Source organism: Balaenoptera ricei, chromosome 10 (genome assembly GCF_028023285.1).
Source record: "Balaenoptera ricei isolate mBalRic1 chromosome 10, mBalRic1.hap2, whole genome shotgun sequence".
NCBI classification, from domain to species: Eukaryota; Metazoa; Chordata; class Mammalia; order Artiodactyla; family Balaenopteridae; genus Balaenoptera; species Balaenoptera ricei.
This window is the reverse complement of record NC_082648.1, coordinates 43,784,072-44,028,729: the sequence shown is the minus strand read 5'-3', so window position 1 is coordinate 44,028,729 and position 244,658 is coordinate 43,784,072. Positions and strand designations below refer to the sequence as shown.

The 244,658-nt window shown below is 46.8% G+C and overlaps 5 protein-coding genes and 1 pseudogene across 12 annotated transcripts; 2 read left to right on the top strand and 4 right to left on the bottom strand.

The window, feature by feature from the left end:
• Positions 1–24,330: 24,330 nt before the first annotated feature.
• Positions 24,331–39,413, bottom strand: ACVRL1 (activin A receptor like type 1). Of its 4 annotated transcripts, XM_059935921.1 has the most exons (12): positions 39,399–39,413; positions 38,739–38,916; positions 36,858–37,094; positions 34,122–34,190; positions 33,301–33,552; positions 32,903–33,114; positions 32,555–32,654; positions 32,025–32,171; positions 31,458–31,733; positions 30,669–30,866; positions 27,995–28,125; positions 24,331–26,785 (listed from the first exon to the last, which is right to left on the bottom strand). In XM_059935921.1, exons 4-12 carry the CDS (start codon positions 34,183–34,185, stop codon positions 26,651–26,653), a joined length of 1,515 nt encoding a protein of 504 aa, XP_059791904.1. In that variant the 5' UTR covers positions 34,186–34,190; positions 36,858–37,094; positions 38,739–38,916; positions 39,399–39,413; the 3' UTR covers positions 24,331–26,650. The 4 variants fall into 4 exon arrangements, with proteins under 4 accessions (XP_059791904.1, XP_059791903.1, XP_059791905.1 ...); XM_059935920.1 differs by lacking the exon at positions 39,399–39,413 and having other exon boundaries at positions 38,739–39,110; XM_059935922.1 differs by lacking the exon at positions 39,399–39,413 and having other exon boundaries at positions 36,925–37,094; positions 38,739–39,110.
• An 11,657-nt stretch (positions 39,414–51,070) lies between these two features.
• Positions 51,071–53,922, bottom strand: ANKRD33 (ankyrin repeat domain 33). Its single transcript, XM_059934605.1, has 6 exons — positions 53,686–53,922; positions 53,311–53,440; positions 52,989–53,129; positions 52,711–52,717; positions 51,959–52,014; positions 51,071–51,866 (listed from the first exon to the last, which is right to left on the bottom strand). Exons 1-6 carry the CDS (start codon positions 53,890–53,892, stop codon positions 51,145–51,147), a joined length of 1,263 nt encoding a protein of 420 aa, XP_059790588.1. The 5' UTR covers positions 53,893–53,922; the 3' UTR covers positions 51,071–51,144.
• A 5,733-nt stretch (positions 53,923–59,655) lies between these two features.
• Positions 59,656–71,166, bottom strand: LOC132373742 (uncharacterized protein C10orf143-like; annotated as a pseudogene).
• Positions 71,167–93,748: 22,582 nt separating this feature from the next.
• Positions 93,749–118,917, top strand: FIGNL2 (fidgetin like 2). Its single transcript, XM_059934604.1, has 2 exons — positions 93,749–93,825; positions 116,870–118,917. The coding sequence occupies exon 2, from the start codon at positions 116,881–116,883 to the stop codon at positions 118,849–118,851; it is 1,971 nt and encodes a 656-aa protein (XP_059790587.1). The 5' UTR covers positions 93,749–93,825; positions 116,870–116,880; the 3' UTR covers positions 118,852–118,917.
• Positions 118,918–123,936: 5,019 nt separating this feature from the next.
• TMDD1 (transmembrane and death domain 1) lies at positions 123,937–124,857 on the top strand. Its single transcript, XM_059937360.1, has one exon. The coding sequence runs from the start codon at positions 123,937–123,939 to the stop codon at positions 124,855–124,857; it is 921 nt and encodes a 306-aa protein (XP_059793343.1).
• Positions 124,858–131,177: 6,320 nt separating this feature from the next.
• On the bottom strand, positions 131,178–244,415 carry SCN8A (sodium voltage-gated channel alpha subunit 8). Of its 5 annotated transcripts, none has more exons than XM_059934601.1 (26): positions 244,140–244,415; positions 218,819–218,937; positions 216,809–216,898; positions 216,029–216,157; positions 214,291–214,382; positions 203,781–204,002; positions 202,724–202,787; positions 200,812–200,953; positions 199,042–199,248; positions 197,888–198,181; positions 187,528–187,890; positions 178,055–178,187; positions 173,004–173,242; positions 164,389–164,562; positions 161,942–162,298; positions 158,644–159,114; positions 157,989–158,106; positions 157,295–157,449; positions 154,205–154,378; positions 148,634–148,756; positions 142,535–142,819; positions 140,688–140,741; positions 140,037–140,174; positions 138,932–139,036; positions 135,349–135,619; positions 131,178–132,325 (listed from the first exon to the last, which is right to left on the bottom strand). In XM_059934601.1, the coding sequence occupies exons 1-26, from the start codon at positions 244,413–244,415 to the stop codon at positions 131,178–131,180; spliced, it is 5,943 nt and encodes a 1,980-aa protein (XP_059790584.1). The 5 variants fall into 5 exon arrangements, with proteins under 5 accessions (XP_059790584.1, XP_059790582.1, XP_059790583.1 ...); XM_059934599.1 differs by lacking the exon at positions 214,291–214,382 and adding an exon at positions 214,041–214,132 and having other exon boundaries at positions 187,495–187,890; XM_059934600.1 differs by lacking the exon at positions 214,291–214,382 and adding an exon at positions 214,041–214,132.
• Positions 244,416–244,658: the final 243 nt, after the last annotated feature.

Below are 244,658 nucleotides of genomic sequence, written 5' to 3'. Positions count from 1 at the left end.
AGCTGTGGTGGGCACAGTGTAAGCTTACTGTGTTAGTTTCCTAGGGCTGCCTTAACAGAGTACCACGAACTGGGTGGCTTAAAAGAACAGAAATTTATTCTCTCAGTTCTGGAGGCTAGAAATCTGAAACTAAGGTGTCAGAAGCCCCATCCTCTCTCTGAAGGCTCTAGGGAAGAACCCTTTCTTGTCTCTAGTTTCTGGTGGTTCCCAGAATTCTTAGTGTTCCTTGGCTTGTGGAAGCATAACTTCAATCTCTGCCTCCGTCTTCACATGGCTGTCTTCCCTCTGTGTCTGTATCTCTGTGTCCAAATTTCTCTCTTCTTATAAAGACCCCAACCAGTCATCGGATTAGAGCCCACCCTAATCCAGTATGAGTTAAAATCATTTTAACTTGATTGCATCTGTGAAGATCCTATTTCCAAATAAAATCACATTCACAGGTTCTGAGTAGACATGAATACTGGGGGCACACTATTCAACACAGGACATTCACCAACACATGCAGTTGGGAAGGGAAAGCTGACCCCTCAGGAGCACATTACTGAGACCAAGGGAGAGGAACTGTCCTTCCTTATACCTTGCTAAGTGCTGCCACTGTGGCTGCAAGACCAAGAGTCGCAGAGGGGACCTGTGGTTGCTTTACTCCTAAATTACAAGGGCAGTCACATAGCTGAAGGTAAAGCCCAGGGAATCAGAACGCTGGGTCCACAGACCAAATACCAGCTCACTTGATAGCCTTTGACTTTGGACAAGATATTTTACCTCCCTAAACCTCAATTCCCTCATCTGTAAATTGGAACTGATGTTAGTTCTACCTCACGGAGATATTGTGGGGATGGATGAAGATACTGTCTTTAAAGCATTTGGCACAGTCTCTGACACCTAGGAAGTGATATAAAAAGAAAAGCTATTGTGATGATGATGATTTAATCTTTACTATAATCCTATGAAGTGGTTGAGGCATGTCAGGGTGTGCTCAATTTACAGGTGAGGCAACTGAGACCTAAGGAAGGTAAGCCACTCGCCCAAGCTCACGTCTAATTAAGTGTTGAAGCCACAGCCTCCTGGTCCTGTGCTTCTTCAACATCACAGCATCTCATGCTTTTCCAGGGACTGGTTTTCAAGAGCCAGCTGAAGGTGGGAAATTAGACTTGAAGGGGTCGGGGAGGGGTGCGTTATACTCCTCATACCCTATTCCTGAGAGTTTGCAACATCTCCTCAAGTCAGAGTTTTACCAGATGATGCATCTACCTTCCCTTTTAGGTCCCAGGCAGTACGGAGACAGACCGCCCAATCTCCCTGTGCTGCCTCCCACAGCCTGGCTCTCCTCCCATCCCTGAAGACCTCAGCAAAGCATCCATTTCTGTAAGCCTCCTGAATCTTAGGACTGGACCCACATCACATCTACGAACTACTCATCCACCTTGCTCTGTCCCTTTGTCATGGGATTCCCCAGAGCTACCAGGATTTACTTCTCCAGGAAAAAGTCTTACTCCCCAAGTTCCACTGACTAGACCACCCAGTGTTACAGCTGCCATCTTGTTTACAACACACCAAGACACTCCACCTCCTGGGGGATTCAGCACAGTTTGCCTTGGTAAGCAGCAGGGTCATTAATTCCAGGAAGACAATAGCTCATCTTCATCCATTCTGCAAGTGCATATTGAGCACTGGCAGTACACCAGGCGTAACTTATAAACGTGGATAAGTCATGGTCCTTGCCCCCCGTGAAATTTACAATCTAATAGAGATGAGAGTGTAAAAAAGCACAACATATTATATATGCTATAACACACCTGTAAAGGGTCAGCAGGGAGACTCAGGAACGGCATGGATGGTGCAACTCTGGAAGGCTAAGGAGGTGGGAAAGGTTTCACGAAGAGACCATGCTCCAGCTGACTCCTGGAAGATCTAAGAGTGTTCCTTAGATAGACAGGCTTGTGTGGGGCAGGGGAAGGCGGGAGATTATTCCTGGCAGAGGGAGCAGTATGAGCAAGATACCAAGGTGCAATTGCCCGATGTTTAGGCATGGCAGCACGCGCAGAGGGTGCAGGGTGAAGGGGGCTGGTGGTGGAGCTGAAAGGTAATGTGGGAGAGAGAGACAGATGTGGAAGTCCACATGGAAGTGTCCTTTTCTCCAGTATTCCTGGATGGGTTCTAAGCAGGGGGGTAAAGTGATCATATTTGTATTTTAGAAAGACCACTTTGTTGAACCAAATGACCTTGAACTTTGTGCAGATGGTTTGGTGGTAAGGAAACCAAAGAGCCAGTAGCTCAGACAAAATAGGAGGAGGACCTGACCCTAGGCAGCAGCAATGGAGATGGGAAAGAAAAATAGATTCAAGAGATTTTAAAGAGGTAGAAACTACAAGATTGATTGGATGTGAGAAGTGAGGAGGAAACAGAGAAGCCCATTATGTTTCCAGTATAATCTGATGTGGGTGACTGGCTGCTTGGTGGCTAATTCAGCAGATTAGCAAGAGCAAGTTTGGGAAAAAGATGATGAGCTCCCCATTGGACATACTGAGTTTGAAGGGCCTCTTGTAGGAACCTGGAGCCATGGAGCTGTTGATTGGAAATCAGCAGCATATCATAGTTATGCAGACAGCTCAGGGGTGTGCAGTAGTTCTGGAAGCACAGCAACAAAGACAGGAAAGAGGAGACAGAGAAGAAACAGTCAGAGAAATAGGAAAAGAACCTGGAAAAAAACAGAATCATGGAAACCAAGGCAGGAGAGGGTTTCAAGAGATCAGTAGTTTCTAATGTTGAGAAGGAGTCAAGTAAGTTGGGAAACAAAGAATGTCTAGGATTTGATAACTTGAAACCCAGTGGTGACTTTTACTTGAGCAGGTTCAGTGGAAGGTGGAATGGAGGCCTAACTTCAGGGGACTACAAGTAAACGAGAGGTGAAAACCTAGAAAGACTGAGTGTCAGACTTCCCTGGTGGCGCAGTGGTTAAGAATCCACCTGCCAATGCAGAGGACACGGGTTCGAGCCCTGGTTCAGGAAGATCCCACATGCCGCAGAGCAACTAAGCCTGTGGGCCACAACTACTGAGCCTGTGCTCTAGAGCCCGCGAGCCACAACTACTGAGCCCACGTGCCACAACTACTGAAGCCTGCATGCCTAGAGCCTGTGCTTCGCAACAAGAGAAGCCACCACAATGAGAGGCCTGAGAACCGCAACAAAAGAGTAGCCACCGCTCGCCACAACTAGAGAAAGCCCACATGCAGCAACGAAGACCCAACACAGCCAAAAATAAGAGAGAAAGAAAGAAAGAAAGAAAGAAAGAAAGAAAAAGAAAGAATTAATAAAAAAAAGACCGAGTGTCATCTGTTCTTTAAAAGAACTTGGCTGTGATGGGAGGGGGAGATTTGAATTTCCTTCAGAAAGATAGACCAGGTTCCCTGAGCAAAATTTCTGCTAAAGAAACAACCCAAAATGCTTGTCAAAGTAGGAAGAAAGTGAAGAATACTCAAGTCAAAAACTAAGGAACAAAGAGAGGAAAGCAGAGAACCAAAGCTGACTTTCACCTTGAGAGCATTTGTATACCAGGTGAACTTGAACTTTGGTGTTCTGAAGGTGAGCAGGATGCAGGGGACAGAAGAGAAAGTCCAGGACTGCCCAAGGTGTGGGAGTCTAATAAATCTTCCTCTGCTCAAATCTGAGACCCACAAGAGATAAGACGACACTCGGTCAAAGGATGAACTAGAAATAATTCACTCCTCCAGGAGGCTGCCAGGAAAACTGCCTGACTTGAACCTTGGTTCTGAGTGAGAAAAGGGGAAAATCTTCCCTGAGAATTCCGAACTACAAGTTGGCCTGCATCATTTAATTTCATTCCAAATTAACCCTACCTGGGTGGTCTGAAAAACTATACACTATTTAGATTCAAGTGGGCCTGGGCTGGTAGTACCCCGTGGTAGTACCTGGAAGAAAGAAGAGCAAATAATCTCTAGAGGACCCACCTTCAACTCAGGCTACAAGGAATTCTCACAGACAAAATTCCAAGAAATATAATCTATGTAGTCAAAAATCCAAAAACAATTAAGTAGGGCTGAGAGAAAAATAACAGTCAACCTAGAATTATATACTCGTAGAACATGTCTTTAAAAAATGTATAAATTATGTATGAATTCATGCCTACTTTACAAATTGTCAGATATTCCCTAATAGAAGAGAAACAGACTATATAACTTCCAGGTTAAGAGAAGGAAAAAGATAGAATAAGAAAATATAAGCAATCCTGGGCTTCCCTGGTAGCATAGTGGTTAAGAATCCGTCTGCCAGTGCAGGGGACACGGGTTCGAGCCCTGGTCTGGGAAGATCCCACATGCCGTGGAGCGACTAAGCCCATGCGCCACAACTACTGAGCCTGCACTCTAGAGCCCCCGAGCCACAACTACTGAGTCCCGTGTGCCACAACTACTGAAGCCCACATACCTAGAGCCTGTGCTCTGTAACAAGAGAAGCCACTGCAATGAGAAGCCCGCGCACTGCAATGAAGAGTAGCCCCCACTTGCCACAATGAGAGAAAGCCCGTGAGCAGCAACGAAGACCCAACACAGCCAAAAATAAATAATAAATAAGTAAATAAATTCTTTAAAATAAATAAATAAAGGGGGGAAAGAAAGAAAATAAAAGCAATCCAAAAGAAGGCAAGAAAGGGGAAAAAAAAGGATAGTATTAAGGTGAGATAAATAGAATGCACAAAATAAGATGGTGAAAGTAAATTCAAATACATCTGCGATACAATAAATATGAATGGGCTAAATAATCCAAATTAAAAATACAGATTTCTAGACTAGAGAAGAGAAAGAGAGAAAAGGGGATTTCCAGAGGATATACAAGGTCAAAGAAGTGTTTGCTGTGTTTTGTTGCTTTAATAAGAAGGGAGAGATTGCAACTTAGACTGCAATAAAGGAGCCAGGAAGAGTTCAAAAATATGGAAGAAGAAGAAGTAAGTGATGGAGCCAGAAGCTGGAGGAGGAGGTGAAAGGAAGTTTATAGGCATGAGAGGGTCACCTGGATGTTCTCAGTCAAGTTTCGGGCATGGCCTGTTTTGATACAACATGGTCAGGAGGCAGGATAGCATATGATGGAGGACATGCTTGAAGAGAGTAGGGAGAATTTGCAAAAGCCACTGTGGGGAATGGGATGGTGTCCAGGAACATAGGAAAGCAGAAGGTAATTGCCAGGGTGGCTCTGGGGCCCAGCCAGAGTTGCTGAACATTAAGTTGAGGTCATAACAAGCCTCTTTGATGGTACAGTTTCTTCCAGAAATGCTCAGCATCCCAGAGTGAGAGCTGAAGAGGGGATGTTTGGAGGCTGAAGGGGTGGGGGAAGCGGTATAGGGTCTGGTGGGAGAATGGGTGGGCCAGGGAGTTGAGGGAAGCGGAGGGAGGGCAGCTAAGGCAATGGAAGGGACAGGAATGTGTTGTAGCTGGTGGCTAAGGATGGGAGGCTGGCTAGAGGCACTGTTATGGGCCTGAGAATCCCGAAGGCCCCAGTCAGTGTTAGGGACCTGACAGAGTCAGCAGCTGCAGTCTGTGCTCAGGGGCCCCATGGGATGGTGCTGAGCTCTGCTGTTCTTGAAAAAAACCCTCCCCAGGCTTTTCCCCCTCACTTTCTGCTCCAGAGGCCATGGCATGATTGTAGATTACTATAACCCCCACACTGACCTCGTTCCACCCCAGTGCCTCCTTGGTAAACAGGCCCGGTGCCCTCAGCCTTGATGATTCATACATTAGTTCTATCCGGACATGCCCAGTGGCCAAGCAGGATGTCTCTCCTGGTCATTCTCCTTTTGCTGTGGACCTCTGAGCTTTTGCCTATCTGTACCCGCCTCTTCTCCATGCCCCTAAAGAAGCCCCCATCCAGAGCCTCATATCATACACCACTGATACTGCTAGCGCTGTAACCTCCCCACCTCCTGGTCACCCTTCCTGCAGTTACCAGGCATGCCATGGCAAACCCGTGTTCCCTCTCACTTTGTCATCTGCCTTCCTGAGAACATACGGGCTACCTATTGCCCATGACACCAAGCCAAAAGCATGGCATTCTAAATCTGCAGGGGATTTCTAGAGATTATTTAGTCTGACCTCATTGTTTTACAGATGGAAGCACTGAGGTCCAGAGAAGATAAATGACTTTTCCAGGGCAAAACCAAAACTGGCAGTCAAGACCTCTACACGACAAGCCCTTAATATCCATCCAGACTTACTTCCCCTACACATAAAAATAGCATACAGAGACTGACCATGTACTCTCCTAAGAGCCCTTTGTGGATTATTTATTTAATCTGCACAACAACCCCGTGGGAGCAGTACTACTGTTCACCCTATTGTAGAGATGGAGAACTGAGGTACAGAGAGATCAGATAATTTGCCCAAGATCACCCAGCTAATCCCAGTTCTGACAGCTCCCCTGTCATCCTGGCTCCTCTCTCTCTCTCTCTCAATCCCTCCCCCTTTTACACACTTATACACTTGCAAGCACACCTGCCAAGTCCTCAGTCATAGTCTTCCCCCTGCTTGGACAACCCCTGCTCCCTTTTTTTCCATGTGGATTACAAGGGTGTATAGCTCTCACCTGCCTACACCCCCTTCTCCTAGATGAATACATGGTCTGCCCTCTGGCCACAGATGATTGCACCAGGGTTGGGCATCTGAACCAAGGGAAAGTAGTAAATAGACTGGCTGAGTTATTCAGCTTCTCTTTCATGAGCATTTGAACTAAGGAGGCGTAGAAACTGTGTTACTTAGATGGTGGCAGGAGCTACAGAGTAGTAACTGGAAACCATGTGGTATCAGGATGAGCTAGGAGAAGAGAATGGAATGGAGCTGAGGCAGGGAGAAGGCTGGGGGTGGTCACCAAAGTGTGCTTGTGCACACGCACCCCCAGCCTCAGCCACTCTAACAGTCAAATTGTCCTCCACACATACCCAGTCCAGTGTCTTCAAGACCCCATGAGATCTGGCCATATTTTCCCATTACCAGTTTCTCTGAGACTCCCATGTATCTTTCCAGGAAATCCTCTTTTTTCACTTCTACTGGTTTGAGTGTGTTAATCCTTGTAACCTAGGGTTCCTGGCTAGAATCCCAGGTCAAGGAGTTCTACCCATCGTTCAGAACAAGCTCAGAGCCTGACTACTCTAGGAAGTCTTCCCCCTTCCTGGGTGTGTAGCCTCTCCTTCCTCAGACAGATCATTAACCCTACCGCTTCCATCTCCCTCCCAATGTTCAGGAAATACTAACTTTGGGGCACCCAGTTCTGATTTTGCCATTTGAAGCTGGACTATCTTTATTGTTATCATTTTATGTTCTAGCAAATCCATGGATCCAGGCATCATTTATTCATCCTGGAACATGTTTCGAGTGTCTTTGTGCCAGGCACCGGGCAAGGCCCTGGGAATGATTCAGATGAAGTTCTTAGTTCTTTGCCTTACAGGAGTTCACAGGCCAGGAGGGAAGTCTATATTCCCCTTGCCAAACTGGTCACACCAACACAGCCTCCGGTTTCATGATCCCAGACACACACACACACACACACACACACACACACACACACCAGACGTGACTATGAATGCTGTCACATTGTCACACACACACCCAGACACGGGCTGTATCTTGTCTTCTCCTCCCTGTTCCTTCATCCCCTTCCTTATGCCATGTGCCCACCCATCTGGGGCCTGAGCTCACACTCACACTGCTCTCCGCTCAGGAAGATGCCCCGGAGTTCCTGCTCCACTCTCTTTTCGATCATTCTGTGGTACGGGAATTGACACCATAGTCTGAGTGTGTGTGTGCCTTCATGCTATTTTAAGACCCCAGCACTTTGCAAAAACCTGGTGGAGAATACTGCCAAAGCCAGAGGGCTGGCGAGGGGAGGCCAAGCAACCTGAGCCCGGACGGCTGGGCCTCTGCGAACCCGGTTAGCGGAGCCAGCTGCAGACTCCGCTGTGAACTGCTGGTTGCCCGGCCCGGCCTGACCTGGGCCTCTACCATCTCTTTGCCATGTCCAGCCCTCATCCCTCCCCAGGAGTTGTTTTGGAGTTTGCACACCAGGCAGCATGTAAAATTGTTTGTGTTTCTGGAAACGCACGCGCGCGCAGAGAAGTCTTGAAATTCTTCTTGGAACGGTTCCAGGGATTTATTTATGAAATTCCCAGGGGGTGGGAGAGACAGAAGTCTGGACTTTGCAGACTGAGTGCTGTGCCGTCATCTCATCAACATAAACAGCAGCTCTGGTGTGCACTTACTAAATACCCACCGCGAGCCTCGGCCAGGCTGGAGGGGTGGGGGCAGGGGAGCCTGCCCAGGTGCTCCGTCCCCAAGGCAGCAGGGGTGCCCTCCCTGCCACCCCACAAGAGGGGAAAACAAACATGATATTGACATATTTTGGCCATGGTCCCTCCTGCCTCTGCTCTCTCTTCTACCAGCCTCCACTTCCTCACTCTCTGGCTCTCTTTCTTCCCGGAATCTGCAGCCTCTCTCCCCCTGCCCTCTCCACTGCGGAGTCCATGCTATCCTGTGGATGGATGTCTCGGTCCTCTAAAGAAAGGCTTCGTGGCTAGTTTCTCCACAAGTGAGAAGCTGAGAGCTGGCTGTCCTGTGCTGCCATCCCCGGATCGGATCGTTCTGCTCTGATCCCTGGCAGTTTGGCAGGGAACAGAAATGGGGTTGAGGCACAGGCATGGCAGAGTCTGCCAGCTGCTGGAGAAAGCTGAGGTGTCCAGGCCTCTGAGGATGGTTTCTAAGTTGTCCCCCAGGACGTGCTCTGGGAGCTTCCGAGGGGAACTGAATGGAGGCAGATAGTCAAGCTAATGGAGTTGGGGACAGAGCCTTAATTCTGCTCCCAGTGGAAAAGAGTGTAGAAGCTTCCTGCTGCAAGACAGGCTTCCGCAGGTCTTCCAGCCCCAGTCAAACCTTCTGATGACTGAAGCCCCAATCAATGTTATAACTGCAACCTCATGAAAAACCCTGGGCCAGAACCACCAGTAAGCCACTCCCAAATTCTAGAACCACAGAAATTATTATGTGAGATAATAAGTGTTTATTATTGTTGAAAGCTGCTGAAGTGTGGAGTAATTTGTTGCATAGCAACAATACATGACTTCCAGACTTGCCTGGTATATCCCCTTCTTTGGCCCTTAGACCCCATCGCCTACAACCCTCTCCCTTGTTCATTCAGCTCCAGCCAAAAGTTACCTAGTTGGATTTACCAAGTGTTCTTTTTTTTTTTAACATCTTTATTGGAGTATAATTGCTTTACAATGGTGTGTTAGTTTCTGCTGTATAACAAAGTGAATCAGTTATATGTATACATACACCCCCATATCCCCTCCCTCTTGCGCCTCCCTCCCACCCTCCCATCCCACCCTTCTAGGTGGTCACCAAGACTGATCTCCCTGTGTTACGCAGCTGCTTCCCACTAGCTAGCTATTTTACATTTGGTAGTGTGTATATGTCAGTGCTACTCTTTCATTTCATCCCAGCTTACCCTTCCCCCTCCCCGTGTCCTCAAGTCCATTCTCTACCTCTGCATCTTTATTCCTGTCCTGCCCCTAGGTTCATCAGAACCAGTTTTTAATTTTAGATTCCATATATATGCGTTAGAATACAGTGTTTGTTTTTCTCTTTCTGACTTACTTCACTCTGTATGACAGACTCTAGGTCCATCCACCTCACTACAAATAACTCAATTTCATTTCTTTTTATGGCTGAGTAATATTCCATTGTATATATGTGCCACATCTTCTTTATCCATTCATCTGTCGATGGACATTTAGCTTGCTTCTATGTCCACATGACTATTGTAAATAGTGCTGCAATGAACATTGTGGTACATGACTCTTTTTGAATTATGGTTTTCTCAGGGTATATGCCCAGTAGTGGGATTGCTGGGTCATGTGGTAGTTCTATTTTTAGTTTTTTAAGGAACCTCCATACTGTTCTCCATAGTGGCTGTAGCAATTTACATTCCCACCAACAGTGCAAGAGGGTTCCCTTTTCTCCACACCCTCTCCAGCATTTATTGTTTCTAGATTTTTTGATGATGGCCATTCTGACTAATGTTAGGTGATACCTCACTGTGGTTTTGATTTGCATTTCTCTAATGATTAGTGATGTTGAGCATCCTTTCATGTGTTTGTTGGCAACCTGTATATCTTCTTTGGAGAAGGTTTGGCAACCTGTATATCTTCTTCCTCCCACTTTTGGATTGGGTTGTTTGTTTTTCTGATATTGAGCTGCATGAGTTGCTTGTATATTTTGGAGATTAATCCTTTGTCAGTTGCTTCATTTGCAAATATTTTCTCCCATTCTGAGGGTTGTCTTTTCGTCTTGTTTATGGTTTCCTACCAAGTGTTCTTTAAAATCACTTATAAGCCTGAGGTTTTAGAATACAGATCCTAGAAAATAAACTAAGAAACAAAATCATCTATGATTAAGAAATAGACTCACAGATGTAGAAAACAAACTTATGGTATAGTTTGTTTGTATGATATATATATACAAACACTGTATAGTGCAGGGAACTATATTCAAGATCTTGTAATAACTTATAATGGAAAAGAATCTGAAAAAGAATATGTATAATTGAATCACTTTGCTGTATACGTGAAACATTGTAAATCAACTATACTTCAATTAAAAATTTTTTTTAAATAAAAAAAAAAAAAAAAAAGACAGGCTTCAGGTCTCTGCCCCTTATCTAGCCCACCATCTGAGAGGAACTTGCAGAACTTGAGGTTCTGTGGCCGCCCTTGCAAATATTGTGGTTTTACTTCAAGACCTTAAAGGTAAGCTCCCAGGTGAAAATATGGAATGGTCTGGCAGAGCTGAGACAGAAGGCCACAGAAGGCCACTGCACTTACCGCAGGGGTTGTAGGACTTTTAAAAATAAAAGTCACCACCAGAAAATAATCAAGTCAGGGGACAAGTAATTAAGTATATTAAGTAAAAAAGGGACATTGGAAGAATAATAGGGACAATGTCCTTCCAACAGAACCTCCCCTTCCCTAAGCAGCCCAGGCTCCAAGCTCTGAAGTTTAGGCTCCCCACTCTCTTTAGGAAAAAAATCCCCAAAAGTCCCAGTGGCCTCACAGACTTCCGGAAGTTTCTCCCTCTGTTGGGAAGCCCCAGACCTGTTTACTCAGCATGAGCTGGGGTGGGGAGACGTGCCTTCTAGCAGCCTTTCCCAGCTGAGGCAAGCAGGTGTGGGCAAGTTTACTCCTGGGAAGCCTGTTGCGAATGGGCTGGCCCATTCCTGGCTGGGAGGAGGGCAGCTTCTTCAGCCTGCCAGGGCCTGTGTGCATGCGTGTGTGTGTGTGTGTGCGTGTGTGTTGGCACAGTGCTAAAGGCACAGAAACACATACCCCCCACACACCTCTAAAGCTGTACTAAGCAACCATGACCTGCCTCTTCAGGCTTATGGACAAATGTACCCAGGTGAAGATGTGAAGGACCAGATGGATTTCCTTAGTGAGAAGGGCCATGGGCTCTGGGTTCAGACAGATCTGAGTTCATATCCCAGCTCTGTTACTTACTAGCTGTGTGATTTGGGGCCCATCACTTAACCTCTCTGACCTTTGGTTTCCTCATCTGTAATATGGGAATAATGACTTTTATCTTGCAAAAATTTTGTGAGGATAGAATGAAGCTGTCCTTTATCACTTGCCAGAGGCTGTAGACAGGAGAGTTATGACTTCCAACAGGTCCGTGACGCAGGCACTGAAGTCGGACTGCCAGTTTTTAACCTTACCATGCTGGTCTCCTCACCTGTAAAATAGGTAAAAGAATGGTCCTGCCCCATAGGTTTGTCCTGAGGATCAGACGAGTCAGTACATATACAGCAGCACATTTAATAGTGTCCGGCCACAGGAAGTGTTCCAAACGTGTCAGATATTGTTCTATAGACTGCCTAGCACTGAGCCTGAGCTCACACCGCTGTGGTCTTTGTCTCAGGACCCAGCCCCGTCACAGAGCCCCTGTCCCAGCTCGCCTTGCCTGTGGCTTCTGACCAGTTTTTCTTACAGCAAAATCTGGTTTTTCCTCAAGCTGGTCCTTCCCAGGCGTGCTGTTGTCATGGGAACCTTCAGGGGCCGCCTGGGTTTGGGGGAGGAAAGGGTTGTGGATGAAAGCTGAAGAATCCCACCGCTGCTGTTGCAGCCACTACAACAGTAGGCTGGCCACCATTCTAGCCCCCAGAATAGATCCCGACAATGCCAGAGGGAAGAGTTTATGGGGGCTTACTCCTGCCCTGCCCCAGCGCTGGTCAGGTGGGTAAAATCCCATGATCCAACGCTCTCCACCATCATGTCTCCATCTTACTGTCAGAAGTGGATCCTGATACTAAATACCATTGTTTCTTTCTGGGGCTGAACAAATACACAGCTTAGAATAGGGATTTGTAATTGATATATTACTACTTCACCTTCAAGACAAACTATAGGACTCCAGGGTGGGTATAATTAGCCTCACTTTACAGATGGAGAAACTGAGGCCTCAGAACACCTAAGTGACTTGCCTGAGTCATTTAGCCAGTAAAATGTGGAACCAGCCCCTGGAACCCAAGTCTTTTGATCTTTGCCATTGCCCCGAAATGCCTGCGACTGGAGGGGAGTTTGCCCTGGAGGGTGCAGGGAAGGGAGGGAGGTGGGCCAACAGCCAGTCCCCGTAACCCAGTGTGCACCACCTGCCTCTTCTCTGGGAGGTGATTCTGAGAGGACAAAAACCACTCTCCTCTCCTCCCCCACTAAAATTCCACTCAGAAATTCAGGCAGCCTTTTTTTTTTTTTTGAGTCCTGAAGAATTTCTAAACTCGGACTTCAGAACTCCACTCCTAGGAATTATCCCAAGCGTATCCATATACTTCTTGACCCTACAAGACCAGCTGCAGGAATTCATCCTAAAGTAATATTGTAATCGGACACTTGCATAAAGATTTGAAAATCGGGAATGTCAACACAGCTTCAGCTGAAATAGTAAAATATTGGTAACAAATGAATCTTCAAAAAGAGAGAATCGTTCATGTAAGGTACATCTATACACATGGTTGTAGAAACTTTAATGATGCAACAAGATGTTTATGACATACAGTTAAAAGGGGAAAAGCAGGTTATAAAATATGTACTAAAATATAGTATATTCTAATATTTATGTTTTAATTATCATAAAAAAGAGCTGGAAGGATATTTAGCAAAATGTTTACAAGAGTTATCTCTAGGCAGTGAAATTACAAATATTTTCCTCTTGACTATATTATCAACATTTTCAAAGATGACTATATATTAATTTTACTTTTGTAATTAAAACAATCAATGTAGGTATAAGGTAAGTAAGACACAAGGATGTACTGTAAAGCACAGGGAATATAAGCAATATTTTGTAATAACTTTAAATGGAGTATAATCTATAAAAATATCAAATCACTATGTTGTACACTGGAAATTAATATAACATTGTAAATCAACTATACTTCAACTAAAAAAAGTAAACTGATTTAAAATAGACTTATCCACAAAGATACACATTGTAGCATGATTTACAATAGAAAAAAACAGAAAAGATATGTATATGTATATATATATGGAATGACTTAATAAATTACATAATACACTGTTATTAAATATTATGAAATCATTAACATGATGATGAATTCTGTATAGAAGTATTAAAATGTTTATAATATAAGTGAAAAATACTGGACACAAAATAGACTGTGCCCCATGATCATAAGTATGTAAAGTATGTATGCAAATATTTGCTTCAATTTGGTAGGGCGAGATTATGCATAATTTTTTTCCTTTCTTTCAAATTTACCAAAATATGATACCTAGCCTTTTCAGTAAAACAAAATACTCGGGCTTCCCTGGTGGCACAGTGGTTAAGAATCCGTCTGCCAATGCAGGGGACACGGGTTCGAGCCCTGGTCCAGGAAGGTCCCACATGCCACAGAGCAACTAAGCCCGTGAGCCACAACTACTGAGCCTGCATGCTACAACTACTGAAGCCCGCGCGCCTAGAGCCTGTGCTCCACAACAAGAGAAGCCACCATAATGAGAAGCCCACACACCACAACAAAGAGTAGTCTCTGCTCGCCGCAACTAGAGAAAGCCCGTGCACAGCAGCAAAGACCCAACACAGTCAAAAATAAATAAATAAAATAAAAAGGGAACAATAAGGTATTAAAAAAATTTTTTTTAAAATACTCATGGGATGATACAGTGCACTGAATCTTATTTCTGAAACTATTCTAGAGAAATGGGTGCAGAGAGTTCTGACATCCCTTCCTCAGTCATTCATCCTTTGAATGTAAAAATAAGAACATTACTGTAATTATTTCTTGATTACCTACTGTATGTATACATACCTCATTTCTAACTTTCACAATAACTCTGTAAGACAGTAGATTACTTAAAACTGTGTTGATTCTAAGTAATAGAAATCCAGTCTAGCTATTTAAGAAAAAACAATTTTTTTTTCTTCTTTAGTTTCTCCCAGACTCAGTGCAGCTGGTCTCAGGCAGTGCCTGGAAGCCGGATATCAAACGGACAAGACTCTTTCTCCGTTTCCACCCTCTTCCTCCCTGGGCCTCTGCTTCATCTGTGCCTCTGCTTCCCTCTTCTCTGATGCAGACCAGCATTTTCTGCATCCCCTCCACAAGGAACATATGTCTCCTGACAGTCATCAGGTCTAAGCTCAGTACAGCTGCACAGGAAAGATTCTGCTGTGACGCTCTCTGGGTCACAACTCCTCATTCAGGAGGTAGGGACTGATGGTCCAGCTTGGGTCAAGTGTCAACCTCTGGCCCAAATATCTGTGGGGAGTGGGCTTGGTCATGTTGTACAAACACGGCTATCAGGGACCACCACCGTTCCTATAGAAATAGGGAAGAAGGGGCGATTCCCAGAAAAAGTGTGTGAGCGTGGAGAGGTGGAGGTGGGTCAGGTAGTTGGAAAGAAAAATCTATATATGCTAGACAAAGCAGGTATTACTATTCCTCTGTCTACAGATGAGGACACAGAGGCTCAGAGAGGTTAGTCTACAGGCTCAACATCATACGCAGAGCCTGAAAACAACAGAGCTGGAATTCAAACCCAGGTCTGCCTCTCTCCGAAGTCCACTTCATCACACCACCACACATATTTATTGATGAATGCAAGTAGTCAGGCCAAGAATGTCCTAGACAGCGGGGAGAGCATATGCAAAGGCCCAGAGACAAAGGGAATGGTGGGTCTAAGGAGCTAAAAGGAAGAAGTCTAGTGTGGCTGGAGCATGAAGATGGAGGAGGGCTGTGGAAAGAGATGTGGTCAGAGCTGCGGGCTAGGTCAGATCGAGCAATAGGGGCCTGTTAATAAGGAGTTTAGACTTTAACCTGAGGGCAGTGACATTCAGCGGAGAGCATTATGGAGTGTCCATTTGTATTTTAGAGGAACTTCTCCAGCCTTCAGTGTAAAGGATGAATTGGAAGGGCTAGATGTATGCAGGAGAGCAGGGGGACGTTCCACTAACCTAGAGGAGGGAGGCTGGTAGCTGGGACCAGGATGGGGACAGAAAGAGGTGGATGGAGTTGGAAAGATGACTGGGAGGTAGAATGGACAAGAATTTGTGTTCAATTGATGGGGGCGGGGGTTGGTGTTTGGGAGAAGGTGGTCATAAACGGATCTCCTGTGTTTTCTTGGATAGTAACACCTTTCTCTGAACATCAGGGGCAGAGCAGGTTTGGGGTGACAGATAACGAGTTCTGTTTTGGACATGATGCATTTGAGAAGTCTGGGAGACATCCAAGGAGCCGTTCAGAAACAGCTGGGTCTTGAGGTCTAGAGCTCAGGGTGGAGGTGGGGGCTGGAGGCACAGATCTGAAAGTCGTCATCAATGAGCCTTAAAGCCAAGGTGTGATGAGCTTACGCAGTAGGCGTGTGCAGATGGAGAAGAGGACCTCGGACTGAAAGCCAGGAACACCAGCATTTACAGGAGAGGTAAAGAGAGGCCTTCAAAGACATCTGAAAAGGAGCCGCCAGAAAAGCTGGAGAGAGACCGGCAGCGTGTGGCAGGAAAGCCAAGAGGCGGGAGTGGTCAGCGGTCAAATGTTGCCGAGAGGTCGAGTTAAAAAAGGAAGGACTGATAAGGGTGCACGGGATTTTGCAACAAGGAGGCCAGGGGTAACCTCCAGGAGATCAGTTTCCATGGCAGAGCCCGCAGGTGGTGGACTGAGGAGTGAGTGGGAGGTGTGGAAGCAGAGACTTCACCAATAAATAGGACCATGAAGGCAAGGGGAGAGGGGTTGGGGTGGTTGGAAGGGGGTGGGGCTGAGACTATGTGGTTTGCGGCAAGTTTATACCCTGGTGGGAAGGACTCCATAGAGAAGGGCAAGTCGAGGATTCATTTTGAAAAGTGAAGGGCCGTTAAGAGTGAGGACCTGAGAGGGGGACCTGAGGAGGGAGAGGTACGAGTGCAGTGAGTCCACGGGTTTGGTGTCTGCAGTTGTGGCCATCCTGGGGCTTACCATTTCCTATGCAGGAAAAGGCAAAATCAGCGGAAATCTGAGAGTCGCAAGCCTCTCATTTACACAACTGTGATAAATCCGTTTTTGTGTTTTTACCTCAATACTATGGGATCAAATTTGAAAAAAAAATTCAAATTTTTATTGAAGTACAATAAAAGTGCAGATCCAGTAGCACTGTGGAAAGGCTAGTTTGAATGAGTATTGGTTAAAAAATAATAATAATTTTATTCATTTCGGGTACATACAGTAACACAAAATATTACCTAGTGGTTGGGAAAGAATCATTTGTAATTAGCATAGAAATTGTTTGGAATGTAAATTAGTTTTTCTGAAGTACTTGACTATGCTTAAAAACAGTACTTTAGTATTTTAAGAATTTCCCTTGTGGGGTGAAACCACTTTATATCTATTTTAAGACGTTGTTAAGTCTGCTTAAATGTAGTTAATTTTTTTTTTTCCTCTGGAAAAGGTACTGGCTGCATCAGAAAACAGTTTCTGGCAAAGGTAAGATTGTGCAACTGTGCACCGCATGGCACTTTCCAAAGGCCATTTCCACCAGAGAGCAGATCTGATTGCCGGAGATTGTTACTAAGGAAACGGTGGGCGTGAATATAAATTTCATTTCACAAAAGACCTAACCAAAGTATTGATCCAAAAGGAGCAGCCAGTAAGTACAGGATGAGGAGTCTTCTTCTAATGGAAATACATACATATATATATATTCATACACATGTACCTATACGTATAGGTGCATATACACATATATCTGCAACCATAAACTTTCACCTTGCCCTGCAAATCTCTCTTTTTAAGCTGCCGCCCAGATGAGGAGGCCGGGGAGATTAGAGAGCCAGGGGCTAGGGAGAGGGTTTGCTTTTCTTTCCCCTGATTTGAGAGAGGGACAAAGCAAGAGTTTTTTATTTGTTTGCTGGGTTTTTTTTTTTTTTTTGGTGGCACTGCTCGGCATGTGGGATCTTAGTTCCCCGACCAAGGATCGAACCCGTGCCCCCTGCAGTTGAAGCGCCGAGTCCTAACCACTGGACCACCAGGGAATTCCCAGCAAGAGGAACTGACGCAAAGCCAGCTTGTAGCTCTGCAGAACCGAAGCCATGAGCAGTACTGGTGAGAAGAGTGCAGTCTCACTGGTATTATTATTATTTATTGAACAACAGTTCGGGCCAGGCCCCTTGTCCAACATGATCATGATTCCTCACATCATTCCCATTTCAAGGTGAAGAAGCCGAGTATTCTGTGTTGTTTTATGCCCAGGATCACAAGCTTCTGAGCGGCTGAGTCAGGACTCGGACTCTGTGGTTTTGTTGTCTTTTCCGCCTGTACTTATGGGCCTCAGGTTAATCACGCGGTAGCTTGTTATCACCACTGGCCTGTGCAAGGCGGCAAGGCCTCTCTCAGATTGTATTTTCCACCTCTTTCTCCGATCCCCTTTTCAATCTCCGTCCACCTTGCTCCCCTCACTGCACAAGCATTCTAGCCAGCTTGTGTCCTTAAGTACAGGGGTATCCTTGTTAAGAATGTAGTGTTGTTTTGAATATGTATGAATTCTATTCTTATTGTGTGTGTGTGTGTGTGTGTGTGTGTGTGTGTGTGTTAAGAACACTTGACATAAGGTCTCCCCCTTAGCATATTTTTAAGTATACAATACAGTATTATTAACTAGAGGCTCTTTGCTATACAGTAGATCTCTAGGCCTTGTTCATCTTGCATAAATTAAACTTTGTACCCTTTGACTACTACCACCCCATTTCCACCTCACCCCAGCCCTGGGAGCCACCATTCTACTTCTTTCTTCTATGAGTCTGACGATTTTAGATTCCTCATCTAAGTGGTATCCTGTAGTATTTGTCCTTCTGTGTCTGGCTTATTTCACTTAACATGACGTTCTCCATGTTCATCTATGTTGTCGCACACAGCAGGATTTCCTTCTTTTTATTTTTAAATATTTATTTTATTTTATTTTATTTTTTTGCCACACGGCATGCGGGATCTTAGTTCCCTGACCAGGGGTCGAACCAGCACCCCCTGCACTGGAAGCGTGGAGTCTTAACCACTGAACCACCAGCGAAGTCCCAAGATTTCCTACTTTTTAAATATTCATATTAAAATTAATTAATGGCTGGATAATATTCCTTTGTTTGTATATACTACATCATTTTCTTTGTCCATTTGTCTGTCGATGGACATTATTTTGTTTCATGTCTTGGCTATTGTGAGTAATGCTGCAATGTACACAGAAGTGCAGAGGTCTTTTTAGGATCCTGATTTCAATTCCTTTGGATATATACCCAGAAGTAGGATTGCTGCATCATAGGATAGTTCTATTATGCATTCCAAATTTATGTAAAAGGCACTGTGCTATAGCCCGCCTTCTCTTTCTGCCAATCAGTTCTATATTTTAAAGATCTATCCACGTTGCTGTATGTATATCTGGTTCCTTGCTTCTGATGGATGACATAATGCTCTGAAATATTCATCCACAACATTTTACTTATCTGTTCCCCCAGTGATGGACACCAAGGTTGGCTCCAGCTCCCTGCTACCACAAGCACTACTGTGTTGAACGTCCTCATGCACGTCCCCCTGGGGACTTGTATGAGAATTTCTCTGAGATGCGACCCAGAAACGGTATCATGAGGCATAGGCACACCCATTCTCACTAAGCAATGCTACAAAGACTACACCAGTTTATACTTTACAAGAACTGAACAAGAGTTCCTATTTCCCCACCTCCTTGCTAATACTTGGCACTACTCACTTTTCTAATTTTGCCATTTTGATAGATATTAGTTTTATGTCATTTGAATATGCATTTCTCTGACCCCTAGGGAGTTTTAGCATTCCTTTTCATACTTGTTAGTCATTTGGGTTTCCTTTTTTGTGAATGAACTCTTCATGTATTTTGCCCATTTTTTTATGGAGTCTTGTTGATTTGAAGGAGTTTCTCATATATTGTAGATAGTATTCTCATATCTTGTAGATATTAATGCTTAACAGTCTTTTAGGGATCGTAAATATCTTTTGGTCTACCATTTATCTATTAATTTTATTAATTCATTAATGTTAAATTTATGGTGTATCTTTGAAGAGTATACTGATATCATCATATCCATATAGTTCTTCGCTTTGTAGTTTGTGTTTTAAGAGTCTTGTTTAAATCCTTCCTCATACCTAGGTCACAAGGATGTTCTCTTCCATTTTCTTTTTTTCTTAAATTTATTTATTTATTTATTTTGGCTGCGCTGGGTCTTGGTTGCTGCGCACGGTCTTTCTCTAGTTGCAGCGAGCGGGGGCTATTCTTCATTGCGGTGCGTGGGCTTCTCACTGCAGTGTCCTCTCTTGTTGCGGAGCACAAATTAACCTAAAATAAGGCAATATTGACTTAGCTCTTCATGAATTTACATTCTTCCATATAAAATTTAGAATGCATTTTTTGAATTACTAAAAAAAATTACTGATTCACTTTATAACAAAGTGAATCAGTTATACATATACATATGTTCCCATATCTTCCATATGAAATTTAGAATACATTTATCGAATTACTAAAAAAAAAAAATCCAAGTCTTGACTAGGATAAAACCCTCCGCTCCTCCCCTCAAGGGTCAGAAGTACGCTGACAGCTTTGAGGGCCTGAAGCCAAGAGAAGGCCCTGGTCAGGTGGTAACCAGGACTGGAAACAGTTTCGAATTCAGGAGAAAGACCTCAAGTTGTAGATGGCTGTTGGTTTTCTTTTAAACCCTGGCCATTTAGAACCACCTATTCTGCTCCTTTATGTTTGCCTGACTGTTTTATTAAGGAATGATCTCTCCAGGGAAGAGGGGAAAAGAAGTATCTAGTATAAATCTTTAAAACAACCCTGTCTGAACTTCCCTGGTGGTGCAGTGGTTAAGAATCCGCCTGCCAACACAGGGGACACGGGTTTGAGCCCTGGTCCGGGAAGATCCCACATGCCGCGGAGCAACTAAGCCCATGGGCCGCAACTACTGCGCCCATGTGCCACAACTACTGAAGCCTGGGCACCTAGAACTCGTGCTCCGCAACAAGAGAAGCCACTGCAATGAGAAGCCCGCGCACCGCAGTGAAGAGTAGCCCCGGCTCGCCACAACTAAAGCGCGTGCACAGCAACGAGGACCCAATGCAGCCAAAATAAATAAATAAATAAATAAATTAATTAAAAAAAAAAAAAAAAAAACCCTGTCCATGATCCATGACTACTTGCACTAGTGAGGACAAAGCCTCATCACCCACCTGGTGGCAGGTTATCTTAACTGCAGGCCGAGTGCTTGAGAAAAGGGCCTTTGTTGAGCTGAGCTTACAAAACCAAACCCAAGAAGGGCAGTTGGACACGCTTTGCAAACTTGTTTGTTTTCTTTCCCTAAACATCAGTCCAGCTTCTTGTCCCAAAGGATCATAGACTCCAAATTAGTAGAGTCAAAATTAATGAGATTTTCCAGTAATGAGCCCGAGACTAAAATGATGGAAAATCCACTAATTGTAGACTATGCAGCCACCTAACCACGACTTGGATCCAGGCCTCCGGCGGGGAGGGAGGAGAAGGGAAGAGGGAAGGTCGTGGATGCAACCTGCGCCTGACAGTCCTTCCTTCCTGCTGCCACTGCCCTTTTCCCTGGACTTGGGGGCCTCGCAGCACCCGGAGTTTCCTGCCTCTGAACTCCTACCCACCTCCTGCCCCCAGGTCAAACCAGGCCCTGCTTCTAAGGGCTCTGTAAGGCTAAATTCCTGGAAACTGCAAAATAGGGCCCATAGTGGAGGTGGGGGGTATGTTTTTGCCTCAGTTCTGGGAAGCAGTGGGGGAGGAGTGCAGGGAGAAGGAAGAAGGGTAGAAAAGGCAGACAAAATGCCCATTATACCCAAGCCCTGTCAATTTCCTTTTTTCATCTCTTTATCAGTGTTTGTTGACTGAGCTTCTTATCAACAGGAAACGCCTGCCTAAGGGGATGAGGCAGGTCCAGGGGGACTGGACGCCAGGGGCCAGGAGCTCTGGGTGGTACGGTGCTGCTATCCAGCCTGACTGAGTGGCCTCATGATTCCCAGGACCCAGCAAGTCTCCCAGGCTCCTCACCTTGGCATCTGGTGAATCCTTAGGTCTCCATAGTAAGACACTACAGCAGACAGGCCCTGATGATCCCCTTGCCGGGGCTCCAGCCCTAGCCTTCTGTGACCAAGGACAGGTCACCAAACGGCTCAAGCTGTGACATGAGAATTGTCCTTGCCCCTAAAACCCACCAGCCCCCCTCTTTTCTAGCTGAGAGGCCAAGTGACTTGCCAAGGTCAACAGACGTCTAGTAAGTCACCCTAACTGGCCCTTCGAGCATGTTTGCCATGAGCCCTCAGAGCATGGTGCCTATTCTGGCATCCAGGCCTGGGACAACTAGGTGCTTGGCACAGACTTCTGAAGGAGAGGAGGGGACTCTAGCATTGATTGACCTCCTACTATGTGCCAGATGCTTTAAAGACATTGATCATCAGACTAGGATACCGGTCTCCCAGGTGGGACTCCCGGGAGAGGGACAGACTGAAGGTCAGATTTCACAGGAGGCTAAGAGCAAGTCTTAGTGCTGAAAGTAAACGTCCAAGAGGGATAGCTGGGCCAAGCCAGCTTTATGGTGGCCGAGAGGAACAGGTTTATCTAGATGTCTTCCTTCAAACTGGCAGAAGACTGAATCAACCGTATGGGAACTGGCTGTTCTGGTAGAAGAGGCAGAAAAGGTTTGTGTAGAACAGAATATGGGCCACCTTGCTTCCCGTTCCTTGCCTCTGCTTACCAGTTGCCCCTGAGCAGCCCCACTCTGCTTTTGGTGGTGCTGGTGGTAGTAAAGGAAATGCCAGTGTGCCTCTTGCCCTGCCCCTCTGGCTCCCCGGACAAGCCTGCTCTGCCCCCCACCTCACCACTTGCTCCTGCAGTTGGGGATCTAGGTCAGTAAGAGTGGGTGGGTGAGAAAGAACAGAGAAGAGACTCATCCAGACGTGACACCCGCAGGGCAGCAGTGACAACACTTTAACCTGAAAGCTGCCTGAAAATAGACTGTGTGTCTATGACATTATGCAGATCATATGCAAAGACAAGAAGCCCTCTGTCTCTATTTCTAGCAATCTGAACGTGGCCCTGGTAGAAGCAGCTCGTTCCAAGAGTCGCCCACCCGGAGTGATGGCTGCACAGTCAGGATCAGTCCCCGCCCTGGGAGACTGGACTCCGGACGTGCACCCCTCCGCTCCATCCCTAGGGCTGGATCTTTTAGGCATGGGGATTTGCCACTTCTTGGTCTGTTAATCTGGATGTGAGTGAGGCTCTGGAGGGGGAAGAGCCACCCTCTGAGGGTAGATGTGGGGCAGGACTGAGGGAGAACGGTGACTGGGAGAATAGGGAGAACTGGGTACCACGAGGGCTTGGCAGGGGAGGGCGTGGTCCTCAGCATCAAAGCTCATGCTCCAGGAACCAGCTTCACTCTCATTTGGGCATGTTACACAGACACTCATCACCCCTCAGAGAGAATCCTTACCACACAAATGATCCTCTCCCTCTTTATATAGGTAAGGAAATTGGAGCCTGGGGTCCCCCAGGAAAGCAGAACAAAGCTGCGAAGAAGTTGATGGGTTTTCTTCTTTCAAAGGCAGGCAGGTTCCCTGAGGCTCTACGTGGAGGCAGGGGCTTAGATGCCGCGACCTCCCACCGACTCTTCTAACCCTGGAGGGCAACGAGCCAATTCTCCTTTCCCAGATCCCAGCCTGTCTTCTTGTGATTTCTTTTCCGTAATATTCTTACGGACCTTCTGCCCACACGCCAACCATAATGTGGACATCAGGGTGGGGATTTAAGGACCAGAGACTGGCAGGCACAGGAGGAGGGGAAAAGCTGCCTTTGCAGGATGCCAGGAACGCTCTTATTTCCCCAAAGCTGGTGTAAGAGGTCCTCTGGGAAGGAGGGTACTGTCTCTTGTGGAGGTCCATGGACAAAGGCATCCAGAGTCCTAGCCGGCTCCAGGCCTGAGGCCGCCTTGGGGTCTGCTGGGAGGAGGGCAGGTCCTCGTGGTAAAACGATTTGGGATACCCTTTTACCAAGGGTACCCCTTTCTGTGGCTCCCTAAGGGGGTCTCTACTGCAAAGGCACAGATTTTCTAGGCTGGGCGGTCAAATGGAAAAGTCACCTCTTGTCTTCTTTCAGTACCTGCCTCCCCCATGGTATGTCCCCGCCCCCAATTTCCCGGGGTTGGGGGAGAGGGAAAGGTGCTGTCTGAGCCCGCCCAGGACGCCAAGGTGGGTTCCCGAGGATGGCGGTCACCTTCTCATTCTGGGGATGAAGACTGACTCCAGGCAAGGCGGGGGGCCCCATTTAAGGAGGGGATTGAGAACAGGGAATTAAGGCGGGCGGGTCCAAGCTGCCTCTGAGTGAGGACGCAGCTCCTTTCCAGATGTGGTTTTCGGGGGACAGTCCCTACAGAACAGAAGCATGGGGAAGGTCAAGCACGCTAGCGCCGGGTGAGGAGCTCCTGGGCGGGTAAAGGCAGGCGATCCCCCGCGCGGGGGTGGGGCGGGAGGCGGCCGCTGGGTAGCCCTTCGGCCAGCAGAGGGCGATCCGGAGGCGCCGCGAGCAGGCTACTCCCAGCCGGCGGTGGGAACTGAGATTTGGCTCCAAGTAGGGGCCTGAGCCAACTGTGACTTGTCTCTCAAGGGCAAAGCCCGGGCAGGATACCCTGGGACCCTCTTCTTCCCCGTACCCTCTGGTTCCCTCTGCGATGGGCCACTGCAGAGGCACCGGGCTGCGAAGACTCAGCAGGAGCTCCGGACCTTCAACCATGCTTTATTGAGGACCTACTATGTGCTAAGCACGAGCTAAATGCTCCCACGAACAGTATCTCCAGGTTAAGAGACTGTCATTTCGGCCTTGGAACACCGTCCTGAATTCAGAAGCATTATGCAGACTGCTCTCACCAATGCCTCCTTCTCTCCCTGGCCACAGCTGTCCTCCCAACTCTGGCCCCTTCCCTCAACCCTCCCCCATCACTCCGCCTCTTGCCTCAGACCTTCTCCTCTTAGGGATTTTCCAGCCTTTGGGGAGCTGCTGCCTTCAGTTTCTGGCTGTAGAGTCTCAGGAGACTTTTAACCCCCAAATCCAGTGGAGATAAAACCCTTGAGGAGTGTCCTGATTCCTGGGCTAGGTGGGTTCCAGTGACCAGAAGACGTGACACTACCGGGAAGCAGAGTGCCCCACGACGATGTGGGAACGTGGCAGGTCCATGTAGCTTTCTGTTTCACCCAGTTTCACTTCCTGGTTCTCCTCCGGGCCTTGCACAATGCTGGGAGGCAGCCTGGGAAGGTGCCTCTCTGACGGTGGAAGGAAGAAACACTCGAGAAGCCGAGAAGCCGGCCAGGGAGGCTGTGCTGGGGCGTTTCCAGCAGGAGGGGAAGGAGGCTGTGTTTCCTTAATCTCCTGTGGACAACTGAGGGTCCTTCTCCACCCTGTCCCAGGCTGAGGGCTGCGAGGCCACGTCTTCCCAAGTTTGGGGCTGTCATGTCCCTAGCCGGAGCCCTGCTCCTCACCCCCAACCCTTAGGCCCCACCTCCAGCCCCATCACCCTCCAGCCCATCTACCCGCCTAGGATTCAGGGTAACCTCCTCAGCACATGGACATACACCCTTGATATTTCCAAACGCCGAACTTTCCATGTGTTTCTCTACAGCCACCAGGTTCTTCCTAGACACACACTCTCTGGGGCCCGGCCAAGGGTATGGGCCCGGGCCAGGGGCCAGTGGGGAGCAGGAACCTGGGTGCTGCAGGCTTGCTGACTGGAGCCAGATTTCTTCTGAGCTTTGAGGCCCTGCAGGAAGCTGGCCCCTGGCCCCTATCAGCCCTGGGCAGAGAAGGCGAAGCTACAGAGCAGGTGAGTGGCTGGCTGGCTTGCCTTCCAGAAGGCCCAGGGCTGTGTGAGCCCAAGGATGGCCACAGACATGGGTTAAGGCAGGAACTGGAGCTTGGAGAATTAAACTAGGAGGCGTTTCAGACACCCTTGGCCTCAGCTAAAGTTATTTTCAAATCTCCATCTTGAGGCAAATTGCCAGGGGCTGGGGCACAAGGAGTACAAGAGACTGATGAACTGAGTTCTGACACAGGCTAAACATTTCAAAGAACTTTAGAGCTGAAAAAAAACCTCAAAAGACATCAGGACCAAATCTTCATCTACAAATCTTTCAATATGTAGATAAAGAAACAAAGGTCCTGGGCCAGCGAAGGCCTACTTCTTGTCCTGTAGAGCAAGCACCCGGACCAGACCCTGGGTCTCCTGACTCCCAGCTGAGCCCTTCCCTGGCGGCCGTGCTTGGCTCCGACATCCTCTCAGTTTATTCTGAAAGTCCTGGGCCTTGCCCATCTGACCTGCCACCTCTCCACTGGCCTATGACTCTGCCACACCCGCAGCAAGACTCCTTGGGTTTAATGCCACAATAAGTCAGCTAGGAGGGGAGTGGAGGAGGGCCCCAGGATCAGGCAACCCACTCTCCTGGGCAGCTAGCATTCAGCTAGCGGGGGTCCTGTCTAGGAGACAGCGGCCCAAGGCGGCCTGGAGCTGAGATACAAACCCACGGAGAAAAACCGATGGGCCTGGGTGTCTGGGGCTTGGGACAGAGGCTAAAGCCTGGCAGGGCAGGGTGTCTACTGAAGGCTGGACGGGGCCCTGTGCCACCCTGGCAGCTCTGGTGGGGCGGTGGGGGTTGACTGACGGCAGGGGATAAAGTGCAGGCCCAGACTCTGGGCCCGGGACTGGGATTCCCTGGCTTGGCCACCCTGGCTCTGAGGCCTCTTTTGCATCGGGTCCTGGGGGTGGTAGGGGGTGCACCCAGGGCGTGGGAGTGGGGAGCGAGCCCGGCGTCAGGGAGCCTGCTGCCTTGAGCGGGCCAGACGGTGGCGGGTGAGGTGGGGGGATCGGGTTTCAGCCCAGCTGTATTTCTGGCTGGATGGGCTGGGGGCCGAGTTGGGCAGGCACAGCTGCCCACAGAGGGGCACTCCCCTCCCCAGCGCACACTCACAGAACCTCTACCCAGACAGGCCACCAGCCACTGCCCACCACACACACTGCAGGCAGAGGGGAGTCAGGCTTCAGGCCTGCGGCTAGTGAATCACTTTGGGCTTCTGGAGGCCGTTGCTGAGCTTCTGTAGTGTCTTCTTGATCCGCAGCGCAGTGAGGCGGGCAGAGGGGTTTGGGTACCAGCACTCCCGCATCATCTGAGCCAGGCCTGAGAGGACCTGTGGGGAGGGAGAGCGAAGCAGAGGAGAGAAAGCAGAGACACGGGTCAGGGAAGGTGGAAAGGAAGAGGCGAGGAGGATGCCCAGTAGTGGGGAGACACGAGCAGAACAGAAAGGATGAGAAGACGGAAACGAGAGTGTCAGAAAGGAGGGGGAGACGAGGGCCAGACGTGGTAAGAGGGAGAATGGCGGGAACCAGGCAAGGATGAAAAAGAAAGATAAAAATGGAAGAGGAAGGGAGTGGAGTGAGAAGGGGATGGAGAAAGGCAGGCAGGACGGAAAGAGATATGTAACTCAGATCTTCGGGGACACCCTCTTGTGAGTACACCCCGCCCTCATCTCCACCAAGATCCAGGAAAGGGGAGATCTGCAGGCCTCGGGGCTCCCACATGCCTATCTGCAGCGGGACCCCAGTGTAGAGGGCAGTGGCTCCCAGCACCTCCACCAACCCTGGCTGCGTCCTCAAAATGCATGTGTCTAGGGAGGAACCCATCCCAGGAAGCTCAGCGGTCCCAGAGTGAGCCAGCCTCACTCCACCTCAGAGCTCAAGCCGGTTCCTGAGACAGAGTGTATGTGTGTGTGCACAGGAGTGCATATGAGTGGCTTTTTGTGGATCTGTGTGTTGTGCAGAAATATACACGTGTCTATGTATACATACATGTATACACATGTGTACGTGTATTCATTCTTTCCATAAACATTTATTGAGTACCTATTGTGTGCCAGGCACTGTGACAGGTAACAGGGAGATAAGGGTCAGCAAAGGAGACATGCTCTTCCTCTTCATGGGGTCAACAGTCTGGCATATATGTGCATGTGTGTGTACCTGTGAGTATGTGTTTGTGTAGAAGCGCGTGCATGCCCCTGTGTGTCTATATACACATATGCATGTGTCCTGTGTAAGTATATGGAGTGTTTTGAGAAAGAACAAAAATGAGCAACAACAACAAAAACTTCATGGCAGGAAATGCAGCAGAGAGCCTCTGACTTTTCAGGCGAGGTGAAGTGTTCTGGTTACCAGAATAACCAGAGGGTCCCAGAGGTCCACAGGCAAGGACGTGGGAGGGAGTACCCAGAGAAGTACCCTGGACTCTGTCCCCCCAGAATCTATCCAGGTGAAGCAGAGGCCAGACACAAGTTCCTGGGCCCAGAAATCCCAGCTGTGAGCCACCACCCCACGCCATCCCAGCCCCACCAGAGAGGCCTTACCGGGTCTGCAGCCAGCCGGTTGGGGATAGTGGGGGTCTGCTGGTCAACACACACCACCTTCTTCATGTCCTCAAAGCTGGGATCATTAGGCACCACATCATAGAAGGGTGGCCTGTAGTCCTCCACGATGCCTAGGGATGGAGGGCAATGGGACAGTCACTTGGGACCTCAAGGAGGCCCAATATCACCCAGAGGAGAGCCTTGCCCACCCTCTGTCCCAGGGTCCAGGAAACCAGTTGCCTGGCCATGCTACCCCTGAGAGAGACACCATAATATAATAAATATATTTATAAATAATAATAATTACTGCCATTTATTTTACATTTACCATATATGCCAGGCATTGTGCTATAAACACTTTACATGCATTATCCTGTTCGTCTTCACAGCAACCCAAAGACCCATTTTACAGATGAAGAAACTGATGCTCAGAGAAGTTGAGTCCAAGGTTACACAGCTAGTAATGGCAGAGTCAAGACTTAAACTCATTGTATTCCTAGGCCAGATCTTGTTCCAGTCCTTCCACAGCTGCCTCCCACCCAGGGCCTGGGTACTGCTCCGAGGCCCCAACTATCACAGATGCCCCCAAATACCTAATATTCACTGAGCACTTACTATGTGCCAGGCACTGTCCTAACTGCATGGCATTAAATCCTCACAACAACTCTATGAGGTAAGCAATACTATTAGCTCCACTTTATAAGCAATGAAATTCAGGCCAGAGAAGTTAAGAAACTTGTCTAAAATCACACAGGTAGTAAGTGACAGAGCTAGGATTTAAGCCCAGAAAGTCTAACCAAAGCCCATGCTCTTGACCTCCAAGCTACACTTAAGGAAGGGAGGCTGGTTGACTGCTGGATGAGGATGTGGAATGAGGGAAAGGGGGAGAAAACACATCTCCTCAGAGAAAGAGATTTTTACCCAGGTCCAGATCACATCCACCCACTCTCAGGGATGGCACAGGCCTCTGCTGACCCCTTCAGCCAGCAGTGCCCCCTCCCCTGGTCATCCGAAGTGCGTGGTCCTTAGCAGGAGCTTTCTGAAGATGATGCCTGTGGAGCTGCAGGCACTGGGGCAGAAGAGGCCAGACCCCAGAAAAGCGCCCCAGGCCACACCCTGCTTCCAGCCCCAGGCTGGGAGCCGCAGCCACACAGCACAGCCACAACCTCGGTAGAGCCCACGCCAGCTGTGCTCCCCGTGGCGGGCTTCCAGGCCAGCCCCTGTGCTGCTCGAGCCCTAATCAGTGCTGCACAGAGGCCTGAGCGTGTCTAATGGGCCTTTAATCAGCGCCGGCGCTGACACCAGATTACAGTGTTTATAATGCGCCACGAATCTGTGTGGGGCTGACAGAGCTTCCCTCCGCTCCAGGAGTCGGCAATCAGCCTCCCCCTCAGCCCAGGCTGGTCCAGCCTTCCTTTCCTGCCTGAGGCCTGGTCCAAGGGGCTTCGGCTCCTTCCAGGTGCCCCCTTCCCCAGCCCCAGCCTCTAGAGCTCATGTCTGAAGGGGCAGGGACCTGAGCCCATCCAGAGGGTGGTCCCCAACCTGTCAGGACTCCCAGCAGCCTCTCCCCATGGACAGCCTCCGCAAAGACTGATCACTTCCCCACCTGGTCCAGACCGTCACCCAGCACCCATCCACCCCAGGGCTGGGAGGGCACCAGCCACAGGGCGGCCCCCTATATGGGGCCATCAGGAACGAGGTCCCTCTGCCTGCTCTCAGCCCCTCCAAATCTGAGTCCCCTGTGGCACCCACGGTAATAAAGAGGCAGCAGGGAATTCTCTGGCAGTCCAGTGGTTAAGACTCTACACTCCCAATGCAGGGGACACGGGTTCGATCCCTGGTCGGGGAACTAAGATCCCGCATGCTGCACGGCTTGGCTAATAATAATAATAAGGCAGTAATAAGCAGGCACTGCAAACACTATTATATCCCGCATTTTTGTGGTCAAGGAAACCAAGGACCAGAGAGGTATAAAAAGCACGGTAATGAAGAGCACTGGCCCCCAGAGTCAGATTGCCTGGTTTCAGACCCCAGTGCTGCCTCTAGCCAGCTGTAATTCTGTGCCTCAATCCCCACATCTGTAAAATGGGGATGATACTGTGTCAAGCATGCGTCATTACAACAATAATTGCCACTAACATTCACTGAGCTACAGAACAGCTCCAGATACTGCCCTGAACACACTATTTGGATTATCTCAACAACTAGAAATTATTTTATTCTCATCTTACAAATGAGGAAACTGAGGCACAGAGAGGTTAAGTACCTTGCACACAGCAAAATCAGGAACTGAACTTAGGCAGTCCGATTCCCAACCCACGCTCTTAACCACTAAGCAATACCACCTCCCTGCCAACAAAGGACGATTCAATAAGATAATACATGTATACAGCGTGGCATCTGGCACATATTTAAACTCAATAAATGTTAGCTGCTCTTAATATTTTTATTATTATCACTTACCCAAGATTTCACAGCCAGAACCAGACTCAGATGAACCTTAAAATGTCATTCAGCTGGACCAGCTGGTGAGTGGCAGTAAAGGGAATATGGGAGGTCTGACCACAAGCCCCTCAGGCCACGGGCACCAGCCATGGCAGGAAGTCCCATCTCCTGCCTGTCTATCCACCCACCCTATTCCCCTTTCCCCATCCTGTGCAGGGGGGATCCTCACCATTGACAATGGTCCGGCGGGCGATTTCCCACAGCACCAGGCCAAAGGCCCAGATGTCCGTCCACTTGTAGGACTCGAAGCAGTCGGTTCGGATCTGCTCTTCCAGCACCTCGGGGGCCATGTACCGCTTGGTGCCCACTCGCGGGTTGTTGCCGATGTCCAGGTAGTCACTACCCTGGGAGTGCATCACAGCCAGGCCTGTGGGTACCGGGCCTGTCACTCCTGCCACTCATCCCAGCCCACAGACAGGATGGGCCCTGGGAGGCTGGGGTCCGGGGGTGAGGTGGGATGGAGAGAGACGGTAGGACATAAGAGGGGCCGGCAAATGGAGACCCGCCCTGAGGTGGGCTGGGAGACAGCAGCCACGGGGAGAATAACTGTCCCAGTTACACTGTGCTTGTGTGGTGCTCTCTAGGTGCAAGAACCCAGCGAGATGTGAGTAGGGGAGGCAGGCATTATGATGCCCATTTCACAGAGCTGAACCCCAAGGCCTGGTGACGGGGAGCGATGTAGTCAGCGAAGCCAGGATGAGAACCCAGGTTGCTGGCTCCCTGCCCCTTTCTCCTAACTCCTGGAGCTCGGCTGGTGTGGGCTTGAAAAGAACGTTAAGGCAACTTGTGGGGCTCTTGCAGAGGTGAGATGAGACCAAACACATGTCTGTAAGTTTTAAAGCGCCAATCAGTGTCATCACCGACGCCAGGCATCCAAACCAGCAAAGGCAGTACCGCGTGGAAAGGGAGAGCTCACGGACCCCACACCCCCGCGAAGGGCCCGCCCCTCCCCGCTCACCCAGGTCCGCGATGCAGCACTGCAGGTTGCTCTTGACCAGCACGTTGCGGCTCTTGAGGTCGCGGTGGGCGATGGCCGGCTTGCCCTGTGTGCCGAAGATCTCCACGTGCAGGTGCGCCAGGCCGCAGGCCGCGGACACGGCTAGCTTCAGGGCCAGCTGGGGCTCCAGCGTCTGCCTCTGCAGAAAGTCGTAGAGCGAGCCATGCTCGTGGTAGTGCGTGATAAGCCACAGCTGCGTGCTTGAGTTGCGGGAAGTCATGTCCGAGGCGATAAAGCCTGTGGGCGGAGGGTCAGGTGGCTCACCAAGGGTCTAGGGATGAAGGAGGCTCGACGGGTCAGGGTCAGGGCTGGGGACAGAGGATGGACTAGGTCAGGGCAAAGCTGGGGCTGGGGTGGGGGCTGGTCTGGCTTAGGTCAGAGGGGAAGCTGGAATCAGAGGGCTGAGGAAGCTGAGGGCCGGCTGGGAGTCCTGCAGGGTTAGGTCAGTGTCCAGAGGCGAGGTGGTGGTCCAGCCCTGAGTGCGGGGGGATGAGAGCCGGGGGCCTGGCACAGCACCCTCCCGCTTGCCTAGGATGTTGTCGTGTCTGAGCAGCACTGTGTTGTAGATCTCAGTCTCCCGGAACCAGGATTGTTCATCCCTCGAGGAGAAGATCTTGACGGCCACACTCTCACCGTGCCACAGGCCCCGCCATACCTCGCCATAGCGGCCCTTTCCTGATCCGACGGCCGGAGAGGAAGGAGGGGGTCACATACCGGACACACAGAGCCCTTGGGCACAGTAATCCCCAGAGGAGTCCCCCATCATTATGCTGCACTGACTTCATCTGCAGAACCTCTGATGATTATGTTTTAACTTAATCCAGACCCAAAGGCAGCCGGCAAGCCACCCCCATTTGCCTCTTGCTCCACCCCAGCTCCTGCAGAAGGGTCTGGCACTCACCCATCTCCAACCCCCTCCCTGGCCAGCAGAATTCCCATTCGGAGCCGGAGCCAGGCCTGGCCCCCCCTGTGACTCCGGAGGCCAAGAGCTCCCTCACCCCTCCCCCAAGCTCACGGGAGCTCTTGGTCCCCATCGCCCGGGCTCACCCACTGCTCACCCACACACTCCACCAGGGCGACCTGCCGCGCCACTGTCCTCTGCACCAGGAAGGGGAGCCCTGAGCCACTGCCGGTGGTGCACTCACTGTCCAGGAGGTCCTGGGAGCACCGAGAGGCCGCTGAGAGGCAGCACCCACCCAACCCGTTTCTCCCTCCTCAACCTGGGCCCCACCGCTGTGTCTCTCCAGGCTTCTCACTCACCAAGCCCTCCTGTCCAGCGCCCAATCAAATCTCTGAGTGCCTGCCATTGTGCCTTTCTCGGCTACCTGCCCCTCTGGGTCCCCTCTGGCTCTGTGTCTTCTGTCTACCCTCACCACCCTGTGTCCCAGGGTCTCCCAGTCCCATACCCCCAGCATGCTGTCCCCCTGCTCGGATGCCTTCAGGATGAGGCTGGACTCGCCCAGCTCGCTGTTCAGGCCCCGCTGCTTCTCCTGCCTCCGCCGGACATGCCACAGGCCCAGGGCACCCAGAGCCACGAGGACCAGCAAGGCCAGCACGGGGCCCAGGATCAGAGGCAGCTGGCCATCTTCTCGCGGCTGCTCTGGCGGAGTCTGGGTGGCTGGCACAGGAGGGACACTGAGGCCCAGCTTCCACCGGGCCAGACGCCCCCCACCTTGCCACTCTGCCAGTCAGATCCCAGGGTCCTGCCTCCCCCGCCCTCCAGGCCAGAGCACGAGAGGCAAGCAGGGCGGGGAGGGCAGAGTCTGAGAAGACAGGGAGGGGTTGCTGGAGCAGCTGTACGTACCCTCCAGCTCCAGGGACACGTTGTGGTTGCAGAAGGGGCTGTAGCAACAGTAGTGGTTGAAGAACTCGGTGGGCCGCCCCTTGCAGAGCTCCTGGTTCAGGTTCCCGCAGCCCCGATGTTCCTGGAGGTGTGTGCCCTCCTCCCGCACCAGCACTACTGTGCACCAGGCCCCCTGGCAGGTAGGCCCCTTGCAGTGTGGGTTCGCACACGTGCAGGTCACCAGCGGGCCCCGAGAGGGCTTCACGGGGTCGCCTGGGAGACACACTGGAAGCTCAGCTGCTCTGGGCCCAACTCCCCAGGATAAGCCTAATACCCAGGTCTGCCCCCTGCCCCCCCCCGCCCCCGCCTTCTGAGCTCTCAAATCTTTGAGGCCTTGGTCCTTCAGTTCCATCCTCAGATTATCCTTCCCTCCAGTGACTTATCCCTGCCAGGGGCAGCTGCCACCAGGGGAACCAGGCTTCTGTCCCTTCCCTGATCCTAGGACCTCCCCTCCCAGTTCCAGGCCCAGCCCAGCCCCCAGCGCCAACTCTGAGGGCTCTCCCAGTCCCTCCCTGCCAACATCCCCACTGCCCGCACCCCCAGATAGCGGTCCCACCCTGGAGTCCGACAGAGCAGCAGCCTGCGGGTTTGGATCAGGAGGACAGCACAGGAGGGTTGGGGTAGCCGGGAGCTTAGTCCCACTGAGCCCATCTCCCGCCCTCCAGCCAAGCTCCTAAGTCCTCCTCCTCCCCAGCTCCTCAAATTCAGCCCAACAAGAGCTGAGCCCAGATAGCCCTTTCTCCACCCAGGCCCCTGTTCCATACTTGCTGCCCAGTACTCACCCTGGGTCAGGCCCAAGGCCGTCAGTAGCATCAGAAGGGTTCTCCTGGGAGGGTCCAAGGTCATGGTCCCTGGAGAGGAGAAGGGGCGCAATAACATCTATGAAATGTGATCCCTTCAGTGTTTTCAGCCACTGACCGTGGGTCCCTCCCACCCGGAGGAAATCACTGGGAGTTTTTTTGTGGGGGGGGCAGGGAGGCCTCCTCCCTCCTCCCTGTGTCTGGCTTTGGGGAGGGGCCTGCAGGGGAAGTCCTGGTTCACTTCCCCATGGAAACCATCCTGTTAGGGGTAAAGGGTGGGGAGCCATGTTTAAGTGACTGAGAGCTTGGGGGACTCCCAGCTCTCCTGCTGCTGAGTTCAGACTGGAGGGTGCAGAGGGCAGAAGGGGACTACGGGACTAGGGTAGAAAGAGCATCTCCTCAGCAGTACCACCACCCTTCTGTCCCCTGCCCGCTTGCCCACCCCTTCCCAGCCTCCACCCCTGCCCACCCCTTTCCCAGTGCCCCCGCCCCCCCGGCCTGGCTGCCTCAAACATAAACAGGCTCCTGTCTTCACTTCCTGCCATTCAGGGTCCCGACAAGCTGGGAACAGGAATCAAGATTGTTTAGATTGGGGTCTGGATAGAACAGGCAGGAGTCACGCACAGCAGGGAGCAGGACGTATTCTCAGGGCAGGCTGGAGTGGCTACAAGGTCTGCAGGAGCCACCCGGGGCTGGGACACCCCCATGATGGAGTCCTAGGAGGACACCTTGTGAATCACAAAGCCCAGCTCTTATTTTAGAGAAGATGGGGATTAAGACTCAGTCAGGAGAGAAGGCTTGTGCAAGGTCGGGCAGGATTCAGTGGCAATACCAGGAGTACAACCCAGGTGTCCAGACTCCCAGTCCCGTGTTTTTCTACGCCATATCCCAATCCAGGGTGGCTGCCCATGTCTGAGCTCTCAGGGTTGTAACAACGATACAAAGCTTGGACAGTGCTGGGCTGTGCCAGGTGTGAAGGAACCTCTCTGCACCCTCATCAGAGTATAAGACGCCCTCTCCGAGCCACTCCCCGGCCCCCTTCTCTCTCCTTGCCGTCCTGGGAAAGAGTGGGGGTAGGGCCAGTGATGTGGAAGGGAAGTGAAACATACTTAGACGTTGAATGTTTGACCTTCTGTGGCTGGTTGAACTTTTCCAGAAGTTTGGTGGAGAGCATTAGGGGAGTAATTCTGATCTATAACAGTCCCCATCTCAGCTCCCAAACCATCTAGTGCTTCAGAAGCCACCCCCTTCTTCATTTCTCAAAGGTTTAGAATGAGAAGATTAGGGCTGAGGCTGCAGCAAGAAGGACTGAGGTCAGACAGCAAGAAGGACTTTTGAATGGTGGAGAGTATGCAGGTGTGTGCCTGGGGACTGGATCCCCAGGTAGGGGCAGCTGCCACGAGGGAGGGGGAGTGTCTTCTGGCATGACGTGGTAAGGCTGGTAGGGCTGGGCATATGGCCATATAGGCTGCAGAAGACCCCTAGTCTAAGAATGGTGCCAAATGAAGATCCATGATGCTGAGGCTCTGAGGGCAGGATGACTCGGGGGGGGGGGCGAGGGGGGCGCTCCGTGGGCCTCACTGGCTGGTGGCAGCTCTGGCCTTCCTGCCTGGGCTTCCTCTGCCCCAGAGGCCCAGGGCTGGGGGAGGAAACGGAGCCCTGGGCTGCTGCAGCTGTGTCCCCAGCCTCTGCCTGACCTCCTGCCTCTTGCCCCTCCCAGAAGGCAGTGGGGAGTCTGGCAAGCACTCTACAGTGGGACTGGTGGCTGGAGAGGGAGCCCCAGACAAGCTGAATTTGCCCACTGGGGTAAGGGCGAGAATCCATCCTTGGCAGTCTTTGCCCAGAAAGCAGCTAGGGAGAGAGTATGCAGCAAGAAGCAGAAGGGGGTAACAATAGGATGATAGCCGGCAGCCTTCTAGAATCCTCTACCCATGCTTTCACTTCTCTGTGCTCCAGTGCACCCTCTCACCTACACAATTACGCAGCAGAATCACCTGAAGTGCTTCATTAGAAATGCACATTCTTTGGTCTCACCCCCACTCCAGATTCTGATTTAGTCCATTGGGACCAGTAAGAAACATGCATTTTAAAAAATTTCCCCAGGTAATTCTGATCAGTTTGTGTGGGTACCACACTTTGAGAACTGGGTCCTACACAGTGCTGACTGGTCCCCGTGCTTTCATTTCACTGGGCAGGACCCCGCTGGGTGAGTGGGAGTGGAGTGCAGGGGGCAGGGACTCTAATTCCTACCCGGGGACCTCTCCCCCCCTTCTACTGGAGAAGGGACAGACAAGGCTAAACGCTGGAACCGGGGACTCAGAGACACTGCAGAGGGAGGGCAGGGCGCGGGCTTTGTTCAGGACATGCCCAGCCTCTGGGGCCCAGGAACAGTGCAGGGAGGGTTTGGCAGCATTTGCAGAATCCGCCTCTGGTCTAATCCTGGGAATGTAGTGGAGGCAAACTGCGACTGTCCAGTTTTTAACTGGGCCTGACGTAAGATTAAGTACAGGAGGGTGCTGAGTCCAGATCAGTCCCAACTCCGAGCTGACCCTGCCTGATTCGCCCTGAGACTTGACTCTAGCACAAACAGACTCCTGGAGACTGGTGGACTCCTTTCACGTCTAACAAAACTTCTTGAAAGAACTCCTGCTGACTAGAAGCATCACAGTTTTAAGCCAGAAATCACAAATGCTAAACTAATTTCAAATATTAACTTACCACGGTGAAATTCTTAGTAATAAGCGTTAACCTTCTCTGAGTAATACTTATGTGCTAAGTACCGAACCTTGATGGCTGATCTCCGTCCTCACGACAATCCAATAGGGAAACGGAAGCTCGGGGATGTCAGGTTTCTTGCCCAGAATCACCAGGTATGTCTTGATCAACTTAAATTGCTGGTGATAAATCCTCACTTGGTCATTTTATTTCTGCAGTTGTTTGGTGTTAGGTAAGTCCCTCAAAAGAGAAAAAAGAGCAAGCGGGGATTGCATTAAGAGACTGCAGTTTTCATCACCTGCTGCCCAAATGCGGGTTTGTTTAGAAATCATCTGTTTGCTGTAGGCTTAGCCCTAGTTGGGGAGAAGCAGAGTAGAGGTGTGCTCAGAAGGTGGATGTCAATCCCTTTCTCCCCAGCACACCTGAGGGATTGATATAACCGGCTCGCATCCGCAGCAGTGGCTCAGCACAGCAGTGACTGTCATGGGGCTGGAAGCGCCTTGCTCTGCACATCGGCACAGGACCATAAAGCAGAGGACCAGACTGAGCTGCTCATCCTGGGTTGCCCCTTACCGTCACAAAGGGGCACTTTCATCTGCATCACTTCACAGCGCTGGGATGTAGCATCAAGTCTGGAGTTTAGGATCTCAGACAGAATGCAAATGCAGCACAGTATAGCACAGAGGTCAGGTTGTGGTCTCTGGATCATGTAGACCCGGATTCAAATCCTGCTTCTACCACTTAGGGCTATGAGATTTGGGGCAAGTTACTTGAACTTTCTGAGGCTTAGGCTCCCCTATGAAAAATGGGGAATAATAATAGTGCTCATTTCATAGGTATAATGTAGTAAAATTATTTAGCAGAGTACTAAGTGGTACACAGCAAGCACTTAACAAATGTTACCAAAAACCCAACCATCCATGGAGCTTTGGACAAGTGATTCAAATCTGAATCTCTTTCCTCTTCTGTAGGATGGACATAATAACACCTCTTCTGCTAGGCTGTGGCCAGGATTACATGACAAAAATGTATCTAAGTGTCTACATAGTAAGTACTCAATAAATGGTAGCTATTTTTAACCACCTGATAAGATGAGAAGACAGGTACCAGGACAAACAAACAGTAAGGGGTAAGAGATGTCGGACAGACCCTGACTCAGCCAGAAGCTGCCCGTATAGAGAGGGTGAGAGCTATCGTCCACTCTGCCCTTGTCCTCAGAGAAGAAAAGAGGGGGTGGGTGGCCAGTCTTGAGATGGTCATAACAGCACTGGCCTCCAGACTGACCTCCAGGGCAGACTGAAAACCTGGGGTCCCAGGCTGGAGGGAGACTTGGATCCCCTCTGACCTGGATCCTGAAGGAAGTCCATGCATTGGGGATTTATCTGACCACACAGGGTTGGAACTGAGGTTTGGGGGAGGGAGTTACAGTGTCAGATTCCTTTGACAAGAGTGGCCAGGACTGGTCTGGGAAAGATGGGCTTCAAGGGGAGGCTCATCAGTGCGGGGAGTAGACACCACCCCCAGGTCAATCCAGGTTCCTGGAAGGACATGTGACCCCCTTCTCTGTAAGTGAAGGAGGGCAGGGATCCTTCTGCCCATTTTATGGATGAGGATGAGAGAAGAGAGAAGCTAAGTGACGGGCCCCAGGAGCAAAGTTTTCTGATTCCCAGTGCGGGTTCGGTCCAGCCCCCTCCAGTCTTAGGTGGGGTGATGGGCAGATGCTGGTGCAGGGCGAGGGGCGGGCGGCTTGCACTACGAGGAGCTGGGACTGACCCTACGGCGACCTCTCTGAGGGTCTCTCTGGGATATGCCATGGGGAAGGGCCCACTGGGGTTGGGGTCAGCCGCACCCTCCCAACGGCCCGGCCCGCGGACCTCGACTCACCTCTGGGCCTGCCCCGCGAGCGTGCAGCGGGCGGCCTCCTCCCCTCCCCGGCGGCGGCCGCGGTCGCACGACGAGCGCTGGACAGCGGGCCAGGGTCTGGGGTCCGGGCGCGGCCCCGGGCAGGGCTGGGGCCGGGGAGGGGCTGGCTCGGCGCGGCTGGCGCGGCGGCCTCCCGGGACTGGGAAAGGGGCCGGAGCAAAAATGTTTCTTATTCCAGCGTCTTCCTGCCTGGCCCGGCTCCACCACTCCCTCCTAATAAACCGTTTCCTATTGCCCAGCTAGCCGACGGCCGCCCGCTCGACCCTCGCCAGGGCTCAGGGCCGGACCCTCCCCTGCGAGGCTGCAGATCCGAGGGCGGCATCCCCCTCGGCTGCCCCCGCCCGGGATCAAGGCCGCGCTCCCGCCCCCAGCCTCCCACATCCGCCTCCCCGAGGGGGCGGGCCTTGGCCTTGGGCCGCGGGGGTCTCGTGGGGTTCAGGCGCAGAGCCGTGGGGGCCAGTGCTGGGACGCTAGGCACCGTACGAGGGCCGGCCGGGGGAGGGGTGGAGGTGGAGGTGCCCCTCCCCGCTCAGAGCCGCTGAGGGGCGGCCTGGAATCCTGGACGGGTAGGGGGGCACCGAGGGAACGACATGCGGGGAGGGCAGAATGGAGAGAAGTTACCTGTCTTCCCACCCCAAACTCCAGGTCCTCCGCCTAGAAGGCTCAGAAGCACGGGCAGACTTTGGGGCTGGCAGGGTCCGAAATATTTTGGCTCCGCCCTCCCTCCCCCTCCCTCGGGGACTCCCCAGTCTGTCCAAATTCTTCAGCCTCCCCCCTCGGCCCCTTCACCCCCTTCCGCAGCCTCGCACTGCTCAGCGCTCAGCGCAGGGTAAACAGGCCCAGATGGGGCAGCTCTGAGTCAGTGGTGACGGTCTGAGCCCCTCTGGCCGTAGCACAGCTCAGTGACAGGGATACATACCTCTCTCCACCATGGGCGGCCAGAATGGAGGGAGAGGCTGGAAACTGCCTTGGACTGCCCCCCTTCGAGGCCGGCCCCTCACCCCACCAAATGGAGCTTTAGAGTTGGGGACGGGGAGCCTCCCTCGGGACACTGCTGGGACAAGGCGGACAAGATGCTTTGGGGAGGGGAGCAGAATGGCTTCTCCTGGAGAGAGAAGCAAACCCTTCCTCCTCATGCCCTTGCCTGGGCTCAGAATAGTGACATTGTTGTCTTGCTTTGCTCCAACCACCGTGAGCACCCTGAAGGCAGGACTCCACTTTATCCCTCGCCTCCAGGTTATCCACAAAGACTCTGAAGTCAGAATCCAGACTAGTCGTGTAACCCTAGACAAGTGACACCTCTCCATGCCTCAGTCCCCCATCTGCTAAATGGGCATAATAAACAGTGCCAGCCTCATAGGGTTGTCAGGAGAATGAAGGGACATGATGCTTATCTCAGTTCATAGCAGAGATGCCAGCTGGCTGAGCCTAGCACAGGACCTCCATGAAAGTGTTTAATTAAATTAATAAATGACAAGGTTGGGGAGGTGATGGCCTCAGAGCCAGGTGGAAAGATGTTGGTGTTAGAAGCAGAAGCAGACTTCTAAGGTGTCTTGCTCTAATATGGGGATTCTGTAAGATGGGCCAGGACATCCCTCCCAGCCCCCCACACCCTCTTCGACAGGAATAGAGGCTGGGGGAGACAATGACTAAAGGCTCAGACAAGCATCAATTGTTGACTGACCTCACTTCCTCTGCTGAAACCCTTCCCAGCCCCCACCCACAGCTGCTTCACAACTTGTGAGCCTTGTGAATTCCAGAACCAAGGCACACCCAAATTTCAGTGTCAGGGCAGAACTGTGTCCTGCAGCCAATAGGAAGTACTATGGGATTACAGTATCTGCTCTTTCAGATTATAGTGGCCGCTTCAGCACACTATTAGCTGGAGAACTGGGAGTGTGGCTGGTGTCCATCTTTCATATCCACTCTCCCCCATGCCTCACTGTGGTTTCTGATAAACCCTCCCCAATCCCAGCCCACGGGTCTGTGTCCTGAGAGGTGGAAGGGGGGGCTTCCCCAAGGGAAGCATTCAGTCTGAAACACACACTGAGAACAGAAACATCGAGATGGACAAGAACGGAGCATCGCTGGGGAGAGTCAGTGGGGACGGGGGACTTTATCTGGGAAGAGTTCATGAGACAGATAAAAGGAGAGTAGGGTTTGGAGGAGGAAGACGGGGCCCGATGCAGGGTGGCTGTTCCTCAGTGCTGGAGTCTCCCCACCTCTCCAGAGCATGGAGCCCTCTGGACCCTGACGCGTGCTCTTTGGGGCTTCTTGTGGACCCCATGCTTTCCACAAAACACAGAGAACCTGGGGAAGGCATCAGAGGAGGGACGCAGAGTTGGAGAAAGCACTGGAGACTCAGCCCAGTGAGGAAAGGGAAAAGGAATTACAGACTGCATCCAAGTCTACAAGAATTAATTACTCAAAAGGACCAGCTGTTCCCCATATTCAGTGAGGACAGAATAAGAGGAAACAGGCGTAAATGGCTAAGACTTAGATTCAGACATTCAGAAGAATTTCCCAGCAGTGTGTGAAGCAGAGGCCTGGAGATCCTAGGAAAGGTATGTGGGGTGAAACTTCAAGGAGATTCTCACCTATGGAAGGCAGGTGAAATGAAGGCAGGGAATTGGACAACTTGACCTTTCAGGACAAGCTGTGAGTATTGAGTTCAAGCATTGATCTTGATACTAGGGCAGGGCCGACTTCGTGCATGTCCAACCTGTATAGACACCACGCTTGGTTTAAAGCTCTGCTGGCACCATCTTGGAATTCTTAATCATGTTTGAAAAGAGGGCCCAGCATTTTGCACTGGGCCCCACAAATTATGTAGCCAGTTCTGCACCGGGATGAGTAGGAAGGAAGAGCAAGGAGTGGGACTTCCCTGGTGGTCCAGTGGTAAAGAATCGGCCTTCCAAGGCAGGGGATGTGGGTTCGATCCCTGGTCTGGGAACTAAGATCCCACATGCCACGGGGCAACTAAGCCCTCGCACCACAACTACTGAGCTCGCACGCCTCAACAAGAGAGTCCGCATGCCACAAACTACAGAGCCCACGCGCCCTGGAGCCTGCGTGCCACAACTAGAGAGAGAAAACCCACAGGCCACAACTAGAGAGAAGCTGGCACGCCACAACAAAGACCCATCGCAGCCAAAAATAAAAAACAAACCAAAACCCAAATAAATAAAGAAAATAAATAAATATTAAAAAAAAAAAAAGTGAAGCAAGGAGGGTGGGGCGGTTAGCAGAGGGTGAGGTGGGCTTTGCTCCATTTAAATGGCAGAGTGGGAGATTTACATCAGACAACCTAGGGAGTTTTTCAAATGAAAACAGTAGAACAGGATACATAAGGAGGAAGAACTGTGGGTCTCCTTTAGGGGAGAAGCGGGGCAGATTCCTATGAATTCCATTTATCCATCTGTTCAAAACAGAGGAGAGAGTCTCAGCTCTGAGGGCTGCAGGGAGAGGACGTGCCCTCCCTAGGTCTCCTCCGCTCAGGCCAGAGGCACCCTTACACCATTACTCCATTACCATGGAGTCCTGAGAAGAGCAGTAAACCAGGGGGCGTGGGGCCTTGGTTCCAGCCTGGCTTAGACCGGATCCTCCCAAAGGTTCTTCCCAGCCTTGTGTTATCTCCTTTGGCTGTAAGATTCAGGAAACCACCTGGTCCTGGGCCCTGACACCACAGCTCAGGTGAAAAGACAGTTTGGCCACTGCTAATGTTTGGGGAGGGGAGGGCAGCCAGAGCTCTGTCCAGCACCTCAGGAAGAGGCTGGCAGACAGGGGCCACATTTTGAGCCACTGGGTCACCTTCCTCTTCCTCTTCAGCTCTTCCAGGATGTCCCCTAGATGGGTCTGGCCACTCCTTGCCCAGCCGGAGCCCTGAGGATGAGTCATCTCAGGAGGGAAGCTCTTAAGAAAGGGACGGCACTTCAGGGCAGGAGGCTGAGATGAGACGGCGCCTGCACAATGCCTCGGGGGCCTGGGCTCTGTTGAGAAGCTGCCCCAGTCCCATCTCATCCTCGGCAGTCCAGCAACCTGTGGATTGCCCCTCCCCACGGGCGTCCTCGAGGGCCTGACTCTCCTCCTCCAAACCGGCCCCAGTGCTGGAGGAGGGCACCCAGGCTCAGCTTCTATAACTGTAAAAAGGGGCTGCGAATTCCATCTGTACCACATTCTCCAAATAAAAGCAAAATACCTGGGAACATTCTTCTCTAGCTGTGCAACTCTCACAGCTGTCTGGTTTTGAGAGAAGGAGACTGAGCTGTGAGGCAGGAGAAGGAGCATGAACTGAGAGTCTCCAGGAGGGCACAGGCTTGCCTGTGTGACAAGGGCCTCAGTCTCCTTACCTGTTCGGAGAGGAGCACTAAATACTGCCTCTTCTATGAATAGCTCTCTGAGGGGTTGCTGTATAGGTGAATGTAGAGCCACTGCAGAGGGCTTGGAGGCATGAGGCAGCCATTCTGAAAATAACCCAGGAGATCCCAAATAAGCACAGAGTAAATACACTTTAAAAATTCTGCAGAAGAGTTTATAATGAGAAGTGACTGTGTCCATCCCCAGACCCTCTTGCTGGGGCCATCCCCTTCCCAAAGCTATTTATTTCTCTGACATTTACTTCTATAACTCTAAATAATATGTTTACACTTCTATCTCTAGATTGTTTTCAGCTTTATTGAGGTATAACTGACAAACACAATTGTAAGGTATTTAAAGTATAAACATTGTAAATCAACTATACTTCAATTTTTAAACAGATGCAAGGTTTTACCAAAAGATATTTAAAATGTACATCGTGATGATTTGATATACGTATCCATTGTGACTGGATTCTTCCCATCTAGTTAATTAACACATCCATCACCTCACATATTTATCTTTTTATTTTGTTTTTTTTTTGATGAGAAGTTTTTTGGTGAGTAAAATTTAAGTGCTACTCTCTCAGCTAATTTCAATTATACAATAAAGTGTTATCAACTATAGTTGTCACTGAGCAAAGGGCTTGTGGGCCCATCACGCAGAAAGTCCAACTCTGCCAGCAGGAGTTTGCAGCAAAGTAAGGATTTACTGCAGGGCAGCAAGTAAAGGAGGAGGAGAGAAGCCTCAGATCCACTCCCACATGGTCTCTGAGTTAGGGGTTTTCTTAAGGGGAAGAACAAAGAGGCTAGGATTAATCATCGTCTTCTGACATTTCTGTGACATTTCTTAATCGTAGTTTCGAAAGTCAGGATGTTTCTGGTTTACGATTCTCTGGCTAGTTGGTCCATGGATTAGGGGTCCGTTAGCTGATCTTGCCTTAGAGAAACAACCTAAAGTTTGTACGTTAATGGTGATATTTATAATAACAATTTTAGTCATGAATAATGTTATCAACAACTGCAATTTTAGTCATCTGACTCTGGTTGATTAGTGTTCAGTTAGCACAGGATTGAGGTCAGAGGGGACCAGAAAGGGAATAAATTTTGGATAAAGAGATTAATCATAAACTTGGTAAGGGAACTCGGTTTTAGGGGGACTCAGTTTCATAGTCACCATGTTATATGTTAGATCCTCAGACCTTATTCACCTTACAGCTGAAAGTTTGTACCCTTTACCAACCTCTCCCTGTTTCTTCACCCCTCAGCCTCTGGCAAGCACTTTTCTACTCTCAGTTTCTACGAGTTTGACTTGTTTTTAGATTCCACGTGTAAGGAATCCCATGCAGTATTTGTCTTTCTGCTATCTCTAGATTTAAAAGCTTTGGAATTTAGGTCATTTAGGTTCTCTCCCTTCTAATTATTGATCATATGTTATTCTTTTGTAAATTTAATAATATACCTTTAGTTCCTTTCTGTTGGTATCACACAGTATCTCTTGACTCTTCACTAAGTCAGAAGCGTGGTATCTCCACTCTTCCCTAGAGTTGCAATTTTGCTGCAATAAAGGAAGGTGTGTCCACTAGCTGAGGTGAATGATCTTGTTTTGGGGGGATGTTCCACTGAGTCTCAGGACTTGAAGATGTCCTGAGGATCTGGCTGAGCGTTTTGGGTATCACAGGAGTTCCCAGGGGCATCAAGACTTTTGCCCACTCTAAACAGAAGCAGGACCTGAGTTTGCTGTGGTGAGAGTGGGCAGAGTTGCCTGGCAAGGGGGTAGAGGCCTGGCAGGCTCTTGGGTGCTACTGCAGGGACCCTTGCTGCCTGAGGAGAGAGTCTGAGGAGTTAAAGGAACCATCCCCAATGGAGAAGGCTTGTTATTTGGACAAGGAGGGGGTCCCCAGGATTTGAGAGCTGGTAATGGCCCCAGCTGGGACAGTCATTGTTTGAAAGAGAGGCTGAGTGGCTGGGTGAGGCCAGAGGCCAGCGGGATTTCCTTCAGCTCCAGCCACTCGGGTGGGTGGGACCAGATTGCTGGAGCTGGACACAGGAATGTGCCTTTGTTTCCAGCTGGAGGGGAAATGCCACAAATCCTGCCCCTTTCCTACCCCTCCAGCATCCGTGCCTAGGCTCTGCCCTTCCCAGCGCCAGGGGGCCTGGTACTGAGGGCTCTCAGCGAGCTCTTGTCTCCAAGACTCCCTCATCTGCAGGCCTCTGCCCCTTGTCCCCCAGGGCAAATCACAGATGTAGTATGTAGGGGATAAGGGATAGCCAAGCCTGGTCTGGAGGAAACAACCACAAAGAAGGATTTAGGCTTTAGCTGCCCACCTCTCTCCTTTCTTTCTTTCTTTCTTTCTTTATTTTTTTGGCTGCGGCGGTTCTTTGTGGCATGCGGGATCCTTGTTCAGGCATGCGGGATCCTCACTGAGGCATGAGGGATCTTTTTTGTTGCGGCACGTGGGCTCTTCTTTGCGGATTGCAGGCTTCTCTCTAGTTGTGGCGTGTGGGTTTTCTCTCTCTAGTTGTGGCGCGCAGGCTCCAGGGCATGTGGGCTCTGTAGTTGAGGCGCGCGAGATCAATAGTTGTGGCGCATGGGCTTAGTTGCCCTGCAGCATGTAGGATCTTAGTTCCCCGGCCAGGGATCGAACCCCAGTCCCCTGCATTGGAAGGTGGATTCTTTACCACTGGACCACCAGGGAAGTCCCCACCACCTCTCTCCTTTCCCTGAGAGGGACCATGGATTTCATAGTTACAGATGATACCTAGGTCTGTGGCGAGGACTCGAGGGTCAGGCCTGGCCCTCCCTCAACCCCCTAACTCCTGCTCCCAATGGTTAGACAGACTCTGCAGCCTCGACCACCGTCACACAGGCTGTGTATGGAGCCGGTTGGACGGGGGACTGCAACGTGTTGGGGGCACAGGGGATAGGAAGGGCAGGGGAGGGGCCAGGAACCTCAGGGAGTGGGGAGACCCTGTCTTTATTTTTTCCTTTGTCAGTGAACCTATGGGTTTGTGCACCTGTGTGATGGGGTGTGTTTATGTGTGCTTGTATGGCTGGCCTCTCTGTATGGTACTAGAAGTTTGCGGACCAGTGGGCCTGTGTGTACTTCTGTGCCTGTGAGCCTGCAGGCCCCTAGGGCCCCTGGCTGACCCTGTGTCCGCATGTGACGTTGCCTGTGTGACTCTGAGGGATGTTGCAGAGTCCATCCAACCCCAAGCCTTGCCCTCAAGTCCTCCCTTCAAACGCAGTATCTTCCTTAACCATGAGAAGCCGTGGTCCCTCTGAGGAGGAGGGGCACGGCTGGCCTGGCGGCTGGTGTGATGGGAGATACATAGATGTGTTCAACCATTTGGAAAGTACGACTGCTGGAGAGGAGGGAATCCTGTCAAGATGCCCCAGTTTGGGAAAAAGGGGACCCAAACAAATGAGCCCCCGCTTGTCTTTCTGTCCTCCCCACATATACGTACTCCTTTGCCTTCTCTTGACCCAACAGGGGTTTCCTAGGCTGTGCCCTGGAATAGCCAGGGCCACTGCCACTCCTGGAACCAGGGCAGCCCCTGAAAAGAAGCGGGAGATGATAATGGCCCCTCTGAGCATCCCAGACCTTGGTGGAGCCTGAACTCAGTTCTTTTCTATACACATTTATTGAGCCTGTATGGGTCGGGCACAGACCTAGGGGTTAGGGAGACAGACACGGTTTCTGCCCTCGCAGAAGTGAGGGGAGGGTTCCCCAGGAGTCCCCACAGCCTGGCCGACATCCCAGTGTGCGTCAGGACAGCCAACCTTGCAGTGCCCTCTGTAGGAGCCCCTGTCTGCCAGGTTGGCACGCCATCAGCGCTATGGTGATGGGGAGTGGGCTGGGCTTGGGGGTGCTGGGCTGCAGAGCCGTGTGGGAGCCGGTCTGAGAAGGCTGTCTGGGATAAGTGTGTGCTTTCACTTCAGGGGCCACCAGAATAATAGCCTAGAATCACAGGGGAGGCCATTGGGTTCCAAGGACACGTCCGCTGGCCTCCTCCACGGAACTGCCCCCTTGGCCGTTTCCTTACCCGTTGCCGCCCAGCACAGTAACAAAAGCTGCTGTTTACCGGGCGCTGACCGTGAGCCAGGCCGTGCTCCATGCCTCGCATGCCTCGCGCTGTTTAGGCCGCACAACAACGCTGGGAAGCAGCGATGAAATATTATCACCATTGGATGTTACAGAGGAGGAGACCGAGGCTGGGAGAGGACCTGGTCACAGAGATAAGAGGCGGGGTCAGGATTCGAACCCACGTCTGTGGGCCGTAGCAGAGCGGCTTTGATGTGGCCTGTGTGCTTCACCACCAGGGACCTTGTCCTGGGCTCCTTGGCCTCTGCTGACCAGGACTCAGTTCGGAAGCCGCAGGAGCCAGGCTGGGGGTGCTAGTGGAGACGTGGACTTAGGGCAGCCCACTAGACTTCTTTCCTTGCTGGTGGCCTGAAAGGCTGTCAGGAGCTGTTAGAGGGTTAGAGAGAAATGGCTTGGCCTAGGACTCTAGTGGCCCCGGAGATGGTCAGGGATGGAGGGGTGGGTCTTCTCCAAGGTGGAGAGGCTCCCTCTGCTGGAAACTGTTGTCTGACCCATGGACAAGGCATTACCACCTGCTAGCCCAGATCTACCCCAAGCCAGCGAGCCTGGAGGGAGAGCCACAGAGGGATAGTTCTCTGGCCCGGGCGTGCTGCAACGGAAGGGACATGGGCTTCCAAGTCCGACAGACTTGAACTCCAAGTCCGACAGACCTGAACTCCAAGTACTACTTAGCCACTTACCAGCTGGTGACCTTGGGCAAGTACCTTAACCTTCATAGCCTCAGTTTCCTCAGCTGTAAACGAGGAAGGTTGTGAGGATTACATAGGATAATGATGGCATTAAGGCCAGGCACAGTGCGGAGTGCTGCATTAGCTCATTTAATTCTCACAACAGCCCTTTGGTGACAAGTCATTATAACCTCCACTCTACATATAAGAGCCTTGAGGCTCAGAAAGGTCCAATAACTTGCCCAAGGCCACAGGCCAACTCTCAGGCTGAAGCATGTAACTTCCATGCTGTTCCAAGCCTGTAGATGTAGTTTCTTTCCCTGGCTGCAATGCCCAGGGCCAGGGCTGGCTTCATGTGCTTTGATTTCAGCAGTGGGTGGGGAGGAAAGAACTCTAGCTCCATCCCAGAGGTTCGGAAGCAACTCGGTCAAACTCGGTTCCCCAGGGCCCTTCCATAGCACCTCAACTCTTGGCAGCTCTTTACGGTTTACAGAGCCTTTTTACCCATATTAGTTAATGGATCTTTCCAATAACCCTATTTGCCCCCAATTAACAGATGAGAAAAGAGGCAAGAGAAACTTAAGTGTCTTACTCAGGATCACACAGGTAGGAAATGGCAAAGTTAACCTTGAACCCATTCTGGTTCACCATAGTTGCCTTCAGAACCCTCTGGGGGAAATCACACACTATCTAACCCTAATATCATTGTCACCTCAGTGTGTGTGTGTGTGTGTGTGTGTGTGTGTGTGTGTGTGTGTGTGTATGTTTTCCTCTATTCAAAGAACAGATGTGTTTTACTTATTTATTCTTAACTGAGGTATAGTTGATTACAATATTATATAAATTTCAGTTGTAGGACATAGTAATCCACAATTTTAAAGGTTATATTCCATTTATAGTTATTATAAAGTACTGGCTATATTCCCTGTGTTGTACAATATATCCTTGTAGCTTATTTATTTTATACAAGGTAGTATGTACGTCTTAATCCCCTAACCCTATCTTGCTCCTCCCCACTTCCCTCTCCCCACAGGTAGCCACTAGTTTGTTCTTTATATCTGTGAGTCTGTTTCTTTTTTGTTAGATTCACTAGTTTGTTTTATTCTTTAAGATTCCACAAGTAAGTGATATCATGCAGTGTTTGTCTTTCTCTGTCTGATTTATTTCACTTAGCATAATGCCCTCCGAGTCCATCCATGTTGTTGCAAATGGCAAAATTTTATTCTTTTTTATGGCTGAGTAGTATTCCATTGTGTGTGTGTATATGTACATATATATAACACATCTTCTTTATGCATTCATCTTTTGATGGACACAAGAGCAGATTTATTTTCAAGTCTTTCAAAATTTGGTAATACTTGACTAAAAAGTTGAAACATTCTGTACAGAAGAATTCCAAATAATTTATGTAGATACTCCACCCCCAAGGAGACGGAGTATAACTCCCCACTCCTTAAGTGTGGGCTTCATATAATGACTTCTTTCTGAAGAGTACCATATAGAAAGGCGGTAAAAAGAGGAACATAACAGTGGAGAAACCTGACAAACACCATCTCAGCCAGGTGATCAAGTCATTTCATAGGAGGTACCCTGAATATGATGTGAGGAGAATGGTACATCTTCCTCCCGAAAACCCATAAACCTCATCTCTTCAGAAAAACATCAGACAAATCCCAACTGAGAGACAGTCTACAAAATATCTGACCAATCCTCCTCAAAACTGTCAAGGTCATCAGAAACAAGGAAAATCTGAGAAAACTGTCACATTCAAGAGGAATCTATGGAAACATGATGACTAAATGTAACGTGGTGTCCTGAAAGGAATTCTAGACAGAAAAAGGATATTAGGAAAAAACTAAGGAAACCTGAATTAAGAATGGATTTTATTAATAGTCATGTATTAACATTCGTTCATTAATTGTAACAAATGTACTACACTCATGTTAATAAAAGAGGACACTGGGTATGGGGTACATGCAACCTCTCTGCATGATCTTCACAACTTTTCTATAAATCTACGAAAGTTTGAAAAAATTAAGTTTATTTTTTACAAAGGCCTAAAGTTTCAAAAAGATACTTAGTGAAAAGTCTCCCTTCCACCCTTGATCAGCTGCTTAGTCTTCTTCCCTAAAAATCTGTCATGTCTCTTTCCAGAAAGGTGCTGTGAGGCAGCATGGTTTGGTATGAAGAGTCTGGCCCCTACAACTGGAATGGCTGGCTCTCAATCTTGATCTCTGCCAGTTTCTAGCTGTGCGAACCTGGGCAATTCCTTACCCTCTCTGTACCCTGTGTCCTCAAAGATAAAATCCTCATAGGATTATTGGGAGTGTTAAACGTCTTAATGAATATAGTAAGCACCTTATAAGTGGTGCTTTCATTATCACAAATAAGCAAGCAAATATATTTATGCAACAAATATGTTAAGAAAAAATACCCAAAACTTGTAAATAAGGCACACCAAAAAATCACTAAGTGCCCTTTCAAAGATATTTTAGATCATTGGCTAATAACCCCACCTATGGGTCATTCAGGGGAAGTAACTAAGTTTGCTATACGATTTACTATTGATTAGTGCGCAGACTATAAAGTTAAGAGGTTAACTTGTAGAAGATTGATAAATAGCAAATTATTTTTGTCTGGTAGGAAAAAAAAAACAGTTATGGTTTTATTGCCAGGTAGCAATTGATTTTTTTGTATCTAACTTTGCAATCTTATTCAAGCATTCTTTTTTCCCCTAAATGTCAATAATAGTTTTTCATTTCTTCCTTTGATCCATCCTGCTAGTTTGCTCATTAAGTAGTTAAATAAATCTTCGTACTCACTACATATCTGTATTAGTCAAGTTTATCTTGGTGCAGATTTTACTTTGACAAATAGTAGCATGCCATATACACTGTTCCAGCCCTTGTTTTTTTGGTTTTTGTTTTTTTTCACTTAATACATCTTGAAGATAGTTTCACATCAGAACATAAAGAGCTTCCTTACTCTTGTTCTGCCACTGTATAGAATACATCATACGGGTGCAGTATTTACACTCAGAATCAATTTAGCCAGTCCCCTTTTGATGGACACCTAGGTTGTTTCCACTCTTTTATTGTTGCAAACGATGCTGTATGAATAACCTTGTACACAGGCTGAGAGTACAGTCACTTAGACAGAGGTGAATGGGAAGGCAGAAGGGGCTCTAGAGGGCAAAGGAGCCTCAGGGAGCGGCCTGATTACCTGTTCCCAGCCCGGCCTATCCCGTTGTCCCCTGGCTCTGTGCCAACCTGGCCTCCTCCTGCCTCCTCCTCTCCATCCTGAGCTCCTGGTATCTCCAGACAGGAAGGGACAGCCTTCGATTCCCTGCAGACCTGGGCTCTGGCTTCCACTGAATGCCAGATGAGGGTGCCTTGGAGAGGAGGATCTTAGGGGCTTGGGGCCTGGGGCTGGTACTATCTCTGGGCTGGAGCCACTGATGGCACATGCTCAATACACCCTGAGGGCTCTGGTAGGGGATGAAGACCCGGGGGCCAGGGACTTCCTGGGGGAGTTGGGGTACTGGGGGAGGGGGCGGGGCAGTGCCTAGCAGCTCTGGCACAGACTTGCTTCGGGTGCCCAGTGCAGGTGGGTGGTCAGGGCACAGGGTGTGGCAGGCAGTGGTGAGGAAAGGACTCGCCAGGCTGGTCGTGACGGTCACAAGGTGGTCCAGGACACCCCCCTCCTGAGGAGACTGCGCAAAGGGGAGGCTCAAGGTGGCCTGAAGTCGTTCTAGGAAAGACGGGGCGGCCTGAGCCTGGGCCTGGGCCACAAGGCCGGGCAAGGCTGGCCACTCAGGCTGGTAATGATGGCTGAGCTGCTCCACTTGGGGCCGCCGCAGCAGCTGCTGGATCCTTTGCACCGTGTCGAAGCTGTCGGTCAGAAATGCCCACTCCAGGGCTGTCTTGCCCCGGACAGGATCCACTGTAGTCAGGTCAGCACCTGGGGGCGGGCACGGGGTGACATGGGGTAGGACAGGGATTGGTGACTTGCAGAAGGGCAGACTCTTTAGCAGCAGGACTGATCGGGGTTACATGCAAAGCCACAGAGTCCCATCCTGTTGCAGCTGGAAGCTGGGGCCCCTCTGTGGCTACAGCCCAGAGACAGTACCAGTCCCAGATCCCAACTTCTGGTTTAGGACTGATAGAGAAATTGGAGTCCAGCGAGGGGAAAAGACTTCACAGAGACCTACTGGAGGGATGGGTATCTCCAAACCTGGGGAAGAATAGAGACCTCCTGAGCCAAGGCACTGACCAGAGGGGTGGTGTGAAGTTTGCCCAGGATGGGTGGGGGGTGAGCTGTACCCTCTGGAGCAGGTGGAGGGGGGATCCTGATGGTTACCACTCCTGGTTCTTCTCTTCACCACCACACATCCCTAATCCTGGGAGCGAGGGGAGTGGCAGTCACTCTGAGACAAAGGAGGGGGTGTACAGCTTCCTCCCTTCTCACCCCAAACCCAGTCTGACCGGATGGGAAAGGGAAAAGCTGGAGGCTGGGGTCCCCCAGAGTGAACAACAGAGGGCAGCCCCACCTCAGGGAGTAATGAGGGCCCGAGACTCCACAGACAGTGTGGACTTCACCCCAGAACAACTCTACATGGTCACACGTCTCAACTACCCGTCACTGCATTCCTGGAACCCTGGCTCATCAGAGCTGGAAATCAGCCCAGAGAAAGCCATCACTCTCATCCTACACTGGTGAGGCCCAGAGAGGGAAGCTGTTTGCCCACGGTCACTCAGCTGGTGGCAGAGCCGGGATGAGAACTTAGGAATCTGGTTCCAGATACCAGCCTTCTTTGTATTAGGTTCTCCAGCTGGTCTAGGTTATCCTCCCAAGCTTTCTTTTCTGGGACTGCCACTCGCAATGCAAATAGAGCTATCAATAGCTGGACTTTGTCGCTTGTGAGAAGCCCCAGCACACTCCCCTCCTCCAGGAAGTCAGCCTGGATTGACCTTCCATCTCCACCTCTCTCCTCATTGCAACTATGACAGCTGATTTAGTGTCTGGTGGGGAGGCGTGGGGGAGGGACTGGAGGCCACACATCTTGGTTCAGGCCCCATGCACCTGCCATGAGGAGGGCAGCCATGCATTCGGAGCGGTCCCGCATGGCGGCCTTCATCAGCGCAGTTAGCCCCCGCTGGTCCCGGCGCTCCAGGTCAAGGCCAGCATAGTAGTTGATCAGGAGACTCACCAGAGGCACATGGCCTGCAGGGCACCAAGGGCAGAGCTTAGCTACCCAAGAAAGGGAAGACAAAGCCCCAAACCCACCCTCCACACAACAAGGCAGCATCTGGGGTAGGGGAACGTCGGTGCAAAGAGTGTGGGGCTGTGGCCGGGTCTGGGGGATGATGGGGTTTGGTAAAGGGTGGGGTTAGCAGCCTCTCACCTGCTTGGGCAGCCAGCATGAGGGCTGTGTCTCCTTCTTTGTCCTGCTGGTTCACATCCAGGAAAGGACAGCGGCTGAGCAGGGCCACAACACTTTGGAAGCCGTGGTAGCATGCGACCATGAGGCCTGTCTGGGGGAGGGACAGCTCAGCCCCGGTGCTTTCCTCCAGGAGCTCCTTGGGGGGCCCTGTGCCTTCTAAACCCACAACTGTCCCAGAGATGTTCCAGCCCCTGTGAAGACCCACTCTCACCCACTCCCTCCCTCCTGAGGACCCAGGCTGTGGGTGTTGATCCTGAGATTCTCTAAGGATGAGTGTGGCGTGGTGAGGACACAGAGCGCCCCCTGCTGCCCTGTGAAGCACCCAGGGTAGCTCACCCTCCCATTGCTGTCCACCTGGGTGGCCTCCTCTGGAGAGACCCCATCATCCAGCATGGCTTGGAGCTGGGCAGTGTCATTGCGGAAACAGGCCCAGTACAGGGCGCCCAGCGTGCAGCTTGGGGTAAAGGTCTCATTATCGGGGCGGGACAGGGCCTCAGAGACGTCCAGCCCTCCTTTCTGCAACATCAGCTCCTCCTCTTCCATCCTGGGGGCAAGAAGGCGAGTCTCCCCTCCTCACGCAGTTGGCATCTATAACACAGAATGAAGGGAACAGTCTCCCTGGATTCCGGGAGGGGTCCCAGCAGCTGCGAATCGCCCAACTGGCCCTGGGGAGAGCTTTTTCCCACGGGAGCCTCCGGTCCCATTCACCTTGGAGAGAGGACAAGCCCCTGGCAGGGATGCCGAAGGGCAAGAACCCTAAGAGGGCCGAAGTCGTTCACTGCAAGTGAGGATCCTAGTGAGAGTCAAGGAGAGAGGCGGTCTTCTCTTTCCCATGGGACCTTACCTGGGGTTTGGAGGGTCCCTAGGAGGCAGTCATTGCTGGGGCCCAGCCTGGAGCCCACAGCACCCCCCCAGACTCCTGGGAGCACACGCACGGGGTCTCTGGAGTGTCTCGAGGTGGACTATCTGCCCCAGGAAGCAACGCAGGTAACAGATGGCGCGACTTAGAAAAAGCTGCCTCAGACATCTCGGGGCTGAGCTGGATCAAGCCGGGTTTGTTAGGGATGGGGGGGCGGGCGGGGACGCTACTCTCCTCTCCAAGCCGACCAACACCCGCCCCAAGAGCCTGGCCGGAGTGGGCGGGGCCCGAGTCAGGGCGGCTCCTCCCCCGCGGAGGCGGCTCTGAGAGTAAGATCCGCCTCTCCGCCGACGCGCTCACCTTCGGCCTTCTGGGGAGACTAGGTGCCGCAGAACAAGACCCTTCTGCGATGGAAGGGCTGCCAGGTTTCCGAACTGGGCCCCGAAAGCTGAAGTCCCTTCCTCCTTGGTGGAGCAGGGCTTGGTGAGGCGGGGTGGTGGGAGAGAGTGCAGGTGAAGACATCTCACTAAATAGGGGCTGGGACGGAGGTGGGGTGCCAGGGGTCACCTGAATCTATTTTTTGAGGTTCTGGGAAAATTAAAGTATAAAGAATTGCTTAATTAGGGGTACAAAAATCATGATACATTAAGTTTAATGGATTAATCTGGTGTGGTAAATTAAAAATGAAATATTTAAATTGTGTTAATACTTAAATCATTTAAATTAAACCATTTATTTACAATTATTTATTAAATTAATAAATTATTATTGAATTATTCTTTAAGTTAAATTACTATTAAATATCAAATTTAATGAATTGGTTTTGGACCTCAGGTGTAGAAAATGGAGCCAATTATATTGCTCTGCTTATAGCACTCCCACTATCAGACTGTACAAGATCTCTCTCTTGTTTTATTTTACTTTATTTGGTTTATCTCTTTCATCCCTGATCCCCACAGCCCATTCTCCTCCTTTCCTTTACCAATTGACACATATATCCTTGAAAATGTACATTTCATTGAAAAAGGTAGTGTTGATTTGTGTATGTTTTAAGTAACACCTTAGATTGTGCTACAGAGCTCATCGTGTTTGTTCTTTTTACTCAGCGTTATGTTTTGGGGATCTGGCCTTGTTGCATTCTGTGCAGTGTGCCAGTCATGAGTGCCTTTGGTTGTAAGTAACCAAAAGCTGACCTCACTGGTGTGGTGACTGCCACATTCTGGCAGTTCAACATCCATCCAAAACTACAGAAGCTGGAAAGCTAAAATGACACCTCCCAGATTCTTGTGAGCTAGGAATCTGTGATTTAGGTTCTACTCTTGTGTGAGGCATAAATTTGCAATAGAACTAAGTAGCATGGGACATCCGTTTTGCTGTCACAGGTCATGACAGATGCAGGAGGGTCCTGGTGAGCAGCTTCCTGATTCATCATCTTCCTGTAGTAGTGACTGTTGTTTTCCCCATCATAGGCAGAGGTCACATGCCTCTCAAAGCTGGGAGCTGTTCCAGGACCTAGAGCCTGCTTCTCCATTTAAACTAGCCAGATTTATTTCTGTTGTCTGCAATTGAAACTTAACTGACACATGTGGCTTAAACAAATAGAGGTTTATTCTTCATACGGGATAAAAAGTTCAGGCATAAGAAGCTGTTGGTGTTGATTTAGTAACTTTATGTTGTCAGGGCCTTCTCTAGGAGTCTCTTGACTTTTCCTCTTGGTCACAAGATGACTGCTGTACCTCTAGCCATCACAGTAAAATGTGGTGAATGCACACTATGGACTCTATGCAGCAGTTAGAAGAAATCGACCAGATTATGTGTCAGAAATCACTGATTAGATGATAGAATCCCTATCCATAACCTCCCTTCTCTCTAGTCACCTTTTATTATAGTTTAGTGTGACCAGGTAACACAGTTTTGGCCAATGAAATGCAAGCAGCAGTCTGATGCGTGAGACTCCTGAAAAAAAATCTTTGCTCTCTTGATAAAATATGTGAGGTGTACCTTTTAACCTCTTTCTTTCTTCCCTCTTATTCCTGCTGCATAGAATTCCATAGTGTGCATCCATCACATATTACTTATCTACTCTTCCAGTGATGGACACTTATGTTGCCTCCAACTTCATGCCACTGCAAATAATGCTGCAGTGAGCATCCTTGTACATATCTAGTTGTAGACCTGAAAAAAGAGCATCTCTGAGACTGCTAGGTCATAGGGAACATACATACTTATTGACCAGGTACTGTCAGATTGCTCCCTATTTTGCAGTGCACCCACTAACAGTGCATAAAAGTCTCCCAAATCATTACAAACCCTTGTACTTATTCGGCCTTCTAATATTTGTCAATCTGATGGTACAGAACTATAAGGGGATATTGCTATTTTACACTGGATTTTTCTGGTTATCAACAAGGTGAGCATCTCTCCACATACCTGATAGCCATTCTTGTTTCCCCTCCTGTGAATCACCTGTTCATAGCCTGGGTCCAATGTTCTATTAGAATTTCCTGTCTTTTTCTTATTGAGTTTTCAGGAATTCCTTTTAATATTCTAGATAATAAACCCATTGTCATATGGGTTTTAAATGTGGCAACTGTAATATAAACCTTTCTGTTAGCTTTATCTGTGGTGAACTTCATCGAAAGAAATCCTGAATTTTGATGTGGTTAAATTCATAAAAAATCTCCTTCTACTTTGTGCTTTTGGGTCTTGCTTAAGAAGAATTTCCCACTCCAAGATCACAAGGATCTTCATCTCTCTTATTAATCTTGCAGTTTTATTTTTAATATTTAGTTTTTAATCCATCTGGAATTTACTTTTATATATGGTGTGAGGAAGAGAGCTGTTATGAACTGAATTGTGTCCCCCTAAAATTCATATGTGGAAGGCTTAACCCCCAATGTGGCTGTATTTGGAGACAGGGATATTATGGCGGTACTTAAGACTAAATGAGTTCATAGAGGGCCCTAATCCAATAGGACTGCTGTCCTTTTAGAAAAGGGAGAGACACCAGAGCACGCTCTCTTTCTCTTTTTCTCTCCTCCCTTCCCCCACCCCTGTGTGAGCACAGTGGAAAGACCATGTGAGGATACAGTGAGAAGAGGCCATCTACAAGCCAAGGAGAGAGCTCTCACCAGAAACCAACCCTGCTGGCATCTTGATCTTGGACTTCCAGCCTCCAGAACAGTGAGAAAATAGATTTCTATGGTTTAAGCTTCCCAGTCTGTGGTATTTTGTTATGTATGGCAGCTCAAACAGACTAATACAAGATCCAGCCTTTTCTCCAACTAGTGAAATAACCCCATCTATTAAACAATTCTCTTTCCCCTGATTTGTAGCATCATCTTTATCATATATAAACTTCAAGTTTTCTTTAATGTTTTATGTTGTGTTTGAGTTCTTATATCATTTTACTAGACTGTTCCAGTGCTGATGCAACACTGATTTTATTACTCCAGCTTTGTAGTGTGTCTGACTACCTGATAGGGTGAGTTCTCCATATTTCATTTTCTTTTTCAAAATTGATTTTTATTCTTTCGTATAAAATTGCAGGACTTCCCTGGTGGCGCAGTGGTCAAGAATCTGCCTGCCAACGCAGGGGACACGGGTTCAAGCCCTGGTCTGGGAAGATCCCACATGCCGTGGAGCAACTAAGCCCATGTGCCACAACTACTGAGCCCGTGAGCCACAACTACTGAGCCCACGTGCCACAACTGCTGAAGCCTGCACGCCTAGAGCTGGTGCTCCACAACAAGAGAAGCCACCACAATGAGAAGCCTGTGCACCACCACAAAGAATAGCCCCTGCTCGCCGCAAATAGAGAAAGCCCGCGCGCAGCAGTGAAGACCCAACACAGCCAAAAAAAAAAAAAAAAAATGCAAATAAGTTTGTTGAATTCTTTAGAAAAAATTTGCTGGCATTTTGATAGGAATTGCATTGAATTTATAGATTAATTTGGAGAAAGTTGACTGCCTCACAATGTTAAATTTTCTCCTCCACAAACATGGTATATATCCGTTTTCCTTTATGTTCTTTAATAGTGTTAAATTTTCTCCAGCATGGTCTTATACATTCATTGTTAGGTTGATTCCTAGATTCTTTATAGTTTTTCTTGCTATCGTAATTAAAGTCTCATGTTTCTGTTTTTGTTTTGCTTATTGTTGATGTAGATTTCATTTTTTCTCTTTCTCTTTCTTAGACCTCATATATGCTGAATCAGATTAATCACAATCCCCAGTTCTCATTATTGGTGCCTGTATAGTCTGCTTTTATTTAGCTTATTAATTAGTTAATTATTTTTAACAAGGCAATAAACACCCATAATACCACCTCCAAACGAAAGCTTGAACTTGACAATACACTACGTGATTTTCCCAGTGTATCCCCTGCCTCTCCCCACCCAAGGCAGCTATAATCCTGAATTTCATGCCCTTTGTTTTGTTCCTTTATATATTGTTTTATTGCATCTTTAGGTATTCCTTCAAAGTATATGTATTATGTATATTACACATATATAATTCTAGTATTTTAGCTTAAAGGATGTAAATGCTGTATGTAGCCTTTTGCTGTCTACTTTTATCACTGAATAACATATTGCTAAGATTCATTCATATTGTCGTGTGGTGCTACAGTCCGGTCATCTTTGTTGCTATGTGTATATTCACTCCATTGTGTGAATATACCACAGTTATCATGCTACTTTATTGATGGATATTTGGGGTGTTTCCAAGTTTCTGCTACTATAAATTGTGCAGCTATGAACACTCTTTTTTTTTTTTGATCCAGCAGGGAGGTATGCAAGATCTTAGTTACCTGACTAGGGATCGAACCCGCGCCCCCCTGTAGTGGAAGCGCGGAGTCTTAACCACTGGACCTCCAGGGAAGTCCCAAACACTCTTCTTTTTTTAATGAGAAATTTCCATTTTAATATAAAAGTGGTCCTGTGCCTGATAACTTCAGTTAGGGACTCACACAGAACAGACTGAGTACTAGCATTTAGTAAAATTCAGTTGAAGATTATAGTGCATTTTAAATATAAAAATAAGACTTTTAGTTTAAAAAGAGTACATAGCCCTGTATACATCCATAAAACAATGGAAAAGTATAAAGCAGGGCTACATCTAGTTATGGGTCCATAAGCCACAGGATTCTCAAACCTCACAGGATGTTTGATACCGAATTTTCTTAAACTTTTAAATAATGCAAGTGATCTTCTCAAGCAAGATGCATTTGAAAGGAGGCCTACTGAGTAATAATTTGGAGGCTCTTCTGAAGTGACGGGATCCTCTTGGCTCTGGCGCAGAGGCCCATGGGATTACCTGACGGAGAGGACAAACCGGGCTGCTATTTGAACAGGTGGGCACCCACATCCATCCATGAGAGATTTACATTTGCTGGCACAGGAGGGTTCCAAACCACAATTGGAATCTTCCTTTTTCAACTTGCATCTTCTAACAATTCTCTGTATGGTTAAAATGTCCAGATTCCCCCACAGTGCATCTGGAGGAAGGCTGAGCCGAAGAATCCCCACACTTGGTCTCCCCTGGCCACTGTCTGTCCTTGGTGCTCCTCCCGGCTCCAGGATTCCAGGGTGCTCGCCTTCACCTGGGGGCAGCCCTGCTCCTGTGCAGCTGCCTCCAATCTCCTGCAGGCCCGTTTCCAGTTCCCTGGAATCTGCAGCTCCTCTGGCCTCTGCCGTCGCCACTGGACCGGGGCCAGAGTGTCCACGCGGCCCCAGGCCTGAGTCTGCCCAGCCTCTCATCAAACGCTCTTGCATGATTGTGTATGCAAGAGTATTCTAGGAGTGGAATTGCTGAGTCAAAAATCATTTAATTATACAATTTTAGGAGATAATGCAAACTTGTTTTCCAAATTGTTTGTACCATTTATAACTGAACCCAGTAATGTAAAAGAGATCCTGTGAGTCTGTATCTTCTTCCACTCTTGTATTGTCACTTTAAATTTTTGCCGGTTAGAAGGATGTAAAGTGGTATCTCATTATGATCTTGATTTGCATTTCCCTAATAACTAATATTGTTGCACATCTCTTCATGTGTTTGTGGACTGTATGTAATAGAATTCTCTCGCTGGACACAGGCTACCCAACTAGAGAGTACATTTTGTAGCCATCCTTGTGTTGAGTATGACTATGTGATTAAGCTCTGGCCTAAATTGACTCTTTGTAAGTGGACATGGTATGCTCAGTTTCTAGAAGTATCTTTAATGCGATGGGAGTGTGTTCTTCTTGTCTTCACCATCTTGCCTTCTGGCTGCAGAAGTTATAGCTGGCGCTAAATCAATCATCTTGGACCATGAGGCAGAAGCCATATGTTAAAGATGAAGGAACTACAGAGAAGGTACCTGGTTTATTTGTCTATACCTGGGCCCAAATCACACTGTCCTAATTACTGAAGCTTTAAAATAAAGCATGGTATGCCAAAACAAGTATTCCCACTTTCTTTTTCTCCTTTAACAATGTCTTGACTACTCTTGGTCCTTTGAACTACTGGAATTTTGAATGTCTGTCAAATGTGACAGATTGAAGACGGCCACAAATCCTTTGACACTTCTGCTACTGGGATGTGTTCTATTTACCTTTCCCTTGAATCTGGCTGGTCTTAGGGGCTCATGGCAGAAGTGATGCTTTGTGACATATGAAGCTGGATCAGAAGAAACCTTTCAGTTTCCCCCTTGGAAGTCTCACTCTCCAGACACTCTCTCAAGTTATTCCCTCTCAGGATGCGGCCACCATGCTATGAGAAGTCCAGCTTGTAGGTGCTATAGTTGACAGCCCCAGCTGAGTTTCCAGCCTCCAGCCGGCATCAACAGCATCATGGGAGTGAGCCACCTTAGGCTTCCAGGCTAGTTGAGCCTTCAGGTGACTCCAGCTTTGCAATGAACACCTGTCTGCGACCATATAAGAGACTCTTCTATTTAATCTGTAGATCAATTTAAAGAAAACTGATACCTCTATAATATTGAATCTTCTAATCTTTAAATATGGTCTATCTTCTGTTTATTTAGATTTCTTTAATGTCTTCAATATTTTATAGTTTTCTCCCTAAAGGTCTGTGCTGGAGACTTATTGTGTCCGCCCATATTTAATTCTTCTATCTCTTCCAGACACATGGAGGATTATACTTCCCCAGCTCTCTTGCAACTAAGCGGAAGTTGTGTGGTTAATTTGTCTAATAGGTTGTGAGTGGAATTGACAATGTCCCTTTTGAGCCTGTGCATTCACTTGCTAATGTAAGACTCTCCAGCAGCTTTTTTCCTGCCTTGGTGATGGCGGAGGATGCCTCATGGCAAGATGATGGAGCCACAGGATCAAAGCAACCTGAATTACCAGATTGCTACCTGGATAATCACCCAGACACATGGCAGATTTTGAGTGAATGAGAGTGAGAAATCAACTTTTTATGTCTGTTAAAGTACTGATATGTGGTTGACTAATAGAACATTTTATATTGTACATGTTTTGATAGATTTTTTCCTACATACATTCTGATGGTAGGTAAATAGTATCCTTTTATTAATTTTATTAATATTTTCTAACTGCTTATTCCTATATTCTATATTTCTATATATTATTTTTAGGTTCTATTTTATATTTTATGTTTTATTCTAATAGAATATATTTTGCATATTAATTTTATATGCAACAAGCTTTCTAAACTTTCTTATTGATTTTAATAATTTATCTATAAATGCTTTTGGATTTTCGCACCTATATTCATGGATGAAATTGGCCTCTAATTCTCACTTCTTATCACCCTTGTCAGGTTTTGATATCATAAAATAATAATTCATAAAATAGGCTCATATAGTAAGTTGAGAAGTATTCTCTCATTCTCTCTTTTCTGGAAGAGTCTGTGAGGGGATCATGATTATTTGTTCCTTAATATTTGTTACTCTTCCCAGTGAAATCAACCAGGCTGTAGTTTTCTTGTTGGGAATATTTTTGACCACTAACTCAATATTTTTAATGGTAATAGGACTATTCATTTTTTGAATTTCTTTTTAAGTCAATTTTGAAAGTTATCTTTTTCTAGGAATTTGTCCATTTCATCCAAAAATTTTAATATATTGGCATAAAGTTGTTCATAATATCTTCTTCTTACAGTCTTTTTATGAATGTGACATGTATAGTTAAGTCCCCATTTTTGTTCTTATGTCAGTCATTTGTGCCTCCTCCTTTTATTTTTCTTGAGCAATCTCACCAAAATTTGACAATTTTATTAGTCTTTTCAAAGAATTTTTTGATCTTCTTGTTGTTTGTTTGTTTTCTAATGCATTGGTTTCCTCTTATCTTTTAAAATATATTTTCTTCTACTTTCTTTGATTTATTTTGCTATTATTTTTCTAATTTTTTGAGATATAAATATAGATAATTAATTCTCATCCTTTCTTCTCTTTGAATATCCACATTTAAGACTTTATATTTCCCAGTAATTACTGTTTTAGTTGTTCCATTTTTATATCCTCTTTGACCAATGAATTATTTTTAAGTATGTTTATTAATTTCCAAACAAATGGTGATTATATTTTTGCTACTGATTTCTAGTACTATGGTGATAGAACATAATTTTAAATATTTATATTAATTGAGACTTGCTTTATGGTCTAGTATATGGTTAAATTTTGCCAAATATTTCATGTATACTTGAAAAGAATGTGTATGTTGCAGTTGTTGGGTGCGATAATACATTGAAACTATCTCACTGATTTCTGGCTTTCATTGCACTATTGAGAGTTCTTTGTTTCCTTTGAAGTTTGTCCTTTTTCTCTTGCTGTCTTTAAAATCTTCTCTTTGTCTTTGGTGTTCTAAAGTTTTTTCTTATGTGTAGGTATGGATTTCTTATTGTTTACCTTTCTCTGGATTTTTATTTATCCTGCTTTTGGATCTATAAATTGTTGTCTTTCATCAATTCTGGAAAATTCTCTTCACATACTGCCTCTGTCTCATTCTTTGTTTCCTCTGTTTCTGGAACTCCATTTAAACATATGTTAACTTTATCACTCTATTATCCATGTCTCTTAACATCTCCTTAAACTTTTCATCTCTTTTTTCTCTGTGTGAGGCATTCTGGGTAATTTCTTTTGAACCGCATCCAGTCTACTAATTCTCTCTTCAATTGTTTCTTGTCTGCTGTTAAATTTGTCCATTTAATTACTTTAAAGTTCTATGATGTCAAACTTTGTGGAATGAGGTAACATTGTTATCATAGGCTGAACAATAGCCTCCCCAAAGATGTCCACATCCTAATCCTCAGAACCTGTGAATATGTTACCTTACATGGCAAAAGGACTTTACAGATAAGATTAAATTAAGGATCTATAGATTGAGAGATTGTCCTGGATTATATGGGTGGGCTGGATCTTGCTGATAGTCTTTTTTCCTTTTGTGTTTAGTGTTTTTTTGTTTTAAACTGTGAGCTATTTATTTTCCCTGGAATATTTTGTTGGAAATTCCTTGAAGCTGAGGATGAAGGTGTCTTCTTTCAGAGAGAGTGTGAGCTTGCTTCTGCCAGGCACTTAGAGGTACCACCAGTCTTGAACCACTTTCCATGGAATTCCTGACTTGGAGGTTTTTGGATCACCCAGGATAATGTAAACTTGGGCTGCAGATCAGCTCAAGTGGATAGAGGGGATAAGAACCTTTCCATCAGTTTAGCACTGAGGAGGCTTTCATTAAAGTCCCCTGGAGGTGACAGTGGGGTGGATTTATCTGAGGTTCAATCTTATATTCAGAACATACCCTTTGGACTCCTAGCTTTTTTTTTTTTTTTTTTTTTTTTATGGCTGTGTTGGGTCTTCGTTTCTGTGCGAGGGCTTTCTCTAGTTGTGGTGAGTGGGGGCCATTCTTCATCGTGGTGCGCGGGCCTCTCACCATCGCGGCCTCTCTTGTTGCGGAGCACAAGCTCCAGACGCGCAGGCTCAGCAGTTGTGGCTCACGGGCCTAGTTGCTCCGCGGCATGTGGGATCTTCCCAGACCAGGGCTCGAACCCGTGTCCCCTGCACTGGCAGGCGGATTCTCAACCACTGTGCCACCAGGGAAGCCCGGACTCCTAGCTTTTTAAAGAAATCTTCTATGAAATTCCTCATCTTGATTCTGTCAGATATGAAGGCTATGGAAATTGAAGCTCAAGTTTGCCTAATTCAACAGCTGTCCTCAAGCTAAAGCATATTCTTTGCTCTGTTTCCCTGAGTTTCTGCCTTCCCTTAGATTTTAACCTAATAAATTCTTGCTATCTGGCCAGCTCTTCTATGCTTTTAAAATAATTTGTATTTTAACTTGCATTTTTACTATTTTACTCAGAAAGATTAGTACAGAGTCCAGCCAGTCATATTATTGGAAATAAAATTTCCTCTAATCCTAATTAAAAATCAACCTAATAGGAAAATTGGCAAAAGACATGGTAATTAATTCGTAGAAGAAATACAAATGGCCAAAATAAATATATGAAAAGATGCTTCATCTCACAAGTAAGCAGGAAAAGGCAAATTAAAACAATAATGGGGACTTTCCTGGTGGCACAGTGGTTAAGAATCCGCCTGCCAATAGAGGGGACACGGGTTCGAGCCCTGGTCTGGGAAGATCCCACACGCCGCAGAGCAACTAAGCCTGTGCGCCACAACTACTGAGCCTGCGCTCTAGAGCCCGTGAGCCACAACTACTGAGCCCACGTGCCACAAATACTGAAGCTTGCACGCCTGGAACCCGTGCTCTGCAACAAGAGAAGCCACCGCAATGAGAAGCCCACACACCGCAACGAAGAGTAGCCCCCATTCCCCACAACTAGAGAAAGCCCGCACGCAGCAACGAAGACCCAACACAGCCAAAAATAAATAAATAAATAAATTTTTTTAAAAAAAGATAATGAAATATCAATATTACTCTGGACCATCAGCTTAGCAAAAATTAAACATTAGTAATATTAAATGCTTACACTGTTGGAAGAATGTAAATTAGTGAAGTATTTATGGAAAGCATTTTGACAGTGTCTATCAAAATAACAAATGTACATACACATTAACCCAGAAATTCTGATTTTAGAAACCTTTCCCAAAACAGCACTTGCATATGTGAACAAGGATATACTGTGTATAACTTTGCAGCATTATTTGTATTTGTAAAAAAATTTAGAAACCACTTAAATGTTCATCAGTAGAGGAAGGGCTTGGGAAAATATGCATGTGTAGATTTTGCCTTCATTAAAAAAAAATAATAAGATAGGGGAATTCCCTGGCAGTCCAGTGGTTAGGGCTCCATACTTCCACTGCAGGGGGCATGGGTTCGATCCCTGGTCGGGGAACTAAGATCCCACATACCGTGTAGCATGGCCAAAAAAAAAAAAAAAAAAAAGGATAGATCCATATGGATTGCTCTGAAAATATCTCTGAGAAATGTTGTTAATTGAGAAGAAAAACTCAATGTAATATATATATCATGTGTGTGTGTGCACCCATGTACAGTTGGCTGCTTACATGTATGTAAATGCATAGAAAGGCCTGAAACAGTAGTTCTCAACATTGGCTGCACAGTGTAATCACTTGGGGACTTTTAAAAATACTGATGCCTGGGGACTTCCCTGGTGGTCCAGTGGGTAAGACGCCACACTCCCAATACAGGGGGCCTGGGTTCGATCCCTGGTCGGGGAACTAGGTCCCACATGCATGCCGCAACTAAGAGTTCGCATGCCACAACTAAAGATCCAAGTGCTGCAACTAAGACCTGGCACAGCCAAAATAAATAAATAAATATTTTTAAAAAATAGTGATGCCTGGAATGCACCCCAGAGATTCTGAGGTAATTGGTCAACTTGGGCAAGGGGATTTTAAAAATCTCCTCATGTGATTCTAGTGTGCAGCCAAAGTTGAGGACTACTGTAAAGAATGAAGCTCATTAAAATGTTGGCAGTGGGAACTTCCCTGGTGACACAGTGGTTATGACTCTGTGCTCCCAATGCAGGGGGCCCTGGTTTGATCCCTGGTCAGGGAACTAGATCCCACATGCATGCTGCAACTAAGAGTTTGCACGCCACAACTAAGGAGCCCTGGAGCCACAACTAAGGAGCCTGCGAGGCACAACTAAGGAGCCCACCTGCCAGAACTAAGACCTAGTACAACCAAATAAATAAATAAATATTTTTTAAAAATGTTGACAGTGATTAACTTAAGGAGGGGGATAGGAATGAGATGAAAGGGGACCTTCATATTTTGCTTTTTAATATTTGAATCTTCCACCAGGATAATTACTACTTGATAACAAAAGGGGGAAAGAAAAGAATCAGAAAGATTTCCCTATTTCCTCCTCTTCCTCCACAATCTCTCCTGTACAGAGTTCATAATTCCTCAGTGCTGTCTCAGAAATTCATTCATTCACTCAATAACTATTAATTGAAACCTACTTTGTGTCAGGCATATATTTTGGCTCCGGTGCTTTTCATACTAGTTATCATTAATCTCATACTTGGCTATTTCCCTCACCTTGGTCCCTCTGTCTCCTGCATCTAGCACAGTGTCCGCCACTCAGGAAATGTGAATTTCCTGAGGCTCTCCTCTGGCCTGAAGAACCCCTCAGCACCATTCAGGAGTGGCTGTACTAGAAAGATAGGAGCCTTTAACTTGTGCTGAGAGGCCCCAGGAACATCTAGCTAGGTAAAAGGGGATTTCACATTTTGCTTTTCAAATTCTCTTCCCCCAAGCCTTGAGAAGCTCCTGCCAGTTCAGTACACACCACCCCCCAGCCTCCGCAAGGGTCCCGTTTCTGCAAGGCTACTGTCAGCCAGCAGGTGGCAGCCCTGTGCAGGGATTGGGACAGCATCCCCACCCCACAGAGTGGAGGCTATAGCAGAGGGTTCTGGGGTCAGGTGCAGGTGCAGGGTCTTGGCAGGACTAGTGCACAGGGGGAGAGTGGTAGAGTTCGATTTATGGCACAAACCACAAAGGACAGGAGAATTTTTTTTGTAGGTCATCATTAGTCAACTTGTCTGGGTACCCAGAAGTTTCATGAGTTTTCTTTTATATTCCATCTGCAGCGATGCCCATTTGGAGGTGCCCCGTCCAGGCCTTGGTCCTCGGGAGACCTCTATGTCCCTCCCTCACCACTGCTCAGTTCCTCAGCCTGGGTCTTGACCCTTCCTGTGTATGTCTTTGCTGATAGAGATGATTGTGGCAGTGGGGGAGTGGAGGTTGCTGGTTAATGTGTCAAATAATGGGTAACATCCTGGGTGACACAGGTGCCTGTCAGGTACATTTCCTTCTGGAGTCTCCGTGTGGCGGCCTTAAGGATTAACAGTGAAGGAACTGTGCAGGTTATCCTCTTTTTGATCTCTGAGCTGCTGGGGTCTGACAGGAGTTTACCAGAATGCTCTTTTCTTGCCACTCCAGTTTCTCTTCAGCCTAGTTCTCTTCACTGCCTTCTGTCTGTCTTCCTTCTGTCTGGCTTCACCTTTTCTCCATCTTTTCGGTTTTTGATCTTTCTCATCTTACTGTCTGGATCTTTGCATCTTTTTAACCCCTCTAACTCTCTCTCTTAAGCCCTGATAATGTGCATTGTTTGGAGCACCAGCTTGATTCTCTCTCTATCTTGCTCTCTGACTGTCATGCCGTATCTCCAGCCATCTAATCCTCTGGGCTGGGGTTTGCAGGAGTCTTGACATGTGGAATTCAATCAGAAAAAAAGGGGGAGTTTGGGGGAGAGCACAGTGGCATATCTGCAGATAAAGAGCTCAGAAAACGCTTGGGTCCAGTTTGGAGCACAGACCAGCCACCTGTCAGGAGCCAAGTGTCCTCTCATCTCATCCTCTGCCTTTCTTCCAGGATCTTTTTCCAGCATGAACCCCCCTATTCCTACCCTACAGGTCTGGTGGCAGGTACAGCTGTGGCCAGAGGTCAGTAGGGAAACGGCCCAACCCAGCTTAAGGACTAGGAATGGTACCCAGCAGGGTGGGGCGGAGAATGGAGGAGGTGGCCTCTGACCCCAGCTCTGGCCCCTTCTGGGGGTCCTGTGTGACCTGCCATAGGTCATGCCCCCTCCTCCCCAACCACGATCTACATCACAAAACCCACAGCTCGTAACTCAATGCCAACCAGGGAAGCCTGGGATTGATTTAGGGCCCCCTCTGACCAGTTCACCCTCACTAGACTGTGGCCCCTGGGGTGGGGGTGGGGATGAGGGTCATGGGTGAAGTTCAGGCAGGGGGGTCCTGCCCACCACTACATCATACCTGTTGCACTCTTAGTGGACTTTTTGGGGGAGGGGTCCAGGCACAGGAGTTCAAGGTTCTCACTGACCAGCCCATTCTTGCTGGCTCAGCTCAGGGCCCTGCTGAGGGAGCAGCACCCATGGCTTTAGCAGGTGTTCAGGATCAGCATCCTCAGGATTCAGGCCCCAGGCATCTTCCAAAGCAAAGAGAGCCTCCTTACGCACCGAGAGAGCAGATAGGTCCTAAGTAAGCCCCTCCACCCATCGCCACCAACCTCAGTTATACTGAGCTTCTCAGGGCTCATCTTCCCAGCCTGGGGTTCCACAGTCCACCACCAATTACACATATGTTTCACCTGGTGCATTTCTTGTTGTTGGCTTCCATCCATCCACTATTCCTTTCTGGAGATCTCACTAAAGGATCTCCTCCATTTGGAATGTTTCAAACTTTTTTGACCATCACCCACAGTAAATACATCTACCTTCAGCCCCAGGACACATGAACATACCTATAACTAAAAGCAAAGTTTTATAAAACTATGTGATGCACTGCGATATTTTCTTTCTTTTTTTTTTTAATTAATTTATTTTTGGCTGTGTTGGGTCTTCGTTGCTGTGCGTGGGCTTTCTCTAGTTGCTGTGAGCAGGGGCTACTCTGTTGCAGTGCGAGGGCTTCTCATTGCGGTGGCTTCTCTTGTTGTGGAGCATGGGCTCTAGGCACGCAGGCTTCAGTAGTTGTGGCACACTCTAATGTTTTCGACTCCATTTTATTTTGTTGTAAGAAAAAATGTTTAAAAAATAATTTTACAAACAACTAAGGTGCTGCCACTTACAGTTTATAAGTAACCTCTTACATTTTTACACCTTCACAAGTTGTAAAGCCCATTTTACAAAGAGGAAAATCCACATCATCTTCATAAAAGCCAGTGAGAAGGTAAGGCAGGGTTCTTTCATTGACCCATTTTATAGATGAAGAAACACAGACTCTGAGAGGTTAATGGACCTGCTTGAGATCACCCAGCTGGTGAGTGGCAGGGATGGGCTTCCAAGCCAGGTCTTTTCCGTGCTGGTTTGTGGTCCCCTGTACCCTGTGGCTTCCCTTCCTCTCCTCCTCAACCCTCCCAACTGATATCATTATCTCTTTTCAGTTTGAAGGCCATCCCTTCTGGGGGGAAGATGGAGGGACAGAACATCTGAGTAATTCTGTTTTCCATGTCATCTGTTAGCCTTGCGCCATCTGCCGATTCCACTCTCAGCCCCAGCCCTCTCTCCCTGAGAGGCCGGAGTTGGGGGAGAGGCTGCTTTCTGGGGTCTGGACTCAGAATACCCACAGAACGCTCACTTTTCTGCTCAGAACCAACAGCAGTGGACTCGAATTACAGGGCGCGCAAGGGAGTGGAGCGAAATGGGGGAGAGGACTTTCTGACGTCAGAGGGATAAAACAGTAGGAGTCCCCCACCACTCGCAGGGTCTTGTCTTCACGCCCCTCACACCTCCACCTTGGTGAGGCTCCAGAGCTGCTGGGAGGATGAACTGATCCCAGCAGCCAGAGCCCTGCAAGCCGCTCGGGGTGAAAGCAAAGGAAGTCCATCTTACAGGGAGCTGGGGCAGATTTATGGGGCCTCGGGTGTGGCCGGCTGTTACTCAGCCTCTGACTTTTTAATTCCCCAGCCTCCTCACCCACCCCATCTCCTCCCCAAGAAGGCCTTTGTGCAGGACAATGAAGAATCTATAAATTCTGGGGGACAGGGATGTCGGGGGAGGGGAGCACCGGACACTTCAGCTCAGCATAGATAGCAAAGGGGGGCCTCCATGGACCTGCTGCATCTCATCGGATCCACGCTGGAGCTCAGAGAGAACAGTGGGCCAAGCCTTTCCACTGTTTTTGACAGATGAAGAAACAGGCTCAGAGGCAGAGGGTGTCTCTAGTCCCTGCTTCGTTCACTCTACCTTTGAGTTTGGGTGTCAATACATCACGGTATTTATTTTCCCTCTCTTACTCATCCCCTGGTCATTCCCTCAAGCCAGGCATTCACTCAACAAACACGTGTATTCACTCAACAAACACTCATTGAGTACTACCTGTGCCAGGCCGAGGACAGAGGCAGACCCTGGCCCGCCCTGGAGGAGCACACAACAGAGGGCTGTGACTTAGAGGGGCCAAAAGTGTAGCTCTAACCCCAGTTTTTCAGGCTGGCAACGTGCACCCTGATCTCTTTCCTCAGCAAGGTCTCTGCAGCTGATGACTTCCACAAGCAATTTTTTTTTTTTTTTGGATTGAAGTATAGCTGATTTACAACGTTGTGTTAGTTCCAGGCATACAGCAAAGTGATTCAGTTATACATACATATATATCTTTTCTTTTTCTTTCCAGATACTTTTCCCTTATAGGTTAGGGCATTTTTAAATGTAATCCTGCCCAGGGCTCTGGGAGTTAGGTATTGTGTATGCCTCCCCCGACACTTCGTTAATACGGCCCTAAGAAGGTTAAGTGGTTGCCCTCTGGCGGAGGGCAGAACACCAGGACCCAGGCCCTTGCCTCTGCATCACAGCTGCACCTCTGAGTGCTGTGGGGACCCAGAGCAAGGGCACAGGCTGTGGCCTAAACGTCCTCTACTACTCACTTGCCCAAACTAGCCCTGTGCCCCCATGCTGCCCCTTCCCTGGTGTTCTGTTCTCCTGTTCTGTTCCACCTTGCTGCGGTAGTTATTAAATGCCCCAGCTTCAACCGTATATTACTCACCTCACGCATCTATCGTACAATGAAAATTAATGAATCCAACGCTGATGATGCGTGTGTATGTTTGCTGAACGATCACACATCGTGTGTGTCCTGTGTGTCTCTACTTGTAAACTGACGATATTAGTATGTACTTTGTCACACAAATTAAATTAATTAAGCCATGTAAAGCACCTAATGCCTGGCACATAGTAAATGCTCAGTAAGTGTTGGCTGCTAAGATTACCGTGCCTGGAAACCACAGGCCTGCCCACGTGTATGAGGCATTTGGGTGAACACAGCGGTTTGCAGCTGGCCCCTCCCAGGGAGTAGGCCCCTTAGAGGTGACCAGGTGGACTAGTGTCCAGTTCATTTCCCAGGGACTCCCGCATTCCTGAAATGTATGGAAATATTGAGCACCTTCTAGGTTTGCGCTGGGCATCATGCTAGCAGAGAACTAGAAAGACACCTGAATTCATGAAGCTGGCATTCTGGTAGGTGAAACAGACCACAAACCAAGTGAATGAAGAAGATAGTTACAGAAAGTGGTAAGTTCTGTGGAAGACACAGATGAGGTTAAGTGACACAGTACATCAGGCAGATGGGTGTGGGGCTGCTTCAGTATTGTGGTCAGGGCTGATGGGGAGGTGACATACCTGTGAAGGAGCTGGGCAGAGCGTTCCAGGCAAAGGGACCTGCAAGGCCAGAGGTGGGGAAAAGCTTGTCTAGTTCAAGGAACAGAAAGGCAGCCAGGGTGAGCAGTGCCTAAGCAGAGGGGGGAATGACGGAGGAGAGGTCAGCATAGGCAGGGGCAGGGTGAGAAGCTGGGGCTCTCTTCCAAAGGAAACCATGGAGGTTGTTTAGCAGGGAGTGACATGCTCTGATTTGTTTTCTGATTGGTATTTTTAACGCCCCCCTGGCAGCTGTATGAGTTGACTGTTGGGGAACCAGGAGAGCAGACAGAAGCCTCTGAAGCTGTGCAAGGAAGTAGGAGTAATAGGGGCTTGCACGCTGGAGAGGTCGGGGGCGGGGTCTGATCCAAGATACAGCTTAGAGACAGAAAGGCCAAATTTTGCTAATGAACTGGACAAGGGAAGGATGGGAGAGGAATTCGGGAAGAGAGAAAGGGCCAGGGAAGCCCAGTTTGTAGAGCCTGGGTCTTGAGAGCCCTCCTGTTCTCTCTGGCCCTGCCCCTGCCCCACACAGGCCACCTCGAGCCATCCGCTCCCCGGCACAGTCCGCTGCCCTAAAGCGGGGGCAGTCCAGGCTTGCTCCTTCCATCCCTCAGTGAGAAAAGGTGTCCCTTGCCTTCCTCCAGAGTCAACACCTGCCAAGGCCCGAGCTTGGATTCCGGACCCCATTCTAAACTCCCGGCCCTTCTTTAGATCACAACCTGCACAACCGTACAGCTCCCCTCTCCCCAGCCTGAACCCCTGGCCGGACCTGAACATCCTAGGAGCTCTGAGACCTACAGGCGCGGGGCTTGGAGGGACAACCGGCCTGAACCCACTCAGGCTGGGAGCGGGAAGGGAGGACTTGGCCTTTCCTAAGGGAATCTCCCAGCCCCGCTCCCCGGGGGAAGGAAGTCCCCTCCCGGACCTGCGCCCCTCACCCCGCTCGCGGCCCAGTCGAGTCCAGGCCGCAGAGGCCGCCGCCCCTCCCGCCCGCGAAAGCTTGCGAGGCCGATCTTCCGGCCTCAGGCTAAGGGCGGGGGAGGGTCCGAGCGGTAATTGCTGCCATCTGCTCCCTCCTCCCCTCCCCCTCCCCCAAGCCTGGGGGAGGGGCTGAGGCGTACCGAACGCCCCCCCTCTTACGCGCACCCCCGCCTCGGGAGGGGAGGGCGGGAGCTCCGGGGTGACCCGCGAACCCACCTTGGGGCGAATGCTGGGGGGTACCGAGAGCGCCCCGACCCGCCTCTCTGGCTGGGGACGGGGATTCGCCTGCTGGAGTCACACAGCTTTACAAGACACAGAATCCCAGCGTTCAGGTTCTGCTCCCGGTGGCGTCGAGACTTCTGAAGCATCCTGAGGGTTGTCCCTCCTCAACTCGCTGACGCACGCCTTGGTCCGTGGTTAAGTCTTGCTTTGGGATATTAACGCATCAATCTCTGAACAGGATGGCTGTGACTGGTGTGGGTGGGAGGGGAGGGTGAGGAACCCAGGGGAGGGCCTGGAACCCCCTGGAAGAGGCAGGGTGGAGGAGACAGAACTTGGCTCTCAGACACCTCCCTCGGGCTGGGCTGAAATTCTCGTCCAGTTACTCCTCAAGGGTGGGGCATCTTGAATACGTTCCTTCCCCGCTGTTTCCTCCTCTGTAAAATGGGGATACCCCAGTATCTACCTCTTGGGTGATTCCACAGAGGGCTAGTTGCTAGCCTTGGGGAGACCAGGAGCATCAGGCCTGCCCCTGGTCTTGGGGAACCCCCGGGGCAGGGGGAGTGATGACAGGGGTTGCCTGGGTCCTGTGGAAGGTGCTGTGACAGCTGGGGACCCTGAGGAAGCAGAGACTCCGCTGGGGAAGAGGGGGTGGGCTAGGGACAGGAGGCCAGGGAACAGATGATGCGAGCAGCCTCACTGGTTTCAAGCCCATCTCCTGGGGTCTCTGCCACATCAGCTTCAAGTGGTGAGGGACATTGTCGTCTCCATCCCTGTACTGATGGCAGCTCTGGGGGCATTGGGGGTGCTCACAGGGCAGAGTACCCCACTGCCCTGGCACAAGGAAGCACTGCCCAAATGCTTACACATCTTCACACACCCCTCAGGGGTCTAAACAATCCCCCAGGAGCAGAAGCACAGGTGATCCGGAGTGAGATTAAGCTCCCATATAGATCAAGCCCTCACCCACCTTCTCATGTCAAGGCCCCTGGGTGACACAGGTGTCCTTCCTGCCGAGGACCTCGGACCTCACCTTGCAGCACAGAACGCCTGCTACCTCCCCTCCTGCAACCTTGCCAACTCCAACAAACCTGTGTTTGCCACTGAGGCCAGCTCCAGAGGGGCGAAGCTACAACCCCTCCCCCCAACCATCCCCATCACCCACCTGATGGCCTGATTCCTCAACACAGGTGAGCCCTGGGGATGCTCAGCAGGCCTGCTCCCAGCCCTGGAGGGGCTGTCACTATAGCGTGGGGATGCAGTGTGAGATGTTCTGGAATCCTAGGGACCACTGGCCAACCTGAAGGTATTGCCTGCCGGAGGCGTCAGGAGGCTTCTGGGTTTGGGCTGGAAGGAGAAATAGAAGTTCATGGGGCAGGAAGAACAGCACGTATGTTCAATATCCTGTGATAAACCATAATGGAAAAGAATATTTAAAAAGAATGTAGGGGACTTCCCCAGTGGTCCAGTGGTTAAGAATCCGCCTGCCAATGCACGGGACATGGGTTTGATCCCTGGTCCGGGAAGATCCCACATGCCTCGGGGCAGCTAAGCCCATGTAGGACAACTACTGAGCCTGCGCTCTAGAGCCCCTGAGCCACAACTGCTGAAGCCGGCACGCCTAGGGCCCATGCTCTGCAACAATGAGAAGCTCGCGCGCCGCAACGAAGAGTAGCCCCTGCTCACTGCAACTAGAGAAAGCCCATGCACAGCAACGAAGACCCAGCACCCCCCCACCACAAAAAAAAAAATGTAGGGACTTCCCTGGTGGTTAAGACTCCGAGTTTCCACCGCAGGGGGCGCAGGTTCCATCCCTAGTCTGGGAACTAAGATCCCACATTCCGTAGGCCAAAAAATAAATTAAAAAAAAAAAAAGAATGTCTATATGTGTATAACTGAGTCACTTTGCTGTACAGCAGAGATGGGCACAACATTGTAAATCAACTATACTTCAAAAAAATGTAAAAAATTAAAAATTAAAAAAAAAAAAGAACAGCATGTGCAAAGACTCGGGACTGTGAAGGTAGTGATGTGTCTGGAGCAGGAGTGTTGGAGGGGAGGAGCTGACTGGGATAAGGAGCAGAGAGGTGTGTGAAGGAGGCTGAAGAGACACATACCTTAGACTTGGGTTTGTTGTAGCAAATTGAAGTGTCAGCACAGGGAGGGACAGAAAGGAACATAAGATGCTGGAAGGAGTGAAACTGACAGGAAGTAAGATAAAAAGGTCAGTGCCAGCCCAGTGATTAAAAAGACCATTCACTCATCTGGGCCTCAGACCTGGGAGCCAATAGGGACTGGTGGGGACTGTGGTGCTCACGTCAGCCCCAGGGATTCCTTCTGGAAGACCAGTTGCTACTCAGCCCCGGCCAGTTGTTGCCATGGCAGCCTGTGAGCTTAGTATTGTCAGCTATTTTCAAGAAAAATTACAAGTGTAGATTTTTATGTGTTGCCTCCTGGTTTTTAAATGTTGACAACTATTTTTTAAATCTTTAAAATGGTGTGTGTGTCTAAAACACACATAGCACAGATATATCTGAGGATGCAAACATACTGGAAGGCTGTTGGAAGTTTTATAAGAGGGAAATGATCTGAATAACAGGCCTGGGTTTTAGAATGCCCACTCAGGGGCATTATGGAGGAAAGGCCTGGTCAGTGAGGGCAGTTGCAAGCGTCAGGACCAGAGGGGCTGAGGCCTGAACAAAAGCAGCTAACCTGGAGAGGAGGGAAGGCCCCAGGCACAGTGTAGGGGTCTTCAGGGATTAGCCTTCCCTGGGGGGTTATAAGTCACCTATCCCTTTGTCCCCTTTGACACTGCAAAACATCACCTAGCGGGCGGGGAGGCCTATTTGGAGTGGGATGCCCCAGAAAATCCCCAAGGTTGCACTTTAGCAGGCCACCTGGAAGAACTGGGTAAGATATTCCAAACAGCCCCAAGAGGGAGGGTCTGTGTTGGGGGAGGGGCTCAGGAATCCGCCTGGCCTTCAGGAAGACCCCAGCCAGCCCTAATGGGAACCACACGTGGGGTGAGCTGGAATCCTGGATTGCCTGTGACGTCTGGCTTTGGAATCAGACACTTGGCTCAGGTCACTCCTGACCTGCTGAAGTCTGAGGCCTCCCAGCCCCAGCTCCCTTCGTAATCGCTGCCAGACATATTCTGCCCTGCACCCAGCTCTGGGGCCTGCCTGGGTCCTGGAGAGGAGGTGCTTCTCACCCCCATTTCCTGCTAGGAGAGCACCTAAGTTCTGGGGGACCGGGGGTTCTCAGACCAGAATCCTAGGCTTCCTGCTGGGCCAAGGGTTGATGATCTCAGAGTAGCAGAACAAGAAGTCCTGTCCAGTGTCCCCCCAAACAGCGTGCCCTGAACTTCACATGCCTCCTGGTGCCCTGAGCTGCTTCTGGCCTTGTAGTAACTGGTGCCCTTGGCCTCCATCCCTCCCCTGTAGCATCTATGAGGCGCTCTGTGGCTCTGGCAGTCACAGCCTCTGCCATGCCCCACAGGGTTAATTTCCTGCAGGACCTCAGGCACCAGGAGCAGGGAGCAGTCCAAAGGGCAGGGGAAGAGCCTTGTGAACAGGTGGTTTGCTCCTGAGGATTCTCTGTAAAACCGGGGAAGGGAACAGGTTTCTCCTAGCATATTTCCTGGTGCTCTCTCTTCCCCCTAACTCAAGCACCTCCAGGCCCAGGAACTGGAGCTGTGTCACATGATATTTCAATACAACATGGAGGGTCTAGGAAAATTCCCAGTCCTTATTTGAGTGGCTCACTCCAGCCTTTGGGCCATGGCTGTCATCACACCTGCTAAACCCTCTTTGTAACCCTCCAACTATAGTGTGTATGTGTGGGTGGGTGAGTGGGGATGCACTTCCTGCTCGGTCCAGGACCCTCCCCATGACCCCCTACAGGCCCTCAGCCCCAGCCCCCTCCTCCTGGGTACCCTCCTTGAGAACAGCAGCCTGCTCAGCATCAGGCCAGGGGCCCAGGCGCTCTGACAGGCTGCATTCCTGGGGGAAGGGGAGAGGAGAGGAGGACTGCACAGAGCCCCCTCCTCCCTTCCGGCACAGACCAGGCTGCCCAGCCTGGAGCTCTCTCCAGCCTGCTGAAGATGGCCAGAGTAGCGCCAGCAAAGCCCCTGGCAAAGGCAGCAGGACCAGGCACATAGGGGCCCCTCCTGGTCTCTGCTAAGGATGAAGTCATCTGTACCTTGGAGCTATTCTACTCCTGAGGGGACCTAAGGTTCCAGCATTAATAATGACCCACAGTGGGCACTGACTGGGTGAGAGGTCCATGGGGTGAGGTGCCCAGGCATGGAGGGGACGCAGGGCAGAGGAATAGGGCAGCCCCTCGGCATAACTTAACACCACGCTCCTGCAGGGCAGCTCAATCTCCCAGGAGTCTCTAGAGAGGGTTTAGGGACTTCCAGGGAGAAATCAGGTCCAGCAGGATGGAAATCAGGCAGCTGTTGTAGGATATGAGAGAGTACTGGGGAAGAACAGGGAGCCTCCTCCGGAGCTGGTAGATTCGGATAGTCCCTCCAACCCAATCCATCCCCATCCCCCAGCCTGGTTTCGGGAAGCTCTCCTGATGAATATTTAATAGCTCAGCGCTGGGCCTGATTGAATTTTAATGCTGGCGACCCGAGCCCGGAGCCCAGTCCAGGCAATTAGTCAGGAGCCATTAACGCTGACGGAGCTGATTTATGGGCGGGACCGACCTGTTGGGGGCGGGGGGGTGGGGGTGGGGTGGCATGGAGTGCTGGAGCCCAAGCTGCCGGGAGGCCCGGGATTGGGCTGACAAAGTCTCCGGCGTCAGCCAATCCCTACAGCTCTCTTGGCTTGCTTTGCATCTCATTTGCATAGCACTCCCAGTCGGCAAACCTGGGCGATGGGGAAACCCAAGGGTAGGGGCGACTGGCTGAGAGTGGGACCCAGGCTTGGCCCTCATCCTGAGACCTGACTAGCATTTATGGCGAGGGAAATGTCTCTGTTTTGCACGTGGGATTCCATTGGACAGTCCCATTGTTCAAAGGACCTGCCCCCAAATCTTGGTAGGGCCCGGTTCTGGGGGAAAATTCCAAAGGAGGAGGAGGGGAGCAGAGAGGAGGGCGGACCTGGGAACTCTGGGCAAAGATGCTGGTCTCAGGACCTAACAAAGGACTCTGGGTTAAAACAGACATGAGCCTTAAGGAGCCCTTACTGTGTGCCAGGCTCTGTGACTCCATGGGTTCCACGGCTCTTCCACCGCCCTGATCCGCTTCCCCTACCGGTTCCCAGTCCCTACTTCGCCTCTCAGATGGAGGTTCTGCACTGATGGGGATGAGGGTTGTGGGTTTTCATGGTGCTGGATTATGCCTCCGAGGCCTGGGAATGAATCTAAGGGGCTCTTGGAGGAGATGGCCCTCCTCCCCTCCCTACTCCTCATCCCCCTGACCTGTGTGAATGAGCTGGGACTCAGCCTGGAGTGCTCTATTGAACTATGCCCGACCCCTTAAATCGTAGGTCAAGGATTTAGCTGGCCTGTCTGCTGCCACTCTGGCAGGTGGCCTCCTCCTTACCAGCCCCCCACCCCTGTCTGAGCTTTCAACCACTGGAGATGTGGTGGAGAGCCAGCGTCCTTCCCCATGGGTCCAAGCCTTATCTAAGCTGGAGTGGTCTTTACCGAGGGAGGGGCAATGGAAGGGAGTGGATAGAACTCTGGGCTGAGAAGCCAGTCCCTACAGGGAGGCTTGTGGAGGGGTTGGCAGGGAAGGGGGAGGCATTAGTCAAGGAAGGCTTCCTGGAAGAGGGAGGGCAGAGTAGAGCCTGGAAGGAAGGGAGGAACAGGTAAAAGAAAAAGAAAAGGAGAGGAAATCTTCTGCAAGGGAACACCCTGTTTGAATCAGGAGAAGGTGAAGTGTAAGCTCAAAACTCTCCATCCCTTTCAGCAGTAACTCAGTGTGAGGCTGCCTGCCAAGGCAGATGAGGCAGGGTGTGAAGGGATGATGAAAATTAGTGTCGCTATTTAATGAGCACCTACTATGTGCTAGGCACTATGCTGAGCACTTTAAATATACTGTTTCATCTAATCTTTAGAGCAACCTAATGAGGTAGTATTCTAAGAATTCCCATTTTACAGATGAGGACACTGAGGCTCCGAGAGAAGCGGTAACTTGTCCAAGATCACATAGCTACTTGGTGGCAGAGCCCTTGCTCTTGTCCACCCCTTCATACTGCTCACAGTCATCCCAAATTCAACTTATACTCTTCTTTTTAATTTCCAAATCTCCTCCTCCTCCCATGTTTCTTATCTCCCTTTACCAGCATCTACCTAGTGATAAAAACAGATACTGCAGGTAATCTTTGCCAAAATCCTGAGAAACAATCCCACTTACATTGTCACCCAAGCCTGAGACCTTGGTGTCATCAATCATTTACAGTTCCAGGATCTGCTCCCTAAAGATTTCTGAATTCTATTCCCACCTCTCCCGCTTGGTTCAGGCCCAGGTAATCCTCACGAGGGCCAGGTGAGGTAAGACAAGAGCCTTATGGAGCCTTTACTATGTGCCAGGCACTGTGCTAAGAGCTTTCCTGCATTTTCTCTTAACTAATCCTCACCAGAAGTCTGAGAGTAGGTCCTTTGATTGCTAGGTCACTATGTTACAAATGGGGTGGAGAAGGTCAGGAAAACGGCGGGAAGAAACCCCCAGTTGTCCTGGGCTCACTATGATGGTGGGGTGGGAAGCAGACCCCACCAGATCAGATGGAGCTCCCAAGTCTCTTGCCCTTTTCAGCTGTTCCTTGAAGCCTACAGTTTCCCAGGCTGGATCTGTGTCCTGATCTCTGGGTGCCTCTCCCCACTTTGACAAGAGGAATTGGGTTTCAAGTTAACAGAAGACCCAACTTAAAAATGCCCTAAACAGCAAGGATGTTTATTTATTATGGTTGCAAAACAAGACATAATAGGTGGGACTGTTGGTTAATTCAGTGACTCAACAGTGTTGTCAAGGACCAAGGAAGGACCCAGTGTTCCTTCCTTCCTTCCTTGTTTGTTTCTTTTTTCTTTATTTCTTTTGTCAACTTTACTGAAATATAATTTACATGCAGTAGAATGCACAGATTTTAAAAGTACAGTTTGATGAGTTTTGACAAATGTATACCTAGTAGCCACCATTCCAATCAAGATGTGGAACATTGACATCATGCCAGAAAGTCCTCTTGTGACCACATGTGGTCAGTCCCTCCCTCACCCCCACTGGTAACCACTGATCTGATTTCTATCCCCATAGGTCAGTCTTGCATGTTCTAGACCTTTCTATGAATGGAATCATATTATATATACTCTTTTGTGCCTGATCCTTTTGCTTCAGTGTTTTTGAGATTCATCCAAATAGTTGCATGTATCAGTAGTTCATTTTTATTACTGAGTAGGATTCCATTTTATGAATATTCCACCGTATTGCATTCTCTTTTTTCTGCCATCTGTATCGTGTTGGTTTTTGTCCTTGTACCCTAACTTCTCTTAAAGTCACAAGATGGCTCCGCAGTTCCAGATATCACATGCAGACAACAACATTCAGAAGCTAAGAAAAGGTGTTTCTCCTTTGGCCTCTGAGAAGTCTTTCCAGAAGTCTCCCAAAGAACATCCCCTCGTGTCATGGGCCAAAATCATATTACACGTCCAATCTTAAACCAAACACTAGTAGAGAGAATGGAATCCCCACAGACTAATCCAGATTCACCCCTGGGACTGGGAAGGGGCTCAGCCTCTCCTGAAGAACTGGCAGTCTGGTCCCTGAACAAAATCAAGGTTCTGTTAGCAAGAAAGGTGGGGAGGGGCAATGATTGTTGGTCAATAACCAGTAGTGACTGCTTTATCTGCTTCTTCAGTGTTAACAGTTCAGGTTTTCCATTTGCAGCAACATGGGTGGACCTAAAGATTGTCATACTGAGTGAAGTTAAGTCAGACAAAGACAAATATTATATGATATCGCTTATACATGGAATCTCAAAAAGGGGTACAAATGAACTTATCTACAAAACAGAAATAGAGTTACAGATGTAGAAAACAAACTTATGGTTACCAGGGGGGAAGTGGGGGGAGGGATAAATTAGGAGACTGAAATTGACATATACACACTACTATATAAAAAATAGATAACGAATAAGGACCTACTGTATAGCACAGGGACTCTACTCAGTATTCTGTAATGGCCTATATGGGAAAAGAATCTAAGAAAGAGTGGATATATGTAGATGTATAACTGATTTATTTTGCTGTACACCTGAAACTAACACAACATTATAAATCAACTAGACTCCAATAAAATTTTTTTTTAAAATGCATCCAAGTTGCATGTATCAATTGTTTGCTTTTATTGCTGAGTATTGTTCCATGGAATGGATGTACTACAGCCTGTTTAACCATTAACCTTTGAGGAACATCTGGGTCTTTTCCAGTTTTGGGTTATTACAAATAAAAAGCTGCCATAAATATTCATGTAAAAAATAAAAAAAATTTTGTGTGACCATTAAGTCTTCTTTTTCTGGAATAAATGTCCATGAATGAAAACAAAACAAAACAATTCGGGTTTTGTTCAGGGATCCACCTCTCAAGGAATGTAACCCGTGTCCACCCAGGAGTAAATCTTGATGCATCTACATCAATCCTAGTAATCCTGCCCCCTGACCAGGGCTTGGTTTAAGCATGAGGACTGTGGACGACACAGATTGCAGCACCTAACATCCATTCTCCTGTCTTCTTCCTTAATAATAAAGAGTCACATTTTATTTAGGGTGACACAATACTCTGCTGAAAAATGTTTCTAGATATTTTTGCAGCTAGATATGGCCATGTGACCAAGTTCTGACCAATAAGATGTAAATAGAAATGCTCGTGGAACATCTGAGAAGGTTGCTGACTCTGCTGAGGAACAAACATTGGCCCTTTGTTTTGCTACTTCTGGTCTACAACGTGGATCTGATGGCTGGAATTCCAGCAGCTATTTTGGAACATGAGGTGAATTTGAGAATGAAATCACGTAAGCTAGGTGGTGGGTCTCCAATAATACCGAAACTATGGAGCCGGCACGCCAGCACCACCTATTTTCAGATTTCTTTTATGTGAGAAAGAATAAACTTCAATCTTGTTTAAATCACTCTGAGTTTTGCCAACATATGCAACTGACAAACACAGGCAGTAACAATTTCCCGTCAATGACGCAAGAGGGAAAATCTTCTGGATGTCTCTGGGAAAGGTTTCTTTGTTCTCAAAAGGAGGCACTTGAGGGGAACAGTTGGGCCCACATGGGATGATTAAAATTGCAGTCAGGCATTTTGTGATTTGAGGGGAAACATCCAGGGACACAGCAGATATGCTGAGGGTGTTAGATGTGAAGATGGAAGGAACCTGGGTCCCTGAAGAAGGTGTTGAGTCTCTGAGTTAACTCTGGAGCCACCATTTCTCATTCTTATGTAAAATATTGCATTTGATGAATTCTGAAATGCACATTTGGTCACATGATAATATTTCTGAAATCAGTAAACATCTTACCATCAACAGCACCTTAACCTGCTGTCAGCCAGACAGCAGATGTGCTTAGCTGTCCTTGCTGCACATGTACACATTTTGGTGGCTTTCCTGGTGTCATGACAGGACAACTGCAACCCCATGATGTTTCACTCCACAAACCATGTAAGGACTCTTTGAGTCCTGACTGATATCTAGAAATTTTTATCGACTATCTGACAAGATCATCTGCCAGCATCGAAACTTCCAGAATGGATGTCAGTGGCTTAGAGGGAAACCCCAAGGGTAATAGTGGATGTGGTTGGCAACCTGCAAAATGGTCCCCAATGGTCCTCACCTTCTGCTAGTCACACCCTATGTAGCCCCTTCCCACATCGTTCTGGGCTGGTCTTTGTGACCAGTAGCATAGGGAAGAAATCATGATATTATGTGACTTCCAATATTAGGTTATAAAAAGACTGTGGCTTCTGTCTTGAATGATTGTGCTCTCTCTTGGATTGTTTATTGAGAAGCCAGCTGCCATGTCATGAAGACAGTCAGGCGGGCCTATGGAGAGGCCCACGTGGTGAAGAACTGAGGTATCAGCCAACAGTCACCTAAGAACTGAGGTCTGCCAACACCCACGTGCCTGAGCTGGGAAGTGGAATCTGCTGCCCACAGCTTGAGTGCTAGCTCATGGGAGACCCTGACCCAGAAACACCAGCTAAACCGCTCCCAGATTCCAGATCCATAGAAACTATAACATAATAAATGTTTGTTGCTTTAAGCTTCTAAGATTTGGGGTAATTTTTTACAGAGCAACAGATAATTCATTCAGTAGAGCAGTCTTTTAAGAAATGCTTTCTCACCAACCCTTAAATCGGCCCCGATGATGAGTCCATATAGAAAAACACTGACATCTCAAAGCTGAAAAGTGATTCCAAGAATCAGACTCTGAATATGATAAATTTAAAGAAATTCTTAAGCAATTTATTTTACCCATGTTTTCCTTGTTATATAGGTGCAAGAGTAATTTATGTTAAAAAGTATATTTCAGGGACTTCCCTGGTGGCACAGTGGTTAAGAGTCCACCTGCCAATGCAGGGGACATGGGTTCGAGCCCTGGTCCGGGAAGATCCCATGTGCTGCGGAGCAACTATGCCCACGCGTCACAACTACTGAAGACTGCATGCCTACAGCCCATGCTCCGCAATAAGAGAAGCCACTGCAATGAGAAGCCTGCGCAAGGCAACGAAGAGTAGCCCCCACTTGCTGCAACTAGAGAAAGACCACGTGTAGCATCAAAGACCCAGTGCAGCCAAAAATAAATAAATTAATTTATTATTTTTTTAAATGTATATTTCAGACTTCCCTGGTGGTCCGGTGGGTAAAACTCCACACTCCCAATGCAGGGGGTCCAGGTTTGATCCCTGGTTGGGGAACTAGATCCCGCATGCATGCCGCAACTAAGGAGTTTGCATGCCACAACTAAAGATCCCGCATGCTGCAACTAAGACCCGGTGCAGCCAAAATAAATAAGTAAATGAATAATAAAATAAATAAATATTTTTAAAAATATATTTCCATCTAAGTCCAAAAGAACTCTTTTTTTTTTTTTTAATTTATTTATTTATTTATTTTTGGCTGTGTTGGGTCTTCGTTTTTGTGCGAGGGCTTTCTCTAGTTGCGGCGAGCGGGGGCCACTCTTCATCGCGGTGCGCAGGCCTCTCACTGTCGCGGCCTCTCTTGTTGCGGGGCACAGGCTCCAGACGCGCAGGCTCAGTAGTTGTGGCTCACGGGCTCAGTTGCTCCGCGGCATGTGGGATCTTCCCAGACCAGGGCTCGAACCCGTGTCTCCTGCATTGGCAGGCAGATTCTCAACCACTGCGCCACCAGGGAAGCCCCAGAACTCTTTTTAATAAACGTAACATAAAAATTCCAAGTGATAAGAAATCATTATGTCAGTTTAATTGGCAGTGCTTTTTCTTTCTAATGGTACGTAAAGTAACAGTGCTTCGTGTTTTTTTTTTTTTTTTTTTTTAACTTCATTTTCTTTATTTATTTTATTTTATTTTTTTGGCTGCGTTGGGTCCTTGTTGCTGCGCACAGGCTTTCTCTAGTTGCGGCGAGCAGGGGCTACGCTTCATTGTGGTGCGCGGGCTTCTCATTGCGGTGGCTTCTCTTGTTGCGGAGCACGGGCTCTAGGCGCGCAGGCTTCAGTAGTTGTGGCTCGCGGGCTCTAGAGCGCAGGCTCGGTAGTTGTGATGCACGGGCATCGTTGCTCCGCAGCATGTGGGATCTTCCTGGGCCGGGGCTCAAACCCGTGTCCCTTGCATTGGCAGACAGGTTCTTAACCACTGCGCCACCAGGGAAGCCCAACAGTGCTTCTTAATATCAGTGGCATCTAGGGCTTCCCTGGTGGCGCAGTGGTTAAGAACCTGCCTGCCAATGCAAGGGACACGGGTTTGAGCCCCGGCCCAGGAAGATCCCACGTGCCGCGGAGCAACTAAGCCCGTGCGCCACAACTACTGAGCCTGAGCTCTAGAGCCTGCGAGCCACAACTACTGAGCCCACGTGCCACAGCTACTGAAGCCTGCGCGCCTAGAGCCCATCCTCCACAACAAGAGAAGCCACAGCAATGAGAAGCCCGCACACAGCAAGGAAGAGTAGCCCCCGCTCGCCACAACTAGAGAAAGCCCACGCACAGCAGCAAAGACCCAACACAGCCAAAAGTAAATAAATAAATAAATAAATAAATTTATTTTAAAAATAATCGGTGGCATCTAAATTGGATGAAACATGATCATACGTTTTCCTTATTGTATAAGCCATTGTGAGGCGAGTTTTCTGGTACTTGCAGCAGAGGATTTTTGTTTGTGTTTTTTTTAAAATCTTTATTGGAGTACAATTGTTTTACAATGGTGTGTTAGTTTCTGCTTTATAACAAAGTGAATCAGCTATATGTAAACATATATCCCCATATCCCCTCCCTCTTGCGTCTCCCTCCCACCCTCCCTATCCCATCCCTCTAGGTGGTCACAAAGCACTGAGCTGATCTCCCTGTGCTATGCAGCTGCTTCCCACTAGCTATCTATTTTACATTTGGTAGTGTATATATGTCCATGCCACTCTCTCACTTCGTCCCAGTTTACCCCTCCCCCTCCCCGTGTCCTCAAGTCCATTCTCTACGTCTGCGTCTTTATTCCTGTCCTGTCCCTAGGTTCTTCATAACCAATTTTTTTTTTTTTTTTTAGATTCCATATATGTGTTAGCATACGGTATTTGTTTTTCTCTTTCTGACTTACTTCACTCTGTATGACAGACTCTAGGTCCATCCACCTCACTACAGATAACTCAATTTCATTTCTTTTTATGACAGCAGAGGATTTTAATTCGGGAGTATTGGATAGGGTTGAGGAGGAGGTGTGTAAGGAGAAGCAGAGAACAAGTGTGTGAGGGAGAGTAGGAGGAGGTTGGGTAGGGGTCTGTGGCAAACAGCTCAAAAATATTTATGGGAAACCCATATTGCTCACTGTTCAAGTGTGTTAGTCCTAAGCCTCCGATGCGTTACTGAGGGCCTGGAATCCTGTCACCCATGGTGTGTAGCAATTGCTGGCTGCATTGGAAATGCTTGCAGTTCCCAAACAAAAGTGGAGACATGTGACCTGACACAGGAGTTTTTCTGTATTTTAAATTTTACTTGCCCCCAAAAGGCTTTACAGTTTTACAGCTTTATGGCTTTATGGCTCATACAAGGGCAAGTGGAAACATGCCAGACAGAGGCTTCCCTGGGACATCCATTGCCCCTCATCTCCCAGAGGTGTGGCCAGTTGTTGGGAAAATGTCCAGGGGCCAAAATCTCAACTAGGCAAGAGAGGGGACTGGGGCTAGGGATCCAGTTAGCTGTAGAGGTAAGTGTGAATCACTATTCATAGATTTTGATGACTCAGCCATTTGTTTCATGAGCATCTTCTCACCCTTCCTCAGGAAAGCCCCGTGAGGGCTGGGCGTCTATCAGCAATCCACTTTACAGATGGGGAAGCTGAGGCGGGAATGTTAAATTTACAGGGTAAAGGGCAAACCAAGAGTTGAACTCGGGCAGTCTGGCTCCAGAGCCTGTGCCTGTCTTAGCCACTACCTTATGGCATTTTAGATGCGTGGGGAATTTAGCAGTCGCTGAATCCAAGCCCCTGATTTTACAGTTGAGGAAGCAGGGATTTTACAGAGAGAGCAGGACTTGCCCAAGATCCACAGGGAAGGGGTGGCTGGGCGGGACTCGGACTGAGGCGTCCCGGCTTACAGTTGGTGAAAGAAGGGGGCGGGGGAGGGGGGTGTAGGCACGAAGAAGCACTGCCCCTCCCCACCCCGTCCCCTGTGCAAAGCGCCCTTTCTTTCCATTTCGGGAACGGGTTCAACTTGGTGCGGGGGTGGCTGGGGGTGGCCTCGGGAAGCCACCCGGCCTCCTTCATTCTCGGGATTCCCTGAGGCAGCCATTGTCCCGGGAGGAAGGTTCGGCCAGCAGCCCCGAGGGGGCGGAGCCTCTCTCCGTGCCCCAGACAAGCTTTGTGCTTTGTGCTCTCCACCCAGGGCCCCTCCTGGCCTTCACCAGCCGGGACTTCCGAGCATTTTTCAGGGCTTCCAGGCCAGGTCGCTTAAGGAGGAAGCTATTGGGAAAGGCGTGGGCCTTGGGAGATGCACTGGGCCCTGAGACGCCAGTCTGGGAGGGCTGCCTGGAGGAAATGTGAGGGCACCGCCCAGAGGCCTGGGGTAGTGGCTCCTCAAAGCTTAAAATATGCATTCCCAGCCTCTCATTACTAGGATTTTTATCTTAACCAGACATATGCACAAAGGTGGGTATTACAAGTCAGTTCATCAAGCTTTTATTTCTGGAAAGAAAAATCTACAGCAAAGGAAATTTGTTATTCTTGCATGTCCATATGATGGAATATTAAACTGTCATTAAAAGTTGTGTGGTGTAGATAAACAACAAAGATTTACTGTATAACACAGGGAACTATATTCAATATCTTGTAATAAACTATAGAGCTTCCCTGGTGGCACAGTGGTTAAGAATCCGCCTGCCAACGCAGGGGACATGGGTTCAATCCCTGGTCCAGGAAGATCCCACATGCCATGGAGCAACTAAGCCCAAGCGCCACAACTACTGAGCCTGTGCTCTAGAGCCCACACGCCACAACTACTGAAGCCCGCTCACCCAGAGCCCATGCTCCGCAAAAGGAGAAGCCACTGCAATGAGAAGCCCACGCACCGCAACGAAGAGTAGCCCGCGCTCCCTGCAGCTAGAGAAAGCCTGCACGCAGCAACGAAGACTCAACACAGCCAAAAATAAATAATTAATTAATTATTTAAAAAACTATAATGGAAAAGAATCAGAAAAAAAGGAATATATATATATATATATATATATATATATATATGCATAACTGAATCACTTTGCTGTACAAGCAATATCGTAAATCAACCAGACTTTAATAAAAAAAAATTCTGTGGGTTAAGTATATTTATAGACAAGAAAAGATACTCAAAATACTTGCCTACTGAGAAAAGCAGATTACAAGATAGTGTGGCAATCTCTTACTATATCGACATCTAGAAAAATAACCTGTCTTACTCCAAAGTCTTACCAGTGGTTATCTCTGGGTAGTGGGATTAAGGGTGATCGATTTAAAAAAATTTTTTTGTTTTGTGCTTCTCTATATTTTCTAATTTTTAAAGTTACTTTAAAAAGGTGTTTTACTTGTGTAACAAAAGTATTACGTGTGTGTGGATCCTAACTGCCCGCTGCTTGGGCTGGGTGTCCCCCACAGGAGAAGTTTCTCCAACTCTCAGACGGTAGGCAGGGACAGCTGTTCAGGCAACAGAAAAATGAGCGGTGACCATCAGACAGGCAACGTGCCTGAGCCCGGTAATAATAGCAACAACTCACTTAGCGTTTCACAAAGTGCTTCCACACACACAATCTTATTGAATTCCACCACAACCCTCTCAGGACACATCACTCACCTTTTCCAAGTGAGGAGCCAAGCTCCAGCAGCTAAGTGCTCCTCCGCTGCCCGCCCGGAGCGACAGCAGGCAAGTAGCTGGCTTGAACCCAGGGTCTCCCATCTTCAACCACTGCACCCCACTGCCTCCCCACTCATGTCCATTGCAGCATCTTACATTATCCACCTGTCCCTCTCCTCCTCTGACTGTGAGCTTCTCTACGGAGCACTGGGGTCTTACTCAAGTCTCTATTCTCAGAACCTAGTGTACGTAGGCATCAGTACATGCTATTGAATTAATGAATGAATGAACAAATATTCAAACCTGGAGCCCTGGTGAAGCAGGTCTTGGTAGTTCCCAGACCTGTTCTTTGTAGCCTGTGTCCTTTTCTATTTGCTGCATTTTCTGTATTTATTTCCCTTTTGTTCTTTAATACTTGCAAAGTCTTTTGGAAAATGGCTGACAGCGAGAGTTGTGGGAACAGCTCTCTGTCTGGATCTGAACCAAAGCTTTAAAAAGGCTCCCAATACCCACTACACACCAGTAACTGGAGGCAACCACCCTGGAGGCCAAGGGCACAGAGGAGAAGCTCTTCATCAGCTCTCCTCCCTGCCTGGGGGAAGGGTTTCTATCCAGGACCAATGCTTGGAAAGGATGGGGCTCCACATATTGAGTGCACACCCTTCCAGACCCCAGACCCAGAGAGGTGGAGGTTCAAGAGTGGGCTGTGGGAACAGAGCCTGGGCCAATCAGGGAAGGCTTCCTGGAGGAGAGACCTGGGAGGCTGGTTTAAGAAGGGGAGGAGGCCAGGCCAGAGGGGAGAAAAGCAGGAAACATGCCTGGGCAGTTGGGCGCTGGATGATTTAAGTACAACCAGATGTGCTGGGAATCTCCTGTCAGGCCCAGCCCCAGTGAGGGCAGTGGGGGTGGGGAAATCTCTGAGCCACTTGGATTTTCAGTTCCTCGTTCTTCCTTGGGTTGTAAGCTTTAGGGAGGGGAGAAGCTCAATGGGGTTCCAGAGGAGCTGGCATGTGAGCGAGTAAGCCAGGCAGGCTCGAGTGGAGTCTTCCGCCTTTGGATAGGGTGTAGGATGGGAAGGGCTCTTCTAGGAAGCAGGGTATTGGGCTCAACCCCTGGAACCTAGAAAAAAGGATTAGGAGAGCTCTGGGGTAGGATCTACCAGCTCTGCTGGGGGTAGGGGATAGCTAGGGAAGCATTACAGAAGAGGACATATCTGAGTTGGGGTTCTGAAGGATAAATGATACTCCAGGGAGAGAGACTCTGCGGTATTAAAATGGTGTGGGTGCTTAGTGAGAGGTTCTGTGGTGCTGTATTATAAAGGCGCGTGGTGGGATGACAGTTCAGTTTGGGGTGCTGGCCCAAAGGCTGTGATGCAGGATGGGGGTGGGATGGGTGTGCTTCTGCTCACAGACCAAATGGCAGAGCCAGAGAAGGTATGAGGATTTTGGAAGTGGGTCCCAGGGTCCCCAAGTGTTGGGCCCCTGGGGGAAAGGAGGGGACTGATAGCCAGCCCCGGCACCTCCTCCCAAGTCTTAGGTGGTCTGGCACAGAGCTGTGTCTGCCCAGAGGGAGGGATGCTTTTTCTCATTCTCACGGAGGCTCTTACTTGCCCCTGGCCGGCTGTGGGGTGGGGATTGGACCCAGACACAGCCTGTAGCTCACTGGGAAGGCAAAGCTGGTATAAGCACACAAACAGAGAGTGAGGGCATGAGCAGGGTTGGGGAGGCACTGGGAACTGGGCCTTGAAGTCCAAACAGCCAGAAAGAGAAGGATTAGGGCTTCCACTTGTGGGGGGAACAGCCTGAGCCCAGGGTGAGTGGGAGGTGTGGCAGCCAGCTGGGTGTGGTGTGCTCTGGGCACGCACCCCAGTCGCCCAGCCTGGACACAATTTCCTTCCTTTCCTGCTTCTTAATGACTCCTGAGTGGCTGATCCAGAGGACTACAAAGAGAGGTCTCCCCACCCTTTCCTCTTCCTCCCTTCCATTTCTTTCTCCCTTCCTCCCCCCACCCCCATCCTTCCCCAAGGCCCTTTTCTTTCCTTCCTCCTCACCCCACCTGCTCCTCCCTCCCTCCCTCTCTGGCTTCCACATCTTCCCTAACTCTCCTCTCTCCCTTCAAAACCCATAACGCTGATTCTCCCTGGGCCAGCTGGGTTATTTTCCTTGATGTTTTCGGAAAGGCCTTGTTGCAAATCTCTGGACCAGGAAGGTCACACACACACCCCTGCACACATACCCATGCCCCCCTCCTCACCCCCCATGCTCGGGCACTCAGCAGCACACCCAAGCACAGCACCTGCCTCCACCTTGGATGTGATACAAGCAAAAGGGCTGGGAAAGAATGGAGGGCCCTCAGCAGAAGCTGAGCAGAGCATTACCGCCATCACTACCACTATTATTATCCAATCCATTGCCAGGCACTTGACCTAGGCCGGGATGATCATAAGACCTGCCAGAACCCTGTCCTCAGCAGGGGGCTCTTAGGGCACAGATCTGTTGACTGGGGACAGCCAGGAGAGGGGTCAGCAGGGAGTCCTCAGAGAACAGACCCCCCAAGGCCCCGCCCAGGAGGGCAGACACGATGAAGGGCCATTTGCCAGGATTGAGTATTTGTCAGCCCAGGAGGCTGGATGATGTATTAACAGGACTTTAATGAGCCTGGGATGGGGAGCCACACTTCATTGCCTGAGCCTGGTGGGCAGAGGGGTGAAGAGACCAACCTCACCCCCAACTGCTAACTAAACACTTTAAGTCAACCTATGCCTCTTTGCCCATCAGAAACAATTCAGCACCTCCGAGATGCAGCACCTTCCCACGTGAAGTCCAGCAAAGGCCTCTCAGCATGCTGACCTGCCTTACTGTCTTACTGGAAAGGCCTTCCTGAGGTCTAACCTTGTCTTTCATACTGGAGGGACCTGGGGGGTGAAGGAGAACCTGATCCCTGCTCCAGGGGAGCACCTTATCAACTCCTTTCTCCACCCTCACCCCTGTCATCCACCCCACCCTGGAGCCTGGGGGAGCATGGCCCCCAGTGACACCTAGCCACAATGCCCTGGCAATGCTGGGCTTGGCCTCCAGGCACTAGTCCTGCTGGTTGGGGTCACTCAGTTCATGCGGACATTGGCCTCTCCCTTAGCTCCTACCCCTGACCCTTGAGGAGCCTGACAGATAGGGTAGAAAGAGTACAGTGGATTCTAGATCCAGCTTTGCTGTGTGACCCCAAGCGCGTCTCTTCTCTCTGGTCCTCAGATCCCCCATCAGTAAAGAAATACTCAAAAAATTCCTTCCCCCTCTGTTGTCCCGGGATTGTCCCTTCAGCTAGGGGTTCAGCTCTCCTAGGGTGGCAGCTGTGGCTCCCTTTATCCTGCCTTTCTGATTTTGAAGCCACGGGTTGCCCTACCATTCTGACCCTGTGCCAGGGTGTGGTCCTAGGGGTGTGGCATAGAGAGGAAGAGAGGGTTCTGGGGTTGGAGAAGATCCTGACCTTGGTGAATTCCAGGACCTGCCTGGGTGCTAGTCTTGCTTCCATATGTGGGTTGGGAAAAATATGGGAGCCTCCCCCTTTCCCTGAGTGGCACCTATAGGGGTGCCCTGGGAGATCAGAATGCAGAGCTTCCAGAGGGGACCAGTGAGACCCCAGAGACTCCAGAGGAACCATCACTAGGAGAAGGGAAGGGGAGAGTTTAGAATTCTGCAAAACACTGAGGACAGAGCACTACCGGGCAGTTGGGGGTGAGAGCACAAGGGCAACCTTGTCCAACTAGTACTCAGAGAGTCTGAGCAGCACCCAAAAGAAAAAAATCAAAAACCACACCTCAGAAGAGAGGACCCTCAGACACTGCCCTTGCATGGGAACACAGAAGGCCTTGGGACCCTCTGGGTGCTCAACATCTCCTCTGGGAAATGTATCTGTAACTTCCAACCTAAGCTCAGAGCCCTCTCCTCCTGGGGCAAAGTGGGTTCTGCTGCGGGCTGCTCGCCCTGCAGATTTCCTTTCCTGCCTGGATCACCGCTGAAGACTTGCGTCAGTGTGTCTGATAGAATTCTGTCTGCCCTTGTACTGGGAGCTCCACCGGGAGAGGGATGTGTCTTTGGGACTTTCTCGGGTGTCCCCAGCGCCTAGCCCAATGCCCAGGCACAGAGTAGACGCTCAATATATAGCTGTTGAATGAATGCACCAATCAACGAACGCCTTTGGACACCTCCAAGCCGATCACAGGTCTGGGATTCATCCTGTTGGCCCAGTGTGAATGCTGCCTTCTTGGGGAAGCCCTCCAGGGAAGCCCACGGTTTAGACGTCACATCGCATTCTCCACTGCCCACCTCCAGGGCTCTCGGTCCTCCCCCGAACCCACCCCACTCGGAGTGGCATTAGTGCAGAGCGGTGGACTTGCTGGGCTGTGTGTGTCCCACCCTCTGCATCCCGGGCAGGCGCAGCCAACTGTTCACCTGGGGGCGGAGGGGCGGGGGTGGGGAGGAGAATGAAAGAGTGAGTCTACTAGGCTTAGGCTGAGAGGCCGAGGCAGTCCAGGGAGTGGGGGTCGAAGGCGGCTAGCGGACGGGGCGGGCCGGGCCGGCTGTCTTCCCCTTTGCCCTTCGACCCAGGAAGCCGCTCACACCCGGCGGACACGCTCGGCCGCCCTATTGCTCCGTCCCGGCCCCCCGCCTCGGGGACTGCTCCTCACCCTGCTCGGCCTCCACCCCCACCCCAACTTCCCGCTCCAACGGCCCGGGAGAGGCGGGAGCGGGCCTGAGAGTGGCGCAATGACACGCCACACCAAGGGTCATTTGCTCTTTTTCCCCCTCTGTGGCTAATTTATTTTAGAGCTCGGGGAGGAGAGGGGCGGGGCCGGGCCGGGCGGGTAGAGAGGAGGGGCCGGGCGAGCCCAGGGGAGGTGGGGGCGGGGCGGGGGCGAGGAGGGGAGGGCGGGGAAGCAGCCGGGGTGGAGAGGGCCGGGGAAGGGGCGGGAGTTGGGGGGAAGGGAGGGGCACGAGGGGAGGGGAGGAGCAGGGAAAGGGGAGGGGAGCAAAGGCCTGCGAGGGAGGGCGCTGGGGGCGGGCGAGGGGAGGCGGGGGTGGGGGTGGGGGTCCTGCCTGCGGGGGGAGCCGGGGCGGCCCCTTGTCCGGCCACCCCCACTGCCCAGTCCCGCTCCCGCCCGCGGCGGCTGCAGCAGCCGCAGCAGTAGCGGCTCCAGGATGGTGAGCGCCGCTGCCCCCCAGCCCCGGCCTGTCGCCCCCGGCCCGCGCCCCAGCCCCGGGGCCGGACGCCCCCCCAGGCCGCGCACACTCACCTAGGACCCGGCCGGGATGCCGAGGTACGGGGCCGCGGGCCCGGCGGGGGCAGGCACGGGAGCGCGCGGGCGGGCCGGGGTCAGGGGGTGGTGACCGTTCGTTCGGTCGGGGTGTCCGGAGCTTTGTCCGCGGGCGCGGGGCAGTGCGAGGGCCGGAGAGGGCGGGGGCTGCGGGGCGCGGGGTTCAACGAGGCGGGGGTCGAAGGGCAAGGCCAGCGAGAGACCCCAGCGGGTGCGTGGGAGCCGAGGGTCACTTCCCGGGGGGAGGGGGCGGGCAGAGAAGGGGCTCTCCTCTCCGCCGCCGATGGGCACCCTCTTCGCCGCCCCCTTTGGTGCGGAGGCTGCAGCAATAGCGAGCAGCAGGCTCTGGGGGGAGCCTGCGGGATTGGGGGTGGGGAACCAGAATTTGCGGGTTCGGGTCCCAGAAGGATCCAGTGTCCGGAGCCCGAGGGCCGGCCCGAGGCCCCTCCCACTCCGTCAGGTCTTTGTCCAGCGGCCCCTGTGTGTGAGGGAGGGGGGTGGGGACTGGGTTCCAGGCCCGGAGATTCCCCAGCATCGTGACGGGGCAGTGACAGGAGACTGAGGCCACTTCGGGCCCTGCGGGTCCTGCGTCCCTCACGCCCAACCCCTGCCTTTCTTCTCTTCTGGCCCGGGAGAGCATAGCCCCCATCTCAGAGTCAGGGTGTTGCAGGAAGCAACTTACCTTCACCCGTGCGCTACAGGCTGCGAGGGTGACCCTCTGAGCTCCCGGCCCTCTCTCCCGAGAGCCCTTTAAACTTCCCCACTCCAAGAGCCCTCTCTTGGTCTGTCTACACAGAGATTCCCTTGCTAAGGAACCCGCTCGATAGAGGGTCCTCCGCTAGGGTTGGGCACACAGGAGGTGCTCAGCAAATGTAGGCCCCCTTCTCGGCCCCTGGGCGGAGGAGGCCTGGGAAGGGGTCTGCGCGGGGGCGAGTGTAAGTGGCCTGGAGTCTGCGTCCAGAGGCAGCCAGGAGCCCAGAGCGCAGCGGTGGGTGGACGGGTGGGTGGGCTGTTAAAGGGACGGTCACTAAATCAGGATTAGGCCGTGGGGCTGTCAGGCTGCCAGGCCCTGTCTCCATGGATACCTAATTTGGAGGAGAATAGAGGACGGAAGAATGTTTGTGTTGTCGTCCGCGCGGGCTGCCGCGGCTGAGCGGACTCCAGCCTTCGGCCAGGCAGCGAGGAATGGGGATCCGTTTCGAAGCCCACTCTGGGCTTCCGCGGGGCGGGAGAACTTCTCGGTTCTCGGGGCCCAGAGCCTTCCCTGTAGAGTCGCTGGAGTGGGCCAGGTGATGCAGTGGTCCTAAGAACTCTGACCCTGCCCAGGGGAGCCCCAGACCCTTCCAGAGCCCAACCTGAACCCCTGTGCATCGTCCTGGAAGCGGCCGGGCTGGGGTTCCTCAGAGCCCCCATCCCGGAGCTTCTAGCCGGGAGCAAGCGCGTCCTCCGCTGCGCTGTGACCCTGGAGGACGGACGCGCTGCGCGGCTCGTGGCTGAGCGCCGCGGGGACCCAGCCGCACGCCGGTACCCGGCGGCCGCCGGAGCGGCGGGGCAGGGGGCGGGACGGGACTTACTGGGGTGGGCGAGAAAGGGGCGGGGCCTACCGGCCAGCTTCGCTCCACCGGGTGACAGGCCTCGTAAATCCCCCTCTCCCATATTTAACGCCATTTCATTTATTTCCACTTGATTCCGCTGGTGTCCTCAGCAACCACCCCTGTAAGGAGCGACCCTCGTGCCCTCCCTGTAATATCTTCTCGAGGAAAGCCCTCTTGGCGCCAAAGGGAATTAGCTCTGTGGGGCAGCGGAGTTGCTCCGGGGGAGGCCCAATAACCCCCACTTTTCAGGGGGACCCCCGTCTCCTCAGGAGAAGAAGAGGAGAGCTGAGAGACACAGGGATGAGTTTGACCTCCGAGGGCCTGCGGGATTTTCGGGCTGTGGTGTAAGGGTGGGCTGGGCTGGGCTGGGCTGAGGATCCCATGAGTGGACAATTCCACTGCGCCGACTGGAGCGGGGCATGAGAGGGACCAGACCGGAGTGTGTTGTTCTCAGAGCCCTTTCCTGCCTTCCTCCTGGTCATCCATGGCCACAGCTTTTTATGGAGCAAGAATCCCCTCCCCTCCCCTCCCCTGCCTGGGCTGCAGCTTTATTGCTGAGACCTCAGACTCTCTCCACGCAATTTCACGCCTCTCTGCCTTTGCTCTGGCTGTTCCCTTGGCCAAATGCTTTCCCATTGTCCCTGTCTCTCCACAACCTCCTCATTCTTCAGGGCCCGACTCGGATGCCACACTTCCTCCATATACCCTCTCCAGAGCCGGCAGCTCTTGTCACTTGCTCCTCCCTACATGTTCTCCTAACCCTGCACCTGTGCCTCCTGTCAGCCTCTGAGGCTGAGTCCACACTAGGCTCTTCCTCCTGGAGGACAGGGGTGGAGCATATACTTCCCCGCGCCCTGTCCCCACTGGGGACGCCTGGCACCTTGTGGGTGCTCCATAAATATTTGTTGGCTGAATAAAAGGGGTTTTGTAAGGGCAGCCTGCAAAGCATGGCATCTGGACACTTCCAGGCAAATAACTCTGTGCTCCTGGGTGGGTGGAGACCCCTGGGTGGGTCTCTTCCTCCTCCTCATTTGCTGACCCTCCCCCATCCCCAAGTCCAGGGAGGACTTTGCCCCTTCCTTTCCCCACAGACCAGCATTCTTTCCCTGCCATTATCATCCTGTTAAACAGAGAGGCCAGTCAGGATCCATATGGATCACATTAACAATTGCTTATTATCTGGGCCAAGACTGCCCCCACTCTCCACCCCCAGCTCCTACTGCTGCAGTTGCTGGACCCTTAGGAGCCCAGCCTTCCCGCCTCCCCCTCCCCCCACCTCGGTCAGCCAGGGATCGCAGGGGACAGGCTGGTCTCCCTTGCTCTCCCTATGCCTTCTAGCAGAAGTTTGCTTCTTCTTGACTTGGCTGGCAGCTAATGACTCCTCTACCCGATTTAATGAAAACCAGGTTCTTTGCGGGAGCATGGCTCAGTGAGGTTCCAGGGCCGCTGTGGAGAGAGGTGGACCTGAGGCCGGGTACACCTGTGGTCCACAACACCGAGAGCCTCTGCCTTCCCGTGGTCAGAGGCTGTGGGCTGGGGTAAGCCCCACTAGGCCGACCATGGGGTATACTGGTGCCTTCTGCCATCTCAGCCCTGGTCTGGCCCTGCTCCCTTTTTGGAGCTGGCAGGCTAGTGAGGAAGATCAAGGCAGGAGAGACCCTACAAGGCTATGTGGGTCCCAAGCCTTATGCTGCAGTCAAAGAAGCAAGAAATCTTAGAGTTTTCCAGAGTGGCTACTGAGGTTGGCCTTGAAGGATGAGGAGTGGAGTTTATGTTTAAATGCATGTAGCCCAAGAATAACTAGGAATGGGAGGGGTCTTCAAGATTACCCAGTCCTGGGTCCATAACTTTTTTTTGATTTACAGACCCCTCAAAAGCCATCCCCAGAAAAATGCACTTCCATCACTCGATACTAGACTTCGCCTTCTGCTTTAGAGGGTTCTTGGACCCCGTGACACCCATGGGAACCCTACATCAAGAAACCCTCACCCCAATCCAGACCCCCCTGAAGTGCTGAGAGCAGAGTGGGGCCTGCAGCCCAGCACTCCTGCCCTCCACTTGATGCTGTCTCCATGGAAGGTTGACAGGATGAGCCAAGAGACCAGGGGTATCGGACGGAGCTGCTGGGCCAGCCTTTGAATGGGAAAGGTTCACACTGCCTGGGTCGGGGTATGGGCTAGTCACCTCTGAATGTGTCACCTGGAGAGAGGAGGTCCAAGGGTTGTTTTGTTTTAGGACCCACTCATCCCCAGGAACACGGATGAGTGGCAAGAGAGTCTAGCTCTTTTCTGAGCACTCTCTTAAGCGACTTGATGAATCATAGGTAATACTTACTTACATAGTGCTTATTAAATATTCTATATCTCATCTGAGAAATGGGACTAATCATGGTGCCCTCCTCATAAACATTATCGTGAGGATTAAATGAGGCAGGAGCCGGAAGCCCTGAGTCCCAGTCTTGAAGGACTGTGGGCCTGTGAAGGCCTGGTCAGAAATGCAGGGGACAGTTCTCAGGGCTATACAGATCTCCCTTAACTTACGATGGGGTTATGTCCTGATAGAACCATCGTAAGTTAAAATTATTGTAAGTCAAAAACACATTTAATACACCTAGCCTACTGAACATCATAGCTTAGCCTAGCCTACCTTACAGGTGACCAGAAAACTTGCATTAGCTTACAGTTGGGCAAAATCATCAAACACAAAGCGTATTTTATAACGAAGTGTTCAAAATCTCATGTAAGTTATTGAAGACTGTACCGAAAGTGAAAAACAGAATGGCTTAATGGGTGCAAAATGGTTGTTTTGTATCAGTTGTTTGCCCTCGTGGTGGCATGGCTGACTGGGAGCTGCGGCTCACTGCCACTGCCCAGCATCACGAGAGAGGATCCTACTGCATATTGATCGCTAGCCCGGGAAAAGATCAACATTCACAATTCAAAGTACGGTTTCTACTGAATGCGTATCGCACCATTGTAAAGTCAAAAAGTTGTAAGTCAAACCATCGTGAGTTGGGACCGTCTCTGATTGCTGATGATGTTGACATTTTCCTGCTTGGGCCAGCCAAGGAGAAGGGATTGCAGTGGGAGCCATCCAGGTGCCTGGCTCTCTTCTCCTTTAGTACGGAGGCGTGGACAGTCAGCCTTTGCAATTCACCTTGGGGACTGGTGGTGGGGTGGGGTGTTCTCAGTGAATGGTAGCGTTAGGCACCAACCTCCGTAGGCCCCAATCCCAATTTATGATGACCAATCATGCGCCCTACCCGAGGGGCCAAGCCCTGGGCTGCAATGACCCTGCCACTAATCAGGTCTAATTGCCCTGGACAAGTCACATACTCTGTTTGTGTCTCGATGTGTTCATCTGCAAAATGGGGGTAAGAACACTAGCGTGAGTTCATAGGTGATAGAGGTGTTGGTTTCACATAGTGTGTCCTTTGTCTCTGAAGTATATGCCTACCTCTGGTGACCCACTCGGTGATTCAGAACCCACTGCAGAGAACCAACTCCCAGCATAGGAGCAAGGAGAAAGAGGGGACATGTGTGTGAAAGTTCTGGCCCAGGGCAGGGCTTGCCCAGGTCATCTTTGAAGCTCTCTCCAAAGTAGATAGAGTCAGGGCAGGAGCGGGGCTCAGGAGGTGGGTGAGAGGGGAGCCAGCTTGGCTACCTCTGGAATCCAGGAGGTGGAAGCTGCCTCCCCCCTGCCTCCCCTCACTGCCTGGCAGATTCAGGCCACCTGATCCCCTACCCAGTGCTGGAATTAATCAATTGGGGATGGATGGGAAGATGTGGCAAAGAGGCTGCATTTTATTCTAACAAACCTGGGTCAAGCACCTGCTGGGTGCTGGCACCGTGCCAGGTCCTGGTCGTATCTCGGCCAGGTTCCAGACGGTGCCCAGCCAGTGCTGGGATTCCTGGGCCCCTGAGACTCCCCACACAGTCCCCGGGCACCTACATACCAGCCCCTGAGTGGGGCTTTCCTGCCTCGGATCTTCCATAACAACCCTCGGCTTCCCATGTGGCCTGGAAGGAGCAGAGCGCATCCTTAGCCCTGGCGCTGTTTGCTTTGCTACAGGCACCCCCGTGAAGCACTGCTACACTCACCTCACACTCAGCAGGGTCCTGAGCCAGGCCCAGATACTTTATCTGGGCAGGCTTTCATCCAACAAGCATTATTTCTTAAATTTATTTATTTATTTATGGCTGTGTTGGGTCTTCGTTTCTGTGCGAGGGCTTTCTCTAGTTGCGGCGAGGGGGGGCCACTCTTCATCGTGGTGCGCGGGCCTCTCCCTATCGCGGCCTCTCTTGTTGCGGAGCACAGGCTCCAGACGTGCAGGCTCAGTAATTGTGGCTCACGGGCCCAGTTGCTCCGCGGCATTTGGGATCTTCCCAGACCAGGGCTCGAACCCGTGTCCCCTGCATTGGCAGGCGGATTCTCAACCACTGCGCCACCAGGGAAGCCCCAACAACAAGCATTATTTCTGATGTGGTCCCACTTTCCAGGAGCTTACAAGACAGTCAAGGACCAGAGAATAGGCAAAAGGACAGGCTAAGCTTTCAGAACCGCTCTCCTTGCTTTCCCTGCGTAGGAGGGAGCCTCCGAAGGCACTTGAGCTGGGGAGCGGTGGACAGGACCCAGGATGGGATGGAGAGGAGAGACTTGGAAAAGACCACTTCCTTCACAGCAGGGCCTTGCATCTTCGGCAGAGTCCCGAGGAGACTTCTTTTTCCCCCGAGGGAGGCTGTTCATAGGTGACAGAGGCCCTAATTCGGGCTATTCCTCTCCTCTCTGCAATTTTTCTGGGTCATCCCCACTTACATGTCTAATAGGCACTGCAAACCCAACAAGTCTAAAAACCGAACTCCTGACCACCCCACCCCGATGAGGCAGCTCCATCTTTTTGACAGTGGGAATTAGGAAACTGGGAGAGTCCACCTGCTGCTGACTGGCCTGTTGGGCCCTTGGATGCTTGAGAGTCTGGGGTGTTTTTTCTTCTTTCCAGGCCAGTGGGGAAAGAAAACTGGCGAGATTCAGGTTATACTGCAAAAAGACACCTCCCCCTGCCTCATGTTCTTCCACATCTACCCGGTCTACCTGGAGGTTTCTGTTGGGGCAGAGGGGCTCCAGTGGGACTTTGGCCACCAGGGGGGATCGCCCCTCCCACCCAGCTCCTCAGAGAGACAGCGGTCATTGGTGGCCAGATGCTCACCCCTCTAGGAAGGGGCTCCTTTTCCAGGTGACCTGTGTTCTATGTGGGATGGCCATTCTCCTGTCACCATCTTCCATACTGTAGCCCTCTCGGGTCAGAGTTTTGGGGTTTGAGCCCGTTATTGGGAAAGATGGAGCTGCCTCATCGGGGTGGGGTGGTCAGGAGTTCAGTTTTTAGACTTGTTGGGTTTGCAGTGCCTATTAGACATGTAAGTGGGGATGACCCAGAAAAATTGCAGAGAGGAGAGGAAGAGCCCATCAACCTGCCCAAGAGTGCCCCTCCCTGTAGACAGCCTCTCGTGTTGAATGCCTCTACTGATGGGGAGCTTATCACTTCCAGAGACAACCTACATGTTCTCAGACAGCTAACATTAAGCCAAAAATCTTTCATGGCAGATTCGCCTCATTCGAGGATGGGGTGGGGGGGAGCCGAGGGCCTGCACAGAGCTGCCACCCAGCACCGTGTCCTAGCTTGGTGACTTCGACAAGTTAACTATGCCTCAGTTTCCTCCTCTGTAACATGGGAGTAACAGTCATACTTCCTTCCTGGGGTTATTGTGAGGATTACATGAACTCATGTGCTTACAGCAGTGCTTGGCACACGTGCTGGGGTCCCAGACCGGAGCAGACAGGAGTTGCTGTGGTTGTTTGGTTTTTGCCCAGCACCATCCCCCCCCCCCCCCCGATTTCTCTTTCTGTTCCTGTGGCCCCGCAGGTGTAGGGGGCCACCCCCTCGAGGACAGCCCTGCCCACTCACGCCCAGGTAGACCGGCCAGGCTGCATAGCTGGAGTTACTCAGCTCGGCTCCCCCAGGGCTGGGAAGGGAGTAGGAGGGGGCAGAGGCAGCTGCTGGGGCAGCCTGGGTAGGCTGCCTGGGCCTGCTCCCTTACCGCTGCTCTGCTCTGGCCCTGTGCGGGGTGTCTCTCACACACCCCTATGCACGGGGAGGGGGTATATTTGGGGCCTGGGAACATAGGATCACACAGACTTTAAAGCTTAAGCCTTTTGGAGGCCACATGCCACCCAAACTGACTCAAGTCAACCTTGGATCCTAAGCTTGGCTGGGGGGAAGGGGGTGGAGTCTGAGAGGGGGCCTTTGTCTCTTGGGCTAAACACCCGTGATCCGTGATCCCGGAGGAGCTCATGAATAGCGTTGTATTCCAATGTTATTAATTCCCTGTGTAGCCCCGTGTATTGAATATTTTAAGAATTCTACCCCCTCCACAGGTTTATTAAGGTATAATTGACAAAGTAGTCCCATGTATTATTTGTTTCTTAGTTGAGGTATAATTGACATATAACGTTAGTTTCAGGTGTACAACATAATGATTTGATTTTCGTATACAGTATGAAATGGTCACCACAATAAGTCTAGCTAACATCTGTCACGATATATAGTTACACCTTTTTCTTCTCTTGTGTATTTTTATCTTATGCACTGACAAATACTTTTGAGAACAGACCACAGGTTTACTAGATTGCACAAGGGGCCTACGACTGAACACTGATCAAGAGCCCTGACCTCTTCCCCCTCCCACAGCCATGCAGGGCCAAGTCCCAAGGGACGAGGGCCCCCAGATGCAGATCCACGAGGAGACAGGCACTGGGAGGGTCTCACCCAGCCCCGGGGAGCAGGCCAGTAACCCCAGTGACCACAGCCTCCTCCACCAGTGCCCGCTGCTGTCCCCACTCTGTGTTGAGAAGCCGAGTGCTCCCCAAGATTCCCAGGGACAGGAAGAGTGTGGCTCGGGAGGAAGTTGGGTCTGGCACGGTGGGTTCTCAAGAGGGACCTGAAGGGGCATGTGACATTATCTGGGCATTTTCTAAGTTGGACAGAGGGCAGAGAGGGGGCAGGGCCCCGGGGCTCCTCCTTCTACTGGCAGAGGAGGAGTGGGTGAGAGGTGCTCCAGGGCACAGGGCAGCAGGGCCAGGGGTCAAGGGAAGCCGTGGGCTTCAGCCGTGGAGCTCAGTTCTCAGTTCCCCCCACGGTCCCACCCAGCAGTCGAGAGGGGCAGGACAGGGGCCTTACACCGCAGGGTGATGCCTCCGCTCTGGGGCCCAGCTTGGAAAATGCCCTTCTCTCCTAGGAGTTTCTCGAGCGCATTGGATCCTTTTGGCGCCAGAGAGTCTCCCCGACCCCGCCTTCTTCAGGCTGAAGTGCCTGGCCAGGCCTCTTGGGAGCCAAGTCAGAGCCAGGCCTGGTGTCTTGCCCCAACCCCTGGCTCCCTCCAGCCATTCTTGAGAGTACCACCCTTCCTTCACTGCCCTCGTGCCAGCCTGGGGGCATGCTGGGACATGCTGGTTCCCCCATTTCACGCCGGAGGAAACAGAGAGGTTGAGACACTTGCCCCACATCTCAGAGGCTGACCCACTCCCCGCATCATCTGAGCCCTAGGAAGGAGGTGGGACTGTGACCTCCAGATGGACCCCTGGGCTTGCCAGGTGGGCTCAGAGACCCCCAGCCCCAGGTCAGTCTTCAGACACCTGCCTAACTGAAGTCACCAGTGAGTCCAGGCTGCATTTGAGGGTCCCTGGGAGCAGCCAGTGAAGGTGAGGAAAGGAGGAAGAAGGGAAGGAGTGTGTGTCCTGCTGTCCAGTGGGCTCGCACCATAAACCCCTCCTAGCAGTCTGTTGGGGGGACTCAATGACGTCATGGAGATCGAGCTCCGGGCCCAGGAGGCAATGGCCTCTGGGAGATAGCAGCCTGACCCACCAAGCCCTCCGGAAAGCATGGACATAGGGTGAGCCCTCCCTCCCTTTCTGTCCTGTCCCAGGGCCCAGCAGTTAAAGCCCCCACTGACCTGCTCCAACACAGCTCAGGTAGTGAGAAGAGGTCGTAGTAGGGTGGGCTCTGCTGCCCTTAATGCAGTTACCAGCCCCGAAGACTCGCTTTACTTGGCCTTGATGAAAATTCTACTTGCTCAGTAGGGCCACTCTCAAGCAGGCATGGAGAGAAGCCAATCAGCTTTGCTAACCTTCATTGAGGGCAGAGTGGCTGATAGCCCAGAATCTCCTGGAGCTGTAGGTAATTTAAAAGAGGATGCCTGTTAACCAGCATGGTTTTCTGTTACTGAAATTTCAGGCAGCCTAAATAAAGCAAACAAAATCGAGGTAGGTGGAGACAAATTGAGTTCTCTTTGGGGGAAGGGGGAAGGGTGATAACTAGGCCAGTTCTCCCTACCTGCTGTCTCCAGGGAGATAGATGAGTTGGGGATAGGAAACCCGTATTCCTTGCCCTGTGTTTCTGGATATCTTCCCAGCCTGCGGAAGGGGTGAGATTGTGTGGCTGGAAGGAAAGGGCTTAGAGCATCTCCCAGCAGCTACAGCCACCAGGATGAGGGTCAAGAGAAAACATGGAGGGGCTGTCGGAAAGAAGGGAGTGGGCAGGAGAGTAGGGCTTCAGAGCTGGAAAAGTGATTAGCAGCTCTGATGAGGCTGAAGTCAGCCCCGGCAGCCCCAGGGCAGCACAGGAGAGAAGAAGAGCTGTCATTCATAGAGGGCAGACCTGACGAGTCCCACCAAAGGCAGCCAGAACACAGTGGGTACAGGCAGGTCCCCAAGCCCTGGGAATGGGTGTGCCTCATGGGGATCGGGGATGAGACTGAGTCTGCAGATAAAGCGTTGGCTGCCTGTGTCCTGGGTCTGGCACCCCAGCACCTTCTGCAAGAGAGGGGAAAGCCCAGGAGCCATGCCCAAGTTCCTAGGGGAGTAGATGGGCCGTTTGATCAGTGAGTGTGTAAATTGGGATTTTATGGATCGCTTATTCACTGCTGGAGCTGGGGCCCCCAAATTCCTCTGTGCCCCAGAATGCTTAATTTAGTCCTGAGCTTTCCTCTGGGAGAGGAGGGAGGACAGCTCCCCACAGGCCCCCCTCCCCTCCCGCTGTGTCTCCTCCCAAGGCCCCAGGCTTTGTCATTGCAGGTTGAGCGGTTCAAATGTGCTAATACACTCCCTGGGGGCCGCTGGGCAGTGGGACTTACCCTTCAGTGCTGTGATTGGCTAGAAAGACCATGGGAGGGAGTTCATGGCAGCAGCTGGGAGTGTGTGTGTGTGTGTGTGTGTGTGTGTGTGCGCACGCGCGAGCGCACACACGCGCTGTGCGCCTGTTTGGGGGGGTGGTTTGAGGGAGGCTGTCCATCCTGCTTAGACCACTGGGCAGAGACAAAGGATCTTCATCTAGCCCGCAACGAGGATTAAGTCCAGAATAAGCCACGTCCCTACCTGGTCAAGCTGGTTAGGGAGCCCACCTGTCCATCTTTACACCCTCTTATTACCTCTTGACGTGGCGGGACTTATTCAGTGTGCGCTGAATGGATGGATGGATGAGTGACCACATGACTGACTGCATTTTTAACTGGGGTTGTGTCTGCTGGAATAATCCAGCATCTACAGATTCCTAAATCTCCTACTAAGATTCCTAAGTACCCCCCCTTCTCTCACTGCTGACACAAGGGCGGGCATGAAGGACTGGCCAGGCCTCAGGGGACACAGCTGTGACCCCCAGACTCTGTTGCACTGGAGAGTGCTTTCACAGTGGTCACGTTTTCCCCTGCCGGCCCCCATCTGTCCATGGGATTTGATGAGGATGAGGATGGTAGGCGAGGGGGGATGGGTGTTGAGCAGCTGAGGGGGGAGGGAAGGAAGCACAGCCTGAAGGGCCAGATGACAAACTGCCCTGTCCTACTGTCCTCTCCTCTTCAGCCTGCCCCTCCTCTGCTGGTGGCAGGCGGGACAGGCTGGGCTGGCGGGGAGTGGTGGGTTCAGCTCGTCTGCCCTCCCTCCCCGGCTCCTGGGGAAGCTGGAGTCCTGAGGAACGGAATCCGAGTCCTAGGGATGTCTTACCTGGAGACCCTAAGAAATGAGACTCCATTCAAGTTCAAGAGAAAGCGGCGGAGGCTGCAGCTGTAGTGGGAGGCACCCCGGCTGCAGAAGCAAGTCCCGGCTGGGATGAGAGCAGCACTGTGCCGTGGAACTTTCTGCAGTGATAGGGGTGCTCTGTGTCCGCGCTGACCATGCAGGTGCCACTACCCCATGTGACTAGTGAGAGCTTGGAGTGTGGCTAGTGCTGTCGAGGAAATTCCTTTAACTGAATGTCACTTTAATCATACATTTTTTATTTTTAAATAATTAATAAGTAATCATAAGTGATTTAATTTTAAATAATTAGTACCTTTTAATGAATTTAAATAGCTCCCTGTGGCTAGCAGCTGCGATGTGGGCAGCACAGGATTAGAGGCTGTGTTCAGAGGTGGAAGCCAGGCTCTTGGGTGCAGATCCCTTCCTGCCTGTGTGACCTTAGACGGGGTTCTTCGCAGCGTGCGGTGCCCCCTCCCCAGTCTGTCAGAGCACCCCGGCCCCAATGCAGGTGGGTGACTGAGCGGCCCTTAAGAGGTCCTGGCCGGTGAGGGGGCCCAATACCCAGGGACAGACCAACAGCCCAGGGTGGGAAAGGAGTGGCTGTATAGAGCTCTAGACTTTGAAGCGTCTTAGAACTTCCTTGGGGGTGTCAGTCCTAGAAGGCTTCCTGGAAGAGGGGGTGGGGAGCAGGCTTGGGCTGGAGCTGTGCCTGAGAGCCTAGCCCTGAGGGGGCCCTGTGTTTGGCACCCAGGCACCTTGGCCAAGGCTGAGATAGGGAGGGGCTGGCAGCATGGGCTGAGAATCTCAGCTTCCCCTCTTACTAGCTGTTGTGACCTTGGGAGAATCACTCCCCCTTCTCTGAGCCTCCATTTCCTCTTCTGTAAAATGGGGAGAATATGTTTATCTAGCAGGGAAGTCGAGAGGATGAAACTGAATGGTAATTATCCAAGTTCTCTGCAAACACTAGAAGGCTGGGAGAAAGGGAAGGTTTATCCTCAAGGGTGCTCGGCCCCTGGCCTGGCCTCTCAAGACGACAACAGATGGTCACAGCTTGTCTGTGGCCCTGACCGCGGACACAAGCAGGGATTTCTGCACTCTCCCCTCCCCCCAGCGCGTGTGCACACACACAGCCCAGATGGGGGCTGCTTGGCCAGCCTCCTGCTGTTTGGCATTTGACATATGAGGAGTCCGGGGCCAGAGCACACCCCACGCCCCCTGCCACCCCCATCCCAGAGAGGAGCCAGACTGGCGGGGAGGCCTTACTACCTTGAGGAAGCAGGATCCCAAGGGCCCTGATCTCTTTACCATGTGTCCGGTGGCCTTTGATGGGAATTCCATTGCCCCTTTTGTCCTCTCCCAGAGGCCTGGCTGGGGGAAGAGAGGAGGAGGAAGATGTTTTGGGGAAAAAGAAAAAAAAAAGAAGAAGGCCAGGTGGGGTCCCTGGGAGACTGGGTGTCCTTCAGCTCCAGCCAGATCAGGGCTGGGTATTTCCTCTGGTGTTCACAGACACGGATTCCCCTTCCAGGCAATCCCTCCCCATCCACTCCTGAAGTAATTCCCTGGCTTTGCCTCTTGCCACCCTCAACAGCTCATGTGGGCTCAAATTTAGTCACCTGGATTTTTTTCTTTATTTGGACACAGAAGCACTTTCAAGCCTCTTTGCTCATCCATCCATCCATCCATCCATCCACTCTACAGAGTCTATTAAGAACTTACTGTGCTCTAGGTACTGTCCTAGGTGCTTGGGATATGACAGTGAACAAAACCAAGTACCTGCTTTCTTGTAAGTTTCCAGTGGGTCCAAGAAGATAAAGCAACAAGTAGGTCAGATTATGATGAGTGCTACAGAGGACATCAGGTTGGGGGGTCAGGGTCTGATGAGGTGACAGTTGAGCAGAGGCCTGGAGTGAGTGAGGGTGTGAGCCGTGCAGAGATCTGGGGAAAGAGTGTCTCAGGCACAGAGTGCAGCAAGGCCAGGGCCTCTGAGGTGGGAGCAAAGCCAGTGTGCGGGGAGCAGTGAGGAAGCCAGTGTGACTGGAGGGGAGGCGCCAGGGGACAGTGGTGGGAGGGGAGGCCTGGAGGTGAGGGGAAGCAGATCGGTGGGATGAGGTCGGCTACTAGGGGGACCCTGGCTTTTATTCCCAGTGAGATAGGAGCCTCTGGAAGCTTCTGGGCAGAAGAATGACATGCTCAGACATGTTTTCAAAGGTCCTGTGGCTACTACGTTGCGACTAGAGAGTGGGGGACAAGAGTGGACATGGGGAGGGGAGAGTGGGAGGCTGCTGCCGTGCTCTGGGTAAGAGATGTCGCCGGAGTGGTGAGAGGTGGCTGCAGTTTGGATAGATTTGGAAGCCGGGGCCAGTCTGATTTGCTGGTCTGAGGTGTGAAGGAGAGAAGTTAGAGGTGACCCCCAGGTTTCTGGCTTGAGCACCTAGAAGGGATGAGGCTGCCATTTCCTGAGGTGGGGAGGACCCAGGGTGGGAGTAGTGGGTGGTGGGTAGGTCGGGGGTGGGTGAGAAAGTCCGAAGTTTGATTTTTGGACATGTCAATTATGTCCATTAAACATTTAAGCGGGGAGGGGTCAGGAAGAAGGTTGACTATGCCAGTGGGGTGTGCATGGGGGGGAACTAGGCTGGAGAATCCTCAGTGTACAGCCGATGGTCAAGGCCGTGAGCCTGGATGGGGTCTCCAAGGAATTAATGTGGAGAGAAGGCTCCAAGGACTGAGCCCTGGGCTCGGCAAGGCTCAGAGGGGAGGGGTGAAAGGAGGGTCTGAAAGAGGTGGAGGAGGAGAGGGGGCGGGGCGCCCAGTGAAGAAGCTTCGGGAAGGAGGGGGGATCGGCTGAGTCCAATGCCGCTGAGCTGAGGACTGGCCATCTGACTGACTGTCAGACTTAACAGCGCGCACGCAGACAGCTGGAACGCTGGGTGTGAAAGCCTGGATGGGGGGCGTTCAAGAGAGAATGGGAGGGGAGGAATCAGAACTTGTAGTATAGGCATCTTTTAAACTCTTTCTTGCTTTTGTTTTGTTTTTTTTATTTTGGTAAAAAGCAAGCAGAGTGCAATAGGATGTAGTTGGAAAGGGATCAAGAGATCCTCTTGAGCTCCCCCGACCCCAAGATGGGAAAAGGAGCAGCATGTTTGCGGGCTGATGAGGATGACGCAGTAGGCGGGGAAACTGATCATGCAGGAGGGGGGAGAGTTGAGGGAACACAGTCCCTGAGCACTGAAAGGGGATGGGATCCAGGCGCAAGAGGAAGAACAGCCTGTGTTCTTCTTGCCAGGAGGGACTTTCTCCAGCTCTCCCCAAAAGGCAAGGGGTCAGTTAGGGCTGGAGTGGCCAAGGAGGATGCATGAAGGAGGAAGGACCTGCCATGGGCCTTGAAAGATGGGAAAGAGCTAGTTGGCACAGGGAGAACTTTCCAGTGAGTGGACCTGGGTGAGCAAAGCCCTGTAGGCTGGAATGAGCAGGGCTGTTTTCCAGATTTCTTTTGGCTCCGACCATTCCCACCTCCTGGCATGTGACCCCTTCCTCATCTCCCTATGGCTCTCCCTTCCCCCTTCCCCAGCTCCAGTTCTCCATTTTTCCAGCCAAGGAGTGAGTTTAGGGACATGGAGGGGAGTGTTGAGATCTGCTGGGTGGACCCCTGCTCCCCTCCAGGGTCTGCTCCTCAATTTGTATCCTTGCCTTACCAGAGCCTGTGGAGGCGCGAAAACGCTGGCCAGAAGGAGGAGGCCCTCTTTCTGACCTTGGGCAAGCAGGACCTCCTCCCTGGGACTCAGTTTTATCATCTGTAAATACTGTCTACTTAGGTGGGGTGTTGGGTGGTGAGTGATGACACGGATGTGCCAGCACTCCCTGCTCAGCTCGGCTGCGAACACACCCCAGTGCTTTCTGTCTGCAGAGACCCATTTTAGGTGCTGCTCTGATTCCCCACCGAAAATAGGCTCCACTGCCGCCCAACTGCCAGTATTAATTCTTTTCTTTTCTTTCTTGCTCTTTCATTCTTTCCTCCTCTTTCCTTCTCTTTCTTCCCTTCTTTCTTTCTTTTTCTTTCTCTCCATCCCTCTTCCTTTCCTTTCTCTTCTCTTCCCTTCCTACCTATGACCATAACCACTTTCACCTTATCTTCCCTGTGAGATGGTAGAGTTGCAAGGAAGGGTTTGATCCAGTTTTGCCCCTGTGACAGCTGCTGCTCAGTGGCTGGCACTCTGAAGGTATATGAAAGTGTTTGGCTGGCTGGACGGAAACAAGACAGTGAACCTGAAGAAAATGGGCTGCGGCCCTTGTGGCGCAGAGTTTTGTAGCTGCCTCTCTGGCCTCCTCTGGTTCATCCCCTAAACACTTCCTGAGCCCTACCCATGCTAGGCCCTGTGTCTAGGGCGGGGTGCTGGGGGTCCAGCTGTGCTGGGGGAACAGCTTCCTAGATAGTGGGTGCAAGGGCTGAGGCAGGTGACCTGTCCTGTCCTCCAGAGGCTCCCGGGTGCCCTCCGTCTCCTCTCCTCTTGCAGTAACTGGGGGTTGGCACGAGGGGGCAGGGCCCAGTGGATGGGGGACTGTCCCCTTCAAGCTCTGCCAGCCAGCCAGAGACCCCCCGGGGCATCAGTTGTGAGCGGGAGACAAAAAGCCTGGGACAAAAGGCCTGTGGGAGCCGTGGTGAATAGATTAATGAGATTTCCATACGAGGCCCAACAATGGGATTCTCCACTCCAGCCCCTTTGTCCCAGGCTGAGATAATGGAGCCCGAGGAGCTGGCCCAGGAGGGTGACATCGGCCCTTCTCCACCCAGGCCTGGAGCCGCCACACAGCTGCCCCTCCTTCCTGCCCCGCCCCCAGCCCTGTGGGTCAGGGAATTCTGAACCAGAGAACTTCTGTGAGATGGGGAGGGCGTGTTAGGGGCCCCCTTAGGGAGTCGGAAGGGGGTGTTGACACGGCACGGTTGGGGTCCCTTCCCACCTCAGCCTGTATAAAACTCATTTAAAGGGTTCCTAGTGAGAGCAAGTTTGCTGTCCATCATCTACACCATCTCATTTGACAGCTGAAGAAAGTGAGGCTTGGAGAGGTTGGGTGTCTTGCCCGTGGTCACACAGGGACAGCTCAGGGTGTCTGCTGTTTCTAGATGTCAGAGTGAGGGCGGAGGGTTGTGTGAGGGAGAGACACTCTCCCCCTGCGTGTCCCCCTTTCTCTCACACTGCTTCACTTCCAACACCAGCCAGTTCTGGGACACCAGCTGGGTGTCCTACACATTTAACTCAATTCTGACACAATCTACTGGACTTAGCGGCAGCTCCCACCGGTTAAGGGCCCAGTCCTACAGGACTGCTTCCTTCAGATGCCAATCACGAGTCTGGGCTGTTACCTGTGCTTCTGACCAGTGGGGTGTAAATCAGAGGTTCCCACGACCCCCTCCTCCAGTTCGATTAATTTGCTAGAGTTGCTCACGGAGCTCAAGAAACCAGTTTACTTACTAGATTATTGGTTTATTATAAAAGGATTTAAGTCAGGAACAGCTGGATGGAAGAGATGCAAAAGGCAGGTATATGGGAAGATGCATGGAGCTTCCATGCCCTTTCCCAGCAGCCACCCTCCCAGCACCTCCACGTGTTCGCCAACCCAGAAGCTCTCCCAACCCCGTCCTCTGGGGTTTTTGTGGAGGCCTCCTACACAGCCAACAGCGATTAAGCCATTGGCCACTGGCGATGGAGCTCAGTCTCCAGCCCCTCTCCTTTTCCTGGGAGGTGGGGTGGGGGGCGCTGAAAGTTCCAACCCTCTAATCATGGCTGCTTCCCCTTGCAACCAGCCTTCATCCTTAGGTTTCCTAGGAGCTTTCCAAAAATCACCTCATTAACATAAACTCAGGTGTGGTTGAAAGGGGCATGTTAGGAATCACAGGACACCAATTTCATCTTTATTGCTCTGAAGCTATTTCAGGAACTCCGACAAGAGACCAACTATTATAATGAAAGATGCTCCCGTCACTCTTATGCTTAGGAAATTCCAAGGGTTTGGGGAGCTGTGAGTCAGGAACAGTGGATGAAGACTAAATATTGGGCTGGCCAGAAAGTTCGTTCGGTCTTTTCTGTAAGATGTTACAGAAAAATCCGAACGAATTCTTTGGCCAACCCATATATATTTCTTATCGTAAATCACACTATCACAGCCTGTGTTAGACCTGATGCACGGAGTGTCCTGGGCCTGGTCCACGGGGATCGGAGAGGCCCAAGAGGACTGATATCAGTGCATTGAGTGCCTTGGCCATTTGTAAAGGCCCAATCACTTCCCTCTTTGATCCTGGAAGACTTCCTACAAATGAGGGGAGGGTTTTATAGGATTCTTTCCTCCCCTTCCATCCAGCAATTTTTTCTGTTACTATTTATGGACCACCTATGAGTTTGAAGGACTGCACTCTGTGTGTGGAGTCAAGTGGGGTTCCAGCCTCCAAGGGTCTGCAGAGAAAGAGCTGCTTCAGGAGCCTGACCTCCTTTGCTCCCCAAAGGGTACAGTTTCAAAAAGTGGTGTTTTCTCCACAGAGTCCCAGCCACCCCCAGTGAAGGCCACACACCCAAATAAGGAACTGTCTGCCCAGCCTAGGGGTGTGAGTGCTTATCAGATGGCAAGGTTGGGGGGGGGGAAGGGACAGCTCTACTTGGGCTGTTTTGCAGTGAGAGGGCACATATTCTTCTGCGTGTGGGGCACAGTTAACTTGGGATCCCCCAGGGGGAGGTGCTTCCAACTGCAGGTTTGAAGGGTAAGCATACAGCACTTGAAGCATAGCCACATTCCCAGGTAAACACCGAAACACGTTTCCTTAGGGCCAAGGAAACGATCCTTGGTGGAGGCTGTGTCATGGCCTCAGGCTCTTCTCTGGCTGTAAGTACCAAGGGCTAGACCAGGGAGATAGTGCAGCCAAGAGGTCAGGGCCTGGGCCCTGTAGTTAGACTGCTGGGGTCTGAATCCTGCTCCCCTGGGTAACAGCTGTGTGACCTTAGGGATGTATTAATCTCTCTGTACCTCAGTCTCTTCATCTGCCAAATGGGGATGATGACAGTAGTATTTCTCACTGGGCTGTTGTGAGGGCTACACAAGACAGTGCATAAAGCACAGAGAAGGGGCTGGCTCTGCCCCCGTTGGGGACAGAGAGGAAATGGCATAAGGACCAGTCTGTCATATCAGAGCTGGAACATTCTTCACATTCCCCCAACCCCAAGGGGAAGTGACTTGTTCGGATTCACTCAGCAAGGTTGGGCCGCTGCTCAGGTTCCTAATTGTACCATTTGTCATTCTACTTTATATCCGACGCTGGACTGTGTACTTATGTTATCTTTTTAAATCCTCATGGCCATTCTGCAAGGCATATGTTATGCCCTTTAACAGATGGAGAAATTGAGCTTCAGTGAGGTTAGGCAGGCTGCTCAGGCTCACGCCGTAAGTGTTTGAGCCTGGATTCAAACCCAGGTCTCTCTGATTCAAAACCCATACCTTCCCCCGAGTCCCCCAGGCCTTCCGTCATGTGTAGCTCAGCTGACGTAGGGACTGCCGTGTGCCCTATGAACCTGGGAAGGAGCTGGGGTCCCTCTCCAGGGGAGATCCCTCCAGCTCGTGCGGGAGGCTGACTAGCAGCAGCTTGGGCGGGCCCCAGGCAGGCCCCGCCCCCCCCCCCCCCCCCCCCGTGTGAGAGGAGAGGGCTGTAACTGGCCTGGCCTGAGGGTGAGGGCAGGGAGACTGCACGCTCTCCCCTGCTATCACTGCAGGCAGAGAGTGACACTTGAGGGAAGAATGAAGGAGAAGGGCAAGAGCGATGGGCTGGTAGTTAGTGGGGGACTTAGGGTACAGGAAGTCTTTTTGACAATGGGAAAGAATTAAGCTTGCTGTGGGGATGGAGCCAGGCCAGGGCAGTGGGGAAGAATAGTTAATTAACGGGGCAAGGTCCCAGCCTGGGCCAGATGGGGTCATGGGTTGGGGTGGAGGGACCCTCAGGCCACCTGGCCTGCAAAATGGATGCAGATGTAGATAAAGGTGAAAATAGAAGGCCAGAGGTGAGGGAGACGTGCCCCTGGCGAAAATGGAAGAGAACGGCCTGAAGCGGAAGGCCAATATCTGAGGGGATTGAGGGAAGAGACAATCTCAAAGTGGGTGGGACGAGCTGCGGTGGACAAGGGCCCCTTTGGGCAGGGGCTAGGAGAGCCTGGAAGGGGCTGAGCCCGGAGCAGATGAGATAGACGGGTGTGCAGCTGGGAGGACAGGTTTGGAGGGCCAGAGGTAGTGGGTTCCTGGAGTCCACAATGGCTGAGGTGGAGTGGTTCAATGCGGCCCAGGGCCTGAGTGCTTGGTCTGGAGAGTGGGGACCTGAGTGAAGGCGGCTGCAGGCCAGGGCAGGAGCTGGCTGAGAGGGGCAGGGAGGATACTGCATGACAGCGACGAGGAGGAACAGCGGATCTGGCAGTGGGTGAGGGAAATGTGTGTGAACAAGTCCAGACCCAGAGCTTTCCTTGCTGTGTCTATGTATGTCCTTCTGGGAGGGGCCACCCTTTACCCCCAGCATGCCCAGTTTAATAAGTTCAGGGAAAGTGCTCTCATCAAGTTCAAATCTCTTTCCCCTATATTAAGGAGCCAAAGCTCCTTATCTATATTCACAGATAATAGTGAATTAAAAAAAAACAGGTTTGGGGGGCTACATCATAACACAATTTTTGCATTTGTATGACTCTGACGTTACCACATATGACCCTGCAAGTAGAACCACTTGGGATTTCTGATATCCCAGGACATTACTTCTTTGACAATAGGTGAAGCCTCTGTTCTTTGGAGACCCCTCAGTAGGAGCTGCATATCTGCATCCCTCAGACCTCACCCTCAGTTCTGCTGTCTCTGCTCTGCTCTCCCGCCATTGGTGGCCAGGATCACCTCTCAGATGGAGGCGAAACAAATCTAAGAACTCCTCTTTTAAAGATTTAGTATCCGTGGCTCATGCCTTCCCTAGGGCAGCGGGGATGAGAGTAAATAGTTTTATTTTCAAAGACTGTCCTCACGCACTGACATCAGGTTACAGCCATAAGAGGTGATACACAGTCAGGCTGCTGCAAGTAAGGGCAACTGTGGAGAGCCTGAGAAGCGGTCTGATTACTTTCAGCCTCTTCTTCTACCACTCCCCCCACATATACCCACTTGCAAGGCTCCAGGGACCCAACAGTTCTTGGTGCTCCCCCTAGGCTTACAGCATATGGTTATGTAGGTTGTGCACTGCACAGGAGCCCTACTTCTAAAGGGACACAGTTCACATCATAGACGTGGTAGATTTGTAGATTTATTATGATTTTCCAGAAGGTGGCAGTAAGGCATCTTGAAGGAGGAGAGAGGGCATATGAACTATTCCAGCCCTGGCTTTCTCAACGCACTGTGCTCTGCATCTTTGAAGGGGCTGGAACCCTCCAGCTGGTCTGGTCAGTTTTGGTCTCTCACCCTTCAAGGTCCAGCAAAGATACCCCTCCCTGGTGAGGCCTTCTCAACCAGGCATGGCACGTTCCCCCGAGCCCTAGAGCTCTTGGCACACACCTCTGTTTTCCCACCTCATAAAGGATGTTGTCTGTCTCCTCCACCTGGTTGAACCATCATATTCACCTTTCAACCTGCCCCCATGCCCAGCGCAGCTCTTAGTATGTGCTCAATAAAAAAAAAATTTTTTTAAATTTTATTTATTTATGGCTGCGTTGGGTCTTCGTTGCTGCGCGCAGGCTTTCTCTAGTTACGGCGAGTGGGGGCTGCTCTTCGTCGCGGTGCGCGGGCTTCTCATTGCAGTGGCTTCTCTTGTTGCGGAGCATGGCCTCTAGGGCGCGCGGGCTTCAGTAGTTGTGGCTCGCAGGCTCTAGAGTGCAGGCTCAGTAGTTGTGGCACGCAGGCTTAGTTGCTCCATGGCATGTGGGATCTTCCTGGACCAGGGCTCAAACCCATGTCCCCTGCATTGGTAGGCAGATTCTTAACCACTGTGCCACCAGGGAAGTCCCTCGATAAAATTTTGTTGAAGAAAGAATATTGAACCTGTAAGGTTAACTTGTCTTATCAAAAGCTTAGGTTTGAAAAATAATCATCAGCAAAAATCTTCTCTGGCATGTCATGGGCCCATTTAGTCTTTGAGATGTTATCCTCGGATCAGGCCAACCAGTTGAAGCCATATGCCTGGAAAGTGCTGTTCCCCAGGCCTTGAATCCCTTTTACCAGTGTGGCCCACGCCTGGACTGGTGCTGAGGGACAGTGTACAAAACAGCCGTGTTAACACTTCTGCCGTGTTTATGGCACGGCCACTGAAGAGGCCACTTTTATTACATCTCACCGGTCGGCTTCCTGAGGTCCATGAAAAAAAGTTCCATGATCTCTATGCCAGGAACATTTTTGCTTCTTTTGAGTATGATGGTGTTTTTTTTTTACTTTGCAAGGTGAGTTATTTGGTTCCTGGGAAGCTCAGAGACAAATTTGTGACCCACTTTCTATGATGTGCACTAACTTCGCACTGCTGTGAACTAACTTGGTCCCATCTTCTCTAGAAGACATATATGTCTTTTCTAAACAAACTTTTTGTACTGTGGTGTAACATTTTGTGAACGAGGCAGGTGGCAGCACCTGCTCTGGGCACCCAGTCGTCATGGGCAGAATTGCGTCTGGAACCCAGGTGCTCTAACTTCATCAGGTAGAGACTAAAAGAAACCAAGTAGAAAGGAAGTGAATGCTTCTGGGTCAGCCTCTGGGGTTTCTCAGGGACGATATGGTGCTGCCACTGACACTGGCATCCCTCACTTCAGGCCCAAAGGGATCCCTGGAGCCTCAGGGAAGGCTAAGGTGAACAGAGCACTTAGGACTATCAGACTGCGGGGCCACCGCTAGGCCAGGGGCCTTTACACAACCCCAGTGCCCCTGTAGTGCCTAGCACATGGTGGGTGTGCAGCAAATATCTGTTACTGAATGAGCCCCACCTGGGTTTGACTACTCCCAGGGCTGGGGGCGGGGGAAGGGAGGACTACCCATTGCCTGACCCTTCACTACAACAGGTCTAAAAGTAAGGACCATGTGTCCTAGAGGGCAGGGCTGGAGGGGCCAGGACAAAACAATAGTTGTTACCTAGAAGGTGAAGTTAGGGCCAAACATGTCATTTTCAGATCCATCTTGGATCTGCGGAAAGTATCTTCAGATAACTTTAATTGTGGGACATGAGGAACAAGTCAAATATGGTGTTTCTGGTGCCAGAAGACAGCCTGGGGAGGGTGGAACGGTGTGGGTGGATGCCGGAAAACCAACCTGTCCCAAGCTAAGGTTTAAGAAGATCGGCCCGTGGCTGGCAGTCGACGGGTTCTCAGAGGCTCTGCAGGGTCTCACTAGACTCTCCTCTCTCTTGCCTGAAGCTCTGTCGAAGATGCACTGGACACCGGAACACGCCCAGCCCCTCAACCAGTGGCCAGAGCAGCACCTGGACGTCTCCTCCACCACCCCGTCGCCGGCCCACAAGTTGGAGTTGCCCCCCGGGGGTCGCCAGCGCTGCCACTATGCTTGGGCACACGACGACATCTCTGCCCTCACTGCCTCCAACCTCCTCAAGCGCTACGCAGAGAAGTACTCGGGGGTCCTGGACTCGCCTTACGAGCGCCCCACCCTGGGCGGCTACGGCGACGCCGCCTTCCTCAACGGCGCCAAGGGGGACCCCGAGCCCTGGCCGGGGCCGGAGACCCCCTACCCCTTGGCCTCGCTCCACGAGGGCCTCCCGGGAACCAAGTCGGGCACTGGGGGCGGCTCCGGGGGCCTCGGGGGTTCCCCGGTTTTAGCCGGTAACCTGCCTGAACCCCTCTACGCCGGCAACGCGTGCGGGGGCCCGTCGGCGGCGCCCGAGTACGCGGCGGGCTACGGCGGGGGATACCTGGCGCCCGGTTACTGTACGCAGACCGGCGCCGCGCTGCCCCCGCCGCCCCCGGCCGCGCTCCTGCAGCCCCCGCCCCCGCCGGGCTACGGCCCCTCTGGGCCTCTGTACAACTACCCAGCGGGGGGCTACGCCGCGCAGCCGGGCTATGGGACCCTCCCACCGCCGCCCGCCCCGCCCCCGGCCCCCTACCTAACCTCGGGCTTGGCGGCGCCCACGCCCCTGCCCACGCCCGCCCCGTCCCGGCCACCGCCCTCTTCCTACGGCTTCCAGGGGGCCTCGGAGGCCGGGGTGTCGCTGAAGCGCAAGGCCGCCGACGAAGGCGCCGAGGGCCGCTACCGCAAGTACGCCTTCGAGCCCGCCAAGGCCCCGGCGGCCGACGGCGCCTCCTACCCCGCCGCGGACAACGGCGAGTGTCGGGGCAACGGGTTCCGGGCGAAGCCGCCGGGAGCGGCGGAGGAGGCATCAGGCAAGTACGGTGGCGGCGTCCCCCTCAAGGTCCTGGGCTCCCCCGTCTACGGCCCGCAACTCGAGCCCTTTGAGAAGTTTCCGGAGCGATCCCCGGCGCTGGCTCCCCGCGGGGGCTTCGCGGTGCCGTCGGGGGAGCCTCCCAAAGGTGTGGACCCGGGGGCCCTGGAGCTGGTGACCAGCAAGATGGTGGACTGCGGGCCGCCGGTGCAGTGGGCGGACGTGGCGGGCCAGGGCGCGCTCAAGGCGGCGCTGGAGGAGGAGCTGGTGTGGCCCCTGCTGAGGCCGCCCGCCTACCCCGGCAGCCCGCGCCCGCCGCGGACCGTGCTGCTCTTTGGGCCGCGGGGCGCCGGTAAAGCGCTGCTGGGTCGCTGCCTCGCCACACAGCTGGGCGCAACGCTGCTGCGCCTGCGCGGAGCCACGCTTGCCGCGCCGGCCTCTGCTGAGGGCGCGCGCCTCCTCCAGGCCGCCTTCGCGGCTGCGCGCTGCCGCCCGCCCGCCGTGCTCCTCATCAGCGAGGTGGACGCGCTGCTGTCGGCTCGGGAGGACGGCGCGACCGCCGCGGGCGCGCTGCAGGCGCCGCTCCTGGCCTGCCTGGACGGCGGCTGCGGCGCGGGAGCCGACGGCGTGCTGGTCGTGGGCACCACCTCGCGGCCCGCGGCCCTGGACGAGGCGACTCGCCGGCGCTTCGCTCTCCGCTTCTACGTGACGCTGCCCGACGGCCCGGCCCGCGGGCAGATCCTGCAGCGGGCGCTGGCCCAGCAGGGCTGCGCGCTGAGCGAGCGGGAGCTGGCGGCCCTGGTGCAGGGCACCCAGGGCTTCTCCGGGGGCGAGTTGGGGCAGCTGTGCCAGCAGGCGGCGGCCGGGGCGGGCCTCCCGGGGCTGCAGCGCCCCCTCTCCTACAAGGACTTGGAGGCGGCGCTGCCCAAGGTGGGCCCTAGGGCCTCGCCCAAGGAGCTGGACTCGTTCGTGGAGTGGGACAAAATGTACGGCTTCGGACACTGAAGGCGCTCCGTGAGGCCGCGGGAGCCGCCGCCCCCTCCCCGCCCCTCTGTTCGGGAGGGACGTCTTTAACCCCACCGGGCTGGGGGGTGCGGAGTGAGGGATATGGGGTGGGGGAGAGAAGGGGGCTGCCGGTGGATGGTTTTTGTTCGTGGGAAGGAAAATGCTTCTGCTAGGCAGATAGATGCCGTATGCGCTGTGTACTCAGGTTTTTCCTATTTATTGTGGACGGGAAGCTCGCCATCTCCGCCCCGCGGACGGCCGGCCCGGGGGCCGAAGGAACTCCTGCTCTCTCGCCACAATCCTTTTGTCTCCTTGCTCTCTGAATGGCTCCCTCCCCCTCTTCCACTTCCCCCTTTCTCTGCGTTCGCGTAGTTTTCTTTCCCCGTCGCTTTGTCACTGACCATACCTCCCCCCCATCCCCCCGCCCCGCGCTGGCCCTGTTTCTCTTTTGCTTCTCCCTCCCCTGTCTCTCCATCTATCACCCTCTGTGCTTCTGTCTCCATCCCTTGCTCTCCAGCCCCTCTTGTCTCTTGGTCCCTCTCCCTGCCTTCTGTCCCTCACATTCAAAGACTGCAGTGTCCTTTTCAGGAGATATGGAGGTCTAGGGGCTGAAGAGGAGGGGTAGGGAGTCCCCTCCCACCCCGTATCCCTCACCCAGCTGAAACCTTGGGTCTGTGGGAGTCAAGCAAAAAAAAAAAAAAAAAAAAAAGAAAAGAAAAGAGAAAAAAGCACCCAAAGAAGGGTTTTTTGTTGTTGTTTGTTTTTGAGGGGGGAAATCCCAGAAATGTAGCTTGTTTAATATTTTAGGTCTCTTATTTTTGTAAGATGTGTAGAATTTGCTGTTTTTCTTTTTCTTTTGACAACTCAGGAAGAAACTGACCTCAGAAAGAATGTTAGATTTTGGCTGCTCTCCTGTGTGTGTCCCCACCCACCCCTTCACCCCCAGGGAAGCAAGTTCTCCCAGAAGACTCAGAAAGTGAGACCTTTCTGAGTGGGGAAGAGGAGAGGAAGACCCAGAGGCCACACTTAAACCCCTGTGCTTCTTGGGACAGAAGCAGAATGTATTGCTAGGGCTTCCTGCTCAGGTCCAAGGTTGTAGGTAGGGGTGAGGGGGATTGGGTTGTGGAATTTGGGAGGAGGTGGGTCTTGTTCCCTTCCTGCTGGGCCCACCCCTCACCCTCAGCTTAGTGGGGTGTTTTCTGTGGGGGGTTGGTTATCCAGAGTTGGGATGCCCTTGTCTACTGCCTGCCCCAGACCCAGAAAGAAGGCTGAGAGGGCCCAAATGGGAAGATGATCCAGGCAGAAAGTCCCCAGAGAGGTCATCCCACCTGGCCCTTGTCTAGGCAGAGGTCTCCTGTAACTTACGCTAAGGAGATTTCCTTGGGAGGGAAGATAGTCTGGCCACAAGTGTGGTTGGGCACAAAACTGACTACAGACTCCGCCTCCCGGGCCTTCTGGGAGGCCCTGAGGAGGGGTGAATGAGCATCCGTTACAGGAGAAGGTTCTGTGGGGACTTGTACCTCTCCCATTCTCGTAGGGTCCTAGGTCTAGAGCTCCAGGGGCTATGAGAGGGTGAAAGAGATGGGCAGGCTGTGTTCCCCTGAATAAACATTGGGGGTTTATTCTCAGTCCCACCCAAACTTTCCCCCGGAAGCCGAGGCTTGGGCGCCCTTCCTCGTGAGAACCGTATTCTTCTTCTTCCCACCAACTCTCCTTTGATGGGGCTTTGGCAGTTTGCCCCTCCCCCTCAGGGAGCCCATTTCACAACTCTGACCTTTGGTCCAAAGGTGGGGGGGACAAGCTGTCACCCCAACTCTTCTTTCTCCCGCCCCAGCCGCCTTTCCTGTTCCTCGCCACCCTTACAGCTCCTGCAGTCTCTGTACCATCTCCCACTACTAGCTGGAAGGAAGTCTGTGGGGGACGTTTCAGGTGCCAAGGTGCTGAGGGCCTGTGCTGGCTTAGGAGTGCTAACAGGAAAGCTGCTCTGTTTCCCCCCCTTTCCCCCCTTGGTCCCTGGCCTTCCACTCCTTGGAGCTGGCTGATCGCAGGGCTTTGGTGCCTCAGAAGCAGTGGGTGCAGGGTCTTGGCTCTGAAAGGCCCTTGTGGGGAGCAGGGAGTGAGCAGGTCCTCTCAGGTGTGTATGTGTGTATGGGGGGGCGGTGGAGGGCATTGGGGAGGTGGGGTTGGGATCCCAGCCTTCCCTTCAAGAGGCAGGCAGCTCTGGGGGTTGGGGGAAGAGCTCACTGACCAGGACCCAGGGCCCCCACTGCCTCCTCTCATGGCCTCGGGGAGCTTTGCACAAGGAGACAGCCTCCAGTCTATAGCACCTACCTCAGGGGCACTGTGGCGGGTGGGGAAGGGCAGGTCCAGCTCTGGCAATGTTTGGGGGGGCATACCAAAGAATCCAGGGGCAGGGATGGGGGGAGGGCAAGCTGGCCCTCTCCTTCCTCTGCCCAGATTGGGGTTGGGGTCCTCTCCTCCAGCTGTAACCATTTCTACCTCATTTTGATGCGTGTTGTACATGGACGTATTTATCTCCTGTCTGACGATGCTCTGCAGTTTGGTCTGTCTACCTCAGAAAAGACTGTATTTTAAAAGAAAGTATTACACAGTATTAAAACGATGATACGTGGTTTCCAGAGGATTTCTTGGGGGCAGCAGGATGTGGGGAGCCCTCTGGGGAATGCTTGGGCTTCCAGGTCTGCTGGAGCCATGGGTGTGGCTCTGTGGGTGTTTCTTTTCCTTCAGCAAAACATGACTGTGGGACTCCTGTTACCCACTGGCACAGCAAGGGCCCACCATGTGCTGGGCACTGAGGCCACCAGATGAAAAGCCTGCAATTCTGAGCTCTTAGAGGCTCAGAATTGGGGCTGACATATCCCCAGAGCTCTGAATCATGAGGGGTAAAGAAGGGCTCATATGTTTGTTGAATGAGTGAATGAATGAATAGATGTATGCATGGAGGAAAGGGGGGCTGAAGAGGAAGTTGTTTCACTCAGAACCTGGACAGCAGCCCTTGCTGGCCAGAGCTACGATCGTACTTGTATTCCATCCTTGGACGGAAGGAAAGTGGACAGAGGGCAGGGTGTGGACACAGTGTGTTCCAGTCTTTCAGGTCACATGGGATCCTTTGTCTGCCACCATCTATTTGTCAGTCCCCAACTCTGACAGCTCATCATAAACTGGGACACAGAAAACTAGGAAGGAACATCTTGCTGAAAAAGCTATATGGAGATGCCCATGAGAGGTTTTGACCCACAACTTCCTGAGGTCTTGAATGCACTGAGCAAAATTATTGACAATGCACCGGAGCGCAAGGGACGTAGGCCCCCTGGCTTCCTCGGGCTCAGGCTAAGGGCATACCCAGGACTTTCAGGAGGCAAAGCAAGCCCAAGGCCAGACCCTGCAAAGCAGTTTCCCCTCCAAGAGAAACAGCTGGTGTACCTGGACATGGGGGCTCCAGGGCATTGCCCCAGGGCTCACCGACCCCAACCCTCTCGGCCCTTGGAGGTCCCGACCCCCCCCCCCCCTTGCACTCTAGTTGGTTTATTACACACCTGCTCTGTGCAGACACCACGTAGCACTGAGGATACAGAAATGGTTAAGCACAGCCACCATTCTGGAGAGCCCACAGTGCAGGGTGGGAAAAGCTCAAAAATGGATCGTTTGAAAATACAACTGGATAAAGCTGCTTGAGGAGGGGCCGTATCAAAATTTTTATGTTCTCACATCTGGCACAGTATTTGGTACGCATAGAAGACACTGAGTAAATGTTGACTAAATCCTCGAATTAGTTAGTTTCCAGATAAGTGTCCCGATGGAGGATGCATAGGCTGTCTCAAGAATGCCCAGAAAAGATCCTGACTCGCGGTGGTAGTGGTAGTGATGGGTCAGAAAAACTTCCTGGACAGGATTGGGTGGGTACAGCCTGACAAAGCTATGGAGACTGGAAACTGCACCATACCTGTGACTTGTTACAAGAGCATAAAGTGAGGGCAGGAGTGGGGAGAAGTGGGAGGAATCATGGAACTGCACCGCTGCACTAGGAGGACCTTCCATGCCCTGTGAAGAGCTGAGGCTCCACGATGAAGCCTGCGTGTGTGGGGCGGGGAGGGGGTTAGTGGCCAGTGGACAGGGACTGATTTGCAAGTTAAGAGTTCACCCACTGATTCAACAAATCTTTACTGAACACTATTATGCGCTAGTTGCTATGGGGACAATAGATGGACCTTACACTCTAATGCGGGAGACAGACAGTAAACAGGCAGAGGGGCAGCGTGCTGTGGGAGTACATAGGAGGGGTGCCTAATGGAGAGACAAGGCAAAAGGGTGTGTGGGGGGCAGGGAGGGCGTCCCAGAAGGGACCTGTCAGCTGGGGAGTGACTGAGGCAGAGCAGAGTGCAGTCCAAGATCTAAAGGAGAGCCTGAGCCAAGCTTGCTTGGGGAAAGGAAGCCAGTTCAGTCCTTGAGGGTGGGGGACTTGAGGAGGAGCTTACCTTATCCAAACGGAGGAGGAGGGTTTGGATGCACCCGTGGGAGGACGGGAACTGGTAGAGTCTATACATATTTTGTATTTAGCAGGTAATAAGAGAATGTGGGACTTGATTGGATATCGGAAATAAAAGGAGAGCAAGGGGTCTAGGGCTTCTGGTGGAGGGTCAGGGGCGGTAAATGGGTTAGAAGAGATGTGGGAGACTTGCTAAGTTTGAGACATTAGTGGGACAGCCCGGAGGCCTCTGGCGGGCATTTCAGTCTAAGGGCCCGGGATCCTTGCCTCCTGGGGGACTGAGTCCCCCCCACCGACTCCCTGGGTATTGGGAAACTCTCACTCAAATCCCCGGGTTTTGTGAGACCCTCCCCTCTTAATTCCTAGTTTCTGGATGTTAGCAGATCCTCCTCCTCCAAGTTGCCTGTGTCGGAGGGCCGCCCTTCCCGTCCCTGGGTGTCCCCCTCGTCCCGCCCCCAGCCCCCAGATGTAGGACCCTCATTCCTGCCACCATCCGTGGGTGTTGGCGCCCCTCCCCCATCCGTGGGCATTCGGAGCCCCTCCCCCCACAGTCCGTGGATTGTGGTCACCACCCGGTGATGGCTGCGCGGGGTCCGGCGGGGGCCCTGGCCCTGGCGCTCTGGGGCTGGGCGCTGGCTCCGGCGGGGGCCGTGGACGCCATGGGCCCTCACGCGGCCGTCCGCCTGGCAGAGCTGCTGACTCCGGAGGAGTGCGGCCACTTCCAGTCGCTCCTGAAGGCGCCGGAGCCGGACGTCGAGGCCGAGCTGGCCAGGCTTTCGGAGGACCGGCTGGCGCGGCCCGAGCCGGTGCCCACCTCGGCGGCACCGGGGCGGCGGCGGCGGCGGCGCGAGGCGGCGGGGGAGCCGGCGGGCCGGGCGACCGAGCCCGCGAACGTGTCCGACGGCTGCCGGGAGGGACTGGCGGCCTGGCTGGCTGCCGAGGCCCCGTCCTTGTCGTGGGACCGCGTGGCCCGGGCCCTGCGGCGCAGCGGCCGCCCGGACGTGGCCCGGGAGCTGGGCAAGAACCTCCACCAGCAGGCGACGCTGCAGCTGCGCAAGTTCGGGCAGAGCTACCTGCCCCCAGCCGGCGCCCCCGCTGCCCCCATCCCGGCCCCGGCCCTGCGCCCCCGCCGCTCCTCTGTCCCCGAGCCCAACTGGGACGAGCTGGAGCTGATCGTGGAGCGACTGCCCCAGGCTCCGTACGAGCGGAGCCCCACGGGCTGGGCCGGGCCGCTGGCGCTCGGCTTCCTCACCGGCTTCGGAGGGGCGCTGGGCGCCGGGGCGCTGCTCATCCTGCTCACGCCGTGGATCACGGGCGGCGACGGCGACGGGGCGCGGCCCCACAGCCTCCGGCCGCCTGCGCCTCCCCTGCTCCGGCCCGCCGGGGCGCCCGGCTGCGGGGAAGAGGAGCCGCTCTTGACTGCAGAGCCCCTCGCATCCCCGGGGGCCTGGGCTGCAGGTGGGCCAGATATCCCCTTGCCTCTGTGTCCCCGGCCGTGAAATGGGAGCACAATCCTGGTGGCGTGCTGCCTTTGACATATTATAAAAGTTACGAAATACGCAAAAGTGGGAGCGATCGGTTTGTTGGTTGGAAATGGCCGGTATAGCCAGCGGGGCAGCCAGTGGCAGAGGAGGGCCTCCGGTGCCAGTCTTCCCGGGAGGGCAGACCCTCCCAATTCTTGTCAGCTTTAGTTCCTTCTTTGTCTCGCACTTATTCTTCCACTAAGAAGAGCTACCATTTATTGAGCACTAACTGTGTGCCAGGCCCTAGGCTAAGAAGTTACATACTACAATATTTGATATAATCTTCAAAACCCAAGGTTATAAGGTATTATCTCAATTACACATAAGGAAACTGGCCACAACTAGTTAGTGGCATAGTCAGGTGTTTGCATCCAGAGCTGCCTGAGCCAAAAGTTTGAGCTCCAGAGGGAATGATCCGTGAGCAGTAAGGGAGCTGGAGAAACAGGATGGGGACCGGAACAAGGTGCAGAATTTCCGTTTATTCTGAGGCCCTGCTGGAATGGGCTGTGGGCGGCACAGCTAGAGGTGTGCCCACTTCCAGGGCCTGCTGCCTCCAAGCTGCTCTCTCCAGTCAGGCAAGGCCTCCTGAAGCTCTACCTGGAGCCCCAAACTTTTCCCACCCACCTGAGCGTCTGGGGCACCGCCCGCCCATCAGGGGAGCTGAGCCTGGGTGAGCCCTCACACAGACCCTGCTCAGACTGTGCCCCTGCCAGAGGAAGGGGAGAGGACAGCTGTGGGGTCCTGCTGGGTGGGAGTGCTTGACTCCCTGGCTACCCTGGGCTGAGGGGCTCCGGTGTGAGAGTAATGACAGAATGACAGGCCAGTCCAAGAAGAGAGTTGAAAACAAGATTGACGTAACCCTTTATTGCAAATTCTAAAGTAAAAAGATGTACAGTACAAAGTAAAATTGAAATTTCAGACTATAAACTTCCGATCCTCTTATACATTCTCATTTCTCAAGCATTTCTGCCATTTCCGCATAAACGGAACAGGGAACAAGTCGAGGGGGTGAGGGAAGGAGATACAGCAAGGGAAAAAAATTAAGTGTCTGGAATAATCACAAACCCCAGAAGCAAGTGAAAGGAAAGACATTTTCTCGACCTGCTGTCCTGGTGATGAGAAGCGGGGGTGGTTGGAGCAGTGCAGTTTAAAATGGCTCTCAGAATAGCAGCATTTATGGTACCATTTCATCTTCCATAAGTCCAAATAATACTTTGCCCTTCCCTAGTGCCTTTGCCTCTGTATCTCAAAAACACTTTACAAAACATTTAGTTAAAGCCTCACAACACCCCTGTGAGGTAGGTCAGTATTATTATCCCCATTTTACAGATGGGGAAACTGAGGCACAGAGAGGTTAAGTGACTTGCCCAAGGCCACACAGCGAGTCAGTGGTCGAGCTGGGGATGGAACACAGGAGTTCTGTCCCTTTTCTGGAACCACTGGACCACGCTCCCCTTTACCTATATACATTCTTCACACACACACACACCACACGTGCACTCCCGCCCACCCCACCCCACCCCACTTAGCCTCTATGTACAGCAAACAGCAGTGGGGGGCAGGGGTAGGGGGTGCCTCAGGAGCGTTTTGACGGAGGAAATCTTGGTACTCTTGGAAGGGGAATCCAAGAAAGCACAATGCTGAGCCACAGCACAGACTGTGCAAACCTCGGGCCCCTCCGAACCCAGACTTCTTCTTCCCTCCTGATGTCCCCCTGGCTGGCTAGTTGCAGCCGATTCTTTAGGGGGTGGGGGTACCTGAAAATGAACGAAGCTTTTTGCAAAACTTTGGGCAACATCTGAGAAAAGAAAGAGGCATCATCACAGAAGATGCCCAGGACTCAAGTCACAAAGTCCTAACCCATGGCAATCTCACCTCCACAGCAGGCCTGGAGGCGGGGGGCCGAGGGGAGGAGGATGGGGACTGACCTACCAGCCATCTCTCTCCAGAGTGGAGCTACTGGAGCGGACTAGAGTGGGCACTTCAAAATCCTCCTGAGTGTTCCTGGACTGGGAGACACGGCCTAGAGAGGGATGTCCCCAAAGCCGGGCAGGGTGAGGGAAGGGGAGGGGCACCCCCCTTCCCTGCCGAATGCGAATGGAGAGCAGCCCTAGTCTGCTGGTTTGCCGCTGGGGCTGGTGGAGGGCAGGGCCCAGCATTAGCTAGCAGAGGGGAGGCTGCTGGGCGTCGTGCTCGCCCGAGCTTTGGGGCGTTGGGACAGTTTTTTTCTTAAAAAACGTGAAAAAGGCAGAAGTAAGGCCAGCCCGGCTGGGTTGGCTGACAGCCTCTCTGGGGGCTCTGCCAGGGGGACCGATGAGGAAGGGGTTTCATGGGCCTTGAAGCACTGGCCCAGTAGTGGGAGGAATGCCACATGCAATGGGTGACTGGGGATCTGGGTGGGGGGGACGGACAGGACCTTGCTTTTCTCTCCAATCTCTACTTTTTAGCCAGAACTTTGCAGGTAAACCCTCTGATTTCTCTCCCTTCCATTCCCCTCCTTTCCCCAAATGTGCTGAAGTCCCAATTCCCAGACCCCTCCCAGGAATCAAAAATTGGGAGAGTCAAGCAACAAACGCACACCAAGACAGGCTTCCCTTGTACAGTAAAAAGGGTCATTTTTATTTTGTTTCCTTTTGGCTTATAGTAGTGATGTACTTTTTATCACGTCTCGTTTAGAGCAGTGCTGGCCTCCATGCGTTCACTAATACACTAGTCTTCACTATTGGTCTTTTACAAGCTTACATTGGTTGCGGCGAAAAATAAAAGAACTCTGGGCACTGTCGTTCCAGGGGCTTTGACTGGGAGTTTCTGTTAATCTCTCCTCAGCCAACTTCTGATGCCAAGAGTGGCTCATTCAGAGAGGGATGGGAGCAGGTCCGCTGACTTGGGAAGTTTATCCTGCTCTCGCCCTCTGCTTTAAATTACGGAGTCTCCTCATCCTAAGCAACATGGAGGTTAAGGAAAGAAGAGGGGAAAGTGTTTTTCACACACAAGCCAGCAACCGTGTCAGCTGCTGCTCAGTGGCTTTGGCTCTGCGTTTTAAATTAACAGCATCACACGTCTTTTTGCTTTTTGTCCTTTTTTAAAGGTGGATTGTGAAGTATAAATACTGCACCAAGGACCTGGCTACAAAAAATAAATATTTATATTGTATTTATATATCTATATATATATATGTGCAGTGATACTGTGGCTGCTGCTGCTTCTTGATTGGCTTCGTTAATATTTGGCAAAGCGTTGCCACTTACCCACTCGGTGAAGACGTAGAAGAACGTCATCACTGACTCTTTGAGTTCAATGCCTGTTAACTGCGGGTGTCAACTGCTGGTGATGGTGTCACTTACTACCAAAGAAGTGTGGAGCAGGGCGGGTGAGGGCGAGAGCGCATGAGCGAGTGGGTGGGTAGAGGGGCGATGGGAGAGGGGAAAGAAGGTGGGAAAAGGTTAAAAAAAAAAAAAGTGAAACTTCAAATAGAGTGGAGGTGGCTTCTTCCCTATGAAGCTGGCTGATGGGTGTCAGATACCAAGGCCCGTGTGTGTCACTGAGGAGATAACCCGCTGGGTGGGGACCAGGGTCTGGGGGAGGAAAAGGGTCAGAGCTCAGAAAAATCTCATTAATATGCTCTAGTAGCTTAATGACATCACTAGCACGAGCACTTAGAGGACGGAGCGGGATCTTATAGTTCTGTTGCCCATCTCAAGACCTAAGAACAAGAACGATTATGAAGTTTAGCCAAATCTTGCATAGAAGTGGTTAGAATTTATTGCACATTGGAACAAAAATATATATATTTTTTGTTGTTTTGGAAAAGACCATTAGCAATAAAAAATTTTTTGTCTGTCTGTCTGGTTTGGGGATGTACATTGGCTGACAGCATCTAAGTTCTAAGAAGAAAGAAAAGTATAAAAAATAAAAATAAACATGACAATGGCATAAGCCAGAAGCCATTTCCTATTTAATAAGTTAATAATTTGTATTTACAAAAAGGCATGCCAATAAAATAAAATGATATATTACAGTATTTATAATTCTCTTAAAAAGAATAACCACACGTCAGCTTCTGTTTTGTGCTGTTTACGATGTAGCCTGCCCACGTTACTATACATTCATCCTAGCAGTTAGCAGGGTCACCGAGAAAAACGCCTTCCCAACCTGGTATCAGGTGTAGTACAAAAAGTACTACGGATGATGCCGCAGAAGCAGGCTTATGAAACCTGGACAGAGTTTCTAATGGTCCAACAAGATAGAAAGCTCTGCTTACTGACTTGCTGTGGTTTGTTCTACACAAAACTAGTCAGGTGGACTGTGAAATTACATCCAAAGTGCTTCTACTGCAAGGCAGATTGGTGTGTCTGATCATGGGTTGTTTTTCTCCCTCCATTTTATGGTTCAGGAAGAATTTATTTTGATTTGGTTTGCATGCTGAAGTCTCTCCTCACTCTTTGTATCGACTTCCTGACACATTCAACTGCAGCATCTTAGCTCTGAAATCGAGTCATCAGATGAGAAACCCCTGGACTAAAAACTGTCTTCCCTGAAGCGGGAGACGGACGGAAGCTATGACACTCCCCCGCAAAGCCACCCTCCGATGACAACGGGCAGGTCTCTAAGTAGATGGCAAAACTGGCCGAAAGGGAAGGTGCTGGGGGAAGCTGGAACTTCTTAAGAATTCATATTAAGTCGCTTTCTCATGAGAACCAATGCAATAAAGAAACCAAGTGGGCTGGGTTCAGAGGCGGCTCCATCTCTACTGAGGTCCCACCAGTGACTATTTATTCTAATAATAAATGAAAGAAACCACAGCTGTAGCTCCAGTGCTGTGGCCCTCACCCACCTCTGTGGGTAAAGGAAGCCCCGCTTGGTGGAAAAATGTGATGGAGGCAGGAGGAACCATGCGGTGTGTCAGCTTGTGACAACCCCTCTGTAGAAGAGAGGCCTGTTCAGAATATCTGAACCCCTCTCCACATGGACCCAGGCCCAGAGAAAGCCACAATGCAGAAGGACATGATACTGATGAAGTGAGCACCCCTTTACCCCCAACGAAAGGTTGTTTTAAGTTCCCCCAAATGACCCTCTAGAGATAACATGCTACTTTGAATAGCACTTTTATCTCTACCCCAAAAAAAGTCAGTTCTCCAGTATGAAGGCTAAACAATCATCATAAATATTGCAAGATAAAAATGAAAAAAATTTTTTTTGATTTTTGTTTTTAGCCCTAGGATTTGGTTTTACAGTGACGTTAATACAAGCCATTCGAGATCAAAATTTCCCCAGGTATGGGACACAGAGCAGCATTAAATAGTTCATCTTTCAAAATGTGCAACAATGGCTGTATGTTAGAGATGTCTGTTAAACATATACACACAACGGATCCATCTGCTTGTTGGACTGGGTTTGTTTTTTGTTGGTGGTGGTAGTCAATTGGTTGGTTATGTTTCCCTACCCGGAAGGTGTACGAAAGACTTCTAAGAATTCAGAAAGAATTGCAGCGGGTATGGAACGCTTACCATTTTTTTCCTCCAAATACAGTGAACGGTGCAGGGCTGGGTCCTGTCCAAAGGCTGACCCAGTGCAGGGGACAGGATTAGTAGTGTCCTGTGGTGTACGGTTCTCATGCATGACTTCTGATCACGGCATGCCATCATGCAAATCATTTCTACGCATTGAACGAGCACAATGTTTGGAATTGGCCTGAGCAAGTCCTCCTCAGCCTGAAGAAACCTGATTGTTTTCCCCCACCCATCTCCAAACCACGTGAAGCCCATGTGGAGAAGATGCGGCTTATGTCAAAGAAACTGACAATTAAATGACATGGGCTAAATGTGAGTGTGTGTGTTTTTTCTTTTTGCTGCTTAGCCTAACTAATGTAAGAATGCAAATAGTGTTTGCATGAACAAACAAACTTTTAAATTGATGCTTTCTGCTTCTGAGAATCAACAGAATGAAAAAATAAAATCCATTTGGCTGCAACGGAAATACACTGGTCCCGGCAGCCTCGCCTCTGTTTTTGTATCCTGTTAGTTTTGTCCTAAGTTGCATTGACTGATGTGGAACATGCAGTAACCACCTGCCCAAGCATTAGAAAATCTGTGAGTCCAGGGAGCAGGGTCCTTTGCCCTTGGCAGGTCACTGCTCGAGATGCAACCGTGTTACATGGTAAGCAGACTACGTTTGGTATAGATCTTCGGGTTAAAGTGTCTCCACAGCTGTTCTGCATTGATAATATTCAGGAAGTTTGTAAACAATCTTTCACTTGCAAGTTTTAAATCTGTACAGTGTTTAATTTTTGCTTTCCTCTAACACTTGGATTCTCTGACCTCTTTTTGTCTTTTGGCTCTTTCCCTTCTTCCTTCCTCTGCCCGTTGCTGTTTCTCCTTCTCGGGTTTAGTTACACTGTCATAGGATGGGAGGGAGGCTGTAGAAGGGGTGCTCTCTTTTTTCTCCCGGTGGGTGCCTCCATTCTCCAGCTTATTGGAAGTTGTCTTTTTGCAAATGAAGCCCCGCCTTGCTAAATGTCCCCGGTAGGCCCGCTGCAGGACCACTGCTGACACCTCTTCCTGCTTGCGCCGCAGCGTGGTCGTGATTGGCTCGTAAGACATTTTGGAAGGATTGGATGCCACGAACCTCTCCTCCATCTGCTGCCGAAGGATGTCCAACTCTCCGCTGTCTCCCAGGACCCGCTTGGTGAAGGCAAAAAGGACGTCCAAGCAGTGGATGCGATCCCCGCTGACCATTGGTAGATCCATGGCAATGAGCTCTATGGTGTTGGGCTTGGGCACTCGGAGAGGATGCTCCAAGGCATCTGCAAAGTCTGCCAGCTTACTATACTCGATGAACTGGGTGGCATCGGGGTCGAACTTCTCCCAGATCTCATAGAAGGTCTCAAAGTCATCCTCACTCAGAGGGTCTGCACTTTCCTCCGTGGCTACGCTGAAGTTCTCCAAGATGATGGCAATGTACATGTTCACCACGATCAGGAAGGAGACGATGATGTAGCTCACAAAGAAGAAGATGCCCACTGAGGGGTTCCCGCAGTCCCCTTTAAAGCCACTCCCTGGGTGTTCCTTATCCAGACTGCAGTCGGGGGGGCGGTTTAGGATGGGCAGCAGCAGGCCGTCCCAACCGGCCGAGGTTGTGATCTGAAATAGGCAGATCATGCTGTTGCCGAATGTCTCAAAGTTGAACATGTCATCAATGCCAGCCTCGTGCTTTACATATGCAAAATTGGACATCCCAAAGATGGAGAAGATGAACATGACCAGGAAGAGCAGAAGGCCGATGTTGAACAGAGCAGGTAAGGACATCATTAAGGCAAAGAGCAGGGTACGAATCCCTTTGGCGCCTTTGATCAGACGCAAGATGCGCCCAATACGGGCCAATCGGATGACTCGGAACAGGGTTGGGGAAACAAAGTATTTCTCAATTATATCAGCCAGGAACATTCCTAAGAAGAGGAATAGAAGATATGTTACTGAGATTGGAGATGCACTTTCTCTTTACTTATGTCACCTGGCACTATGGAGCCCTTAACTTCAAAGGACTTTACAGAATGAGTGCCTTACTATTCAATCTGAACCCTCATAATAAAAAATTTTCTCAAAAGAAAATCGCATGTCTCAAACATATAGAGAAGCAGAGAAAACAAGAAAATAGACACCTAGGTACCTAACACCCAGATACCAAATTTGCTTCCACTCATCACCCCCAGAAGCAACCACTATCCTGCAGATGACATGTATCACCCCAGTGTCTTCGTAATTTTGCTATGTACGAACCCATAAATAATATATAGGTAGCAGCCTACTATGTTTAAGGAATTATACCGTATCTCTCTTTCTAGATCTCTAACTTGCTTTTGAGACGTAACATTATGTTTGTGAGATTGATCTCTGGTGTTAAATTCGTTTTTTTTCAGATTTGTCCATGCGCAACTTTCTGAGGTGTTATGGATTCTTCTCCAAAGTGCTATCAAATTACCACATCCACAAACAGTGAATGAGAAGTCCTGGCTCCACCCCGTAACTTCACTACCCTCTGGCTGTGAAGTCTTAGTCCGCTAATGCCACTAATTCTCAGGGCATCTTCTTCCTGGCTCTGAAAAGATATTTTTGGTTCTCATTGCCCCATGTTCCTACCCTACCAAACTAGCCTACAAACTAAAGGGATCTCTCGGGAGTAGTTTTCAACTCAAGAGCTTCTAGATTTTTGTGTTTAAAGCCATCAATCAAAAACCAGTATCACCAGGTAAAAATATCCAGACGTTAATAGGATATAAAAGTAGAGGGTGAAACGCACATCAGAGGGCCTTTTTCTGTTCACATTCATCCAGGGGTCCACTTCCACCAGACCACTTGCCTTTAAAACTAAAGAGCAATAACGGGAGCCCAGTGAGGGGACACAGAAGGAAGAGGAGATGAAAAGGTTGGGAGACGACAGCTGAAGGCATGGCAGTGACACCACGTGCTCTTCCTTCAGTGTCTTCTCTTGCTGTCGAGGCCCCCACGAGAGAGTGTGAGCACATCTTCATTTAAATAAAGAAATATCTTCCAACCATAAGGATTCATAAATATTGGGGTAGTGAACTGCAGGTGTTAAGGTTTTAAGCTATGAATCTTAACTTTCAGCTTCCAAGAAAATCTCTACCTCAGCCAGGACTCAAGATGATTTCTCAGCTCTCCTCTTTTTACTTCTCAATGAAGTCATAACCAGTGACCATAAGAAGTCAGGTAAAGTACGAAATACTTGCATTCCGTACATGGTGGGCAAGTGAGGCTTCAGAGAGGAGATGATGCCTCAGTAAGGTTCTGTAGGATGAATGTGTATTTGTGCCCAGAGAAAAGGGGAGAGAGATGGGCAGACAGCAATCCAGGCAGTGGGATCAACATTTAAGGGGTCCTCCAGGAGGTTCCAGGGAGAGTTTTACCCAAACTCCTCTTAACTTAAAAAGATTTTTTCTAATTTTTGTTTCTGAACAGATTAATGACATTAAAAAAATCCCAATTATCAGAAGAAACTCTTCTTCTTCCTTATTTTCAAGTACCATCTGAGAATAGGGGGCATGGTTTCGTCTGTGGGTTTTCCATCCCACTTAGTGATGGGTGGGCAGAAAAAGTTTAAGAAACATGGACAAGGGTAGCATGGTCCAAAGTGTGTTTCGTGGGAGGTTAGGAGTGCGGAGCTGAGGCCAGGGGGCTGGGCTTGCTCGCTTACCAGTTGCATGTCTCAGTAACTGCTCTGTGCCTTCGTTCCTCATGATACTTACAGGGCTGTTGTGAGGGTTACATGAATTAAAACATGTAAAGCACTTAGAATGGTGACCGGCACATAGTATGTTCCATTAAACTCTTAGAAACATTATTATTACTTGAAAACAGGGTGTTGTGATTGAATAAAGGTGGGATGATGTGTGAAACAGAATTCTTTACTCCAAGACTTTCAAGAGCCTCCTGTAGGCTAATGTGCCTTGTGACCCTCCAAAGGGAAATTCAGTGTATTGTACAGTGTTGCCCAAAGTAAATTCATCATGGGATTCTTTTCTTGGGGAGAAATGTATGAGATTAGTCAACACATTTTTGGACACCCTCCTCTGGAGGACAGAACTAGAAAGTGGGAGCGCAGCTGCCTTCTGGTGGCCACCTTGCTAAACCAGCTCTGGAGCTGGTTCCCTGGGTCTCGGGCACTCTACCTCTGCTAGCATAAGTCAGTCAAACCCACCTGGAACCAAGGTAGTGTTTCACCATTCGAGATGCCTTTTAGGAAGGCAAGGAAATTTGGGCGAGGGCGATCAATAGGACAGCATTTCTGCTGCCTGCCAGGACATCAGCCCTTCCAGGCCCTTAGGGTGACGCAAATGCCACACAGTCACTGTTAAAAACCAACTTGAGTTCTGCCTCTGCCACCTCCTAACTGAGTTACCCTGGACATCTTCACAGCAAAGATAGTAAAATACCTTGCTTCCTGGGCTGTCATAAGGATCAAATGACATAACACAAGTGAAGAAACTCTCCAACTACTTGGCACCATAAAACCTTAGTAAATGAGCGTTGCCATCAGCAGCAGTGCTGTCACTGCCGTCGCCACCAGAATGTTCCTCATTAATATCCAACTTAACAATCTCTTACCAGGCCTTTTTCCACTTTATACTGCTATTGTAGCCAGATTTTAAAATATATTTCTTTTACCTTACCGGTTAGAATGTAAACTCTTTGAAAGCAAGAACCAAATCTAATCTTTTCCCCCTCTTCAGCCACAACATTTACAATCCAGGACTACTATGAAGACTCATAGAAACTTGCTGACCCATATCAGCAATTTGGAGCGGGCCCACAAGTTGACTTGGGGTCCCCCCTGGGTGTAACCCAAGAGTAACCTGCCTGCCCTTCGGCCCTGTGTCATTCGTTGCACTCCCCGGAATCCCATCCTCAGGGCCAGTCAGGTCCCTTTCCCCTCCTCGCCTGCCCCACTCACCCACAATGGAGAGGATGACCACCACGAAGTCGAAGATGTTCCAGCCAATGGTGAAGTAGTAGTGCCTCAAGGCAAACATTTTGAGCACACACTCACAGGTGAAGAAGATGACAAAGACCAGGTTAATCCAGTAGAGAATGTTCTCCATCTGCTTGCTCTGTGTATCTGTCTCCACCATCATTGTCACCATGTTAAGGCAGATGAGCATCATGATAACAATGTCAAAGGCTTGTTGAGTGACAAAATCAAAGATGATACCTTGGATTTTGTTCTGGGTGGAGAGGGAGGGAGGAAGACAGAAAAGGCTTCATGAAAACCTTCCCCAGCAGACTGTGGGAGCTGCCATCCTGTTAATCGAAGTTCTCTTTGCTTTCTTTGCTGGAATACTGGCCAGCTCTCTGCTGCTGCTCTAGCAGGATATCAGGAGCATGGACAAAGACCAATGTCAACATTCCCTCACCAAGAGTTTTCTAAAATTGCCACTCTTCTCTTTGTGTCTGTGCCATCACACATTTCTGGGTGTCTTCCTACCTCTCCAGCTGCTCCATTTTAGTCTCATTTGCCAGCCATTTCTTCTCTTAATCTCTTCTTCCTCCCTTGGAGAGCTCACCTACCATCTATTCTTACTGCTCACATATTATCTAGGCACTTCAGTTTCCCAAGTGTTTTCTTCTCCAGCCCGTATCTTTCCTCTGAACTCCTGGGTTGCTTGCTTGATATCACTCCTGGATGACTCATAAGCATCTACAAGCTCAACAAGTCCAAAGCAGAGCTACCTCCTTTCCTCTGCCCCTCTCCCAACTTGCTCTTCTCTCACCGCAATTACTTATCCAGTCTCTAAGCCAGAAATCTGAGGGTCATTCCTGCTCTTCCCTCTCCCTCATCTCCCATCTAATCCACTGCAGGTCCTGTGGATTCTTCCTTGAACTCATTCATTCCATTTCTGCTGCCCTCCTCTAACTAAGCCACCATCATCTTCCCTTTTGGGCTTCTAGAAGGGTCTCCTGACTGGTCTTCCTGCTTCCTCTCTTGCCCTCATCCAATGCAGTCTCCACACAGGAGCAAGTGTGATTATTTAAAAACATAAATGGATCACATCACTCTCCTACTTAAAATCTCTCACTAGTTTCTCATTGGACTTGTAACAAAATTCCTATGGTTAACCTGACTTCAAAATGCCTTTCACAGTCCGATCCTGCTCACCTCACACCCCCTCCTCTGGTTCATCACCACCTGGCCATACTAGTGTTTCCTGCTTTTAGGGCCTCATTTGCTTTTCCGGGATTCCTTTCCCCAGCATTTTGGCTCCGTCTCATCCACTCAAATAGACCCGCCGTAGTGAGGCTTCTCCCACGACTCTGTTAAAGGAGACCCCCCCCCCCCCAGCCCAGGCCTCCATTATTTTCTGTCATGGCCCTTCAGTTAATTTTTTTCTCACAACACTCTACATTTAATTTAATTAATTAATTTATTTGATGCGGACCATTTTTAAAGTCTTCATTGAATTTGTTACAATATTGCTTCTGGTTTTTTTTTTTAACGTTTCTGGGTTTTGGGCCGCGAGGCATGTGGGATCTTAGCTCCCCGGCCAGGGACTGAACCCGCACCCCCTGCATTGGAAGGCGAAGTCTTAACCACCGGACCGCCAGGGAAGTCCCTGCATTTTATAATAGCTATTCACTTACTTATTTATTATCTATATCCCCACTACACTGTAAGCTCCATGATTGTGTTGTCTAAATTTGTTCATCACTTTTTGCCTAGTGCCTGGTACACAGTAGGAGATCTGTAACTATTTGCGGAATAAGTCTTTATTAATGCTTCCTACCACACTGAGCGTTTATATTTTAGTGTGGAAGAAAATACGCTCAGGTTCCCACGTGCAAAGTACTGAACAGAACCTTAGAAATGGCAATCCTCCTGCATTCCCTCTGATCACATTTCTATCAAAGTGGAAACTATCATCAAGGAAATATAAAAAATGTTCTCTTTCTTAAGATCTCCCTGATATTTTAGATACCTAGGCACTTGAGCTCATGCTTATTTTCAGGATTACTTAACTTGGTGGTTTTCAAACTGTTCCACAAAGCCCTAGGGTTTCCTCTCCCTCAGAAGTTGGTGAGGGGGTATGCCAGGAACAGGGCGTGTGGGGTTAAGTCAGGAAAATGGTCTGGGACTCCCACTCTTTTTTTTTTTTTTTTTTTTTTTTTTTTTAAATTTTATTTATTTATTTATTTATTTATGGCTGTGTTGGGTCTTCGTTTCTGTGCGAGGGCTTTCTCTAGTTGCGGCAAGCGGGGGCCACTCTTCATCGCGGTGCACGGGCCTCTCACTATCGCAGCCTCTCTTGTTGCGGAGCACAGGCTCCAGACGCGCAGGCTCAGCAATTGTGGCTCACGGGCCCAGTCGCTCCGCGGCACGTGGGATCCTCCCAGACCAGGGCTCGAACCCGTGTCTCCTGCATTGGCAGGCAGATTCTCAACCACTGCGCCACCAGGGAAGCCCAGGGACTCCCACTCTTGATTCAAACAAAGTAGCTTCACTTTCATTTTTATAAATTAGGTTGCCAGGTAAGCTTTTAAGAGTTCTGCTGTAGTGTTGTTGTTGTTTTAAATAAAAAGTTACTTTATTTATTTATTTATTTTTGGCCACGCCGCACGGCTTGTGGGATCTTAGTTCCCCAACCATGGATCGAACCCGGGGCCCCGGCAGTGGTAGCACGGAGTCCTAACTACTGGACCGCCAGGGAATTCCCTAAAAAGTTACTTTAAATAAAAGTTACATAAAAAGGAACTTTGAGCGTGGCTTTTGGGGGTCATGTCCCACTCAGCGGGATGTATGGCTTCAGGAGCACAGCGTCTCCTTCTCTGAAGCAAGAGAACCACCACCAACACAGGGTCAAGCAGAATCCCAGTCTCCAAATCTGTTTTACAAAAGGCTCAGTTCAAGGGGGGAAATCAGGCCACAGACTCTCCTAGCTTCACCCTCTCCTGCTCCCACAGATAACCAGAAAGAGGCATTAGCTTAGCTTTCAGGCACATCCTTGCAAAAGACTTACTTGTTAAGCAGAGAGCTGAGAAAATAATGACCAAATCCTATCTTGTACTGGTAGGAAAGAAATCAGCTTTCATTTCACTTTCCTTTGTTAATTTTTAGTGGGTCTCTTAAAACATCACTCTACCAGGGTCACAGCCAATGTGGTCAACATGCCGATTCTCTGCTGCTGCCCAAGGATGCCTCAGAGGAAAGGTCAGGTGCAAATGCAAAAGCCGTCCCATACCTTAACCCCTGTTCTTCTGCCATCTTCCTCAGATCTTCTGCCGTCTTCCTCAGATCCCTGCTTGCGGGATCTTAGTTCCCCGACCGGGGATTGAACCCGGGCCCTCGGCAGTGAAAGCACAGAGTCCTAACCAATGGATGGCCAGCGAATTCCCTTCCTCAGATCTTTTGGATGGGACAGCGAGGAGAGGATTGGAGGGCACAGGCCGCCCATCATCTGCCCCTTTCCTCCCTCTGCAGTAACTCTAGCCGTCTTTTTCCATATGGGGCCTCACTCTGCCCTGGGCCTGCACAATGCACTCACCAGGGGGCGGGGGATGGGTTTCTGTGGTTTCTTTGAGCCCAGCTTTTTCATGGCATTGTAGTACTTCTTCTGTTCTTCGGTCATGAAGATGTCTTGACCTCCAAAGTAAAGGAGGGAAAAAGAGAACGTGCAATTACAACTGGCTTTCACATGCTACAGGTTTGGACCTAAGGTGCAACCCTGAGAACCGAGGGGGATCAACCCCCTTTACTTTCCAGAGGTCAGTTTAGCTAATGGTTGTCCCAGAGTGAGGTAGACCTGGGACAACTAATCTAATTCGAAGAGATACCTTTGTTTTCAGCTTGGGATTTCTGAGACCTGCTAGGGGCTAGGAAGGAAAGAAGGAAGGAAATGGACTAACAGACCCCCAGGGAAGGATAAACTTGAGAGCCATGACTCTAAACACATCTTCATAAATTTTGGGGGGCCTGCTTTCCTGACACAATTCTCAAAAAAGCACTTTAAAATGAAAGGATTTTCAAGTCCTGGCTAATGGCCCATTCATTTCTGACAATATTAAAACTTTAGAAATGTTGGTGGGAGCAAACAATTTGGGAAGTTCCTTGGAGTTTGTTGGGACAGGCTTGATTTATAAAATGGATGACAAGAGTAATCTTATTTGTTTTGGAAAAATTGTTAACGATCTGGGACAAGTAAAGGAAGTGAGCTTTCCAAGGTTGATCTCTCAAATCCCAATGTGCTGGTGGTACCAGGGATTAACATAGATAATGACAAGTCGAGACAATTTCTACTTCTCACTCAAACTATTCATCTGCTGCTTTCCTTTTCAGCTGTCACTAGACCCTCTCTGACCCTACCTCCCTCTGGTGGGAGGCCAAACCTAGTAAAAAGCCTCAGGAATTGCTAGTAAATTTGGTACTAGTAAATTGCTAGTTTGGTCTAGTAAATGTGGTAAACCGCACACTGCAAAATCCAGCAGAACAGAACGAGCTGGTTGGGACTAATGTACAGTGGGGCCAGTGCCACAGTGAGATGATGATACGGATTTTAGAGAAAGAGAGGCATTTCTCTCTAGAGAGAGGGACAGAAGTGCCTCTCATCTGGGTTGACCTCCGGCCACGGGCAATGTGGGGAGGAGACCTATCTTTTTCTTTTGTTGATTGAAGTTATCAATGATGACACCAATGAACAGGTTCAGGGTGAAGAAGGAGCCGAAGATGATGAAGATGACAAAGTAGATGTACATGTAGATGTTGTCCTCATACTTAGGCTGCTCATCAGGCTGTCAAAGGACAGGAGAAAAAAAAAAAGAGAGTCAGCTCCTAGCTTGGGGGTCAGGTGGGGGATTCCGACATGCCAAGGCCGTCAGCCCCGCTGACCGCTTGAGCTGCTGAGCCAGCTGGGGTAGGGGAGCCCTAGGTTCTCTCTGCCTGTCTCCTTCTCCACACTGGCAGGTCCTGCCCTGAGAAGGCATTATGCCTTCCATGACGTATGTGAAGAATATGCAAATCGTGAGGCGAGGGGGGAGGGGAGGGCTGTCTGCTAGGAGCCACACTCATTTCAAATCAGCACTGAAGAGCAGACAGCTCCATGAGGGCCAGGTGAAAACCAACAGCCTCACCATCTGGAGCCACTGTAAGAGAGTGATGACTCCCTGAGAGGAGGAAAGTGATCTGTAATCAGTGAGACAGGCAAAACATGTTCTAACCCTCTCTCTCTTTCTTGATGAGCTCCACCATGCTGCTTGCTTTCTAACCATTTAAGAAGGTTGTGGTTTCACCAGGTATAACCTTACCTTTCGGGAATCTACAGCTGCATACATGATGTCCATCCAGCCTTTGAAGGTTGCCTGGCAAACAGAGTCAGTCATTAGACTGTGCCTGTGAGGGGGTGGGCGGGAGTCTGGGCAGGGTCCCAAAGGCAGGCTTAGGTTCAGCGAGAACACAAGTCAGGGAGTTTGGGTGCAGCCTCACGTGGACACAGAATTTTCTGTTTGTTAATACAGGTCCCAAGGGAGCTTTGTCTAAGTCCCTGAATATAACATCAAAGATTGGCAGAGAAACACGTTGACGGTGGTAACTGGATCAATACTTTTACAAAAGGTCTTTAAAATGGGTCTGAGAAGGTCGCCTAAAGCTAGGGCAAACTCATATTTATGAGTGGCAGGAATCTACTGAGTTTACTTAGAACTTAGCCCTCCATGAAGGAGTCATTTTTTTAAAAAGGTGTTAAACAAGCAATGGGAGGGGGGGTCTGAAAAATTAATAGCTGCATTAAAAAAAAACAAGGTCAGAACTTTCCCCCTAAGATACACGTTTAGCCTATGGTAGTGGCCACACTGGCTTCATCCTAGGCAGCCCCTTCCCGATTCTCCCACTATACCTAACCTGATTTTGGAAACTAATACGGGTAACCAGTTTAACAGCCTCCATGTTTTCCTTTCGTTCTCTGTTTTACTTACTCAACCAGATTCTAAGTTTTTTCAGGGCCCGGGCAGTTCTTTATTCATCTGATGGCCCTGGTACTGCCCAAGCACAGTGCCTTGCATGTGGTGGGGACTCAATACAATGTTTGGCTGGCTGATGTGCACTGGTTTCCTGGAGCTGCTCCAATTTAGGTTCAATCTGTGGGTCCAATTTCTTGAACTGGGAGAGAACAGCTAAAGAGCTCTGGAGTGGGATAAACCACTGCTCATCCCATTAATTCCTACAAGCTAACAGTAAGTGCTTACTATACACAAGGCCGAGTTGAGAGCTTCACCTGCATTATCACATTTAATACTCCCAACAACTCTATGACATAGGGACAGTTGTAATAGTAACAAAGAAACATAATAGCAAATACCAATAATTAAGCACTGCTATGTGCCAGGCATTATGCTAAGAAATGTTAATAAATTATCATGAATCCTCTTAACTACCATGCAAGGTATTATTACTCAAATTTAACAGATGAAGAAATAGACTCAGAGAGGTTTAGTAATTTGTCCAAAGTTACATATCCAATAAATACCAGAGTGTGTGGCTCAAACCTACATCTGTTTGAGTCCAAAGACTAGGAGCTTTCATTGTACTCTACTGCCTTGTCAAACACTCCAAAAAATCGACCAGACAGAAAGAGAAAACTAGACGTGATGGAATGCTTCATTGTTTACTGTGATACATTAACTTGAGACCTTTCTCTGGGGTTGAGCTGACATGAGTAGCGGCATCATAGCACCGTCACATTGTCATATTTAGTTAACTCTAGTGTAGCTGTTACGTGGGATTGTTCTGCTCCATCAATTTTTTTTTTTTTTTTTTTTGGTCTATGCACTTACCTACTTTATTTTTTCTTTCTCTTTAACTACATACTCTGTCATGGAGAGAGATGGTGATCTCTCTGCAACTTTATTATGCTGCAGGAATCCTTATTTGTTGCTAAACAGAACTCTGCTTCTGAGCACAGTGACAGATTCCCTAGGCTGAGGTTTTGGAGATGTCAGAGTACTCAGGAAAGGTGTCTCCCTGGAACTGGTTTGGGAAATGACATTGTCCTCTGACTTATTAACAGCAATCCTGATTCTGGACGCAGGGTTGAGAAGGAACCAAATGAGATTTCTGCTAGCCTTCTGGATTTCATAGGACTGAAAACAATCCTTACCACTTGAAGAAGCGCCAGATATCCTGCCCCGACGTTGTCAAAGTTGATCTTCACGTTCTTCCATCTGATTTCTGTATTGTTCCCCTCCATGAGCTTTTCACACTCAGTTTTATTGTTGACATCTTCAATTTCAAATCGGATTTCAGAAGACTCATTAAAGCAGTAGTGGTACTTTCCGGCAAACAGGTTAACTCCCATGATGCTGAAAATCAGCCAGAAGATGAGACACACCAGCAGCACATTCATGATGGAGGGGATGGCGCCCACCAAGGCATTCACCACCACCTGCATTTGGAAGGGGGAGGTTGCTGAGTGTCGGGAAGAAGTACAGGCACACATACTCTTTTGATTTCCAGGAGGGGAATGACACTTTGTGGCTTGTTCTGACTATGGAAACATTATGTTCCCTTTGGAATTAGGGATCCATAAGCAGGACCAAAATTTTGTATATCTATGAAATATATTTTGAGGAATTCTAAAAATTACATATTTATTTCATTGAACACAAATTCCCCTGCCCAAGTTGACCTAGGTCTCTCTCCTAGGCATCAACCTCAGACTGAAAAAATTTTTTCATTGTCTAGTGTCCCTTCTCACCAACTCATAAAATATGCCCCCCATGGGAAAATCTGAGTGACTTCAAGCTCACCAGTTGCCTTTCGACAGACATTCCCCCTCTGCAAAGCAAGATGAGATTGTTCAAAATCACAGAGAACTACCCTGTGGGGTTAGCAGTGAATCACTCAACGGTACATAGTCTCTTTTATGACTGTGCAAGGCCAGTTATCTTATTTCAGGCAAGAGCTGAGCATGCATTTTTTGCAGGCTCAAGGAAAAAAAAAAAAAAGCTATATTCCCTCTACCAAACAGTATAAAATAAATCTGAACAGTTGTGTTTTCCATGCAAGATTCATTATTCTTCTTCAGGCTTTTTTTTTTCTGACTTTGCAGGCTTCTAGATCTGAGTCGCCCTCTGCTTGGCTAATGCTGGTGTCTCTCTGCTCAATCCGGGGTTTGACTCAACTCTTCACAATGTATTATTAGAAAAAGGAATAATTTGGGTTTTTTTGGAGAATTTTGGGTTAGATCGCTGGTCTCAAAACCCAAAAACTGGCATATTGTTAAAAATCACTGACTACAGTAAGCTCGGGAGTGAAAAAAAGCAAAGGGAAAGGAGCTCCCTCAGGAATCAAAGTTTCTGTGTTGTCTTTAACTTTGATTTTGCTTCACACTGTAGATGAGAATAGCTAGACAACACTTCCACTGTGGCAGCAGTTTTCACTAGAAGAGTTCAAAGTGCTTTACAAAAATAGCGTTTCAGGTGGTGGGGCAGAAAACAAAGCTGGTGTTCATTTCTTCCCTGATTCTCACTTGCTGTTGTCTTAAGCAGGACTGCTAAGGCCCAGAAAGGTGACCCTAAAATGGGAAGCATGTGTCTTCCTTTTTCTAGTATCCTAGGAGGATAAGTGGAGTTAAAATAAAGACCCTGGATATAAACAAAGTCTTCTAATGTTTTGTTAGAAGGAGGTGACAAGTATCACCACCTTCTTCCATCCGCTTTTCAGTGCAGGGAAGAGACAGGACACGCTGCCAACCAGCACAGCATGGAAATGGCCAAAAGGGCCGTGCTGTAGAAGGAACACCAGGGGGCAGCTCTGGGCTCTAATTTGAGCCCGATTTGGGATCAGGTTTTCCTTATCTTCTGTTTTTGCCTTAGATTGTAATGTCGCTCATTGGAACACGTGGCTGAGAAGAGCTGTCTGTCCTGTCCTATATAAAAAAGGCAACGATACTCTGCTAAGGAGTCACTCTCCCTTAGATTAAAATATTAGTTTTGTGTTTCTCCAATTCATGTATGAAGGCCTTTAGATTGAGAGGCAGTTATTTCTTAATTCTTAGACCAAGAAATCTCTTCTAGATGTAATAGCTCTGTCATTGGTATAAAATAATTATACTTCCATTGTTCATTACTTTGAGCAAGGAAAGCCAGAATACCTGCAATCTGGGAACTCCCCAATGTTATTGTGGAGAATGATATTCATATTCATTCATTTATGTTACCAAATGTGTCAGGTGATCAGATATGAATTTTACCTCCTCTTTCTACAGTTGCTTACCCTTTGATGGGAGTACATCAAGGCAATGAAATGTGCAAAAGAATAGGTAAAAGGAAGATGACCCACAAATGGAATAATTTATTTCTCAAAAGTTAAGAGAGTAGGTTATGTAAAGTTTCAGAAGCTCAAGTCTACGTGACAGCATTTTGCAGCAGAGCTCAGGTGAGACAGCGTGACCTTCTATTAGACCATCACAAGTGTGCAATACAGAAGTTGGCCCCAAAAGATTTGAAACCTAGAAATCTTGCTTTTTATATCAATTCAGAATATACCTCCTCTAGGAATTCTTCTGACTGCCTTAACCTAGTCTAACCTGTCCTACATAGTGTCTATGTGTTACAGTTAAATATGGGGCAATATTTCCAGCAGGGAAGAATAATTAGCTAATTGACTAAGAAATCTCTTTGCACTTTTAAACTCATAGATATGCTTAAAGGAATCAGTACACAAAAGTATTTACTGGGCCTCGTTCTCTGATATATATGACATAAAAATCCTATAAAATCCAATGTACTTGTAAGATGTAAATGTACTTTCACTTATAATGAAATGTACTTTCATTATAACCAAAGAAAAACTTCTTAGCTTCATTTCATGAATAAAACAGTAAACAGCTGATGAACTTTACTAATAATTCTTCCTTGTTGTGAACATTAGCTAATATTCTCAGCAACCAAAGAGCAAGAAACCATGCTTTCTTATTTTGAACTCTTACACTATAGACATATATATAAATGATAATTTAAGTTTCCATGGATAGTTACATAATAAAGTGGATCTCCTCTTCTGCTCCCTAATAACTCAAGTTATTCTGTGTCACCTTTAATTATGATGAAATTCACTATTGTTAAAAATTAGGTATAGAAATATTACTCAAAGCTAGGATCTAGCAACCTATAAAGTTACTTATTGCAATGCAAGTTTATATTTAGCAGTTGATAGAAATCTCATTTGATGAAAAAATTCCAATGGGTACTAATTCTTTCAGCATTTTTGTCTTCTCTATAATGCCTAGAACATTATTGCTCATTAAATACTATAAAATCTGTCAAATAGCTTTTAATATCTGGCAGAGGGAACATGGCTTTAATGGACAACTATATACTGACAACAAAAATGCATGCATGTTTCACAGCATTACTATTCTGTACCCTCAAAAATTTAACAGCACAGCAAAATCCTTAAATGAAGATTACTATGGAGGAGAGAAAAGCAAAGAACTACATTAAGCATTCCTTTGCCGACAGCATGAGTGTTTCAGTGTTCTGGTCTTTGGTTTGAGGAAGAGACTGAAGTCAGTGTCCCAGGACAGGCTAGGGCCTTATGTTCCCTCTCAAGCGAAGGTCTGAACCTCTCACCGGAGCAGCACAGTGACAGTTGAGCCCATCTGCATTGATGTTCATAAAGATGTCTTGTTTAAAATTTTCTAAGGGGATAATCGCTTAGATTATGCAAGTGTTGGCACACACAAGGACCCAAACCAACAAATGAAAAACACGGCCCTGCAGAAGAGTAACGTTCAAGTAAAACGTAGGTCCCTAATTCTGTTTATTATTGGGGCAAATTCACTCCTCCCTTCTTGCAGTTATTCTTGCACAGAAAGGCTGGAGGACTGCAGGAAAGGAATGGGTCCTGAGTTTTCACCTCCGGCCCAACCAGAAGTGGCCGTGCTGTTGCTGACTGGAGCCAACCAAAGGAGGTGACATCCTTTACCAGAGCTTCCCTTACTGAATGTTTACTGTTTGAAAGCCCGGCTTTGGGTTCAAACTTGTTCCTGCCCTTATTATCTCATTTGAAAAAACCTTTACTAATGCTTTTCAAATAAAACTGTCTCCTCTTCTGGTCACCCATTCCAGGCCTCTGGGCTCCTCAACCACTTGAAAGTTGACAAGTAAAAGTGTTGAGGAAATGGAAACTGCAAGTCGCGGAAAGGTGAGGAAAGGAGGAGCTAAAGGGAAGAGGTGTGGCCACCAGAAGCACTCCTGTGTTGGGACAATTCACGGAATTTCCTCGTGAGCCAACTGGCGGCAGCTGGTCAGGGAGGACTGCTTCTGCCACAGGTTGGGACTGGCAGTGATGGGCACCGAGATGGAGAAAGTCAGTAGCGGTGTCAGTTGGGCATCTTTTTTTGGGCTTTCTTTGGGTATTACCAGTCTCCTTTTAGGAGTTCCAGGACCCCTCCTGGGGCATGTGGCGGATCACAGGCTACTGAGTTTAGGTACAATGTTGCAATTATTGTCTTCAGTTTTCAGTCACCAAAACGGATTATCAACTTTATAACAAAACTAGTATGACTTATTTAAAAAATTTAACTAACCCCTTCTGAAAAAAGTGGGAAGGTGGGAGAGGAGGGAAGAGCGTTTTAATCCTGTTTTCAGTGACACCATGGCCCCCTAAAACACTGAGCCCTCCGCAATATCCTCTCTTTCCCCTTACATTTAGCTCGAGCATAACAATGACCTGATTGCACACATTCTGAAACCTCTCTTATCTGTGGGAGAAAGACTTAGAATCCCAAGTTTTGTTTCTTAAATTAAAATAAATTTATGCTGCTGTGGAACTGACCTTCCTGCAGATGGTTTCAGGTGGGTTGCAGAAAGCTTATATTTAGTAAACCAAACTGTGACTGTGCTACAGGAGAAATGCAAATTTCTTGCAGAAAGCATTTGTCTGGATAAACTAAAATAATAAAATTCCCAAGTCCCAGTGAAATTTTCGTCTTCCTGTACAGATGTGGGTGGCTTCACGAAACAGCGGCCAGGAACCCACAGATGGGGACTGATGACGCAGCACTGTCCTGGTACCTAGTTTCTCTGAGCAGTCTTGCTTCACGTGGGCTACCACAACAGTTTAATTTTTATTCCTACATTCTGACATCTGCACGTTTAAAAACGCATCCTCTGGTTTGCTCTCCTGCATGTATTCAACATCTGAATTAAAATGAGTTTTCTTGGTCTCGTTAAGTATAACAGACCTCTCTGATTACCAAAGGACAACCATTACCACCAAAAGCCAGTGGTCCATTTGATTTTACGGACTTGCATGTCTGTGTGTGTGTGTGTGTGTGTGTGTGTGTGCGCACGCTCGCGCACGCACATGTGCACACACACACAATTTTTTTAAACCAAGAGAGACAGCAAAAAGGCACCAAAAGAGGGAGCCTTATTTCTATAATTGGCAGGGTGACAGCACCTTGCACTGTTTGGATTTGGGTGGAGTTATCTATCGCCAAAGCAGGAATAACAGGTGTTGAGAAATTTCAGGAGAACTAGCTGATAGTCATCTAGCATCGTACCCGGTTGTTATTTTGACAGTGTTAGGACAGGGGACCGTATAGCGTGGGCAGAGGGGTAGCGGGGTGAGGAGGAAAGCTTTGCTATCAGACAGAGGCTGCCAGTCCTTACGGGACTGGGCTGAGAACAACAAGGTGCAATAAGAGGAATCAGAACAGAAAGAAAAGCATTTCTTTTCCCGGGGTCAAGCCAAATTCCGCTCCGTCCCCAATTCCAGGCCTGCCATCCCGTCTTCAAGCCCCTTCTCGGCCGCTTTCTCAGCGACTCCAAGGCCGCAGTCCCCACCTGGCTGACGCCCCTACACTACACTCTCCCTGCCTGCGGCCTCTGCTTTTCAGTGGGTCTGTGGGTGACAATTCCCCTTCTTTGCACCTGGTGATTCTCCCTATTAAATCAACAGCCCAGAAAGCCGCCCCAAGGGCTACAGGTAAGCCAGGCCAGATGAGAATAGCCAATGTTAACATGTTCTGCGATGGCATGTCGTTGGGGGTGGGGCCGGTATTAATGTGATGAGGCAGCTAAACGCGACTGCCCTTGGGGCAGGTGCGGGGGAGAAAGAGTGGAGGATCAAATCAGCAGCTGCATCCAGAGTTCGTGTGTGAATGATCTTTCCACCACGTGATCAGTTCTAGCATGCTTAGACAGTTTCCACTGGCATGCAGAAGGATCAGCTGCTCTTAGTATCTTACCCTCATCCCTTCAAATCGTGATAAGGCTCTTAAGGGTCTCAAAGCTCTTAGGGTCCTAAGGGACTTTATGGCACCTAGTTCCGAGTAGCCCAGGGCATTAGCTATAAGGCTGACTAAAGAGACCTACACGGAAACAGAAGAGAAAAACAAAAACAAAAAAAGGAAACAAAAGAAAAAAAAAAAAAAGAAAACAGAGGTTCCAGAGTGTTAGAATAAAGCCCCTAGCACTGATTATACAGATTGGGCCCCCCCACCCCAGGAAGAGGAAGTGGGTAACACCAGCTGCCTACTTCAACTTGGACTCAAACGACCTGGAAGGAAAGGTGGTTGAGAGGCAGAAGAAAAAACACAAAGGGAAGAGAACGCGGAGAGAGGGCAGTAGAACAGACATACAAGTTGGCAAAGGGAAGAGGCTGAAGGGAGAGGGAGAATGAGGAAGTTCCATTGGAAGGAGAGGAGCCTGAACAGATGACAAAAACCTTACCCTCGCCCTTTATAGTCTCTGCAGGTCCCAGAAGTTCCCATTAAATTAAGCCAGACAAATTTAATGGTACCTATGGAAAAGAATACAGATAAATACACACACTCCACACAGGCTGCCCCCTCCTCAGCTCATTCACCATGGATTTCCAACAGGGACAAACTCTCTTACTCCTGGTTGACAAGAAACCATTGGTTTGAGAATTGGATGCGTTACTACATCAACAAGGAAACGTATTCAGTAAGTACCACAGCTGACTTTGCAGTTCCCAACAAGAAAAGGACCAAAAGAAGAAACTTCTTGATGGAGGTTTGGCTCCATGGGAACTCACTTAAGTGATTCTATCTCTCACTTTTAACCACAACAATCCTTCCATCTTTTAACTGTAACCATGACTCCTTCATGGCCACGAGAGCTTGGGTGGGTCTGGACAACTGAATCCATATTTTCCCTTATAATTCCCATTCTTTCTCTCCAGAACAGCCCCAAAAGAACTGGCCTCAGGTCTGTCCTTTCCAGGACAATCTTCTATTACTCTCATCATCAGAGTAACAGCTGGAAGGGTTCTTGGAATAATTTTTTATTTATAGATGAGGAAATTGAGACCCATACACAAGAATTTGCCCGGTGTCACATTGGCAGTTCTGGAGCCAGGATTAAAGGCTCACATGCCTGATTCCCAGGCCAGAGCTCTTTCTCCCATGGATAGGTCACCTCCCTCACTGGCAGGTTGGATGACAAAATCTCAGTAGAGGATTACGGTATCTGAACAATTTGGGGTTGAATATGTTGCCATGCTGGGGAGAAGTAGTCTGGTCTCTAGGCCTAGAGTCACGGTCAAATTCTTCCCTGCTCTTCCACCAGCAAACTCACCTTATTCTACCAGAGCTCTCAGAACAGTTACCATGCCGACCCTTAACTATACCTAGGGCTGCCTGGGCCTAACCAGAGAGAGATATGTAGCTCTTCAGGGGGCACCAGACCTGAAATACCTTTAGTTAGAATGTTTGGGCTCTGGCTTTCTTAGAGCAGTCTTTCCTTTATATTGCACCACAAATTCTGGGATTGGTTAAGATGTTTCCATCAACAATTCTTACATTCCCTCTACTGGGAAGTGGTGATTACAGATCGGCTTGGCCTAAACTGGTATTTTAAAGCAACAATCCATAACTTAGTTTCATTTGTTGCTTTTTATCTCTAGCTGAGGGATTTACTTCTTTGATTCCATACCTCTGAACTGTAAAAAAAAAAAAAAAAAGTTGCTTTAAATGAAGATATTTATAATTAAGCAGCAGGCTGGCAGCGGTAGAAGTAGCAGGTCAATGACCTAGTGAGGGTCACGGATGAACAGGCTCAAAGGTTTCAGTTTTTAAAAGGGTTGTGAACCTTCAACTATGCCTGTCCTCATAACCCATTAGTGTAGGTCTCTTCTCCAGAGTCCTGGGCAGTATCCAAAGCAAATCTGGAATTAAATGCTGCCCTAAGGCTGACTAAAGAGACCTACATGAGTAGGTCTCATGCTCTTTGAAGGGTAGATGGCTCAGAGTTCAATTTCTGTTCAAAACAAGGGCCTCAAAATCCTTATCTAGAACACAGTAGTACCAACCAATCATTTTCCCTCCATCCATCATTAACAGTAAGACTCTACATGGAGGTGTCTTCTGCCTACTATTGCCAAGTGCAGCCAACTCTTAACCCCAAAGAATCTATAGGTACATCTGAAGGTAAGTGACCTCAACCAAATACATGAGTTCAAAATACCTGAGTCAACTTCATCCTGTGAAACTATGCCAGGTAAAGACTGCAAAAAACTAAGTTTCATACAAGACAAGACAACCCAAGTTCTTCTCGGGGCGGGGGGCAGTGCGTAATTTATCTGATAATAAATAGACCTACCTAAAGTGGGGGGAAGGGTGGAGGAGGTACAGATGCCAATTCAGAGGCTGGCTCTAAATGGTGCTGAGAGTAGTCTGCCGCTCAACTCATCAATCTGGCCAAGATCACCCAAGACAGGATCAGCAAGCATCCTATCTGGGTTATTCCTAAACAGTTAGGGGCAATTTTATAATCTGCTGAGTCTCCATGTTAAACTCTCACTGGACATAATCAGAACATTGTTTAGAGTTAAGGAAAGAATCAAACCTGAAAAAAAAAAAAAAGGAGTTAAGGGGAAGTCAAAATCCAGGGTATCTGTGGCTTCAGGCATTGAAAAAAAGGGAGAGACACTGGGTGGCTTTTTCAAAATGATGTGAACATTTTCAAATGGAGAATGGTTTCAGTAGTCTGAATTCAGGATGAGGTGAATGGTCTCTGCAAGTTCCCATCCCTGGAACCGATATGCTGGCTAATCTCTGGATCTGATGTGGTAAACTTCCCTGGGAAAAGATGACAAAATTCTTTTCCAGGACAAGATCTCCAGTGCAGCCAAGGACCTGGGCAAAAGAAAATGTTGTCTATGTTTGGGAATTCACCTGGCTTATAAACACAGAGAGTTAACCTTGGAAGTTGTCTAGATCATCCCCATGATTCTAAAAAGTACTGTGAGCAGCTATAAAGGGCAACAGGGAAGAATGAAAATCCATTAGGGAAACAAACATGGTGATGAATAACAGATTCAGACATCAAGTCACCGGTGGATGAAATGGGAGGAAGAGAGTCTCAGAGATGCTGCAAAATTAGGACCTAAAATTTACACCTGCTGGATGTTCTCAAATGCCAAAGGCACTAGACACTTTGTCCAAAAGGACAGCAAAAACTGACAGTTCCACGTGTCCAAGTGTCAGTCTAAGCCTATTCTCCACCCACAACTCAAAAGTGCAGCCACGGCATGGACTGGGGCTCCCCCAACACCCGCCCCCCACCACCAGCACACTCTGCTTCACACTGGTTATTTGTGTATGTGTCCCATCTTTTCAGTCCTTTGAGAGAAGTGACCTTGTCTTCTACTCTCTGTATCCCCCCACAATACCTGGCAGGAGGCTTTGTGTTGCGGATGCTCGATAGACATGAGACGTGAAGAATAAATGCACTGCTCTGTCCCAGAGAAAACAGAAGGAAGGTCCTGGGAAAGCCCTGTTCCTGGAATGCTGGATTTCCACAGCCTGGAATCAGGTCAGAGTGGCCCAGCAAGCCAGTGTGAGCTTCCCAGGGGCCGGGACTATGCCTGCCTGTCCCGTGACTCCCTATGGCTTCTGGGACAATTCCACACGGAGAATGGTATTTCATTTGTCTGTCTACTAGTCACTGGTCCAGAGGTAGTCTCAGGAGCCAGTGTCAGGTCTCATGGCAATGTAAGAATCCAGCAATTCCCCAAAGCTAGGGGGATTTAAGGATTATTGTCAGTTGGCTACATGCCTTTCTCATGTTTTTTGTTTCCCTGCCACCTAGTATAAAAAGTACTAAAAATATTTGCTAAATAAATAAATGGTGACATGCAGAATCGTTAATGCTTTTAGCAGCTTATTTGGGTACCAGAGGAATGTGGGATACTTGATTAAGCCTCACAAACTCTGGGGTTGCCCACCCCAGGGGGAAGAGGAATAGAGTAGTAGAGGTTAGGGTGAACAGGAGGCAGGTCATGGTAGGGAAGATTGTTCTGAATCACAGCTTTCCTAGGGCTGCTGGAAGTGTGGTAGTGGATATATCTATCCGAGTTCTTGGAAGGTCCAGAAGATGAGGGGCTTCTAGGATTCCCATGGGCGTCCCACCTGATTCTAAGTGGTCCTGAGGAGTTACAGTGAAATGAAGACTCCAGAGCACTTCCCCTGTTCTGTAGAAAGAAAGCTGGCCCAGTGTCACTTTAGTTCTCTGGGCCTTATCCCAAGCCCATTCCTTAGCCCCCTGGAACTCAAGCTTTCCATCTGTGGGAGGTAGAGTCCCTTCCATCCAAGGCTGCTGAAACCTCTGGCTAGGAGCCTCTCTTGCTGGCAACTCTGGGGCGATACGTCTCCGGTTCACTCGGACGGCAGCCAGTGACCTCCTCGCTTCATTTAGGGATCTTCCCAAAGGCTTGCTTTTTGAAATGGGGAATGTAGATAGGAGCATAGTGACAGCTCTTGGAAGGAGTCATTAAACCATGGAAGTTGCAGGTGCTGTGTTGGGAAAAGAGCGCATTAACAGAGCAGAACGCCAGGTGCCTGTTACTTCCTTGCTGCTCTGTGCTAGATCCCGGAGGCACTCTACACGTAGTTCACCATATAGCCAATGAAACCCATATTCTAAATGTATCAACCCAGCCGCCAAACACTCCACTTTCTTGGCACTTCTCAGCCCTCAGAAGGAAGTGAAGCTTCCATAGGCCCTGCTCCTGAAATTCCCATTCATTCCCATTCAAATGCTGATTTGACTGAAAGAAAAAAAGCTTTAGTGATTAGACAGAATAAGAAACACTCATCATGGTTAGAAAACCCAGTAAGGAACAAGTCGTGGTGGGGTGAGAAATAGTTTCAGGTGATGCAGCTTCCACCCTGAAAAATAACATGGCAGGTGAAGGCCACTGAGCTGTGGAGATGGTCTCAAAACCTGGAGGAAAAAGGATTTTTTAAGAGTTTGATCACCTCTGTGGAAATGGCAATGTGTGGGAAGAGGGAGGGGTTTGTTTCGGGGTAAACTCGTCCTCTCCCTGACAGTCTGACTTGTTCAGATGAGTCTGGTATGAAGACTTGAGGTGGATGGGGGTGTCCATGGGGACGGTCAGCAGGAGAGTCTTAGATCCCACCACCACCTCCATCCCAGCAGCACCCACCTCGTCCTCTAAGCCCTCTCCTGGCAGCAGGAGGAGGACATCACACTGGTTTGGGGACAGAATCTTCCTGTTCCCAGCCTAATAACAAGGCTCTGACACCAGTGATTCTTCCCAATCCTAATCTCTGAAACTTCTAGGCCAAACCACCAGAGTAAAGAGCTGCTGAGTTAGTCCCTGGAGCAAATGTAGGACTTCAGAGTCCCTTCCCAGAGTTACGATCTGAGTGCTCCATCTACATCTTGCCCTACACCCTGGGCCCCAGGCAACTCCAGCCCTTAGAGGAAGGACAGTCCCTGGTTTTGCTTTCCTGCTGGCATGGGTGGGAAGTAGAAAGCAGGACACGTACAGCCACGATGAGGAAGTCCAGCCAGCACCAGGCATTGGTGAAGAACTTGACGAAGCCATAGGCTATCCACTTGAGCAACATCTCCAGGATGAAGATATAGGTGAAGACTTTGTCAGCGTACTCCAGGATGGTACGAATGCTCTTTCTCTGCTCAATGTAGATGTCCTCGAAGGCCTGGAAGAGAGGCAGCAGCGGCCTATAGTGCCTAAAGGGAAACAAGCAACACGGAGGTACTGCCCCCCTCGGCAGCCCTCCCACCTGCGGTGGCCCGTCATCAGCTCCCTGTCTCTTTCGCTCTATCCCTTGCTACACATGGCTTTTCTCTTTAAAAAAGTGTTCTTGAGATGTAAGTCACATACCTCACAATTCAGCTATTTAAAGTGTACAATGCAATAGCTATTAATACAATTCAGAGTCGTACATCCATCACCACAATTTTAGAATATTTTCATTACCCCCCAAAGAAATCCCACACCTCTAGCTGTCACCCTCTAGTCTCCCGATCTCCCCCTAGTCCTGGCAACCACTCATCTATTTTCTATCTCCACAGATCTACTCCTTCTGGACATTTTGTATAAATAGAATCATATAATACGCGGTCCTTTGCGACTGGCTTCTTTAACTTAGAATAATATTTTCAAAGTTCATCCATATCGCAGCACCCCTCAGCACTTCATTTTTCTTTTTATTGATGAATAATGTTCCAGATATGGCTATACCAACATTTTGTTTATCCTTCATCAGTTGATGGACATTTGTGTTGTTTTCACTTTTTGGCTATTGTCAATAATGCTGCTATGAACATTTGTGTACAAGTTTTCATGTGGACATGTTTTTATGCCCCTTGGGTATATACCTAGGAGTGGAACGGCTGGGTCATTGGTAACTCAAGTTTAATTTTTTTGAGGAATTGCCAAACTGTTTTCCAAAGAGGCCGGACCAGTTTACATTCCCACCAGCAGTATATGAGGGGTCCAATTTCTCCACATCCTTGTTGACACTTTATATATTTATAGGACAAAAATTTTTCTCCCTTCAGCCCCTGACACCACAGGTACGGGTGGAGAGTTCCAGGACTGGAAGACACGGGGTGAAGAGAATCTCAACACTCCTTTCTTTCTCTGGAACTGCCAAATGAGGGGATGAGCCTTTGTCATGTGAAGGTCTGAGCACTCGTGCGTGCAGGGGGGTGGACTGCAGAAGCTCTGTGCTGGGGGGAGGGAATCCCTGAAGCATGAAAAAAAAAAAAAACTGGAGGTGGGCAAAGGGTCCTGTGCCCTGTGGTGGAGGAGCCTGATCTGAACAGTTCCAGAAGGAAGGACAGAGTCAGGCTGCCCGCAGACTCTTCTTCCAAAATGCAGGCACACGGACATCCAGGTTCATTGCTGGGCAGTGGGGACAGAAATCACGGGTCCACAGTCCTCAGGGTCTGGTACAAATAAATCCTCTCCGCTCAGTGGAAAAGCTATAGCTTCCACGCCACGTTTCCCCTTAGCTCCACCTGTAGAAATCCATCCTAGAACCCAACATATGTGAGCTGTCTGAGACTGATCACCCTGTCACTGGGGGCTCTGATCCCCCTCTGAAATCTCCTCACAACCACATTCTAGTCTTTTCTTGGACGTTTTAGCTGTGGCTTCACTTGACTTGAGTCTCACTCCTACTACTGCGCAGGGTCTTCATGTCCTGAGCCCAGACTCCCCCATTTTATTCACCTTTGATAAATAAAGACTGTCCCAGGTAGCAGTAAAGAAAGTTCAATACATTTGTTTCACTGGTGCTTCTACTCTTTTTCGTAGAGACGGGGGAAGAGAAGAATCAAAGGGTGAGGCATGTCCTCTCTTATTTTAGGTTTTCATTGACTAGATTTGAAGAATAATGATGACAGCAATAATAAAAGACCTTCCTCCATCCCTGGCCTGAGTCTGATCCTCCGTTTCTCAAGGGCAGGGCCTGCGCTGTCATCTTGGGGCCTCCACAGCGCCTCAGGAGGTGCTGAGTGAATGCCTGTTGGTGCAATAAACGGCCCGGGGGCAGGCAGGGTGGTCTGGCTCCCCTTCACTAGGGATGGAGGCTTTTTTGCCTCCTGTGCTAGTCCTGATGCTTTCCTGCATTCCTCACCACCCCCCACTCCCCACTGCTTCATGCTCGGGCTCTTCTTCACCACATGTCACTTCCTGTCTCGGCTTCTCCTATTCTCCTACCTCACAAGTCAGAGAGACTTCTCAAGTCACTGGGGGATCTTTAACACTAAATTTGGGGCTTCTCTCTTGTTATTTTTTGCTTCCAGATTAGGCTCTAATTCCACACCTACATGAATGTGCCCACCCTCTTTAAAAGCATTTCAAAATCCAGCATTCTTTACTTCTCCCTTAATTAAAAGAAGGAAAATGTGTGGTGTCTCTAGTCTCTGCTGTCTTCGAATCTACTCAACTAGGAAGCAGCTCCCTCACAGCAGACCCTGTCCAGATCTCCTCAGTTATAATCCTGCTAAAAAATGAAAGCAAACACCAAGATAATTAGTCCTAGTAGGGGAGGAACCTGTGTGTTCAGTGCCCTGTGTGCCTCACTGATTAATGAGAAGCACTTACAACCACATGAATATAAATGACCTTTGTACCAGAGATCTGATTCTTAATATCTGCTAAGGCCATGGGTTCTCCAAGTCCAGCAGCGTATGAGGGGAGAGGGGGTGGAGGGGTACCACCTCCCTCCTATCTTGGGTAACTGAAAAGTCAAGAACTAGTGATTCAGGGTATTAGGCGAGAAAGGGAAGCTCATTTTAGGAAGTTGTTTTGAATGGGGCAAACTAAGCAGTGAAGATATTTGGTAATCTGTATTCTCTTCCTGATGAAAAGGGGGTCCTAGGCTTCAGAGGGATCGTGCTGAGTCTAAAGATGAAGATTTGGACAAGTTTGAATCCTAATCCCAAAGGCTCAAAACACCAGCTCGAAGCACTTTAGTAGATCATTATTCTTGGGTCTACAGTCAAGCTGTGTTCTCAGAGAAACTGGGCTTGGGCCCATCCAGTCTTCCCTGCTCTACCCCTTCCCCAGCCAATCCCCCATGGTTCTTTCCCCCGGACCTCACCAGGGCGCCACTGCTGAGCAGAATCATGAAGATGATGAAGGTCTCAAACCAATTGTGCTCCACAATGAGAAAGCAGGTTTTCCGCAGGATCCACCAAGACTTGCCCAGCCCTTCCTCAATGTTGACCTGGCAGCACTTGAATCTCTGGACACAGCCTGGCACCAGAGGGAGAGGCAGGTCAGACTGTGGGACGTGCCCCGCCCAGATGTGCCCTCTCCTCCTTCTCCCAGGCCCCACCAGGTGCTGCCCCACCACACAGCCAGGAGTTCAGTGGCTGAATCGGAAGGTCTGACTCAGAAGTGGAGAGGGTGGCAGGGCTGAGGCCACGCTGCCAGGCTACCAGGGCAAGGCCCTCTGGCATTGGGAAGATGTCCTATAAAGAAGCAGTGAGAGGGAGGAGAAAAGGGGAGTCAGGAGGCAGACACAGCCATGACAGAATAGGCCTTTCTAGTGGAAGTTCTGGGCTGATGTCAGGAAAAAAGGACACAGAAAAGCCTGAGAGTAAAAACTTGTGACAGCTAAGAACCAAATAGGGAAAACAGTATCAACCTCCCTCAAAATGATGAGGCGGGGAACAAAGTTCCTGAAGATAGCCACTGAGCCCCCCTCCCCAGCCAAGCAGTGACCCTGGCAGAAATGTGTCTGTGAGCAGTGCAAGTGCTACGTGCCATCCCCTCTCCTGGCCCCCTTTCACCTTCTGTGAAACAGGCATCTGGATCCAAGTATTCCTCAGGCTGTTCCACAGGGACTTCTTCTACTTCTGGTTTGATATCAATGGTGCTGCCTTCAGAGGAGCTAGTGTCATCCAGTTTCTAGATACACAAGGAAAAGGGAGAGAAGCAACACTGCAGCACCATGTCCACTCTACACTGACTACGCTACCTTGGTACAGATGATGTACCGGCTACAATTCTTGTTACAAATCCACGATCATCCAGTTCATCACAGGCAAACAATTACCACAGCACCTGCAAAACTTCTGTCAGGATGGGGTACAACATTAAAGCCCACTCACAGATGACAGTGATCTACCCTAAGCAGAAGATGGGCTACAGATTGGTCTCAGTAATACAGCTCAGACAGATTAATGGCAGGGAAGTACTTGAGGGTTTTCTCCAGCCTCTGGATCCAGATGATCCAGAAGCAATGGAGACAGATCTGGAAACATCTCAGGAATCTAGGTCATCTAGAATAACAATGGGGGGGGTGGGTAGGGTTGGTTCTCAAAGTTGAGAGTTGGCTCTTCCAGAATCTCTCTGCCAGACCCATAGCTGAACCAATGCCTTGGGGCTGACAGAGCCGTTTGTTCTCACATAGGATCAAGACTCGTTTCTAGGCTAGGACCTTACATCTTTGCTGCCTTCAGGATCCGACTCGCTGCTGACGTCCTCGGTGTTGAGGTTCTCAAAATCAGACTCGCCTACCGCGATGGGCACTCTCACGGTCAGGTTGGGATTGTTGATGAAGGACATGTGGTCCTCATCAATGATGTACTTCTCCACGCTGCTGCCGATGCCGCTGGTTGTGCCATTGCCATTCTTCTGGAAGTCACCGTTCCGGTGGATGTCGGCGCCAGTGTGGTTGGCGATACAGTTGGCCTTCTTTTCGTACAGCTCATCCAGAGGTTTCACTTCATCGGCCTCGCGCTGCTTGAAGTGGGCCTGCATGAAGGCGCGCACTTTCAGTTTGGTCCAAGCCACGCCCTTCTTGATCCGGATTACTGAGATTTGCAGGTTGTTCATTTCCCCATCATCATCTGTGGCTGCCAAGTTGTCAGCACTGAAGGAGCTCAGGAGCAAGGCCAGAAACAGGTTCAGCACCTGTACCAGGAGCATTAGGAAAAAGGAGAGTGAATGTAGAATGGTATTGGGTAAAGGAATCCACTAAACTAGGGTTGCCCACAGACTTATGTGAAAGACTCAAGAGTTTCTATTGTGTTTCATTTGATCCACGGAGTGTTTTAAATGTCACTAGGTGGGCATTTTGTTTGGTTTTGGTTGTAATACAAGTTTAGTACCCCTTTTCTTGGTTCTTTTGTAGTGTTATATACATATATATGTACTTCAAAACATACTGCTTTTCTTATAATCCGAGAAAGCAAAGGCTGTATCCATTTTGGGAGAAAATTCCCCAAAAATAAAAACAAAAAGGTGGGCATGGATTATTGGGGAGGATCAAAGAATGCATAGATGTCATGTGTTCATGAGCAGCAGATGTCCTGGAGGACCCAGGTTAGAAAAAAATTAGGCTTGGCGAACCAGACTCTCATACCACAAATCTAGACGGTGGAACTGAAATATATTTGATGTCACCCTATTTTAAGAATTAATTTTCTTTGTTTTCCTAACATTTATCAAAATGAAGTAGCTCTAGCAAGACAGTGATGGTGACTTTTGTGTTCTATCATATATCGAAGTGTCAAGCCATCAGAAACAAGCTTTATTTATCTTGTTTTTTCCCCTTATTTCACCACATTGGGCATTAAGTTAATTATTTTTATTAAGACTTACTTTTGAAAAGTGGGAGAGATGTTCACTTCTTGATTTACACTTGGCCCTTACTTTGTCACACTTCTGAAGAAGAGTAGGGCATAGTTTTTCGGTGGAGATAATCATATGTGCAGAGTGGGAGAAATGGAAACAATATATGAACTATATGTATCAGGGTTACTGCGGCCATTTGCAGAATTACAAAGGAATATAGTCGGTAAAATGGGGGTCAGTTGCAGAGGGCTTTGAAGGCCAGGCTGAAAGATTTGAATTTTATTTAACTGGATTCACTATTGGTCCTTGAGCAAAGGAGTCACAGATGATGACAGAGATTTGAGAAAGTCATTCCTACTAGCTATGTACACAGGTCGTGGGGGGGCGTTAGGGGGGACTAGGAATTAGGAGGCTGTTGCTTGCATGAACTGATGAGGGTCTGGATTAGGCTATAGTAACCTCAAACCTTAGCATGCAGATGAATCTCCTGGGGTGGGATGCTTGTTAAAAACAAGCATTTCCTTGGCCTCACCTGAAAGATTCTGATTCAGTAGATCTGATGTAAGGCCTGGGACTTGGCCTTTTTTAATGAGTGAAACTCAGGTGATTGTGATGAAGGTGGTCTTCCTCACACTTTTAGAAATAATAGATGGGTTGTAGAAATGGAAAGGAAGGGGCAGATCTCAGAAATACTATGAAGAAAGATGTAGGTATAGAAATGCTAAGAAGAAAGACATATGACAGACATCAGATATTTACTAGGAGTGGAGAGAAAAGTCAGAAAGACTTACAGATTACTAGAGACTACATGGGCAGAAGGACGGAGCCAAGGGGAACTGGGAAAGGTGTCATCAGAGGCAGAAATAATAGTGGATTCTGTCATGTGCTCAGGTATCTATAGCCAGTCATGGGGAGATGTTCCCGAGACAACTGAGAAAAGGAGGCTAGAGAAACGGTAGGAGGTCAGGGCTGGTAATGTTGATCCCACTACAGACCAGCAGGCAGTAGCTGTATTCACTGAAGCAGTGGAAAGACCAGGGGGATCAGGACTGAGGGGAAGGTGGCTGGGCATGGAGAATGGGAGTGATTAAGAAGCATTACAGTGTCTATTTTTATAGGTCCAGTGAAAGAATAGGGGGAGCATGGCTAGTTCAGAGGTTGGTGAGTAGGAACCCTCTACTGGCATGTGCTTCTCTATGGCAGAAAAAGGAAGAGACCTACTATGGATGCGCTTATAAGGGGTCATCTGAGTATGCCTTCTTCCAGCCCTCCTTGCTCTACACTTGCAAGTGGGCTTTGGCCTGATCTGAAAGATGAGTGCTTCTCAAACTTTAGCATGCACGTGAATCACCTGGGGATCTCGTTACAAATGCAGATGCTAATTCAGTAGTTCTGGGGAGGGGTCTGAGATTCTGCATCTCTAGGACACTCTCAAACGATCTCATTGCTGCTAGTCCTCAGATGACACTTTGAGAAACAAGGTGTGAAGTCTCTGTTGGGGAATGTTCTATATACAGAGGCAGAAGACAGCAGGCAGACAGATCAGAGTAAAGCAAGAAAGTGATTTGCAATTTATACAAATCAGATAAAATCCTGGGATGGTTTAGATCCATGGTTCTCAATGGAGGGCAATTTTGACCCCTGAGGACAGTTGGCAATGTCTGAAGACATGTTTGGTTTTCACAGCTTGGGATGGGAGTCACTACTGGACAGTAAAGAGTAGAGGCCAGGATACTGTAAACACCCTACAACATGCAGGAAAGTTCCACAACAAATAATTATCTAGCCCCAAAGATCAATATTGTCAAGGTCGGGAAATTCTATTTTTTTTGTAGCAGAAAGAGCACAGACTTTGAAGTCAAGGATCTAATATAAGCCCTGACACTTATCAGCTGTGTGACTCTGGAAAAATGTCTTAACTTTGCTGAGTTTTGTTTCCACAACTATGAAAGAAGGTTGACAGATTATGGGGCTCATGACCTAGCAGGACTCTGAAAACAGCAGTCTCCTTTCCTTCATTTGTACCTTAGGGTTCTCGAGCCAAGAAAGAATAAAGACCAACACAGACATGGAAGGTAGCAGAAGGACTAAGCAGATTGGGCTTCTGGGTCAAGGGTAAGATGTTCAGAGCAAAGAACAAAAAGATCTACAAGTTAGTACTAACCACCAAGTTGCCAATAACCATGACCATCATGAAGACAATGAGGCACATGGCCTGGCCGGCCACCTCCATGCAGTCCCACATAGTCTCGATCCACTCCCCGCACAACACTCGAAAGACAATGAGGAAAGAATGAAAAAAGTCATGCATGTGCCAGCGAGGGAGTTCACAGTCCTGGTTGATCTTGCAGACACACTCTTTGTAGCTCTTTCCAAAGAGTTGCATTCCCACCACAGCAAAGATGAAAACAATAATGGCCAGCACCAGGGTCAGGTTGCCCAGGGCACCCACTGAATTTCCAATAATCTTGATCAGCATGTTCAGGGTGGGCCAGGATTTGGCCAGTTTGAAGACTCGGAGCTATGGAAAAAAAAAAACCCAAACAAAACCCAAGTGAAACTCAATTCATTTATTCTTACCACATGGCTACAATAAAAACATATGAAATTACTAAGATCATCTTAACATTTATTGAGCACCCTTGGGAAATCCCCAGTATCTTAGACAAAAATGAGAGAAACTGAGGCAAAGATGAAGGAAAACAGATTAACTGCACAGTAAGTGAAAGATTTAGAACTAAGAACCAAGAATACTGCCTCTAGTCCCCTGAATTAGTCTCTGGTCAATCTACCTTTTAAAAATCCATACCTGAAATAATCCTTTTCCCACTGATTTTCCCCTGACTTCTCAAGGGTCATATCAAGGAAAATGTGATTTGTAGTGAACCAAAAGGTCAGTTGGGTAAGGACGGTGAAAATAAATCATCTGTCTCTTTAAAAAAGCAAACATTTAAAAATTTTACATACCTCTCTTTTTGTTTGCCAATAAATAATCAATTGCTGATATGAAACTTCGTGACATGCTTGGAATAACTTGGAGGAAAACCACAACCTCCAAGTAGGGGCAGTTCCAATATGTCAAATATCTTATGAAAAGGGACTATACTGATATTAATTCAGAGGACAGAACTTTTGGTATCTGTCAATCACAAGATTTCTGTATTCTGTAATGAATGATTACAAGGTCTTGACTAATAGCCTGAGAATTATAATGCATGAAGCCCATGAACAGAGATCATCATCATATGTCTTAAGTCAATAACTAACACGTGATGTAATAAGAATTCTGGTAGAAGGCAACAGCACTGATTAGGACTTTTTTTTTCCTATTGAAAACTTGAGTCTTCATACATTGTTAGTGGGACTGTAATTTGATGTAACCCTTGAGGAGGGCAATTTGGCATTACGTGGCAAAACTATCTGCAGATCTATCTCTGAGCAAGCAATTGCACTTTTAGAAGGTTAAACTTATTGTATTTAGGTTAATGGTGTATGGTAAATCTTTGTACTATCCTTTGATATAAAAATAAACCTCAATAAATCTAAAAAAAGAAGAAAACTTGAATCTTATCTGAGAGTTCCAAGATTTACCAGATGTTGTTCTGTGCATACTCTGGGTCTCTCATATTTTTTCCCTATTCTGACTGGCTTTTAACTTATCAAGTGTATTAGTGGTAAGGCTTCTATCTCTTAATTCTTCATCTTATCTTCTAGATAATAAGAAGTATTCTCAAAAAGTCTACTGTGGGCTGGATCCTAACCAAAGACCAGTAAGCAGAGGTTCCAGAAACTTGACAAATATTTGTGACTTGGATTCAATGAGATTTCTGTTTTATGAACAGTTTCACTCTAATCCAATTCTATTTCTTAGATATGCTGAATATCCTGAAATCCTTTCAGTTGCAAGTGCTTAGGTATCTTCCCAATAAGGAGATGCCTTTGTCTGATGCTTTGTCTGAGTGGGATACCTCCATGATAACTCACTTCTCAAGGGACTTAATCAGGACATCACTTATGCCTATGCATATGGGAAGCTATTTCGAGGATATCGTTAACTATTCTTTCAGAGGCATTTTAGTAATTTGAACACTAACTTCTTCAAATACATTTGAAAAATCTTTCTTAGCTAATGATGGATGTTCAACTACTAATTTCAATATAACTTTAAAAAACATTATTTTATTCTCATTTTTTGGAAGGGGTCACCATGATAGAAGAAATGAGTAGAGCCATCTTTGAAAAAGGAGAAATTCTTGCCATTTCAGGGAGATGTTAGGATAAAGAAAAAGGCTTACTAGCCAATCCAAATTTGACCTCAGAATAGCCCTTGGGAATCCTTCTTCTTCGTCTTTTAGATTAACCATTATTTTCTGAGGAACTTCATAAAATTGATTTCTGTTTGTTGACTGATTTTAACAACTACTTTCTATATTAGGTAGTTAGCAGAAATGCTTTCAATATTTTAGTTGCTAAGCCAATAAACAGCCAACTGAAATTGGGAGTAGAATATAGCTAAGGATTTTTAAAAGTCATCAGATTAACTTATGCAAAACTCTTTCTAGTAGCTGCAAGATAGGAAATATAAAAAGAAATTGGAGAAATATGGAATACCAATCGGAAAGATCGCAGCACCGAAAGCCCCTCCACGTCTGCTAGACTCAGTTCCATTAAACTGAGGGAGACAATAAATCCATCAAAAATGTTCCAACCTTCTTGGAAATAATAGTAGGGATCCATGGCTATGAGCTTCAGGAACATTTCCGCTGTGAAAATTCCAGTGAAAACCTAAAGAGGGGAAGGCAGGGGGTAAGAAAAAAGAAATAATAAAAAGAAAATGCCTTTATCATTATCTTTGAATATGGCATGTCCAAGAAGCCCCAAGCGCCAGCCTTGGCTAAATTCTGCATCTGAGGACAACAATACCTGGATGTCCCCTGACCACTCCACATGATGCAGGAAAGTCTTCTTATTTTCCTCTTGAATGAAGAGGAAATGTTCACATCTTTGTTGCCAGAACTACCCAATTCATATTGTTCAAACGTGCAGTTAAAAAATTATTCTAAGCAATTGAAAATATCACACAGGTGACTCCTAAAGGGTCAGCAGTCATTTGAATGTGTATGCCATGTTTGGGATTTGGCCAAAAAAAAAGAAAAAAATCACTCGTGTTATAAGTATATTTTAAAAATACAGTATTATTCCTGATTTGACATTATGTGTCTTCTCAAACATCGACATATACTGCAGGCTTTCTTATTTTAAATGGTAAAAGCAACAGAACATTGCTAAAAGTGTGAAAAATACAGGAGAAACATTCAGTCTCACCACCTTGCATACAACTATTATTTTAATGTACTCCTTTTTTTTTTCTTCAAATGCATATATATTTTGTCAGAGTTGTAAGCCACAGACTACATAATATTTTGGCTTTACACTTATCTTGACTTATCACGACTCATTTCACTTATCACGTATTTTTCATTTATCATGACTCCATTCATGTTGCAACACGGTCTTCCTAACTCTCACTTTTATTGCTTGTATAATATTCTATTGGGTAAATATATCCTCAAAGAATTTTCTTATTGTTGGAGACTTTGGTGCTTCCTTTTGATTTTTTCAATATGATAGTCAATAATGTAGTAATTGTTTTAGATTTGGAGCTTATTGGGTACGATAATGACTTCTTCCCTGTGTTACCTGGCTCCCACTTTTCTGCCTTTCAGAGCACCTTGTGTTTCCCAATGCTTTCTGCATCCTTCCCAAGGCCTTAGTAACATAACATGCAGGGAGAAAGTAAAATCCCATGAACTCCAGTTTTGACAAGACCAATACCCTCATTCTAGCCTAAGCATGTAACATAAGACTATTACTGAATATTCTGTTTTTAGAGGAGAAGACTTTATACGCAGCAGATTTAAAATTCATAGTAAGTTAATACTTGTAACCACTTCGTTACCAAGTTCACATATGAAGGAGTTTGGGGGAAACTTTGGAGATATGGTCTGAGGACAGAATTAAAAATAGTGAAAAATACTTAGATTACAGACACTGTTTTGAAATACACTGAATTAATGTATAGCAATAAACAGAATGACTTGATGAAAACACAACAAAATGGATAAATGGGCTGGAAATTATGGGGGTCCATATACGTTTCTATGGTCCCCCATTTTTCTAAATTGAAGAGGCAGTACCCTAAAATTGAAAGAAAATATTCCCTGAAGAGATCTGGTTAAGTTAAATCAAAGTTCATAGTGCAAGCTAAGCGTCTACAAATAGAATACCACTCTGCGTGAGGTCAGGAAAGTAGGGGCAGTGAATCAACTCCTGACACACACTTTACCCTTAGCATCAGCCCATCAAAGGTTTCTCTACATAGAAACATTAACTCACTTAACGCACACTAAGTAGAGACTGAATTTGCTGTCCCATTAGGTCTTGGTGAGCATACATTAAGTGCTCAGTAACAAGCACGGGCTGACTGACCTCGGAATATCTATACTGTGGGAACTCTGGTTCCTGACAGAAGATCAATGACACAGTTATGTGGTGCTGCCTTTCAATGGGATGAAAGGCCTCCAGGCACCTGGTAGAAATGCCTGTGACAGAGGTCAGCACCCATGTTGTTTCAGCACATAGTGTGCTGCCCTTGTTTGGGGTTTGGGTGAAAATAAATTTGTAACTATTGGAAGGAATTAAATGGAGAAGAGTAGATTTAAGGTTATCCATTTGATGCCATTCTTCTTGGCACTGTGATATGCTTCTTGAGGAGAAAAAGGAACTACAAGGATTTTCTCGGTGGCGCAGTGGTTAAGAATCCGCCTGCTAATGCAGGGGACACGGGTCCGAGCCCTGGTCCGGGAAGATCCCACATGCCGCGGAGCAACTAAGCCTGTGCGCCACAACTACTGAGCCTGAGCTCTAGAGCCCGGGAGCCACAACTACTGAGCCCGCGTGCCACAACTACTGAAGCCTGTGCGCCTAGAGCCCGTGCTCCGCAACAAGAGAAGCCACCGCAATGAGAAGCCCGTGCACCGCTACGAAGGGTAGCCCCTGCCCTCCGCAACTAGAGAAAGCCCACGTACAGCAACAAAGACCCAACACAGCCAAATATAAATTAATTAATTAATTAATTTTTTAAAAAAGGGAACTACAAGCAGCACATCAACTGTATATAAATGTCCCTCTTGTGAATGTCATCAAATATTCACCTAAGAATTTATGTTCTAGTGCAGCAGATCTCAAAGTGTAGTCAGGGATCCCTGGGGTCCCTAAGACCCTTTCAAGGGTCATGAAATCCTTTCCCTTTTCCAACTACACATCTGTGTGAGGCCAGGTTTTCGTCCTATACTTAACCAAAATAATATATCACAATGCATTAAATACAGAAGCAGGTAAGAGAATCTAGGTATCTTCTATCAAACCAGACATGAAAGAGATTTGCAAAAATGCCAAACAATGCCATTTTTTTCTCAGAAAATACAGTTTTTCCCCATAAAATGTTATTTATGTAATTGTATAATGGGTATATTATTGTGATTTTAAAATAAATATTTAAGATTTTTCTTGGTTTTAATTTCAAATATGGTAAATATCAAAAGATACAACTCTCATAAAAAAAAGCTCTTTAGCTCTTTTTAAGAGTATAAAGTGGTCCTAAGACCAAAGAAAGATCGAGAATTCTGTCCTAATTGAATGTTCTGAATTCATGGTCAGCATATGTTTCAGGGGCCTACTGGACAGGCCCCTGGGCATAGGCCTGAGCACTTGTGATGCCAGCTCACCAGGCAAGGCCTACAGTGCCCTAAGACTGGGGTATTTCATTTGGGGCTCTGCCTGGGGCTTGGGAAGGGCAGGGAGAAGCAGCACATCTCCTCTGCCATAACTGCGTCTACAAAGCTAGGCTCATTTGGGAGCCACTGGGATTTGCATGCCCCTGTCTAGGCCCAAAAGGAGGCTAATCAGCTCCTGTTCTGTAGTGGATCCTCTTCCAAAGTTAATGAAATTCAATTTGATGAAAGCCCTATGTACCACAATGGAGACATGAAAAAAAAATATGACCATGAAAAATAATGGATCCTCAGGAACTGAGTCACCCATTGGTCACAACTGAGTCAGGTGACCAACCTGGCTGGGTTTAGTACTGAGACTTGTCTGGTTTTAATACTGAAAGTCCTGCATCCTGGGTCAACAGGGTGATCAGCTTGAACTGGTATGCCCAGAACCGTCCCACTTTCAAAGTGAAAGTTCCACATCCTAGGAGCCCCCTCAGATCTGTGCTTACCCAACCAGGAGAAGACAGGCACAAAAACATTTAGCAGGTAGTAAGAATTTAAAAAGAGGTATGCGTGAGGGGCTACAGGGACACAGATAAAGAAAAATGAAAATCTGAAAAGAATTCCTTTTGGTTGAAAATCTAGCTAAGCTACAATTAAGAAACCATAACGGGCTTCCCTGGTGGCGCAGTGGTTGAGAGTCTGCCTGCCAATGCAGGGGACACAGGTTCGAGCCCTGGTCTGGGAAGACCCCACATGCCGCGGAGCGACTGGGCCCGTGAGCCACAACTACTGAGCCTGCGCGTCTGGAGCTTGTGCTCCACAACAAGAGAGGCCGCGACAGTGAGAGGCCCGCGCACCGCGATGAAGAACGGCCCCCACTCGCCGCAACTAGAGAAAGCCCTTGCACAGAAACGAAGGCCCAACACAGCCAAAAATAAATTAATTAATTAATTAATTAAAAAAAAAAAAAAAAAAAAAGAAACCATAACATTCATGTGTATTTGGTGAAGGATGAAAATAACTTCCCGTTTTTCCTTTTTTGCTTAGATTCTCAGAAATTCAACTTACATGTTAGGTTAAGCTTTTGCCCTTCCTTCCATACCCCCTCCCCGCCAAAAGCCCTTATCCACATGGAGGGGGGGCCTGGTGTCAGGAGCTGGAGCCCAAGCAGGGCATCTGTGCAGGAGGGCAGCTTAGCATGGGCTATCAGAGCCGATGCAGGCCAAGGAGAGTGCCCACTCTGGGGGGGACAGCCCAGTGTCCGAGTGGGATAAGGAGGGTATTTGTGTACAATGTCTGCCCAGCACAGGACGCTGAGGCCTAGGTGGGATGGGAGGGTGTCCACCCTGGAGGGGGTGGGGGACCCGCAGAGAGAGTTAGCGCTTAAGCAGGTGGAGACTGCAACCTCACGGGGAGGACAGCCTGGTGTGGGGTGTCAGAGCCTGAGTGGGCTGAAGAAGGCATCCATCCAGAGAGGTGGCCCAGTGAAGGGTGTCAGCACCAAGCAGAGTGAGGAGGGTGTGGCCTGGCCTCTGGAGCTAGCTACAGAGCCGGGCGAGGAGAACTTCTAGGTGGAAGGACAGCCTGAGTTGGGGGGAAAGTGTCCCTGCAGACGGGCAGCATGGAGTGGAGAGTCAGCGCTCGAGCAGGGCCAGGAAGGGTGGGCTGGCATGGGGTGCCCGAGTCCGAGCAGGATGCTGAGAGCTTCTAGGTAGGGGAAGCCTGGTGTGGGGTGAGGAGGGGTCCATGCAGGGGGAAGGTCCACTATGAGGCGTTCACGTTCAAGTGGGGCACGGGAAACAAGGATGTGTGGGGTGGCCTGGCCGGGGATGACAGTGCCTGAGAAGTGTGAGGAGGGGTCCACGTGGAGGAGCTCCGTGGCTGCTGGAGAGCCCAGCACGGGGCGTCAGAGCCTGACCAGGGGGAGAGGACACCCACGCTGGAAGAGGTAACCATGGCTTTTTTTAAAAAATCAAATAAGGGAATATACTAAAGATGGTGGCAACCAGGTCTCTTTTCATTGGAGAAGGAGTTATAAACATAGAAAGAGGAACACTAGAATGAATCCTGTAACGCTGGATTAGAATAAGCAGTGAGCCCTGTACGGAGAGGGCCCAGTTGTGTATATTGCTTCAACAGATCTTGACTTCTAAATGTCAGTTTCCACTAAAACAACAAGGGCTGCTTGAGAAATCGCTGATTCCAGACCTGAGACAGGAAAAATATAAAGTTAGCCTGGAATATTTCTGAGAAAGCAAGGAAGCAATGAGGACGTGTTGAAAGGACACGGAAGCCACCTTGAAGGGACTCCTACTGGCCAAATCGGGAATGGTTTAAACATCTAAGTACATGACAGTAATGGATTAAAACCCACTGAATAAGACTGAAAACCTTGAGTCCATACAGATATAAGTAAGTAAAGGAATAAATCAAAAGTTTAATGAAAATCAGGAAATTTAGATAGCTTCAAAGTGTCTTCCTCACAAACACTTATTAATTATAAATGGAAAAAGAGTAACTGTACAGGGGAGAAGCCTGGCAGAACCTCCTTAATCAAGTAATCAAGTGACCATAGGCAGAAACGGGACAAATGCAAATCATGTGCCACCTGGTAGATGTAATGAGAAGATGACAGTCTTGCTTGTGTGACAGTCCTGCAGAAGTCCAGGAGAATGTACTTGTTTGTAAAAGCACACTACAGTATTTGGGGGTGACAGGCTGTGTCAGCAACTTCCTCTCAAAAAATAGTTTTTTACACTGTACTTGAAACTTTTCTGTAAGATTAAGATTGTTTAAAAAACCAGGTTATAAACTCACTGTTGTGTTCAAATGGTTACCAAAAAAAGGCAAGAAAAGAATCATTACGTTTATCTACTAAACAATACAAAAGTCAAGTAGCTTCCCTGGGTTCACTTTCCTCTATAAAACATGGGGGTTGGATCGAATTATCTTTACTCTTCCTCCTATTATGAACATTTTTTTCTTATGGGGAGGATGGAAGAGGCAGGGATTGCCAATTTACAAAATGCTGTTCTCATCTTCCCTCAAAAACATCTATCTGCACGTTTGTGGACAAACACAACTCAATTCACTGTCCCAGCTGTGGGAAAAGCCTCACCGTCCAACCACAAGAGAAGGTCCCAGTCTATTTCATAAGCTAGTCCACCCATTTTTTTTTGGTTCTCTTATTCTCAGGTTCAGTCAAAGGCTGTATCCAAATCTCCAAGCCTTTGAAAATTCTCCTACTGAACTACACTCATACAGTTCCTAAGTATGGAGAGTACTTTTCACTAGTCCAAATACTTCTGTATAGGTTCTCATTTTTCCCTCCCAACTACTGATGACATGGTGTCATCCTCATTTTACAGATGTAAAACATTTCCGGACAGAAATCAATGGCTTATTTAAGGCTAATATGTCCAAAACAGAACTCCTGATTTTAAACTCCACCCCTGTTCCTTGCTCAGTCATCCCCATTTCCCCCTCGCTTACCAAACTTCCCCAATCTAGGCACCATTCCTGACTTCTTTCCCATCAACCCTCATGACCAATTCACTGGCCAGTCCAAAGTATCCTGAACCATTCACTGTTCTCCATTCCCACTGCTAATCAGACATTACTTTTCCCTTGAAAACTCTGCCCCCGGAGTGCTTTCTCTTTTTAGAACTTGGTTCTGGTTGGCTTGGCTCAGAAAGTCCCTGAATATTAGCTGCTGAACTTCTCCTCTCTCCCTCTTCTTCAGTGATGATTCTGACCAAAGTCTTCTGAATGCTCACGACTCTAATTTAGGTTTCCTTTTTTTGAGGGGGGGGCTGTGCTGTGCAGCATGTGGGATCTTAGTTCCCCAACCAGGGATGGAACCCGTGCCCCCTGCAGTGGAAGCAATGGAAGGGTGGAGTCTTAACCACCTGACCACCAGGGAAGTCCCCTCTAGATTTTCAAGAAGAGAAAAATAACGTTATTTTCTGGCCTGGTCTGAGGGCAATTCTGCTGGTAGTATGTGAAAAGGCCTCTCAAAATCCCTTGGAAATCAAGGACTGATTCTGCGAAAAGCAAGTAAAAGTAAAGACTTTGAGAAAAACAAAACACTGCAGGAAACACATCACTGCCACTACCATCAACAACAAAGTTGATCAAGTCATATTTCTCGTTACATAACTATTGGCTAATAAAATAAAGCTTATATCTATATGATATTATTGATTGACTCAAAATGCTGCTTGATGGCCAAGCCCCAGGGTCGGCCAATCACACAGCAAGCCACCTTCAGAGGCCTTTCAGAGACAGTTAACAGATTTCCTGGATAGTCTATGAGGGTATCCTGTTTCAAGACTCTGGGTATTTCATTGAGCTGCACATCGCAGTAGTGAGTCTGAAGTGTGTCACTAACTCAGACATAAAGATTGGAAAGATTACAGTATCACCTTGGATGTGTACTAGGGAACATCAGCTGTAAGGACTAACCAGTGTGTGTTTTCCGAATCAGCAGTCAAAATGATATTGTAACACTTTAACAGTATATTAGGACTTAAGGTAGAAACTCTGTGTGTGTGTGTGTGTGTGTGTGTGTGTGTGTGTGTGAAAGAGAGAGAGAGAGAGAGAAATAGGCAGAGATCATGCACAAATTAAATGGTAACAACTAGATCTGACATGCCTATAGTGCAACTCCTAAGGAATAATGCAGCCAGATGACCTAGAGGATTCTTTCCAACTAACTCTTTACAGTCGATCAAAATTCAATTAACTCCTGATTTTTGTACTAAAGAAGTAAAACAGAAAATCCCCAAATTACAACTACTTGACTTCACAATACACGACATAATCTATTTTTTAAAAACTGCATACTTATCTTCTAAATAATATAAATCAATCACTTAAACCAACGTTAAAATAAATTTGGCACAGATCAACTAATGGTAGAAACTGGATGACACTCAGAAGTTGGACAGGAGGGGAAACCAGCCTAGTATTTAAAATTTCCCGTGGACAGTCCCCATATGGATAATTAAGATATGACGGTGTGCGCAAATTTATCGTTAGATTTAACGCCCTGAAAGAGCTCCCCTATTTTGTGGTGGTTGTTACTGAAGGTGAAAGGGGAAGCGATTTGCTGGAGTAATGCAGGAAGTAATGTGAGAAACAGAATGAGAAAGAAATCCACAAGTCCTTGGCTCAGGTTGCTGAAACCAACCCACTGTACCATGCCTCCCATTCTGTCACCAACAGCTCCTAAATGACGTCTTCAAAGTTCTGCAGAAAGAGGAAACAGCCAAGGGATCACAAGCGAGCAGAAGCGGCGGGGCTGCGGCATATGTGGAAGCATTTGTCTTCCAATTAACTATTACTTTCTTTTCAACTAAACTCCAGCTTTCAGTCTCAGAAACAAAATTCCTACAGGCAAAACCCATTCAGATGGTCAAATCAGGAGGCCATGCTCCATCTTACCAGATTTCCTACAGCCAAGACATGTTCAAACTGTGGCGTCATAGGATGGTGCTCCATTGCCATAAACAGTGTATTCAGGACAATGCAGATGGTGATGGCCAAGTCCACAAAAGGGTCCATGACGATCAAGTTTACAATCTCTTTCAGCTTTATCCAGTAGGGATGACACTCCCAGATGAGGAAAGTGTTGGCAAATTTATACCAGCATGGCGGGCACTTTCTCTGAGACTCTTCCAGCTCTGTAGTGGGTAAAGAACAAAGGTAGCCCCTCAGTCTTGGGAAGAAAACAAAAGGGTTGGACTTGGTGGGTATCACTGCTATTAACACAAGAAGGAAGGTGGCCAGGGAGTGCTGACTTTCCTGAGAGCTTCCCTCAGTTTTCCTTCTCTTGAAGGCAGAGAGGAGGCATGACCAGTGCCAGGTCACATCCCAGTTAACAAGGATCTAGTTATAAACAAAACTCAATCCACCCGTTTGGGAAGCATAACAACCCTGGTTCAACTGGCTTCCACACTCACAAGTGTATGATCTCAGGCAAGGTACTGCGTCCTCTACGCTTCCGTTGCCTCATCTAAAAGGGCACTGACTTTCAGGCTATAGGACTAAATGAGTCCTATAATCCTCCTCCTTTGCTTACAGATTAAGTGGTTGATAGCAGACAGCACAGGGCCTGGCACAAGGTAAGTCCTCAATAAACGGTAGATATTTTATTACACATGGTATCATTAAACTATTTATTATCAGAGAAGCAGTCAAAAGCACACACACCGAAGCCAGACATATATGGGTGTAACCAGCTCAGGCAATTGCTAACTGTGGGCCCTTGAGTAAATTACTTCAGTTTGCTGCGACAATTAAATGAGCTAAAACATATATAAAGTGCCTCAGAACACCCTAGCATACAGCAAGTGCTATGAAAGCATTTGCTATTGTTGTTTATTTTCTTTACAGCAGAACCAGCATTGTCAACCAAGCCACCACATGGACCATCTGTCTTAGGTTCCCAAAGATGTACGAGTTCACAATGTGAGTTCGCAATGCAGTCAGGAACAGAGGTTGCATTCCTTCCCCTTTGCTCCTTCCTTCCTCTGTCTCATCTCTGCTCTTCTCTCTTTCTCCTTCTCTTGCCCTTTCACCCTTTCCCACTCTCATCCTTTCTTTCTCTATCTTCTTCGTCTCCCCGTCTCTCAGTCTCTTTCTTCCTTCCTTTTTGTTTCTCTCTTCTTTTGTCTTCTCCTCTTCGTCTCTTTAGTCTGTCCCTCTTTTAAAAGCAGGACGCATTTTTTCAAACAAGATCTTATGTGACCCCCAATATGTAAAATAGACAAACCAGGAGCTGCTCTAGTTTAGGCAGGAAGAAGAGCTTGGAGTCCAGGGCAATCCAAGTCTTCCTTCCCTGAGGTACTTCCCCAGGGTCCTAGGACTCTGATAAACCCAGACTGACAATCACTGGACTCGATGAGCTCTAAGGTCGTTTACAAAGCAAAGATTAGAAAGGACAATTAGACACTAAAGGCGGAGAGCCATTCAGCTCCAACAATCTAGGCGTGAGGCCCTCGGTAACAAAGTCCTCCTCAAATTAAGTATGAAATATAATAGCTAGCATCACAAAAGTCCAAGGACCTTGATCTGGAAGGATATTCTTGAAGAGGTGTAACTTTGAAAACCCGTCAGCATGATAATCCTTAGAGGCCAGGTCTTGGCTCTGTGGGGTTGGATATAACTGCATCCGCTACCACCCTGACCCCACTCAAATCCACTAACAAAATCAAATCATTCAGGGAATAGAAAAAAAGTTTCCCAACATTTCACGAAGAGCAAGATGGCTGCTTTAAATCAGTCTACTTTCCCTTTTTCCAACCAGCCGGATGGTGCCCATGGTGATGGCTTTATTTTAGATGGGGTGCTTTGGTTGGGCTTCTAATTGGCTCCCTGGTTGCTAAGAAAATGGTTGCCTTGGTTTTTCAGATTTAAGGGCCACAGTAAGCGACACGTGGGAGTCTGCGTGGGAAAGAAAGTCTGTGAAGAAAATTTGCTTTGGTTTCTTCCTCATAGAACTCCCTCCCTTCCCAAGGTAAATTTAGTCTTCTTCCCAAAAAAGAAAATTGAAAAGGTTCTCTTATTTCCATAAATTCTTATAGTACATATTTGGAAATCTGGTTCCGTTCCTTTTTTTATCTCCTCCTTTCTCCAAATGTCTGCTGTTCACCTGCACATGGAGGTTGAAGCAGCGGACTGTTCATGTTTCTAACAGTTGACACAATTGTAACGTTTTACAATGAACTAGGCTCCGAGTCCTTGCCAGACAGACAAGGGTAGGGTTTCCCTACCCTATGGGGCACCAAAAAGGGATACTAGATATCTAGTATCCCTCCCATTTACTGAGAGGGGAAGATCCTCAGGATACTCGTTTCCGTTCCACAAAAACTAAGATAATGTGGAGCTTTAGGAGCTAGAAGAGATCAGTTAGGTGAATAAGGAGGTTTATAAAGAGACTCACAACTCTGCACGTCGTTACTGACCCTACACACCCGGAACAGCAAACTCTGGGCGAATGTGTTAACATATGGGGGTGAGATGTCCAAAAGTTTGTGGGGCTCCCCTTAGTTTGCTCCTGGACATTTTCAGAGAGAACCTTGGGGGCACTCAACCTTGGGGGCACTGGGAATTGTAGTCTCAACCTTGGGGGCACTGGGAATTGTTTTCAGAGAGGGCCTCATGATTCCTCCAAGATGGTGGCCTTTGTAGACCAGGAGGTTTCTGAAGGCCAGGGCTTCTCCCAGGTCAATTCAAAAACGTGCTAGGCACTGGGACTACGTTGATGAACAAGAATCGCCACCCTCACAGAGCTTAGAGACGCACCTGGAAAGGCAGATACCAGGTAAGTAATTGCACTGACACTTTTGAAACTGTTTCACCAGAGAATCAATATTGCTAAATACCATCACTGTTTCCTCATTCTTACTTCAACCCTCTCCCCTTCTCCCATAGATTTACTGCTTTGAGGAGAAGTAAGACCACATTACTCTCTGCCGACACCCCATGCCCCGTCCTCTGAAATATCCCCAAAGCTTATGGCTCTGCTGATTGTGAATTCCGCTGAGTTTACTGGATCCTGGTGAGCATGCTCGCAATAGGATAGGGGTGAGGCAGAGCAGGCAGGATTATCTCATTATTTACAGGATTCTGGAATTCTCCACTGTGGTTTCTAAACCATTAGATAAGAAGCCCGCTTCTTTGGATTAAAATAATGTCAGAGTTTCCTAACTGAAGGCTGAAAAGCAGAAACAATTATTCATTCAATGCTGGCTTTCCATGTTGTAGCAATTGTTAAATACAGAGGGAACAGTGGTTAAATAGGAATGGATCTTTCTTAATGTCCTTTAATTCTCTCACATCTTTCAGCTCCAGCCATGCATCGTCCTTTGATTACAGCAGTTCTGTCTCATCAGCTTTAGCAAAGGGAGATAGGATGGGAGGATGTGTGAGCAGGGAAAGGCAGGACAGGTACTAAGGCCTCCGAAAGGAATCCTGTAGCCCCAGTACTCCTCCCCAATTCCAAGCACAACAAAATTCAGTTCAGTACACATCTTTTGAGCATCTACTTTTGCCAGACCCTGCGCTAGGCCACCGACGTAATCAATAAATCACTGTTGCATTGCATGGATAGTTCTCCTCCTCTGATGTTTTTACCAGGAATAAAATAGGCCTGTTGGAGGTTGTTCGTTTTTCTTTCTCAACTGCTACAGATACTCAGAGAAATCTTGTCTTGGTCTCCAAGTGAAGAATAAAATTTGCTAAGGTTCTTAGGCTAATATTGATATATCTTATCTTGGAATTCTTATGATCTGCAGTTACTTACCTGTTATCTCAAACTATAAACTATAAAGCTTAAAGATGTTCTATCAGACAATGACCTCAGTGGGAATTAAAGAAAACAGGACTAAATGAAGCTGTTCAGGAGCTGAAAAGTAGTTAGTTCAGTATTCTTCTTACGTGATACATTCTCAAGATTAGTCTAGGTTTAGTCTAACTCCTTGCCCATATGTGCAGATATGAGTATTCCAGGGGAGTTTCGGGTTCCCTTCTAGGGATTCTCAGGGACTCTGATTATTCCTGGGTTAGCCTGGGTGTGTGGATTCTGAAGAACGGCAATCAGGAACAGTACGGGTCTATAATGGGACAACTCAGCTACATCAACATGAATCAGATGAAGAAGAAGCATGCAGAATCAATCAGAATCTTGTGAGAGAAAACCTGGTCACTGAATCTACTGCCAAAGAAGCCAAGAGGAGCCTGGAATACAGACCACAGTCGGACAGAAAGCAGACACTTGCGAGGGAACTGCAGTGTAATGGGAAATCCTCAGCTGCTCCTCAGCAAGCCAGGCTGTGTCATGGAGGAGCCACCTGCTACTGACTTCAGGCTCTGACGGCTACGCTGCTGCAGGCACGCTATGATTCAACAGTGGCTGCCCTTCTCCTGGGCACAGAGCGCCAGCGTTAGAGGGGTTTCAGCTTACCTGTTCACACGTGCAATATATTTATGGATATATGGGGGTGTTTAAAGCGAGGCAGAATTAGGTATAATCACAACGCACGGCACATTTGTCCTTAAGGGAAAACCAAAAGATCTGTAAGTAGCTAAAAAGGAAAAGAGGAAGGTAAGTTTTGTGGTCGAGGGCACAAGGGGGGGGTTCCATCATTTTCTATCATCACAGTTCTTCCGTCTCTGTTCCTCTCTGCCTCACGTCACCCTATTGGCTCCTCATGGTGATGATTACAGAGACTTCTTGAGGTCCTCTAGCTCACTCTTATGTTGTTCCTTCATACTTCTTACCTATCTGTGTACAGTGCTGGCAGCGGCTTTGAAGTCCTTCCTGGATTCTCCGCATGTAGATCTGAAATGCTGGTTTCTATAACCAGCAGACTCTATTCCTAAAGCTCAGAGACAATTTTTGCAAAACTCAGACCAAGGGACTATATTTATATTATCATGCACACTACATATTTATAGCTCAGCAGCTTGGACCAACATCACAAGGCACATACCTTCTACCAGTGTATTTGTAACAACGCTCAATATACTGTTGATCCTGTCCTTCCGCCCATAGGAGGCCAATTGGTCCATGGAAACTAAGAGAGATCCGGGGCCTTTCTTCTTAATTTCCACCTCGGTTGTAGCCTGAAAAAAACAGCAAGTTGGGTGAGTAGAGTCTTATAAACGTTAAGGCTGGGCCTTACCGGATATAGTCTGGAGTGAGTGAGAACATATGCTCTTCCTTAGATCTTTTTACTTTGATCCTACAATCCTATTCACCTCAGGAAGTAGAATGAAACGAGCTGGCCATGGATCATCCTTAGTTCTACAGATGACAAGACCAAGTCGTTTAAGTGTGTATAAAATCTACAGTGAACCCAAGAGTCTGCCTGGGATCCAAATACCTGATCTGCTCAATGTAAGCATAGAGTAGAAAGACAAGATCCCCTGGGAAAATGCCATCAGAAGTAGACCCTGAGTTCTCCTGTCCTCCTCTCATATCCACAGCATTTGGCTAGAATCGGACCACATGATAAAATAAGTCAAATTCACCTGTATGTGTAATTTCATGAAGGGCCAGGTCCCTGATCACACTGAGTATTACAGACACAGTTTCCTTCACTTGTAGGAGCACCGTCATTCTACCAAACTGTCACTTCCAAATGTCAAACCTGGGCCTAAGTGAACGTTAGCAAGTAGAAGTTCTACTCCAAATCTCCTCCAAGCCACTGCAAACAAGAATGGTAGGTTTTGCCATCTTAATTAAAATAAACACATTGCCTCATATGTCTTTTTACATTTATCTTGTCTTTTTACATTTTTATTTTATGAGTTAACCTGAAATTTTCAAATTCCCAACCAAATAAAAAGGGCAGAAAACACCATCAGACTGTTAAACAAAATATTTTTACACACTCCTCCTTGGGCAATACCAGTATGGTAGATTACAGCAAAGGGTCTCTGAATGTCCCTTGCTTGTGCTGTTTGTGCCAACCTGAATATTCTACATCAGATCAGGCTTAATGGGGTGGCTTAAAACGTAGCTTTCTAGTACCATGCTGTCCACTGTAACACGTCATCCATATAAACTTAGCTGCTCCTTCCATGTGAAGGTAAGAGGACAGAGACAGTCACCACAGGACAGGGGAGACATGTGTTTGTATGAAGCTAGAGAAGTATCTGTCTGATCAGTGACAGAAAGTTTTGAAAAGAAAATAATCGCCTCTGGAGAGTTACATCAGAAAGCCTTTCTATTCTTACATATATTTAGACTTTAAGAACTGTATTGAAGAAAGTTCCTGGCAGATTATAATTTATCCCATCATAGTGTTTTATCAAATAGTTGCACTGATTCAGAGATTTGGTTTACCTTAGGGTTTTGTTTGTTTTGTTTTGTTTGTTTGGCAGAGCTACAGAAGAAATGGAAAAGAAAAAGAACTGGTTTCCTTGGGAATTCCTGGGTGCATTACTATACAAACATCTGTATTTGTAAGAATGACTTAACCATTAGCTCAGGTCATGATACGGTATATTTCTTTGAGAAATCACTTTTTGCTACAATTCCCAGCCTGATATTCATGACATTTAATAAATGAGATTAAACTACTATATTTAAAAAATGACAGGACTTCCCTGGCAGCGCAGTGGTTAAGAATCCGCCTGCCAGTGCAGGGGACACGGGTTCAAGCCCCCGTCTGGGAAGATCCCACATGCCGCGGAGCAACTAAATCCGAGCGCCGCAACTACTGAGCCTGTGCTCTGGAGCCTGCGAGCCACAACTACTGAGCCCTCGTGCCACAGCTACTGAAGTACAGTAGCTAGAGCGCCCAGAGCCCGTGCTCTACAACAAGAGAAGCCACCGCAATGAGAAGCCCGTGCACCACAACGAAGAGTAGCCCCCGCTCATTGCAACTACAGAAAGCCCACGCGCAGCAACGAAGACCCAATGCAGCCAAATTAAAATAAATAAATAACTAAATAAATTTATTAAAAAAATGACAATCATCTAAAAATGAACACAGAAGTCCCAATACAATGGACATTCTTATTTCTGACACTTATTGATTCTAGATTTTTATTGAACTGCCCTTCCGCAAATCTACAATAGATAGATTTTATAATGCTGACCCCCGAGGTACTGGAAGATCTAATGGACTGGCTGGTTCATCAAAGAAGGATGAAACTGCACTTAATATGGCTTTGGTATTAGTGTAGCTTACTGTCTTCTGGGCATGCTGTATATAATAAGATATAAATTCTTCAGGCTTTAATAACACCAACCTTAAAAAAACAAAATTAATGAAAATGCTATCTAAAAAGACCTAGCCAAATCATTATATTATCATTTGTTGACACCTATTCAAAAGAAAACAATTTTTAGCTTGGATAAAAAAATCCACAAAAATTAAAGAAAAATTTATCCCCACACTTAATATTAAGATGGAACAATTACTATTTATCTCTTTCTATGTAAAATGAAAGTAAACTATAGCAAGGCTATGTGGAGACAACTTCTGAAATATTAAAATTTGTTCCATAATCCATAATGTGTTATAGAACTATAATCTATACTGTACAATTGCTTAAATTTTAAAAAAGAAACAAATGAAAGAAGATGCCGAGAAATGAACATTTCAAAGCCCATACTTAGGAAATTTTAGAAGGTAAAAAGAGAAATTCATTAATTATCTTTTTACAAAGGCAAGAGCATTTAGCATAGATCCAAATAACTGGTTCCATCAAAAGTCTTGGTAATAATAAGATATCCAGAAAAATTCCCACATATTTGTAAATTAAACAACAGACTTCTAAAGATCTGTGAATCAAAGAGGTTTGCACAGGGAAATTTAAAAAATACTTTAACTGATGACAATGAAAACACAATACATCAAGATTTATGGGATGAAGCTAAAGAAATTGTTAGAGAAAATTTTACAGCTTTAAATGTTTATATTAGAAAATAAAAAAAGATATAAGATCAATGCTCAAAGCCTCTGCCTTAAGAAGCTAGAAAAAGAGGATCAAATTAAGCCATAGGTAAGTATATGAATGGAAATAATAAGAATGGAAATTAATGAATTAGTAAATGGACAAATAATAGACAATCAAAAATGGTCAAATGCTGGTTCTTTAAAAAGATTAATAAAATTGATAATTCCCCAGGCAAGATTGATCAAGAAAAAAAAATGGAGAAAACACAAATTATAATTTTCAGGAGTGAAAAAACAGGATATCACTATAAATCCTATAGACGTTATTAAGATAATAAGGATATGTTGTGAATAACTTTATGCCATTTCACCTTGGATGAAATAGACAAACATATCCAAACACAACTTATAAAAACTGACATAAGAAGAAATAGAAAATCTAAATAGCCCATATTAATTCAAGAAATTATTATAAAAAAATCTTATCACAAAGAGAACTCTAGGCCCAGATGGGGCTCCACAAGTGAATTCTATCAAAGGTTTATGGAAGAAATACTAATTTTACACAAATTCTTTCAGAAAACAGAGATTAAGAGAATACTTCTCAACTTGTTTTATAAAGTGAACATAACCCTGATACTAAACCTGACAAGAACATTACAAGAAAAGAAAATTAGAGATCAATATCCCCCATCAACAGAGATGTGAAAACCTTAACAAAATATGAGTAAATAGAATCCAGCAATATATACAAAGGATACTACATCATGACCAACAGAGTTTATCCCAGGAAAGCAAGGTTAATTTAATACTAGGAAAAAAGTCAGTGTTATTCATCACGTTAACAGAATAAAGGAGAAAAACCATATGATCATCTCACAGATGCAGAAAAAGAACATTTAACAAAATTCAACACCTCTGCATAAAAATAAAATTTCTCAGCAAGCCACAAATACAATGTAGCAGTTTCAGTCTGACAAAGATCATCTATGAAACCTATAGCCAACATCATGCTTCTTGGTGAAACATTAAATCCTTTTCCTCTAATACTGGAAACAAGGAAGGATGTACGCTTTCATCAAGTCTATTCAATTTTGTATCTAAAGTCTTAGCTAGTGCAATAAAGCAGGAAAAATAAATTAAGAGCATAAAGATTGCAGTTGCTCTTACTCACAGAAAATATTACTGTGCATGTAGGAAACACTATGGAATTTACCAAAAAAACCCCCCAAAACAAAAAACCCTCCAAGGCTAATAGAACCAATACATTAATTTATCAAGGTCATGAGATATAAGGTCAATATACAAAAATCAACTGTATTTCTATATCCTGGCAACAAATAATTGAAAATAAAAATTTTAATTATACCTTTTACAATAGTATCAAAAAATATCAAATACCAAGGAAAAAAATCTAATGAAAGATGTCTAAGACCCCCACTAAAAACTATACAGCTTTGCTGAGAGAAACTTGAGAAGACTTAAATAAATGGAGAAATGTGCCACATTCATAGATTGGAAGACTCAATATAATTAAGATGTCCATTCTCCCCAAAGTGATCTATAGATTCAGTACAATCACTACCAAAATTCTGTGTTTTTTGAAAAAAAAATACATATATTTATGTATAAATTTTTGTGTGAACACCTGTTTTCCTGGGTATATACCTATGAGTAGAATCTCTGCGTCATCTGATAACTCTATGTTTAATTTTATGAGGAGCTGCCAAACTGTTTTCCAAAGTGTCTGCGCTATTTCACTTTCCAACCAGTAATGTTGGCTACTGTTTCTTGTGTCAGACTATGACCAGTTGAAGGGAAGAAAACCTGGAGCAGACTCTCTCCCATGTAAAGCAGCTTCATCATCACTTTCCACCTAGAATCTGCTTGGGATTCTGTGAGGTATGTCTCTAGTATTGGCTCAGCTGCCCAATTCTCATCACCTGGAAGGTGGGAAGAAGGTGTCTTCCTCCAAGCATGCTGAGACCGAAGGACCAGAGGAAAGATCACATACTCATTCTCTCCCCTCCCTTACTTCTTCGGGTCATTTTTGGGGGTGGGGGGGAAATGAAGGTGTATATTTTTATTTGTTTTGTTTTCTTTCATTTTGTTGGGGAGGGAGGAGGAGAACTAACAACTTTTTAAAGTCAGGAGCCTCTCTGCCTTTTAAAAATTCAGCCCCTAAGGAGCCTTGGTGCAAAACTATCAGTAACAGAGGAAGCAACTGAGAACCTTAATTACTTTAAACCCAATACAAATTTGTTGCATTTCTCTTAACTCAGACACAAAGTTTATTAGGCATTTAGCCACTGACTTCCAACCTCCTAAATTGTAGCTGTCCTTCTCAAAGAGATATTCTACCATGTCTGCAGATGGCAAGTTCTGCCCACATTTCTATAGATCTATCCAAGGAATCTCAACTTGTTATTGATTCTGAACTGCTTTCACATGGCAATAAATAACTGGCAACTTACCAGCCAGTCACCTTTCTTGGGACTAAAATTTAGAGCATTTTAGAAGTGGCCTTAGGACCTAGCCATTTATCTCCTGTTCAAGCCTTTCTAAAATTTTTGTAGTATTCTGCTTTAAAATAGTGTACAATAATTTCTCCTTCTCAAAGGATCTTTGGAATCTTAGAAGAAATCCGACCCTCTCCAAGTCAAGCAATTCAGCAGAAATCCCACTGTCTACTTCTCAGTCTACAAAGGTCAAAAAAGTATAGGGAAAGGAATGGAAACTGGCTTTCTGAATACCAAGGATGGGCCAAGCAATATGCTTCACATTTTATAAATGTTATTACATTTAATCTTCAAATAGCCCTATAACAACGGTCCTTTTAATCTCTTTTTTACAGATAAGGAAATGGGCTTGGAGATGCTCATTTTTCAGGATCACTTGAGTAAATAAAGAACCCGGGCTTCGTAGTTAGCATAGCATAATGGTTAGTGGTTAATGCTGTGGAGTTTGTCTGGATTCAAATCCTAACTCTACTGCTTACTGTGCAATCTTGGACAAGTTGCTTTATTTCTCTAAGCCTTGGTTTCCTCCTCGTAAAATGCACACAATAGTAGTATCTAACTCAGAGGGCAGGAGCTGTGAGCATGAAATGAGATAATGCTTTACATTTACAACATGATTTCTGAGTTATGTGTGTTTTTGGATGGTCAGTGGTACCTGCTTCCTTTACGAGTGAAGAGCAATGATTTTCCAGCTCAGAGATGAAGACATGGGAAAAGTCCCCTTATCCTCTGCTTCAGCAAAAAGCAAAAGTTCTCAAACTATCAAAAAATTATCACCACTCAATCACAACTGAATAATTAATGAAGATGTGAAATAGTTTTTGATGAGATTCTAATGAGGTGATGTCTGGATGTCTTTTTTTCATAGGAAATATTATATTTCTTAATTTGAGCCTAAAGAAAAAAATACAGATGTGGCATAGCCCAAGCATTAATGTTGTGTGAGATCAGCTTATGGACCATCAACGGCTCCTACACCAGTCCATAAAGCATGAGTATGTAACTGGAAGCACTCTGATGGTTCGGGCGAGGACAAGTTAATCCGTAGCTGCAGACGCATCCAAAACGTTTTGACAGTGAGAATCACTATCTTCTAGCCCAAAGAGGTATAATAATTGCTCATTTGGCCCGGGCTGCATATAACATTATGAATATATTAATTCCTTCTAAGATAAATGACTTTTCCTACTTCCCAAATAAGCAGTCAGGAAGTTCTCTTGGCATCAGGAAGACCTTGGTTCCATTTCCACAAATCACTAAGTCTCTGAGTCTATCTGTTGATTGGATAAAACCACCTACTGAATGGGGAAGTTATAAGAATTAAATGAGATCATACATATAAAGTGCTTAGCATAGTGTCATCAGAACTCAGTCTATGGCAGCTATAACTATTAGGCCCATTGTAGAAAACTAGAAAGAACAGAAAAGTGTAAGGAAGGAAAAAAAAGTCACTAATAATTTCCCCTTCCAAAGGCAGCTACTGTTAACTTTTAGTCAGTCATCTTTTTTCTATATGCAGTTTGTCTTTATATAGACAATATCATACCACACAAACTATATGCATTCTGTTATTGTTTTGTTTTGTCTTTTTGGCCTATTAATGTAACTTAGATATTTCCCCATACCATTAACAACTAGGAGGTGCTTCTTTATAGCTTCTAACAAAATAATTTTTCCTCGCTACGAAGCCCTTGGGAATGATACAGTCCTACCTACCTCATCTTCCTGCCACTTTGGGATCTGACCTCCTGGCCTTGGGAATCCTCAGGTCTGTCACCACCATCACTTGGGGCCACTGCAAAGCATCTCCTAAGTGCTTACAGGGTGTTGAGTGTGCAAGACCCCCAAAACCCCGAAGGCAGCGTTCTGTCAGCCACAACGTAAGGCGGCGCAGACAGCCTTCCATTCCACAGCCAACTGCTCAACTGCCTCTCAGATTTGTCTCCCACACAACGTAACACAAGCTGCTAAAAAAACAAAAACAAAACCCGCAAACCTGCTCATCTGCCTTTAAGCTGAAGTTCAAGCGCCTTCTTCCTAGACACCTTTTCTAATACCTTCTCTTCAAAGAAAAAGCAAGATATATTATTTCGCTTAAATATCTTTTAAAACTGCTAGGATATCAAAATTTACTTTGGTTTTCAACATTTGAATTATCCCCACTGTACTGTCCGTGCTGACCCACCCCTCATTCTCCATTGAGATCATGTCTTGTTTTTTTAGAGAATATAATTATCTGTCTAATTATGGAGCCAAAAAATTTACATCTAGACATAGAACCAGTGAAGAGCAAAAAATTATATTTCAAGTAAAGACAGTCATTCATAACATTTATTTTGGCCAACTACCTAGCTTGGAGGGGGACTTTGGAGCCACTGTTTGTTATTATTATTGTTCCTATTACGCTTGATCTGAAACAAACAGTTCTCCAGAAGAGCAATGGCCATGTGACTAGGTGGAGAAGACATTACAATTAACTGAGAAACAGAAGACTGAGGTTTCTGAAAGGTCTGTCAATAATGAACTGTGTAACAGATTCACTGAGCCTGTTTCCCCGTCTCAAAAACAGGAATAATCAGCTCCACTTTGTCAGCCTTATGGAATTTTTATTAGAAACAAATAAAGCATGTAAAAGTAATTTGTAGCTTGTAAAGAGCTATACAAACATAAGGGGGAAAATATTTTGCTTTTAAATAAAAAGGCAGGAAGAGAAAGGACGTCAAATATCCTAACTGTCTTTGGAATTTAGGACAGTCAACAACTGTCCTAAAGTGCCAAAAGCAGATCATTCCGAATAATTCCATCCTTGATTATCCAATTTTCCTCCACACATGCATCATGCTAATTAAAGGGCTGGCTATCTTCATGCTGTGCTAGAGGAAACTGAAGTGTTGGAACAAAACAGACCGACATGCTATCTCAAGAAGCTGAGACCAGCTAAGGAGGGACTGAGGAAAGTTAAGCAACTAGAGGTAGAAAGGATTAGGATCATTAAGGTTATAAGAATTTAAAACTAGAAAAAAAGGTATAAACAGCTTAGAATCTAAAGAAATGTTAAGAGATGGCTTTTCCCAAAGAGGCGAGCCATTATCCTAACCCCTAGACAAGTGATTTTGTGAAGCCATTATGTACAGCTCCTCCAGAGCCTGACATTTGATTACATTTAAAATTCATCTTTCACTTCCCTTTTCCTTCCTCCCCCATATACCATGTGTTCTTGCCCTGACCACCTACCTTCCCCTCCTTTGATTTATTTCCATCTCAATCCCTTTTAAATGTCTAGGTCCAGTTCCCCACTGGTTTCCTTAACCTCTCCTTGCCTGGCTCTCCCAGTGCCTACTTCCTACCCTCAGCATCACCCAGGCACATTCCTCTTTGGAAAAAGAGGAAAAATCACATCTCACTCTTGTAGAGGAGGCTAAGAAAATTATTCAAAGCTATGTTACTTTTTTTTTTTTTTTAATAGGAAGATAAGAGCTTTAAATTCCAAGCTGTTTCCCTACGAGGAGGGAGGACGTAGGGGGAGAGAAGCAATGGTAGTTCCAAACCCGCTCAGACTTGGTCATTGGTGACGGCAGAGGCCCTTCTCATTCCATCCGGGCAGGATCCGCTGGCCAGAGGCATTCAGTCAAAGCAGGTGTGGGGAGGAAAAGAGACAAGCAGGCAGAGACGTGCAGAGATGGAGAGAGAGAAAAAGGGATAAAATAAAGGAAAGAGTTGATGGGGAAAGGGCCAGAGTCAGAAACAAGAAAGGAAGATGGGGGAAAATGGAGCAAGGAATAAAGTAAAAGGGAAAACAGGGAGAGTAAAAGAGGAGGGCTGAAGAGAGAAATAGAAACAAACCAGGAGGGAGAAAACAGAAGTGGTGGAGGGTAGAGACAAGAGTTGGGATGGAGCGTGGAAGAGAGACCGGGTGGAAATGGACAGAGCAGGGAGAGAAGAGAGGAAGGGAGTGGGAGAGAATGCCATGCCTAGCCTCGGTCTACTTTTTTACTTCCTTACACTGTCATCAGTAGCTGCCTTATCTATTTTCACCTCTGGCAGGAGACGCCCGCTGATGTGGGAGCCGGGGCCGCCGATGAGGGACACCACCCCGTTGCAGTCCACCGTGCTGTTGCGCTTGACGCTGCGACGCAGGCTGGGGAAGATGCGCGAGGAGCGGCTGCCCTGGCTGTAGCCGCTGTAGCCGCTGTAGCTGCTGCGGCGCTCGCGGGCTCGGATGGGGATGAAGAGCGAGTCCCGGCGGCCCTCGCTCTCCTCCACCGTGCTGTGCTCGTCGTCCGCAAACTCGTTCTCGGAGCCCGGGTCCCGGAACCGCCCGGGCCCCCTGAAGCTGAAGATGCTGCTTTTGCTGTTGTGGCGGGACAGGAATGGGGAGCCCGGAATGCTGAGCAGTGACTGTAGGGGCCGGAAGACAGAGAGACAGAGAGGGAGGCATGAGACAGGAAGGGGACCCCGCAGAGGCTGAACAGAGGCTGTCAGCTTCCCCAGCCTGGCCGCATCCTTGCATTCCTGTTCATCAGAACACAGGTGTTTCCAGAGAGCACTTCTGGATGTTGAATTTCTACTGCTTTTCAACACCCATCATTACTCACCTCTCCTTGCCCCATAACTTTGTGATACACCTGTCTTTGACCTGTTAACCATTCACAAGTTCTATACACCGTTCACCCATGTATTGAAAGGATGCTTTTATCTCACGCTCTGTGTATTGAAGCCACCAGGAAATACATTCAGTGTCTATTTCTCATTACTATGAGCTCACGTGGAGTGTGCCTTTAATCTACCAAGTTAGATTCTATGCCACACTTGGCAAAAGGGGAGAATTTAAAAGTGCCCAATCACTTGCCACTCTCTCAATGGGTACCACATGCCCTAGAGGCTAAGAACTATGCCAACAGTGGTTTTTTAGTTCAGTTGAAAATGGTATCTGTCCCCTCCTCCTCCATTCTAAAGTCAACGTTTTTTTCATGAGAAGTTTAAGTATTTGTAAATTATATAATTCCCAGCATTGACATTTTAAAGTCAAACTTGTATTTATCACTTAGAAATTTTTCATCTTTTTCTCCTTCAGCTCATACTTCCATTCCATCTTCCCTAGAGAATTTTATGCTAATGTATATCTTTATGCTTTAATGCGTTTTATTGATCACCTTTCAATACTTTTCTGCAACAAAAAATTATAAATAAACTGTACTTAAAATTTAAAAAAAATTTTCCTGTGACCATGAGTCTCCAAGAAATTTTTAAAATTCTCCTCGATTGTGTTTTTATTACAATTCTCATTAATACAATTGATCACAAATATATTCTACATTTTATAAGTAATTACTAAGCTTAAAAAGAAAATTTTATTAAAATATATCTCAATGAGATGACTTTTTTTTTCCCAATGGGTGTTTTGGTGTTTAAATATTTGTAGATAGTATTATTTATTATTAGAATCAGACATGGTTCAACAGCAACCCCTCTCCCCCTTCTAATATTATTTAGATTTTTAAGTGCTGAGAAACCCTATTCATGTAAATGGTATCTTGGAACAGAAGAATATTGTTATAAACAGTAATGCCACTCAATTCTTTGAACTCCTTCTAAGTTATATGCCAAAATTGCATAGTAAGCTATCAGCAAAATTCATCTTAATGATCTATCAGCTGACAATTAAATCAAGTCCTCTTTTAATTGTGCTGAAAGCAAAGAAATGAAAACCACCCAACTTGCCAAAGGATTTGTACCCAGTTGACAGAAGTATTCTATTTCCTGATTTCTGAGGATATCAAAAAGGCTTTATTTATTATTAACTAATAATTATATCGGTACCTCTTACAGGGGTTATTCTTTTACTTTAAAGGAACCTTATTTAACCCAACAGAAAAGGCTGGAATAACCAAAATATTGTCAATTTCCATACATCACTGTCAACATTAATTTTTTAATAAAATGATGTTATCACATGATTTAAAGATATTTTCATCAAAACCTTAAAGCCACAGATTTAGCTCATTTAATTTACAAAAATGCCCACCATATGATCTAATTAGCAAAGCCAGTCCCCAATGTCAATGCAATTGGCCAAAGCAGACTTATTTTCATTGGAAAAAGGATGACTTCATTTTTAATTTTTAATAAATGTATTAATATGTATCCCAGTGACATCCATCTTGCTCCTGAACTTAAAACATCCCAATGCCCCTGATTATAACTCTATATTTCACTCTTATTAGAAGTATGTAAGAGATAGGTAAATTCAGAAAGCCTTACAATGGATTTGTTTCCTAGATTAAAGAAAACTTTTTAGACCCTAATATTTTCAACTGTCCCTTTGTTTCGCACCTCCAAAGATTTTTATATCTTAAGGCAATACACTACTTAGGATTTGGGATGAGAGAGAGGTATGCCTTCCTTTTGTAAAGTGGGAGAAGGCTGACTGTGAAAAGAAAAGTGGAAAAGAACTGGTGTGACTTTGGACCACAGGCCTCACCCTAGGCATAGGAAAATGTAACTTAAAGATCTGGAAATCAGGTTCCTTAAAACTGTGCTTAGAAAGTCTTCAAGTGCCCTCAGGGGATGCAATCCCAGTTTGAGGACCTCTGCTCTAAGAGAACAAAACCTGACAGACAACTGACCTCAGACAATCCTCCTTGCTACCCTGAGATACTTAGTTTGCCCAGTTATGACTTTGAAGAAATTTCAAAGTAACTTTTAGCTATATAAGACTTTTGCCTTAGAGTTTAGGCCTTACCCTTCTGGTAAACTGATTCCACTGTGAAAGTTCTTTGTGGGCTAGGACTCTGCCAATATAGTATACATATTAAAAGTGCTAAATAAACATTTTAAAATAATACTTTTGATGATAACCCTGGAATGGCTGTAGGGCTCCTCTTTAATATTTCTGCCCGTATCTTTTTGTTACCTAGAATTCCACTTCTAGTTCTAGACTCAAAATGATCCCAGTTCCATTCTCTTCCTATAATGTACAAAGCCCCCATGCCCAGATGGGTACATTTTCTTTGGATATTTCTAGTTTTATCATACTTCACTCTCTAACCTGTATTTCCCTTATGTAGTCTCTTCTTGCCTTGGCTTGAAGCAACTCACAAATCTCTGAGATAATAAATGAATTTGATTACTGGAAACTGCATCAAGAAAACCACTTACCACAGATCATTTTATATAAATGTAATTGTTAAATACATACTATAGGCTGTATGTAGGCCTCTAAAAAATAGGATTCAGGTATGCAACATCTCTGACCCCTTTCCTGATCACTCTGACTTGTTTTGCTCTTCTGCCTCATCCCTGCACCAGAGAGGAGGAGCTGCATAGGTTAGATTCTAGAATGTTCACTGGGTCTCATTTATGAGTGGAGGGTGTCACTGTGTATTAAAAGGGCACATACATGGCCATGTTCCTTCTCCATGCTGTTGAGCTGGTAGAGGGGTCAGCGCCTCTTCCAGCTTATTGCTTGCTATTCCTCATTTCACATATATGTTTGGGCACCCTCACTGATTCATTCCCCTGAACCATTCACAGATCAATGCTAGTATATAATCTGCTACTGGTTTGCAACGAGACAGTAAAAACCTGAGAGAAGCATTTAGAAATTTTAATAGCAAGTAGGCATTTTTACAACATCCAAGAATGTGATAATTTTTCTAGAAGTTTATTGCAATTGTATTTTACAAGAGTATCATTCATGAAGAAATGGGAAAGACAAAAACTGGTCCTTCGCTACAGATAGTTTGAGAAGCACTTCTCTAAACAATGTGGCTGGCCAGAAGATTTGTTAAGTGTTAGAACGTACCTATGAGTTTTGGTTTCTTTCCCTTTTTTTTTTTTTTTTTAATATTTATTTATTTAGGCTGTGCCGGGTCTTAGTTGCAGCATGCGGGATCTTTTTTAGTTGCAGCATGGGGGCTCATAGTTGTGGCATGCAGGCTTCTTAGTTGAGGCATGTGGACTTAGTCGCGGCATGCATGCGGGATCTGGTTCCCCGATCAGGGATCGAACCCAGGGCCCCTGCATTGGGAGCGTGGAGTCTCACCCACTGGACCACCAGGGGAGTCTCACCTATGATTTTGTTTTAATCAGGTATGGTAAGGTGACAGACACAGAGATAACTGCCTTTGAAAGAAGAGTTTAGTACTTAGAGTTCCCAAAATAAGGGGGCGTGGCATGCTGCATCATGTCATGCCAGGCCACACAGGGCCTCGCGGGGGGTGGGAGTGGGTACGAGGGTCAGTCAGGAGGCAGGAGGAGCGAGGGGAAAAGCCTGGCCCAGAGCCTTTGCTGTGGAAGGGATGGGTGAGGCAGAGCAGGCACATTTGACCAAGCTTAAAATTGGATAGTTTGAATAATTTCAAACAGGTTCTGGGCTATAGGAATGGTCCTGGCTCTGGAGTGATTTAGGGCATGGGAAATATTGGCTGGGTGTGTGAATTAGATAACAGGAGGTTGGGGATAAGGGTCTTGGACTGGTTAATCTGCACACGAAAGGCACACTTCCTGGCAAGTTGTTCGCTCTCTCTAGGAATTAAACTAGCACCAAGAGGGGCAGCTACTCCCAGCCAGCAAGGCTCCTAACATGTCAAAGCACCATAAAATACAGAAAATAAAAAACTGCCTCCCTTCTCACAGCAAGCTTCCCTGGACTGAATCTGTGATTTTCACAAGGCTGGTGTTGGGTGCTGACCCTACCTACTATATTAGGTCTCCATATTAGGAAAGAGGTTTGATTTTTATTTGACAAATGATCATTAAATACCTGTTGTGTGCTAAGTGATGTGGATACAGTGGTGAACAAGATATATAACATGGTCCCTGCCCTCTCGAAACCTGCAGCCTAGTAGGAAATACTATGTACTACATGAGGAAATATGATATACTATATTAGATCTCATATAGTGTATAATACCTGACTATTCTTAGCTGATAGGAAAGTGAGAGGAAGTGATAGAAAGATAATGACCAATTCAGTGACCCAGGAACACTTAGGAATCAGGATCCTGAGACAATACACACTAAAAGGAAACAGTTTATCTATTATTCTTTAATTCTTTGTTCCATTCTTGGCAAAAGAGTTGACTGCAATAAATGTGGAAGGGGAAAAGATGAACTTGTCCCATTTCTCCTGGTACCCCTTGCATCTAAGCCTGATCTAGCCAATTCCCTAAGGAGACATATCCTGAGGGTAGCCCCCGGCCCCCCAGTCTCAATTTTCCTGGACTGGAGGGTTTTAGTTATGACTCAGGACCCGTGGCTCTATTAACTCCTGGGATCCAGGCTAGTTTATGCGATAGGTCCTGTTTTCAAAATCTTTCCTGTCAACAAACCAGGAGCTTCTGGTCCTTTTCAGGCAGTCACATCACAGCTAACTAAAAATACTACCTTAGATCTAGGTGTTTGCTTGGGAGAATAGCTCTGGGGTGTTCTTGGTTTGGGGGAGTAGCCCTCATATTACACAGAAAAATTAATTGGGAATTTCAGAGCATCCATGTCGGCTGTTTACTGGGATAAGGCTTAACAATGACTGGGATGTTTAGAATGTAATAAATTGATGATTTAAATGTCCTACTTCCATGCCATATTTCACCTTTTCTTCACTTTTTCTTTCCAACACAGCAGTTGGTTCTTAAAATGTGGTCTGGGAACTCCTGGGGGTCCTTGTGACCCTTTTATTGGGGGGGGGGTGTCACAAGATTAAAACTACTTCATAATAATACTAAGATGATGTCTGCCTTTATCACTCTCGTTTTCTCACAGGCATACAGTAGACTCTGTGAGCCTGACAGTTTCACAGAATTTCAAGACTTTTCTTATGAGCTTGATAGAGATAATAATATATGTGATTTTTTAATATTGTGTGTCAGTACTTCGAAGATCTGCATAACTCAGTGAACCGGTATTTCCCAAATGGTCAATGTAAGACGCTACAAGTCATTCATGAGTTAAAGACCTATAGTGCAAAATACAGCAAAGGATTTTAATGTAACAGAGTACCAAGTTACTGATACAGTTTCAGCTTCCACATTGCAACTAACCATTTAAAAATCTACCATTATCCAGTTTTGGAAAAGCATCGAAGAAGAATATTCACAATTATCTAAAGAGGCTGTTAAAATATTCCTCCCTTTTCCAACTACATCTGTATGAAACTAGATTTTCTTTAAATACTTCAACCAAAAAAATATACATCGCAACAGACTGAATACAGGTATATTCCAGCTGTCTTCTATTAACCACAGATTAAAGAGATTCGCAAAGATGTAAACAGTACCACTTTTTACACTAATTTTTTTTTTGATCTGGAAAACAGTTTATTTTTTCAAAAATATGTATGATCTGTGTTAAACATATAATGGGTTTATCATTATTATTTTAAATAAATCAGTAAACAAACATTTTAAAATTTCTTAATTATAATTTCTAACACAATAAATTGAAAGCACATTTAAAAAAAGCTCTTTGGGGTCCTCAATAATTCTTAAAGATATAAAGACCAAAAAGTTTGAGAACTGCTGCAACAGAATAATTAAAATACTTTGCAAAAATGAACTCAACCTAATATTTGTTTTCACCTAAACCCTAAAAACACAGCAGTTAATTTTACAGAGAAACAGGTAGGAGACAGGTTGGGCAGATGTCTCGAGAGGATCTCAGCAGATATGAAATACAGGAAACCGACATTCACTTGAACTGTGCGGTGGGAAAACTGAAGCCAGTCGCCGTTAAGCCAACAGAACAGATGACCAGGTATGTGTGGAGGTGAGTGGGGAGGGGGTGGCTAGAGACTGCAGTACAAGGCTTAGAGCCAGAAGCCCCCGGTTCAAATCTTGCCTGCAACACCTACTAGCTATATAGCCTTAAATAAATTAGTAAATCTCTCTAGGCCTCAGTTTCTGCAACCATTCCTCCAGATAAAATCAGAGAAACTGCAGGAGAGTCCTGGGACAAAGAGTATTACTACTGTGTGGGGCTTCTAAGCAAGTCTTGGCAGTCAGCCACGGACTCTAGGAATCCACAGTTTTTTTCAGATGGGGAAATTAGAGGAAGTGAACATTTTCATGCAAAGCAGGACATCTCAGAAGCCCAGCTTTATTTTTGAGCTAGGGAGCAATCAGTGCAACTCTGTGCTGAAGCCTATGGATTAATCAGAGCCCATTCAATAGCAAAGTGTTAATGGTACTAAGGTATTTATTAACTAGCTCAGGATGGCTCTCAAGACAAGGGTTGGATTACAACAAAGCTACAATCACAGTTTTCCCCCAAAAGAGACTGAACTAGGAGAAAGGTGAGGTGAAGGTGAGACAGAGATGGTTCCGTAAAGGCCATAAAGAAGTCCCAGAAGGGGTTAAATCAGATTTATAAAAGTTCTTCATTCATTTTTCCAACAAATATCTGAATGGGCATAGAAGCAGGCCTTGACTTTAGGATTTTATCTGAGAGAGGAGAGGATATGAACATTAGTAAATATAAAACCACATACAGTAAAAAGCAACATGCAAAGAGGTACGTATAAACATAATGGAAAGATGAAATGATAATTTCCAATTGGGGGTGGGATAGAGGAGGGTCAGGGAAGGTTTCTTGAGAAAAGGATATGAAGAATAAATACAATGTGGACAATTCAGAAATGGAAAAAACAGGGCATCTTAGAGAGGCTGTTTCTGGAGCAAACCAGAGGGTAGAAAAGAAGCATCGTGTATGAGAAGCATCTAGTACTTCACTCTGGTGTAAGTATAGGGTGCTTGAAGGGGCACAGGGACTGGAGACTGAAAAGGGAGTCTGCATCGGGGAGGAGGAGTGCTATGAATTCCACCCCAAAGGGGAGTTCCCTCTCCCATTCTTCCTAATAACTACTCTAAACTGTCACTGTTTTCTTCAGCCTCCCGACTCAAGCTCTCAATCCCTTCGATAAGATTTTTAATTTCCTACATTATCGAAAACTAGAGACTGACAGGTGTCATCTTTCTCCACTTCCTACTCCCCATCTACAAACTTATCCACACACACACACCTCTATTGTGCTGGTGTCTTTGGGGGGGACAAGGTACCCCCTTTCCTGTTAGAGGCTACACCTATTTTCACATCTCCCCAGACTGTGTTCTATTTTCTTTTCTATTCTACTCCATTTTTACTTCCAACCTTCCTTCTTCTGGGTTTCCCCCCCAACAGATTATAAAAATGCTTACTTTCATCCACATTCTTTAAAGAAGTTTGAATGAGAAGTCTCTACTTCCCACTCAATATGGCATCCACCCTTACCCTGGACTGAAATGTAACTTTCAAGTTCTCAATGACTTCTATTGCCGAATCCAACGGACATTTCCAGTTCTGATCTCATCAAGCATCTCTGTGAAGTTTCAATCCACTGATCACTCCACTGCCTTCTCCCACCCTTGTGCTCTCCAGCCCTCACTGCACTGTCGGTTCTCTTAGCACCTCTAATGACCGTTCACTTGTTTTCCTCCATGAGCTCCATCTCCGATGCCCGTGAACATCAGTGGCCCACTGTTCTTCCACCTGACACAACCTCTCTGAGTCGTCTCATCCAGTCTCATGGTTTCAATCCCCATCTCTCAGCTCAGGACCTCTTCCCTGAGCTATCATTTGACTATCCATGTGTCTACTTGGTTTCCCAACAAACAATTCAAACTTGGGATATCCAAACTGAAACATACTTTTCTTCCAAACCTGGAATGTCCTTTCTTCCGTCTTACTGCTCCCTCACCAACACACATGTACATTACTTGACTAACTCCTGTTTATCCTTCATTGATCTTCCCCAGAAATCTTTGCTGAACCTCCAGGTTGGGATAGATCTGTGCCCTCCAAAACACCCCAGCGTATCTCAATTATGGAATAATATCATCAATGCTATTATACAAATAATTTTTTTAATGTATCTGGTTGCCCCATTACACTGTAAGCTCCCTAGGACAGGGATGGTGTTCTAACCACCTTTTAATCTCTAGGACCTAGCACAATCCTTGACACACAGTAGGCACTCCATAAATGCTTGGTGATGAATAATGAGAGATATGTTTTAGGAAGTGATCTGCTGACGATATATAAAACATAAAGAAGAGAGAGACAAGAGTGAATGAAGCTGCAATGGATAACTGCAGTAGAACAAAGCAACACAAAGTCTGAACTAAAATAGGATTAATAGGAATAAAAAGAAGGGGATGGACATGAGAGATTCTGCTGTGATAAAATGAACTGGACTAGCAAAAGACTGAACTGGGAGGTGAGAGATGTAAGGGAGAGGCACAATCAATCATCTCTGGGAAACAAGAAAAGACACTGAATACACTGCCATAACCAGGAACTGTAATCTATTCTATACCTTACAAAACTTTCTTTAAAATGGGGAATTAGGGCTTCCCTGGTGGCGCAGTGGTTAAGAATCCGCCTGCGAATGCAGGGGACATGGGTTTGAGCCCTGGTCCGGGAAGATCCCACATGCCACAGAGCAACTAAGCCCGTGCGCCACAACTACTGAGCCTGCACTCTAGAGCCCGTGTGCCACAACTACTGAAGCCTGCATGCCTAGAGCCCGTGCTCCGCAACAAGAGAACCCACCGCAATGAGAAGCCCACGCACCGCAACAAAGAGTAGCCTCCCTCACCAAAACGAGAGAAAGCCTGCACGCAGCAACAAAGACCCAATGCAGCCAAAAATAAATTAAAAAAAAAAAAGGGGGGGGGGGGAATTAAATGGCTTAAGAATTGGATTTTGGTGGTGTTCTCTGAAATCCAAAAATACCTATTATGTGATGAAATTTATAGTAATACAATGCTCAATAATTATCCATAAGTCCTCTCCCTTCTCTTTCTCTTAGTTTCTTGATTTATCAAAGTTGGGTAAAACTGGAGGCTTTTAATATATCATAGGCTAATTTATCAGCATGACACTATATATCTAGAATAATTAATTACTAGAACTTGCCACACTCAAATAAGGTGACCTAAAGAGTTTCATGACTTTTTTTTTTTTAACCTAAAATTATATGAAACTCTTAAAAAGAGGTATTTGATCTAAATTCTGAAGTTCAGATGCTAAGCGGAGAAAAGTTCTTCATGATGTTTTAGAACTTAAGGCTTGCTGGTTGTGACACAGACTTTACTGCTGTAGGAAGTTTGCCAAAGGTGACCAGGTTGTCCTAGGGCTAGCTTTAGAGCAGAGAAGGGAGGGCAGGATTAGAGCACAGGGCAGCCTAATATGCGAGTAACACTTCCTCCAAAAGGAAAACAACGTGTAGGTATGGAGAGGTAGGCCTGAGAATGCAGGGATGGGTCTGGAAAATGTAAACCCAAAGGGGAATATGAGAATCAAGTGAGATTAGGAAAACCAAAATTTCTTAGGCTTATTTGACCCAGCGCAAAGAGTTTACCTGATTCATGATGGAAAATTTCCTCCCAATTCTGTTGTCTGGTAGCCGAAAGCCCTTCCTCCTCATACCATCTTCTGACTCTGACTTGAACACCTTCTCGGGATCCCCTTTCTCTTCCCCTTCAGAGAGCTCCTTTTGTTTCCTCTTCTTTCTCCTGTTACGTCTCTCTTTGGCACTCTTGGAACTGAGCTTAGAGATTTCAGATGAGCTCCGGGGAGAGCCTGCCCCTTCTTCACCTTCTTCCTCTATGGCATCTTCTGAGACAGTTCCTGCTGAAGTGGCCATCGCCGCCGCCTACGAAAGGAGCCACAGCAGCAGAGCAGATCGGAAGCAATTAACTGGAGCCACCCAAAGCCAAGCAATTAGTACAGATCACTTCCTTTCCCATAGATAGGGGAAAAAGGGAAAAAAGGAGGAAGGAAAGCCAGCCCGTCAGAGGAGACTGTGGCTGGGGCCTGGTATCTCTTTTTCCTAGCTGAATTTGTACCGTGGCACACAGCCTTGCATAATCAGAGCAGAACGGCATGGTGAGAACTCTGGGATTTATTCTCTTGAGCATCTCAGACAAGAATGTGGCTGCCACCTTGGTACCAAATGATCCTTTTTTTGGACAACTCTGAAAATCAATGCTAAGAAACTATACTATACATTATGGGCCCAACAATGTAAAAATACATGTATATTTGGATAAAGATTAAAAAGTAAAGTGTTAGGGTGTTGGTGGAATCACAAGTTTGTTTTTCAAATTTTACTTTAATATTTTACCTGTATCTTCTTTTCAAGACTTGTTATGACCACGGAGAATCTCTGAGGGAGATCCTAATGTTTTTCTCAACAAAAAGGCTATGCTTATATGAAGCATTATATAAATTGCTCTGGCCACTTTTTTTTTCTCCCCAGCCAGCACAGCAGTTGTACACTGAACAGTTGAGAAATTCAACAAAAGATCATGTTCACAAACAATTTGGCCATTAAGACAAATGGAATAATTGGACTGACCATCTGCAGTTGTTACTTGGGTTATTTTAATCAGATCAATGACTTCTATTTGACAGTGACTGATGGCTAAAAAGATCAATTGGAATGGCAATCAGGTGGGGCCTTAGTCACCGTGATCTGGCAGGAAGGACCACAGCAAAGAATTGGTCACCAACCTGTGCCTCTTCCTGCTGCTTCTTAAGTTGCTCCAACATTGCTTTGAATTCAGCCTCTTTCTGCTCTGCTTCCTCCAGTGTTGCCTGATTCTGTTCTTCATAAGCCATGGCCACCACAGCCAAGATCAAGTTCACCAGATAGAAAGAACCCACAAAGATGACCAAGACGAAGAAGATCATGTACGTCTTCCCAGCTGCTCTTAAGGTCTGTAAAGACAAAGAGACAAAGACCACTTTCTGAGTCGCTTGCATCAAATGAATCAGGCTGAAAACAACTCATGGGCTGGTGTTCCTCTGCAGGGGCACTACTGCATTTTGAACAGGACAGTACTTCACCGCGTGGTACTTCTTCACACTGCAGAACACTTAGCATCCCCAACGGCCAAATGGCCTCCCCTACCCTCAACTCACAGCAAATGTTGGTAGTACGTCCCATTCATTATGACAAAAAAGTCCTCTTCCACTTCCAAATACTCTTAATATACTGCTTTCGTAGAAAAATGCTTAATTTTTTTTTAAAGGAAAAATCACTCTGGGCTAAGAATTACATTTGACTTTGTCAGCTGGTTCTAAAACAAGTCTGAAGAAATGAATACAAGACCTCAGCTCATTTATCTACTGGTCCTCAAAGAGCATTAACAGACAAATTCCATCTCTGGGATCAGGTCCAAGTCATAGGAAGTCCCTATCTTGAGGGACATCCTTCCTTAGCCTTTTGTAATAGGATGAGTTTTTAAAGAGGGATATGACATAAAGGATAGTGGAAGGAAAAGAAAACAGGAAGGAGGATCCCAAGAGTATCCCTTGGGGAACACTCAAGGAATACTGAGTACTCCTTGAGCAAGCAAATAGACATCAAAGAACAAATGTGTTTTAGGTTATGTACACGGGACCCACTATTACTTAGTTTTCATTTTTGTTCTTCTCAACCACAAATTGAAACTTAGCATAAGTCACAAATATTTCATGGGAAAGATTCAATCCTGAGGGAATACTAGGCTGTACAACAGAAACGAAGAATTCTAGGAGATACGAATAAGAAACTTCCCTTAAAGAGCTTCCTTCATGCCTGAGGGGAACACATTTCTTATCCTCAAACTAACTTGCATTACCAAATGCCAGAGTCAAATGGAAAACAGTGGATCATCAGAGAATCTCTAAACTGGAAGACCCTCAGCAGTCACCTAGACTAACTTCTCCACCACAACCAGCAAAATTAAATGACTTGCCCAGAGTCACCAAAGCAGCCCAACAGAATAGTAGTGACCTTTTCAAAAATATCTGTCACAACATTCTTGAACAAACACAAATGTGTTACAAATTTCAAAACACTGACATATTTAGGCTCCAAGATCCCTGTGGATAAAATCTCATCTTTATAATGTCTAGCATAGTGCCTTGCACAATGTGTTTAATATTTCTTAAAAAGATGCCCTAAGCCCAAAAGTCCAAAAGGAGAAATACTGAAGATGGTCTGGTGAACTGATAGGAAGTAGGTAGAGAAGGCAGATTCCCAGGCCAGGCAAGAGGCTCTCAAGTCTGTGAACCTCTACAGCTCTACATGATGAGCATTAAAGAAACCGGGCCAAGAGCTGGGAGAATTCACTTACTTTTGTAAACCAGCTGACTCTGAGAAATACCATCCTAAGATCCTATGTAACGTCTTCACCAAAGGTCTCTCACACAGAATGTCCCCAACCCCACATATCCTCAAGTAAATTCTATCACCAAAGAAAAAGAGGTAGCACTCGAAAAAGAGGTATTACTTACTAATTGATACAAGTTTTCCCAGTAGTCCTGGGTCATAAGGCGAAACAATGCCAAGAAGGCCCAGCTAAAGGTGTCAAAGCTTGTGTAACCATAGTTGGGGTTCCTTCCTGCTTTCATACACTGGTATCCCTCTGGGCATTGCCTGAGGAAAGAAAGGGAAACAAAGGGCTTTTCAATGTAATCCTACCCAGTCATCAGCTGTAAGGCATCTCTATGACCTTGGAGATAATAAATAACCATCTATAAAGATGGTTATTTATTACAGGCCAACAAACAGGAATTAAAAAAAAGAAAAAGAGGAAAGAAACAAAGTAGCAAGGTCAATTTTTCAAAAAATGATGTCATGGGGACAGTCTAGGATTAGAATCACCTGAAAGATGTTGATTCCTATGTCCTACCCAAGACCTAGGAATAAAAGCTCTGGATATGGGATCCATGAATCTGTATTTTTAAGGGGCGTGTCAGATGATTCTTATGCATGCCAAAATTTGAGAATCACTGTCCTAGATTCATATCAATGTGCAATTCAACCAAATTTAACTTAGCTGCTATCCGAAATGACAAATGGCTAGAAGTTCCTCTTAATCATCTCGATTCTCTTAACACCCATTGTGACAACCATGTCATAATGGGGATTTCAGTGACCTTGATTATAACAGTTCTTCTGCTTTAAGACTCGCCTGATATTTATTTCAGTGTAATTTCTAGTAGCTACTTCAATACAGAAATTAAATGAACTTCTAGTCGTCATGTCATCTTAAAACACCAATTCCTGTATTTACCAATATACTCTAAATAATGACACTACACCCTACATTTACATAGTCCTCTGTTTACAAAGCACTTTCACGTATGTTATCTAATTGGATCCTTACATAACCCTTTGAGAAAGTGAGAACATGATTAAATCCGTTTTTAGATGAAGAAGCGGAGGCTCACATAAGTTAAATGGCTTGCCAAAAGTCTAGAAGTAGCAGAATCAGGACTAAACTTTGTTGCTGTACACTCATGTTCATAGCAGCGTTATTCACAGTAGCTAAAACGTGGAAACAACCCAAGTGTCTATTGACAGATGAATGGATAAACAAAATGTGATATATATACATACAATGGAATATTATTCAGCCTTAAAAAGGAAGGAAATTCTGACATATACTATAACATGGATGAACCTTGAGGACATTATGCTAAGTGAAATAAGTCAGTTGCAGAAAGACAATTACTGTATGATTCTACTTAAGTAAGGTACTTAGACTGGTCAAAATCATAGAGACAGAAAGTAGAATGGTGGTCACCAGGGGCTGGGGGGAGGGGAGAATGGGGAGTTATTGGGTACAGAGTTTCACTGTAGGAAGATGAAGAGTTCTGGAGATGGATGGTGGTGACGGTTGCATAACAACATTAGCATACTTAATACCACCGAACTGTACATGTAGAAATGGTTAAGAGATCAAATTTTATGTTACGTGTATTTTGCCACAATATAAAAAGGGGAAAAGATATTACATTGCAACTCTTTTCCCTCCCCCCACGTTGTCAGGCCTGGCATATTCTGGGTCAACCTTGGGTGCTAACCTATCATGAAGACAGTGTCCTTATTCGATATTTTATTAATTGTGTTAGGATAGAATGAGGAGAGTCTTCAAGAGACAGGCAAGATATCTGATGTTATAGATTCTGTCTTTAGCCTTTTACATCTTTAATTTTGGCTTGAGACTATGGACACCTTCACCTACTAGTGAAATGTCAACTTTGGATGGACAAATACAAAACAGAAAGAAGATCTGAGTCACCCAATACGTCGGGTCCACTAAGGATCCACTGTATGAGCACAAAGAAAGAGAACATATTGTCCATTTTTGTCTGACAAATTATTTTAAGGGAGGAGAATAAAATTAGGTGAGCTACTTACCCAGCATCAGAACTGTTCCCACAGAGTAAAGGTTCCAGCATGCCAGGAACTGTGTAAAAATTTGCTAGAAAAGTTTAAAGAGGCAGGAAATGAATAAGGCAGATTTCAGTGAATGAGAGAATAAACAGTTATTGATTTTAGCTCATATAAATCTTTTCTGACAGCAGTGAAACCTGATAAGAATTCTTTACCATTAACTATTTTCCTATATATATTTAACAATGAAAAGTGCTGCTTTAGTGCAATGTTTAGCCTTTAGTGCAATGTTCTTTTCACAGACACCTGACTTCTACTCGTACTTCAGATCTGTAAGCCACATTCTAGCACTTGAATCAAAGGGTCTAAAAAAGAGGTTTCTGAGTTCTTTACCCCTTTACACCACTTTACTCTTCTATCCTTACAACTTCTCTCTACCAAAGATAAACTGATTGCTAGTTACCATGCCCTATTTTAAATCAGAAGGTACGTTTCCCTTTCGTGTCCCTGAAATCCCCTTTGCAACACTTTCTTGTAGGTACTAACTGCCTTTATTTCCTCAGGAGTGACTAACAGTGATACTGCTAACTTTCCCCCATTGTTTTACAGAAGTACTACTATACCAAATATTCCTAAGGGTAAGACCCAAGTGCCTTGGTTCCTGAAATGAACTTGTTAAAACTCCTTAACTGTAATAGGATCAAATGATTACTTAGAGATTACTGGACTCCCTAGACTAGATAGATTCCTAAGGTCTAAGTAGTATTCAGAAACCTTACTAGGTATACTCTATAAACTAAATGTTTAAATATCTCAGGGAAAAGAGGATTTTTATCAAGTTTCTAAGCCTGATTTTCAAAGTAAAAGTTTAGGGGTACATGTGAAAAAGATCTAAAGTTTCATCTTTGTTTTTAAAGGGAGAGAAAAGAGAGAGAGGGAGAGAGGGTTGATATTTAAGAGTTTCTGAACATAATCCGACCTCAAGGGAAGGGAGTAAGTTCACAAGGCTCCTTCCAGCAGCCCTGGCCTTCCTTTCTGCAAGACTTTTTCTTCCCCCACTTGCAGAGACGGGGCCACCTACTTTTATTGTTGATGTACTCTTCCCAGTCAAAGCCCTTGGTGCCGTTTTCAAGATAGCTCTCGTTGAAGTTTATGGGCCACACCACACACTTGTTCCGCAGGTTTCCCATGAAGAGCTGCAGTCCGATCAAGGCAAAGACACTCAGGCAGAACACTGTCAAGATCATCACATCTGACAGCTTCTTCACGGACTGAATTAGGGCGCCCACGATGGTCTTCAGGCCTGAGGGGAGAGAACCCCCCGAGTCAGAGTCATCCCCCAGCCCTCCCCACCTCCCCCAGCCTCCCCACTCCACCACGGCTCCTAGTCCCACAGGGCCACCCATGAAGCACGGCCACTTCACCATTTATACCATGGGAATAACAATGGGGCAGCGGTATTATCAATTCTTCCAGGGGCATCAATTTTTAAGTCAATATTTTTTGAAAAAGAAAGTCCCTTCTCCAGCATGTGGCTCTTTTCTTCCTGGCAGTACTTCCCTGTCTCTGACTTCTTCTCCGCGACTCAGATGAGTCAAGGTCTTACTTGCCTCAGTGTCGCCACACATGCTGTACCCTCTGCCTGGAATGCTTCCTTCCCTTCTCTTGTCCCTCCTGCCTGTTTCCTATTCAACCTCCACTCTCTGCTTAAAGAGCAATTCCCCCAGAAAGTCTTCCCTGACTTTACAACTCTTCTCCCTCCCCTACTATTACTATTTTAATAGCACCTTTTACTTCCTCTGTAGCATTTATCATGGTTAGAGTTAATTATGTCTGCCTTGTTCACAGGTGTATCTGCATGGCTTAGCCCACAAGGTACTCAGTAAATATTAGCTGAATAAATAAACAGAAAATCAGGAATTGAGGAGGCTTCCAGTTCGGAAAGAGAACTACAGGTAAGTTTAAAAGCCAATAATAAGTGGGAAGGTACAATAATATTTTCCCAAGAGCTCTGGAAATGCCAGTGTATTGAAAAGGTTGATCATTATCAATCCAGTATTTATGGTTTGTCTTTCCACTAAAAAATATACCTTCTCTGCGTCACATATACTATACCTTTTTTCTGTCCTAGATTAAAAACTTTACAAAGTTTAAAAAAGCATATAACCCACTTGAATTGGCGGTTTAAACGCAAGCCACTGGTTCAAATTTGAATCTGCAGGCAGATCTCTTAACTGCACAGGGAGAGATCAGTGATAGGAGGCAAAGAAAAGTATGGTTGTGGGTTCGTGATGTTTGGATCAAGACTGAGTCTCCATGTGGTTCTCCTGGGCATGCTCACACATCAGCTAACCATAAGACATGGCCAAGAAAGCACTGAGCACTCCCGGGGTGCCAAAACACCAGGACGGACAGCAGGCAGACACAGAGCCTTGACACACAGGCCTCGAGAGGGATCTTATCCCTAATCTACTTCTGAAGATGAGACTATCACACTGAAATTCTACAGAAATCCTAATCCTGGCTATGATCCTAATCCTAATCTTAATTCTAATCCTGAGTCTGGGTAGATAATTACGAATCTTAAGTTATACAACTTACTTATGTGACCTGAGCAATAAACCTAACCTCCTTGGATCTCAGTGTTTTCATCTTTAAAATGGGGATAATTAGAGTAGAGTATCATAGGGCTGTTGCGAGGATTAAGCATGATTCATACAAACACTTAACACAGCACCTGGCACACAATAAATGAATCAAATGTTAACCATTTTTGTCTGAACCTTAGTTTACTCATTGGTAAAAGGTATTTAAAATATCAACCTCGCTGGGTTGTTGTGAGGTTTAAATAAGATAATGAATGTTAAATACCAAGTACAGTGCCTGGTACTTAATACTTGTTAGCTATCACTATGATACATATGTTGCCCTCCTCAAAGAGACAGGATAATGGGATAATGACACTGCATGGCTAACCTCGTACGATGGTGATCTAATGGGTGGTGTGGACGTGACTCTTCTTTTGCTGCATTTTGCAAGTGACTACCTAGAATTTTCAAAGTTGAGTCCAATAGTAGTAATGGATGGTGTGCCTAGCACAAGCCCTGGCACAAAGCAGACACTTAATATGTTTTTAAGTTCTTTATTGAAAGAGTAAATGAATAAGAAGCTTTCTTTCCTCTCACACAGATATCCTGAAAGGGATGTAAGGGAAATTAAAGAAAAAAGAGCCAAGAGTTAGACTGTAGAGACACAGCAGTGTGCAAAGGCTTATGTTTGCTCACAGAGCGGGTCTTCCATGGAGACTGTGGCCACCAAAGGGATTAGGAAGAGCTTGCCTGGGCTCCAGGAATAAGGCATTTCTGGCCTGATTCCTTGTCTCCTCACAGGGCTGTTCAGAAAGAGCACAAGGCAGGAATCAGAAAGCAGGAATTCTGATCCTGGCTCAGCCACTATTTATGACCCACTGTGTTTCAGAACAAACTTAAGCTCACCTCCCAGTCTCATTTTCTCATACACAGAACATGGATAAACACAGGAGCACCGGCAGTGGGCAGTGGAGGAGAAGCTGAAGAATCGTCTCTAAAAGTGTTTTGTTTTTTTTTTTTCTTTTTAAAATCTTTTTAACTGTGCCTTGTGGCACGTGGGATCTTAGTTCCCCGACCAGGGATCAAACCCGTGCCCCCTGAAGTGGAAGCACAGAGTCTTAACCACTGGACCGCCAGGGAGGTCCCTCTAAAAGTCTTTAAAAATAGGGCAGAGATATTTCCTTGTTCATGATTAAGTAGTCGAAGTTTCAATCTTTTATTCCTAAGTCTTGGAAAATTGTATCATAATCACACAGCTAGGTAAGAAGGTATTGGTAGTACAGAATAAAAGGCAGCTATAAAGAAGTAAAAATTGTTCCAGTGTTCTGGAACTCATTTCAATAAGTTGCTAAGGAATAGAAAAGCTGGGTTGAGGCAGGTGTATGTTGGGTCGATAAGTCAATTCTAGGCTCCTAGAATTATACAGTTCTGCTTTCAAAGTCAAAGAGTGATATATATTGATTGATTGATTGATTGACTGATTGATTGCTGTGTTGGGTCTTCGTTTCTGTGCGAGGGCTTTCTCTAGTTGTGGCAAGTGGGGGCCACTCTTCATCGTGGTGCGCGGGCCTCTCACTATCGCGGCCTCTCTTGTTGCGGAGCACAGGCTCCAGACGCGCAGGCTCAGTAATTGTGGCTCACGGGCCTAGTTGCTCCGCGGCATGTGGGATCTTCCCTGACCAGGGCTCGAACCCGTGTCCCCTGCATTAGCAGGCTGATTCTCAACCACTGCGCCACCAGGGAAGCCCAAGAGTGATTTTTAAAAAAGAGTAGTTGATAAACCGTAATGGAAAAGAATGTATATATATGTATAACTGAGTCACTTTTCTGTACAGCAGTAATTAAGACATTATAATTCAACTATACATCAATAAAAAATAAATTTAAAAAAAAAGAGTAGTTGAATAGGTCACTGAAGAATGGCTGTAAGGTTTCTTTTCCTGGACTTCTTTATGAAGAGCTTATATAGCCATCTCTCCTGAATGGTTCAGACAATCACCTGTGTGAATACTGGATGATAGTTCAAGGCCCTTTCTACTTCTATTTTAATGAATTGAGAAATAAGCTGTAAGCTGTCATTTGTATTAGTAACAAGAGGATAAAACTTTAAAATAGTCAAACCAATGTATTTGTGACATTAATTAATTTTTAAAAACATACAATTTTAGCATGAGTCTAATCTGATTTTCCTGGGCTGGGAACTCTTTGGACAGTTCCAAGCCCATACAACAGGAAATTCCAGGCTATGAGCTCAAACTATCTTCTGTTCCATAAGTGTGGGCTCCCAGCAGTCTTGTTTGTAGGAAGTGACCTTCTCTTAGTAGTTAGATGTCAGGATGGACACCTGACCTAAATCTAGATCCTGTCCTCCAGGAATATAGAATGGGACAAGAGACAGTCCAGTAGCCTTTTCATGTGGTGGGAATGATAATATATAAATCTGGGAGCTAAATGGTAGCCATATTCTATCATTATATTAGGATACGTCTGTGAAGTCAAGACAGCATGCTAAGGGATAGAAAAAGGAAATAGGAGCATGGAGAAGAGAAAGATGAAGACAAGGTACTCCCTGGTGTCTGGGGCTTTCTGGCTCTGCATTCTGGTTTCCCTGGCTTCCAGAAGCCCCAAAGCATTCCAGTCCTTAGTTTCCTTGAAGTACTCCTGTATCTTTTTACTTGCAACCAGAGATGCTAAAATACTACACCAACCCAACATGGAACTCCTCACTTTTCTGGGGATTGACCTGAACACTCACAGTCGGCTGGTTCAACATCTCTTCTCCATAAACCAGATGCCACTGCTGAAGAAGTCTGTACACATGAGTCCAGAAAGCTAAAAAAAAATTTTCAAGTGTTTTGCTTTGAAGTCTGAGGCTTAGATCAACTCCTCTGTGGAGTTCTTTCAGCTTTCAAGAAGGTTAAATTAGAGACTTAAGTTGGAAATGGTATTCAGCCGCTTATACTTCACAGGGTCTCAAAGGAACAAAACTTAATTAAGCAAAAATGATCACTAAATAACACTATGGCCATCCAGAAAGTTTACTCTCTAAGATTCTCATCCAGATTGTTAGGAGGAAATTAGAGGAAGGCATAGGAAGAAGAAAGGTGATGTAACTTAATGTCTGTAAGTGAAGTTAGGCACACAATTACTCAGCAATATTAAATGTAAATGGTTACTGGATTATACACAGGTCTCAGCCAAGACTCTTCTTCCTTCCATTAGGGTTGATAATTGCAAATGACCATATTTGCAGACACTGATGCCAATTTATGGAAATGACGCCATCAATGCTTTTCTTAAGCTCAACCTTCATTGTCTTGCCAGCAGTGGCTGCCACATACTAGTAAACACAGCCGAGCAAAAGTGCTCCCCCAGCAACAAGCAACGCAGGTCAAAAAAAGTAAGAAGTTGCTGGTAGAATTTCTGACCTGAGGCGTGCCAGAATGGAGAATGCCACTGTTCTGGTTGTGAGGATAAACTGTCTTACTTCCTCGACTGGTTCACAACACCACATACCAGAATAAGCAAGAAAACTAATAATCCGAAACAGAGCAGAAAGCTCCTTCGTATGACTCCTACACAACAGAGTGTGACACAGAAGCCACGTGGCGGCAAATTGGACAGCGAGAAGAAGAGGCTAACATTAACTAGCCCTGGGACGTGTCTGAGCAGAAGCAGTTAATAGATTTACTACAGAACAAGGAAAGACAGCTGGACCCAATGTACAGAAAGGTCAGCTACCAGACCGGAAGTCGGACACTTAAGAAATTCTGAGAAGCAGGTGAAGCCGCTGTCACAGAATTTTACTCCACTCTATGTCCAAAGGCGCCTCTGAACCTCCTGTCGCCTTTCCCAACGCCCAGCAATCCCCTGAACAAATGAACAAAGCCTGCTTATGTGCTAAGTCCAGAGAAATCAGCCATGCATACTGGGATCAAGATCTTCCACCATGCTGATGCCAGATTATAAATAAAGTCAATTTATCTTTCCTAGTTTGTAGCTCAGGTTGAGAAATCTAACTGGTTTGAAGCAACACGAGCTACTCCTACAAAATGAACATCAGAACAGGCCTCAACAGCAGTAACAAGCAGCTCTCACAGCAGGGGGAAGAGCAGCTCCCAGCCCCCCAGTCTGACTCGGTCCAGACAAGTCCTGGGGTACAGTCATGCTGGGTCACCTTCCCTGCTGCAGATTCAGTCCTCACAGTGACAGTTCTTGGAGGTTCTTCAGATCAAGAGTAATGTGGGAGAGACGTGGGGGGCCCTCAATTTATTTACTCAAGACCAGATTCGTATCAAAGTCTGAACCAACTAAACTAGCTCCCAAAGGTGGGGCTGGGAGGAGGGGGCTGGGAGTCCCCAGTATTGCTCCACTCAGGACCACTGTGGGGTGGTAAACATCAGCTGTCTTTCCTGAGAAACACTGTGGAAAAAGGAGAAACACGAAAGCAACTGGATTAATCACTAGAATAGTTTAAAAGAAACAATGACTCTGAATATAGTCTTAAAACACTTTCTATCCCCCTTCACAGTGCAGCAGAAATTGCCACATTCATAATGGGCACATTTAAAGAAAATACCTTCTTTGTGAATGTTGGGGTGGGAGGGAGAAGGGCCTCTCATTTTCCCTGCTTCTTATCTGATACCACAGGTAAAGAGAGAGAGAGGCGGTAACAGAAATGAAAGCAGAGAAATAACAAATCCAAGAGAAAAATAATCAAGAAATTACAGCTCTAAAGAGAGCAAAATGACCAACAGAAGTAGTGCTTTGGAGAGCCATTTAAATGATGATGGAAATGAAAAGGGACTGGCAGTGAGGCCCTCCCAACCGGTTTTATTTACACCATTAAGTGCTACACTCTAAGAAAACCCTGAGACACCTCCTTTAAGACGTCCACCCTATCTTGGGGGCATGTTAGTCCTGTGGCTCATGGCCAAAGCACGCAGGAGATGAAAATTCTGACAAAGTCACTTAGAAGTTCATTTTTGTACCCAGATAAACACAAAGCGAAAACAAAGTTTTAAGACATAGGACATTCTCCACAGAATACTTCAATGTCAAGTTGAATCCAGCAAGTTCCAGACCAAAGAAAATATTAAAAGGGTCTTTTCCTATAACTGACCCTTTTAGCACAGTTTGCATGGCACTGTTCTTCAAGTTGAGCTCTCCGAAGCAGAAGGGAAACCATGAATGATAGGTATCCAGGTCTTGAGTTGGCAAATAAAAAGGGTCAGGATGTGAGTTTAGTCTTTTCTAAGCCACAAGAAGGCTCTAAATCAAAGCATCTCTTGTACAAAAGGCTGGAGCTAACTGATGCACTGTACTCTCCAATCTTCAGGGGGTCCTGCCTGCCCTGACACATTCAGAGCATCTATCAATACCAAAGATGCTAAGAGGGAGGACGGCATCAGCCAGGTGAGCAGGGTGAGTGCTCTAGGAAAGGGAAAACTCTCATAAAGAGCTCTGTGAGAACGTGCAGGTCCCACATTAGTTCTGTGGCTGCTCTCACTCCTGTTTCTGGCAGCTTCGGCAAAAGCCTATCATCAAACTGGGAGCAGGAAAAGGCAAAAGAAAGCAACAATTCCACTGAAGTGGCCTATGAGAAAACTTGGTACCCAAAGCAATGGCTTTTACTCAGAGGGAACTATGGCCCAACTCTATAACTGTGGAGTCAAAATGACTTAGATTTCCAGTCAAGAGAGGGCCCAGGTCTACTGTCTCATACACTGGTATTACCACCTGGGAAGGAGACCTGGGTAACAGGCAAGTAGGAAACAAGGCAATAGCCCTCTACAAGTAGAATGGGGAGCAAAAGGACTTGGGATTAAAAGTCACACTTTAATTCAAGTATCAATTATACCATTCACTGATAGTGATCTATTATTGGCTTTATTACCCCTTAAAGTTATTTTCCAAAGCCTCCCAAAGCCATCTCAGTTGGGGGGTGCTTCTAGAAATAGGAATCCAGGAATCTATTTCAAACTGTGAAGTTGGTGTCTAAATCTTCATACAAACCCTTTCTTTGGGTTTAGGTTTCTTCTTTATAATTGCTACTGCTAAAACCATTTATGGAGGACTACTATGGGCCAGGCACTGTGCTTATAAATATATATTTGTAATACAGAATATAAAACTAGACATGAATATATATCTATAAAACTAAAGTAATAAGGATAAATTACGTGACATCAGTCAAGAGTTATCTTGCAGAAATGCTGTGGTCAGAAGTTAATCATACAGCAGAGACAGAGACAGAGGCTAAGAGCTGGAGCAGAGACAGCATCTGCTGCCCTAGTTAGTGAGCAGAACGCAGCTTTCCAATTTAATTCTGGAAGAGAAGTTTTGAGATCACAAGAACATAAAGAGACAGATGCCTTGCGGAGTACGCTGGGGGAAGTGAGCAGAAAACATGGGATCATATTTAAAAGAGGCCAGAGGAGGAAAAGAGACCAAAGGAAAAATGAAAGTAAAGATTTGGTGGTACAGATGTCTTAAAAAGAAAATAAGACAAGGCCTGCCTAAGGGTTAGGCTGCCATCAACAAGCTTCATGAAGCTGCCTAGAGAATGAGCTGAATTGTTTGTCAAATGGATTTGAAATGGCTAGGAACTAAACCTTGATAAGTCAGGGTTATAGTTTTTTGCCAAGGAGAATATACTCCAACTGACACTCAGCCTCTGGTTGATAAGGAGTAAGCTACCATTGTTAAAAATAAAGGAATTCATTTTTTAAAAATATTTATTTATTTGGCTGTACTGGGTCTTAGTTGCGGCACACGGGATCTTTTAGTTGTGGCATGCAAACTCTTAGTTGTGGCATGTGGGATCTAGTTCCCTGACCAGGGATCAAACCCAGGCCCCCTGCACTGGGAGCACCGAGTCTTAGCCACTGGACCACCAGGGAAGTCCCAAGGAATTCATTTTTTTTTTAAATAAATAAATAAATAAATTTATTTATTTGTTTGTTTGTTTATTCATTTATTTATTTATTTTTGGCTGCGTTGGGTCTTTGTTGCTGCGTGCAGGCTTTCTCTAGTTGCGGCGAGCTGGGGCTCCTCTTTGTTGCGGTGCGCGGGCTTCTCATTGCGGTGGCTTCTCTTGTTGCGGAGCACGGGCTCTAGGCGTGCAGGCTTCAGTAGTTGTGGCACATGGGCTCAGTAGTTGTGGCTTGTGGGGTCTAGAGCGCAGGCTCAGTACTTGCGGCGCATGGGCTTAGTTGCTCCGCGGCATGTGGGATCTTCCCGGACCAGGGCTCAAACCCACACCCCATGCATTGGCAGGTGGATTCTTAACCACTGCGCCACCAGGGAAGCTCGGAATTCATTTTTAATAGGGCCATAATTTACTGGCCCGCTTCATAGCCCAAATCTGTAAATGGAGAAACTTGAGGTTTACCTTCCTGAGGTTCTCAGTAAGCTACATTCTAAGTCTTCCCTCTCTGGGATTCTACCTCTGTGCTTCCCTCTCTCTGCATCTGATATGTAGATAACGTGTTGAAAAGGGGAAAAGAGGAATTATTTTTGGTTCAGCCACAAGGAGAAGAGCCACGTGATGCCAGGAATAGGATGTCTCTGTTCTTCGTGTCCCTGTTTCTACAAAACTGCAGTGGAAAGCCTGGCCTCTCGGGAGTCTTCTCTGAAAACTCCTGAACATAACCAAAGTCGAACCAGCAACAACGTAGTCTTGACTTCTGCCACATTTCTGCCAACAATATTTTAGTTATCAGACTAACTATATCTTTCCTTCCAGATTTCAAGACTGGTCTTTAGAAAAATAGTTATTACCTGGTAGAAAGGATTTGAATTAAATTAATGGATCTCAACCTGGGGGCCACAGATGGGCTTTGGTGTGGGGGGGTGGTGCCTGTGACCCTTCATCTGATTCTCAAAAGGATCCAAAACCTTCAAAAGGTTAGGAACCACTGAGCTAGCTCAACCAGAACCAAGAAAAAGAAAGGCAAAAATTTTAGAGAGACTGTCAATCAACTACCTCTCAACCACCCACGGATTCCTTTTTTTTTTTTTCTTATGAAGTTTCTGTACTTTTTTGTTTGCCCACATGTTTAGACATATCTTATCTTACCTTTGACTTTTTTTTTTTAACAGCACCTGCATAAGCTTTCACTGGGATTTATGTTTGAGAATGGTCTCTGAATATATATGTAGTAGATGTCTACTGGTTCTTAGTCTGGTGAAACAGACAGCAACAGAATGTGATAGACAGTGATTATTAAAGCTCAGGCTCTTAAATTTGTCTGGAACACTGGACTAGTTAACTGGGTAAGGTCTCTTCTGTGATTAAATAATTCCATTAACACAGTAACAATAAAAGTACAATTCTTCGAATAACATCCCATCAGCAAACCATGCTATAGGAAGCCTAGAAATCATAAGCAATGGAATGATGGTGAATGTTAAAATTACTGTAATTCCATGAGGATAGGAAGCAAACGATTTATATTCAAAGAGACAGCTAGCTCCGTGACAATTCTTTCAGATACTGTGAGATCCAAGTGATTCTTAAGCACGTGCTTTTTCAAGGCATGGATGGAATGGGGGCTGCATGCGTAGCAAGGACTGTCAGAGATACTGCCTAAGGACCAAAGAGCCATTCCAGAGAACGTCTCCCAGGAAGAACATGCGGAATGCAAGGCCGTATCAGCTGTGCCGATGCCGCTTCAGAATGTGGTGGACAAAATGAATGGAGGACAAAGAGGAGATGAGGCAAAGTCAGTCTTGCGTTTAAATTTTCTCACCTGGAATTACAGAGATAGTTTTCAAAGCTCGCAGAACCCTGAATGTTCTCAGCGCTGAGACATTGCCCAGGTCCACAAACTCTGTCACATATCTGTAGTAAGGGAGGTCACGCACAGACACAAATGACAAACACGGACACAGACACAAACACCAAAGAAAAAAAAACAAAACCACAACAAAACAAAAAAGTACAGTACGTCACGTCAGGGCCCTAACCCAACACCTAACACCAACCCCGGGCCATCTTACCTGGGATTACCGAAATAGTTTTCAAAGCCCTCAGTACCCTGAAAGTGCGTAGAGCTGAAACATTGCCTAGGTTTACAAACTCTGTTATATACCTGCAGAATCAAACCAAAGTTAACTTGTAATGGTACCACTGGGCGAGGGTTTGAGAATGGGGGTAAGAAAGGGTCTTATATACAAGCTATGATTTCATTTATTTCCTTGAAAAAGAAAAGTTTCAAAATATAAACATTTAAGGAACACATTTTTTTTTCAATTGGGCAAGGAGAATTCAAAAGTGTATTTGAAAGAAGTGATACCACCAGAAGGTTCCTAGGGCTTTCTTTCTTCCTCAGCATTGTGATGTGCAGATCCCAATCAGAATGACTACTCAGTCCATTCACTTTTTTTTAGTAAAAAGGAAGGCCCGGAGGTATTCAAAGGCTTATGTCTCCAAGTTTTATGAACAATTTCTTAGGAAAAGGAGACAAATTTCTGCAACAGGAGTCTCATAAAAACAAATCTACATTAAAATAAACTCCCTAGTTGACAATGGCAAAAATGCCTAAAATCTCTGCCTAAAAACTCTTAGATAAATGATTTATCTAAGAGTTGTATGCGTATCTTTGCAGTCATGCCTACAGATGAAGTTTTAGCCCATGACATACAAAAACAGGGCTCAGGAAATATCTAGATCATGGGATCAGAGCCAATATTGTGTTAAGTGCTCATTTAAGTGCCAATGTGGCACTGTGGCACTGTGTTAAGTGCCAATATTGTGTTAAGTGCTCACCAGCTCTGTGCCTAGCAAGGACACTTAAATTTTAAATGAACACCAATGTGTATTCATAATGCTGGAAAGCGAGAAATTGTCTTAATATAACAGAAAGTCAAAGTTCCAGTTTCAAATATTCAATGCATATCATTCATTCACACTTTATAGTTGACATACATTTTTCTATCTGATGTTCAGACCCATACATACACAAATGCACTCAATTTCTTACACGTCTGTGTGCACACACATAAACACACACACAATCTCTACAACACACTTACCCCCTACCAAACCACAAAGTGCTTTCCCAACCTGAAAATAAAAATAAAGTCTGCTATAACTCTTCTATCACCAGCTAAACTTCCCGAAGAGATACATTTTCATTGTTAAAACAACACAAATTACCCTAGCATACCAATGTGGTGTTACACTGCTCCCTACTAATAATAGTTCGAAGCTCTGGTCAGTAATTCTTTACGAAGTGACCAGATTGGATACTTGGCTCATGTTTTGACTCTAAAATATGCTCTGAATTCTGCAACATGTGGATAGCCTCATGAAATTACATGTGATATAACATACCCAGGACACTGAGTTCCAGCCTAAGGTTTACACCTAAAAAATCTGAGGTCTTCACCGAGGCCGCCTAGTGATAATTGTGCGACCCCTGGTCAATGTTGTAGGGGAAAATAAAATATGAGGGAGTGTCAATGGGAAATCACTTCCTACTTTCCCTCCCAGCTGTAAAGCCTCTGCTCACCATCTCCCATATATACATGCTGTCAATTCCTGAACCACAAGAGGCCCTCATAAGCAAGAATCATAGGCATAAGTCCATACCACCTTACATGGTTATCCATTAATTCCTCATACAACTAAGCCCACAAACTCACACTTACAAACTGTCATACAAACACACCCAAGAGTACAACCACACACACATAATCACACCCAGAACACCAATAAAGTAAGCAGAGAACTTACGCCATCATGATGACACTGAAATCTAACCAGTTCCACGGATCCCGTAAAAAGGTAAAGCCATCTATGCAGAAACCTCTTGCAATGATTTTCACTAGTGATTCAAATGTATAAATCCCTGTGAACGTGTACCTGTCAAAGAAATGGATATCTTGAGGTAATTTCTGAACAGACAGAAACTTTAAATGAATCTTTTAAGATAACACTTGCCGATGGGTGGCTTCAACTAACAGAGACAAAATAGAAAGAACACAGCCAATGCAGCAGAAAGGAAGTGAGGAAGAGAAAGGGATGCTTCAAATAAAAATTACTGAAATGCACAAACCAAGAACTCTGGAATGTTGCACTGGGCCCTGACGGGTATTGCAAACAAAAAACTCTGTATTGCCATCTAGCACATGATCAATTGAACCAGGCATGGAGGCCCCACAGCTAGTGTTAACTTGAGACAAGTCAAAAAGAAAGGGAAAGCTAATGTGGGAGAAGAAGGCAGTATCATCAGGAACTGAGGGTACAGGATGGTGATGGGGCAGCAAGTCAAAGCATTGGCTAACATAGGAAAGGCCAGAGGTGAAGAGTAGTAACTTCCAGGGCATACTTTCTCTTTCTAGAGCTGACTTCTAAGGATATTTCTTAAATTCCACATGTATCCTCACACATCCTTGTGACATGAAAAATGGGCAATAATTTTCTTCCTTGATGCATAAGCTGTGCAGTGCATGATTCAGTGACTAAAAATATTTAAAACAAGCTGGCAGAAAAATAAATAAATGAGCTACTTACTCCACATTCTTCGACCAGTCAGGAGGGTTACTAAAAGTCATGAATACACAGTTGGTCAAAATAGTGCACATAATGATCATGCTAAATACTGTAGAAAAAAGTCAAGGGAGAATATACAAAATCTGGCCAGTTTTTATCCTCAGGAAGCAAACACATATCGCATTGGGTATCACAGGAATTAAATCAGTAACCTGACAGGAGACAAAGCACAGAGAGGAGGAAAAGGCGAGGTGATAATGAAAACTGTGGTCATCACCATGAACACAGAGTGCCACCATGTGTATCCACACCTGGCCAGAGAAGGTGAGTGGACACAGCAGGATGGCCACTCTCTTTCTTTCAAAAGCACTGTCACTGTTCTACTCCTTTTGGATAAACATTTCTCCCTCTTACCACTTAGCCTCTAAATACCTCTTTGCCTAATAACCAGAAATCTTGTAGTCTACCAGATGCCAAAGTCATCAGATGAGAAAATAAATTAAATCTAATCTATATTATTCAGTAGTCATTTATTGTTAATTATCTTGCATTACCCATTATTTGGAAATGTGCATGTCATTAATGATTTTTTTTTTTAATAGTCTTCCAAAGGTCTGATTGTTCTTGTGGGGCAAGGCAACAGTCAATGTATGCTGAATTTGTCCAATCTGGGAAACCAGTTATGGTACATGGGGTAAGGATTTTAAGGACATCTGCACCACCGTACTCGTAAGAATTAGGTAATGAAGCAAATTCATCTGATCATTCTGAAAGTGCCTGGGAATGTTTATGGGTAGCAAATCATTTTGTTGCCATTTTAATTCCATCCAGGATCTTTCTCAGCCCTTCCTGTTCTGGTCTACTGAGGAAAATTAAACTGCTTTAGGTCAATATGAGTTACTCAAACTCAAACTGTCACTTTAATAAGCACAGAAGCCATATCTCATTTGTTGCTAATTCACTCTCTCTTGCTAACGGCATTCACTATCTTCATTCTATTAGTGGAGTTTTAAAAAGAAAAACTACTTCTTACAGCTGGATTTTTTTCTTCACTACAGCTGTATTTTTCTTCAGGGAATAATAACATGTTCTGGCTAGAAGAGAAAAAACACCATCTTCTGATCCAACAAAAAGGGAAGAAGTCCATTGTGAATTATTTACTTATAAACCTTTAGATTTCAGATCTATGTTGCTTGTAAACCAAAGATTCCAGACCAGGTTGCTAAGTTCTTACTGTTAATAAAATGTGCAAAAGCTTAGCAAACCTATTTACAAAGTAGCAACTGCTGGTTTCCTCATCCTACTTGGAGGGTACAAAAACTCTGAAGCATGGGACTAAGTACTGTCAAATTGAAGACCAACCATGAAAGTTTAAAGTCACTAGGCAAAGTTGCTAACCCCATCACATAATTTTTCATCTGTCATATACTCTCCTATATTAATAAGACATAAAAGTCAAGCCACATGAATAAATTGGCATTTTCTGTTTAAGGAGAGCAAAAATACCAAAACAGATTCACAACAATCTTGCACTCTAGATCTAAACCTCTGTACCAAGGAGGCCATTTAATCTGAGAAACTATCTTAGATAATTTCTAAGCTCACTGTTCAAGAAATCAAAAATATTCAAGGCAGATCTCTAAAACACTCATTCAATTATCTGTAACTCAAGAAGTAGCTTTTCAAAAATTCTAATATGGACTTCAATATATAAAAAGCTGAATAATCTAACTCTTGAAGTCTGAGTGCTTTAAAAAGTAAGACTTCAGTAAAAGGTTACCATCTTAATTTGTCGCTCTTAATGATATCCACAGAATTCCAGACTCCCATGACATCATCCTAAGAAAAAAGGATTTGCTGAAGCTCAGCTCAGGATTCAGCAGAAGTCACTCTTAAAACTTCTAACTGGTGGGATAGTCACCTACACTATTGGTAAAATACTTACTATACATTTAAGTTGTCCACATTCAGAAACACACACCAGCGACCATGCAACTGCTGCACTCACTCCACATTTGCAGAAAAGGATATGAATGTATCAAAATTTTAATAGCTATTCTTCTTATCAGGTTAAAAGGACTTAAAATGTACAAGGCAGGCGTGGCACTAAATCTGAAGAGAGTTTTCCCTCTGTTTAATACTACAAAGGTCTGTGGAAAAAGAGAGAGAGAAATTATTAAAGCATGGGAATTAATCATCACATGAAACAACATTTTTCTAGGCAAGAAATAAACTCAAATGTACTTGTAAGTTTTACTTCCCAGTTTGGTGTCTAGGGCAAGAAACCTTCAGGCAATATTAAGGCAAGAGAAACCTCCTTCCCTCACCTCCCTCCCCCTGCCCTGCCCCAGATTACATTACAGATAGATGACACTATCTTAGCAGTTTTACAGAATAAACTTTCCTTTCAGAAACAAGACATTTGAATTATACGTAAACTATTTTATGCCAGCTCTGGACAAGATACTTAAGTTTATTAATTTAGGATTCATTCACTCAACAAATATTTACTCAGTGCCTACTATATGCCAGGCACCGATCTAGGTGCTTGGGAAGTATCAGTAAACAAGGCCACCCTAGTGTGAGGAGCTTACATTCTAAGGGGGGAGACAGATAATAAATAAAAAACATAATGAGTAAGTAAATTACACCGAATGTGATAAGTGCTATGGAAAAAGGAAGACGATCAGGGAAAGGCAGCTCTAGAGTACAGGGGTCAGGGGATGGGGTGAATGGAGAGATGACAGGTTTGGGTTTTTTTTTTTTGAAGTATAGTAGATTTACAATGTTGTGCTGTACAGCAAAGTGACTCAGTTATACACATATACACATTCTTTTTTTTTTAAATAGTCTTTTCTATTATGGTTTATCCCACGAGATTGGATATAGTTCCCTGTGCTACACAATAGGACCCTATTGTTTATCCATTCTAAATGTAATAGTTTGCATCTATCAACCCCAAACTCCGTGCCTATCCCTCTCAGGTAGTCAGGGTAAGCCTACCGAGAAGAGAGATTTGAGCAAAAACTCGAAGGAGGTGAGGAGGGTTCTTCATTCCACCAGTATTTACCTACCAAGTCTACTCTGTCTGGCTTTTAAGAGCCTCCATTATCAGCCTTGCCAAAATCATTCAACTACATTCCTGGCATGAATCCTCCTGTCTTGCCAAACCAGTACAGGTTATAGTAATTTAAACTTTGGTCTTGGCTCTCATTGCTCATCCTACCCAGAATGCCTTTTCCTGTCGCATGAATTCAATTCAATTAAAATCTTTCTGAGCATGTTTTGTGCCAAGCATTGTGCTAAGCTCCTTGGATACAAGATTGAATAAAATTGCACTTTTAGGGAAGACATATATGTGAACTAGTAATTATGATGCAGGGTAAATACAAAGTTCAGTAACAAAAATATGCGTAATGTATGAGGCAGCAGGAGAGAGAGATTTTTCCCCCCTTGGGTGGGAAATGCAAGGGAAGAGAGTGGGCTGGGAGGTGTTCACAAAGGCAGGTAACTAAACATTTGGAAGGGGGTTTTAAAGGATAAGCAGAGATTAAGAGAGATTAATTGGGCAGATAAAGGAGGAAGGGTTGGCAAGGAAAGGGACCAGCATAGGATTACAAAGGCACAGTAGCACAGAACTGTGGGTGCTCTCAGGGAATTGATAAGTAATTCAGTGTTGATGGAGGATAAAATAGAGAGGAGGAGCAGCAGACTGTGAAGCTGGAGAGAGATGTAGGGGCCTACTAGACTGAGTTCCTAAGGACACAAGGTCAGTGGCAAGTACACAGCCCTAGCATCTCACCGTGCAGGTGAAAAAAGCAAATGGTCAAATGCTAGCCATTTAAAATAGGTTTTTGTTTTTGTCTTGTTTTTTAATTTAAAGCAATACATGTTCATAATCATAAAAAAAGGAAGAGAAGACAAGTTCCATCTCATTACCCAACGATAAACTTTGCTGCTTGTATATCTTTTCAAAACTTTTCTGTGTTAATATAACATAAATATAGCCTTAAAAAGACTCTCCTTCTCTCTCTCTCTCAAATGGGATTCTACCATAAACACTCTTCTGCACCTTGCATTAAAAAAATGAACTCAGGGGCTTCCCTGGTGGCGCAGTGGTTAAGAATCTGCCTGCCAATGCAGGGGACACGGGTTCGAGCCCTGGTCTGGGAAGATCCCACATGCCACGGAGCAACTAGGCCCGTGAGCCACAATTACTGAGCCTGCGCATCTGGAGCCTGTGCTCCACAACAAGAGAGGCCACGATAATGAGAGGCCCGCGCATCGCGATGAAGAGTGGCCCCCACTTGTCGCAACTAGAGAAAGCCCTCGCACATAAATGAAGACCCAACACAGCCAAAAATAAATAAATAAATAAATAAATAAACCCAAAAGTTAAAAAAAAAAAAAAAAAAAAAGAACCCTCACAAAGAAAAGCCCAGGACTAGGTGGCTTCTCTAATGAATGCTACCAAATGTTTAAAGAGGAATTAACACCAATCCTTCACAAATTCTTCCAAAGAATAGAAGAAAAGGGCACACTTCCCAACTCATTCTGCAAGGTCAGTATTGCCTTGATACAAAACCATACAAAGACATTACAAGAAAAGAAAACTATAGACTAATATCCCTTATGAATATAGATACAAAAAGCCTCAACAAAATACCAGCCAACAGTATCTGGTAGCATATAAAATAAGGATTATACACCACGACCAAGTGAGATTTATCCCAGAAATGCAAAGATGATTTAACATATGAAAATCAATCAATGTAATACAACATAGTAATAAAATAAAGCATAATTACTGCATGATCATCTCAATAGATGCAGAAAAAACATTTGACAAAATCCAATACTCTTTCATAATAAAAACATTCAACAAACTAGAAATAGAAGGGAACTTCCTTAACCTGATAAAGGGCATCCATGAAAAATCCACAGTTAACATCATTTTTAATGTTAAAAGACTAAAAGCTTTCTCCCTAAAACGAGGAACAAGGATTCCACTCTCACCACTTCCATTCAACACTGTACTGGATGTTCCAGACAAGCCAATTAAGCAAGTAAAACTATTTCTATTTGCAGATGAAATGATCTCGTACGTGGAAAACCCTAAGGAATACATACACACAAAACTATTAGAGCTCATAAACAAGTTCAGCAAGGTTCCAAGACACAAGACCAACATATAAAAATCAGTTGTATTTCCATATACTAGCAATAAACAATCTGAAAATGAAATTAAGAAAACAACGCTATGGGGCTTCCTTGGTGGCTCAGTGGTTAAGAATCCACCTGCCAATGCAGGGGACATGGGTTCGAGCCCTGGTCCAGGAAGATCCCACATGCTGCAAAGCAACTAAGCCCGTGTGCCACAACTACTGAGCCTGCACTCTAGAGCCCGCGAGCCACGACTACTGAGCCTGTGAACCACAACTACTGAGCCCGCACACCACAACTACTGAAGCTTGCTCGCCTGGAGCCCGTGCTCTGCAACAGGAGAAGCTACTGCAATGAGAAGCCCGTGTACCGCCACGAAGAGTAGCCCCCACTCGCCGCAACTAGAGAAAGCCCGCGCTCAGCAACGAAGACCCAACACAGTCAAAAATAAATTAAATAAATAAATATTTTAAAAATTATAAAAAGAAAAAAAAAAAGAAAGAAAACAACTCCATTTACAAGAGCATCCAAAAGAATAAAACACCTAGGAATAAATTTAACAAAAGAAGTATAAGACTTATACACTGAAAACTATAAAACATCATTAAAAGAAATTGAAAAAAAATGTAAATAAAAGGAAGGACATCTTGCACTCATGGACTGCAAGACTTAATATTGTTATGGTTCAATGCAATCTCTATCAAAATTTCAACTGCCTTTTTGGGCAGAAATTAACAAGCTGATCCTAAAATCTGTATAGAAATTTAAGGGAACCAAAATAGCCAAAACAATCTTGAAAAATAAGGACAAAGTTGAAGACTCACTTCTCCATTTCAAAGCTTACCACAAAGCTATAATAATCAAAACTGTGGTACTAACATAAGGATAGCCAAACACATCAGTAGGATAGAATTGAGAGTCCAGAAATAAACCCATACATCTATAGTCAATTGATTTTCGACAAGGGTGACAAGACAATTTAAAGGGGAAAGAGCAGTCTTCAATAAATGGTGCTGGGACAACTTGATAACCACATGCAAAAGAATGAATCTGAACCTCTATCTCACACCCGATATGAAAATTAACTCAAGATGGATCAAAGACCTAAATGTAAAGGCTAAAACTATAAAACTCACTGAAGAAAACATAGGTGTAAATCTTTATACCTTTCGATTAGGCAATGGTGTCATAGATGTGACACCTAAAGCACAAGCAACCAAGGAAAAAATAGATAAACTGGACTTCATCAAAATTCAAAACTTTTGTGCAGCAAATGACACTATTAAGAAAGTGAAAAGACAACCCAAAGGATGGGTGAAAATATTTGCAAATCATGTATCTAATAAGGGTTTAGCAGCCAGAATAGATTAAAAAAAAAAAAAAAAACAGCTACGACTCAACAGTAAAAAGACAAATAATCCAAGTTAAAAATGGGTAAGGATTTGAATAGACATTTCTACAAAGCAGATATACAAACAGCCAATAAGCACATGAAAAGATATTCAACATTATTAGTCATTAGGGAAATGCAAATAAAACCACAATGAGATACCTCTTTACATCCACTAGGATGGTAATAATTAAAAAAAAGAACAAGGAAAATAACAAATGCTGGCAAGAATATAAAGAAATTGGAACTCTATTACTGGCAGGAATGTAAAATTGTTAATCCACTTTGGAAAACAGTTGGCAGTTCCTCAAAAGTTAAACAATGAGTTACCACATGACCCAGCAATTCCGCTCCTAGCTATATATCCAGGAGAACTAAAAACAGGTTCACACAAAAATGTATACATGGATGTTCATAAAAGCATTATTCAAAATACTGCAAAAGTGGAAACAACCCATCAACTGACAAACAGGTAAACAAAATATGGCACATATCCATATAACAGGATACTCTCCAGTCTTAAAAGGATTGAAATTCTGACATATGCTACAACATGGATGAACCTGGAAGACATTATGCTAAGTGAAATAAGCCAGACACAAAAGGACGAATGTTATGTGATTCCACTTATCTGAGGTATCTAGAATTAGCAAATTCATAGAGACAGAAAGTAGAATAGAGTTTATGAGGGGCCTCAGGCAGGAGGGATGGAGAGTTATTGTTTAATGGGCAAAGTTTCTGTTTGGGATGATAAAAAAATTTGTGGAAATGGATAGTGGCGATGGTTGTACAACACGGTGGATGTATTTAATACCACTGAACTGTGCACTTAAAAATGGTTAAAATGGTAAATTTTGTGTTATGTATAGTTTACCACAATAAAAATATATTGAGCCTTGAACGACATGGGTTTGAACTGCTCAGGTCCACCTGTACGTGGATTTTTTTCAATAGTAAATCCTACAGTACTACCCGATCCACAGTCGGCTGCAGAAGCACAGGTACAGAGGAACCGCAGACACTAAGGGACCGCAGGTGTGGGGGACACTGCATGTTTGGAGGGCTGGCTATAAACTATACGTGGATTTTCGACTATGCTGAGGGTCCATGGCCTTAACCTCTGCATAGTTCAAAGGTCAACCGCACATGATTACCTGAAAAGTGCCCAGTAAGGTGTTATTGATACACTTTTTAAAATCAGTTTTATTCCAAGCCAAATAACAGAATTAAGAATAGTAATAGCTAAAAGTGGTTCCCAACCCATTCTGAACTTCAGAAAGATTTAAGGAGCTTTTTGGAAAATAAGGACATCTGGGCCAAGAAAAAAAGAAAGAGAAGTTAAGTGTTTATACATGCTACAACATGGCCTTGCAAAATCTTGAAAAGAGTTCAGACACAAAAGGCCACATATTGTACGATTTCGTTCACATGAAATGTCCAGAATAGGCAAATCTTGATGGAAAGTTGGTTAGTGGCTGCCTAGGGCTGGATGGAGAGGGGATTAGGAACTCGCTGCAAATGGGTCTCTTTAGGGCGATGAAAATGTTCTGAAACTAGATAGTGGTACTGCCTGCAAACCTTGTCAACAAAAAGCCAATGAATTGTACACTTTAAAATGGTGGATTTTCTAGCTTGTGAACTGTATCTCAATGAAAACGAAACACCACAAAAACACACATGAAAATGAACCACGTAAGAGGTATAAGACATATAAAAAGGTCTAAAGAATGATACCACAAACATTTATGCACCCATCAGTTAGCCTAGGAAATAATGCCTTACCAATACTGCTCCTTTCTGCACTCCTTTCCAAATACACACTCTCCTTCCCACAGAGGTCAGTGATATTTTGAATTTGGTACTGAGGTCCCACTTTTTTGTGGTATATTTCCAGTTACTCTGAGCTCCCCCTTTTCTACACTCAGAGTTTGTGTCTTTCATTATTCTCCCAGCTCTTTTTGTACCCTCCCCTCCACCCTCCCCACCTACTCCTAGAACTAAGTTTCAAGCTCTTGGAGAGCAGGAACCAACCTCACTCATACTTCCTCCCACAGCTCCAATATAATGCTCAACCCAAGCACTCCCAATAAACGGTTGCTGGCAGATTTTTCAAAGTTCCTGTCCTCGCATCTTCTGCTCTTTCCTTTCCTAATCTGGCAGAGTCACACCAGTCTCTCCACAGTAGAAAAGCAGTGCTGGTACTGAGCCATATACATTCTGGAAATGCTCAATGCACCATCCCCAGTGTGAGAATGCACTGCAATAATATTCTTCCTGTACTAGAAGGGACTGGTTCCAGTGGGGTACGCTGCAGGGAAAGACTAATCCTAAAAGCAAGAGGAAGTAGTAGACTTGGGGTTAGGCTGAAAGAGGTCAAGGGCTGAGCTACGGCGCTTCCATATTTTGGCTTCCCAAAGAAACAATGAGCCCCGTACTTTCCCAAAACCCCCTCTCTGAAGTACTTGTACTCCTCTGTGTTTCTATAGCAACCCCCTCTCTGAAAATGCCAAGCCTTTTAAATAACCTCCTCATTCAACCTCATAATATTCCCATGAAGTATGTGTGAAGGAGGGATTATTATCCTCTATGCATTTCACAAAAGCTCAGGAGAGGGACACCACCTATCAAAGGTCAGGCAGCAAGGAGCAACATATTATTCCAAGTTTAGAGCCTCTTTACAGCTTCTATTGTGCCAGATTGAGAGGCAGTTCAATGGGAATATGGCAGAGAATGAACCTGGTGTGGGGGATGGAGTCTCCGGTGAATGAGAAATTTGAGCCCCTGGGGTACACTGCATAAAAGCCTCAGCGACAACGAAAGAAGCACTGGCCCGTGTCCCAGGATCTAAAACCACCAGGCTGGGCCTTTACAAAATCACCCACCTGCCTTAGAAGAAGATAGGCAACAGGGTTTTTAAAAGTTAACAAACTCTGCACCTTCCCAATTTCTCATCTTTTAGTTTGGTCATGATGGAAAGATAGGTCTAGAGGAACCACTGAGGGTGTTTCCTATCTCAGAATCAGGGCCTGCACAGCACCTGGCATGGAGCAGATGCTCGATAAATGCCTGTTGCTTGGTGACTGAACAAATGCTTGTATGTCTGACGTGAGGGAAAAGGAGAAGAGGAAAAGGAAAAGGAAGACGTTAGGAAACTGAAGTTGTTAGGCCTTGGTTGAAGAAAAACTAGGCGGTAGCTAGGATTCTGAATGACTACAGTGCTGAGTTGGCAAGAAAGAGATTGATGATCCTGAGGGAAACTAGGTCTTTTTAGTGAATTTTAAAACCATGGTTTTGTAGGTATAAAGGCTTCCTTATGGACATTTTATGTGTGAAGTAGAAATTTCATAATTAATTTGGACACTGAATACTGCATACAGAATAGTTTATCACTGAATACTGCATACAGAATAGTTTATCATCACTCCTTTCTAAATATTTACATCCTCTATCTTTATCAAGTATAAAAACAGGAGATATTTTTTCTATTCAAAGAGAAATAAACATCTAGCTTACACTAAACCTCCGGAAATGAAGGTAAATCCTCCATACTTCAAGCAGCAAGTTGTATTACAATAAAACATACTTTATTGTTAAAATAATTAGATTTACATACGCTTAATTCATATGCAGTTTTTCAAAGTTCATCTTTTGCATAAAGCAAGATGCTGTTTGGACCAACACAAGTTCTCAAAGCTTAGGAATCTCCTTTTAACACTGGGGCTTGCAGTGCTTATCTGAGAGATAGAATAATATATATCAGGGGTCAGCAAACCTTTTTTGTAAAGGGTCAGATAGCAAATATTATAGGTTCCATGGGCCATACAGTCCCTGTCGCAACAACCTGCCATTGTAGTTGCAAAAGTAACCACAGACAATACGTCAACAAATAAGAGTGGCTGTGTTCAAATAAAACTTTATTTACAGAAAAGGAAATTTTAATTTCATGAAATTTTCACATATCACAAAATAGTATTATGCTCTTGACTTTTCCCCAACCATTTAAAAATGTGAAAACCCTTCTTTTTTTTTTTTTTAGCCACACCATGAGGCTTGTGGGATCTTAGTTCCCCAACCAGGGATGGAACCTGTGCCCCCTGCAGTGGAAGCACGGAGTCCTAACCACTGGACCGCCAGGGAAGTCCCATGAAAACCCTTCTTAACTCATGGGCTGTACAAAAGCAAATGGCAGAGCTGATCTGAGCCAGGGGTCAAGGTTGGCTAATCCCTGTTATATACTAACAGCAGTTCTGACCTAAACCAGACTGGTTGCTTAAGAATGATCTGATTAGCTTTTTTTTTTTTTTTAAATAAATTTATTTATTTATTTATTTATTTTTGGCTGTGTTGGGTCTTCATTTCTGTGCGAGGGCTTTCTCCAGTTGCGGCAAGCGGGGGCCACTCCTCATCGCGGTACGCGGGCCTCTCACTATCGCGGCCTCTCTTGTTGCGGAGCACAGGCTCCAGATGCGCAGGCTCAGTAATCGTGGCTCACGGGCCTAGTTGCTCCGCGGCATGTGGGATCTTCCCAGGCCAGGGCTCGAACCTGTGTCCCCTGCATTGGCAGGCAGATTCTCAACCACTGCGCCACCAGGGAAGTCCCTGATTAGCTTTTTTTTTAAAAAAAAAAAAAAAAAAAAAAGCAGATTCACAAGTCCCACCTCAGAGGTTCTGATAAACAAGCTGCAGAGGAATCTGTGCTCATCAGGATTTGAGAACTGCCACCTCACCTGTCAGGTATTAAAACACATAGGTTGTCCTTCTTCATCTGCCTCTACCTGGCTGTATGGCCTGGGGGAGCCCCTGCAGCTCTCTGGATCTCATTTTCCTCATCTCTAACATGAGAGAGGGGGCTGCCTGATGGGCGTGCCCAGGTCCTTTCCAGCTCTGACATCTGTGAGTCTACAATTTACAAAATACACAGAAGCATCCAATATTAAGTGCAACAAAGCAGCAAACCGTACTTTTGAGGAGAAAACCTACTATTATTCATTCCTTCACATTACATCTTGGTAGAACTCTCCTGAGTTATTTATTTTGCTCCTTCAACTGAAACTCTGTCAAGTCCATGGTCAACAGTGCTTAATACTATCCTGACAACTATACTTATGTGGGCAGGGGGCAGCATGGGGCAGAAGTGTACCAGACAGAACTGTACCACAGGCTGCTTTTTCCCTGCCCTATATCCCCTACTTATACCCCCTGTTCTTAGCAGAACAGTGACTATGGGAGAGAGAATGGATAGGGATGACTGGTGATGGGTTGACTTTTAAAAAAATATAAACAAAAGCATTTTAAAGTCATACACATGGCTGATTTAAATCTCAGTAATCATTGTTAAACTGCTGGCAAGATTCCAGAAAAGGAGATTTGTCCCTTATTCAATACCGTGCTCCAACACCAGATCCTTTAAAGCTCAGGAGGAATGGGAAGGACAGCAAGCTTTGGATTCTTACGAGAATATTTCTTAAGCAACAGTCACTTGGCACCCATGAAGTCCAATAATATTTTACCTAATCTGTCTTAAATTAGATCTTTGTGAAGTAAATGAGTTAAAAGGGAAATTGAAATTGAATTGTGGTTTATGGCCCAAGGGAAAATATCAGTTTATAACAACAGCCACTGAATGTGTGTGAGCACAATGCCCATTAGGAGTGGTGGAACAGCTCTTTACAAGTTACGGCATGGAGTATTAATAAATGTGTCATGCCGGCATAAGATGAGCCTTCTGAAAAGCGCAGGCTTTTCATTTCTAATTAGCAATGTGGGGCTTGGAGCACACGATGGAGGAGCTTTGCCATTGCTAACGCAGGGTAAGAGATATTCTCTTCAGTCTACAATAAGGGGCAGGAACATTGTGCAAGGCCAGGTACGAGCTCATTCATATTCATGCCAAACAAATCCTAGCACACTGCAAACACAGTACAATAAATGCACACAGTTACCAAAGTACCGCATGCAGTCAACTCATGAGTATTTCCCCACCCTCACCCCAGGACTGGATTAATGCTTTTAGCCATACAAAATCTATAAATTAAAGTAATAAAGGGTGGGTAAATATGAAAGGACATTACAGGGAAGAGTACTCAATGCAGGGGTGGAGTATATCACAGAACAGAAAGCCTCTTAGGGAAAGGTTTATTACCCAGCTCCTGGTTTGCTGTGGGACACAAGGTCCAGGAGAGCAGCTCTCCACCCAACCAAGTTCTCCCTCCCCTGAGAGGTCATCCTCTCAACTGGGGCGAAGGTAACCTGCAGGCATCTGATGACCTTCTGGCTATAATGAACACCTAGGGGCTCAGGGATTGAGCTAATCTACAAGGGGGCAGTTGGGAACAAATATCCTTTGGCTCCATCTGGCTGTAACTGTTATCGACACTGATTTATGACTATCTCCCAGGGTTTGGACCCTAGATCCTAACTGTTCTGACTTCTGGAATTGCCTGACCCTCTCATTTTTAGCTGACTTCTAGCCTTAAATTCTTGCCTGCTAAACCTAATATATATATATACCTTTTTCTCCCAGACCTATGTACCTCTTCTGAAACAGGCAACTAGCTAATTTGACTTATAGTAGTTCTTAGCTCTTTCCTGCCTAACTATAAATTCTTAATTCTGCTACCTTCTACGGGGGCAAATCCTCTCTGCCTATTGGTTTCAGAGTGTGCATGCACAGAGAAGTACTCTTCTACCCAATAATAATACAAATATAGCTGATCTGAAAAACAGCTGTAACAGTGTTAAGAGCAGTAGCCAGCTGTCCACTAATCAATGGCTACAGTTTTTGGCATTCGCTTCTAAGTAACTATACAGCCAATACAGCAGGCAACAAATAAATGTCCTTTCAAATTTTCCCTGTTTTTTTTTTTTTAAATTTATTTATTTATTTATTTATTTATGGCTGTGTTGGGTCTTCGTTTCTGTGCGAGGGCTTTCTCTAGTTGTGGCAAGTGGGGGCCGCTCTTCATTGCGGTGCGCGGGCCTCTCACTATCGCGGCCTCTCTTGTTGCGGAGCACAGGCTCCAGACGCGCAGGCTCAGTAGTTGTGGCTCACGGGCCTAGTTGCTCCGCAGCATGTGGGATCTTCCCAGACCGGGGCTCGAACCCGTGTCCCCTGCATTGGCAGGCAGATTCTCAACCACTGCGCCACCAGGGAAGCCCTCCCTGTTTTAATATAGAAAAACTTAATGCTAAATCTAAACAGATTCTACCTCAGACTAGGAAGCTGTTCAGAAATAAATGACCTGCACTGTCAAAATGACTACACCCTGTTGAAAAGGAGTCCTGATGCCTTTCTTAATGCTAATCTGCTCAGTGGGTCCCTCAAGTAAAATTACAATTATAGTCCCAATGTGTCCCAGGAAAGGCTCCAGCAAAGGCACAACTGGCCTGAATTTCCAGAGTACCTGTGTCCTGGTACCCAGCTTAGAAATACTGAAATAAAAGCAGGACATCAGGACACAGGCAATTTTTATTTTCATTTAGGCTTATACTTCTGTTTGAACTATATATTTAGAGCCCTAATCTTCCAAGTCTCTATTCCACTACACTGAGGAGTGAGCAAGAGAGACCTCTAAATCCCATATTTATATTCCTTTTATTCATTAATAATTGTATCTATGAGTCTATTTGAAGAAATAATAACATTTAGCAGGTATTAAGCAGGTACTATGCGGCAGGCACGCTACTGAGATGCCTTATACAATACCTGTCTCACAGCAACCACTTGATGAGGTAGGTACATTTTATAGATGATGAAATTGTAGCAAGACCACAAAGTTGTTCAGTGGTAAAACTTAGAACGGAACCAAGGCAGTCTAACTCCAAAGCCTATTCCTTTTTTCTTAATAAATTTATTTATTTTATTTATCTTATTTTTGACTGCGTCGGGTCTTCGTTGCTGCGCACAGCCTTCCTCTAGTTGCGGCGAGCGGGGGCTACTCTTCGTTGCGGTGCGCGGGCTTCTCATTGCGGTGGCTTCTCTTGTTGCGGAGCACAGGCTCTAGGCGCACAGGCTTCAGTAGTTGTGGCTACTAGAACGTAGGCTCAGTAGCTGTGGCGCACAGGCTCAGTTGCTCCGCTGCATGTGGGATCTTTCCAGACCAGGGCTCGAACCCATGTTCCCTGCGTGTTGCGCAGTGGCGGATTCTTAACCACTGTGCCACCAGGGAAGCCTCAAAGCCTACACTTAATTATCACACAATACTGCAATTTTTAAAAAACTTCAAAACTACTTATCAAATCTAACTCCTCACTTTACAGATAAGAAAGCAAGCACAGGGCGCTCTGCCCAAGCTGAGACCACAGAGGTGGGAACAGGAATAGAAGGGTTCCTCAGAGGCCAGGTTTCCTGGCTTCCAGTCCCGAACTCTTTTCAGCACACCAGGTCATCTGGTCCAAACCTCAGACCAATGAAGAAATCTTTTTTACTTAATACCTTTAACTCTGGCAAAAAGAAAAGCCCTTGCACCTGCCACAGAGTTCACAGAAGCTATTTATGGTATTTTCCCAAGTTAAGCTCGACGCAGATACGGCTAGCACCCCGTCTGTCTGTGGCTTTGCTGTTTCCCACTGCTTCTGCATACACTTCCTCATCTGGTTTGACCTTGTAACCCCATGCCCTCCAACCCACATTTGGAGCAGCTGACACCCGCTTCCTGCCCACATCCTGGTCACAGGAAGCCATACCTGGCAGAACAGCAGCTGCTTCAGCTCTGAAACGGCATGCTGCTGCTCCCCAAGGCAGGGCGGCTCTGAACCTCCTACACGGCCACCCCTCCTCGCTGTCCTTCAATGAGTTTGCTTTTGATCTCCTTCCCCCTTACGCTCTTGGGGGTACCCAGCCTGCAGCTGCTCTAGGGTAAAGCAAAAGGCAGGTTTATTATGTAAAGCATGTTAATGCCTCTCTTCACTGTACTCATATTCTAGAATTTATTCTCACTCTCCTTTCTCGTAGAATGCAGCAAAGTAGAGTGGTTTAGAGGCTTTGAGGCCACAAAGACCTGGATTCAAGGCCCAGCTCCATTGCTTACTAGCTGTCATGATTTTAGGCAACTAACTTAGGTTGCCAAGGCTAAGTTTTCTTATTGATAAAAATAGTGATAACGATTGATAGTACCTACTTTATCAGATTATGAGGATTAAGTGAAAATTCACAAAAAGTCCTTACTACAGTGCCTGGCACAGAATAAGGACTCAACAAGTGCGATTATGATAATGCTGTTGCTATCACACAGATCGCTGCTGCTCCGTGGCACCACAGGTGGGGTAGCAGGAGGGGACTAAGGGGTAATATTCAAGTTACTTAGTATTCACACACTTGACATAAACCAGTAAGACACTTGTGCATAAGCTAGACCAAGAGTCCAAAGTCACTAGGACCAAAGTCACCGTACAGCTGCACTGGCTCAAAATGGGCCCCAGAGGTTATTTCAGACCTGAGAACTCTGGAAGCAGGAGAAAAAACAAAAACAAAAAAAACTGCTGAATGCACACAGTGGGATCCAACCTGCCTCTCTCCTTTATCTCCCTTCTTACCAAACCAAGCCCCATGCTCCAGTCACAATGAAACTCATGGTTTTAAACACTTCAACGTTTTGCATGTCTCTCTGTCTTTTCATGTACTGTTCTTTATACCCAAACTACTCTTTCTTCTCTTTAGCAGATGAAATGTTTTTTAACCATACTTTAATACTTCAAGGTACAGTTCAAATATCACCTCCTCTCCATTCAGCTCTCTCAAACAGAATTATCCTTCCTTCCTGTGTGTTCCCACAACACTTCTGTTAGAGCACTTAACATAGTATTGTCATTCTGTTTATACATCAGTAACTCTCACTGGACCCTGAGATCCTTAAAGGCAGGGGTATATCTCCAACTACTGTGACTGTCTTAGCTTAGCAAGCAGAAGATGTAATATGATGCCCATCTGGTACAAGGTAGACAGTTCGTACATATTTGTTGACTGTATGAATGAATCTCTAAGTCATGAGGCAATGATGCAGCTAAAATCAACTAACTTATAACTATATCCAACTTTATGCTAGGTGTCTAATCGACCTTTTCCACTCTTTAGCTCATCCACCCATGAAAATTCATTAATTTTAGTTCGAAAAGTCTTCTCATCTTTTCTGTATCTTAGATACCATGCTGAAGATATGATATGAAACAAATGGACTAAAAAAACCCATACTATATTCATATTGAGGCAGTGCAAAATGACAGAAATTATCTAAAAATGATAGTAAAGAACAAAACCCAAAAATCATCCTGCAATATACTCTATAGAGACAGAGTGATATGGCAGAAAGACCATGAGTATTAAATTCACATATCCCGGGAACTGAAACCTGGCTCTACCACACACTAGGTGAGGGAATTTCAGCAGCAAATTAACATTTCTGAGCCACAATTTTTTCTTACTTGTAAAAATGTGTAACATTCACTGATAGCTCCCTAAGTGATCCTCAAGGACTGTAGAAAATTGGAGAGTCAATGATGATACCTAGAATTTGGGTGGTATCATCAACTAAAGTAGCAGATGAAATAAGTAGGTTTGAGGGGAGAAAATGAGTTCAATTTTGAATACACTGAGTTACCTATGGGAAGTCCAGATAGAGATGCCTGGCAAGACACTGAATATTTAAGGAGTGCTCTAGGCTGGAGATACAGATTCAAGAGTAGTGAGAGAATGGATGAGATCAGCCAGGGAGAATTTGCCAAATGAAAGGAACACAGGCCAAGGACTGAACCCGTGGGAATGTCAACACTTAAAGGAAAGGTGGAAGAAATGAAGGAAAGAGAAGGAACAGTCCGAGATGTAAAGAGAATTAGGCCAAGGAAGTGAAGAACTGCAAGAATCAGGGAGTAATAAACAGTGTCAAATACAGCAGAGAGGTTCAGTGAGATAAGAACTGAAAAAATGTCCATTAGCTCTGGCAATTTGAGATCCTGGAGGATCTTATATTGAGAATGCCAGTAGAGCAGGGAGGATGCAGAGTCAGGCTGCAAGAATGGAGGAGTGGGTGGGAGATGTGTAGGTGGTGAGGGTGAGCAACGGCTACTCTTTAAAAGCTTCAATGGCATGAGAAGAGAGATTATACCTGCTGGAGATATGGGGTCAAGTGTGGGTTCATTAAGATGGGAGAGGCTTTTAGTATGTTTATAGGCTGAGGGGAAGAACCACTGTGAAAGGGAAAGATAGAAAGTACAGAAGAGAGAGGGGATGACTGAGAGAGTGAAGTTCTAGAGAAGGTTGGGAGGCATGGACGGGCTCAAAGGCACAGGGAGAGGGATTGACATTGAGCAGCAGATGGGTTGGGTACCTTATCTTCTGAAATGGGAGGAATATTTTATTCAAATTTCATTCCATAGGCCAAACTTTGTAGACTCAAAGTGTCTGGAACAGGAGTGCCTCTTCAGAGCAGGTATCAAAAATTTTGCTAGAATCAGTTGACAGAAAATGCCATATAATGGGGAAATCCTAATCTTGAATTGTGTCAAATAGGGTTATATATAAAGAATTTACAACTCATGTGAATTTGGAATCAATCAGTAAGAGAAGCATTCCCTGTATAATGACATCACAGTCTTACTCTCTTTTCCTAAGAAGGGATTTAAAATATGGCTAATTATAGTGAGAAGATGATCAATATCACTGTAATCTTGAGAATCCTCCAACATTTATATGGTCATTATTAAATATCCCATTCAACAGGTTAATTCTTTTTTTTAAAAAATAAATTTATTTATTTATTTTAAATTTTTGGCTGCGTTGGGTCTTTGTTGCTGCACGTGGGCTTTCTCTAGTTGCGGTGAGCGGGGGCTACTCTTCGTTGCGGTGCACGGGCTTCTCATTGCAGTGGCTTCTCTTGTTGCAGAGCACAGGCTCTAGGCATGCAGGCTTCAGTAGTTGTGGCACACGGGCTCAGTAGCTATGGCACACAGGCTTAGTTGCTCCGCGGCATGTGGGATCCTCCTGGACCAGGGCTCGAACCCGTGTCCCCTGCATTGTCAGGCGGATTCTTAACCACTGTGCCACCAGGGAATTCCCCAACAGGTTAATTCTTGATAGAATAAAAAGATTTCATAAACTACACCCTGGAGAAACCATCAGAGATTAATTCCTAAAATTACCAGCCAGCGTAATGTTATGGCTCAGGTGATTACCTAATAATACACACACAAGAATTCAGGTAAAAGTTGTCTCTTATAAGCTATGTGGCTCAGAACCTTGGAACTGCAAATTAGGACTTGTACAAGGACTAGAGAAGACCTGAGGTTCTTTTCTGGGGAAAATGCTAGGTTTATCTACAGGTGCCCCTGTAGCTCACACTAATGTTGAAATGTATTGAACTCCTGCCTATGTAAAAATCTAAGATTGGCAAACTCAGTGGAGTGACAATACTGGCTTTTAAACAGCTCAGAATATCTGTGGTATGGGTCCTTTTAAAGATTATAATTTAGTACTTGCTAAAAGCATATTTAAGACACTGAATGTTTAAGAGAGCATGTAGCCTTTGACTCTCCTGCATTCTCTAAGTTTGGGTCTCTGTACCAAGTTAGAGCACCACAATCTTTAAGGTACCTGGACTATATTAAATTCATTAATGTACCTATTGTTATCTGTAATAACTTTATTTCTTTACTTGTCTATTCTCTGTCTCCCCAACAAAAACTAACTTCCAGGGCTTCCCTGGTGGTGCAGCGGTTGAGAATCTGCCTGCCAATGCAGGGGACACGGGTTCGAGCCCTGGTCTGGGAAGATCTCACATGCCGCGGAGCAACTAGGCCCGTGAGCCACAACTACTGAGCCTGCGCGTCTGGAGCCTGTGCTCCGCAACAAGAGAGGCCGCGATAGTGAGAGGCCCGCGCACCGTGATGAAGAGTGGCCCCCACTTGCCGCAACTAGAGAAAGCCCTCGCACAGAAACGAAGACCCAACACAGCCATAAATCAATCAATCAATCAATCAATCAATCAATCCAAAAGTTTAAAAAAAAAAAAAAACTAACTTCCAGGAGTAGTATATAGAGCTTGCCTGCTTTGTTCCCAAGGGTATGGAACAGAACGTGGGTATAAAGAAAACACTCAATAACAATTGATCAAATTATCAAATGAAGGACTGAATGCTCAGCTCTTTCCTTAAGCTTCTACAATCAATCACAAATTCCTATCAATTTATCTCTACATCACTTCTGACTTCACCTATTCCCCTTACTTTTCACTTCCACCACCACAGTTCAGACCCTCACTACTTCATAGCCGGTCGCTCTGTCCCAGTTCTCTTTCCCTCTGGTTTATCCTACACATCACTGCCACATTCACCTCCTCAAAACACAACTTTGATCACATATCCTCACTCCCATTCAAAAGTCTTCAGTAGGGCTTCCCTGGTGGCGCAGTGGTTGAGAATCCGCCTGCCAATGCAGGGGACACGGGTTCGAGCCCTGGTCCGGGAAGATCCCACATGCCGCAGAGCAACTAAGCCCATGCGCCACAACTACTGAGCCTGCACGCTAGAGCCCATGAGCCACAGCTACTGAAGCCCGCGTGCCTACAGCCTGTGCTCCGCAACAAGAGAAGCCACCGCAATGAGAATCCCGCACACTGCAATGAAGAGTAGCCCCCGCTCGCCACAACTAGAGAAAAGCCTGCGCACAACAACGAAGACCCAACGCAGCCAAAAATAAATAAATAAATAAATTTATTTAAAAAAAAAAAAAAAAGGCTTCAGTAGTTTTCTATTGCTTACCAAGTGAAGACCAGACTTCTCAGTCTAACACTGTAAGTCCTCCATGACTTGGCTCCAGCACTCCCTTCTGAGACTTATCACCCAACTCCCCAGATTCCAATCAAATTAGACGATTTAGCTTTCTCGTACATTGTCCTATGCCCTTGTTTCTGAGCCTTTGTTTATATTGTTCTTTCTGCCTAGAATGTTTCAGTCTATCCCTCTTTTCTAAAATCCAAATATTATGCCTACTATGAAGTAATAAGGCCCTTTCTGAGGCCCCCTCGTCAAAAGTGATACCACCCTACACACTACCATGTTATAAGCTATGTAAGGGTCAAAAATGGACTTTATTAATCTGTGTTTCCCCCAAAAGAGCCCAATACCCACAAGGTCTCACACATAGGAAGTACTCAAGAAGTATCTATTGAATAAATAGATCATATTTTATATGAGACAACCCAAACTGGTATATACCCCACGTCAGCTTCTCTCATTTCCTTTATAGTCAGTTAATACAGGGAGGGTAACACAACTCCCACAGACGAGAAAGAAGCAAAACATTTAATAAAGGTAGACATGACAGAACAACTTAGAATATTCAGGAAATAACATCCTTTGTATAATAAAGACTTGATACCCATAAATCAAGAAGGGCACTAGGTAGAGGCTATTACCTAATGATCTTTGATAAAGTCCCTGATAATTCTAAGGTTCTACAAGAGGAGAGTTAAGACTGGTGGCACTTACCAACTAGTAATTCAGCCATCCGAAAATCCCCTAAAATGTCAGGAAACCCATTTCTTGATCTAATTCCTCAGCCCCTAAAGGAAACTAATTCTTCAGGAAAGGAAAAGATATATTGATAATCAGTCTTTTTCCCCCTAGAGTTCCATTCATTTTGGTAGATGGGAAAACTTTTCATTAGGAAAAAAAAATCATAATGTCACCTTTCATGTTCAAAGCACTTAGAAAACTACATAGTGTTTCCACAGGCATTATCTCATAAGATTGACTCATTCATTCAACAAATATGGATTGAACACTTACTGTAGGGCACGCACTGTTCCAGCTAATGAGCATACAAGAGAATGAACAATAAACAAATAAATATATGCTAGGTGTATAATGGAGAAAAATGAAGGAGGGCTAGCACAATAGGCTGTTTTGTTTTGTATAGTGTAGGCAAGATATAATCTTCACAACAACACTGTAGAATAGGTGGGATATTAGCTATTAGCATAATCTTAATTTTCTATACGAGGGAGACTGAGATGCTGAATGGTTAAGTGACATGCCCAAGATCATCTAGAATTAGGTGGAAATGGGATCAGAAATAAGGTTTCCCAACTCCTGGTCTATTGCTAAGGCTATAAAAGAGGAATCTGATTTAAGATTGTTTAATTAAATTCCTTTTCCTCTAGATAATGATACTTGGAGAATGGAAAAGAACCCCATACCACGCACTTCCTTAACCCACCACCCTGAGAATGGCCTTCCTCCCATTCGCTCACAAGCATTTGCCTCAATTTGATTTGGTGAATAAAACAATGGAAACATTTTGTTTTTTTATACTGTTGCAAAACGGTTTTTTTAAACAAAATAAAACCTCTAGTCTTAAAACATCTAGTTTTCACTCAAAACAGAAAGCAGCATCTAGGCCTATCGTGCAACAACAGGCAATTCAACACTTCACTAGCAATACTTCAAATCACACCTAATGAACATAAACTCTCCTTTAACAGCCTGTCTCCACTCTGCACACCTGTTGAAAGTGTGTGAAACTAGATTCAGCAAGGATTTTCTGCCAGGAGCTCATGGGCATGCATGCATGCATGCAGCGCCTGTGTGTGTGTGTGTGTGTGTGTGTGTGTGTGTGTGACTTAAGAGTTCTTCATTTGAGGAAGCTGATGGCATTAATATTAGGGAGGTAAGGAAAAAACTGTAAACATTGCTGGGAACAGGGTGCCCTGCCATACCTAACCTGAGTTACAACTAAAACCCACTTCTTAGGGCTGGGATCTTAATGTATTATAGAAATTCAGGAGGAGGAATCCGTTCCAATGTAAACCATCAAGTTAGGCTATAAGGAAGAAGAGGCCTCATGGCTATAGGCCTAGACAAATGGGTAGAGTGTCGAAAGGTGAAGTTAAAGGATAGAGTACATTCCAGAAGAAGGGGATGGAGACCAGAAGGCAGGCGACACCAGGGAAACAGAATAGTTTGCAACAGCTAAAACATAATATGTGATAGGCATAACATGTGAAATACAATTAGAAAGATATAGACATAAGCGCAACTCTTACTTTGCATATATTGTAGATAAGGAAATTTGAAGCCCAGAGAATTTAAGTGATTTGGCCAAGGGCAGACAAGAGGCAATGGTAGAACTAAAATGAGGTTTTTCTATTCCCAGTTAGGTGCTCTTTTCACTATATCATTCTGCTGGTAGGCTGGGGGGTTGGTGGGGGCTAAGAAATAATCTTCCTTTAAAAAGCAAAAATATGTGAAGAGGTTAAGTAAATTCCCTCCAAATTACATGTCCAGCTGAACAGTGGTAGCAGTATTGATACTGAGCCCATGTCTCTGGAACAAGTTGTCTAGGCTGCTAGACTACTCAGAGCTCCTTCACTTGAGAAGGTAAAATACTGGAGCTAACACAAATGCCATCCTTTCCCCCAGAAGCACTGCATTTCTTAGGACCCATCCTAAGAAGGGTTATTAAACCACAGGCATTATCAGGGATGTGAATGAAAAAGCAGGTTTTTTTCTCTCTCCGTATCCACATGCCTCACTTCAGAAGAACTGAGCCAACCGAGGCTGAGGATCAATCAATGAAAAATTAGAAAAGTGGAAAACTAGAAATATGTTGTAACAAACTGAGAGTTAGGAGGTGTTCGCAAATACTTTTGACAAAGCATTTCACTTTATTAAATTTATAAAATGAGGAGGCTGAACTAGATGATGTCTAAGGCTACCATATTCTAATTTTCTTTGATTCTAGCTTGACTCCAATTTGCAGCAAAAGACAGACATGAAAACTTGAAGGTAAAATGAACTTTGGGAAACCATATGTAATTTTTTAATGCAATAGGTATGTGCCCAATTTAAAGGAACATAATCAATCCTGTAATTTGGATTTTTGTTTATAGGGCTTTCTTATGAGAGGGCATATCCACTGAACAAAAAGGACACCAATACCAATTATTGGTTTTAAGAAACAGGAAAAAGGGTAGGAGCCAACTCTGAAGGCCTTCTTTCAACTTAATCCACTGACTTTCTTGCTGCCCCACTTAAGACAGTTCTTAGGACTAAACACGGCCATTTAAAATTCAACAAGTTGTTATTAAGCATTGGAGAGTATATTTTGTAGTAAAGATAGAAAGACACTTTGAGCAATAGAGAAGAAGTCCTTGATTTGATTTTCCAAAAAGCAGGCGGAAGGGGAGAAATGAACCAAGAATTTACCCTGATAAAACTTAAGATTCCATAGTATGAAAGAAGGGAAAACAAATAACAAAATTAAGACTTCAATTGGCTTAAGAAAATAGTAGAAAGAAAATCAAGAGCAAAGGCCTTCAGGACAGTTCAAGTTCCTAAAATACCTATTTGTTTTTGCTTGTACATATACAGTATAAAGAAACTCTGGAAGATACTACTAACAATGGTTACCTGTGGCAGAGAGGCAGGAAGTGGGCTGATGAGAGAGAGGTGTAAAGGGGAGACTTTTTACTCAATATCTTTTTTACTGAATACCTTTTCTTGAATTTTTAACCATGTAAATATATTACCTATTTTAAAAATTAAATAAATTAAAAAGTTTAAATGTCCTGGAAATTCAATTATTTTCAGGTGACACTCGAAAAACAAGAAAGTCAAAGAATGGAGACATTCGAACAAAGTACCAAGAGGCAAGGAAAATGTTGTAGCACTGGGCGTTCTGAGACAATCCAAAGAGAGGATGATCTGGATTGTTCTGGGGACCATCTGGGAAAGTCAGGTGAAATGCAATATGGACACCACCAAGAAGCTTATGAGAGCTCAAACCAGCACCAGCTGGTACAATGGTGTCTTGAAAATGTGATACACATGTTTTATGACCCTGTGTCCCTGGACAGTGTGAAATCCGCAATGGGATGAAACCAGAACTTTACTAACAGAGAACTAGTTTTCTTTTACCCTCTAAAATAAAGAGAGAAGGAAATGAGAAACCAGTTTCTATGAGAGTCACAAAAATGATCAATCAGGTAGAAAACGAGACCTATGAGGAAAAAATAAAGAAACCCACTTGTACCATTAAGCAAAGAAAAGAAATTCTACTTTGCAAGTATTATTTAAGGCAGCCCTTGAAAAACAAATGGAAGGGAATGTCCTCTTAAAGTCCTTTCTACTCTCAGGATATTTCGATATGTGGGTTGATTCCCAGCGTGCTTCCTTGTAGGGGAGACCTCGCTAATTTGGCCCAGTGAAAGGCCTAGTTAGTAAGAGGTATTAGTAATGCCAATGAATATATGCAAGTGAACTTGAACAAGCACATTATTTTTAATCAATTGAAAAACCTTTATTTAAAAATACAAATAATACCTTGAAGTGCTACTAATGTTCTTTCTTGTCATAGGTGTTCGTTTGCTTTTAATAATCATTAAGCTAAGCATTTATGTTTTATGAATTTTTCTGCATGGTGGTATATTTCAGTTTTTTTTTTTAAAAAAAGAATTTAAAGAATACAATTAAAGTTATCCTTTCCACAAACTATTTACCCTTGTGGTGAGGCCAAAGGCTGAAGTCAGATTTTCTATCATGAAGAGCCAGTCCCCTATTGGAGTGCCGTCAACATCTGGCCTACCCAAAAAAGAGTACCCATTAGGGCCAGAGACCACTCTCTTTGGATCCTCACTCCCGAGCTAGGAGCACTGAAATCTAAGGCATTGGGAATGGAAAGAGGCTGTCTATAAGGCAAGAACCAGGGAAAAAGGCATGCAAAGGAAAACTAGGCTCTGACAATGAATAGCTCTCTACATTTTTCATATATTAGTCAGGTTTAACAAAAGGAAGTTTAATTTGCATCTGAGTTAGAAAAACAAATAGTTCAAATAAAAGCAAAGAGGTTTCAGGCACCTGAAAGGCCAGAGTCCAAAGGGCTTTACCTATCTGCTTATTGCCATAAGAGTATTTTCTGAAAAAGTTATACCAGTTGGCCAAACTTATCTAAAAAGGCACGACCTAAACTCTGTGTTTTGTTATTTCTTTTTACCTCTACTAAGACTAAGGATGCAAGGGTAGGAAAGAGAAGGGAAATATATCTTAAAATATTTCAAAATTTTACAATCAATGAAATATTTTTTTTAAAAACAGCACAAGATTCCATGTTCCCTTATTCACTAACCCAGAAAGTTAAAACCTTGTCTCCTTCCTCACCCACCTACCCCCATTCAGCAAAGGCCCAGATTAAATAGTTAGATTTTTAAAAAAAGGATAAGTAAGTAAGGAAATCAATGACAGTTTATGGAAACTTACTTAGCCCCAGAATTTGACATTTGAAAAAGTCCTTAGAAGTCTCGTCCAACTTCTCAATTTCTACATGAGAAATCTAGGCCCAGAGAGGTGAAATGACTTGCTAAAGGACATGAACTAGTTTTGAGAAGATTTTTTTCTTTATCTACTACTTTCTTTTCCCATGAACTATTTGTGGTAGCTTGAAAAATACACATACTAAAGAAGGAAACTATAAATAATAAACATGGTGAATTATGGTAGAGTGGGGATTTCTTACTTCTAGTCTACTTTTCTTTATATCATATCATGTTTTGTTCCTTAAACATTCTAAATTTCCCAGTGGAAGTTACAGGCTACTGATTCTACTTTTTCCTATTACGTAGCTGTTCTGAGCTGCAATAGAAGCACATGGGTAAAGGGCCATTTTATGTAGACAACCTCTTAACTAGTTTTGCCATTCAGACCTAAGATGCCTCCACAACTATAGCTAAATCAAGAGATCTGTTCACCTCAAGTCTTACTTCTGTCCCATTATTAAGACAAACAAACAGAAATTTCTTCCATTACTGAAAGACTAAAAGGCAATTTAGTTAACGGCAGTTTATAAGACAGTTTTGTTAATAAAGGTAGTTCAGTTAAGCTTTATATTTGTAAATATATAATTACACAAAGCCTTTTCACCCTTCATCTGGAAACACCTATGGATTTAATTCTTTAAATGACATCTGTCAAATGGGGGATCCCTAAAATGGTATCTGATGTCAGTCTTCAGTATTCAATGGCTAATTACTTGGCCATTGGATTAACTGGGGGCTCTGCTTCTTTACGTGTTGCCGAGTTTCAAAAGATAATCGTGAGAAAGAAATCCAAGGTTTGGTCAAACATTTGTTAGGGAAATCTGAAACTCTTGGCGAAATGAAGATTAGTATTTCTCTCACTCATGCTTCTTACTAGCAGGAATAACAGAATTGACTCTATGTAAGAATCAGTGCTCACTGAACCCAGACAACTGTGTAACAAGGCTACAGACCTGGTCTCCTCATTGGCCCAGTTTGGTTTACTCTATTCTATTCCTGTCCCCAAAGGCTACGACCTAATGTCACAAAGGGGGCTAGGTAAGCAGACAAAGCCATCATCTCCATTATATTAACAACAGGCTCCGTTGATGCTGCAATAATAACATCGTCTTTATATTTAAAGATAGAATTCTGAATGGGTGAGCAAGAGTCTACAGGGCTGTGCCATCTCTCACTATGCCATCTTTCTTGTACTCTATTAAACAGTCCCATTTCATGTATGTCCCCCCCCCCTTTTTTTCATCAATCTTTTTCTACTGTCAAATTAGAAAAAGGAGCCAAAAACAGAAGTCTTATTAACAGACTGAAAAGTACCAAGACCCATAAATGACCCTTAGCAGCAATTAAACCAAAGAAAGAATCGCCGTAAACTGGAACGGAAACAAAAGGCTAACTACTTATCCAAACTCGGGCAAAGACACAGCTCTTTCTCCCCATCTCCCCTCCGCCTGTTAGGAAAGGGGCATTTGAAGCTGCTGCTCCTCCTCCTCCAACTCACTTTCTGCGTCAAATAGTACGGGTCAAAGTCCTCCAGGGGAACCGCAACCAGGCCTTGGGGGATGTCCCCATAGATGAAAGGCAAACTCTTCCCCGCTTCCAGGTCACTGTTTGGCTTGGGCTTGCTGTCCTCGTCATCTTCCCGATGACTGCTATCGGCCTTTGGCGGTTTCTTGAGCTTGCTCTCGGCAATGCGCCTCTCAATGTTGGCCAGTGACTCAGGGGTGAAAGGCTTGAAACTATCAGGGCCTGGTGGTGCGAGCAGCCGCGCTGCCATCTTCTCATCCTGCAGCAGCTTCGTTAGTTATGCTGCGTCCAGGACAGGTCAGCTCTGGAAGAAACGGCAACACAGACAGCATTAATCCATCGCTGCTCTAAAAAGAGGCCAGACCAAACCATCTCACCCTCAACCTTTATTCACAACCTTCGCAACATAGAGTTGCTTCCATGGACATGGTTATTTTTCTCTTCAGAAAGTCTGTGGCATGGATGGACGAGGCAATGTCCATAACCACCCCTC

Excerpts from the sequence above, each read along its gene's own strand:
- ACVRL1 (XM_059935921.1), bottom strand. The coding sequence starts at position 34,185 with ATGACCTTGGACCCTCCCAGGAGAACCCTTCTGATGCTACTGACGGCC. Across the intron at positions 28,126-30,668 it reads CCGCCGGACCATTGTCAATG|GCATCGTGGAGGACTACAGG; the intron begins GTGAGGATCCCC and ends CTCCATCCCTAG. Across the intron at positions 26,786-27,994 it reads ACCGGCTGGCTGCAGACCCG|GTCCTCTCAGGCCTGGCTCA; the intron begins GTAAGGCCTCTC and ends CCCTCCCCACAG.
- ANKRD33 (XM_059934605.1), bottom strand. The coding sequence starts at position 53,892 with ATGGAAGAGGAGGAGCTGATGTTGCAGAAAGGAGGGCTGGACGTCTCT. Across the intron at positions 53,441-53,685 it reads AGGTGGACAGCAATGGGAGG|ACAGGCCTCATGGTCGCATG; the intron begins GTGAGCTACCCT and ends TCCCTCCCCCAG. Across the intron at positions 51,867-51,958 it reads GGGACTCTGTGGCTTTGCAT|GTGCTGACCTGACTACAGTG; the intron begins GTAACCCCGATC and ends GCCCGCCCCCAG.
- FIGNL2 (XM_059934604.1), top strand. The coding sequence starts at position 116,881 with ATGCACTGGACACCGGAACACGCCCAGCCCCTCAACCAGTGGCCAGAG.
- TMDD1 (XM_059937360.1), top strand. The coding sequence starts at position 123,937 with ATGGCTGCGCGGGGTCCGGCGGGGGCCCTGGCCCTGGCGCTCTGGGGC.
- SCN8A (XM_059934599.1), bottom strand. The coding sequence starts at position 244,415 with ATGGCAGCGCGGCTGCTCGCACCACCAGGCCCTGATAGTTTCAAGCCT. Across the intron at positions 164,563-173,003 it reads TCTTGGCTGTAGGAAATCTG|GTTTTCACTGGAATTTTCAC; the intron begins GTAAGATGGAGC and ends TCCCCTCTTTAG. Across the intron at positions 159,115-161,941 it reads TGGTTATTGGCAACTTGGTG|GTGCTGAACCTGTTTCTGGC; the intron begins GTTAGTACTAAC and ends CTCCTGGTACAG.